The 204,057-nt window shown below is 42.3% G+C and overlaps 1 protein-coding gene across 2 annotated transcripts; it reads left to right on the top strand.

The window, feature by feature from the left end:
* The first annotated feature begins 6,320 nt into the window (after positions 1–6,320).
* Positions 6,321–155,350, top strand: RASA3 (RAS p21 protein activator 3). Of its 2 annotated transcripts, none has more exons than XM_064143680.1 (24): positions 6,321–6,617; positions 46,768–46,885; positions 59,533–59,636; positions 71,522–71,616; positions 86,900–86,976; positions 116,404–116,484; positions 119,118–119,190; positions 124,179–124,258; positions 128,847–128,951; positions 129,458–129,614; positions 130,473–130,621; positions 132,502–132,616; positions 133,538–133,612; positions 134,109–134,232; positions 136,396–136,502; positions 137,147–137,224; positions 138,146–138,223; positions 138,776–138,849; positions 142,624–142,730; positions 143,716–143,798; positions 149,818–150,029; positions 150,725–150,828; positions 152,693–152,876; positions 153,514–155,350. In XM_064143680.1, the coding sequence occupies exons 1-24, from the start codon at positions 6,563–6,565 to the stop codon at positions 153,587–153,589; spliced, it is 2,511 nt and encodes an 836-aa protein (XP_063999750.1). In that variant the 5' UTR covers positions 6,321–6,562; the 3' UTR covers positions 153,590–155,350. The 2 variants fall into 2 exon arrangements, with proteins under 2 accessions (XP_063999750.1, XP_063999752.1); XM_064143682.1 differs by lacking the exon at positions 6,321–6,617 and adding an exon at positions 23,145–23,365.
* Positions 155,351–204,057: the final 48,707 nt, after the last annotated feature.

The following is a 204,057-nucleotide window of genomic DNA, read 5'->3' on the forward strand; positions in this document are numbered from 1 at the left end:
TTCCTTCCTTTCTTTCTTTCTTTCATTTAGCATAATGGCCAAAGTGTTTCTCCGCCATGCTAATCATACAAGCAATTTCATTACTGCTTCTTCATTCCTCTGTAGATATGTCAGATGCAACTCAGCCTTTGGAGACAGAGGTAATCACAGACTCATTCTTAATTTCCTACTTACATGGGTTCATTATATTTCTGCCATATTTCACTACATGTAGAGACTGGAGGAAGGACTGTAGCCCTTTCTGATTGCTTGGTTTGTTCTAGGACTTCAGAAAACAACAAAACAAAACAAAACAAAACACAAGCAAACAAACAAAAAACCAGAACCAAACCAAACAAAAAAAACCCCACAAACAAGCAAACCAAAAAACCCAAACCAAACAACCCCTACCAAATTACTTTTACTGTGAAAGGCATCACCACAAGGCTAAATTTACTATTTACTCAGGAACTAAGATTCAGAGGTGCTACCAAAGACATCTTTGTTTTCCCACTCACTTTGCCAGGGATAAACATTCATCAGGTCAGTCGTACCATGCATCATTTCTGTGTGGATAGTAGTGCCTTTAAGCCCAGTGTAGATATTATTAGTGGAAACTAGCTATGTCTCCCTAAATTAAATAATGATATCTTGCTCAGTCATCAAATCATAGTCTTAACTTTGTGTTACAGTGAAATTTCCATAGATTTGTCTTGAATATGTTGTCCCTCAACATAAATATAGTTAGCAGCTTTGTGGTTCATGAGAGACAGTAAGTTCATATTTTGTTAGTTTCTTGCATAATGCAAAAGATTAGAAAGCTTCTTATATTCTGTTTCCTCCCGAGAGAAAGCTATCATGTAAATCAAGAGAGGAAATGATTTCCTTGCTTGGCACAAATGAGTCACAGAAAATGACCTTCTTTGTAGTCTAATTTAGACCCAAGAATCCTCTGAAGAGCTGATAATATAAACCCATATGGCTTGGATGAAGAAAAGTTGGGAAATATATTGTCATTAATAGACTCTTCTACATCTTAAAAAGCAGCATTTCACTTCACCTAGATTTTTTGATCAGGCTGCTAGCAGCTGCAGACCTCATGTTGCCTGCACATGTTATCTGTAATACAGACGCACACACACACATGTGATAGACTCCTGCTGAGGTTTTATTTCATCAGTGGGAATACTGAAAAAGCCATGCACATTCTTTGCTTGTTTCTTGTAATGTCTTTAACATCTTTAAACAAAGTGTGTTCATGTGAGTTTCCAAACGTTGCTTTCATTTACAGTGTTGGACTGAATAGCACGTAGATTTGGAGATGTGCTTATTACAGAGGAAGCAAAAAGCTTTTAGCCTTATGTCAAGAAAACGAGATGACAGAAAATAAACTAGCACACTGACACATGAAAGCACTGTCCCAGAGCTTCAGCACAAAAGGTCTGGTGGGAAATGAGAGTAGTTGGGCAGCGCAGCGAGCACAAGCAACAATTTGTAGATTGTCATGTGAGGAAGCTTGATTATTCTTCAGTGAAGAGTGTAAGAAGGTGATAGTTTTATATTTCCCCCATTTTCTACCTTTTTCTTTTTTTCCTTTAAAGTTTTTTAACTAGTAGAGGGATTTTTTTTTTAAATGCTGGTCTGTTCTAATTCCTGCTAATTGATGCTGTAGACACCTTCATAGTATTTCTTATGCTTAGATGGAGAAGTTGGTGGTACTTTACACTTGGAAGGAAAGGCTAGGTTTGTGGTTGAATTTTGCCATGGTCTTTCTGGACACATCCATGCTCTTGGTAAAGCTAGGCCATCTTGAAAAACAGCCTAGAAGTGTAGTCATGCATAAGCATGCACTGCTAAAGCTGAGCAGCATGATGGTGCCCCAGTCACACCTTTGAATTGGGGTGCTTTCTGCTCAGGTTGTTTATGATCCTGGGCAAAAAATTTCTGAATGCCACAGCTCATGAGTCTCTGGGAGTCATGGCAGTGTGTTGGGTTTTTTTTAATCAGCAAATATGGTATACCACACACTCACATAAACCCCAGAGCTAGCACAGTGTTGTGGAGGGCCTGTAGGCCCAAAAGCAGGCTTATTTATGCCTGCTCTGCCTGGACATGTCGCTCTGCCTGGACATGTCTCTCTGCCTGCACCAGGGGTAAACGAGCACAAAGGGGCACAACAGACCGGGGCCATAAAGTCAGTTGCCCAGGACACCTGATTGTGTAAGCCCCGACATGCCCAGCTCGTGCCTCCCTGGTGTAAGCCCATGTGATCCCCATATTTGGGATAGTCCAGGCAAGTGCCTTTTGCCTAGCATGGTAAGGTTTGGCTGACTGCCAACCTGATTGGTTATTCGAGTGGCCAATGAGACCATTAACTCTCAGCTCACATTTAATAAATAGGGGTGCACAGGCTCACATGCAGCCTTCCCCACATTACTTGCATCTCCGCCACATTGCTTGCTTGCCTGCCTGTGTGCATACTTCCTTGCAGCTTCTGCCTGCCTTTACCTATGGAGCACAGTCTCCCAGCAGCTGTGCACCTTGTATGCCTGCTGCCTATCATTGCCTGGTAAGCGTGCCACTGCTGCCAAGATAACCAGGAAGCAGACTCTGGATTGTCTGCATTCGATCGGCCTGAGGAGCCAGCATTAGACCTGTGCTCAGACTGCACGGAATCCTGCCTCAGCACCTGGAGATCCTGCCTGTGAATTCCCTGGAGAGAACATCCAGAAGGAGCCAGCAGCAAGGTCAGAGACTCTTATTTCACCTGAAACCGGAGGATTACAGCCTCAAAGTCCACAGGCAGAGATCCTGAAGAATTGGACACTTGCAATAGTCTGTGACGTAGCCCCGGAGGGTGATTTCTTATTAATCTGAGTTGTGAGTAAATACTTGAATCCCTCTGTAATTTCTGTTACCTCTGCCATAAAGCAGAAAGCAGCTTTCAGCTCACTCTTGCTGGACAAATAGTATATGAACCCAAGCGGCATTGAGCCACAGGGAAAACTCTCTCTGTTAATAGTTTGAATGTTTGCTAGTTATTAATAAGTTTCTGTAGATATATATCCTAGAATGTCTTCATAACCATGTAAAAGAATCCTTTTAATATTAAAGTTCAGTGGTTGGGGGTGGTGAGAGTTGAAATATTGGAAGTTAATATATATATTTTTGTAAATATCCTCTTGCATTAATTAATTTCTCCCCTCTGCCTAATTGGCGTAGGTCACAGAATACCCCATCTGCAACACACAGGGACACAGCCATGACCTTACATAACAGGGTGGATTTATGCTAGATCAAAATTAAAGAGCGGTGGGCTCTGACTGCAAATTTGGGTGTGCAACAAGAGGTGGGAGATGTTTAACCTGATATTGTGAATGTATAATTGAGTCATAGATAAGTATCTTTTTTCCTGGACATAAAGGAGATGGAAGTGCCATGACTGTCTGAAAAGAACACAACTGCAAATTGGAAAGGACAGTCTGTTGAGAGTCTGATGAGAATAACTCCTACAGCAGCAAATGCTGAGAGGAGAATTGATAAATTGTTTTTTTTAAAAATGGCTATTTTGGGGTCAACTTTCTGCAGATGAGAAAAGCTTCAGATGGGGAAATGAGTGTCTAGAATCAGCGTGCAGAAGTTTCATTGGTTACTGAATTACCATAAATACAATGACAACAAGTTTTTAAAGATACCTATAAGCTCAGTTTGTGAGCTTGTTTGGAGTCAGCTTGTAATGATCCTGAGAATGGGATCCATTGTTGCTTGCTGACAGCTAAACTTTATCCATTTGCTTATAGGTGCAAGTCCTCATTTCTGATGGTGTACAGCACTGAGTAATAGTTGTTTGCCATTCTTCTTCAGTGGGAATGTTTTTATTTTGTGCAAATAACTTCAAAGTGTGTGTGTCATGTGGCAAAGAAGGAAAAGCAACAGTCTTCTTTCCATGGGTACAGAGTGTTCAATCAGACCTGTACAACATATGTACTACAAAACTGTTGGTTTGCTTGCCACGTAGCATGTGAGAGGCAATGGGCTGTTCTTAAAGTGTCAGCTGTCTGATCAGCGGTCTTGTACCTCCTGTTCAGACTGCTGCTTTTATTGCCTCTTGTCCATCTGGAAGGTGTTGGAGGTCCACCTGCAAAAGTTGAAATTTGGCCTATAGTGAGGACAATGCTAGTTAGAATAAGAGAACACTGAAGGTATCATGGAGGATGCAAAGGACCAGCAGGCAGAGAAGATGAGGTATTGCAATGAGCCGGAAGCATTATGGAGAAGAGATGACATCCTGCAGGAGGAATAAGGATAACATAATGAGATTACGGAAGATATGGACATATCATATCAAGGAGGAGGGAATTACAGCATGGATATTGGTAATTGGAAGAATTGGAAGCCTGTGGTTTTCAAGATCTCTTTCGAGTCTTGTGCTATAAAAGTATTTTTATCAAATTACGTATGTCACTTGGGTATGCAGAGGAGAACACAGCAAGTTAGGAAGCTCCTTAAGATAACTCATTGCTTCCTTTTTTTTGTTTGTGAGCTTGCCAGTTTCTTCCAGAGTTAGACCCACACCTGTACTGGAAAACCAAGGTGCCCCAGGCCTTTCTATAAGCTGACTTCCACTGCCATTGCAACAATTTCTCAAGTTTTCCTTTGCTCTTACATATTTCAATACCTCTCTCTAAAATTTTATTTATTTTTAACTAAAGAGGATTCATTACATGTTGTACCTGCCATGATTCAAGTAACGATGGACTATCCAGCTGTATTCTAGCTTGCCTGGTCAGCTTCTTGTCTGTACACTTCATACTACAGATAACTAATTTAGGATTGCCTTCTGAATTCTTGCTGTCCTCTTGTCGTTTGGTTCTTTCAGTAACAGCTTTTTAGTATAAGTAGAGGTTGTCTTTAGTCTGTTTGCCTTTAACTTCAGAAATTATAGAGTGGAAAAACATTTGATAAGTGGAGGGGTTTTTGCCTTTCCTTTCCTTTCCCCTTTCCTTTCCTTTCCTTTCCTTTCCCCTTTCCTTTCCTTTCCTTTCCTTTCCTTTCCTTTCCCCTTTCCTTTCCCCTTTCCTTTCCCCTTTCCTTTCCCCTTTCCTTTCCCCTTTCCTTTCCCCTTTCCTTTCCCCTTTCCTTTCCCCTTTCCTTTCCCCTTTCCTTTCCCCTTTCCTTTCCCCTTTCCTTTCCCCTTTCCTTTCCCCTTTCCTTTCCCCTTTCCTTTCCCCTTTCCTTTCCCCTTTCCTTTCCCCTTTCCTTTCCCCTTTCCTTTCCCCTTTCCTTTCCCCTTTCCTTTCCTTTCCTTTCCTTTCCTTTCCTTTCCTTTCCTTTCCTTTCCTTTCCTTTCCTTTCCTTTCCTTTCCTTTCCTTTCCTTTCCTTTCCTTTCCTTTCCTTTCCTTTCCTTTCCTTTCCTTTCCTTTCCGTTTCTTTCAGATAAAGGGCATTTTGTTGGATTTTTGGATCTTTTCTTCATAAAGATGTTCTAAACCTCTTCAGGGGGGGTTGTGACTGCCTGCACCATTTTTTTTTGTTTGTTTTACTATTTTTTTTTCAACTTGAAACAATGCAATCTGCAGTCCTCTATTGAACTTTGTGCTCCCATTTCCCCAGACCTTTAGGGATGGAGTATTTCAGTTACTGACATAACAAGACCCGAAGTTTGGCGCCGAGTACTGAGACAGGTCCTGTTTCTTCTTGCTGTTGAATGTGCAATCATGCGAGTCTGAAATGTGAATTCCCTGCTCTTCCCGTGGGATCAGGTAGAGAGAGCTTTGTTGCTGCTCGAATGGAGCCAGGGACAGGCTGGTGTGCTCCCAATGCCCAAACGGGGACTTCTTTTCCCCACTAAGGAATAGGGTGCAACCTGAGGACATCACCAACGCCCTTTCTTTATGACTCTGTGGGACAGAGGACCTGCAGACCCTCCCCTCGCTTTCTCTATGACGCTAGGCCTCGCGGCCAGGGCCAACGGCTGCTTTCCGACGGTTGGTCCGGGACGCCGCTGGAGACGGGCCACAGAGTTAGTCAGCCTCCTCCCGCTGCCCACCCGGGACTCCCGACGGGGCGGGGTAACCTCCGGGGCGAGGAGGAGCAAAGTTGGCCTTAAGGTGGGACGGGAGCGGGTGCGGGAGCGGCCGGGACGCGGCGCGCCCCCCGCCGCTGTGGCGGCGTGCGGGCGGTGGGCGCGCAGCGCTCCAGCTGTTGCGAACACCGCAGCGCGCCCCCGCCCGGCACCCGGCACCGTCCCCCGCCCAGTCCTGGCAGGCGGCAGGCCAATGAGCGCCGCGGCCGGCTGCCAATGAGAAGGCGGCGCAGGGGCGGGGAGCTGCCAGCTTGAAGAGGGAGAGGAGGGCGCTGGGCTGCGCTCCGCTTGGCTTGGCTGGGCAGCTCAGCTCTCTCTTGCTCGTTAGCGCGGTCGCGGGGCGCTCTGAGCCGTGCAGTAGTCCTTGTTTCTCTTTCCCTCCGCGGCGCAGTACTTTGCCTGCTTCCTCCTGCCACTTCTCTTCTGGACCCTGACGCGGGGAGGCTCCAGTACTGCTGAGTGCCAGGCGCGGCGGCGGCGGCACAACCATCACCACCATGGCGGTGGAAGAAGAGGGTCTGCGGGTCTTCCAGAGCGTCAGAATCAAAATCGGTAAGGGCTCGAGGTGGGGGCGCCTGGCAGCGGGCCCTGAGCTGCCGGTGGAGCGTCCCGCTCTAGGGAGCGCCGGTGTGGCGAGGCACCCGGTGTTGACCGTTTCTTCGTGCTCCCCTGCGCTCCACGTCCTGCCGAAGGAGCGGCTAGGGGGCGGTGGCAAGGGGGTCCTGGCGTCGGGGCAGGCAGAGCCCGCGGCTTAGGCCGGCGGTGCGGGGCCGTTGGAGTGGCGCCGTGAAGGGTGGCCGGGTGGCTGCAGTGACAGGCCGGCAGCGAGGTGTGCGTGTGGTTGGTGCGCGGCGGCGGCGGGTGTCTGCCCGGCACAGAATATAAAGCAAATTTCGCTATTAAAAACAAACAAAACAACAAAAAACCCAAACGAAAACAAAAATAATCAGTTTTGTTGCTAAGCTACCCGCTAAAAGTTTGAAGGCGGTCACCGAGTCTCAATATTCTGTGCGAAATCCGCCAAGAAGCGGCTGCGAGGAGGAGCCGGTACCTCAGCGCCGTGCCTCAGTGAGCGGGATGGACTGAGGCTGCTGCTCCCCGCTTTCCTACGAGTCGTATTTGGAGATTCACTCTTCTTTATGCTGTTGATCGACTTCCAAACCGCATATTAGAAAGTAAGCGACAGATGTCAGCGTGCGGATTAAACTCTCCCTGCTAGAGTTCTGACTGTGCCGGCTGCTAGGGAAATCCCTCGTTTCGGAATCAGGTCCGCATGCGGAGGGAGCGGTTTGCCTCGGTCGATGGGCCATGGTGGCTGGCAGCTTGAAGGGAAGTAGGAAAGTTTAGCACCGGACTCGCTGTGGCGGGTGCTGAGAGAGTCGGGCTTGTAACTTCCTATTAGCGCTCTTGAAACATCTCTTGCATATCCGTGCATGTAAAAGCAAATCTGCAGCCAGCAGTTGTCATGTTGGATAACACTGAAACTTGAGTTTGCACGGACAGTCTCGTTGTTGGATAGTGGTATTAGCACTATGCAGGCGTTATTAGAGTATTGCTAAGATCGTTTCTTTATTAATCTTTTGCAGGGAGTTCAGTCATAGCAGCTTTTAAGAAGCGAGATGTTATGACACAAACTAAAAACTATGTGTTGATTCTGTGTTCTTTCATACATCCGGAAAACAGACTTTTGAACACCATGCCAGGGATGCTGTAGCATCCCTATTGGATGATTTTTAGTGAAAGGAATAAGAACGTTTCTCACATGGTAGGATGATGACTCGTGTGTGGTGTGGCGTTTTTTTCTTTTGAGAAGAAAACCATGTTTTCATACCCAAATGATAGATGTCACTGGGGCGTGGGAATGTCTTCGAGTGGTAGAGAAGATGGAAGATAATAGCAGCAGCAAAAAACCTTCGAGGTTAATCTAATTAAATCATAGGCTAAAGTTAATCTGACCGCTGACTTCAGTTATCAGAGTTCTTATCAGTGCAAAGTGTTTGATTAATGTGCAGTATTGCAGCGAGGATTCATGCTGCCTTTTACCGTGGATTAGTAGGGAAAATTGCGTGCAGTTGTTGGAACATCGGTGCTTCGCTTCTGCTTTATGAATAGGCAGAAACAATGCCTGTGCTGCGCCCAGGCTGGCGGCTGTGGTACGGCAGAGGGCGATCACAGGTACCTGCGACAGCAAGCTGTTCCTTGATGCTCACTAGAAAGTACCTGGAGGCATCGTCTTCAGTTTTCCTGGCAGAAGCACGAATTTCTGGGATTATTTTTTGAAAGTTAGATCCTGCTCTGTAGCTGATGACAAAATCTGTTAGAAAAACAGAAGTGGTGGATTGAGGGAGTATTTCTAATTCAACAGGCCTTGTAAAGCCTGATCTTGAACAAATTGTGTATCGAGGGTATCCAGCAGGTAGAATTGAAAGGAGTGTGAATATTGGAGGAACACTACTTTTCTTAGCTATTCCCAAGAGTAAATTTGTCTCTTACGAGTTCCTGTTCGCTAGTATCTTGTAGATTTCTCCCTTAAGTGGTAGAAGGCTTTGAATCTTTTGATGTGTTATAAATTACTTGAAGACAAAAGAATAAGTAATTTCCTGTTTTGATTTGCTTTGACTTGCCATGCTGTGGAAGTGATCAGTTCTATTCTTTATGAGCTTGTTTCATGGCCAAGCTCTGACTGATCTCTGACTTTCAGATATTCCATCCTTGGTCTGATAAGACATGTCTTTCTAGCACCTTTGCTGGCAAATCATGAATGGGGGTACTGATGCACAAGAATGCCTTGGTATAAACATGAAGAAATGTAGGACTGATGATTTGAAGAACCCATGCAAGCACACTGTGAAATCAGGGCAACTATGGTGCAAGCCTTTCCTAATAGAGAGGCTGATACAGTTTGAAGGCTTGAGGCTGTGCAAAATGTCTGTAGTGTAGAGATACTTGAATGCCTTAAATGTAATGCCTTGCTATGGCTGCATCTTGCCCTGTATTTCCAAGAAGGTGCAGGTGAATTAATACATTTCTACTGCTGGTGTAACTTCTTTTTGAGACTAATGGGTTGCATAGAATTGGCCATATTTAGCTAGATGGGTAATTATATTCCAAATCTCTTTAAATGCTTTCCCATTCTGAATAGTGTTATTTCTAGTCATGTTTAGGTTTGGCTTTATCTGTTGAAAATGTGAACTCATGCTCTCCTCATTCAATTGCCAGTTATGTGCCACTTGCAGAAAAATCATTTAGATAATGAAGTTGTGGAGCAATAATATGAGCTCAGTCATTGTAGGTAGCAATATTAAGAGAAATTATTACTATGCTACTGCTTGTCCATTTTCTGGTTTCTTTGGTGGTTTGTTGAATTGAAAGGACTCGATGCCTGGCTACTTCTGCTCGCATCTGTTGCAAGGAAGGAACATACAGTAAAACACAAAAAAATGTAGTACATGTGCTAATGACTGCACTGTTAAAAAGTCTATTTGAAATTGATTTATTTTAGCTTCCCATAAGTGAAACTGTTGTCCTCTTGTCTTCTTTTCTTTAATTGAGAATTATTTTTACTGGAATCCCTTGTACATAAACAAACCAATGTGTCATGTAAGACTAAACAAACACTTCCTATAAGATTGCCACTTTGAGGAAGTGTGCGGTGCTGATATTTCCATGAGTCAGTGTTTCAAAACCTGAAAGGAAACGACATAAGGCTCTATGGCTGATGACTGGCTGGTGAAAGTACAAAGAGAGTCCTTTTGCTTGACAACATGACTTATACCGTTAATAATATTTAATAAATATACTGTGCTTAGTTGCTACTTTTTGTCTCCTTAAATGGCATCAACTATTGAGCTTATCTTTAGAAAGGGATAGGGATGAATATTTGTGGTTACAGTTGTTGAAGTCATAGTATAAAGTGAGGGGTTTAATGACAGCATCATCTCTTTGTGCTGTGATCGGACCCATGAAGCTGTGAAATTCTGGGGATAAGTGTTGGCTACTGTCTTATCTGGACTGGTGTTCTGCTGGCAGTTTGCCTTGTTCAGAGGGTAAATCTACCATTTTCTGGGAACTTAAATCCTGTTTACATGGTGTGGGACCAGTTGACTAGATGAGCATTGTTGGTTTATAGACTGTGCTGTTGCTCTGACTCTTAATTTTGCTGCACCTTCTTTACTGATTCCTACAGAGCTACGCAAAAGCTATTGCAAAAGCAATTGAATTTGTCTTTGAGAAACTGAGAGTCCTGGGTGAGGTTAGGCAGAATATGTGCTTAAATGCTAGTGTATTAGCATTTGGATAGGGTCATGGCCAAGAGAACATATTTATTTTCCTTCCACCATTAAACATGATATGGAATAAATATTTGAGAGATGGCTGTCTGCATTTCTGTAAGGTTAAGGAGGACCTATCTTGTCTTGGACAAACTTAAGACCTCCCTTAATTCTAATAATCCTAAGGTTGATCAGGGAAATCCATTTTGCCTTGAGAAGATGTCTCTCTTAATGTCGTCTCTTGGGATTTAGTTCCTTGTCTTAAGTGGTTACTTGTAGAAGTAAGTACAACTAAATATGCTTCCTGCATAATGCTGTAAAAGGATTTATCCCCATTTAAAAGGGGCATAAGGTTGTTGAATAGATATTTTTAGAAGGAGATTTTTTTTCCAGGTACCTCTCTCTCTATATATCTATGTTATTAAAAAATATTTAGGAACTGTAAAAAGTTTCTTATCAAGATAACTTTTCCCTTAGTGTTTCAAAGCTTGTGAACCAACAGGTAAAGAAAGATAGAAAAGTTATTTGCATCTCACCCAGAATATATTCAAGATTTCTCAAGATAATTTCTGCATGTTAAGAAGTACAGCTTCAGATGATGCATAAAGTGGCAATTTATGTTGTTATTGATTGACTGCAATGCTGTTTAAGGCTCAAGTCTGACAGGCTGTGGAGGGTGCAGAACAGACTATTCAGATTTTTCACCACTGAACTTTGCTACCTCTGCTAAACTTAGTATTTGTTGTATTGTGACTGACTTGTGCTCAGTGTACTGAATGGAAAAGATCCGAGACCGGTGGTATTTGTAGAGGAGGAGTGCTGTGGCTGCTCGTGCACTGTCAGGAGCAGCCATGGCTGAAGTGAAAATGTAGACTAAAGCATAATTTCTGTAAGTGAGAGAAGGAAATGACAGTAGCAGTGAAAAATGTTTCAATGAATTCTATTTTGAAGACAAGGAAGTTGCTTGTTTGGGGCTTCAGGCCTGGCATCAAATTATCCATGGCTTTTAAAGTAGCAATTAATTTGTATATGGGAGTAAAAGTCAATGTGATATGTCTTTTAGATTGTATAGAGGTAAATCCACAGGAGTAAAACCGTTAACCAGATCTGCTCAGAGCCTCTGATGTCAGGAAGCAGACTTTCTAGTTCTTTTGTCCTCTTTCAGAATTAGTACATTTGAAAAAAAAGTTCTCTAATCTGTCTCATGAGAACCAATAGTGATTTCTTCTCTTCTCATTGAGGTGATTATCTTCTGGTCAAAGTACCAAATGCTCTTACATGAGTATGTTATGTAAGTGCTGGATGTCTTAGCTTTGCAGTTTTCCTGAAAATGCTTCTGAAAACTTTTCACTGCACTGAATTGCTCTTCAGATAAGTTGTTTGCTTTGGTGTGGCTTTTTTCTTGTTGCCCTTTCCCCCATCTTGGTCAAATAATTAAAAAAAAAAAATTACTTATTGAAAACAAATTTCTGTTTCTGAAGTTACTGTATTTAGGCACATCTCAATTTTAGCTTCTCTTTCTGTGTTCTTGAGTCTCTGTTATGCCTGATGCTGTTTTTCGTGTTTCACACATTGCCTTGTGATTCTCCTCTCATAGTTGCAGTCCACAGCATCATGATATCTTAACCCAAACAAGTAGCTTGCTTGCTGTTGTTGCTTGCTTTTCCCCTTCCTTACTCATCCTGCCCCCAATTACGAAACACTCTTCACACCCCCACAGCCCAAACACACCTGTTGTTGAATGACATGCCTCCACTAACAAAAATCCATTCGGTTAAGTTTTCAAAGCAGGCCCAGAGAATGAAACTTACTTTTGTTGTCAGTTTTAGTTCTCTTCCATTTCAGTGACCTGAATATGTGCACAAAGTCTCTGGACAAGTGTCAGGAGCTTGACTGGGAGTGTGCATCTGTGGGAAACCAGATAGAGAGGATGGCAGGTGCATCCCTTGCTTGCACTGTACGTATACTGGCAGCATCATGATACTGCTTGAATATTTCTACATTCTTCAGTCACTCTCCTTCCATAATACATGTTTCCTTGATGATGCTGTATTTGTTATCTTCTGATACACAGTGGCTTGGTCAAATGCTTAGAAGAATAGATATCAAAACTCCAGTGAAACCACCAAGAGGACAATCTGACAATCTGATGTGTCTGTATTTTTAACCTTCCACTTGAGAATTACTTACATCTCATACCTGGTCCAGGAGTCTTAGCTGCTTCTGAAATTTTAGATGTTTTAGTGATACTAACTGATTTATAAACAACCTTCCTTGCTTCTCCATCAGACACTTGTCTTATAAAGCTCAGACACCTAATGTTGATTATCATGTTTATACTTAAACAGACCTCCCTCTTCATTTGCATTGTATCAAGAATTCTACTGCAGCTATGCTGTCAAGCACTGCTATTATACAAAGCTCTTCATTTCATTGGTGCTCCTATTTAAGGAAGATCTTCTCATGCAAACTCTGAAGGGTGTTGCCTATAACAAAATTAGAAAATACAGACTGTTTTTTAAGCCTTGTAAAATGCCTTTGATAGTATACATCACATAAAATTCTTAGATCAGATAGACACTGCAGACTGCAAGTGGACCTTCAGGTATTCCCTCTGTTCTTTCTTAGTGTCTGACTGGTGGAATGACTGATCTCTATTACAGGAGTGTAAAGAGTGAATAATTATGTTCGAGCCAGTAGTTAATACTTTTGCCAGAGTGGAATTAAGTCTTTGAGTAGCTCACAAGGTAGTTTTTCTGTTGGAGAGGGTTGGAAAAATAATGAGGCAAAATCCGGTTGTAGTTGTTTAGGAGTACTTAATATACCTCTCAAGTTGTGAGTTGTGACAGTTTACTTGTGAGAACTCTGTGCAAACTGTTGTGTTTGGAAAATAAATTTTAAAGTTGCCATGTGTGAGCAAGAAGCTTAGAATAAAGACACAGCAATCTAGTCTTTGCTGTGTGGTGTAAAAGATGTACGTATCAGACAGCTATATTACTCGTAATGATTTCAGATCAACACATGTCCAGCCAAATATGTCGGTCAAAAATTTAGGTTAGTGCATGCCAGTGGACCGTTAATGCATCTGAGGAGTGATTCACCTAAAACAAACATCAATGCTTAAAATATGCACTAGTCTATTTTAATGTTGTTATCTAATGTGTTTTAAAACCTTCTAGTATCAGAGGATAATCCGTCTTCTGGTTAAATCAAGAAGAAGCTTGAGATATACTTTGAGTTAATTTTATTGAGTTACATTTTATTAAACTGAAAAGCTGATCATAGACTTGCACATTCTGAGTAGCCCTCAATCTCTTACCTTCTGATTGTTAGCAGTGTTTATGGAACTTTATGCAATACCTGTTCTTTAGCAGTACCTATGTGGTTCCTTCAGCATAGTAGACTGGTAACTGAATTTAGGATTCAATTAAAAGCTCTGTTTTGGAATAAAAACACAACAAATCTAACTTCCTTCCTCTCCCATCCTAACCTCTGCAAAGGGAAAGCAACTTCCCTGAAACTTCACATGTTGTTTTCCTTCTATAGAAGACTTTCTGGGTGAAAGTTTTGCAAACTGAGATGTGACATTTCAAATTTATGAAGAACTAGGAAAAAAAGATCCCTATTTTTGTTTCTCTAAATGTTTAAGGTCTGTCGAGGAAAGAACAGAAATATTGAAGACTTACATCCTGGTCCAATTTAGCTAACTTCTGAAGGTTGACCAAGAATTAGAATCATAGAATCAGTCAAAGTGAGAAGGGACCACAAGGATCATCCAGTTCCAACTCCCCTGCTGTAGGCAGGGACACCTCACACTAGATCAGGTTGTCTAGAGCCTCATCCAGCCTGGTCTTAAATACCTCCAGGGATGGGGCCTCAACCCCCTCCCTGGACAACCCTCAACCCTTCCCAGGGTCTCACCACCCTCATGCTGAAGAACTCCTTCCTAACATCCAGTCTCAATCTACCCATTTCTAGACTTGTTCCATTCCCCCTGTCCTGTCACTACTTGACAGCCTAAAAAGTCCCTCCTCAGCTTTCTTGTAGGCCTCCTTAAGTTACTGAAATACACAATAAGGTCATCTCAGAGCCTTCTCCTCTCCAGACTGAACAGCCTCAACTTCCTCAGTCTCTTCTCATAGGAGAGGTGCTCCAGCCCTCTGATCATCCTTGTGGTGCTTCTCTGCACATGTTCCAGCACATCCATGACCCTCTTGTAGTAGGGCCTTCAGAACTGGATGAAGTATTCCAGGTGGAGTCTCACCAGTGCAGAGTAGAAGGGGAGAATCACTTCCCCTCTCTTGCCGGCCACACTTTTCTTGATGCAGCCCAGATCTGGTTGGCTTTCTGGGCTGCAAAAGAACACTGATTGCTCATATTCAGCTTCTCATCCACCAGCACCCCCAAGTCCCTCTCCTCAGGTCTGCTTTCAAGCTAGTCACTGCCCAGCCTATATTGGTGCTTGGGATTGCCTCGACCCAGATGCAGGACATTGCACTTTGTCTCGTTGAACTTCATGAGGTTGGCTTGAGTCCACCTCTGCAGCCTGTCCAGGACCCTCTGGATGGCATCCCTTCCCTCCAGCGTGTCAGCTGCACCACACAGCTTGGTGTTGTTGGCAGACTTGCTGTAGGTGCACTCAATGCCACTGTCCATGTTGCCAACAAAGATGTTAAACTAGACTGGCCCCAGGACTGATCTCTGAGGGTCTGGTCTCCTCTTGTCACTGGCCTCCACTGGGACGTGAAGCCATTGACAGCCACTCTTTGGGTGCAGCCATCAAGCCAGTTATTTATCTGTCCAGTGCTCCATCCACTCTTCAGTTTTCATTCCAGACTTCAGAAATCTTTTGTTTTTTTTTCAACTTGACAAGTGGCTCTGGCTTTGCTTGTTACTGCCTCTGAGGAAGCAGTGAGACAAAACAGAGATTGCTTCGTTAGCTTAGCAACTGAGTCTTACAGTTCCCTACCTGATGGGCTGTGTAACTTTGTGGCTGCATCGCTATTAACCAGTGTGATGTGATGGGGAGAGGAAGACCATTTAACTTATTTACGAATGACTGTTAGATTTGAATAGTTAATGTTTGATACAATGTTTAATTTGCATAATTACTGTTTTATTTTACTTTCATAAACCAGTAGTAGGTGGACAGACATTGGATGAGACATTTTGATTCTGTCACGTGCAACAAATTCATGGAAAGCCTTGAAGCTGGGAAAAAAAAACTTCTGCAAATATGGGAGGAGGAAGAATTTTTCTGGTAATGCAGGTCTGTGTTCCATAAGCTGTATGCTTAACTATTGTTACCTTTTACAGTGACCTTAAGATGAAATCTACTTGTTTGTCACTGTAATTTCTACTCGGAGATTTAAAAATCCATTTAAAAGTTTGTTGAAAGGCCTGAGAAAAGGGATGTGAGACATTGGGCTAGACAGCAAGCAGCAGGGCGTTTATTCTGTGTCCAGGTTTTGTAACCTAGACTGTTTAGTTTTTTAATTTATAGCTGTAGGAACAAAACATCTTTAAGTGACTGATAAGTTGTTTTTTAGCAAATCGCAAATTTAAATTCACATGCAGCATGTTACACAGAAGGCATGTAGTGTAGCTCTACTTTACTGGTTTTGATATTCCTTCCTTTCAAGTTTCATTCAGCTTTAACGTTCCAAGTATTGAAAAACTGACAACTTTATTTACAGCTGAGCTTCTGTTATGGCTGCTTATACAGAGTTCTTACATTTTAGAAAGGCAGTTCCAGAAAACAGATGCACTCATGTCTGGGTTATGAATTCCTTAAAAATGTAAGACACAAGAAGTTTATTTTCACTACTGTTTTAAATTTCTTCTAAAAATATTTCTATTTACAAATTGTTTACTGCCACTTTTGTTCAAGAACTCTAGAAGAAAACAGTTAGTGGTAGCTTTTTACAGGGCTTTAGTTGATTCTTGCTTGTATTTCACAGCTGGTGTTAGAGTACATCTGGAATTTATGAAATTCCTTTCTTTGTTCCTCATTTCCTGTTCCATTCAGTAGTACAGTGTAGCATTCTGAAAGCTGTTTTTCGTGCTATCTTCTTCTAACATGTATGTTTTAAAGCATTTAGTGAGTTCTTGAAGGTGGTTATATGGTCCTTGTGTTTGACAGTGTAATTGAACTGTATCAGGAAACTTCTCAGATGTTTTGGTTTTGATATTTCAATGAAAAATAGTGTTGTTGACTTTCCTGGCAGTCATTCAGCTGTTAGAATTGTAGGAAGGAGGGTAGTAGAAAGAGAAGACAGTGTAAAAGCTGCCTTTCTTCGTATTCCTCTCTCTCCCCTCCTCCCTCTGCCCAGGAACAATCACCAGTTTGTAATGGAAAATTAGATCTATTTTGCAAGTGATGCAGGGTGTGACATTCTAAAGTTGATTTTAGATCCTGGTTTGAAGAGCTGGTGACTAGTACAGAACATGTGAACCCAACCTGAGAAATTTGAGCTCTGACAGTATGATACAACGTTGAGGGTTGTGTGTGTTGAAAACAACCAACCTACCCTCCACAAACCAGCAATGTTGAAGTAAGTTGCATTTACTGGCTGGAATCACATTGTTGCAGATCCTTAATAGTCTCTAAAATAGAGAGGGGATGCAGTGCTCTAGTGGAATTTGTCTTTTTTTTTTTTTTTTTTTTTTTTGCAAGATTGTGTTTGTTTTTCTATCTGATGTTTTGTTCTTAGAATAAAAAGTACTTTGATTTACACTTGGATACCTGAGTAACTGTCTCAGGTCTTCAAGAGCACATGAAAGTTCTTCACAGTCCAGTGGTTGAGCCTTCTGTTGTCATTTGCCAGCAGTTGAGTGCTGTTTCTGATATCGTAGTTTTGTTCTCTACATGCTGTCTGTAGTCATGAAACACTTGTAGTGGTACAATACATGTTCAAAAGCTTCTTCACAAAGCACCTGCTATTAAGATGGTGATTGCATTGTAGACATTGTTTCTTTATAAACACATTAGGTGTTTTCTCTTCAATTTTTGAAATTGCAGCATTCACTCTTATGGTGAGCTTAATATTAGGGAAATATTTTTAGCTGCCTCTTTAAATGTAGAGGAGTGGAGAGAAGTAAAGAACACTATCACTGTGAGAGTTGTCATTTCTCTACAGATCAGATTTTCACATCTGCTAGGTCTAGTTGCTTATCTTCTTTTGTTTGGGTGGTATGTGTTTGTTGTTGTTGGGTGTTTTGTTGTTTGTTTGTTTAAGGTTCTCAGATCCTTTGCACTTGAATAAAACTAACAATGCTGCTCAGTATGGCTGAAAACTGGATAAAACCAAAGTTGTTTTGCTCTGAGAGTGATGTCTGTTCCAATGAGGCTGTATTGTGTTCTAAGGAATCAGTTAAGGTCCTAAAAAACTTTCCCTTGCTCCATTCAAATCAGAGAAGCTGTGCTCCCGTAAGTTTTGTAACCTGTGTTGACTGTAAGGTCCTTGTCTTGATCTATGCAAATTCTCAATGACCTAGACTAAGTCTAATCCTAGAGACTTCTTTCAGACTCAGTTTCCCTGAAGTACTGGGACATCACCTGTAAACCAGATCACTCTTAAGAACAGGAGTTGCATTATACCTCCATGAACATAATGGTTAAGTTCTAATTTTTGTCTTAAGTATTCCTCAATAGATGAGCAGAAGGGACCCATATATTATTTCTGTGAATGCTCTCTGTTTTGTAGTGTAGGTATTTGATGCTCAGGACTTTGATGTTACTTAACGTACAGATGTCAAGTTGTTAAGATACACAGAGAAACACATTTGTGCTGTATTAGCATCTCTTGCCCCAGATATGTGGTTAGTTGACTAACACCACTCTTCTGCAAATAATAATCTTAGCCTGTGTTTGTAGATTGTTCTGTGTAGTTAATTTTGCTATACACACTCAACCAGCAGCCCTTGGATGAGCACCAGGGTATTACTGACAGTAGCATATACAGGAGCTCCTGGTAACTCCTGCAGAATAGGCTTAGGCTGTTAGTACTTCAGAGAGAAAGGAGGTTGTAAAGTTGTAGTCAGTGGTCATGAATTTCACCCCTGACTAAAGCTAGAGGAACTGTTTATGCCTCTTCCCTCTCATATGTATAGAAATATATATATTGTATAGAGTTGATCTCCATACTCTCTGGACTGATCACTGCAGTGGACATCATGAAACTTGTGTTGCCTGTTAGGGTTGAAAAGAACCAGATTTCAGAACAGTAACTGGTATACTCATTACCTCCCTACTGCCCCATGAGTTTTAAACTTTTTTTTTTTTAAACCTACTAAGCAAAATTGCCTGAAAGAGTTAAAAAGAAAGCTAATTTTTATTCAGACCAGTGCTCCCAACAGCCTGTTTAAGTGGTGAAGCACAAGTTTTTGACAGGGAATAAAAAGTGCCTAGGGGAATTTGGGATGTTGCAATAGAGTGAAATAACTTCAGCAAAAGTGAAGCTCTAACAGACTGATAATTACTGTGTTTTGACACCTGCTTCTGTGACAGTGTTCCAGAAAGTTGTGGGTTTGCAAGTAAAGAAATGACTGTTAAAATCAGCTCCAGTACAAAATGTAACCAATCTCTGTAATAGTCTAGTGGGAAATGTTGTATTAGAGTTTCCAGACAACACCTTCAATTTTTTTATATGCTGATGCCCCGATTCTACTAATATGAATTGGTAAATGAGTCCTCTGGGTAGCTTAACTTCATGCTCTTGAACATGAGCTTTCCTTTGTGGTGCAAAGTGAACCTCTTAATCCCATGTAATATTACTTGGGAATAGCTATGTCATGTCTGTGTGGTAGCTCTTCAATTTTTGTAATTTTTTTTTCTGGCAGTAACCAGAAATACTGAATGCTTGTAAGGTAGGGTGCCACACATACTACATTGGGAACCATGTAGGAGCAAATACTATGTGTAACGGGCCATGCACAGTGGCAGAAGGAAGCAGGGTCATGCATTAATATCTTACCCGAAAAGGACTTGGAATCAAAGAAGAACTTGCATGTCTGAATTAGTACCAGGCTGCATAAATACCAAAACTCTCCTTGTACTGTGTGGGATTAACTGGATACCTCAGAATATGATGTGAGAAACTTAGTACTTCTGAAGTGACTTGTATGGTGGGTGTGCTGGATATGGGGCTAGACTTGGTCTGTTGTTTCTGTCCTTGATTTCAGCATGTGAGACGGTAACGGGAGGTTAAACGCCCGCTCTATTCAAAGCATGGAGTTAGATACAATGTTTTACCTTATGACTGTGCTTTTAAAGATGGGAATTTGGTTCCCTTTGTGCTTTTGGAGGAGACAACGTTGGTGGCGCCATCAGTGCTTTTGTTGTGTTTGATAGTCTTTGGTGTCATGACAAAACTGCTGATGTATTTTTTTTAGGGTACACATCTTCTAGAATATTGGGCTGCAGAAGATAGAATTGGGATTATTTGACTTGGAGCAGGTGGGTTTGACACAGGAACAAAGCACACTGGAGTATTTTGATGTAATGAAGGTGTCATAAATGTTATTTCTTTTGTCATTGTTTTGGACATGGATGCACATGTCTTTTTTTGGTATCTTACCTGCTGAATAATTTTCCCCTGGAATCAGATTTTGAGGCTGGCCATGGCAGGGAAAAAGAGTGTCTTATAATGATCACATCTAGAAAATCACATATGGGGTCAATGCAGCCCTCCTGCTGCAGACATCCCTTATGAGGAGAACCACTCTGTTTGTGTTGGCCAGTAGACCACAACAGGGTGTTTGTTGCTTCTCTGTCCTGTACTGTACACCTGAAACCAGCTGTGCTGGAGTGCTGAACCTTTGTAGCTGCAGGGGGAGCAGGGTGTCGGCAGGATGAGCTGCAGTTTTGCAATGCTTTCTATTTGTTGAACGGTCGCTTTCTTTGGGGAACATGAGATTAACACTAAAATAGGCCAGTTTAGGATGAAAATGACAACAATGTAAAGCTTCAAAACATCATTTTGAGCCAATGGCTTTGCTTTATTTTTTTTAATCAGATTAAATAGAAAAATACATTAATGTAAAAAATTTGGAGCAAAATAGCTTATCAAATGTATGCTTAAGTGCCTGTAGGTGGTTTTGAGGAGTGAAGTACTTGGCTGTGATTGAGAGCTTTTAAGGGAGAGAGAGAAGGAGGTTGAGGTTTCTGTAGATTAAAAATAACTCAGGAGGATGCTGCTGTAAGTCTTCTGTGCCATAGCCTGTAAAAGGTCTTTATTTATGCCCAGGCTTCACAATTGGATCAACAGACATAGTTTAGCTGTAGGCAGTGTAATTATGTTGCTATTGATTTGTACTCTTGTGATAATCCAGATTGGATGGTTCAGCCTCAGAATTTCAAGACAGTAGATGGTGAGTTTGACCTGGCCCACTTAGTTCATTTTACATTCTCCTCGGGTGTAATTATTTTCAGTTCATTAATTGCCTAATTAACCTTAATGAGTTTTTACACTAATTATTTGAAAAACATCCTGATTTAGGAAGTGACTAAAAGGCATGTCAGAATGCTGCCTTGGATACTTGTATCACTGTGATGTAATAGTATCACACATACGTCTTCCTTCATGGTCCTGGCAGCTGGAGCCAGTGTCTAGGAGGTTTGCATTGTGTGTCCCTTCATCTGTCAAACACTGGTGAACTTCTAGAGTCAAGCATTTGAAAATTGAGGGTTACCATCATGAGGGTTGTAAATTTTAATCTTAATCTGATCCTTTTGCAGACACAGAATTCCTGCTGCTATGGGAATATATGCTTACTTAGACAAGAACACTGTTTAGCTTGTAGTCTGTGGGATGGGTTATGAGTTGTGTAGTGAGCAGTTACTCTGTTCCTGTAGTGGCTTAGGTGTCTTCCTGCATATATGTTCAGTTCAAAATCTGTTCTGGCACTTCAGTTATCTCTTTTGCTGTGCTCCTTGCCATGAGGTAGAATTTTTTGACCTATCTCCCAGCCTTGTCTGAGGCATGGCCAAATCTCTTAAGTGGGAGATACAGTAGGAAAATGGTATCTAACAGTCATGGTACCAATTTTGAGTCCTTGTTCTAGATTTTTATGGAAGGCAGTCTTGTACATGTGGCACAGGTCTCAGATCCCAATAGTGTATTGAACAGTGCTATTCTACTGCACAGTCTTCCTTCTTCCTGTTTACTTAATTCATGGTGTTCTTTCCTCCTGCTGACACTTAACAGGGCAAGTATCTCACAGGCATCTCTTCCACCAAGTGTATATACAGGTGGAATTAACTAGTTGTCTTTGGTTAAGTTATGCAAAGGATGGTGAGAGAGCTCTGCCAGTGGAAGGGACAGGAGAGGACAAGAAGGATTTTGTTTCTGCTTAGACAAGTCTTCTTTCCTTCCTTCCAAGATCCTGTTCTTGTCAGTCTGTGCTTTCAGTCAAATGCCTTTTAGTGTCCTTCTGGACACAGTGGGGCTCTTGCAGTGAGAAGTCCTGCCTGGCATATCAAGTACTGGGGATGTGAAATGCAATACCAGAGCAAATAGCTCTCACAAGGACCAGAAAAGATCCTGATTGCTATTTTCTGGAATTTTTAGACACTTCATTTTAATTGTTTAAGTTCCTATTCTAAAGCCAAGGGCTGCCTAGTACTTAATTTTGACATCTGGACATTGCAGGACAAGCTGAGCTCTTCTGTGTCATGCTGTCCATTTTAGCTGTTTTAACACCTGAGAGAAGTGGAAAGAGCTTAGGACAAAACAGTTTCCTCCTCAGTTTCCATTTCCTAGACTCAAGAAGTCACTAAAACTACTACTAAGAAATTGGTATTAAGTTGTTGCTTTCTCTTCTCCTCTTCCTGTTTACCACTCCTGCTCCTTACCCTCCTGAGCAGAGATTGTTCACCCTCTTCCTGTTCTGTGGGATTTAACATCACTTTTGCCTTTCTATAAGCTAGTAATAATGGATTTTTTTTCGTTGCAGTTCTTCATAAAGGTCCTAGTCCTGCTGTAGGGCACTGCTTTATGCAAGTAACATCTGTTCTGGTTGCTTGAAGTCTGCTGTAGCCTTGATAAATCATATTTTGTATTCATGCTTCTCACTTTTCTGAATAGCTCCTGGTCTCCTGTGTTTTTGCTTAGCCTGAAAGTGCAACCGTTTCTGGATAGCAGTGGTTGCTTAAATATTCCAATGGTCCTTGTGACCTTAGTAACAGCTCTCAGTGCCCCTTCTGGTGTAAGAGGGTGCTTTACTAATTTTGATCAGAACTGAGTGGACAAAAGATGAATTTAACATATCTTTGTTAAGCCATTACGCCATCCTATCCCAGTTGTCATCGAACACAAAGCGGATCACTTAGTGAAGAAAGGCAAGCTGCAAACTGAGTGTGACAGCAGAGCAAGAAGGACAGTGATTTTGCCAATGAAGTGGAGAGGCCTGTGGTAGCCAAACAAGAATGGAGCAGGTGTGTGATGTTAACTAGAGTGAAGCTAGAGCCTGGTAATCTCCAAACAAGTCTGTAGTGATGGGTAGCTCCAAGAAATTAAGTCAGCAATTCAGGGTCAGGATCAGCAAGGCAAATGACCAGGCATGGACTAACCTGCCATATAGCTCTGGCAAGGTCCAAGGGCAAGTGTATGAGCTGGAATGCAGCTTTGAAGTGAAGAAAGGTGCCCAGTAAGGCTTCCTCCATGCTTTCTCACACAGCTGTCTTCCCATCAGCCCGATCCAAGCTTACACAGCTGCACTGTGTCACAGCTGGCCTTGAGCCAAGGCATTTCAGACCCCTGCGGGGTTGGGGAGAGAGACTGTGCTCAGAGCCCTGGCACCACTGATATTTTGTTAAGATCTTGTCTGGGCTAGCCTTTATCTCATAAAATCTACGGTTTCTGAGCCATGGTCAGAATCCTAAGGGGTGAAAAGAGGAAGTGCAGATGCAACAACCGAAAATACGGCTGCATGTTTTGCAACACTAACTGTAGCAATAAAATGCATCCTGTATGCTGGGGGAGCCAACCCCCTGCTGTGATTCTTGAAGTCACTAACTTCCATTGGAAGGTGAGTATTTCCACAGGTTTTTGAGTATAGGTAGTGTTAGGGAGGTATTAGGTGGCTCTAGCTACAGTATGTGACAATAATTGCTAATTGAGCTGTTGGGATGAAAAGAAAGTAAATTCTCTTGAAGCATCTTTAGTCTTTTGCAGCAGTGTTTTGTCCCTTCATTCATGTATTTGAACTAATATGTTGCTCCTGTTCTATGACATTATCAAGTCATCTATGCTGTTCCCTTTCATGTGTATTTTTTCCCTTTTTCTTTTTCCCCCTGTCTTTTGAAAACAACATTGTCTATTTTTGGTGAAGTTTCTGGTGCATGTTCTTGCTTCTCTCCAGGCTGTGGCAAGCCTGCTGTTACATCATGTCAGCACTATTCTGTTGATTAGCAGAAGAGAACTATTAGTGTAATGTTCCTTTCCTGTTTCTTTTCTTCCCCCCCTTCCCCAAAAGGATTTTTTTTAGACTTCTCTGTGCTATTTCTGTGGGAACAGTATTGAAAGTTTTTGCAACAGACAGAAGGGTTGTGTAAAAATTAGCTTTTGAGCTCAACCAGTGCTTCTCCCTGTGGACCTGGACTGAAGATGAAAGAGTTCTGTTTGCATTTGAGTTTCCTGCTGCTTTGAAAGATGATGGTGTCTCATAACAGCAGTATTTGCAATGTGCTTTTACCACAGAATGGAGGGTAACAACCAATAGATGGGAATGTGGTCCTTTAATCTTCCTTTAATTCTCCCTGCTTAGAAGAGCTGGAAGTTATCAGTGTTATTTTTTTTTCAGAAAGGTGAATAGTAACTTGTCCATTCAGATTACAATTCAAAATATTTTGCATATCAGGGAAGATTCACTTTATAAAACACAATATTAGGAAATCTATCTGAGGCTTGTTCTGTGCAATCAAATTGCTCGGATTTTCATCTTCATTTAAGATGCACATAAGATCTGCTCTGTGAGTTTAATAATTCCTTGCTGCAGAACAGCAAGCATTCTTGTGTGTTTGAGGGTATCTTGCTTGTTGTAAGAGTAGAGATATGACAAGGAATCAACTAAAGTAAAGATGTAAAGAGACAGTGGTTGTGAGGCATGGAGGGAGGAAAGGTTTTCACAACTGTCATGTGATGAAATTGGTGGAGTATCTTCCTAACCCAGGAATTTGTTCCTGGACATTCCATTATAGCTTGGCTTTAAAGAGTTCACTTGAAACTCCAGTGCTAACAGTAAAGTGTTGATTCTGGCACTGTCTAGGTTAGATTAGGGACTCATTTGAACTGAAGGACACAGCAAGGAGGTGGAAGTGGAGGGAAGTTGAAAGGACATGTTTATCTGGTTAAGTGGCTTTTTCCTCCCTGCTGTGCTATGTATTCAGTAGACATCTTCATCTGGGCGTGGGTTGTTGATAATTGGCACTTCGTAATGATAACAAGTGAGAGGACTTCATTTTAGATAACCCACATGATATAGGTGATTGTTATAAAGCGTTTTTAATGGAGATCTGTTAGGGGAGCAAGGGCATGAGGAAGGAAGCTTACTCTTCAATGAGTGTCCTTCTCATTCCTGCAAGTACACTGTGTGTAGTTAAGCTCAGTGATGCAGTTGGATTCCTTGGCATTTTAGGTGTCTATCTTGCAGTTATCAATTTTATATGTGTCCCAGCTCTGTTGTTTTGAATGTAAGCTTGACTGACAGTATTTACTACTTCCAATCCCTGAGGAAAGCAAGACAGGATTTGTGCTTAAGATGAGATATACAGCGTTTAATCTACAAGACAAATTTTTGATATGTTTGCATCTACTTTGCCTTTACAAAAGGGAGGAAATGAATGAAAGAAGTACAGGTTTGGGTGCGGGTCTTGATAATAGGCAATGGCAATCTCAACACTTCTTACTTGAATTTGATGGTTTGCTAGAGGATAACAATTTGTGGTGGTGTTTTTTCCCCTCTACAATGTGGACATTTCAACTTTGGTTAGCCATTCCAGGAGGAGTTACTCAGCTGGCATGGCAGACTGCTGGACAGAGGATATCCTGCAAATTTGAGAATGAAGCTTGTAGATGATAAATGCCAAGGCAAGAGTTAATTCAATACCTACTTTCTATAAATAGAGGAAGTTAATTCATATAGTCATAGCTAGAGAGTACATGAGCATGTCTGAGACTTAACTGTCTTGCTTCAGATCATAAACATGCTGAATAATGTGACAGTCAAGATGCAAAATCCAACCTACCCCTTGGAATGGAAGTCAGAAAGAGAAAATGGCCAAGAAGGAAATATCTTACTGTACTTTTTTTTCTGTAGTTATTCTCTTCACCACTTGGGCTTTTAATACAAGTGATTTTACTATGCCAGACACTTCAGATATATCTATGATGTAGTTAAAGATTGGTGCCATGTGATATTTGATTATGTACCTAGAAGGAAAAACACCTGTTCTCTAACTCTATAGAAAACTCTCACCAGCAGAATAAGTAGTCAGAAATTAAATTGATGTCAGCTGAACAGAGCTTTAAAGTTTAAAAACTGCTATTTCAGTATATATACTTTACTGACCACAAGCTCTGCAGTTTTGAAGCATTTTGCCCCCATATTTCTACAATTAAACATTAGAATTGGGAGAATCAGGAGACCATAGCTTGGGTTATACTGTCACGATATGGCTGCATTTCAAATCAAAACATGTTGGAATTTTTTACTTACCCAAAATTTGATGTTTCTGTAAAGTAGGTGGTCAGAAGTACAGCTTTCATTTCTGTCCAAAATTTTTCCTTCTATATTGCTCCTGTAGAGGGAACAACCAATTGAGTATTCATTGCTGTCTGTCCAAAAATACTGTTTTTTTGTTAGGAATTCTTGGAAACCTGTAAACAGTGTCAGTAATACATGATATCCCTCAACCTATGTTTAAAGTGTTATAATGATGTATTTATAGTTTCTGAAATTCTGCTTTTATGTAATGTGTCCAAAATGCAGTTGATAGGCTGCAGTTGATGCCAGACCAACACCAATAGAATCCCCTTGTTACACTCCCAGGGATAGTTAGTGTAACTTCAAATGTTTTTCTTGCTATTTTTTATCTTTGTGACTTTTAATTGAAGTTGCTAATGAATATTAAAAAGAGCACACCCTTATTCTCTGTGCTTGTATTATCTTGGTGCTGTCAAGCTTTATAGGTGTTAGAGAGAAGAGATGAACAATGTTCCTGTGTGGTTTTGTGGGGAATCTACAGCGACAGCTTTGTGCTCTAGGGTTCTATGCAACTGTGCTAGTTTGAAGCAGGCTAGAATGTTTTGGTGAGAAGAACTAGATTACAGGCTGTGGAAAGAAAACAATGGTGATGTCTACTTCCCTCACAGGCTTGCTGAGATGTATAGGAACAAGAAATAAAAACATTAGATAAGACACTTGGCATCACTCTCACTGGGGCTGCTGGCTGAGCTGCGTCTCTCTAACCTCACCCTCCATTTTGGGCTAATCCACTTTGCTTCCTAACCTCTCGGCCAAACCTCCATTCTTCCTTGGGACTGGGGTAAGGTTGAGAGGGGTAGGGGGAAGGTGAAGGGACTGTTGAGAGCCCCTCCTGGGGACTCGGGTTTCTGGGAGGGGAGTTGTGTTTCTGTATTACCTTTTACCTTGTCTATAACTGTCTATACTGTAAATATCTGCTTGTATATTGTGCCAGCTGTAAATATAAGCTTCATTCATATTTCCAGAGCTGGCTGAGTCTAGTCTGGGTGATTTCTAAAGTGGGGGGGGGGGGTCGGGGAACACCCAAACCATCACAGCAACCTGCAGTTTTTCCATGTACAACTTGGTGGTATTCTCTGTTCTGCCTTTGTTTTTTATATTAATCATGTTGTTATATATTCCATTAGCAAAACAACATTTGGCATCAAAATTTTTACCGTCCCATTTGGAGGTGCATGAGTGGAAGACATCCTGTGCCAGTGTCATGTTTGAGAGTTCATTGAAAAAAAATATCTAGCTCTTGTTATGTTGCCATCTGTTTTCCTCTAGCTTGAAGAGGAAACAGCTGTTGTGAATAATCTCAGAACATTTTTAATAAAGCCTAATAGGTTCTGCTTACCTTCGGCTTGCTTGTGTGTCGGACTGAAGAAATGTGCCAGTTAGAAAGGGAAATGTCGTTTTATGGTAGGATCTGTAATGAGTATGTTTGGAAATGTAGGGTTTCTGCTTTGCCTCCTGTAGCTAGATTTGCATATAGCTGAAGAGATCTGTCTGCATTAATGGGGCACACTTCACTTGCTGTAACTGCGTTGTCCCATAAAGGGGCTGTGCTCCACTGCTTGTGTTCTCTGGGTGCAGTGGTTTGCAGGCAGCTGGGGAGTTGATTGAACCTGGTGATGTAATGTAGGATGATGAGTTCATTGTCCCATTATGCCAAACTTCAGTTTGCTAATGAAGCAGAGGCAGTAGCTAGCTATATTTGACCTCAGGGAAAGCAATGAAGATGAAGAGCCAGTGACACATCATGTTTAGCTGTAAAGAATTAGGTGCAACACATGCACCAAGAAACTGAAAGAAAATAACTTTTCTTGGGAAAATGTTTAATTCTCAGGTAAAGATTAATGTTGCTTGACAGTGAGGGTATGGATGCACTCAAGATAGCCAGAGGATGATTACCTTGTGAGTTTGACTGTATTTTAGACCTTTGGTAAGGAGTGGGAGACCTCATGAAGGAGATTATGTACAATATAATCACCACTGGTTCAGTCATAGTGGTAATTCAGTTGAATGAGACAAGGATAAATGTTAACTATCTGTGCTTTGGAGAAACAAGTGTAAACTCTTTTGGTTTAGCTCAAGTCTTGCAGACTAGACAATAGTACTGTTTTACACAGATCATCTTTCTTCCCTGCTTTCTATCTAAATCAAAAGAAAATACCTTCTTAATTCTGTAAAGCTTGGCTGGATAGTTACTTGAAGTAGGAGTGCTCAACAGTAATGTGAGTGAAGGAGACTAACAGGCAGAGAGTATTAAGTGGTGGTGAGGGAGCACAGAGTTGAAGAAAGAGTGACTGTCTGAATTGAATCTTCTTGTAAGTAGAGTGGCTTCTTTTTGTCAACAGTCCTGCTGCTTTTGGGCGAGTCTTTAGATGATGGCATTATAGAGCAACACTAGTTAGTAAGGATAACACAAATTGGTAAGAGAGCATACATCCCATAATCCCATTTTAAATGCATATCTAATATCATGCAGTTGCACAGCTTCTGCTGTGTTTACCTCTTGTAACAAGACATATCTGTGGGTGAGTCTGGTAGGAATCTCTACTATGCCAAAGCTAATGACTGCACAAGGTCCATTCTGGCCTGATGTCATCTGCTCTGCAAAACAGATGTGTGGTTGCAATCACTGGGGGTAAGAGGGGCAGTGGACAATTGACTGGTCTGTGGTGGCTTCAAGTGGCTGTGAAGCTACAGTGTTGCTGAAACAGGTGAGGAAATAACTGCCCTCTGCTTAAATATCCTTTAAAAAAATAGGAGCAAAATGAGCATCTTGGAATTGAAGAAAGCAAGAGATGCTAACTTGAAATTCAGTTAATATTAAAAATTAGCTATAATAATTGTTGTTGACATTTCCTGCCTGATTTATGCTATTAAATAGTGTTTACTCTCTTGCTCTGGAGGAGTAGCTTATGTGCCAAGAACCTATTACTACAGAAACCTGTTCTGCTGTGGAATCATAGAATGGTAGGGGTTGGAGAGGACCTGCTGAGATCGAGTCCAACCCCCATGCCAAAGCAGAGTTGCCTGGGACAGGTCACATTCAAGATGGATCTTGAAAGTCTCTAGTGAAGAAGGGTCCACTATCTCTGGGCATCCTGTTCCAGTGCTCTGTCACTCTTACAGTAAAGAAGCCTTTTCTTGTTTTGAGGTGGAATTTCCCATGTTCCAGTTTGTCTGTTGTCCCTCATCCTACCACAGGTTGCTGCTGAAATGAGACTGGCCCCTTCTTGACACTCACCCTTCAAATACCTGTAAATGATAATAAGATCTCTTCTCCAGACTACCCCAAGTGTCTTAGCCTTATATCTGACTTTCAAAGGAGAGAAGATCTGATTAGTGACTATGAAAAGTCTCAGGAAATATGCAAGTAAGAATAACCCAGAATATTGTCACCTAAGCAGACATTTCCTTAAAGGAATGATAATTTTGCTTATTGTGTGCAGTTTCTTTGCTTGAATAGCAAACTTGAATTTGTTTTCCCACTTGTAGGTGTATCACAGAATGTCAGGGGCTGGAAGTGACCTCAAAAGATGGTCTGGTCCAACCCCCTTGCCAGAGCAGGATCACCTATACCAGATCACACAAGAATGTGTCCAGGCAGGTTTTGAGTATCTCCAGAGAGGTAGACTCTGCAAACCCCCTGGGCAGACTGTTCCAGTGTTCTGTCACCCTCACAGTGAAAAAAATCCTCCTCATGTTTACATGAAACTTCCTATGCCTCAACTTCCACCCATTGCCCCTTGTCCTGTCATTAGGCATCACTGAGCAGAGCCTGGCTCCATCCTTCTGGCACTCACCCTTTACGTATTTATAAACACTGATGAGGTCACCCCTCAGTCTCCTCTTCTCCAAGCTAAAAAGCCTCAGCTCCTTCAGTCTCTTTGTAAGAGAGATGTTCCATTCCCTTAATCATCTTTGTGGCTCATGCTGGACTCTGACGCAGTTCTGTATCCCTCTTGAACTGGGGGGCCCAGAACTGGACACAGTACTCCAGATGTGGCCTCTCTGGGCAAGAGAACCTCTCTCGACCTGCTAGCCACACCCCTTTTAATATACCCCAAAATGGCATTGTTCCTCCTGGCCACAAGAGCACATTGCTGACTCATGGTCTACCTCCCATTAACTAGGACCCCCAGATTCTTTTCCCTTTCACTGCCTTCCAACAGGTCAGTCCCCAAGCTATATTGATACCTGTGGCTGTTCTTTTCCAGGTGCAAGACTTGCCCATGTTGAATTTCATTACACTTCTTCCTGCCCAAGTCTCACTGAATGGCAGCACAGCCTTCTGATGTGAGCGCCACTCCATCCAGTTTGGTGCCATCTGCAAACTTGCTGACAGTGCACTCTGTGCCCTCATCTGGGTTGTTGATGAATATATTAAACAGAACTGTTTCACTTCTCAATTTACAGTGGAAGTACTTTAGTTTCAAACAATTAGAGCTGAACATAACAAGCCAGTAGGTTGTTGTCTTTTGGTTTGTGGGTTTTTTTGGGTTGTTTTGTTGTTTTTTTGAAGGCCCCCATCAGTCAAGTAGTTCAAAAGATGTGTGGAAGTCACAGTATCACAGTATCATCAGGGTTGGAAGAGACCTCACAGATCATCAAGTCCAACCCTTTACCACAGAGCTCAAGGCTAGACCATGGCACCAAGTGCCATGTCCAACCTTGCCTTGAACTGCCCCAGGGACGGCGACTCCACCACCTCCCCGGGCAGCCCATTCCAGTGTCCAATGACTCTCTCAGTGAAGAACTTTCTCCTCACCTCCAGCCTAAATTTCCCCTGGCATAGCCTGAGGCTGTGTCCTCTCGTTCTGGTGCTGGCCACCTGAGAGAAGAGAGCAACCTCCTCCTGGCCACAACCACCCCTCAGGTAGTTGTAGACCGCAATAAGGTCACCCCTGAGCCTCCTCTTCTCCAGGCTAAACAATCCCAGCTCCCTCAGCCTCTCCTCATAGGGCTGTGCTCAAGGCCTCTCCCCAGCCTCGTCGCCCTTCTCTGGACACGCTCAAGCATCTCAATGTCCCTCCTAAACTGGGGGGCCCAGAACTGAACACAGTACTCAAGGTGTCAGAACAGATGCTTTCCTTTGAAGACTTTTGACTTTCATGTTCTCAAATAGTGCATATTCTTGAATGGTAGGTCTCATAAACTCTATAGCTGACAGGAGAGTGGTGTTTATGGTGTGCTTATTTGGAATGCAATGGTGATAGAGTATGTAGAGCTAAATATGTGCCTTGGTGGACACTCTTCTTGGGCTTGTCTGTCTTGTACTGTGCCTACTTTATTACCACTTGGAGTTCCTTTGCCATTGTAATTTGGTACAGTACACCTCGGGCTCCAAGGTGTACCTGCAGTACTCCCATGAAGAGTGTCTTTCCTACCAAAGTAATTTCTGCTATGAAGCATTCTTTTGCCAGGTTGCTTTGCAGCAGTGATAGTAGCTTTTTCATGCCTGAATTTGTGTTCTTTCCAAAGTATTGCCTTTGGGAGGCATATTTTTTTTCTTTCTTTCCCTCTAAGTATGTGGCAGCACTGCTGCAAGTACACACTGCTAACGATGTGATATTTCCTGTCATCATTACTGGAAACTGTTTGTCTGCCTTACCTATTGTTAGACGGACCAGATCCTTTGTCTTCTGCTCTGTGTTGGTAAATCCTGATTTGTGTTTGATTTCCCCCTACTTGTGTTGTTAACATCCCAGACCAAGAGGATATTGATCTTTAGCTGCTGTTCAAGAGAGTCCTTTGATTTAAGGCCTGCTGTTCAGGCTGGATTGGCTTTGCTAGCCTCTGCATAGCTAGCCTTCAATTTCAGTTTCGCAACGTCTCATGCAGTTGCATTAGCAAATAGTGTAACGCGATGCTCCACTGTGCTCTTTCTGCTGAGGGATCTGAAGCTGCCTTTTTGAAGTGCTGGAGAAAGAGGTACTTCCACTTTGGAGGTTAGCTGTCTGATTTACTGTGCACAGTCACAGATGGAGTCTGCAGCAGAGCCAGGATGGAATCTGTATCTTCGACAACAAGAGCTAACTTCTTGAACAGAAATACAAACTTCTTGCACAGAATAGCTCTGCTGTGTGGTGTTGCAAACAAACACATGCACAGTTTCAGAAACTACACAGGATGAGTAAGGGGTTAATTAAAGCTGAATGGCTTTCCATTCTTGGGTGACCTTCGTAAAGAAGCATTGGTCTTTTTTTGTAGCCAGATGCCTAGTGTATTCATCCCTATCCCCCAGCATGCCTTACAGCACAGACGTGGATTTTTGTGCATCTATTGTATGTAACATGTGCTACCCTAGAAGGTAAAAATGGGCATCTTTTTATCCAGCAGTCTTTGGATAAGCATGTCTATTTACATGATCTAAGTTTTACATCTGCTTATTGTAAATGTCAGTGAGGAGCTTTCTTAGTCAGTGGAAGTGCATGATATAATCCAGAAATCAACTTCAGTTTACACATAATTACCAGAAGTGTTCTCTAGTCTGCCTTTCTTTAAGACATGAATTTGAACAGGGGTTTCAAGAGATTATTTAGAGACAGATACAGATATTTCACAGGTGTAACTTGCCCTGTGGGTACTTACTGACACTTGCTGAATGTGATACCACAGCTCAGAATAAACAGAAAAGGTCCTTTTGCTTTTTTATTTTTATGTTTGTGATAAAACTAGTACATGCTGTATCTACAAGAGAAACACAATGTGTACAATATCACTTTTGTTGGGTTCTGAAAACTGAAATGTAAATTTGATGTAGATTGTCACTGTTTGCCTGCTTGATGTGTTCTGTAAACTGCTGAGGACAGGGTTGACCAGGTTTTGTGTATTTTGGATTTGTGGTGGCTGATTAGGTACAGCAATGGATTTAAAGCTGTGAGTTTAAACGTGGGTATGTCATCTTTATTGGTCCTTAGGCTGAGGAATAAGCTCAGTTGCAGTGCTTGCTTTGCCTGTGTGTTAATGCAAACCATTGTCACTAACTATCTGTGTCAGCCTGAAGAATAAAGCTTGGACCTTGGCTTGATTTGCAAGATTTCATTATAAGACACCTTCATTCGTCTTAACATCACAATTCTAAATGTATTTTGTATTGCATTATGTTTGAGTGTGCTGTGCCTTCATATCTCCATCCTGTAAAGTATGCTTCACCTGCCTCTTGCATTTTAAAGCTTAATCTTTCTGTAGAATCATACAATCATAGAATTATTTCAGTTGGAAGAGACCTCTAAGATCATCAAGTCTAACCATCAACCTAACACCACCATGGCCATTAAACCATGTTCCAGAAGTGCCACATCCACACTTTTTTGAACACCTCCTTATGTATGAATATTTGTGTAGGCTTAAGCATTACAAGAAAGAGAATGTTTTGTATGTTGCTGCAGTTGGGTTTCTGCTGCAGAAACAAAGTGAGAGTAGATTTGTGCCACGTTAGACAGATCTGTGGAACTGAACATGTGAAAATGTTGTGAATGTACTTCAGAGTATTTGCTAGTTGTGCCTCATGTTCGTGTTTTTGAATTCCCTCACTTCTCCATAGGCAAATGAATTCTGCTTTGTCACTTACAGTAGTTATGCAAAATACTTAACAGTGCAGAATGCTTTACGGGCTGCATGTCTTGTTCACCCCCTTTTGTGCAGCTGATATGCCTAACTCGTGAACTGAAACCAGAAGCATAAAAGAAAGCTAACATTGATTGAGTTTCATTATTTTAACACGTTGCATCATTTGGATAAGGAAAGTTAGGTCACTTTCTGGTTTTAATACCCTGCTTTATGCTTTACATAAAATCCCCGCAACATCTGGATTGCGTTTCATGGAAGGTTATACATTTCCCTGTAAATAAGGCTTTTAACTGTATGAGTGTTTACAGAATTACAAGGGAGCATTGTGTGTTTGGCTAGATGTTTCTTCAAAACCTCAGCTGCTTATACCAGTGATGTATTTTAGGTGCACACAGCTACATTGACTTCTGAATTCTTGTGGTTTTGATCACTACTTACTTATAAGTGACTATACTTAGCTTCTTGCTTTCTGTACATTGTTGTGCTGAGGAGTGAAGAAATAAATGTGTGTTTTTTTCACTTCCTGTAGTTATTGAGGTTGGATAATCTAGCATTTGGTTTTCATCACATTGCCTGCACAATTGAGTCATTCTTTGTTGGTTTGGTTTGTTCCTTGGGCCGGGATTCATGTGATGTTCCCTCTCTCAGGGTAGTCAGATTAGTCACTGTTTGAAATCTTGTTTCAAAAATTGCACTAGTAAGAAACTGTCTACAAGGCAGGTGAATCTCCAGTAGTTCAGTGTTCTGAAGTACATCTAGCTTCAACTTGGGCTTCTTTTATTATGTGGTTTAGAGCAAAACCTACACTACAATTGTGGTAGTAGCTTTAACTTTGAAATAAAATTGAAACAAAAAAAATCCTAGTAGTAATAATAACCATTATTGATACAAGTGGCCTGTTTCCATGGTACTTGAATCAGACTTTGGAAGTATTTAGGGCAAAAACTCTCACTGCAGAATTATCTATACCTGAAATGTTTGATGGTTTCAAACATTAGGACTTTGACAGTTTCCAGTCTCTATTTTGCTATATGATGTTACGAAGGATCTTTAAATTCTTTATCTAGGTACTATTTTAGGGGTCATGGTTCATTGTGGGAAACTGCAGTCTAACAGGCTAGTCCTGCAGAAAATGTGAGGTGTCCAGGTCAGGTGTAGGAAGAGAGGGGTAAGTATCTTCTGTGTGGTTGCAAACAGTTAACCTGGACATTGATGTTTCCTCTCTGGGCTCCCTATCTAGCTGATGAACAGAGAGAGGAACTCATTCAGTTTATAATTCAGAGAACTAGTTATACTAATGCAGGCACCTGAAATGTGCAGAATGTTAAACTGTATGAATATCTCTGGGGATATTTGGTCTGTGCTCTGAGAGGAAGGCAGGGTTATTGCAGAGTGGAGGGCCAGTGGTTGATGAAATAAATGGTTCTGAACACTGTCATAGTTCATAGATTAAAGCCTGAGTAGAAGGAAAGATTAATTGTATGTTCCATATTAAACTTTGATTCTGTCTCTTTTGAATGACATTTTTTTCCATCTTGTAAGTTGTTAATAGTGCTCTGATAGGAAAATGCTCACTGAGTAGGCAAAGGTGCAGATCAGTGGAGTAGAAAACGAGATAATTGGAAAGTTCAAATGGTAGAGGGTTTTTTGGTGGTGGCTTTGTTCTGCCTCTAATCTTCAGATGATTCTTACAAATACCAGACCCTTAAGACTCCTTTAAGTACTAGCTCAGATTGTTAGTTTTCCTTTCTTTCTGTGTGAGACAGATGCATGTGATGTTGAAATGGGCATATTAAAAATTCAACTTTGGATGAACTCTGTGGGTGTGGAGGAGCAGCTCCTGGGGAATGCCCAGCTTCCAAAAATCATTGGCACTTTTTGAAAAATGCTCAGCCTCTGAATGACTACCTTGAAACAAAATTTGTCTTTGAAACTTGTTTCCATTTCTGTAAGACTAAATACTGAAATAAAAGAGACCTGTGTTTCCTTGAAGTTTGTTTGCTCCTACTGCATTGGCTTCCTTTAGCAGTATTTTGGCAGTTAGCTCTGGTGCAGAGATGAGTGTGTTGAGTTAAAGCTTTAGCTGGACTGAATTGGCTTGTATATTGCGAGGTGGGGATCTGACCCTCTGACTTCAGGTCAGACAAGAATAAGCGAGAAAGTGTGTCCTTGCTCATTTGCAGTCTTAAGAATTTAATTGCACAGAACTGCAAGCTGATAAGTGGTCACTTTAGTCAATGTCCTGGGTTAACACAGCCTGCTCTCACAAGCCACCTCCATGCACCCCAGGCGGGAAGGAAAGTAACACAAAACCCTTGGGTTGAGATAGAGTTTAATGAGATTATAAGATGAACAGTTACCGTAGCCTATTTGCAGAAAAGGGCAGCAAAATACAGCAGTAGAAGCCAATGACCTACCCCACTCCCTCAGCCCACCCAGGAGAAAAGGCCAACACCCCAAAACTGGAAACTAAAAGTGGCAACCAGCATGGGAAGCCTCTCATTACACTCTGAACTTTGCTCCAGACCACACTTCCATTTTGAAGCTGGCATGATGGCATCAGATTCAACTCGACCCATGATGGTCAAGTAAAAATACTTCTTAAAATGTCACAAGCAGAAGTGTGGTTGTTTTTGTTTGATTAACATGACTGCAAGCTAGCAACAAGAAATTAGTAGCTTCAATGTAAAAACTTGTGTGTTGTTTTCTGCTTCTGTGCAATACAGTGAAATAAATATTTCTTTGAGATAAAGTGGTTTTAAAGTCTGTCAGTGTTGAAAAGTCATCTATAGATCATATAAAGCACCAATATTGGGAATGACCAAGTGGAATTTATATTTGTTTCAGTCTACTGGAAAAAAAAAACAACTTTGTAAATGAAATCCAGTAACTAGAGCAAAACATACTGTGGGTGATGTAGATTATGTCCTATTCTGACTTTTCTGTTCAATACAGAGGTGCTCTTGCACCATATAGTTTCTCAGCAGCCTAAGACTACGGCTAGAAATTTATGGATTTCCTTTAAATCAATATTTTCATTAAAAAAAACCAACACATCTCTAAGAACATAGCTGGTGACTGGTTATGATCACATTTTTCTTAAAGGATTTTGTATTACATTATTCTTTAGTACGTACAATGCACTTTGTGTGTGAAGGAGCGCATGAGAAATACGTGGACTGATGAACTGTCAAGATTGTGTCAAGTAGTTGTGTTCTTGCTTGTTACTGGGTTTAAGGGAAGCTTCTAATTATTGCAAGTTTGGAGGAGGATGTTTCTGGGTTTGGATCTTTAAGGGATAGAAATGAACTACCTGTTTTCACTGTTTCTGAAGAAAGGCTGAAACAAAGCAAGGTTTGGAGATTTCAGAACCTTTTTCTGTCCCTTCATGCTGCTCAATTTTAGAATGGGAAGAGTGTTCTAAAGACATTCTTTTAATGGTTATTTACTAAATTTTAGGTGATTTTCAAGATTGCCTTGAACTGCTGTGGTTTGAGTCACCCTGTTTCTCAATAGCTAGATTTTATTTCTGTTTTGAACACTGTGGAGCCAAAAGTCGAAACTGAACTTGATCTAAAGTTGATCATGTGAAACTGGTTAGTTAAGACATTTCTAAATAAGTAATTCCTTCAGAATTATTTATTCTTGCTTTAGTAAGAACAGTTGTAGAAAGTCATTAGAAGAAACAGCTACGGTTTCTTGACATTACCAACAAAGCTTCAACTTTGAGCAATCATTCATTTTGTCACTCATTTTTAATCTAAATAAAGCACAACTTTTGGTAGATTTGTGTTTTAGATGTTACTGTGAAAGTTTCTAGTGATGCTTAAGATCATAGAATCAATCAGGTTGGAAGAGACCTCCAAGATCATCCAGGCCAACCTAGCACCCACCCCTATCCAATCAACTAGACCATGGCACTAAGTGCCTCATCCAGCCTTTTCTTGAACACCTCCAGGAATGGTGACTCCACCACCTCCCTGGGCAGCCTATTCCAATGCCAGTCACTCTCTCTGGGAAGAACTTCCTCCTAACATCCAGCCTATACTTCCCCCAGCACAACTTGAGACTGTGTCCCCTTGTTCTGTTGCTGGTTGCCTGGGAGAAGAGGCCACCCCCCACCTGGCTACAATGTCCCTTCAGGTAGTTGTAGACAGCAATGAGGTCATAGAAGTGATTCATCTTCTGGAAGAGAGAGGACATCATTTCTCTTCTGTCGTTGATGTTTTATTTTATTTTTTTACATGGTTATAGCTTATTGAGCTACACTTTAAAAAATGGGATCTATATAGACTGTCTTTTTAGATTTTATTTCTTTTGGTCCCCTGGCTTTTAGTTTTGTCAGTGAATAATAATATAGGTGAAGGGAGGTAAAAAAAAATTACTTTTTTCCCCCCACAGGAACTTTTTGCTTGTGCTGATGTTTGCTAAAGTACAAGTAATATTCTTTGAAAAGACTAGGCTCTTTATTATAGAGCAACTATCTTAAATGACCCTAAAGTATAAAAACTCTCAAAAGGGAGTGATTGGATTGCTGTTGAATTTTGGTCACAACTTGTTTGATGTTGTAAATCATTTGCTTGTATTTCCTGTCTCATATTAGTCTTCTAAAAATAGCTGGAATTGCTCACTGTTTGCCCAGTGCAGCTCCATGATGGAATAGCCTGTTTGAAGTTACTTCCTCTCAGATCCTCTTTAAAAACAATCAAACAGACAAAAAACCCCAGCAAATCCCACAAAACCAAAACCAACAAAACCCCCAAGCCACAACAACAAATAAACACAGTGAAAAACCAAACAACCCCAACACCCCTCCCTGCCAAATGCCACCTCCAACAACAAAAGCACTATGGAAAAACGACACCAAGCCAGCAATCTAAATAAAAATCACAATTCAGCACAATTCAGAGGCACAGAACAACCAGTAGCTAGTCCCTGCATGACTGAAACTGGTAAGGAAACCTCAAGAGCCTTTATCAGATGCATCTGGGAAGTTGAATGAGGTGTGTCTTGGTGCAAAGTTTCATCAAAATGCAAGATGGACTGGAAAATAGTATGTGGGGAGTTGAGTCTAACGTTGTGTCAACACAGTCAATTTTATTAATTCATCAGTTTTTCTGCAGAAATACAGGAAAATCACATCAAAGAAACTGGGAATGTTAAACCCCAGAGTGCCACAGGAAAACTGAATTTGAATGAAAACTCCTTGAGAACAGTATCCTACTTTAAAATGTTCTCATCAAAGTGTGCTTTTACAGAAAGTAGCTCCAGTCTTCTTAAAAAGCAGCTGGGCTGTGCATTGTATTTTGTGGGATTAAGTTACTATCCTATGGGAATATTTAGAGAAACTTGGTTCCAGCTGTCAGACCGCGATATTGGCAAGTAACATACAACCAGTTACATTAATGAGTTGAGGAGAATTATGTTTTTCTTCCTGTGCAAATGAAATTCTTCTATTTGTAAGCAGCTCTCATAGAATTTACTGTCCAGAGCTCTTTCCTCTCAGCTCTGGGATTTGATTAACAGCCCTTGTGCTGTGATCACTTTAAGTACTTCAGATCATTACAAGATCTTTTGAGCCTCCTTAGTTTTCCTTGCCTCTTGCATGAAAAGTAAGACTGTCAGTCTGTAGCTTCTCATTATTCTCTAGTGAAATGAATCCTCAACTACACTTCTGTTATGCCCAGAACAGTAATGCCCTTATTGGATCTTCAAGGCTGCAAAAAAAGCTGAGTTGTCTGACTGCATGTGCATAGAGGAGTGGGAATTTGGCCACTAGCTGTTCTGACTGATAGGTCTGAATTTGTCCCTCACTGGGGGGGCGTATAGCTAGTTAGACTTGACTTGTTACAGCTCATAGAAAGACCTGTCATTTGTGGTCTCAGAACAGGTTTTGGATCAGAAGAGTTTATAGGAAGGTTCCTTACTGTTTCAAATAAACTTACTCTTGTTATGGGAAAGGTAGTATGGTAGTATGACAGCACATGCACTGGTGAAGGGGATTTGTACAAAAGGGATTTTTAACAGAAGCCAAATGTTCCTGTCACTAGGCTGTGAAGGCAGTAAACCACCACTAGAAGTACGAAGTCTAGGTAGGTTTTGATACAGAATATCAGCTGGTGATAGTCTTCAATTTATTTCTGAAGGAATTTGGCTTGTTGCTGCTTCTTTCTCTGAAGCCACTTGATGGTCTTGTCTAGAAAGTTGTAACTAGCATGCTTCGTTACCTTGGTGAAGGAAGGGTTACTTGCTTAAGCTGGCAAGCTGTGATATTGAATTATCCAGGGTTATTGCTTATGCCCAGGTTGTCAGGGCTGTTTTGTTGAGGAATCGCTTTCCCTGAGTCTACTAATGTGATGACCATTTCACGTGGAAAGAGGCTGGCAGGCAAGGGCTTAGATTAAGAACAGGTCATCTAAAAATCTCATTTTCCAGATCACGAAAATCTGTTCACAGATGGCTCTTTTTGACCTGGTTTAGAAATCTAATGCAATCTGTCTCTTCATTGAGAGCAAAGTATGTGTTTGCATGCATAAATACCTATAGCTAGAACAAAGAGAGATTGTTGGACAAGTAGTGTTTCTAGACACACCTCTTTTAAAACAAGTCATTCTTCTTTTTATTTTTTTTATATATGCATTTTCTTTATTTGATATTTATGAATTTCATAAGTTCTTCTTTTTTTTTCAGGCAGTGTAACCTATATACATAGGAGCAGAGGACAGACACTTAGCATATATTGCCTAAAATGCATTTATTGTTTTTAGGTTACTACAAAACCACAGAAGAACACTAATCAATTTGGATAACTCTGTAGTGGCACACTGGTTCTTGGAATGTCAGCTTTAAAAAAATAAATAAATAAATTGCTTTTTCCTATTTGGAAATGCAAAAATAAATTGAAATTCTCTGAGAGGTACATGCAATATAACTGCATATAGGAATGACACATAAATGTAGCTGTGCATTCTGACTTCATCTTAATTTCACATAGTTATCACACTGGCTGTTTAGTAAAATTGGTTTGTGATATGAATAGAAGTTTTCTGTCTATGACCATTTCCATAGTAAAAAGGATTATTTTTCCAATATATCCCTCTTGAGGTATTACAGTCATAGCCTTGATCTTCCCTTCACCTCATCCTCAAAAAGCACACCTTTCAGAATGAGTTTTCTCAACATTCAACATTATTGCAACTGCTTCCTTGCAGTTTAAACTCATGTCTAGGCACTAAAGTTAATCTGGTTCTAGGTTTTTCTATATGTTTTAATTGACATTGACTGGTATTACTTCTACTTTAATTGAAATTACTTTATATACTTATTGACTTACTGATATTTTATGTCTATGCTGGGCTTTGTGCATTTGGAACTTTTTAAGCATTAATTCTGATAGAGCTGTGGATGTACAGAGTTTTCTTTTTCTGTTTTTCATTGATCTATGAATGTTGAAGGAGTAATGCTTTTTCAGAAGAAAGAAAACTTGAAAGGAGTGCTTGACGTAATTTTTTTCAGATTCCAGCATCTATACTGGTATGGAGAGCTTAAAGAAAAACAGGAGAGGCTTTTCATTCTTGACATACATTCCTGCTCTGTTCTTGTTCGTGACGTGCTTGCCTTTGAGCTTCTTTGGAGAGTGTTTCCTGAATATGGCAGAAAAAAAGTGGATTGTTGTTGGTCTGCATGCATTGCCCTTTTCAGACTTTGGGTATTTTGCTTCTGTACTTAAGTCTTTCAGCATGCTCCCTGAAGTCAAATGCTGCATCATTGAAAGCTCAGGAGCTTTTTTGTCTGGTTTATTTCTTTGAGGTAGGTTTTTGTTCACTTGTTTCTTTTCTGAGCTAGTTTGGGAAATGATTCTCCATGCTCTCTTGGTGAAATCAAGTATGTTGATAATAGAAAGCAGCAAGGTAAATTTGTGGACACATGACAAATGTTTTCCTTAATGCACAGAAGTTGGCATAAATCACAGAATGTTAGGGTTTGAAGGGGACCTCCAGAGGTCATCAGGTCCAACCACCCTGACAAGGCAGATTCACCTGGGGTAGGCTACACAGGAACATGTCCAGCTTGGCTTCGAAAGTCTCCAGAGAAGACAACTTCACAATCTTTCTAGGCAGCCCTCCCAGGTTGAGGCTATAGGGTTAAAAAAAAAATTCTGGGGACTAGAAGTTTGTTATTCAATCCCATCATTCTGCTATCTCTTTATAGACTCACAACAAGGTCAGTTCGCGCTCCTTTCCTCCTCCTCCTGCCCTGTGGGCGTGGCGGGAGCCACTTTAACTGGAACATAAATCATAGAATCAACCAGATTGGAAGAGACCTCCAAGATCATCCAGTCCAACCTAGCACCCAGCCCTATCCAGTCAACTAGACCATGGCACTAAGTGCCTCATCCAGTCTTTTCTTGAACACCTCCAGGGACAGTGACTCATACCACCTCCCTGGGCAGCCCATTCCAATGCCAATCACTCTCTCTGCCAACAACTTCCTCCTAACATCCAGCCTATACTTCCCCTGACACAACTTGAGACTGTGTCCCCTTGTTCTATTGGTGGTTGCCTGGGAGAAGAGGCCACCCCCACCTGGCTACAATGTCCCTTCAGGTAGTTGTAGACAGCAATGAGGTCACCCCTGAGCCTCCTCTTCTCCAGGCTAAACAATCCTAGCTCCCTCAGCCTCTCCTCATAGGGTTTGTGTTCCATGTTTCTCGCCATCTTCGTCACCCTTCTCTGGACATGTTCTAGCACCTCAACATCTCTCTTGAATTGAGGAGCCCAGAACTGGACACAGTACATGTAAGCAGTAGGCCTCTTTGGATGGTGGAGGTGTTGGCAGGGGGAATGTAGATTTAGGGTTTTTTTTGGGGGGGGGGATGAGGAAAACTTCAAGGGGGTTTGCCATGGTAATTGCTTTGTAATGTCTATCACTGTATTTTTCTCTCTCTAAACATAATTCTGTATTTTCTCTCTAGTTTGATTTGAGAGTTTAATCTCTGTTAGCTCTCTTTTAAAAACCCACGACAGCAGCCTGTGCCAGTGCTCAGTTACCCTCACAGTAAGGAAGCCTCTCCTTCTGTTGAGGTGGAACTTCCTGTGTTCTAGCTTATATCCATGTGTGCTGATGACCTATTACTTAAAAACACAGGAACAGCAAATTTTGTTCCAAAAAGTAGAAATCTTGCCTGGCTATTGTGCATCTCCTTCTTTTCAGAACGTAGCCCCTAGGGAAATACGTCAAAAGCAAAGATGACATAATGCTGAGTATCAAAATTCAATAAAAAATGCTACATATTTCAAAGAATCTTAAAATGGAAAAACTTTAAGGAAATATATGCCTGTACATATGTTTGTGTATTCCTAGGAACATCTTCAAAGTTTTTCTTATTCTCCCAAGCATCTAAGCAGTGCTGCTCTTTGCTGTGTAGACAGGAAAAACCTTTTTTTTTCTTGCTTCTCTTTTATTGCCAATGTCTTAGCAGGACAAGAATGTGTAAATTTGGAAGGAACAAGGAAGAAGAATATAGTTTTGAGTTTGTCCTTCCTCGCTTTTCAGCTAGTTACTTCTTGTGTACCTATCTGAAATTAAGGTATCTGTGCTGCCATAGCAGTCCATTTTTAAACTGTAGAGAGGAAAAGATAGCAAGCCAGTGAGCTATTGAGAATTGTAGAGTCTGTTGTTCTTCTTTAAAGACTAGCCCAAAATACTTAACGACAGCTTTTCCATGGCAGACATCAGCTTTGTTATGTCTAAATACTTAGCACTAAGTTGAGTGCATCACACAGCTAAATTGGGACTTCTGTATGAGAAGTGGGGATAGAAAGAAATGCTATTGCAAACTTAGAGTGACTATTTTGCTACTGTGGCTCCAAGTCAAAGCCTTACGCTCCAAAACAGAGTCCTTGTATGTCTTAAATTGTCAGGGTCTTGGATATCTTGAGAAACATTCTGTTTCTTCTTAGTGGAAGTGGAAAAATGACGTTTTTAAAGATGCCCATATTGACTTTTCAGTAAAGCCTTTCCAAACTCTGTAGCAAACAGCTACTTTATCAATATGAAGCGGGGGGAGGGAAAGCACATCTGACTCTTTGATGAAGATACCTCTTTGATACAGATAGAGGCATCCAGTAATAAAATCCTTTCCCAGATTAAATGATCTTCTTATCTCTGATTGTTGAGAACGTGGAAGTGGTCCAGGACTATATCAAATATTTTGAGGGTTCTATTTTTCTCATTTCAGTAGTAGCAGATCCACAAAAATACTGATCAAATTATTCAGCTGCATTGTAGATAGTAAAACGGTGCCACAGAGGGAAACTGAAGCTCTAACAGAGAACATTTGTTGAAGTAAAATGTCTGCCTAGAGAGCTGAGTCTTCAGCTATGCTTGAAAGCTTGACAATTATTTTTTTCCCCCTCAACTGCTCAGTGATGGAGGAATCTAAGCAGCCATTGGCTGTCTCTAGCATTGGGAAGAAGCATGATTAATATGTTGGGTTGGTCAATTAGTCCCTTGTTCTAGTCTCAGAGGCTTTTCAGGACGTTTTGCCAGTTTGAAGAAAGAAATGACTGTAAAATGTTTTCTCCCTCTATCTTCCCTCTGTGCCCCACTTTGTAATATTTTGACAATTGTGATCTTTAATTTGCTGTACAGACTGTGCAGGTAGTAATTTTTCTAGTGATGCTGAATTGTTTCTTTTTTTGCATTGCATTTGGGTTTCAGCATTGTAGGCTTTTTTTTACTGTGAGGCTTTTGACAAAGAGGAGAAATGTTTGTTTCAAACTACAGTTCTTATGGAGTCTTCTGACATGACCAAGTATTAACTGTAAGTTCTTCTTAAGTGAATATTGTGTATGTCAGACAACTGGAAAGCAAGATGGCAAAGTCTGGAATTGGTGTGTGTGAATTCATGTTGAAATAGAGAGTGGAGTAGTGCAGAAAAAGGGAAACTCCATACTGTGTTTTGATGTAACCTTGAGCTTGATATTTTTTTTCTCCTATTCTCTTGGTAGAACTGTGAGAATAGTGTGCCAGCCCCAGAGGAAGGCTTCCTTATCGTTCTGCTATTGAAACTCTTCCTGTTGACATACATGCTTGCTCCCTCTGGGGAACTTTACCCAGTCATCCAAAAAAGAGGCTGGTTTCATGTGACTTTAATGTGAGAACAGATAAGAGAAATTAGGATGCTTGGGAGCTGTGGAGAGGAGGCAGAGACCTTAATCTGTGTGAGGCTACTACATTTGATTTGTAACCTCCCTGAACAGACACTTACAAGTAAAAATTGAAGGTTTACTATGGTGGAATAGACTTCACTGCAGACTGAGCAAGCCATCTGTAATCCTCAGTATATTTTTGGCTAGAGTTGCCACAGTTAAACTATTGCTAACAATTCAGCTTAGCTTAAAGCCACATTAGGCACACCAACAGATGTTCCAGTCACACTTTTGAGTTACAGCAGAGCCAGCTTTCTTTTATACAGTGTCTCACAACTCTGAAGGAAGTGGGAAGAATGCTATCAAGTTGCATCAGCTGAGCTGAGAGAGCAAACTTTATTTAGGAGAACCCTAAAGTGAGACATTGCTGTCTGAAACAGTGTTTTTCATGTCCCTTTTCACTGCCTCTTCAAATGTTCTATGGTTAGCTTTAGAAAACCTGCCTGTATGATAACCATATACAGGCTGTTGGTGAGAAGAGTGGATGTGTGACATTTCCAAGGGCATGTCATGAGTCTGTTAGCAAAACTGCAGTTTGCCAGACATGGACAAGAAGACATGGGCAATCCTTTGTGTCACTTTGTACTTTTTAGTTAGAGCTGAGGATGCAGGTTGGCTTAAGCTTTCCTTCCTGTGGTTCTTCAGTATTCACATGCACAATGCATCAGAGTGCTGTTGAACACATCTGCAGAAAGGAAAGCGTTTCTTACTGAAGACAGAGTTTAAAGAAGCAATTCTGTTAATAGTGTAAACACTGTTTGGGAGATGAAGACTGGGAAATCATGTCTGGTAAAATCCACTTCAGCTGAGCTGCAGACACCTGATAAAAAGTTTTATTTGTTACTGTCATTTAGAGTTCCTTTTTCTACTAGCAAACAAACCTGTGCTTCCTTGGCCTATGAATATTTTATTTTTACTCCCAACATTTTTACCAGGAGACAATTCTGTAGTTTTCATGGTATGTGCTCATAACCTCTGAGTACTGGAAGAGTGAAGGTAAATAAGACCCTATGCATTTGAAGACTTAACACTTCCTAATTCTTTGACAGTTCTTATTTCTGTCTTCAGAATTAAGTCGTGCATTCACATGGTGCTAAGGTGCTTTAGCAAAGCCATGAGGAGCAATACCCATATTCCTGTCTGAAAGTTTTGATGTTACCCATCTGCAAAGGAAATGTAGTGCTCGGCTTTGGTTGTTAATGGTTTTATTCCTGTGTTGTCACTCGGTTACCCTAGTTCCTTCATCATGTGTCTCTCTTTTTTTGTGAAATATGGGATACATTTAATTAAGAAGAATATTCATGATATGCATAGTGCCTTTGAGCAAGGTCCTTAGGCAGTCTCATAAGTGCTAATTACATTATCAAAGTGCTTTGAAGTCCAGCTTGTGGAGTAAGGCTGTTGGCTTAGTAACTGAGATGACTGTTTCCCATTTCCTCATCTGTGGAGCAGTAGAGTCGGGGGGTCAGTCCACATTTACTGTATTTTGGTAATGCCTTTAGAGTAAAAGCAGTGAGCTGTATTGGAAAGCTCTAACATGTTGTCCTATATTCATGGTATCTTATGGTGGGGTGACCAAAACCTAAACACATACTTAGAAGGAAGCAGTTTGTACCCAAATACCTGCAAATAAATTGGACGCAACAAACTGTTGAGTTGTTGCTGGGTACAGCTGAGCACTGAACTTGGTGACTGTCAAAACTCTGCTGCCTTGGAAACGGAATCCTGCTGCTAAGTTTAATAGAGATGTCACATTTGGGAAGAAAATTACAACATAATACTTCATGTTAGCCATGTTGCTGAGACTGCATTAGTTGACAGATGACTAATTTATGGATAACATTTTAAGATGTAATCCTTCTGGGCTTTTTTCTTTCTTGTCTTTAGGCGAAGCCAAAAATCTTCCTACGTATCCAGGGCCAAACAAGATGAGGGATTGCTACTGTACTGTAAACCTGGACCAGGAGGAGGTTTTCAGGACCAAAATAGTGGAGAAGTCATTATGGTAATAAATATATGTATACACATTCTACTAACTCTTCTAATTCTCTGATTACTATGTTTGTTTAATGCTCTAAAAATGTTCTGTGGGAGGGATGAGGGAGACTGAGTATGATCCTTCTAGTTTTAAGAATGCTAGTGGTAGAATTATTAATGTCATGATTCTTATCTCTATATAAATGGAAAGATATCTTCACCGAGGTAAGATATATATTAACTATTTTCTTAATGTACAGAAATTGCTCCTTTCTTTTTGCAGTATGTGTTTTGTACTTCTTTTTTTAGATCTTGGCTTAGAAGGGAGCACTGCACACCATTTTGCATCTGTCTATGCTTAGAATTTTGCACTGGGATTATATATGTGTGGGTGGTTATTTTAGTTTTTTGTTTTTGTGGTTTTTTTTTCTCTTGTTGTGAGACTACAACTAAAAGGACAGATTTGGATATAAGATACCTGCTTGATTGTCTTGGACAATTCCTGTGGGATTGTAAAAACAACTGTAGACTGAAACATGAGAAGTATGAGGCAAATCCACAAATATAAAATCCTGGAAGTCTGCAAGTACAACACAAAAAATAGTAAAAGGAGCAAGGCTCCTTTTATGTATGTGTATACTCTGACGAGTAAGGTGTGATTTGGAGTTGTGGGGAAAATAGCAGCAAGGAACAGTTCAATTTATAACTCTTAAGATACAAAGTGAGAAAAGCATGAGAGTTTTTTAATGCAATTAAGAGACTTTAGGCATTTAGAGTGGCTAAACACAATTAAGGTTGTTTTTGAATGATGGTGATGCAAACACTTTCCTGTTCGTAGTGTACTATGTTTTAAAAAGTGAAAAGGTGGAAAAAAGCTAAGGGTCATCTGTATGCTTGCTTTGTTTGTTGTTTGTGTCAGGGGTTGTTTGTTTGTTTGTTTTTGTGGGGGTTTTGGGATTTTTTGGGTGTTCTTTGTGGGGGTAGAGGGTGAGGGGGAATGGTTTGGTTTTTCTTTGTTTCCTCCCCCCCAGTAACTGACATGCAGTGTGCCTGAACAAGCTGCTTCTCAAAAAATGACTTTGCAACTCATTTAAAGTTATTCATGTGTCAAACAGCTGTAGCCTTCCTGCTTACACTTCTAGAAGTTGCACAGTGTTTTGGTTGGGTGTTTTTTTTTCTGGATGATCATTAGTGCTCTACAAGGAAGTGAAAGGTAGGGAATGGGAGTACAAGAATAGTTGATGAACTTTCCTTGAACTAATCCAAGTGTTTTTCCGTTGAGAAAATAAACTCTTAGTAGTAGGAGTACACAAGAAGTGTAATCCCTTCAGTGGGAAAAAATTGCCTTTATCTGTAGCTACCATTATAAAGATGAAGAGGTTCACTGAGGCTGTGCATATCTGAAAGTCTTCTGGTTTCCTGTGGAGCTAAGTTCTTTTCATTGACTGAAGTAAATTCAGAAGAGAGCAACAGAATGATCAAAAGTCTTGAAAACAGAACTGGTGAAGAAAGATTGGAATTGTGTTAGCCTGGAGAAGAGAGGTGAGAGCGTAAATATTAAAACCCAGCAACAATAAAAAAACCAAAACCAAGCATCCAAAATAACCAATCAAACCCTGAAAATGTACCAAAACAAAAACTCAACCACCCAAAAAAACCCCATACCCCAAATGCAAACAACCCTTCCAAAAAAAAAAAAATTAAGAGGGAGGGAATTGCACCTTATGTCCAGGGTGAGTATTGGAAGTAATAATGAACTTTACCTAGACTTCCCCACTGCACTTTTAAGGTTTATTATGGAGAAAAGTCTTCCTTTTATTAAAGATTCTGAAACATGAGATTAGATTGCCTGATTTTGTGTGTGGGTTTGCATGTGGTTTTACTTTTTGTTGGTTTTTTTTTGTTGTGTGGATGTTTGTGGTTGGGGTTTTTTTTTTTAATTCCTTATATTTACTGCTTAAGGGCTTTTAGTAGCTTCTATATAATCAGTCCTGACCAACATATGGGGATCTTCCTGCTTTGGAGCGGTGGTGGACCACATAATCTCTCAGAATCCCCTTTTAGAGTCAAATTTTCTTTGATCTAAGGATTGACTAAATATGATCTTTTTAGTCTTTGTTTCTGCTCACAGAGAATTCCTGTCTTCAGTGGTACTCTGCCTTCTCTGAGCCTCTATTTGCAAGTACTATTTTAAAAAAACTTGCTTTTTCACTGTCTCTGAATATCCACTTAGGCACTGTTATCAAAGTAATTCTGCATTTATTCACATACTGTTGCTCTGTCATTTTTTTTTCTGGTGCACTAAAAAGGCAGACAATAAAACCCTAGAATGGTAAAACTGGGATGTCCTCCCAGTCTCCCAATAGGAATTGCTCTTATTTAGTGAGACACACTCAAACAGGTAATTAATCTTCTATGACTGTGTTGACATCTATTAAAGCATAGAATCATAGAATCAACCAGGTTGGAAGAGACCTCCAAGATCATCCAGGCCAACCTAGCACCCAGCCCTATCCAGTCAACTAGACCATGGCACTAAGTGCCTCATCCAGGCTTTTCTTGAACAGCTCCAGGGATGGTGACTCCTCCACCTCCCTGGGCAGCCCATTCCAATGCCAATCACTCTCTCTGGGAAGAACTTCCTCCTAACATCCAGCCTATACTTCCCCCAGCACAACTTGAGACTGTGTCCCCTTGTTCTATTGCTGGTTGCCTGGGAGAAGAGGCCACCCCCCACCTGGCTACAGTGTCCCTTCAGGTAGTTGTAGAGAGCAATGAGGTCCCCCCTGAGCCTCCTCTTCTCCAGGCTAAACAACCCCAGCTCCCTCAGCCTCTCCTCATAGGGTTTGTGTTCCAGGCCTCTCACCAGCTTTGTCGCCCTGGACACGTTCCAGCACCTCAACATCTCTCTTGAATTGAGGGCACCAGAACTGGACACAGTACTCAAGGTGTGGTCTGACCAGTGCTGAGTACAGGGGAAGAATAACCTCCCTTGTCCTCCTGGCCACACTGTTCCTGATGCAGGCCAGGATGCCATTGGCTCTCTTGGCCACCTGGGCACACTGCTGGCTCGTGTTCATCTACTATCTACCAGTACCCCCAGGTCCCTTTCTTCCCAGCTGCTCTCCAGCCACTCAGTCCCCAGCCTGTAGTGCTGCTTGGGGTTATTGTGGCCAAAGTGCAGAACCCTGCCTTGTTAAGCAAGTGCATAGGCTTCCAGAGGAGGATATTTTTCAAATTATTTCAGACCACACTGTAGTTTCCTGTTGTTTTTGGTAAGACTCTGAGATGAGCACATAGCTGAGGAGACAGTCATACTGTTACATTCTTTAATGCTTGTTTATAAATTGATTCATCCCATTGAGTAACTGTGGGTTATTGGGCAGGTGAGGTTTGTGTGCCCTAAGGCCTGTATAATTTCAGTGCAGCAGAGAAATGCCTGCTTTCACCTGTGGTGTTTCTGTAATAGTGGCTCATGTGTTGGGTCCCTTTTTCTGAGGTATCGCTATTGCAGTATGTGATGTTAGATAGGAGCGTGGACGTGAAGCTGGGCCAATGCATGACTAAAATGTTTGCATCCTGCCTGCCAATCTGTTTGGCTGGCACGGAAGTGGGTGACACAGCCTAAAGCAAGCTTAACAAACTGCCTGTATTCACACTCATACTGGTAACTCTCCTGTCTTCCAGTAAGCTCAAAAAAGGATTTTCTTGTTGTCTGTGAAAAATATAAAATGCTTTGTGTGAATGTCTAGGTTGAAAGATATTTCATATACAGCACTAGTGCTGCTGGCTCCAAAACAATGTCTTCTGACTCAGATTTGTCCTGGAGAAGCCTGTTTTTTCCCCAGAATATCTGCATAAAATAACTCTTGTGTCTGCATGAAAAGGCTTCTAAGTGAAGTCATGCAGAAAAACTGTCTTGTGTACTTGGGAATTTGAAGAGTGCTTTCTTGATTTTTATTTTTATTGTTTTACTCAATTGAACTTCATTAAGCTTCTACTAAGCACTGCAGAAGTGTATTTTTTTCCAGGTAGGCCTTCTCCTGCTGTGAAGTTTAAATAGAAGTGGTAAATGGGAGAAAGGAAGCAGTTATCTCCCCTTCCCAGAAGGATTTGAATGGTTGTCCAGTTAGGATATCTGTAGCAGAGCCTTCAGACTAACTCATGATCCCCTGTGTATTTTACTGGGACAGTGTAAGAAGTTGCTTTCTGGAGCTCTGTCCTAATCTTCTGCAACTGATTCTTATTTTTGTAGGCTGCAGCAGAGGCATGAGAAGATGGCTGACAGCAGTAACCTCTTAAATCAGCAAAGCACAAATCATTCAGAACTTTAAGAACTGAACCAGTGCATTCCATTGACCAGCCTGGTGCCCTTACTAGTGCTTTGAAGAGAATCTCTCTGAGCCTGATGTGAACTTAGATGAGAGACATCTCAAAATCTGAGAGTAGCAAACACAGAGAATTTGAACCTTCCTCCCTTCGGAAGCCAGATTGCACTTGTAAATTACAATCAGGAACTTAAATTGTTCTTCCCATCCAGCCTCTGTTGGCTTCTGTTAAACTGAATGGTGGAACTGCTGCCATGTGCTGAAAGATTTTGAGGGCTGCTGTGAGGATAACCTGGTGATGTCTGACTGAAACAAATCAAGGGTTGCAACATGGGCAGGCCTTTCTATGAAAACATAGAGCAAGAGAAATACTGTTTATGTGGGTCACTTCAGAGCCATCTGATTTCTCTGGGCATCTTTGAACCAGTACAGTGACTGTGTGTTGGTTAGAGCAAGATCTCCAGGTTCACAGAAAGAGAATCTTGAACGCTTCAAGCAGCACTGTTTCCATAAACTCCTTGGCACAGCCTTTTAGTAAACTCAAAAAAGATCACATGCGAGTCATAAGATACAAGGGAGATGTCAGTTATAGCTAGGGTTTAATACTCTTCTCTGGTTTGTACTTGTTGTTGAATATTTAGGGTACTGTCATCCACAAAGGCACTGAATAGAATTGGATCTCTTCTATATAATCTAGCTGAGATGTATGTGAGGGGGCTTGCTCATTTTATTTCTTAAGGAATGTGTGAGAATCACTCTTTTTTTTTTTAATGCACATATCTACAACTTCTATTTAGTTCTGAGCTGCAAGTAGACAGCCTGAAAAAAGTTTTGCATATTAATTTCCTTTACTGAGCCAACTACTTAGCTTTCCTTTTGAATACCTTCAAACTTCAGGCTCTACCATTCAGGACTTGTTCCTAGCTACAGATCTTTCCTGAGGACAAACTCTCATGGCTTGTTGGTGTTAAGACTGACTTTTGGCTTTGCTGTTTGCATCAAATGTTTCCATTCACTTAAAGGGCAGTGTCAGCTGCAACAGGAAATCAAGGCAGCTACTCAAATCATAGGTGAAGAATGGAAGGAATGTGCCATCTCTAAATTTGTTTCAGGGATATGAATAAAGGCAAAAACCGTTGTACGTTAAGAATGGCTGACAGTGTGTGCTTGAGAGAGATGAGCCAAGTGTCTTGAGTCTATGATTATGTAGTTCTTCACTATTTCACTGAGGAATTTTTCACATGCTAAGCATAGTGATCAAAGCCTGAATGAAACAGCAAATGAAGCCAGAGGCACTTTCCACAAGCCCAGTCTCTTTTTTTTTTGCTAGACTCCAATGAAGGTAGCAGTAAGAACTGCAAGTCTGGAGTGTGTCTGTGAGTATATACTGAAATGTGTTGTAAATTCATAGTTGAGGCTGTGCTCTCTTTAACAAGAGGTTGCTTTGTCTTTATTTTAGTGCTAGGTAACAAATTCAGTCAGTAGTCCTCAGAACTTTCTCTAAAGTAATTTTAATGCTGTGTTTAATGTTGCTACTTCTTAGGTTTAGGATTGCTTAAACCCTTTATTTTCCTGTGTTTGGAGTTCATGACTGTATAGTTAAACTTCTCTCATGTTCTGATAGCATCTTGGATGTGTGCCACTTCTCAAATCTGAATCACAAAGTTGTTTCTCTTACTTGGAGCATTGCCAAGATTCGCTGTTATATCTGAATTAGTTCCATTAGCTGCTTACATATTCTGATGCTGCCAGCTTACCTCCTTGAAATAACAGCTTTCTCTAGCAAGAGGCCTTCCATTGTATGCTCTAGCATGTTTTGCAGCCTCTTTACTGTAAGCTCCCAGATCAGTCCTTAATGTGTTGTCTACCGCAGGGCCTGCTGTCTTCTGCACTTGACTGCATTTAATTGTGGCTTGAATTCCTAATATCAATAGATTTCAATTCTAAAATGCCTCCAGCCTTTGAGAGAAAAGGGATAAGATGGATATGGTATAACTCCGGCCTGGCCAGGGATACTATTGAAGGTGAGGATTGTGTGATTGCATACAGAAGTAGTATAGCAGAGAAGGGTGCTGGGAAGGCAAGCAAGGCTTAATGGAAGGAGGAGAATGAAGTGAGCCTTGAGACTCAAGGCAGAGTTTATGAATGAGAGTGTTTATCCATACGAAAAGCCACCATGTGGCACAACAATTGATGGTGTTGTGGGCTCCTTTGAGTGATTTAAAAAAAAAAAAGTAAATGCATCTGTAATGTGACTTCTGTTGTTTGCATGTGTCATCTTACAGAATATTTTGGGAGGTGACTAGGGGCCAAATGGCTGCTGCTTAAAGTTATCATAATCCCTGTAAGCCTCATTGAGCCAAACCAGCAACTGTCAAGTGAGGTTGATAACTATAGCTCATGTGTCTCTCACTGAGCACAGGGTTGAGAAAATGCACATTGCTTGTCTTTTCCCTGAGTAGTAGAGCTGGTTTTGGCTGTAATGCAGCACTGTCCATCTGTGTGTCTCTGCCTGGTAACATGAGGAGTAATTTTCTTGGGCTCAGTGGATGTCTGGAAGACTGCAGCTTGTGCTCTAATGGTGGGCATAAGTGGTACGTACGGATTTAGATGTTGCCTTCTCTGCCATGTACTTCCTGCTGCATGTCCTCTGCCAAGTCTATTCTTCAAATATAATGCTAGGTATTTTTAATAAATTTTCTAAGAAGGCTGCCATGACATCTGCCAAGTCTAGATCATACAGAGCCTGTCTTGCTTGCCTGTCTTGTAACTCTGTGTCTGGTAGAAGACTAATGTGCACTCAGATTTTATTTGGCTTGCTGTATGTGCTTTGAATAAACCTTCTCTTCCCCACTCCCTTTACATACACTGCAAAGCATAGTATAAACCAGATTACCCAAGCAGTAGAAAAAGCTGAGTAGTAGAAACAAACAAGTGTACTTCTTTGTAAGGACTGATTTTGCTTCCCACTCACATAGTGATGTGAACTGTGGTCTTCAGTTCATGCAGCAGGATGAATCCAGTATTTCTAAACGTTTTAAAACAGTCAGAGGACATGGAGTGGTCTGTGGCATGTTAATAGTCCTTACTTGCAATCACAAAAGCAGTTTGGAGAAAAAAAAATTCACACACAAAGAATTCTGGTTTTAGGGGTTTCATTATTATTCATCATGCAACTCTTTCACTTCATCCACTGAAGTACTGGTGCCAAAACAAAACTGCTTTAGCGAATTCTAAGTATTGAGAAACAAACATGAGCCTTTGCTCACACAGCCTGGAACTAAAAAAATGCTTCTACACTCAGACTTATTTCCATGAAATTTCTTCCTGAATATTTGTGATGAGTTCAGTAGATATTTGAAGTTATGGAACTAAAGTTGCAAATCTGCCTCAGAGTTTAGTAAAGCATATGAGTGAACAGATTTTAAATCTTTTCTGGGGGAATCAGATCCCATTCATCATGTTTGATACAAGGATTTTCTTCCTTATTTGCTTCCATTCCACTTGTTCTACACAGTAATTTCTTTCTCTTCTCCTTCCCTTTACTGTTCCTGAAAACATCCACTGCCAAAACACACACTAGAAGATATTCAAAAGTAGATACCTTGAAATGGGAAGGCCTTTAAGCTGGCTAGCTGTATATGAGTGAAACAATACCTAGAGGGAACTTTCTGGCTTTGATTTCCTGCACCTGTCAGCATTCAGAACAATTAGCTTTTGTGGTGATAGTAGAGTATGCTTGAAGATTCAGATGCGTTGTGCTATTTGTTGTGATTTAATTGGACCTTTTTTTTGTGTGTGTTTTCTGCCATGAGACTTGTGGAAGCATCCTAGGGAAAGTGTCCAAGGAAGAAATTGGGAGCATAGCAAGGTGTACTGGAAAAAGACATAAGAAAGGGATGTGAAGGTGAGGATATTGGGAATAGAAAGATGCAGAATCAGGCCCTTGTCTGCCTGAAAAGCAGAATTTAAAGAGCAAGGATTTAAAAATTGGTATGGATTTTCTTCTGTAGTTTCTAATCTCATCAGGAAAACAAGATGCAGTGACTTAGGAGCGAGGCCATTTGCGCAACTAAAGAGTTGTCTGCACTGCTATTCGCATCACTGTGATGAAAATTAAGAAGAAATTAGTTAAATTGTATTAGTCTTAGTTCAAGAAACTGGGTTTGAAAATGCTTTTAGATTCATCTTGGAAGGAGGTGAATTGCATTTACAGCAGAGATCCAATGTTGCTGTCCTTGCAGGATCTTACTCTTAGCAGTTATATCCTGTCACTTGTTTGAAGTCCTGAAGAAACTGAACTAATGACAAGACCAGCCATGTGTCCTTGCCACTTTGTTGTGACCACACTGATGTGCAAACCATGCACCAAGGCTGGGGAGGAGGCCTTCATTATTTCTCCTTTTGGAGAGACTAAAATTTCTCTTGAGTGTGGGGTTGGTTAATGTACACAAAAAGCTTAACTCAAAACCTGATAGTTGAGTCTAAATCCGCTTAGTTCTGAAAGATTCCTGAGTTTTCAGTCGGACTAGTTCTAGTATTTGTTTTGGAGGATCCTGTCAGACTCCTGAGGGCTGTGTGGGCAGATGCTTGCTGCTTTTTATTAATTGCTATGTCAAAATAAAAGTACTCATTGAAGCCCTGTCAGACTAATTCTGGCTTTTGGAAGAGAAGGGGACATGGAGAGATGTAGCTGTTCTTTTGGGAAAAAAAACATTCCAGAGCCTTAGGGCTCACGCTCAAGATAAGTTAGCTTGGGAAATAAATCATGGGATTTGACTGCTGCGACCTCTTGCTCTTCAGGTCTGGGTGGGAGACAAAGTGGGTACTGTTCTGAAGAAGATACATGGAGGAAAAGCAGCATTTAAGTGGAAGCTGGAAGCGTTTGTGTGGTTACTTTAGATTCGTTCAGAAAGAAGGTACTGTTTCTGCAGAGCTACACAAGATTGGAGGAGGGGTGATATGGGATGTATCTTTATGTGTATCCTTACGGTTCAAACTTGCTAATTACTCAGTGCAGAGTGAGTGCTCTTGTGTTGGAAATCTGCTTGCTTATATTAATTAAGAACTCGGCGCACCTCAGGGGTGTTACCCAAGTGATAAGAGGTGGTGAATCCGCAAGAGGTACAGGAACTCAAGGGCAGAAAGCCAAGAGCAGAACAAAGCTTCTCTTCTGTTAGTAGAGGCCACAAATAATGTATCCTGTGAAGAGTTTTGGGCCTGCTCAGGCTAGTAAGCTTTGTGCCTAAAAGTACGGACCAGATGCAGTCCCTGCATAGTTAGTCTGCTGTCATAGCATTTCTTTTGTTAGTCTGGCTCTTTCTGATACTATGCATTGGACTAGATGCTTTCTCTTGTCCACTCCTGTTTTCTTAGAATTGTGTTTGGATTGCTGTGGTGTGGTCTTAGTTGTCTTCTGCATCTGACCACCACCAATGACAAACAGTAGCAAGAGACTTGCCAAAGTCCCCAGTTGTTTTCTCTTCCCTGCTTCCTCCCCCAAATCAGCTGAGTTGTATTAGTATGTCCAGTATAAGTCTCACTTGCATTTACATGGACTCTAGATTTCCAGTATACTGAAGCTTCTTTGTGTTTGTGGTGGAGGATTTGATATATAATCCACACTTCATTAAGTATCATTTCATTCTAAGGTAATTTGTGAGTAAGTTAATCTGGTGTACTCTACCAGCAGAAAGGACAACTTTATGGCTGAACAAAATATTTGGGCTAGGAACAGTGTAAGTGTTTTACATGTATAATGCCCTAGATATTTGGGCAACATTTATGCATTTTTGCAGCCCACTTGGGCTAAGCCTGGGTGTGAAAATTTGCACTAAGTGGTGTGCACAGGATGAGGCCCTCAGGACTGCCAGCAAAAGCATAGCTGCTAGAACAGTCAGATAGTTCCCAGTTTAGTAGAAGCTGTATGTACCAACAAACTCATGTATTTTATGCCTGCAGCTGTGGCTGCTAAATTCTTGATTACAAATCCAGCCACTTGGAGCAGAATAGGTAGAGGACACAATTGAGAGGCTGTATCAGATGGAGCAGTTGGGACGAATAGTCAAACCAGCTGCCATTTCTGGCAGGTAGATTTTCTCCCCTTTCTTTGCAGTAGGCGTGACTGAGTGGGGTTTATGTTGATGGCCATAAGTTATGGGTGGATTAATTTATGCCAAGGAATGGGAAGCTGTTTCAGTGATGAAAGATTAACTTGTGGTTATGCCTTGGGCTTCATTGTTTATCCAATATGTGTTGTTTTTCATGGGGCTTGTGGAGTAGTGAGTTAATGTTCTTACTGAATATTGAATGATGTCTCTGGACTTCATGAAATTAATGTGGCATATTCCCTTCAAACACAAGAGTGGTTAGCTAATTTGCAGTGCTTGTGTGTTTGAGATTTGTCAGCTAGCTCTTGAGGGAATATGGCATTCTAGAGGAGTGTATTTTTATGGTAGGCAGAAAAAGAAGCAGAAGTTTATGGTGATGTAAAATATCCTTAAAGAAGCTAAGGAAGTGACCTCTCCTGACAAAATGCTGAAAAATTTAAAGTTAATACAAGGAAATATTAGTAACTTATTGTTAACTGATTTTCTAATATTAAAAGTCTATGATGATGATAAAAGCTACAGCACAATTGTCTGATTTTTGTGCTTAGCCAATACACTAAGGATGTCTATGTTAAAAACAGGAAGATAAAAACCTGCTGGCTTTCAGCCTATTTGAATTGGATTTATTTAAGGCTATAGCTGAAACGCTTGCTATATTTGTATGATTCAAGTTGCATACAAGCATTTAGATCTACTGAAGCATGAATGACTCGGAATGAAATGTTTAAAATGGTAGACCTGTCAATGAATAAATAATGTTGATATATGCTTGCAGTTCTTAGGACTAAATCCTTAACCATATATTACTGGATAAAGGAAAAACAAAAAGGGTTGCTATTAGGTGTCTGAGATGATTTTTTTTTTTCCATTTAAATTGGTAGGATCCAGAGTCTCTCAAGTCTCTAACAAGCTTTTCATGGTGAGATAGTACTGCTTATCTTTATATTTTTACTTATTGGAGTTGTGTAGAGTAAGTTCTTCTACAGTAGGATCAGATTTAGAAAAATAAAGCACTGTCAGGCAATGAGCATTGTGTCAGCTCCAAGATTTAGCTGCCATCAGTTAACTGAATGTAACCTTAAGTAAGACTTTGCAGAGGATAAGAAAAGCACCAATGACTGTAGGCACTTTATTTTAACTAAATCCTTTTAAAAGAAATACATGTATCATAAACCATGCTGTATCTTGCTTGTCCTCTTTGTGTGCATGGTTTTGTGATCCCTGTCATAAAGGTTGGTTTTAAGTGTAGAGTGGCTGTAGGGGCCTCCACTCTTAGGCACTTGTATGTTAACAAATAATGTGGTCTCTGCCCTCTTCTGGGGACATCTCTTTTCCAGATAAAAATAAGTAGCTGTTCTCCTTGGCATATTAACAAATCTTGTTCTGTGGGCACTTAAGATAGCTGGGAAGATTCAGCCAAACAGAAAGGCATCTGGGGATGCTGATCGATACCCGCCTGAACATGAGCCAGCAGTGTGCCCAAGTGGCCAAGAGAGCCAGTGGCATCCTGGCCTGCATCAGGAATGGTGTGGTCAGCAGGAGCAGGGAGGTCATTCTGCCCCTGTACTCTGCATTGGTTAGACCACACCTCGAGTACTGTGTTCAGTTCTGGGCCCCCCAGTTTAGGAGGGACATTGAGATGCTTGAGCGTGTCCAGAGAAGGGCGACGAGGCTGGTGAGAGGCCTTGAGCGCAGCCCTACAAGGAGAGGCTGAGGGAGCTGGGATTGGTTAGCCTGGAGAAGAGGAGGCTCAGGGGAGACCTTATTGCTGTCTACAACTACCTGAGGGGTGGTTGTGGCCAGAGGGAGGTTGCTCTCTTCTCTCAGGTGGCCAGCACCAGAACAAGAGGACACAGCCTCAGGCTCGAGGCGAGGAGAAAGTTCTTCACCGAGAGAGTCATTGGACACTGGAATGGGCTGCCCGGGGAGGTGGTGGAGTCGCCGTCCCTGGGGCTGTTCAAGGCAGGATTGGACGTGGCACTTGGTGCCATGGTCTAGCCTTGAGCTCTGTGGTAAAGGGCTGGACTTGATGATCTGTGAGGTCTCTTCCAACCTTGGTGATACTGTGATACTGTGATTCAAAGGTGGAACAGGCTTTAAAGGTGCATGTTCAGGGACGCAAATACCATTATAATCTACAGTGAAGTTCCAAGTGTGAAGTATAAACGCACTGGCTCCTCCAGGATACAAATACTAACTTCTCTTTTTTTGTGTATGTTTTTTTGTTGTTTACCCAGCCCCTTCTATGGAGAAGACTTTTACTGTGAAATTCCTCGGACCTTTCGCCATCTGTCATTTTACATTTTTGACAGAGATGTTTTTCGAAGGGATTCTATCATAGGTATGTGTTCATAAATTGCTATGTTCTTTACAGCTTACTTCTCTTGGATTTTAACTGTTAGATCATATGTGGTCTTATGGCTTGGTATCTTGGTAAGACTGGCAATGACAGTGGTAAGTACGGCTTGGTATTGTCTTGTTTCTTGTTCAGAAACACCTCCAGTACTGCATATTACAAAAAAAAGTCCTGGGAGATAAATGCTGTCTGTTATGATAACGAATAGAAGTTACAGTTCAACTGAACCAGGCAGTAAAACATTGTTTAAATGCTGACAACATCATTTGTTACTGCGTTGTTTTTTTCTGAATGCAAGGCTTTTTGTCTTCCATTTTTCCAGGGCTCATTTCAAGGGCTACTGTATGCAGTATTATTAAATTATTACTGCCTTAACGAGATGCAGAGTAATAGCTACTGGCTATAAGTACCCATAGTACTATGATGATGGAGTTTTACAGAGAGTATCAGAGCAAGCCATTGCTTGTAAAATAACTCTAAGACTTCTAGTGCCTGTTTGATATGGGCAAGTCCTCTGCTTTTCCAGATAATATTTGCTATGTATTTCACCTGCAGCAGATTGTATGACACTTCATTCATCTCCTCGGGGTAAAAACTGAGCTGTTACTGAGGGGAACAGTTTCCACTTTAAGTCATTGAAAATATTTGGATATTATTCATTTTTTCATCTCTTAATGCTTGAAACAAGTCATGTGTGACACAGGTATAACATGACTGTAGCTGTCAGTGAGGTGTGTATGGTTTGACAGAGCTTGTAGTGAGTGTATCTTTACATTATGCTGGTTTATCATGTGCTGATTAGCTTTTTAATTATTGTTTAATGATTTACATATGAGCTAGGAATTGGAGTTGTTGTTCTCTGGTTGTCCCTAACTGAACTTGTGTATGCAGCACCAAGCAATTTAGCATCCTGGGGAGGAGGTCAGTTTCTGGGGTGGTTGGGTACCCCTGATCATCTTCTTCCCCCTGTAACATGAAAATAGTACCTCCATTCTTTCAAATGAGTTTTTCATTATTGAAATTGCTTCACCTGGTCTCCTGTAGATCAGCAGTTTTCCACAACTGCAGTGACCCAATTGCAGATCATGAACTAGAATTCTTTTTTACTTTTTCTCTGGGTCTCTGAACACTTAATACAGATCAGACCCATGATATTGCAGATGGAGAAGTGCAAAATGTCTCCTTTTCTCCGTGTTTCCTAAGTTCCTGTTTTAACAATCAAACTCTGACATTGCAGGGGAAATCTTCAGGTGCAGCCACAGTAATCTTGTCTTAATAGTACTGAGAACAGTTTGTAAAAAGAAAGGCTTGCAGAAAACGTAGAGGGACTTTTGTTTGGATGCTTGAATGATTGGTCATGTATTTGTTTTGCACTACTTCAGCAAAAGGCAATGCTGACTTTTGTGGGGGTTGCAGAATCCATAGGTAGGCAGACTGGTGTGTTGCTATACTAATGTGGCACTGGAAGTCAAAACTTCAGTGCTACCTGTCTACATTGATATTTTACAGGTGCATATTAAGTGTTGCAACCTGAGTTTCCCCCCTTTTCTTTTTCCAGTCCCCTCCCTCCTTATCATAGGCATGTTTTGATTTCAAAGATGTGGAAGTGTGATAAATAGCAATGGAGAGAAGAAAAACATCCCAAATTAGTGTCACTTTGATACGAACTCAAAGTTCTGTTTGTAGTAGTAAAACATTCTGGAAAGGGAACAGTGCTTTGGAGTAACTGCATGTAGTTATTTTCAGTGGTTCCTAGGGAAGAGGAGTGAGCAACAGCAAAGCTAAACAGTGGAGTTTTCTTGAGATTGGGAGCTCTTTAATTGGAATGAAGTCCGTAGCTGTTAGAATATGTGTGTATATCTTCAGTGCTGACTTAAGAGGCCTTTTCTTGAAGAGGTTTGAGCAAGGAAGGTTTGGAGGACATCCCTACTGGAACAGGGTCCATAATAGTCAGAGTAGTGCTAGAATAGGCTCTCTCATACTGAACTGCTGAATTCTGCAGATATGTGCCTTTTTTGTTATTCTAGAGATCTCTTGCTATGTTATGTTATCGTAAGATACTTCTGCTGAAGAAAATGTGGTTACCCATGCTCATCCAGCAATGAACTTCCTCAGAGAAGGGAGTTAGGGGTTGTGTCTATGATCCAGGGAGACTAATTTTAAGTTCAGATGTACCAAGCTTGTGAATTTGCCTGTTTCCTGCATGATGTGTTTGAGACATCTGTTTGCCTTTTTTTTTTTTTGGCTGGTTTTAAGAGAGTTTCTAGACAGAGAACTTAGTGCATGTGTGTCAAAATGGTGACAGTCTGGTGAATAGCTGTTTTTCAGAGATGGTTGGCTGGCAAAGTTCCTTTTGAATCATTGTTTAGTGTTGTCAGAACTTTCTTACGGTGATGTTAATACTGTTTTCCAGTGTGACGAGCTCAGGGTAGGCAAGCTTTTACAAGTTTGTTATGGTAAATTCTTTAACATCCGAAATGCAACTCATTGTGAGACAGATGAGACCAAAAGCGGAAGGAGTGGGGGCAAGAAAATGAAAAACAAGAACCCTCTGAAACCTCTTGACAGAAACTTCCGAGGAGAACCAAACAAACTCAGAAACTGCAACACGTGTGTAGCAGATACATTTTGGAACATGCTGTAATGTTTTGGCATACAGGATGGGAGTATTGTGCAGATAAAGATATCTTTGAGTCTGCACATTTGTTTCTTACATTTGCATTTCCCTAATTATAATTTGCTAAGTCATCTGGGATTTCATTAGCTAAACAGATGCAACGCCTTAAAAGCTGTGTCTTGGAGGGATCTTGAATGCTGTGTGAATTGCAAATACAATGAAGAAAATTAATAGCTCAGTAAATCTCATATATGACTTGTCTGTTTTAGATAACATGTAGCAAATTTGCAGTATAGTTACTGTGGAAGTAAACTACCTTTAGGTTGTTTAGTTGATACTGTGTGTCTTGACTGTTACTGGCTAGAGAATATATACCGATTTTTGTAACATGTTGACATGCTTTACTGAAATGTTAAATTCCATCTAAAATTAGATTTATTTGTTTTCAAATGGTCAAATAGGAGTAGAGGTCAATTTCATAGAAAGTGTCTGTATAATACATAGGAAATCTATTTTGATCTAGTTGTTAAAATGAGACAAAATATTGAGGAGATGGGGTTAACTTGAAAAACTGTCAATTGTTACCCCTTCAGCAGTAGTGGGAGAAAAGCTGCCTCTGATTGGATGCAGTAGAAGGGCTACTAAGTAAGCAAATATATCACAAGGTAATCATTAAAGAATATATTTAGTTGTCAGCCTTGTAGAAATGTTGTACAGAATCACAGAATCAACCAGGTTGGAAGAGACCTCCAAGATCATCCAGGCCAATCTAGCACCCAGCCCTATCCAGTCAATTAGACCATGGCACTAAGTGCCCCATCCAGGCTTTTCTTGAACACCTCCAGGGACGGTGCTGCCACCACCTCCCTGGGCAGCCCATTCCAATGCCAATCACTCTATTTGAAGAACTTCCTCCTAATATCCAGCCTAGACCTCCCCCAGCACAACTTGAGACTGTGTCCCCTTGTTGTGTTGCTGGTTGCCTGGGAGTGGAGATTAACTCCCACCTGGCTTCATGCTGCGCTGATACAGAGGGGCAGAAGGCTCTTTCCTCCCTTTAATTGAGCTAGGTAGTGAAGAAAACAATCTCAGTGATATGCTCTGAGTTGGTGTACAGGCTGCCAGCCTGTGACCAGGCTGTGACCTCGAACATATAGATCAGTTTAAAAAACAGGAAATGTGCCACCCCAAGTCATTTAACGCTGTGCTGAGAAAATAGTGATTATCTCACCTTCAGGTGACAAGTACACAATTATTTATCCTCTACTGAAATAAATGTGTTGTTTTGTTTGTCTTTTCACCTCAGCACTTCATTTGTTTTTGCACAAAATGTCTCTCCCTCTGAAGATCTGAGGGAAGAAGTGAATACACTCTATCAAATCTTGGCCTCCATACTGCACTGGGGAGTAAGAAATTTCCTTTAAGTTCATGGTACTCCTGAATAAGGGGGAAGTCTTGGTTGCTGTGCTGGTGGGAATGAAATGATACTGAATGAAGCCCAGGTGTGAAATGCTTGAGCTTTTCAATGAAGGAGGAGAAAGCTGTTGGGAAGAAGATTAAGTGATTACATTTACTGTAACTTAGCAGCTGTAAATCAGCTTTACTGAAGTTGTTAGGTGTGTTCTACAACAAATCAAAACTCTCATGGCCATTGTATCATAGCAAGTTGTGTCTGTCTCCCTGCTCAATATTAGATAAGTTTAAGTAAAGTATGTCAATAAACCAAATTTGCCTTCAGAGTAATTTAGTTAAATTTAGATGCTTTGCACTAGAATAAATGAAACCAAATCTCATGGACACTCAAAATGAAAACACCCTGAAACTGAAAACCGTTTGAGGCTTTGCATTCTTGAGGTGACTGTGCCTTTGTTAATAACTACTTCCAAAGCTGAGGAGGTGTGTTTATATAGAGATGCTACCATATATAACTAAACATCCAAGCAAACCATTTGTTGCTATTAGGGAGCTGTTGCTAAATGTAGCTGAAGCATCGCCTTTTGATTATTTTAGTAGTTTAAAAGAAAAATTGAGAAAGGCTTATTCCTGCTAAACTGTGCTTCTTGCCAGCTAAGTGGAAAAAATAATCATCCAATGCAGTGTGAAGCAGAGATCAGTATTTTAATAGAAAACTCTGTTCTTTCTGCTTCCTCCACCCTTACTGTGACTTAGGCAGGAGTCACGACTTGGTTTACTGCTTCTGTGATGTACTGTTGGGTGACATGGGAATAACAGCTACTTAGTGTGGTATAAATAGAGCTACTAATGAAATAAAGGAAATGGATGATTCTGTCCCACAGTGACAAGCCTGGAGAAGTTGTAGATGAGAATTATTCTGACAAGATTCTCTAAAGTTGCATTGAAAGCCCAAAATAAATATCTTGTGCATAGAATAAATTGTTTGGATGCACTTACAATGTTTTTAACGTAGCAGATGGCCACAAAAGCAGGAAAACAAAAAAAAAGGACTTTCAAAAATGCATGTTTTTCCTTTTTCCTCCTGCAAGCACACATGTTATACACAGAACAACTGAGCATAATGTGCTAGAACCTTGATTGTCCTTTTATGCATCTCTTCTCCTTACCAAATGATAGTGTTAATACTATCTGTATTTTGGATATCATCTCTGATGCATCCTCCTAGCTTCTCTCTGACTCCTGTAGTTTGAACTGGGTTTCTGTTTTCTGCAGTACGTGATTTATTTCAGCACTAGCAGATGTTAAGCAGTGTCTCTCAGGTTTATGCCTCACTTGAACTAAACAAAGACTAGGATTGTGAAGATGATGTAGTAGCACTGGCTTCTGGTGGTAGGACCTGGAAGGGACTGGTGATGGAGGAATGAAGGAGATGGTTGTTCAGTGCAGGCAGCATGCTTAGGTCTTGGTGCCTACTGTAAGCCAGACAACATTGACTTGAGGACCGCTCTCCCACTGCATCCAGTCACAGGCTATACCACATTTCTCAAATGTGTAGATGCTTTAAGGGCCCAGAGAATAGCTGTCAGAGAGATGTCAGAGGTGTGGCTGGGTAGGGTTTTGGTTTTGTCCTAGTTCCTGTTTGGTTTGGGGTTGTTTTTCTTGGGAGGAAGTAAAAGTTACAGTGTCAGCTAGGTGAGATCTCTTGGACTGTGGCCAGCAAAACTCCTCTGCTAGTCTGTAGTCCATGAAATGCTGAAGCTCACTTCTTTTTAAGACAGACACCATGTCCTATCCACAGTATTTTTTCAGGATACTGTTCAGTATCTTGAATAAGGATTCAAGATAAATCCCACAGAGGGAGAAAAATCCTTTTCATGAGGGATATTCTTATATTTGGAGTAACAAAAACCAGCCACATCAGTACTGAATACAGTACACATCAATACTCTGTGTAGGATGCACCACTGATGTGATGGAAGTGTTCTGTCATTACCACCATTAATTCATACCCATGGTAGCAGATGGTCTGATAGTGCTTGTGCTTCATGGTGCACTGCACAGGAGTCAGGAGGGAGCTATTGTGCTGCTGCTAAGGATCTGAAGCCTTATGTTGCCCCTAATTCTTATCCTTATCTTTTCTAATCCTCAAGTAGGGAAATTGCTTGTTTCAATCTTTTTCCATGTTATGGGAGGACTGAGTGAATTTGTGCTCTTCTTGAACAAGGCAGGCATCTAGCTGTACTTCTATTTCTGTACTTCTATTTGAAGACAAATAACCCTTCATGCAAATAATCATAAAATTCCAGATAGTCTGAAATAACAGTGGTTGGAGGTTTCAAGGTAACTAGGCTCATAAGGCTTTTTCAGCCTAAAATATTCATAAAAAATGATCTTGATTTGTTATTATCTTTCCAGATATTGAAAGTGACTGTGTTTTTGCACCTTCATATCAATTATTGTAAATTAATCCATTGATATACTGTGCCTATACACAGCATGAAGCAATTTCTGAACTAGGTTCCAGATTCTCTTACTGCCTAACATTGCAACACATAGGAGACAAAGTAGTCTGAGAGCTAAGAGAAGACTGAATTAATTAGGTGTCTGGGGCCTCTTAAATAGTAGCTTAGACCTGACCCTTTGGTATAAATTTACTATACTGCAGTCAGCATAGGAGGATGTTGTATTGAAATTTCTACATTCTATTGCTTCAGCTCACTTGGCAGCAGAAATCAAAGTCCTATGTTTTTTACTGTGCAAGTATTCCAGATAAAGAGAGCATACTGGCTTGCATCAGGAATGGTGTGGTCAGCAGGAGCAGGGAGGTCATTCTGCCCCTGTACTCTGCACTGGTTAGACCACACCTTGAGTACTGTGTCCAGTTCTGGGCCCCCCAGTTTAGGAGGGACATTGAGATGCTTGAGCATGTCCAGAGAAGGGCGACGAGGCTGGTGAGAGGCCTTGAGCACAGCCCTACGAGGAGAGGCTGAGGGAGCTGGGATTGTTTAGCCTGGAGAAGAGGAGGCTCAGGGGTGACCTTATTGCTGTCTACAACTACCTGAGGGGAGGTTGTGGCCAGGAGGAGGTTGCTCTCTTCTCTCAGGTGGCCAGCACCAGAACGAGAGGACACAGCCTCAGGCTGCGCCAGGGGAAATTTAGGCTTGAGGTGAGGAGAAAGTTCTTCACTGAGAGAGTCATTGGACACTGGAATGGGCTGCCCGGGGAGGTGGTGGAGTTGCCGTCCCTGGAGCTGTTCAAGGCAGGATTGGACGTGGCACTTGGTGCCATGGTCTGGCCTTGAGCTCTGTGGTAAAGGGTTGGACTTGATGATCTGTGAGGTCTCTTCCAACCCTGATAATACTGTGATACTGTGATACAAGAGCTCCTGAAATGCTCTGGTTATAGAGTTCCATGAAATAACTGTTGGATCATTTTTTCAGGTAAGCCTTTGTGCCCTTTTATAATTCTGTTGCTGTCCTGAATATTTTTTCTTTTGCTATAGGAATATATCTTCTAACCTAGCATCTGTTATAAATATTCACATATACCAGCAGTCAGGTAAACATTGCAAACTGGCAAATGAGTGTTAAAAGGTGAGATGTAATACTCAAACTTGTGTCTAATCCTTTTGTCACCATTAGGTAATCCAGGCCAAAAGCAGTTGTGACTAGGTGAAGAATGCCTGAACCAAATTATCAGTTTTGTTAGTGTTTGTGTGGAAATGTTAGACACTGAATTAACAAGCCCAGACACGTCCAGGAATAGCTAATGGGCTGCACTGACTTGCCTGGGAAGAGCTCTTGAAACTCCAGCGAGGGATGGGTATTGAGGGCATGGTGCCTCCACACTTTCCTGAGCAGTTGTGGCCAAAAGTCCCTCCTCATCCCTGTTGCATATTTCTGTGTCTGTGCCCAAATTTTTGACCTTTTGCTATCTTCTAGTAGTGTCAATGTGACTCTTGAGTGGGGAAGCCATAAACCAGGTCAGCTGAAATAATCTGTGTTAGAATGCCAACAACACCCACACATAACTCTTGAAACTTATTTCTTCCCTTCTCATGTTTGTTTTTGTTCAGTAGATTTTAGTTTGGATTCATTTCTTCAACAGAACAGCCAGCCACAACGGTAGGAGTACACTGTGGGGGAAAGTAGGAGGCTCTTAGATCACTTTGCACCAGGGATCATAAAGTGGAATTTGCACCCTTAGAACCATGCAGGCCCTTCATTCATCCATGAGCTGGCCACATGTTTAAAATAATCAGTTGTTGGTAGTTGTGTGTGGTGTTTTTTTTTACCTTTTTGTTCCCTCTACCCCTGTGAAGAGGGATTCATAGAAGGAAGGGATCAGGTGTGGCATCTCGCATCTTTGTTTTGAATGCAGAGTTTAGGATTTAAATGTGCCACTGATGATCTGTTCAGTCTAAACTGGAGTGACATGGGAATTGCTGCTGTATGGGTAAAAACCATGTAAGTGTGGGGGTTTCCCTACCCCCCCCCCCCCATCCTGAAGTGTGATAATGTTAGACTTTGGAAAGAAATTCGTTCAGATGAGAAGAATGCCTACACCTCATTGTTGCTGGTCCTGCTGCTGAGAGTATCACTTTCTGGAGTGTCACTTAGTGAAGCTTTGCAGTGACACTTTGTGCTGTCTGGCCTGATGTGGCATTGCCTGCCTCCTCCTGCAGAGTCTAAAAGGCTACAGTCTGGCTCTGTTGAAGCTGGGGCAGCTCTGAGGAAAGCAGCGGGAGTGGCTGGGTGCCTCAGGTGCAAGTTTTGGAGTCTCTTGCTGCCTGGCAGCCAACCAAGTCTTGAGAAAGAGCCAGAGACAATGGGCTGGAGCTGAGGAGCACGCTGAGGAACCACAAAGAGGAAAACGTCCTGTAAAGGAGTGGTGGTAAACCTCTCTGACCTCTTCTGTCAGGCTCACCTTCAATGACAGTTATAGGCCCTTGTCGTGTAGTGTTGGGTCAAGTGACAAAGGCCAACAGCCTGTGATTATTTGTCTAGAGTTAACCTAGTCCTGGTGAGGCTAGAAGTTGTTTGAGCCGGGTCAGACATAGGTCAGCTGGTGACATAGCAGAGGTGACTCTAGAGGAGGGCAGGGCCTGACCGTGCTTAGCCTCATGAGGAGGAGCAGGAACGGATGTTGAGTGAGCATATGGATGGGGCTGGTGCAAGCAGGTTATAAACAGAAATTGTACAGGGCACTCCTGTACACAGAGAATTGTTTAACAGGGCAGATCAACCTGCCCTATCAGTAATATACCTTTTCTATATGTTTAGAGTAGCCAAAGACAAAGTCCCTTTTTCATCCTTCCCCCAAATCTCTGCTTACTTTTTTTGCCTTTCACCCCCCCTTAGTAGATTTTTCTCCTTTGTCGATCACTTGGTATGTGGTTAAAAACCCTGGATTCTAGCCAGCCCAGTCAATAAGTTTCACTCACTACTTGTTTGTGTGCAGAGCAAACACTGCTGTTCAAACACTTTCCTCGTCAAAACGGTTGTACCATCATGTTAACTCTCTTGGAACTGGAGGCATGTACCATTGTCTCCAAACACTCTGCACTGACCATATGGTCAGTCTCACCTAAGTTATCTTTACACAGAGAGCAGTGGAACACCCTGCTGAAAGAGGGGGAAGCGATAACACCACTATTTGTGCTACATACAGGTGCAGATGTTGATGTAATTGTCCTTGAGTTTTCTGCAAGGATGTTCTCTGCCTGGGAGGTGACTGTGAATGAGACTGATTACAGGCAATAGTGTGCATGCTGCTCTGCACTTGGGTGGAGGATTTCTGCATGGGATTAAAGGGTACAGTGAGGATAGCAAGCAGCAAAAGTAAACAGTTTCAAATGAAGTCCAAAGCAATTATTGGAAGGTCATACATTAAAATGCATTCTTCTCTCAAGATGTTATAGAGAAATGAGGTTGCCCAGAAGCTGCTGTGTTTGAAAAATAGAAGTATAAGATTTGAAAATACACAGCCATCATTAGAAAGCTTCTCAGATGTCCTCTGTTCAGCACAGTTCAGATATCTTATTTACTCTTTCTGCTGTAATGTTTTGTAGGTTTGTGTAATCTAATTATTGCATTCCTAAGAAGTTGTATATCTAGTAACAAGCCTGGCAATGAATCTGCCTTGTTAACCTCTAGGTTAGTGTTTGCCAGGAGATGGATCCGGTAATCTCTATAAGGACAAGCAGGGAGAGGAGAGTGCTGAGACAGAATGAGCAAGACTTGGGAGTAAAGGGTCAGCAGCTCTGTGCAAACTGTCACCAAAGGCAGTCTGAGTGTGACAGAAGGATGTGGCAGCAGCTGCAGCAGGGTACATGGAGAAGCCCAGCAAACAGGAGAGCTGGGTGGACCCATTCCAAAACAGCTAGTGAAAAAATGGCAAAATTTGAGAGAACAAATGGTAGTAATGCTGCAACTTTTGTAAACTGACAGATTTCAGAAGGGAAAATACTTCATGTTTGCTGTTTTCCTAGTCCTCTGTGGTGTGGATTGGTTGGGGGTTTTTGGTGGTTTTGGTTTTTTAGTTGAAGAAATCTTTCCTTGCGTGTTTTTTTGTTTGCATTTTTGTTGTTTTGTGTTATTTTGGTAAACTTACTCAGTTAATGTGTTCTTGGGTACTGAACTCTGGCCAAAGTGCATGGGATTGGGAAGCCTTGAAAACCTCTCTCCCACTAAGACCGTGTCCACTGATGTATTTTTATCTAGGAGTGTGCTAGTTTGAAGCAAGCTTTGGTTGAAGTCTGTTTCTCTACTGAAGTAGTGGTTGCAACTTTAGCAGAGAAGGTCTCCTACCAAACCACACTGCCAACAACCAGCTTTCTTGAGCCTCTTGAATGTCTCTGGCTGTCCTGGTTTCTTTCATTTTGATCATGCCACTTTGCTCAGTGCCTGGGAAACCACCCAGCCCGAGGCTGCTTTTTGAAGATCACATGGCCCCTGGGCATGCCATGCTCTGTTCTGCACATACAAATAAGTAGTCTTAGAAAAAGGTTTCATTGCCCTTCAGAGTGCTTTACATAGTGCCCAAGAGACTGGGAAAGGTAAAATTTTCACCCTTACATATATATTAGCCCTTAGCAGCATGCAGAGTAGTTCGCAACATGGAACTGACTGCTGTTGCTGTAACTACTAAAACTGCCTAATTTGGTAGGGATAAGAGGGAAGTTAAATAGGTAAGAAAAAAAGCCCAACGTTATTTGGATGTTTGTTTTGTGGGTTTTTTTTGTTTGGTTGGGTTTTTTTCCCTCTGTACAGTTAGGGATGATACTTGGGTTCCAGGATACAAACTCTGCAAGATTTGAGTGAATGGGATGAGTCAATAAAGCCTCAAAATGCACATTGGAGAATCTGCTGTGACTTGATATCTCAGGTTGCTGCCCTTTACCTACCAAACTATATAGTGAAAAGCCTCATACTAATATTGCTATCAATAACCCCATGCATAGGACTTGATCTTGGGATTGTTATAAACATCTGTCTCAAAAAATCTCTGGTAGTTTTTTAACTTGTTATCCCAATTGTCACATCAAAGAAGCAGCAACCATACTTTTACTATAAGCATACTTGCAAGCTTATTCACAGAGCTCAATGCTTGAGTCTGCTAGGTGAGTATGATCTCAGGAATTTTGAAGTCTTTCACAATATTGTGTGGAAAAAACTACTTGTGAGAATTATGTGTTCTGTAAAGATGTATGCCTTGAAGCCTTTCTTGAATAGGACAGTCCTTAAGTTATTGTTTTAAAACTTGGTTTTGATGGAAATGTACTTTGAGGGAGCTATAGCATGTCTTAAACTGTGCTTCTGATTTGTTTTATTTCCAGGAAAGGTAGCTATACAGAAAGAAGATCTGCAGAAGTATCATAACAGAGACACCTGGTTTCAACTCCAGCATGTTGATGCTGATTCAGAAGTACAGGTGAGATTATCTTGGCAAAGGACTATTTGTAACGGGGCCATGGCAGCTTTATGGGCTCTAAGGCATTAGGGAAGCAAAGCATCTGTCCTGCAAAAAGGCAGCTTTGCTTATTGATATGGCATAGATTTCAGTGATCTTTTGTAGCATGTGTATGTAGGGTGATTTATGGCTGTGCATGAATCAATAGGGGCAGGATTCTGCCTAGAGAAATAATTAAAACTATGTGAAGTATCACTGATACGAGGAGGGGTGTGGTTATCTCAAGGATTGAGTAACGTCAAAACCCTATAATAACTGTTGATTCCTTAGGGAGCAGAGCCAGCTTGAAAATAGTGTCTGCAGGTATTATTGTAAATAATTACCTAGGCAAGTTGTCACAGGAATGGCAACATATACACGTGAGATGAGGAAAACACTCCTCCTTGCCAGATTTCTAGGGGCTGCTGCAAACTGTGGCAATGGCGATAACTGCATCACTCCAGCTCCATTTAGGGTTTGGTGTTTTGCAGATTTTTGGTATGCAATGAAAGTCCTTTTTTGCCTCTTTTGAAGCAGATTCGATTTAATTAGAGTATTAAGAAACAGTCGTTATAACAAGGCAAGAAATTAAAATGGTGATGCAGGGTATCCAGCCAATATAAATCAGTTACTTTTTTTTATCCTTTTGGGTTTTTTCCCCTCTAAGTATATATCCAGATCACTTCTGAACCACAGTACTTGCCTAGGGGGGCAGAGATATGAATGCCTGACATGTGCAACCTAGTGAAGCCTCACCTAGAATATTACTTCCAGTTCTGGGTTCCCCAGTTTAAGAGGGACAGGGATCTACTTCAGAGTCCGATGGAGGGCAACTAGGATGATTAAGAGACTGGAGCACTGCCTGATGAGGAAAGTCTGACAGCTGGGGCTTTTTAGTCTGGAGAGAAGACTGAGTGGGGTGGATCTAATGTATATAAATATCTGAGGGCTGGGTGTCAAGAAGGAAGGGACAGGCTCTTCTCACTTGTGCCCTGTGATAGGACAAGGGGCAATAGATGTGAACTACAGGAAGTTCCACCTCAACATAAGGACCTTCTTTACTGTAAGTGTCACAGAGCACTGAAACAGGTTCACCAGAGAGGTTGTGGAGTCTCCTTCTCTGGAGGCTTTCAAGACCTGTCTGGATGAGTTCCAGTGCAACCTGCTGTGGCAGGGGGTTGAACTTGAAGTTCTGCAGAAGTCCCTTGCAACCCCTAACATCCTGTGATCTCAAATAAATGCACAGGAAAATGCAGCTTCAGTATTGCTGTGTAGTAGGGTTGGAAATGACAACTTGGCTTTTCAGTTTGCATGCAGGTCTGCACACACCAGGTCAGAACATTATACTTGCAATGTACACTCATTCCAACATGTGTAATGAAGCACACATGAACATGCATTCAGAGTGAGGTTTTCTATTGGTTTGGAGAAATGAATAATGCATTCATGTGCACATGATGCAAAGAGCCTCGTGGCAGCCTGCTTGGTCTGTAGAGTTCTCTTGTAAAATATTGATCCTTAGTGCTGCATTTCAAGGCCAGTTGTAATGGAAAGTCTTTTAACAGTTTAAATTTGAGGTCTATTTGAGTTACTCTGGTGTCCTTTTCTTCTTAGCCCAAAGCCTCTTATGACAATGACTTAAACAATAGATTTAATGTTTATTTCCTGTAGGATATGACAATTTTCCCTTTGTAATTTATCATTTGAAGAAGGCCAGTATTTAGAGAACCTTTTAACAAAATAAACAATGCAGAAGAGTGAACTTGTGGGAGCTTTTTAAACCAGGGTGCTTCCTCGGACAGCACTGGTCAAGTAAGCTGTGAACTCGTAACAGAGAATCACACAGGCAGTGCTAAGCTTGTGGAGTGACAAGGAGCACAATATTTGCTGGAAAGCATGTTCTCTGTAATTGTTTGAACAGTTTATCACTTCCTCTGTTTGTATCTTTACAGGAGCCCAAGTGTTAAAAGCAGTTTCTGGGCTCCATGATAAGCATTTATTACAGCTAGTATAAATATGAACAGCACTCTGATTTATGCCTTTACTTAGATGTTCTGCAGTCTTTATGCTAAGGAGTCTGCAAGAGGCCTTTGTTTTTCCATAGTAGTGGAAACAGATTGGTAAATGTTTTGTACAAATTGTTACATAAGTGAAGATGTAATGAAGCTAAATGAGGGAATTTTTTGGTGGTTTTTTTTAATGTTACCTCAGTTGTATCTTTTTCTAACCACTTTTTAATTTAAAAGGGAAAAAATGGTATTTGTGTTAATGGTAAGTAGTTGAGAATGCTACTCCACTCTTTTTTCTTTGTTTTTAAGAGAATAAGGACATGGAAGCAGTTAACATTTTCAGTAAAGCATGCACATACTAGTATATAAAAAATAATTTTATTGTGCCAAATATCAGTTTTATCATTCCAGCAGTTGTCCCTATTGGCCAACATAATCTAGTGGAGTAAACACTGAGCATGCATGCTGGTGGCCTGCTGTATTGTACTTCTGGTTTGATTGACCAGTGACTTCAGTACTATTTTCCACGGTGTAGAGCACTTGGTGACTATTTAGTTATGCATCACAGAACCATATGTAGGTAAGCTACTGTCTCTCCCACACTTTGAATACAGTGAGAGTAAGTGTCAGAAAGAATGTGTCTTGCTAGAGGCCATACGAGTCAGAGTGAGGAATTTAAAACAAATGAAAAAAAAAACCCAAAACAACAACCAAACAAAACTGAAAACAAGCCTCAAAAGTGTCAAAGAGAACAGCTTACTAGTACTTCTAATTCATTAGGCTGAGATAGGAAAAAAAAAAGTGGGTGACAGTGATCGGCTGCTGTCTTTCTTTACACTTGACATGTCTCTTCACATTGTGCCAAACAGTTTTTAAGCAAACCAAGCAACACTGATTGTTTAGCCTGGAGAAGAGGAGGCTCAGGGGAGACCTTATTGCTGTCTACAACTACCTGAGGGGTGGTTGTGGCCAGGAGGAGGTTGCTCTCTTCTCTCAGGTGGCCAGCACCAGAACAAGAGGACACAGCCTCAAGTTATGCCAGGGGAAACTTAGGCTTGAGGTGAGGAGAAAGTTCTTCACTGAGAGAGTCATTGGACACTGGAATGGGCTGCCCGGGGAGGTGGTGGAGTCGCCGTCCCTGGAGCTGTTCAAGGCAGGATTGGACGTGGCACTTGGTGCCATGGTCTAGCCTTGAGCTCTGTGGTAAAGGGTTGGACTTGATGATCTGTGAGGTCTCTTCCAACCTTGGTGATACTGTGATCTTAAAATCAATGTATTATTGAAATGTTAGTGATCTTGGGTTCTGTGGTGTTCAGGTGCCCAGCTCTGGGACACATTTGGTCTTGTTTTTCAGAAAAGAACTGGTTTAAGATTATGAATAATAACATTTGTGATGCAAGGTATTTTGAGCTATCTGAAGTCTAATAAGTAGCACTGAAAATTTTGTTCTGGTTTGAGCCTCACTTGCATGAGTTCCAGAAATGATGCAAATTTTCAAAATGGAAGCACTCTTTTGTGTCTTCATACACACAGAGAGAATGGAATATGATGTGATGTGGAGATTCCTCTTTTGTGAATGCAAAATAGTAAAGCAAAAAATTAAATGTTAGTGTTAATGGAATGTGATTTGATTTCATAGTATTTTTGTGCTGCTTTCTCCATTCAGAAGCTGTAACCCTTAAGTATACTAATACTGTACAAAATAAATAATGCTATATATTGTAAAAAAAAAAGTGGCAGTGATGTAGAACTCCATAGGACACAGTTGCTAAGGTGTTTAGCTTGAACCTTTGCATTGAGTGTCATGGTTTTCCAACATTGCTAATTCTTACTGCCATATAAAAGATACTTTGTGTTGTCAGAAGTGCAAAGCAAGGTTATGACTTGATTAAACTTCCACACTAGAATGTTGCTGACAGCGGAACTCTTAGTTGTGAGCCTGCACAGATACCAGTGTTCTCGTCAGATGGCTTGATGGCTGCACCCAAAGAGTAGCTGTCAATGGGTCCATGTCCAAGTGGAGGCCAGTGACAAGTGGAGTATCTTAGGGATCCGTTCTGGGACCAGTCTTGTTCACCATCTTTGTCGGTGACATGGACAGAGGCATTGAGTGCACCCTCAGCAAGTTTGCTGACAACACCAAGCTGTGTGGTGCAGCAGACATACTGGAGGGAAGGGATGCTGTCCAGAGGGACATGGACAGGCTGGAGAGGTGGGCACAAGCCAACCTCATGAGGTTCAACAAGACCAAGTGCAGGGTTCTGCATCTGGGTCAGGGCAATCCCAAGCACAAATCCAGGCTGGGCATTGAGTGGCTGGAGAGCAGACTTGAGGAGAGGGACTTGGGGGTGCTGGTGGATGAAAAACTCAACATGAGCCAAGCAGATCCTGGGCTGCATCAGGAGAAGTGTGGCTAGCAGGTCAAGGGAGGTGATTCTCCCCCTCTACTCTGCTCTGGTGAAACCCCACCTGGAGTACTGCATCTAGTTCTGGCGCCCCCATTACAAGAAGGATGTGGACATGCTGGAGCGTGTCCAGAGAAGGGCCCCTGGGTTGATCAGAGGGCTGGAGCACCTCTCCTCTGAGGACAGACTGAAAGAGTTAGGGCTGTCCAGGCTGGAGAAGAGGAGGCTGTGAAGTAACCTTATTGTGGCCTATCAGTATCTGAAGGGGGCCTACAAAGAAGCTGGGGAGGAACTTTGCAGGATATCAAAGGTTGACAGGACTAGGGGGAAAGGAGTGAAGCTGGAGATGGACGCGAGGAGGAAGTTGCTCAGCATAAGAGTGGTGAGAGCCTGGAATGGGTTGCCCAGGGAGGTGGTTGAGGACCCATCCCTGGAGGTGTTTAAGGCCAGGCTGGATGAGGCTCTGGCCAGCCTGATCTAGAGCAGGGTGTCCCTGGGCATGGCAGGTGGGTTGGAACTAGATGATCCTTGTGGTCCCTTCCAACCCTGACTGATTCTATGACATCCACTTATTGCTTGACAGGAAGATGTACCAGAGGCTGGCATTATTGTTCATCTTGAAATTGAGGGTATTGTCCATCTGGGCTAAAGCTGCAGAGAGGCCTGTAATCTCACCACCACTGATGTTCTTTTGTGTGGTGCACAGTCCCACATGAAGGACTACAGGTGCTGTGTATGTGCTCAGCCTGTCATGCAAACTGCACGTTAGCTACCCACATACCCTTTGTGTCTTTGGTTCATCATTTGATCTAGCAAACTAGCTTATTGAGATCATCAGTATGATCAGGTGCACCTAAATTTCACTTCATCTGGGTGGATGGTAACAGTAGACATCAGACCACAGCACTGTGTTATTCAGGAGTGAACTGTAATTTCCTCCTGGAGTCAGCAGGCTCTATTGGTAAGTCAATACCTCCACATTGTAATGGCTGATTTTGCTCATGGTGGTTTGAAAATAACACATTGCATAGTCTGCCATAGTCCTATCAGTGTGTACCCTGAATGCTCTTTAGATATAACCTGGATAATTAAACTGTTGTGCTCTAAGTCATTTAAGTTAAACCTCCTCTGTGGAGAACAAATTATTAAACTCCATCAAAACTGTGTCTGTGTTTGGTATACAAACATGAAATTACATGATTCAGAATATATTTCTGTTTTAAAAAGAGTAAAGGATGTTAAATGCTCTCAGGAAGATTTATTATACAAAATGAAGAACGAAACAGCAGCTGTTCAATGTACAATTCCAGATTAACTTTCCAGATTGGAAAATTTGTGCTGTAAGTATGGAACTATAACCAGGTGAATTCGTGCAGATTTAGTTGAAGGAATTCTAAGTCTCTGTGTTGTAGATCAGCCTGCCTGCTCTTCAGTGGGAGGAGCTAAATACCCAGAGTCTGACAGGACAAGTGCTCAAACACTTCAGTGGGAAGTAAAAAGCAGGAATTGAGGCATTACTGAAAATGGATGAACTTTTGCATCAGAATAAACTATTAACAGTCGGTCAGCCTTGGCTGGAGGGGAGGGCCTAGCCACAAAAAAGACAGTTTTCTAAGCTATTGGAGGTTGCTAAGAGCATGGTGTTGCACACTATGGGTGGAACTTATACTCATTTTATATTAGTCATTTGTGTTTCAGGATCTGCTATATTCTCATGCTTTCTGAGGACTGAAAGCAAAAAAAATTGCTATGCTATTGTGTGTACATCTCTCTTGATCCATGAATGTTTGCCTTTTTTCACAGGCAGAAGTTTATCCAACAGTAACTGATTCAGATATTTGCCTGGGGCTGTCGATGACAGATGCTCTCAGTGGGCCATGTGTTCTCAGGGGAATTTAAACCCAAACGCACATGGGATCTTTAAAAGACCTTTCCTGGTTTTGCATAGCTTTCATCCCTGCATAGTTTAAGCCTGTTTTGCGAATCTCTGCAACTTCCATACCAGATCCAGAATCTTACTGTTTAATAGCAAAATACACCAGCACACACCAAACCATCTAGCCTGTGTATGTCAAAGTTGGGGAGAAATGCAAGGAAAGTTAGATCATGTTTTCCTGTGCAGGCTCTTGCTTTTTAAAAGTTCCCCTTTTCAAGTGTGCTTTTGGTTACTTCCTCCACTTCACTGACAAATGTGAAATGACCATGTTCTCCTACAGCTGAGATCTCAGTATTACATGACAGACTACTTTTCCAAAGCTAGTCATGCTCAAGGTCTTATGCAAAACTCATTGTTGGTGGGGGAGAGAGAAGAAAAAAAAAACACCAAAAAACAACTGACATAAAAAGTTGAAAATTGCTCATTTCCCCTTCCTCCTCATAAGAGCTTTGATGTGTCTGAAGCATTGGCTATCAACTTTACATGCCTTTTTTTTCAGTAGGGCAGATAACCAGCACTAAGGAAGCAGATTCTCACATTTTAACCTTCTGTACTCAGAGCTTTGTGCAAAAGATTTATTGATGTTAAGAAGTACTTTCTACAGACACCAAAAGCCCTTTCTCTTCCTCCCACCACATTAGCATTTTGCCTACACAGGCCTTTGACTATTGTTGATTAAACATGCCTATTCTTGAGTATGGATGGATATGAGTGTTAAGTGCTGGACTGTACATCTTCAGTGGAAAACATTATGTACAGTTATGTTTGGAGAGTACACTTAAAATCCTTTTGCTGTGCTGGAAATCACTGCTGACTCTGAAGTGCTGCCCTGTGTGTTTATTAGCTAAAAGAATATATCCACTGCACTGCTCAAACCCCCCTCTCCTCTTTTGTCAGCACTTTTCCACTGGATGCAGAACCTGTCAGGCTTCATGAATGAAATCCTGGCCTTGCCAGAGTGGGAGTTTTGCCATGAGTTCAGCTAGGCCAAAGTTTCACCACAACCTTTTGAACTGGCTCTTCTCCATTCAGTCCTCCATGGCAGTTAGAGAAGTTTATGCCAGATCAACAGAGGAAGCTGGAAGTGTGTTACTCTGTTTTGTTTTGCCCTGCCTTCATAATACTGTGGAAGTTGTCATAGTCTCTCCCATACTGGCCTGCCTCCTGTGCTGTCTAAGTCAATGTTTTTTTTATATACATAGGTCAAATTGTGTTGAACTGGAATGGCTCTGATGCTAATTGTTACTTGTCTTGAGAATACAGATTTGAAGATAAACTAGATTGAGCAGATTGCCTTTAGGAGCAACCATATAGGGCTGTTACACTCCAGTGATTGACAGGATTTTCTAGTCTATTAAACAATTAGGAGCACTGCATACCCACTGTCCAACACTGACATTAACTATCTTTGTGTAGGTATTTAAGTGCTTCTGACATCAAGATGAGTTGTTGATGCGTTTTGGATAACCTACTGTGAGCATGGTTATATGCAAATTGTAAGAAGCAGCAGCTGCTTCCAGGTTTGGTATCAGCTTTATACCACACACAGGAAATAAATGGGTGTTGCCTTCTATTTTATGAACAGTGGCTTTTAGGTTTCTCTCTTCTAGTTGTTTCAGAAAGAGATGAAATCTCTATCTTGATAGGGTGGGAAGATTTATGGCTGCATGCCTACCAACAAAATTATTTCAGAGAACTGAATTATGCTTGAATGTAAATAATGCTTGATAAACAAAAAGAGCAGTTAGTGACCAGATCCTGCTTTGTGGCAGCAGTTCCTCCTCTTTGTGTGAATGTAAGTGCACAGTATTCAGTCTTATCAGCTAAAAGAGGTAAGACAGTCTATCCAGTTTTGGTCTGTTAGCTTTAAAAGGCTAAGCTGTAATATGAAATGTGATAAGGAGCACCTACTGCTGAAAAATACATTTACATTATTTAAAGAGAAAAAACAAACCACATCTGGCTTCTGTATCCACAGAAAACAGTTTTGCTGGGCAAATGAAAGCCCAATAGCTTACTTATTGTGTTGTATCAAAGCATTTGAGAGGAAAATGACTAATGACAAGAATTTTGACCACATGACAGTATTCTTCCTTTAGAGAAATAGGAAGGCTACCATTGTGTCGTTTGAAGATGTTTGCCAGTTACTGAGCAGTTCTGACACACTTGCACATATGGTGATGAAGCAGGCATCAATTCTGCTGTGCTTAGCATTTCTTGATCCATGCAGTGTTTCACTAGAGCTGTTGCACTTTCCTCACTGTTAGATGGGATTTTGTTCCAGATCCTTGCATGTTGCCCTGTGGTTAATCAGACAGGCAGCAATCTGGAGCATGATCCTTAGACCTTTCCCAGCAGCCTGCTGTTCTCTGCTAATGGAAGGAGCAGCTGTGACAGCAGCAAATGTAGACAGCAGACAAACTCTTCCTTCTGCTCTTGAACCTGCTGTTAGGCTATGACCTTACACGGGTCTGCTGATAATACTGCAGGGCTGGATTCACCTGAACTAGTAGCTGCACCTTTGGTCTTTTCAACTCCCTCATGACAGCATTTAGTGTGGGCCCTTAGAGTTTGAATCAGTTTTATTGCTTAACTTTAAGCTTTACCAGTGACAGAAATTGACAGACAGGTTCCGAAGAGTTTCAAAATAGACAGGATCTGTCTAATAACATTTGCCGTATACTGAAATCAAACATGGATTGCAGAGTAAGCAACAGCCATAGTTTGGAATAGAGTGCAGTGCTGAGCTTTTCCAATGCTCCTTCCTCCAGAAACACTTGCAGCAAGGGAAAGTGAGTCAACACACCAAGAGTGTCACAGTCCTGAATTTGAGATTTCAGATCAATGAGGTGCTGACTTCAGTCAAATGCTGTGGTTCATGTCACCTGCTTAGCCTAGTCTTCTACAACATCTGTCCCTGTTTTATCTCTTCCATCCTCCATCTCCAGGAGCTGAGATGAGGCTGCCTGCAGTCACTCTGCCAGCAGAAGGAAAAGTAAGGAGCTAAAGATGGATCCCAATCCCTCCTTCCACACTAAGTGATGAGTAGAGTTGAGCTGAGAAGTTTATAAGATTGGGGTCCTCATGTGTTTGGAAAACTTCTACCAGATGCATTCTCATGTTGGGGGAGAAAGTCCCTAGCAGAATGTGGTGAGCTAGCAAGACGTATAACAGTGGATGACCTCAAACCTCTTGTCCAGCAGGCTAAATAGTAAACAGAAACTGTTATAGGGAGCTTTTTTTGTGATATTGACCATTATTCTTTTGTAGAAAACAGAATGATGGTGCTGTGTGAGCACTGTATATGAACACAGACTTGATGTTTCATGTTTAAGGAAACAGATTGTGGGGTTTTGGGGGTTTAAAATCTGCTGTGAAGACTTGTTATTTTCCTTTGGTTTTTTTTTTAGAAGTGATAGATTCCCAAAAACTGTTTCAGAGTAACAAAAAGGATGGAGATCTGGTTGATGCTTCCTCAAACACATGATTTAAGAGTTTCAGGTAGATTTGGCTTCTGTTTTTTGAACTTAGACTGTGAGTCTTTTGTGTATTTACTAGAGGCTCAGATACAAAGTAGAGTTTCTTAGTGTTTATCGCTGTTTGCTTGTAAATCTTCCCCTGAAAACCCAGGTCGCATCTGTTTTGAATTAGATGTTGTATGTGAATCCACAGTCGCTGGATCAAGTGGTCTGTGTCAAATTCCAGGCCAAAATGAGTGCATGTAACTGCACTCAGAAATGGCTCCCAGTGGTGCTGGGAAACTTAGCAAACACTGCCTCTGAGGCCCACCACTTGTTCAAGATGCTAAAAATGCTTCATGGCAGAGTTTTGTCATAAGAATAACTTTAGGATAATTTACAGTCATATGTTTTCATTTCTTCTTCCACACACTTGTGTTTAAATAAAACCACAAAGTTGCAACTGCTGAAACATGATAGAGGTAGGTGGCCTGTGTGTGCTTACTTTACAACTGTTTTCTGATGTTTCAATCCATAGTAATTCACAGCTGCATTCCAAGGAGAAAAGAGGTGGTTTGAGACAGGGTTTTCCTGTATATCTATAAAAAGCAGGATTTCAAGTCTGCTTTTTCTTTTCTGTGCAAGCTTATGGTCAATTTCAAGTGGTGGTTTTTTTTGTTGTTGTTGTTGTTTCTTCAGGTAACACTGTGTGTAACTCTCCCACAGTACATCTGTTAGTGCTATGAGAATGTTAACAAGACTGGAACTTGATTTTATTATTTTTTGGTGTAGGGGATATTTAACAAGCTTAGTATAACTTATTTTTCCTCACTAAGGCCCTATAAAACCTTTGTTTGTTCCCGGTTTTCTTTCAAATCCTGTCTACTTCCCTACAAGAAATTCAGTCTATGCATGGCTTCTTTAATCAAGACTTGAACAATGGAAGCTGGTTGGCCCCATTATGCAATGTTAGATGTGATTAGGAAAGACATTATGACCTATGAACCCACCCATCCATATCAGCTGGAGTTGATGAAAAAGGAAGCATTCAGTGGTTGAGTTGGCACTCCTTCAGCTTGTTCCTTGAAAAGGTCTTAGCCTTCCAAATGTGTAGGGTATGCTAATGAGCATAGCTGTTCCTAGGAATATCCTTTGGGGTGTCTTTTGGAGATGCTTTTAGTAATTAATGAGTTCTAATTTAGATTTATCAAACTTCAGGCTTCTTCTCTGTGCTGGTTTTGTTTGTTTGTTTGTTGTATTTTTAAGCTCTGTGCTGAAGGAAAAGACAGGCCTGGGACTGATCCTAAACTCAGTCTGCAGTTCTGCAGCTGGGATTCTGCCTGAGTAGGAACAGACTACTGTGTCATCTGTAAAACGGCGACAACATACTCTTTATTCTGCCATATTATCTGACCTTTCCTGCATGTAAGTGCTGTCAGTAACTGCACAGACCTAGTACAATCAGAGACTCCTCTTATCACAGTAGTTCTTTTCATAATGCTCAGGAGTGACCTCATTGCTGTCTACAACTACCTGAAGGGACGTTGTAGCCAGGTGGGGGGTGGCCTCTTCTCCCAGGCAACCAGCAATAGAACAAGGGGACACAGTCTCAAGTTGTGCCAGGGGAAGTACAGGCTGGATGTTAGGAGGAAGTTCTTGACAGAGAGAGTGATTGGCATTGGAATGGGCTGCCCAGGGAGGTGGTGGAGTCACCGTCCCTGGAGGTGTTCAAGAAAAGCCTGGCTGAGGCACTCGGTGCCATGGTCTAGTTGACTGGCTAGGGCTGGGTGCTAGGTTGGACTGGATGATCTTGGAGGTCTCTTCCAACCTGGTTGATTCTATGGTTCTATGATAATGAAAGTAAGAATTCCTTTGTTACCTCCACGTTTATTGTGAGCACTGGTCAATTCTATGTCTCTGCCCATGACAGGGGCGTTAGAACCAGATGATCTTTGAGATCCCTTCCAACCTAAACCATTCTATAATTCTGTGAAATTCTGAGTAAATAAAGATCGAAGTCACTCCCTATTTCTATGGTATATTTAATCCAGTACAGGTGATCAACTGATCTTCTGCTGGTTAGAGTAACTGCTGATTTTATGATGATTGCATAGGTTTCTGTCTTCCTTTACAAAAATACATTGTCTAGTATTTTGTAGACCATGTAACAACATTTTTCAGGAGTAAATTTTTTTTAGATGTATCTTTATGTTCTTGTGCTAGTTTGAAGCTAGCTAGAATGTTTTGGTGAGAAGAACTAGATTACAGGCTGTGAAAGAGAAACAGTGCTGCTGTCTACTTCACTCATAGGCTTGTTGAGATGTAGAAGAACAAGAATACAAACATAGATAAGGCACCAATTCTGCTCGGGAGTTCTGAGCTGCATCTCCCTCTCTAGCCTCTCTGCTGTCTTTCTGATTAATCCGCTTTGCTTCCTAACCCCCTGCCCGAACCTGCATTCTTCCTTGGGACTGGAGTAAGGTTGAGAGGGGTGGGAGAAGGTGGAATGGCATTTGGGAGCCCCTCCTGGGGACTCAGGTTTCTGGGAGGGGAGTTGTGTTTCTGTATTACCTTTTACCTTGTGTATTTCTGTGTATACTGTAAATATCTGCTTGTATATTGAGCTAAGCTGCAAATATAAAGCTTCATTCAAAATTTCCAGAGCTGGCTGAGTCTAGTCTGGGTGATTTCCAAAGTGTGTGTGGGGGGATGGGGAACACCCAAACCATCAGAGTTCTGCCAAATGGTGTAACTAAATTGGGAAAAATAATTCTCATTATGTAGGAGTTGTATTTTCTGTGAATTAAATCTGCAAATATGTTACTGTATACCTATTTTAATAGATTTGTGTATTTGGCCTTTTAACTGTAATCAAGGAGGTGTTCTGGGAATAGTTTTTAGGGTTGCCAGTCTCAGTTTTGCTGAAGCTTTGAGTCTATTTTGAGCAGCTGATCATTTTCAAGTACTTCAAGAAGAGAAGAATGACAGCTACAAGAAAAACTTCGTCTCAGCCCAAAGAAGGCAGTACTGTGTTTATGTACTGGGAAATGTGCTAATTTAAAGTTGTTTTTTTAAATAGGCAGCTTCTATCATGGTCTGTGTGAGATTTAGCAAATTGGCACTCAAAGTCAGTTTGCATTCAGGCTCATCTAAGTGTAGTGGAGCATTCTTTCTTTCCTGAGAGGGGTCAGTCTCACCTTTCTTTAATATCAGCAGAAGTATTTCAATAAAAACAGTATCTTACCATCTTGGTATGTTGTTACAAAGGGATGTTTTCTCTAGAGTTCCTAAATCTGTATTTCCATCTCTTTATTTCTTCAAAACTTGTGTTACTGTTGATTTCTCTAGGGGAGGTAATATGCAGGATATCAGCAAAGATGACAGAAATGTTTTTATAGGTTCATAACACAAACTTGTTCCCCAGACTTGTGGTTAATCTGCTGTGATAAAATGTGACCAGTGGAGGAGAGAGCAGTGAAGAGAAAGGGAGAATGTAGTAAAACGAAAGCCAGAAAAGTCCTGTTCAACAGGATTTCTCAACTGGTTGTGTGCTTAGCCCTCATGCATGGGTGTGATGGGTGCTGTAGTGGTACTGAATCTTAAAGAGATGAGTTCAGAAGAGGTTTTATGCATTTGTACAGAGACATCTCTCTTTTATTTATGAAGAAAGACTTCGCTTTACAAGGAAATTATAAATGTTGGCATTTGTGTACACTGCCAGTGTAAAGGAGAATCCTGAGTCTGACAGCCAAATGCAACATTTAGGGTTTGCATTGTTTGCTTTCATTATTAATTTCAAATGAGGGAAACCACACCTGGCATTAGCTGTCTTTTTAAACTCCCACATGTTTGAGTCTCTTCAAAATGCCAACAAGGTGTTGCTGCTGTGTTTCTGCAGTGTAGGCTTTTATGCAGCTTGGAGAGGTCTCTTCTGTTTTCTGGACAACCAACCAGTATAATCTGCCCCATGTACTTGAAAGGCCTGCGTTCCAGCCCCCTGATAGGAAAAACTGCTACTGAGTCAGAATACTCAAGGTCTAAGTATAGAGGGGTAGAAGTTGGATGAGTGGAAACATCAAGTGTGCATTCAAGACAGTGCTGAAAGAATGTACTGGGAAAGGGAAATACAAAGGAGGAAAGAGAATGACTATTGCAGTGGGAAACTGAATCTCACATAGTCTTCTTCAGGACAAGTAATCAGGCACTAACTTCAATGTTTGGTTATATGTCTAAATGTAAGAGGATCAGGGAATGTGCATGAATTTCTGCATGTCCATGCTCCTTGGTTGTTAGGACACTGCCTGATCTGCTTTGAGCTACTCTCACCAGCTTTTGTCCAGAAAAGTCTGCTTGTAGAGGAAGATCACCTTAGTAGGGTAGCTGCAACTTGAGGCTAAGGTTTGATCTTCACACTACACCGTTACACAAGATAGATACCTTCTTAGAACAGGAGGTTGCTGTAACCAGTCTGAAGAGACAGTGGAGTCTTTGGCAAGAACATGTTGTCATGTGCAACAAAAAGAAAGGTTAAATCTGGAAGATCTTCTGAAAGGGGTGGTGACAGATTTGGTATAGACGTGAGTTGGGTTAGAGCTCTGACTAGCTAGCAGTGTGGATTCTAGAGTGCTTTGGTAAAAGTATGGAGGAGAGGTGGTTATGAAAGTGGCATACTCAGTTTTGTCCAGGATGATTTGTGGAAAGTAATGAGCAGTGCTGGCATGTCAGAATAGGTCAGTAATAAATGCAGAATATATTTTGTTACATATACACTCTAGCAATATTGCTGGATTTTTTGCTATTGGGTGTCGATACTTGTGTCTTTGGAAGTGTAATAGAGTTAATAAGAGGAATGAAGTTTGTATTCATGATTACCTTTTATTTTCTTAGCATATCTGAGCATAACATCTTGGTCCCAGTCATAGTAAAGTTAATGTGGCAGTACAGGAGTTAAATTCTGTGCTGTAGTAAATGTTAGGAGTACTGGCAACACAGGAAAACCTTTTTTTTTTTTTTTTCCATTTGCCTGGTGTAATTTTACTGTTACTTTCCTCATGGCTTATGTGATTCAGTAATTTTTTTTTTAATGTTTAAGATCTGTTAAGTATTCATTTATAACACATTGCTGTGATATCTTTTAATTGTGTTGCAGATCTTTAATGTTTAAAATGCTAAATATCAATAAAGTTCTAGCAGGGTATTTTGTCAGAACCACAGGCCATCCATAACCCTTAATTAGTAAAACATACAGGGATACAATAATGGTGGAAATCGTGCCCTGGAATTTAGTGAAAGGACTACAGATCTGGATTGTTTGGCAGGTGAAATACCTTCACTATACAGCCGTTAATCTGTAAACTCCTGGAATTACTTGCATTAGCTGACTTGCTTGAAGTGGCAGTGGTGTGGCTGGCTATGCACAAAACTAATTTTTCCTGTGGTGTTTTTGGTGTGTTTCAGGGGAAGGTCCACCTCGAGCTGAGGCTGAGTGAAGTCATAACAGACACTGGTGTCGTCTGCCATAAGCTTGCAACACGGTAGGATCTGAGATGTAACTGCAGAGTCGTGAGAAACACAACTCATTGTGGGTGGTGTGCAGTGCTTCATTTAAAAGTAGTTGGAGGAACCAAAACGCTGGTTGGACATGGAATGTTCTTAATCAGTGATAACCCTTTACGAATGGATAGGATGTGAGATTTTCTCCAATTTCTTTTCTCCTCCCCACATAATCTACATAATTTTCTTCCCAATAGTCTTAAATGTTAATGAAGTACTGATCCAATTTAGTCATGGCATAAATAATAAAGATGACATCAAAGAATAATATTAATGTCCTTCTGATTTGCGTGAAGGACTTTACCAGCTAAGCAAATTCATAGCATAACTTGAGTGGTGACAGTGCTAGAGCTCACTTAACAAACCAAAATCTGCATTCAATTATTAAAGTAGTCTCAGAATCACCCATGCAATCTAACTGAAGCAGATTAAAACTCAAAACCGCAGGACTCAGATGGGAGTCAAGATTTTACCTTCCTTTGAGGAGTCTGGAAGTCTATTGTTCTCTGACTTTACTAAGCCTTTCAGGTGGCCACTTCAAGAGTGTTACTGACCATCCTTCTCTCAGTATTTGACATAATTTTGTTACTGTCTATGCTAAGATTTTGTTAAACTGTCATGATAGTATTTACCTGTTACTGAATGCAGGCGAGCCATGTGACTGACCTCCATCCTTCTAGGCACACACTGACATAAGAGTGTGCTGGGTTATATGGTCTTACATGCCCATGAATATACCCTTGGTAGCCATCCAGGTCCTACAAAAACTGTGTGTGTAGGTACATTTGAGATCTTTCTTTCTACAGAGCAGAGTGAATAACAGGATGGTAAACGTTGCTGTGAAGGCTGTGAGCTCCAGTGAATTTATTAACTAGGACACGGTGCCATGGGAACATAGCTGTACTCTTAAGGGAAAAGAGTTGCTATGTTAGTATAACTGTGCAGTACTTGGAGTATTCAGCCTTCCTTTAACTACTACCTGATTACTCTCATTGTGTAATTTTCCATTGTGCAATTTGAGTAAGACCAAGTGATGATTGAGAAACCAGAGTTCACACCTGCATCAAACTTGCCATTCAGTGAGACTTGAACAGACTGGAGAGCTAGGCAGAGAGGAACTTAATGTGGCTGAACAAGGATAAATGCAGAATCCTACACCTGGGAAGGAATCATAAACTGAAGTAGTACAGGTTAGGTTAGGAGATCATCTGCTAGAGAGCAGCCCTGTGGGGAAGAGCCTGGGAGTCCTGGTGGACAAGTTATCTGTGGAACAGCAATGTGCCCTTGGTGCTGAGAAGGCCAGTGGTATCCTGGGGTGCATTAAGAAGAGTGTGTCCAGCAGATTGAGGGAGATTCTCCTCCCCCTCTACTTTGCCCTAGAGAGGCCCCACCTAGAATATTGCATCTAGTTCTGGTTTCCCCGTTTCAAGAGGGACAGAGATCTACTTGTGATCTCAAGTCAAACAGAAGGCCACAAGGATGACTAAGGGACTGGAGCACTGCCTTTTGAGAAAAGGCTAAGAGACCTGGGGCTTTTTAGTCTGGAGATGAGAAAACTGAGAGGGAATCTAATAAATGTATATAAATATCTGAGGGATGGATGTCAAGAAGGAAGGGACAGCCTCTGCTTGCTTGCATCCTGTGATAGGACAAGGAGCAATGGATGTTAACTACATCACAGGAAGTTCCACCTTAGCATGAGGAAGAATTTATGTATTATAAGTGTCACAGAGCACTGGAAGAGGCTCCCCAGAGAGGTTGTGGAGTCTCCTCTGGAGACTTTCAAGACCCCTTTGGATGCATTCCTGTGCAACCTGCACTAGATTATATGGTTCTGGTCTGTCAGGGGAGCTGGACTTGACGATCTCCAGAGGTCCCTTCCAATCCCTAACATCCTGTGATCTACTAAGTCCTATACCGACATCTTTTCTTTGTGTTATTTGCATTGCTATAGGTTCTATTGCTTTGCAGGAGAGGGGGTAAAAAAGCAGTTTGTTCTCTTTGAACCCCATTATACCTGCCCTGTGGGGGTGTATAAGCATGTGGGACACACAGAACAATGGGCTTATCATTAAGCTTGGACTGCCAGAACAGACCTGGAGGGTACTGTGCTTAGAGAAGGAAAAGAAGCGCAATTATGGGGAGTAGCAGATTTCTTCCCCCCCACTTTGGACACTCTGTAAGTGTGTAGTGCATTTCTTAGTGCTGTAACACAGCCACGAAGGCTTCTGTCTGTATGTTTTGGACTCTAATTGTGGGGTATGACTGATGTTTCTGCAAGCAATATATTAACTGGAGCATCCTTCCACTGTCAGCATGGTTTGTTTTGAATGATTAGGTGCTACACTGAAGGACTTCCAGAAGCGTTTGCCTTGTTTTGTTCTATTCGGAGGGATCATGCCATGCTACAGCCAGCTTTCTTTTCAAGGTTCTGTCATCAGTTAAACAAGACCTGGTAATCTTGTAGTACCAGTGGCTTTTTCAGTGAAATTCCTGAAATGCTAGCAATAGGTGTCTGAAACAGTACTCCTTAACACATGACGTGTGCATCTTCTTGCTTCATGAAGAGCAATAAGGCAGTGGCAACTTCAACAGTACAGAAGCAAGCAGTATGTTTTTCTGCCTTTCTATTCATTTGATTAGACAGGGGTTTAATCTTTATTCCTATTTTTGCCTTTGTGGCCTTGATTTGAAGGCTGTTTCATTCATGTTCTAGCATACAGAGAAAATACTTAGGCTGGTTTGTGATGCATTCTGTAGCTGTGATTTGTGAGGTATTGTTCAGTAAGTACATTGTATTAGCTGCAGTGCATAGAAAAATCCTGAGGCGTTAACCACTGAATCATAGTGTTCAGAGTTTATCTGGATTTAAAGGCAGCTTTTGTGTCCTTAGAAAATGAGAAATTAACTTGAAAATCAAAGCCCCAACAAGCTTTTGTCTGCTGACACTATCTTTCCCCATTGTTGTCTTCCTTTCAGTAGTTGACCAGGGCACTGTATGGCCCTGGCTAGTTTCCATATCTATTTATTTGGGTGGTAATGGGAGTAGAGCTTGGCAGTTTAGAAAAGGGAATTGGGGAAGTAAAAATATTTCCACAATATGCAGTTCCTGTGGTGCTGGTTTTCATGACAATGTGTCAATAAGAGAAAGAGAATGACAAAGAAAGGAATTATTACATCAGGGAAAAGAAAAGGGCCTTCAGCAGGTAGTCCATCATTTTCTTCTTGCAACACTTTGCTGTAGGAAAGCGTACAGCAAACTGCAGCTCTTAATGTTTTTCCATGTGATCTGAAGTCTCATTCAGGTTTGTTCATATGTAGTTTTGTTCCAGTGCTTTATCATGTAAAAAAAGAACACAGTAATGGATCGATGCTCAACTAATCGTCTGTGTAGCCTGAATTTCACAAAATCCCAGAACTGTAGAGGTTGGAAGTGAACTCTGAACATCTAGTCCAATCATCCAGAATTTTTCTCATGGAAAGAACAGCAAAGGTGGGGAAGACAAAACCTTACTTACAGGAAGTTCATGAATGAAAAGCAGAAACTGAATGTAGTATGAGAATGCAGTCTCCAAATAAGATTTGTGAAGATAACTGATTTCCTTGAGCAAGATGAGGCCGTAAAAGTGTGAGCAAGAACCTAGAATCACATTATCTTAAAGCCAGAGTGTTCTAATTAACCTTAATGCTTGTCTTGTGAGATGTCTTGACTTTTATTTTTTCAAAGTTTAAACCAGATGTGCTAATTTTGTTGGGGTTGGGTTTTCTGTGTGTTGTTTGGTTTGAGGTTTTCATTTGTTTGTGTGGTGGTTTTGTGTGATTCATTTTTTTTCAGTGTCTCTCTTATCTGTAAAAGTAAGTATTGCCCCACAAATGGCAGTGGGGTATAGGTATAACTGGTTAAACAATTCAAGTTTCTGAGGAGAACAAAAGCTCTTTCCAGTAGGCAGCTGTTTAATGCTGTCTAACAGACACATGCATTTTTTAAGCCCCAGAATAGTGCTTGTTTTCAAAGGCACATATGCAGGCTAAATGAATTCTAGGCCTAATTAGGAAAGTTCTTTGCATATCCAGAAAATAGAGATCAGTTTTCTTACAGACTTACCCTTAAGTCTTCGCCAGTGTGTCCTATGAACCCGTGTACATGTTGCTGTCATCCACCTCTGCATTCCAGAAAGCCTTGAAATCAGCTGGGGCCTTGCTGACCCAGCCTGCAGTCCATTGGAGTGCACTGTAAACAGTCAGCTGGGTGGATGGAAGAACAAATTAAAATTGTGATGTGCTAGGTCCTTGAATGTTAAGTAGGAGATCATTTTAAAATGCAGAAGGCATGTGAGCTTCCTTAGCCCCCGCAGAGAAAGCACAATATCATTTTAAAAACAAAACTGTTACCTAATAGCTTTCCTTTAGAAAGCATTCAAGACTTTCATTTGGCCCTAAACCACTAAGCTGTTGTGCTTCATCAGAGCCCTTCAGAGGCCTTAGCCTCTGCCAGCTGCTGCAGCAGTCTCCTCAATTGAATCTATGCAAAAGAGGTTATAAGGAGAAGCATTAAGTGGACTTACATTACATTGACAGTACAGATGCAGGTACCACATGCAGACTTCTTGTGCCCCCCCCCCCCAGCTGCTGTCATGCTCTGTAAGAACCACAGCTTTCAAATTTGCACATTCCTTCTGGGGACACTTTGCTACTTGTGGGCTTCCTTTGTGGAACTGCTGTGAAACTTGATGATGGTCCTGGTGACTGGCTTGGAGACAGTTGTCAATGAGATCTTCGTAAGTGTCCCATGTCCTCAAGAGATGTGTTGCCTCTTCACCTTTAAAGGCTGTAAAGTGAAGGCCATCTTTTGTTTGTCAAGTAGTTTGTCATCTGCCAGAAAGCCTCTGTAACTTTATGAATATTTTAAGTTACTAAGGCTACGGAAATCAGTGGTCAAGACTTTCCTATGCTTCCTGCTGCTTGTGTCCATACCCACCCCTTTGTCCTGACACATGGCTCCTGGCAGCTGCTTGAGCAATGATGTGGGTTTTTTTCTCCTCAATCTGTTTTGTTTTTTTTTTAAGATTAATCAGGTTTTAATCCTGTGTGTTCATGAAACTGCACTATTTTTTCTGTAATACAGAGAGGAGAGAAGAAAACAAGCAGCATGGACCAGGGAAGGATTCTCTTTTTACAGCTGTGCCAGGTTGAAGTGTTGGACCCAAGCCAGGAACAGAGATTGTACTCCTATTCCATGAATATATCTGAGAAACAATGGCACAATTCTTCCTGATTTTTTTTTGAGTAGTCATGTGCCATATATAGATATAATTCCTGATTCAGAGTAAGAGCACCCAGAAAGGGTACTCTTACACCATTTTTTAGAGCAGATTCTATGCAGCACATTTGTCTTTAGTGCAGAAAGGTGGTTCCCCAGTGGCTTTAAGGCCTGTGGGCTGGTCCAGACAACTTTCTATCATCTCACAGAGCAACATAGGTTAGGAACAGCAGATACATGCATTCATGTTTATTAAATAAAGAGCAGGACTCTTCCAGATAGCTTTGTAGAAATCTGTAGGCTTTGCTGTGGTTAAGCTACCAGAGGCAACATTTAGAAGCAGTGTTCTGTATTTAGCAAGATGACATCTGACTTCCAGCATGTCTGAAGGAACAGGCCACTGAACTCCTCTTGAAAGTCAGCCTGGCTCCCTAGTCTTCCTTTGAGAATACCAACATGTGTATGTAATTATTCACATTTAAATGTCTGTATTTATTCAGTGTCCCCAGCTGCTCCTTTAAGTGTTGTCTTATGTCATGTCTCTTAGGTTTAAAAAAAGCTTGGAAACATCTGCTTTGGAGAGCTCCCCCCACCTCCTCCCTCCTTTTATTCCTCCCATCCTTCCCCCTCACTCCCCAGTAAATCTATATAGCTAAATAACAACATATGTGATTTAGTAGTTGCTTCCATATGTAGTAGCACAGTTTTCCAGTAGGCGATTTGTGAGACTGCAAGCACGTTGTTAATGTTGAAATTTTACTTGATAAAGAGAGCATTTCTAGCTCCAGTGTGGAGGAAATGGATGCTCTGTGTTAATTTATTAATTAAATGCTGTGCAGGTCTTTTGAGAGATCTGCAAGATGTATTCTGACCATGTGGAACAAAGTTAAATGTGCTGTTTGCAAGGGCAATCAGGAAAGTAAGTAGATATGACATCCATAAGATAAACACTTGAGGAGCCATTAAGAGAACAGTGACTGAGCTGTGGGCATTTAAGAACCCTTGTAGATTTAAGACCTTTAAAATGTTCTTAAGATCAATTTTTGAAAAGGCCTTCTGAAGAAGAGAAAGGTGAAGAAGGTGTCACTTGCAAAGTGTGGTTAAAGCAGAAGGTGTCTCCAGGAAAATGGGAGTGCTGGGACTCTGATGGTCTCCCAGCCTTCTCTGCCATGTGAATAGAGCACAGAGCATGCAGCTCACAGCATTTGGCCTTCCTTTCTGATTGCTCACATGATAGGATTTGAATTTTGTGTCCATGAGCTGTGGTGGGGAGTGGTGTGGGCAGCACATTGTTCACAGCACTGTTGTCCTAGATCAGTCTGAATTTATGTCACTGTTTAAAATTCTCTTGCACAATTTGATGCTTCTAAGGTTAAGGTAAATGATGTTCCATTTTGGCAATTTTAGAGGGTCAGCCTCTGTTTTGATGGTCACAGCTCCTGAAGGACACATATATCAAGCATAGTTGGAAGGGCTGAGATAATGACCATTCCTGCTCATGGATCAGCAATCTGCATCCTGATCTAAGAGTAAGAGTGTGATGGTTTGGGTGTTCCCTGCCCCCCTACACTTTAGAAATCACCCAGACTAGTCTCAGCCAGCTCTGGGAATATAAATGAAGCTATTTATTTACAGCTAGCACAATGTACAAGCAGATATTTACAGTATATACAGTTATAGATAGAAATATGCAAGGTAAAAGGTAATACAGAAACACAACTCCCCTCCCAGAAACCTGAGTCCCCTGGAGGGGCTCTCAACCACCCCTCATGTTCCCCTTGCCCCTCTCAACCTTACCCCAGTCCTAAAGAAGAATTGAGGTTCAGCCAAGAGGTTATGAAGCAAAGGTGGGTTAGGCCAAATGGAAAGTGAGGTTAGGGAGTAAGATGTTGCTCAGCCAGCAGCCTGAGGCAGAGTGCGTGAAAATGGTGAGAGTCTTATCTAATGTTTTCATTTCTTCTTCAGCAAGACTCTGAGGGAAGCAGACATCACCATTGTTTTCCTTTCACAGCCTATGATCTAGTTCTTCTCACCAAAACATTCCACCCTGCTTCAAACTAGCACAAAGAGGAAATACAATTCCACCTTGTCTGATGAAAGTTTGCAGTTGTCACCTATGATTGCATTTGGCGTTACCTTGAAAAACTACAGGAGTGCAGCTAGTCCTTCAATCATAGAATTTATTTAAATGCTGTTGTATAAAATTAAAACACATGGCTATCATCTTTACCTGAGAGTTTTCCTTTAACTATCTTGTTTCCTGCTTTTCTTGTCTACATTTGGACTAGTTTATTTTCCTGTAGATAACTGTCTTCATCAGATCCCAGGAATAGGTAAAGAAACTGTCTAAAGGGCATGATTAAAGGGAGAACTTGGTACCATAGTCTAGATGACTGGATAGGGCTGGGTAATAGGTTGCACTGGATGATCTTGGAGGTCTCTTCCAACCTGGTTGATAAAGAGGAAAAAATAAAATAGAGACACACATGGATGTATGATATCCATGATGCTAAAGACCAAATTTTGTTTGCTTTCTGTCATAGCTGTGTCTCGGATGCTGATAGGAATAGAAAACAGGAGTGCAGGAAGAATAGCCAGCCAAGTTTTAGATAGTGCTTTTCTGTGCTGTGTTGTGACATTTTGGGGTGGTGTTTTTTTTTATAAATTCAATTTTTATGCAGAAAATACTTGGGCCCATTAGCTTGCTGTCTTTGTTCAATCTCACAGCATTCCAGTTTTCTTTAATAGAAAATGGTAGCCTTGGGTGGACTCTGATTACTTGTCAGAGTTATAGGGGAGAGTTTGCTCCTCTCCATCATGGTGTGCCATGCTGGTTTCCTTTTCCAGCTTAGAGGTGATGTTCTCAAAAAAGTCAAGAGGGACCAGGGGGTGCTCCCTTATGGAGGCAGTGTGCTGATGACAGTGCTTTGTTACTATGTGAGGCAGCAGGGCTCAGGCTCTGTATGGTACAGTGGTCTAGTGCAAGGCTGCAGCTCTTACTAAGTCTGAAAGTAGTCTGAGATTATAGCTGGCAGTAGGTGCTCTTCCAATGATGTTACAGCTCTCAGCCCTCTTTGACTACATTGGACTTGGTGAACCTGAGCATCTTTTCCAACCTGAATGTTTCCATGATTCAAAACAATTCCCTGAGCCACTCTGTTGGGTTTGCTGTTTACAGGCCGAGAACATAAATTTGTGATCAAGAAGTTTTTACTCTATTGCAGAGACATCCTTTAACTCACCTCAGGGTCAAATGAAGCTTATTTTCATGCCTGATACATGAACTGCATTGGCTAAAGGGGAAAATAAACAAACTACAAGCAGGCCAATTTAATGTATGCATTAATTGTGTCATCTTACAGTAGTCTGAAAACTTTCAACTTATGATTGCTGCTGGTAGGGAACATTAATGAGAGCATAAAGAGGCTTCGAGGCTTTGTTTTCAATAAACTCATGCATCTATTAAAACATGTCATAATCTTCTCTCTGGGGAGCATACTCTGTGCCTTTTCCTGCAGGGTTGCACCTTGGTCATGCTTTTAATCTTGTACGTTTCACAGCAAAATGGTGGGCAAAAATTGCTCAGAGATTAAATCACATAGTATCTGGTATTTTTGTCAGGTAGTGCTGCAACACTCTGGGTTTTGGGGAGTAGAGTGTGAAAGTGAGAAGGGAGATACATCTCTGTCCAAGGCTTTATCAGAAAACATCTCTTCTTTTTTCCCCTGCCCACGTTCTAGCTCAGGTAGCATTGACATTACATTGGCTGACATCTAAGCAGTTCTCTCTCCCTTGCTTCTTCATTCCCACCAAAACTTGTTTTGACTGTTTTGTAGCCTAAATCAGGTTTAAATTGGTCACTTTCCATCAAGTCTCCCAATATATATAAATACTGTCTCTTCCTGCTGTCAGGTTTCCCTGAAAGCTATTTCACCTTTCATTTGTTTTATATTTTACGTTTTATGATATTCTTTGTTTGCACAATTCACAAACAGGTATCATATTATCTGTAATCCTAATTAAGAGCAGCTTTTTGATTAGACCCTTTGGCAGTTGTCAGCCTCCAGCAGAACATATTTTTAAAGTGCTTGCCATTTTGAGACTGAATTGTCATCACATGAGTCTCTGGAATATGTATAAAACTGAATTTGGAATTCAGGACTGGAATGCAAGTCTTCTAAATTGGTCTGCTTCAACAGTAAGTGCCACTGTTTAAATAACATGAGGGTACTTCCTCTTTTACACAAAGTAAATATAGCCTGGGATTATAAATGGAAAGAAATTATTCAAGCAGAAATCCTTTTGATAAAACACTTTTAATTTCAAACTGTGTTCAAAGTCACTGTGCTAAGGTGGTTTGGGGTATTAGAGAGCATTCCTGTACTATCCATATCTGTAAAAGGTGCATGGATAGCCCTCTTCAGAAGGGAGGGTCAAGGAAGGAGAGGTGGTGGTGTAGCCCTGTGTGTCAGGGAGTGCTTTGACTGTACTGAGGTTAATGATTGTGAGGATACGACTGAAGCCTCAAGATCAGTAGCCCTTGTTCTTGGTGGGGATTTCAACATCCCTAACGTCTGCTGGAAATACGACACAGCAGGGAGGGAGTAGTCCATGAGGTTCCTAGAGTGTGGGGAGGATAACTTCCTGACAGAGCTGGTGATGGAGCCAACTAGGGAAGGCACTCAGCTGGATTTGCTGTTTGTGAACAGAGGACTCATGGGTGGTGAAACAGCTGGGGACCGCCTTGGGCACAGTGATCATCAAATGACGGAGTTCTCAGTTGACAAAGGAGAATGGAGTCAGCAGAACTGGCACCTTGAACTTCTGGTGGGCAGACTTTGGCCTGTTTTAGAGGCTGGTGGATAGAGTCACCCAAGAGGCAGTCCTAAAGGGCCAAGGAGGGAACTCTCAAAGGCACAAGACCAGGCTGTCTGCATGATGGGAGAGATGGCTAGCCAGACTGAACAGATATGCTTGATGGCAGCTTAAGGAAAACAGGAGAGTCTCTGGTCATTGAAAGAAAGGACAGGCACTTAGGAGAACTACAGATTTGTTTTGAGGCTATGCAGGGAGAAAATCAGAAGGGGCAAAGTCCATCTGGTAATAAAGTTGCCTTCAGATGATAAAGAACAGGAAATCCTACAAATAAATTAGCAACAAAAGGAGGACTAAGGAGAATCTCTGTCCGTTGTTGGATGCAGGAGAGAACATAGTGGTAAGGGATGAGGAGAAGGCTGGGGTACTCAATACCTCTTTTGCCTCTGTCTTTATTAGTAAGATTAGTTGTTCACTGCATACTCAGCCTTTTGAGCTGGAAGGTAGGGATGAGAAGCAGAATGAAGCCCCCATAATCCAAGAGGAGATTGCTAGTGACCTGATGCACCACTTAGCCCCATAGACTTGTGTATGTCTGGATGGCATGTGCCTAGGGGTACTGAGGGATCTGGCAGAAGTGCTCACCAAGCTGCTTTCCATCACTTACCAGCAGTTCTAACTGGGGAGGTCCCAGCTGACTGGAGACTGACAAATGTGACACCCATCTATAAGAATGGCTAGAAAGAGGACCCAGGATACTACAGACCTGTCAGTCTGACCTTGGTGCCAGGGAAGGTCATGGAGCAGATAGATCTTGAGTGCCAGTATGCAGCACATGCAGGGCAACCAGATGATCAAGCCCAGTCAGCATGGGTCCATGAAGAGCAGGGTCTGCTTGATGAATCTGATTTCCTTCTACAAGAAGGTGACATGCTTGCTTAGTGGGTGAGGAGAGGCTGTGGATGTTTATGTGAACTTTGGTAGAGCCTTTGGCACTGTCTCCCACAGCATCCTCCTGGAGAAACTGGCTGTTAGTGGTTTGGATGGGCTGATGCTTTGCTGGGTTAAGAAGTGGCTGGATGGCCAGGCCCATAGAGTGGTGGCGAATGGAGTTAAATCCGCTGGGCAGCCAGTCACAAGTGGTGTTCCCCAGGGCTCAGGTTTGGGGCCTGTCTTGTTTAACATCATTATTGATTACCTGGATCATGGGATTGAGTGCACCCTCACTAAGTTTGCAGATGACAGCTAATTAGGTGGGAGTGTTGATCTGCTCAAAAGTAGAAAGGCTTTGCAAAGGCATCTGGACAGGCTGGATCAGTGAGCTGAGGTCAGTTGCATGAGGTTTAACAAGGCGAAGTGTTGGGCCTTGATTTTGGGTAACAACAACTCCACATAATGCTACAGGTTTGGGGCAGAGTGGCTGGAAAGCTGCTCAAGTAGAGAAAAGGACCTGGTGGTGCAGGTTGAGAGCCAGCTGAACAAGAGCAAGCAGTGTGCTCAGGTAGCCAAGAAGGCCAAGAGCATCCTGGCCTGTCTCAGGAATAGTGTAGCCAGCAGGAGTAAGAAAGTGACCGTGCCCCTGTACTCAGCACTGGTGAGGCTGCAGATCAAATACTGTGTTTGTGTCTGGGCCTCTCACTACAAAGACACAGAGAGCAAGGCTTTTTGAGAAGCAGCTGAGGGAACTGGAATTGTTTAGTCTGGAGAAGAGAAGGCTGAGAGAAGCCCTAAGTGCTCTCTATGACTACCTGAAAGAAGATACCGGTGAGGTGGGAGTCGGTCTCTTCTTCCTAGTACCAAGTGATAGCACAAGGGGACATTACCTCAAGTAGCACCTGGGGAAGTTTAGATTGGATATTAGGTAAAATTTCTTCACAGGAAGGGTGGTCAGGGATTGGAATAGGCTGCCTAGGGAAGTGATGGAGGCGTTCAAAAACCATGTAGACTTGGTGACATTCTAATGGCCATGGTGGTGTTTTGTCAGCAGTTGGACTCTATGATCCTTAAAGGTCTTTTCCAACCAAGAAAATTTTGTAACTCTATGAATCTGTGAGTTGTCATCAACTTTGGATATGCTTACAGTACCCCCAACATCTGAAGTTTATATGCCACTGATTTCCTTTACAGTATCACAGTATCACCAAGGTTGGAAGAGACCTCACAGATCATCAAGTCTAACCCTTTAACACAGAGCTCAAGGCTAGACCATGGCACCAAGTGCCACATCCAATCCTGCCTTGAACAGCTCCAGGGACGGCGACTCCACCACCTCCCCGGGCAGCCCATTCCAGTGTCCAATGACTCTCTCAGTGAAGAACTTTCTCCTCACCTCCAGCCTAAATCTCCCCTGGCACAGCCTGAGGCTGTGTCCTCTCGTTCTGGTGCTGGCCACCTGAGAGAAGAGAGCAACCTCCTCCTGGCCACAACCACCCCTCAGGTAGTTGTAGACAGCAATAAGGTCACCCCTGAGCCTCCTCTTCTCCAGGCTAAACAATCCCAGCTCCCTCAGCCTCTCCTCGTAGGGCTTGTGCTCAAGGCCTCTCACCAGCCTCGTCGCCCTTCTCTGGACATGCTCAAGCATCTCAATGTCCCTCCTAAACTGGGGGGCCCAGAACTGGACACAGTACTCAAGGTGTGGTCTAACCAGTGCAGAGTACAGGGGCAGAATGACCTCCCTGCTCTTGCTGACCACACCATTCCTGATGCAGGCCAGGATGCCACTGGCTGTCTTGGCAGGAACACCAGTCAAAATCAATGCTGGTGATGCTTCTGAAGGAGCAATATGATGGGATGAAACTTTAAAAAAATCACTCTTTTCTCTGCAAGTTCTTTATCACTCTAAAAGCCACACTGGCCAAGGTGATATTTAGGTAGCACAACAGGGCACTTGAGATGTCAAGGTATGATAGCAATAGAGGAAGCTAGAGGGTAAAGGGGAAGTTGCAGGGTGCCCCAAGTGTTGAAGTTGGGTGGGGTTTTTGCAAATATGAGGAGAATAAAGACATGCTGCTCATTTTTGTGGTTTTTTGGTACATTATTGTACAGGGAGCACAGCTGGTTATGTACTGTCACCAAGGTCTTTCCAGAGTGCACAGTGCTAAAATCACTTCAAGTCTGTGGCATTCTGCCTCTCTTCTTGGTGTAAACCTTTTACTTGGATGCCATTTTCTGCATGCTCAGTAAGAGCTGATTATGAAATATTTCATTGGTGCTGCTAATTATGTATTCGTAATATACAAAGCACTTGGGAGTGGGAAAGATTAGAAGTCTTTCAATGTACATTTTAATAGTACTTTGAGATCAGTTATTTTCACTGTTTCCCTCTTTTTCTTTCCCACTGTACAAGGTGGTTTGCTAGTTCCTCCTTTCAGTAATTTTGTTCTCTCAAATACAAAGAGAAAGGTAAACATTTTGAAAGAAAATACAAGATACCGTTCTGAAAAGCACAGAAATTGGCAAGAAGGCTGCTGTGCTTTTGGAGGCAGCAAGTGTCTGCAGTTAATTTTAACTCATTTTACACTTGACTTGCTTCCAAGCTGATGGTTTTGTAATAACTTTATACCAGCTTCAAGCAGAAGCAAGAATTCAGCTAGAGTTTATCCATCTGCAGATGTACTGGCTTCACGTGTTGTTAGCCTTTTTGTTACTTGACAGCCACTGGCTTCTTATGTAGTGTCCTGTGCTGCTTGTCTAAACATGTTGGTAAGGGGTGGCACAGTGTGATGGCCAACTCTCAATGTGTGCTGTTGGGTCAAAGGCTACATTCAGGGTGCATTTGTCTATCCACACAGCCACTGGGTTTAACAAAATCCATATAACTGGGGTGTCTTTTGAAATCACTGCCACTCTTACAGGTTTTATGGAAATTACCAGCCAATTCAAAAGGCTTGGGCAAGAGTGGCAGAGCAGCTGCCTTGCAGAGAAGGACTTGGGGGTGTTGATTCAGAGCTGTCTGAATCCAAGCAAGCAGTTGTGCTGAGGTGGCCCAGGCGGCCAGCAGCTTCCTGTTTTATATCAGGAATAGTGTGGTCAGCAGGTCTAGGGATGTGGTTGTACCCATCTACTCAGCACTGGTGAGGCCAAGCTTCAAGTACTGTGTTCAGTTTTGTGCCCTTCACCACAAGAAAGACATTGAGGTACTGGAGCATGTCCGAAGAAGAGCAACGAATCTGGTTAAAGACCTAGAGAACAAGTCTTGTGACAGATGAATGAAAGAATTTAGGCTCTTTAGTCTTCAGAAGACGAGGCTGAGGGGAGACCTCATTGCCTTCTGCAACTATCCTGAAGGAGGCTGTGGCAAGATGAGAGTCAGTCTCTTGTCACATGCAACAAGTCATGGGACAAGAGGAAATGTCCTCAAGTTGTGCCAAGGGGAGGTCCAAGTTGGATATGAAGAAAAATTTGTTCACAGAAAGGGTTATCAAGCACTGTAACAGCCTGCCCAGGGTAGTGGTGGAGTCGCCATTACTGGGGATTTAAGACATGTGAATCATAGAATCAACCAGGTTGGAAGAGACCTCCAAGATCATCCAGTCCAACCTAGCACCCAGCCCTATCCAGTCAACTAGACCATGGCACTAAATGCCTCATCCAGGCTTTTCTTGAACACCTCCAGGGATGCTGACTCCACCACCTCCCTGGGCAGCCCATTCCAATGCCAATCACTCTCTCTGTGAAGAACTTCCTCCTAACATCCAGCCTGGACCTACCCTTGCACAACTTGAGACTGTGTCCCCTTGTTCTATTGCTGGTTGCCTGGGAGAAGAGGCCACCCCCCACCTGGCTACAGTGCCCCTTCAGGTAGTTGTAGACAGTAATAAGATCACCCCTGAGCCTCCTCTTCTCCAGGCTAAACAGGCCCAGCTCCCTCAGCCTCTCCTCATAGGGTTTGTGTTCCAGGCCCCTCACCAGCTTTGTCGCCCTTCTCTGGACACACTCCAGCACCTCAACATCTTTCTTGAATTGAGGGGCCCAGATCTCTGGGGCACACCACTAGTGACAGCTGCCAACTGGATGTGGCACTATTCACCACCACACTCTGGGCTCTGCCATCCAGCCAGTTCTTGATCCAGCACAGAGTCAATCTGTCCAAACCATGAGCTGCCAGCTTGGCTAGGAGCTTCTTGTGGCAGACAGTGTCAAAGGCTTTGCTGAAGTCTAAGTAGACTACATCCACAGCCTTCCCCACATTCACCAGGCGGGTAACCTGATTATAAAAGGAGATCAGGTTGGTGAGGCAGGACCTGCCCTTCCTAAACCCATGCTGGCTGGGCCTGATCCCTTGGCTATTCTGTAGTTGTGCTTTGGACGTTGCTTAGTGGTAGCGGCTTAGCAGCAGTGGTGGGATTGCAAGCTCTAGGTGAATGGCTGTATTTTATGATCTTGAGGGTATCTTCCAACCTCAAGAGTTCTATGGTTCTTAAAAAAAGCATCAGTGGGAGCTTCATGGCCAAATGTAGATAAAGCATTTTCTTGTAAGCCTGTATCTTTAGGAGATCAAGCTGAGTATGCTGTTAAACTCAGAGGGTCTCATAGGAGAGCTACAGGAAGAGTTGAAGACCTGGTAAATATCTCTATCAGCGAGCACTTGAGTTAGGCAGGAATAACTTCAAAGTGACAAAACAATAGTGTGCATGATGCTCAGAGGAGTGTCCTTCTGAGTATATGGTTGTTCTTACCACAGCAATACCCTCTGGTTGGAAGATGAAGTTCATGGGAAGATAATCTTAGTGGGAAATTAGCAGTAAAATACTTTTTTCCTTTTTTTTTTTTCATTTGAGTCATGATAATTCATCAGTGAACAGTTGCCTGTAGAACATTGTAAGAATATCATAGTCTTTGTGAATCTTTTGAATTTAAGTGTTGATTTCTTTTGATAAGGTGCTCTGAGTATGCATTAGGCATCATGAACTTGTTGCATAACTTGACTGAGATATTTCATTGCTGTCTTTAAAAGAGGCCAGACTACATGATGCCAATGATCCCTTTTAGTCCTAAAATACAAGGGGGAAAATGTAATGCAAGTGTGATCTGTTTGTGCAATAACTGGATGTGGGCTGGTAATTACAGCTGGTTATTCCAGAATGTCTACCTGACCATGCTCTAATTTGCATCTTGTTTTCCCCTAAGAAGATCTAAAATGACAAGGCACTAAAAAATTATAAAGAGCGCTGACTTTGCATTGTTTTTAACACCAGGGATCTTAATGCTGTGCAGACAACAGTATGGCCACCACTTGGTGAAACAGAGCCTTCTTTGGGTATCATAGATTTTAGCTGAGCCTAGGACATGACTGAACTTTCAGGGTAGAAAGTAAAATGGGGCAGTGTCAGCAGAAACTGTTTGCAGTGTGTGTAATGCTTTGCTCTTGGTAGGGTATCAGGTTTGCCATTCTGACGTGCTCTTGTTGTGCAGGAAATCTCAGCCAATGCCTCATCCTGTGCTCGTGGTATTTTGTCTCCCATTAAAAGTCCATGCCTTCCTCTCCAGATACCTTCTTAGTATAGCTCTGTTGATGAATTGGAAGGAGGCCATCATTCAATGTTGTTTTTTCTGGAACTCTACCTATAAGTGAGTACTTGTGTGTGTTTATAGATGAGAAAGCATCAGATAGGATCATTATAGGTGAGTCTTTTCCTAACGCCTTGAGAATAGTGGAGAGCCTTAGGAGTCATGTGCTTTGCAGTTGGGGTACTGCAGAGAATGATGTTTTATTAAGAGAGTTTCACTGTTTGGAAAAAAAAAATCAGGTAAATGAAACTCAGTCTGATCTCTCTGCTGTTTGGGTAACTAAACAAGACTCCACAATTCTGCCTCATGCCTTTCACATTCTCGGTGTATCTGAATGCTGATTTGGATTGAGCATTTCTGTACTTGTTTTAGTAAAACATACTTTTTGAGCATATAAAACCTTGATTCTATTAAATACGTGATACTGTGTGACTTGTTTGGGAGGTTGATGTGTTTTTTTCACTCCCCTGATGTTTTAATGCATCGCTTGTAATCACAATGAAATGTTAACAACATTTTAGTTACCTAAATCTAGAAAGCATCAAGTTATTAATACTATTTCCTGAATTCCAGTTGTAGAACATTTTCATAACCGTGACACAATTTGTATAACCTTAGCCCTATTCTCTTACCAAAATGAATCTCATGCATCACTGTTACTTTGGAACTCTCAGTTGGCAACTTAGCTACCAGCAGATTTCAATAGTGGTGATGATGCAGCTTGATTTGAATTCCTTAATGAAAATCATAGAATCAAGCAGGTTGGAAGAGACCTCCAAGATCATCCAGTCCAACCTATCCCCCAGCCCTAGCCAGTCAACTAGGCCATGGCACTAAGTGCCTCATCCAGGCTTTTTTTTGAGCACCTCCAGGGACGGTGACTCCACCACCTCCTTGGGCAGCCCATTCCAGTGGCAAATCACTCTCTCTGTGAAGAACTTCCTCCTAATATCAAGCCTATACCTCCGCTGGCAGAACTTTAGACTGTGTCCCCTTGTTCTGTGTATGTAGGAAGATATCTGCCCCTTAATAATAAGTATTGTTAATCATGGTCCCAGATTGTCACATAAATGTAATCAAAAGTTATTGTTTTAAGTTGTTCTTTTAAAGCATTAACATTTCCACTTCCCTCGGGTATGCCAAGGCATGCCAAATGCAGAAGGTGTCGCCTCCATGCAGTGTTTGAAAGCACCTTTGATTATTTCTTAGGTGCACAAAAAATCTTTTTTGTTTTGTTTTTAATTTAGAAAGGTGGATTTGCTAGTATAATACATTTACTTAAATATGTGTTATGAGAATCTATGTAAGGCTGGGGAATTTAGTAGAGAAATCATCATTAGACTTGGACTGGGTAGGGAAGAGAAGCTAGCCATGGCACCTACAGAATGGAAAACCAGCCCTCATTAAACCATCTCATTCACTTGCCTTCCTTTGCTGTCTGCACTCCTCATCACCCAAAAGTTATTGAGATTATTTCCATGCTCTCAGCTGATGGATTCCCTTGGCCTGCAAGTTCAGAGTTATTATGCCCTGTGGCTTGAGTGTGTTAAGGCATAAGATTTAGATGTTTTCCTGTAGTTTGATGCATTTCACACTCTGCTGGTTGTTACACGTCTTATCTGTTCAGGTTGCTTACTAGCATATCCAAAGTTGTTGTTAAAATACTACTATATATGAGCAGCCTGGGATAGTTGTTTGGCTTGGCTATGCTCAGCACTTCAGAGGAAACTCTTACTCACCAGCTAGGTAGGAACCTCCTAGGTAAGCGAAGAACATGCTGCTTCTCTTTTGATGTTCCATTTCTTCTAAATTAATGCCCACCCATGTTCCCCTGGGGTGCCTTATTTCCTTCTCTGTCATAAGTTCTTTAAAGCTTCTAGTGTTAGTCTCTTACCTTTTTACTTCATAGTCAAATCCCTGTCAGTAAGTTCAAAAGTTTGTTTTGTTTTGTTTTCTTTGTCTGACCTCTTAGTGATTTCTTGGCAACCTATGCCCTGCCAGGTATCACACACTGTATGTGGGATAAATTCAGTCATTGTAAAGTTAGCTTCTTAATTTTGTCTTTCTTTTTGTCTTATGGTTATCAGTCCATGTCATAGCTGTATGTATTTGTGGCTCCACTGGCTGGCAGAGGGGAAAGCCAAGATGTGCTCATGCAGCTTGTGGTCCAGCCCCACTGATAACACAGTTGTGCCTAGGTCACATGTGCCTGGACCATGTCCAGGTGAGTTTTAAAATCTCCAGAGAATGAGACTCCACAGTCTCTCTAGGCAGCCTGTCTGACTGCTCTGTCACATCCTCACATTAAAGAAGTTTCTGCTTAAAATCAAGTGAAACCTTCTGTGTTCCAGATTATACCCACTGCCCTATGTTGTATCTCTGGCTACCGCTGAGAAGAGCCAAGCCCTATCTTCATGACCTCCACCCTTTAGATACTTACATGCATTTATAAGATTCCCCTCTCAAACTTCTTTTTTCTAGGCTGAAGAGCTACAGGTGTCTCAGCCTCTCCCAGTACAAGAAAAATTCCAATACCTTAATCATGCTCATGCCCGTCTGTTGGACTCTCTCCAGTAGATCTGTCCCAGTGTGCTTATGCATATATACGATGAAATGCAGGCACTACCTGAAAGGAGAGATTGTGCTTTGTGCCAGCAGCATCTTCCTGGGAGCAAGTTGGACAGACCTTGAGATTGGAAAGTTGGGAGATCGTTGCAGCTTGCTGCGCATAAACCCTGAATATCCTGTGTAGCACACTGTGTCTCTCTTAAGACCAACTTATGTTTCCAAGCAAAGAAAAACAACGTGACAGGCTTTCATCACTGGCTGGCTTCATTGTGTAGAAACCCTTCTGTGTCTGACTCCCATGCTGCATTTTGGTATTTGGTCTTTTTTCTTCCTTATCTGTCTTTACAGATGGTATCTCCTTTGCTTCCATTTAACATTGCTGTAGGCTACAGTCAGCTCAGCTAAAGCTGTTGTTGGGCTCTAACCATTTACTGCACGTTTTGATCATTGTTCTGTGCTTCACTCCTCTTGCATTCCTCACCACTATGCTTTAGCACAAGTGCTTCTGTAGCTGATATGTTATGTGGATCCATTCCTGGATTTCCTGCCATACTACATCAAATTAAAATTTCTTCACTTTCCCTGCAAGAACTGCCATTAGGCAAATTTATCCTTCCCTGATTATACTTTGGTGTGTGTATGTGTTCTCTCTATTCTCTTATAATATTTATATGCTTTCTGCTTTGCTACAACTTGTGTTTGGATCTTCTGCCTCCTAAAAATGTGTGCTCAAAATAATAACTCCTTCTCCTTACTTTTTCCCTTTACTCTCCCATTGTTAGGCTGTTGCTCTCTGTTAATAACAGAGGTTGCAAGTCTGAAACTAAAGCAGGAGGAAATGATGATGTCAGTGCCAGTAATAGTTACTAAATCAGTGAGTTCAACATTTCATCAAGCTTGTGTCTGTGTCAAGGCCTCAGGGCACTGTCACAGAAGATAATATAAGTTTAGTGGGTTTTTTTTATATTAACCTAACTAAAAACTTCTCTGAAATGCCTTTTAGGAAGATTGCAACTCTTCTGTAATTGACTCATGAACTGGTTTAACTGCTAATGGATTAACTCCTTGTCCTGTGAGAACAGGATGGCTGACACCCACTTTTTAGTCTCTTTATTTAGTACAGAGTACATATGGTACTCTGAAAATGCGTGGGTTTAAAAGTCTTTCTAGAGCTGATGTTGGGAAGCAAATTTGATGTTTTGAACTGTAGCATGGAGGACAGCTCCCATATAGCAGAAAGAAAAAAGTCCATGTGATTTTTAAAATGATTAAGAAATGGTTAGACGTCTACTGACATGAGAAAACTTTGCAGGGTTTTTTTGTGTTAGTGGTTTTAGGGATGTGTATATATTGACAATATTTCTTTCTTATATTTAATGAATCAGGTTTTTTTTGTGTTGTCTGCAGTTTTACTGTAATATTTCTTCATTAAATATCTGGGAAAGAAATTGTTGCTCAATCATTAACAGTCAATTCCTTTTCCTTTGCTGTGGCTGAGGGAAATCACCATTAACCCTTGTGTTAACAAGCATGTATGTGTGACAGAAATGTTGTACACACAGGGAACTTTCTGGTTAAGACCAAAAATTTAGATGCTGCATAAAGCTTCAAAACCTGTTGTAAGTCACATCAGGAAGGACACATGCTCACAGCAACACAAGCTTAAAAACGTGTTTAAATGCTTTGCTGGACTGCAACTATTCAAACTGTAACTGGGAGTGGGAAAGAGTGGAGTTACAGCTGTAAGCTCAGAGTCTCAAGGTTTTGGAGGCTATTATAAAGAGAAAAATCAAGATAGTATTCTGCACAGCCTTTTCTACTGACCTGTCTAAGTTCCAGAAGCTGAAATGGGATTGGCTTGGAGTGTAAAATGTACTTGGTATATAGATCTTTCCAAACCAGCACATCAGATGCTGTACTGCCTTTCTTTGAAGGGAATACGCAGTGAACAAAATGCTGCTTCCAGGTAATGTTGTGCCATTTGTTCAAATGGGGCAGGATTTCATTTAAAACCACAGATCTTTGTGACAAAATGATTGTCTTTTGAAGAGGGGGAAGGTAGCTTCAATTAAGCATTCCTCTTATCAGAGGTTAAGGGAGTGGGAAGGGTTTTCTTGTTCATGAGCCAGAATGTTTGTTCACTTTTGCACCCCCTTTTGCAAAAATAAAAAAATAGGAGAGTGTCATACAAAGAAGGCAGGATGCTGCTGGAGTTCCTAAAGGAGAGGGCTTTTTTCCTAGAGGAAAAGGTAAAAGAGATGGAAGGATAGATCAGACAGAAGCAGTGACCTGAGGTTTAGATAAAGACTCTGATTTCAAGTTTCCTAAAGAGATAAAAAAATATATATTGGGGAAATACCTTGAACAATTCAAATGATAAAGCAAGAACATATTTTGTTCAATATGGCATTACTTGAATACTGTTCCATCCTTTCCTCAATCTGTTCTTACCAGAAGTGGTCAGTAGTCTCCAGTGCTGTAGCACTTTGTGTCCGAGCAGGATGTAAGATGAAGGTAAACCAGGCTGTATTACTGTGGGAAATTCCTGATAGGTTGGAACCACTTTCAGAGGAGCTGGTCTGTTCCCAGTACAAAAAGCATGCAGATCAGAAGAGTAATAGGAAATTTTGCTTTGCACAAGTAGATCATTTGTTAAGTTAACAAATTGGTATTTCTGAAACCTTCTTTCACTAGTCTGCTTACTGGGAATAGGCATGATCCTTAGCTTCAAAAGCTTATCCATAGGACAAAGGCTTGACCTGGTATGTGGGTATAGTCTCCTAGTCTCCTTGTTCCCTGGGGTAGGAGAGCCCTGCAGAGGGACCTTGACAGGCTGGATGGGTCGGCAGAGGCCAATTGGGTGAGATTTAACAAGGCCAAGTGCAGGGTTCTTTATTTTGGCTGCAACAACCTCAAGTGGCACTACAGGCTGGGGACAGAGTGGCTGGAGAGCAGCTGGGAAGAAAGGGACCTGGGGGTACTGGTAGATAGTAGATGAACACGAGCCAGCAGTGTGCCCAGGTGGCCAAGAGAGCCAGTGGCATCCCAGCCTGTGTCGGGAACAGTGTGGCCAGTAGGACAAAGGACAAGGGAGGTTATTCTTCCCCTGTACTCAGCACTGATCAGGCCACACCTTGAGTACTGTGTCCAGTTCTGGGCTCCTCAATTCAAGAGAGGTGCTGAGGTACTGGAATGTGTCTAGAGAAGGGTGACAAAGCTGGTAAGAGGCCTGGAACATAAACCCTATGAGGAGAGGCTGAGGGAGCTGGGGTTGTTTAGCCTGGAGAAGAGGAGGCTCAGGGGTAACCTCATTGCTGTCTACAACTACCTGAAGGGAGGCTGTAGCCAGGTGGAGGTTGGTCTTTTTTCCCAGGCAACCAGCAACAGAACAAGGGGACACAGTCTCAAGTTGTGCCAGGGGAAGTACAGGCTGGATGTTAGGAGAAGTTCTTGCCAGAGAGAGTGATTGGCATTGGAATGGGCTGCCCAGGGAGGTGGTGGAGTCAGCGTCCCTGGAGGTGTTCAAGCAAAGCCTGGCTGAAGCACTTAGTGCCATGGTGTAGTTGACTGGATAGGGCTGGGTGCTAGATTGGACTGGATGATCTTGGAGGTCTCTTCCAACCTGGCTGATTCTATGACAGGGCAAGGCAGAGCCAGAGTATGGATTGGTAAAGAAATTTTGAGAAGATTGGGACAAATTATCTTACTATTTTCAGTGATTCAATCAGAGTGTAATTGAAACCAGAACTGAATAAATTTAGAGTAGTTTTACCTTTTTACAGAAGAAACAGACCACTTGATCAGCTTATTGGAGGAAAAAAAAAGTTTTGTTTATGTGAAGTTCTGAATGAAGATCCAGCAGATTACTTTGTGAAGAGGGAAATGCAGGGTTTCTCTGAAGAAGCACTGACAGCAATTTAGAAGTAACATTTGCCAGATGTTGTCTCAGAATATGTCTGGTAAGAGATGAAAAATTCTGAGAGTAGTCATATGGTGATACACTGTCTTGGCCTCCAGAAACTTATGATTCAAAGAATTTCTGAGCTAGATGTAGTGCCTCTCTGCTAGTAGTGATGGATGCAAGGCAAAGCCCTGCTAAAACAGATGAACATGACTGGTTTATCAAGGTCCTAGTCACATCCAAGGAAATAAGAAGGGAGTCTGGGAACCATACCTGCTTGCAGTGGAAAAGAGCAAGTCAGTTCACTGGTCTGAGAATAGCTGCCATGTGCCAGCACAAATGCAAGGCTGACCAAGACGTGCATGGAAGTCTGTCATGCAGCATTATCTCAAAGTTTCTCTTAAACCACAGAGAATGAGTAAGGAATGCAGATAGTGATGCAAGGCTGCACTGAAGAAAAAGGATATTTAAGAATGAACTGAATGTGGCAAGGAAACAAGAAACACCACTTGCTGTCACATTAGAGGAAAAGACTGGACTGCTCTGTTAATGCAGTCTTAATGCATTAATGTTAATCCTTAACTTTTTATTTTATGTGTCCTGAGAAGCCTGTTCCTGAAGGGAGACTATTGAGAGGTGCTCCATTACTCCTAGAAGACAAGGTACTCAGCACAGTATGTGTTACAAGATGATTACAAAAACAGCAGAAAAAAAAGGTGGGAGTTAGGAGAAAGAAATTCAGAGAGAATTAAACTAAGTCACAGACCCAACACTTACCAAGCAAGTACTTAGCACTGTTTTGATGACAGTTCTGACAAATCTGCCACAAAGGTTGCTTTTAGGTTCGTGCTTCTCTGTGTGGTCAGGCCTATCACAGAAAGTACTGAGAGGTCAAGAGATAATTAGATAACTGGGGCAAGCAGTGGGGAGGAAGTCTCTTGTCTTTGTAATGACACTGCGAAGAACCTGAGTACAGTCAATAAAATACACATATGAAATGGGACAAAGCTTCAAGATGAAGAAAAGCAGGAGAGGTGGAACAAGTGGAGGCAGGAAATAGAACATTAATAAGCTATATCATTAAACTTTGCCAAATGTTAGGATTGAATCCAGGAACCCAGTATGCATGTGAAAGCAATTAAAATGCATGGATTATGTACAGTGATGCAAAGATGTATTTGTTTTCTTTTAAGGAATCTCAGGGAGAAAATGGTCTTGATTAAAGAGAATGGGTGCAATGGACTGTTCCCTGTCTTAGGCTCAAACTGGGGAAAGAAATGACCCTGGCTAGGTGCACTGGAAGTGATGTAATCTGCAGTAACAGCTTGTGTGGCTACATATTTTAAGAACTGTTAGACCCCCTCTGTTTCTTTTCTCTGTGACCATTTTTGAGTTGGTTGTCCATTTTGGTGTACAAGGATGCTGATGACACATGTGCATCTTGAGCTAATCAGAAAACATTTAAATTTAGGGATTTTTTGCAACTCCAAGGAAGGGGTGTGGAATACCCACAGGCTTGAATCATCCCACTGTTACTTGCCTGGTTTTGAGTATGATTGTGTAGGGGCTGTCTTGGATATTACAGCCTGTAACTCCAGAGGCAGAGGGAATGCCTGCACTGTCAGATGTGAGCTGCTTAGTCTTTGGGTTTTGGTTGGTTTTTTTTTTTTTTTTCTTGTTTGGTTGGGTTTCCCCCCCCCCTCCATAACCTCCTCCATAACCTCCCCCTGCTTCCCTCTCAGCTTCTGTAGTTTAAAGGCAAGAGGGCATGTTCATGGTGTATTTGGGTTTGAGGTTTTCTTTTAACCCTCTGGGAATTTTCCATAGCTTATTTACTCTTATGAAGGTTTGGTCATGAACCACACTGAAAACTGAAATATCTTGTTCCTTGAAACCTGTTAGTTCTACAAACCACAAACAAAATATAGTGAGCCAGCTGCATTAAGAGTTTCCCCATATGACCCAGCACTAACCTTAACCAGCCCAGCCAGGCTAGATTCAAGGGATGGCTCACCCTGCCCCAGCTGGGCTTGAGACAACTAATGATCAGAAACTATCAGTTGGGCAGAAAAATGGTAGCAGCTACCAGCCTTTTTTCCTCTGGGGCCTGATGAGTGGACTTGTTACTCTTCAGTGATCTTGACTGCCAAGGCATTTTTATAATCCTAGTACACATATGTTTAATTAATTCTATAGATTATTAGAGCAAAGGCATTTAATTTTTACTGGCTTTATTCACTACTTTCAAGTGTGCCCCACGCCTTATCCCAGTTATGCTTTTATTGTACATTTATTTTTGTATTTTTTTTCATCTATCCAGATATGAACTGTCAGTCTTAATAATGTGATACCTACCAGATATGAACTGTCAGTCTTAATAATGTGATACCCATGTGGCAGAACTGAGGCTCATTATATCATGGCTGAGCAGCCAGGATATTGAGCTCTTCACTTCAAGAGGGACAGGGATCTTACTTGAAAGAGTCCAACAGAAGGCTACAAGGATGATTAAGGGACTGGAACACTGCCTTATGGGGATGGCATTTTAGTCTGGAGAAGACTAAGAGGAGATTTAATAAATGTTTATAAATATCTGAGGGCCAGTTGTCAAGAAGAAAGGGATAGCCTCTTCTCACCCATGCCCTGTGATAGGACAAGGAACAATGGATGTGAACTACAGCACAGGAGGTTCCATCTCAACATGAGGAGGAACATCTTTATTGTGTCACAGAGTACTGGAGCAGGCTCCCCAGAGAGGTTGTGGGGTCTCCTTCCCTGGAAGCTTTCAAGACCCATCTGGTTGCATTCCTGCGTGACCTGCACTAGATTATGTGGTTCTGCTCTGGCAGGGGGTTTGGACTCAAAGATCTGTAGAGGTCACTTCCAACTCCTAACATCCTTCCATCCTGCAAGCTGTCATTTTGTTCTAGCTCTTTTCTTGCTTATCAATTAAAGTCAGTATTTTAGCACCAACTTGAGAGAGAAGGGATGGTAATTTACTTAGCAGATCTCCTGTGACTGGAGTAAACGGCCGTGGCTACAGCAGCTCTAGGATTACAATTTCCTGCAGCTAATGAGGATGTACTAACATGAGTGGACCAGACCTGTGCGTTGTTGAATTTTGTTGTCTCATTTCCTGGAATGCTTGTTAGGATGTAAGAAGCATAATGAGCTTTTCTCCAGACATAGCCTTCCTTTCTCAAAATCTTAAGCCTTCAGTCTTTTGACTTCTTTCTCCAACATCCTTAAACAATAGCTACTCACCTGAGAGGCTTGGGATGCTGTTTGTCTGCATCTGTTTCCTGTTTTCCCACATTTTGTTTCTTTCAAGGCCATTTTTGCTTTTCGTATTCCAACTGCACACAAAGCAATGTCTTACTCTTAAGTCATCATGACTGTAGGAGAACATCTGTGTATTTTGTTTTGCTGGGTTTGTTTTGGTTTGGTTTGGTTTTTTCTTTCCAAAGCACATAAAACCTATGCTATTGTGTTAAAGGCCCTGCTAGTCTAGCTTAGTTGTGTTCCTAATATTTGCTGATGAGTAATACTTCAAATATGGTATGATTGCTCTAGTGTTACACCCTTCTCAATTAGCAATTAGGACTTCCCTGATCTGGGGGAGGCTTTGGGGCGATTAAGCTTTAATAGCTGTCCACAAACCGATGAATCCATGTGTTTGTCTAGTCCTGGTTTGAATCCAGATGTACTTTTGGCCTCCACAACATCCCGTGACAATAGGTTTTGCAATTTCATTACACATTGTGTGAGAAAAGTTCTAACTTCTGTTTAAACCTACTGTCTGGTAATTTCATTATGTGCCCCTTAATTCTTACATTGTGAGGAAATGTTTTTCACGCCATTCATGAGTTTGTAAGCCACTCATGAATGGATAACTTGTTTTCCAAGCTGGAGAGTACAAACCTAGGAGAGCCACAAACCATTAGACGTCGTCTTATTCTTCATGTGTTTTGCAGAGCACACACAATTTGAGATGCAAGGGCCCAATCATTTATGTCACTGTGTTCTCTCCAACCAGCTAATGATAATTTGTCGCCTTTAACCATTTCTGATGTGATAGTGATGGAGTGTCCACAGAAAACCTTAACGTAGAACGCTAAAAATTCTTCTCTGTGGCAATACCAGAAGAGACCCAATCATTGTGTACAGTGTGTAGTTAGGGTATGCAGATTTTTGTGTGTCAGTGGCTTGAGGCTTTTCTTCATTCAGATTAATCTGCCATGCTATTGTGTAGTGATTTATAAGCTTTGCATATTCTCAAGTATAGATCATGGCGTCTGAGATCACTTTCCATTGTCTGAATATCCTTAAAGGACTGCTTTTGGGAACCATACACTCTCTGAACATGTTTTCTGTGTTTAAATTTCACATAGTTCTTCCTACATCTAGGTAAATAACTAAATGCATATAGGGGTTACGCAAATAAAAAGCTTATGAGTGCATTATTTGGGGCTCTCTGTATTAAGCAAAATTTCTAGCATTTACTTTGCAGGATCATAGGTGTGAGAATCCAGTTACAAATGTAATCCATCACTTCAGCTGCCTCTGTGTGTCCCCTTAGTGTGATCTTCAATCTTCATTTGCTTCTAGTACTGCGTGAACCTATCTAGATTGTACCTCCTTTGGTATTAAAATAAAAAAATCTGTATTGGTGCAAATACATTTTTCTCCCTTTACACAATTTAAATAATAGGTCTGTAGTTAAGGTGTATTTGAAATCCACATCATATTTTAGCAAATTGCTTGCTTTGTGGATAAAGTTGTGTAACCATCTGTTACTGCGTTTTTCCCGGGTTTTGTTTGTTTGCTGCTTTGTTTTAAGTTGTTTCTTTGTGTGTATCAAGGCTTCTGGCACTCAAGGTAATACAATGGATCTTAATATTTCTGCAGATTTGTATAGCACCTAGAAATTTACAAGGTAATTGCCACTGCAAGTATAGTACTATTCACCTGCTCAAATAGCGTCAAGAGTTTGTCTTCACCAAAATTTTTCATCTATAACTGTGTAAATACGTCAGCCCAACAGGCTTTCCTGCTGGGAGCAGAGCTTGTTTCAAGAGGGAGAGCCCTGGCAACTGGCTTGTCTGCCTTTGATTCCAGTTGGTGCTGCATTCTTCACGAGGTTCTAACTTGTGAAACACAAAATATTTTCTGGTTGTTTTTTTTTCCCCACTGATTCTGGAGATTGTGCGTGTCCAGAGAAGGGCGACGAGGCTGGTGAGAGGCCTCGAGCACAAGCCCTATGAGGAGAGGCTGAGGGAGCTGGGATTCTTTAGCCTGGAGAAGAGGAGGCTCAGGGGTGACCTTATTGCTGTCTACAACTACCTGAGGGGAGGTTGTGGCCAGGAGGAGGTTGCTCTCTTCTCTCAGGTGGCCAGCACCAGAACAAGAGGACACAGCCTCAAGCTGCGCCAGGGGAGATTTAGGCTTGAGGTGAGGAGAAAGTTCTTCACTGAGAGAGTCATTGGACACTGGAATGGGCTGCCCGGGGAGGTGGTGGAGTCGCCGTCCCTGGAGCTGTTCAAGGCAGGATTGGACGTGGCACTTGGTGCCATGGTCTAGCTTTGAGCTCTGTGGTAAAGGGTTGGACTTGATGATCTGTGAGGTCTCTTCCAACCCTGATGGTACTGTGATACTGTGATAATGAAGAAATGTTGAAATAGGTCTGTGGAAGTGGCAGAGTTCTCACCATGGCTTTCAGCAAACCCCAATTTGTTCCATTTTGTCCCTCTGTCTCTCTGAATTGTTGAGTGCAGAGCTGCTGAATGTTCCTTCTATTTTGCTATGTAAAAGTTTTATAGAGAAAGATGACTGTCATAATTTCTCCTAGTCTGTAGTTAACTCACCTTTGCAAATAAGCCCATGCCAAACCTTATCAGAAGCACTGGGGCCTTCATGAATGTGGTTCTGAGAAATTACTTGACTACTGCTGGGATCCATCTGTTTAGGTTTTTGAGTCTTTTGTTACAGAAGTGAATTCTGGTTATGTTTTTTGGTGAATAAGTTGTCGCAGAACTCTGAAGTGCTGACAGCTCCCATCTTGACAGCAGACTTGTATTTTATGAACCTTAAGTTGTTGTACTTGCATAATAAGAATCCTTTGAATTAAAGTTTCTCTGTAATTAAATAGCATATTTTACCTCATTAAAGTTTAGTATTTAAGACCAAAATGTGTTTTCAAAATTAGGTTTAAATTAAAGGCTCATGCTTAGTGACATTTCAGTTCCCTAGTGTAAAGTCTTAAGAAAAGGGAACAAAATGGAAAATGCACTACTTTTATTTTCATTCCAGTCTTTTCCCATTTCATTGATGTGTCTGAATTTTCTTGTTTTCTAGAGTTTTAGAGTGCCAAGGGCTGCCTATTGTGAATGGGCAATGTGATCCCTATGCCACCGTTACCTTAGCAGGACCGTCCAGGTCAGTATCGCACTTACAAGGGCTTCCATTTTATAAAGATGATTTCTGTTTCCTTTGTCTGTTAGAAATTTGAACTCTCAGATGGACAGATGGGAGTATTTAGATACCACTAGAATATGTTAAGCGTTGGCATTTGCATGTATGAACTAGAGAATTATACTATGTAATTTGAGGCTCATTTCAGTTTTGATTTAAAGGTCTGAACAATCCTTGAATAGTTTGAATATCCTGGAGTGTGTCATTTGTGGTTAGGTTTAATTTGTCCATCTTTTCACCTCACAGTTGGAGGCCAGTTTTTGAGCAAATTTCCTACCTAATTTTAGGCACAGGCTGAAGAAAAAGCTGAGTCCATCAACACCTTGCAGAGCATGCACATTTGTACGTGAATATTTTCACTTCCAAGGAATAGCAAATTAATTTGTATGTTGAAAGCCCTAGGCAGCTCAATCCTGTAATTTGATATATGTGGACAGAACAGCATGGATGACATTTGGAATGATGTTGTAGTAATGAGATTGTTTAGTTCTCAGTTTAAATTTGGAATTAAATTTTCCCATTCCATTATAAAAAAATATTCCTATGCTGTTGGATGTCACTGTTTTGTTTTTGCTTATCTTTTTATGACTGTGCCACGTTAGAAACAAACCAGCTGTGCTGTAACCATAAAGAATGTGATTTGGTAGCTTGGGCTATTCATAATGTTTTACAACAATTTATTGAAAATTCTGTCAATAAGATGCATTCCTGACAAATACTTAGCTTGCATGCAGATGAATCTTTGAGACTGGTGTGTGTTCTTCATCTCCATCTAGGTGTGTTTTGCCTCATCTCCATTAATGAGCTGTGTATTTGGGGTTTATGCTTTGATGTTTTAAGCCTGTGATGTGTTTCAGATGATATTGGGTGATTATTACTGAAACTGTAAAGAGATTTTTGCCTAACTTCTTGTAAGTTTGGACATTCAAGGATACCTTTGGCTGCTTCCTTTAGTCCCCCAGTCTAAATAATGTATGACAACTGGTAACATTTGTCAGAGTAAGGAGCATAGCCTCATTCCTATTCCTCTCTGTTCTTTTAGTGGGGGGAGAAAGCTTGCCTCCTATCTCTAGCAAGCAGCATGCAGCTTGCTCCCATCCACTGCTTTGTAATTGCCCAATAATTGTGCTTGTCTTAATCGCCTCCCGTTCTACATCCTGCTTCCCACTCCCCTCCCAGATGGGCTTATCGGTAAAGAGGTTGATTGGCAAGTGTGACTGATGAGATGGGTAGGCAATCTGCCCTCTGTCCTGGAGGCGATTAGCCTCTTATCTCTCAGTTCCTCCTAGGAATAGTGGGATATTCTTAATCTGTACATCATTCTCCTCTCTGGATTTTTCAATATCTCTCCTTTTAGAGCAGGAAACTGCTTTATTCTGCTGCAGTTCAACAAACATGCTGCTGTTCATTGTGTGATTTGGATGTAGAATCATCAGGCTTCTGGACCAAACCTTCCTGTTTCTATGCTGGTATTATAGATGGAGAAACATTCTATAGTGGTGGGCTGGCCCACTTTAGTCAGACAGGAAGCCTGTAGCTGCACTGAGAATTAGACCCAGCTTTGTGTGACCTCTGTAAAAGAATACACAGACTTGTGTGGTTAATATAAGCAGTTACTGGCTATCTAAGCCGCTTTGCTGCATGAGAAAGGAAGGATAGATTCTGGGATGAAATGATTAGTAGGTCAGTTTTCCAGATGTGCCTCTCCATCTGGGTCTGTTTTATCTGTGCCTGCAGAGCTGTAGGGGAAGATTGGTGACACAGGACAACAGAGAATTTTTCACTTGTATATAACAAGAGCAAATCAAGCATAGGTTCATAACATTTGGAAATCATCACACAGCTGTTGGCTGGCCTGTCAGAAATGCATTGGCTGGCTCTGTCTCAGTGCAAAGCAGTTAGATGTCTGTTTTCTAAAAGGCAGATGGCACTACCCATAGAGAATGAATGGGCTTCACTGAGCCTTGTCAGGCCTGTTTCCCAGTGAGTGGTTTGAAGGAGGTCTGCCGTGCCTTGTTCCTACAGAGCAGTAGAAATGTGAGGCTTCTGCTCTCAGCACTGCTCATAATAATTCAACAAAGTACCATTAAGTAATCTGTACTGGGGCTGCAGGCAAAAGAGTGGTATTGTAGCAGCAGAACTATTCTTACTGAGGAAGTCATTCTGGGTTGTTTGATTATTTAACACCACTGAAAAGCATTTACTGATTCCTCAGACCAGGAGTATAAAATATAAAACACAGTAATATCTCTATCAGTCTTCTGTGTTTTTAGGATATGAGGAATGTTTGAGTCTCATCAAAACTGAGACTATCTCCCAAATGTTGCTGCTCAGAGCCCTGTTTGACTGGATCAAAGAAGTGACAGAACTGGGGTTCAAGGACTTGTGTTTAAGAGAGGATAACAAACTATGATTACTGACACTTCGGGGAAATAGGTGTGCAATGAATCCCTCTCTTAAATGTGTACAAATGTTTATGCCTTGCTGTGCTGGAGCTGCTTGGCATTCCAGTTCCTTAGTGGCTCTGTTCTAGGATCATACTTCTGCTAATGCTGTTTCTTACACCCACTTTTTGTTTTTCTCTTTCCCTAATTCAGGTCAGAAGCCAAAAAGACTAAAGTTAAAAAGAAGACCAACAATCCACATTTTGATGAAGTGTTTTATTTTGAGGTTGGTATTTCAAAGGAACGGGTGATAAGCTGAAATACTATCCTGTAGATAGTTGGCACAGAATCCTGCCCCACGTTGTGCCAGCTGCCTTCTTTGTAGACTGTTTCAAAGCATGGTGCAAGGGAGAGGAGTACCTAGGAACAGAGTAGTGTCTGCTGAGGGGCCAGTGATTACTTCAACTTAGGTGCTCTGTAGGAAAACTTCAGGGTGAGCATTTCTGTGTAGCAGGCTTTATAACTCTCCTCAGAAGTGTTTTGAAAAAGGACACTTAAAAATAGGAGATTTGGGGGTGGTTTTGGCTTTTTTCTTTTCCTTTAGCCTACATTTTAATATCTGCTCCACCCTATCCTTCCCAGTCAATGGGAGGAAGACTATTTTATAGGAACACTGAAAACTGTAGAGGAAAATGCACTCAAAGTGGCTGTTCTGGCTGTCTACCAGTCTACTGCAGTACCAGTGCCTTTCCTCCAAGTGGGTGAAATCTCTACTGCTTTATTTAATATGGAGCATCTTCAAGAAGTCCAGTTAAGACAAAGGCACTTTTGTGGAAGTGCTCATTTTTGATTCTGGCAAGGGTAGCTGTAATTGTGGTGTGTCCATTAGTATATATGTGCATGTGTTTATAATTTGGCTGCCTCTAGAAACTTTTCATAATGTCTTCTAAAGTATGTGTATCTTTCTCTTTTCCACTTAGACATTTTAGTCTTGGTCTGTGCTTGACTGTTCTATTTTGGTAGACACCTCAAGAACATATCTGGCATGATGAAGCTGATGAAAAGCCAGAGCAGTGCAGTGGGCATATAATTGAAAAGCCTTTTCTGCCCATATGTCTTGCATCATTCAGGTCACATCGGCGTTAGAATTTGTTGCTGGCATAGGAATGGCACCTTCCACATCAGGAAAAAGAGCTAGAGAGTGCAGCCATACAAGCTTGGTTGCAGTGTGCAAAGCTGAAATGTACACACCACTCTTGACAGTGCCAGTGAGGGACTTACTTCTGTCTTTCTACTCCAAACAAGCCCAGAAGCTTGTTGTACCACCTAACCTACTGAAGTCTGTCATACCAGCAGAAAAGTGCTCTTATTAACGTAATGGGTTTGGAACTGGGATACAACAAGCTCTTTATTGGCAAAAGCACTTATGTACTGTCCCAACCTGAGGGTTGGCCAGGAAAGCTATTGTGGTGGCTTGGGTGTCCCCCGCCCCCCCACACTTTAGAAGGTACCCAGACTAGTCTCAGCCAGGCTCTGGGAATATAAATGAAGCTATTTATTTACAGCTAGCACAATAGACAAGCAGATATTTACAGTTATATACAGAAATATACAAGGTAAAAGTAATACATAAACACAAATCCCCTCCCAGAAACCTGAGTCCCCAGGAGGGGCTCTCAACCACCCCTGCATCTTCCCCCTGCCCCTCTTAACCTTACCCCAGTCCTAAGGAAGAATGGAGGTTCGGCCAAGAGGTTAAGAAGCAAAGGTGAGTGGCAGGTGAGGTTAGGGAGATGCAGCTCAGTCAAAGCCCAGCCAGAGAGTGCGACAAAAATGGTGAAAGTGTTATCTAATGTTTACTTTCTTCTCGTTCAGCAAGACTCTGAGGGAAGGAGACATCACCATTGTTTTCCTTTCACAGACTATGATCTAGTTTTTCTCACCAAAACATTCTAGCCTGCTTCAAACTAGCACAGCTATCTAGGAGGTAATCTTTCCTTTGCTAACCCAACAAGTCTCTTCCTAGGATGTAATTCCCCAGCAGACTTTAACTTTAATTAGCAGTGAGCTTTTGTGCCTGTTTGCCTCACTGAGATTCTGTGGAGGTGCAGCATGGGCATGGTTGGTGAGGGGGACATGTCATGGTACTGGGTACTGAGAACTGAGACTGCACTGAAGAGTTTGTGCATTTACTCAAGGCTGTCCAGGATTTCAGTCTTTCAACTCAGAGAGAGGTGCAGCTTTTGATAGTGACACGGGAGTGATGCTCTGTGTAAATAAACTAAAATGGTCTGCTTTGCTCATACCATAGGCAGTTCTGGAGGCATCTGTCAGTGAGAGCTTTTCAGTGAGAATGGAATTCAGACTGTAAACCACAATGCATCTCACTTGTCCAACTCCTCAGCCCTCTGTGCCCTGCAGAATCAGTGAATATTTGGTATTAAACACTGAACTTAGCAGGTGGTGCCATACTGGCAGAGGAAGGAGAGAAACAGAAAGCATTTTAAAGCTGGAGTTGTGGGCGAGGCTGAATACTTGCTTAGCTTGACTTTATGCAGAGAGCTGAGTTGCGTGCAAGTATCAGCAGAAGCAAAACCTGAAGTCCAGCTCATGCCCCAGTTGTTCTGAGTGGGTAAAAGCAGAGCTTGGGAAATGTCTGAATCAGCCAGAGCCCTGAAACATAAACATCCTTATTGCAGACAAAGCCGTCATAGATTTATGTCATTTTGAGAGTAGTTAGCACATATCAGGCTAACTGTCTCCAAGGAACAAGGTTCAGTAGAACTGCTATGACTGGGAAATAAGTTCACTAATGAAACATTGGCAGACCTATGTCTGGTACATGCAGGCAAAGTGCTCTGATTCCTTTGGAGCTGCACAGATCCGTGCTGTTGACAGCAGTGTCACTTACTGCTTCCAAACAGCTTCGTCAGCTTTCCTGCAGTTTCCTAGCACAGTGATTAAGATGTGGGCAGACCTGTGGCTGGTGCAAGCTAATGGAGTGCTGGGATTCCTTGGAGCTGTTCTGATCCATACCATTGACAGCAGTGTCACTTACTGGTTCCAGACAGCTCCATCGGCTTTCCTGCAGTCTGCTATCACAGTTATTGGCCATTCCTCCAAGGAAGCTGATCTGTCAAAAGCAGTGAACAGGTGCTTTGCTTTCTACACCCAAAAAGTCACACAGACTAAATTTTCTAAATGGCAAATAGCTTACCATTGGTTTGGGAAATCTGAGGGCTTATTTAAGGGATGCCATGGCTGAAACTTGCACCTGATGCTTAGGAGCCGTTTTCACCACTGCTGCAGCTGCAGCACGGTGAGAGGCCTCAGAGTTCTATATGCAGCTACAGCAAAATAGCCCTCTTGTGGAAACTGAAGAAGGTAGTGCCGGGGACCTGTTTGCAAACTTGTGTGTGCTGAATAAAAGAAAAAAAAAAAAACGGCAGCTGATAAATGGCTTGCCAGCTCTGCTTAAAGGAGGGGTGAGACCCACCCTGCAGTGGGTTGCCCAGGTGTTTAAGGCCAGGCTGGATGAGGCTCCAGCCAGCCTTATCTAGGGTAAGGTGTCCCTGCCCATGGCAGGGCGGCTGGAACTAGATGATCCTTGTGGTCCCTTCCAACCCTGACTGATTCTATGAACTCAGAACATGTTAAATAAACACATTTATGTTAAGTTTTCCTGGAGTCATCCTGTTCATCTGTGCAGCTCAAAAAGATAGCTGTATGAAGTTCATCCACTCCAAGGGTGGAACTGGAGATGGTGAACTCCCGTTCCATAGTGCTGAACTAGTTGCCATGTACCATTTCACAGAAAGAGTGTTCCCTTCCTCTAAGCAAAGCTGGCAAGCCATTTATCAGCTGCTCTTTAAATTCAGCACATGCAAGTTCAGTTCATAGTTCACAACTGCACCTATGCTAGAGTTTAATTTGTTTTTTACAACTCATGTTATTGATAATAAAAGACTAAAGCTTACTTTCTTATTGAAAATTACATCATTAGCTTCATGATGGTCGTAGAAAATGTCTTTTACAGTTATGTAGGATAATTTCTTGAAGCCACAAGGAAGACAGCTGCAAGGGTAGTGAGAAAATTTGTGTTGAGCTGCTGAAGTTGTAGGCTGCATTTAAATCCTCCATGTTCTTGGGCTTAAAGGTGCATTTGCTTTGATCAGGCTAGAAGATTTGATCTCTGGTGCTACCTAGTACCTTTTATGTGTTGTCTCAAAAGTGATGCCTACCTCATACATACACACTGTTTCCTCTCCACTTGTGCAGCTATATTTTTGCCTTTCTTGTTTGTACCATTTGCATCTGCTGTACAATATAAAACCAAAAAGTCAAGTTTACAGTATAAAAAAACCAACATTTTTTTGAGTGGGAAGTATTAATTCACAAGCATATTGAAACCTACAATGAAGTTCAGCTTCTATGTGCAAGCAAGAGCTGAACTTGTGTATCATAGACACATTTGATCAGTTCCTGCTGTGGTTTCAGCTGGGTGGGGTAGCCTTTTTCTCAAGTTTCTGAAACACTCTACAAAAATACAACCATCCAATTGTCCTTAAAATCATGCTAAAAAACAAATTTGAAGAAACATTTGTACAAAAACTTTTCTAATGCTCTACACACTTACAGCTGTCTTCTTACTATTTTTTGTCCATGCTTTGCTGTTTATCAGTCTGCAAATATGGTTGGTCAACTGTGCCCCTAGTTCTCTATTTTAATATGCAGGCTAGCATCTCTTGCACAATGGATCTGCTTGGTAATTTTTGTATGGACTTGATACTGGCTTCCAGGATATCAGGGCAGGTAGAATTCCTGATTTTAATTGGAGTCACTGTGAAATGTTTTTAAATGTGGGTTTGGGGCATTTTTCTTCTCTCGAGTGCATCGGGACATCTGTTTTACAGCTTACTTTCAACCTGATTAGTAATTGCCCTTTTCCTGTAGATGGATTATAAAAATGGTATTCCTTTCCATGATTTCTTTTTTGTCAATGGAAACTCGAAGTACTAGTGATATTAAAATTGTCTCTGTAAGGAAAGTATGGACTATCTAGTTACCCTTGGATGTGATTGTGTAACCACCACTTTTGTGTAGTCAGGAATCTGTGTAGTCAATGTGTTTATTCACATGCATGAATGTTTTCAGAATGGGAACTGAAGTCACTGCTAATAATAAAAGGCCACAGTCTTCCAGAGCTTTGTGGAAATAACATCAGAATGCTTTTCTATCAGACCAAGTTGTTTAAAACTTCCTTCTTTTTATTAGGTTACAAGACCCAGTAGCTACAACAAGAAGTCCCATTTTGATATTGAAGATGTTGATGAAGTTGACAAAATGGAGATTAGGTAATATAAGCAATTTTGTACTAATAAACCTGTCTGGCAAAGTTGTGCAATTTCATAGCAGACTCAGTTTTCAAAGTGACAAACATAGCTTTATTGCTGGTAAACTAGGATGAGTCTTTGTCGCTCTGTTTGTGTCAATTTACCTCTGTTCTTCTGTGGATCTTATCTGAGTATATTTGATGGCTCTGCTGTGGGAGAGATCCTCATTATTTTCCTTGATATCTTATGTACACTGTGTGTATACTAATGTATGGTTGTCATTAAGCATAGCCTTTTATGTCTGAGTTCTCCTTTCCTTCCACTCTCTCTTCCTTCTCCTTCAGTTTCCCAAGAGAGCCCAGAAGCTCTGTGACATTCTCTGTTAAAATGTTTTCTTTTATCACTTTAATTTTTGCAACCCATGTAAAGCCTTTCTTCCCCAAAAGGAAACAACTCAGAGTCTCTCTGGGCAAGAGACAATTTGTCTTCTTTTTTGCCTGTCAGACTTCCTTGCAAGGCTGGGTATTATACATGTGAAATCTATTGCACAGGAAAGAAGCAGTGCTTGTGATACTTTTAGGTATCACAAGCATCACACCATCATATACATTGAAATGTAGAGGCCTAGACCATCTGGTAGCCTGGATGCAGTGTAGCTGAAAACTTCTTGCCTCCTGATGCAGACAGATAACCCTCTTCTTTATGCTAGGATTCAGAAGAGGAAAGATTGAGAGAGAATGGTGGCACCTTCTTCCTCCACAGGTATTCCCACTAGAGAGGCAGTAACTGCTTACCTCCCAAAACGTTCCCCAGTCCCTTCAGATGCACAGTTGGCTGTAAGGAAAGGAAGGGAGAACAGCTGTGGGGAACAATACTTAACTCCAAGCAAGCAAGACACATCTATATTCACAAATGAGTGGATGAGTTCTCTTTTAATTGGATGGTCAGATTCTGGTTCATGTAGCCTCTTAGTGTAGCACTGCAGCACTAAAAGACTATTAATGGATTTCCATTTGCCATGGTTCTCTAAGACAGGAAAGGGCAACTATTAATATGTGAGGGACATGAGAGCTGTGCTGTTGCTCCGAGAGCATCTGCACGAGGTAGTGCAGGAGTAGCTGGTTTAAGGACAATTCACAGCCACTTAGTAAGAAAGAAAGCAAAGGCACAGGTTCAGTGACAGGCTGCTTTGATGGTATTAGTATTGCAGCACAACAAATGACTTAGTCCTAGTACCAGACCATCTTTCTGCAAAGTTTTGCATGGTGTGGCCAGCCATAAAGTAGTGTGTCCCATATCCCATGGGATGTACGCGATGAAATGGGCAACTGAGTAGTGCCGTGGGAGCCCCAGTCTAGTCACTGCAATCAAGATGTTCATCCATGCATTGATTTTAAATAAAATCTAGAGTCTCTCTTAGTTTTGTGATGGGAAGGGAACTCTGAATATTGGTTAAACATGGCTTAGTATTTTAGTTGATTCTTGTTTCGTCGCACTGGTCTAAATGCATTTATACAATAGTTTTACTTTGTATGTTTTCTGAACAAATGACTGCAATAATAATGTGTGTGGAGCTGAATTTCAGAAGTAGCCTTTCATTCCTTAAAACCAATCTATTACAGTGTGGTAAAGATGAATAGTTTGTAAGGAGGCTTGCAAAATAGTTGAGAAAAGATTAAGCATTTTAAAAATAGACAAAAGCAGATAAAGTGTAAATTGGGCAAACTCTTTGTTCACAGGGGTTTTGTCCCTTACAGGACAAGAGTGTTTTTGTTTCCATCTCAGGTTCCACTTCCACCCCCACTCACTTCCTCCAGTCTGTTTAGTCAGAGTTGGATTGCCCCCATGCCCTCTGGACAGATCATACAATTTATGGGTTTGGGGATTTGTTTTCTGTTATTCTCCTGAGAAAAACACCATCCCACAGGGTGAAGAGGAGACTGAGTCTCTCATGGTTTCTCTCTGAAGCTTTGAAAGTTTCTCTTTTTGAGTGGGTGTAGGAAGTTGCAGGCAGGGCATATCAACACTTAGGGACCAGATGTTCTGGTGAATCCATTGTTTCTCCTCCCCCTCTCTGCTGTTTCTGTGACTATGGTCTGACCAGTTTCAGAATAATACTTGCTGTAATTTTGCCTTTTACAAAGCTTAGGAAGCAGTAATCTTGTAGACTCTGAGATCTTAGTATTGCAATTTCTAAAATACCGTTTATGCTTTATATTCCAAGCACACAATGTCAGAATTTGTATGCTTGCTTTGCTTATTGTGCAGCATAAGATCTGCCTGGAGTTGTTAGTTCCTTTCCTACAGATCCTTTGCACAGATTTTTCTCTGTAATTTGCTGTGGGGGAACACCCTTTGGCTGCATATGTTTCAAAGTCTTATTGATAGTAGGCCTTGTGAAAGAATTTGGATGAACTAGAAATTAGTAGCCTGTAAATATGTAGTGAATCTGCAATTTTGACATTGTGTAAATCTTCTTGAAAGATCTCTCTCCTCCTGAAGCAGCTTTTAGCTATCTGAATTAGTTGGCCAGTTATTAACCAGCTAGATACAGAGAAAGGAGAGAAGAGGTTGACCTTTCAAAAGCTTCCCCCCCCCCCATTTCTGGAGACTCTTGCCCTGCAGAAATACTGTCAAAATATCAGAGTTTGAAGAACTTTACCCAGCAGACATGCAATGTGAGCTGATGGCATGTCTGGTGTGTGAAACCCGATGCATGGGACAGTGTTGAGAGATACAAGACTCGGAGAATTTAAAGGCAGCATCCTCTGCTATTGCATAAGGCAGGATAAACCTTTAAGCAGGACTATCAATATCCATTTCTCGACAAGCCAACTGTGACTTGCCTAGGAAAGTTGTGTGAATGTGCCTGTAACTGGATGACTTTGAGCCTTATCCAAATTAAAGTTGCCCTTCTAAAAATCTTCAGTATTTGTGCCTTTTCCCCTAAACTTTAAGGCACAGTGAGTGTCACTTACCTGCAAAATTCTCAGCTGTGCTTGTTTAAAAGAAAAATGCCTCCCAAAGGAAACTTCAAATATGTACAGAAACAACTGCCCTGGAGTTTGAAGCCCTTGCTTCAAGCTGGGTATTGCAGCATTTGTCTGCAAATGCCATGTTAGACATTAGTACTTCTATTTTGAATCTTAGTGCAGTTGTTTTACATACTAATGTTGAAAAGTATGTGAGAAGGAAGAATCATCTAGAAATACATACCAGAACTTCCAAAACATGAAGCACCAAGTACCAAAACCCATGTAGCCTTCAGTAAATGCACAGATTATATGAAGCAGTAGAACTGCCCTCAGGTTTTGAATATCTCTACAGAACTAGTTTACGTACAACAAACTTGTAAGCCTAACACACATTGAATCTTTCTTAAAGCTGGAGCCCTGGGAAGGACTGTGTAGACTTTCAACCAGATGTGTAGACATTCAGGAAGATGTAAAGCTGCTGCTTAAACTCAAGTAATCCCAAATTAGACCAGGACTGACAGTATGGAGTCCTTAAATATCTCTGCACTTATTTCCTCTAGTGTCTAGTTTACCTGTATTTTTCCATTATCTGGGATAGCCAAACAGTCCCCTCTGAGTATTGGTCAATGTAGATTGTGAAAACAGTACAGATGATAGAAGGGTAGTCTGCTCCACTTTGGCCACAACAACCCCATGCAGAGATACAGGCTGGAGAGCAGCCAGACAGAAAGGGATCTGGGGGTGCTGATTGATACCCGCCTGAACATGAGCCAGCAGTGTGCCCAGGTGGCCAAGAGAGCCAGTGGCATCCTGGCCTGCATCAGGAATGGTGTGGTCAGCTGGAGCAGGGAGGTCATTCTGCCCCTGTACTCTGCACTGGTTAGACCACACCTTGAGTACTGTGTTCAGTTCTGGGCCCCCCAGTTTAGGAGGGACATTGAGATGCTTGAGCGTGTCCAGAGAAGGGCGACGAGGCTGGGGAGAGGCCTTGAGCACAGCCCTATGAGGAGAGGCTGAGGGAGCTGGGATTGGTTAGCCTGGAGAAGAGGAGGCTCAGGGGTGACCTTATTGCTGTCTACAACTACCTGAGGGGTGGTTGTGGCCAGGAGGAGGTTGCTCTCTTCTCTCAGGTGGCCAGCACCAGAACGAGAGGACACAGCCTCAGGCTGCGCCAGCGGAAATTTAGGCTGGAGGTGAGGAGAAAGTTCTTCACTGAGAGAGTCATTGGACACTGGAATGGGCTGCCCGGGGAGGTGGTGGAGTCGCCATCCCTGGGGCAGTTCAAAGCAGGATTGGATGTGGCACTTGGTGCCATGGTCTAGCCTTGAGCTCTGTGGTAAAGGGTTGGACTTGATGATCTATGAGGTCTCTTCCAACCTTGGAGATACTGTGATAATGTGGATTGTTACTTTTTTCTCCATAATGTTTTGTGGAGGTGAATTGCAAGGCTTCAGAAAGCTAAGGAAAGGATGTCTCTTTGCTGTCTGGAAAAGCTTGTTGTACAGTTTTGAGACTTTCTACCTCATTGGCTTGAAGGGAGGAAAACACAGTAATTGAAAGCAAGGATGGGGTTTCTCTTTTTAATTTAAAAAATAAATTATGAACCTTTTAAAAATTACTATTTTTTGTTACAGGGTTGATCTTTGGAATGCCAGTAACCTGAAGTTTGGAGATGAGTTTCTAGGAGAACTGAGGCTCCCTTTGAAATTCCTCCGGCAGTCTAGTTCTTACGAAGCATGGTATTTGACATTTTTCCTTTGGAGAATTAAGTTGAAACATATGTCTTCTGTGAAGACTTTAAAGTAATTGCTGTGATGTGATAAAGTTTAAATGGATTAAATTTGTATCTGTTTTTGTAAGCAAGCCAAAGTAATCTTAGCAAATGTAAGAACAAGAAGTTTGGATAATGTGATTAGAGACTTCAGTCTGCCTTTGAGTGGTGTGTGGGAGTTTAATATGTTGGCTTCATGATATCGTTGACTGCAGTTCATCAGCGATGCCGTAGTTTTAGTGGGGGGGGTTTTTAGTCATGTTTACACAAGTCTTTAGGATCAGAACTTTCCATGGTGCAGTGGGTGCAAAATAGACTAGCAAGCTTAAGTAGGAAGTCCACCTCTGAAGTCTGGAGAATTGGATACATGTGTAAGTATTGTGTGCAATTGTACATTTTATATATATTCGTGCATAGCCTGGGATTATTTTGTGTTTCAGCAGAAACTTCTTGTCTTCTTTTTTTGTGTAACAGGTATTTCCTGCAGCCCAGAGATAATGGCAACAAGTCATTGAAACCTGATGACCTTGGTTCCTTAAGGTTAAATGTGGTTTACACTGAGGACCATGTTTTTTCCTCAGACTATTACAGTCCACTTAGAGACCTCTTGCTAAAATCTGCAGATGTTGAGGTAATTTGCTTGCAATGCTTGTTGTTTACCTGCAGGTCATCCTCACAAGGGTTGTCTGACTGTCATTCTCTTGGTGGTACCATTGTTGTGTGCATACCAGAGACTTCTGCTTCTTCCTTTTTAGACCCGAGAGCCTTGTTAAGCTCTGCATGTCACTGATGCTTGTTTTTAGTCCCTGCAGAGAAGATCTCTATCTGCATGCAGTATGGTGGGTGAAGGCACACCCAGGAACACCAGTGGTTTTAGCTGCAGCATGTTCTCCATGGTTTTCTAATTTTACATGTGAAAATGCAAAGTTATGTTTGGTCTGATCAACAAACAAAAAACCTCAAAACAACTACAATCCTATCCCCTCCCCTGCAGCAAAAAAAACCCAAACAAAAAACACATAAAGGACCCAAACTGCAACAAATCCAAACCAAGTATAAATCCTGAAATGTCAGAGAGTTGGACCATGTGTGCCAGTATGTGTGCTTTCAGGAGCTGTAACAGTGCTTTGCTTTTTTCTGTACAAGAGCTGGGCTCTGTATTTGTAGTGACCTGAAATGGAGAAGGGTTAGAGTTCTCCACTTGCTTCCCAGGCCACAGTGACATTCAGTGAAAAGACAGCTATTAAAGATCGGGGAGGAAAATGACTGTACTATAATGGTTTTTAAATTGCTGCCCTCTTGTGATCAGAGCTTAGAGTCAACAAAAACTAATGTAACACTCACCTACGTTATGTACAGGTGTGTTTGTGTGACTGGCTGGTGCAGTTGTTGTGTGGGGTTCACTAAGGAGCTAAGGGGTAAAGGAAAAAAGAGTGCTTGTTCTGGAAAGATCTCTGAACGTTTTTCTTTCTTCCTTTTCACTGTTCAGCCTGTTTCAGCATCAGCTGCACACATTTTGGGTGAAGTTTGCAGAGAAAAACAAGAAGCAGCCATACCTCTTGTCAGGCTTTTCTTACACTATGGCAGAATTGTGCCTTTCATAAGTGCCATTGCAAATGCTGAAGTGAAAAGAACTCAGTAAGTACCAGAACCCAAATTACTATCAAACATACCTAGTCCATATTGGCTAAGGTTAGGATCCTCTACTCAATTTCCAACATTTTATGTAATTTCCTTCCAGCTGAGTGGCAGACTTCTTTTAAATGCATTCACTGCTCCAAAGATCTGGTTAGCTTTAGGTGGAATTCCCCTCATGTTTTCAAAAATCTACTTGCAAGACTATTATAAAGTCTGAAACCAGGGATTTTCACTCTTCACAGTCTTAATTATACTTGATGATAACTGTGAAATTCTAGATTATGTTCAGCTGTTCATATGAAATCATTGCAGCTTTGTAGGGTGCTAATAAATCTTCTAGTGCTCAGTAAAAGTGTTTGTAGAATTTGTTCAAAACAAAGTTTCTTCCTACTCATGAATATTTAAGGCAATCTGTGAGTCTGATCTTTCCAATTAAAGGGCTGAAGAACAAAGATAGGATTAGATCTGGCAGTGGATAGCAGAAAATAAAACCCTTTTCCTGGTCATTTCTTGTAAGTCTTGTTAGACTTAGTGGTTAGCTGAGCAGTAAGTAGTGTAACATCTACTCTTCACACCAGACAGGTCCTAAAGAACATTTGTTGCCACAAGCCTCATGCTTGTGTAGTCATGCTCTTGACTGACAGTAGAAGAGACAATTGGTTTTCAAGAATGAGAGATATTGACTCTAAAGTAACAGCTTCCTCAGTACAAAACAAAGTCTGTGTGTGGGTTGGCTTTTTTCAGCGTGTCTGGGGGATAGAGTGTTTTCCTTCCTTTATGTAGGTGTGTTTATTCTGTGATGCAGGTTGGCTGAAACAGCTTGGTTGATACAGTATGAGGAAATTTGCTACTAGTCAGACATGTTCCAGCAATAAAGCATCAAAGATGGTGTCTGTTCTCAGGGCTCTCTGGCATTGGGAACAGACACTGAGCTTACATTTTTATGAAGCAAAACTGAATCAAGCAAAAGTAATTCATCCTGCTACTCAGTGCTTGTAAATGGGTATAACTATGCTAATCAATAAACAACAGCAAATGCATCGGTGTATGTACAAGAACAAGGAAATAATTTCATATCTGTAGGCACAGATTTTTGATCCTACGGGTTGTAGAAGAGAGCATTGATTGTATACCTGTCTGTGTAACATAAATTACTACACAAGACATTGCAGGTACAAAATGAATATGAAATTACTTGCGTTCTCAAAATGCAAGTAATACTGGCCAAAAAAAAAGTACACGTAATAATGCAGCTAACTAAGGCTTAATGAGTTACAGTGGCTCATGTGTCTAGTAGAAGAATAATTCTATGAAAGTGGCTTTTCAGAAAAATGAGTTTGCATGGCATCAGCTATCCACCAAGTTCTTGAGGCAGAACTGGGGTCTGCCCTGTGTTCAGTAGTGTTATCTTAGGACCTTGCTGTAAGTCACTTAGATGGCTATCTCACTGGGATGGTGTTTTCATCTTCTTCCCATCTTACAAGTACTTCTTTTGTAGGACAAAGCAGTAGGTCATGTGTGAAGTTGTGAGGCTACTCAAGTTTACACTGTTCAGTAGCACGAGAAAACAGGCATGTTTTCCCCCATTTATATTGTAAACCCCTTTGATTTGGGCTTGCCTGTTGCCATGCATTTGGACAGTGCACTGACCATGCTATACTAATACAAAGACGAAAATCTGTCATCCCTCCTGGCTTGCCATGACTACTGTTTCTTAGTTACTTGGAAGTGAACCTAATGCTATGTGTCTGCCATTAGTGTCAGGCTGGTGTCAAAGTGAGCTTTTGCTTGTGCCATCACCTTTCACCACTTCCTTTATTTCTCTATATTAGCAATTTTATTATAGAGAGACTAAATTACAGAAAATTGTTCACTTCCAGAGATCCAAACACCATTTTCAGAGGAAACTCATTAACTTCCAAGTGCATTGACGAGACAATGAAACTGGCAGGGATGCATTATCTGCAAGTTACACTGAAGCCAATTATAGATGAGGTAAGAGTAGTTTAGAGTGTTTATTTGATAAAGCGTCATTCATAAAAGGCCTTCAGAGAGCAGATACTGTTTATTCTTTCCTGTGTGGAGATGACTTTGTAGGAATAATGCTCAAGAGCCTGCTTATATGTTAAAATCCTGTGCTACTTTAGCCACAGCTGAGTCACTCAATTCAGAAATGTTGTATTGTTCTAAAGGAAAAGGAAAATTTCCATTTATGTAACTAAAGTACTCTGGTTTATAAACCCTAACATTTATTCTGTCTTAGAAGTTAATAATTAAGTAACAACTTAGATGAATAAAGAATATATTCAGCTGAGAGCTTCTGGGAAGCTGTAAGTAACAGAGTTAATCCAGTGGGTTATGTAGAAATAAAATTATTCTTAGATAACAGTGTGTGTGATGCATGTATTGCAACAATGGTTATTATCTATCCAGTCCAGAATGGTGGATGTGAGTATTTTAGTGCAGTAATTGGGCAATAGTTTCAAACCACAGACTTCCTTTAAATGATTTTGCAATTTCTTCAGCCATTAATTCAATGTTTCATCAGAAAATGAAGAAAAATAAATATTTTTAAGAAAAAAAATATTTTTTATATATATATGTGTGTGTGTGTAAAAATAAAAGCTGACTATTCAGGCAAACTAGAACTTAACTTGAACAGCCTCACTTGAGAGAATCCACAGGACAATTTTTCATTTCATTTGAAGAAAGGGTATAAGAAATCAATGCTACATTTTTGGGGAAAAAAATCACATGCTGTTTGCTGTCAGTGCCTTGACAAAAGAGAAAAAATGTAGTTTATGAAATTGTTGTTTGCCTTGTACCTCTAAAGGCTAAAAGGTTATGCTCTTAGAAAACTTTTTCTATTTGAAACTAAGCTGACACATTAATTGTTCATTTCATTTTTTCCCTTAGATCTGCCAGGTACATAAAACCTGTGAAATTGATCCTGTAAAATTAAAAGATGGTGAAAACTTGGAAAACAACAGGGTATGCATTATAGTTTGAGAATCTAATCTCTGTTTACACTATCAAGTTTAACTGAGATCCTCAGATGATTGGTGTGTAAACAGTTTTGGAAGCTTTCTTAACACCAGAAACTGTTACAATTATTTTACAGCGGCTTTACATTATGCCATAAATATGATATCTGTAGAATGTTAATCACTTCCTCTCCTGCCCTTGAGAACAAGGGTAATTTAGCCTGTGTGTCTCATGGTGGCTTAGAACATGGTGCTACAAAAATGAACCGTGTGCCACGCAGCTGTATCATTTCCTGTTTTGATAGGAATAATATTTTCACTCTGCTACTTGAATGTGTGCATTTACCAGAGAAAGCATCACAGACTGTGAGATTTATTTTGCAAGTATACGATGTTGAAGGCAAAAATGTTTCAATAATGCCATTATGAATAAAACCAGGAATAGAATCACTTTCCACAGCAGAAGTGATACTAATTATCGTCATGGATCTTGCATTTTTCAGGAAAACCTGAGGCAATATGTTGATCGAATTTTTACTGTAATTACAAAATCTGGTGTAAGCTGTCCTACAGTGATGTGTGATATTTTCTTTTCATTAAGAGAATCAGCTGCCAAACGTTTTCAAGGTGAGTTTTTATATATTGTTTTATTTTACATTACTAGTAGCTTCTGAGTGTAGACAAGGCAGTCTGTGTGGTCTTTGATGGGTTTAGTAGTTGAACAGTAGCTTGGCCAAAATACCATTTGGAGTGTGTATTAATGCTTTTCACAGAGTTGTCAGGGTTGGAAGGGACCACAAGAATTATCTAGTTCCAACCCCGCTGCCATGGGCAGGGACACTTTCCACTAGATCAGGCTGTCCACAACCCCATCCAGCCTGGCCTGGAAAACATCCTGGGATGGTACTTCCACCACCTCCTTGGACAACCTGTTCCAGTGTCTCACCACCCTCATGGTGAAGAACTACTTCCTAAAATCTAGTCTCAATCTACCCTCCTCTAGCTTGGATGCATTCCCCTTAGTCTTATTGTTACTTGATATCCTAAAAAGTCCCTCAACAGCTTTCTTGTAGGCCCCCTTCAGATATTGGAAGGCCACAATAAGGTCTCCTCAGAGCTTTCTCTTCTCCAGACTGAACAACCCCAACTCCTTCAGCCTGTCTCTTTAGGAGAGGTGCTCCAGCCCTCTGATCATCCTTGTGGCCCTTTTCTGGATATGTTCCAACACATCCCTATCTTTCTTGTAATAGGGGCTCCAGAACTGGACACAGTACTTCAGGTGGGGTCTCACTTCTCTTGATGCAGCTCAGGATATGCTTTGCTTTCTTGGCTGAAAATGCACATTGGTGACTCATATTGCGCTTCTCACCCAGCAACACCCTGACGTCCCATTCTTGAGGGCTGCTTTCAAGCCTGTCACTGCCCAGCCTGTATTGGTGCCTGGCACTGCCCGACCCCAGGTGCAGGACCCTGCACTTGGTCTTGTTGAGCTTCATGAGGTTGGCCTAGGCCCAGTTCTCCATCCTGCCAGAGTCTCTCTGGATGGCATCCCTTCTTTCCAGTGTGTTAGCTGCACCCCACAGCTTGGTGCCATCAGTGAACTTGCTGAGGTGCACTCAATGCCACTGTCCATGTCACCAGTGAAGATGTTAAACAAGACTGGTCTCAGTACAGATCCTTGAGGGACTGTACTTGTCCCTGGCCTCCACTTGGACATGGACCTGTTGACAGCCACTCTTTAGGTGTGGCCATCAAACACGTTCTTTATCCACCAAGTGGCCTATCCATCAAACCCATATTTTACCAGCTTGGAGATCAGGATTTTCCCCTTGACTATTTTTTATGCAAAGAACGTCACTTTCAATGATTGTATGAGTTTTCCTTTAACATCAGTCAAAGAAAAACTTTATAAAAGAGCATATTTTTTCTAATTTCAATATTTGTAAAGTATGCTCAGTCTTCAAAAGTCCAGGTTTTGTAATGGCTGATTCTGCAGACTCCATGTTTTCTGTCTTACATCATCTGGAAGAAAGACTCATCTATAAATTATTAGAATTACTGTAAGCTCCTTGCCCTACAAGGCCCATGTGCTGCAAAGATTTCCTGTCTGTCAAGAGAATTATTTCATCCTGTTCCTAGTTGTATTGACTGTGGGAAGGAGCTGGCGATATAAAATGAATTAAGCAAAACATCTAACCTGTCTATTTCCATGAAGGGAAGCAGATTACAGTAAGGAACTCAAAGAGTAAAAGAGCTCAGGTTTTAAAGTCACTTCATAGTAGAGAAGTTCAAGAAGAAAGCCACTGACTGTGTTGTTATGCTCTTTATATAAAAATTAATAAATAGACCCATATTTTCTGTAACTACCAACTGGAATAGGTGAATTAGTAGTCTGTACAGCACTTGTCCTCAGGATTATATCAAGATAACTGAGTTGGCTTCAGTGCTGAACACTTCATAAACTATGTAAATTATTCATCCTGCTTTAGTAGTATAAAGGGAATAGCAGATGTTTGAATGGGATTCCTTGTGTGATAGAAAAGTGAATGATGTTTTTCTTGTAGCCTGTGTTGTGAACTTGCTTCTTTTAAAGGGCTGTCATTGACATTTCTTTGGTTTATGCTAGCTGAGCTCTGGATCCAAATTCTCCAGCATCAGTTAATCCTGTGACTTGCAAATACATACATTTCCAGCACTTGCTTGAGAGAGCTTTCTGAAGGCTTCTGATCATTTCAGAAGGTTTTAAAGGAAGGATTATTTAAATGCTGAGTAGGGGCCTTTTTTTAATAGGTGACCTAGATGTGAGGTACACAGCTGTCAGCAGCTTTATCTTCCTGAGATTCTTTGCTCCTGCCATTCTGTCTCCAAACCTCTTTCAGCTTACACCACACCATCCAGTAAGTATTGTATCATTTTTTTTTCTGACAATGTATATGGTTCTGTTGCCATAGTCTGTCTATAAAAATTATATCCTCAGTTCTTTTAATAGCCTTTAGGAGAGAAGTACCTGTGTTAGTTTGATCTGCTGTGCATGTCTTGGATATGAAGCATACGGTGAATGACTATGTATATGAGAACTTGCAAGGTAGGGGAGGAACAGTGAAGTTTAAGGACAAAGTAGGTAGTCTAAGATGTTGTGAGAAAGATAATCACTGGCTTCATTTTTGTGGCATTACATTAATGCTGGATTGACTGTCAGCAATATGGGGAAAGTTTTGGATGTTAAGCAGTTCATCCAGGAATTTTAGCAGCTGTTCTTACTGGGAGTGGAGAGGACCTGGACAGCCTTAAAAACAGAAATCTCTATTTTTATTTTGCAAGAGATTGCCTTTGGCTCTCTGAAGAGCAGTAAGATAACTATGAAGCATGATATCTTAAAGAGTCAAAACCCTTTTAAAAAAAAGCTACTTTTTTGCTGTGGAGTTTTACTGGGTCTTTTCTAATTTTATGTTACTTCTCTGAAAGTGAAATAGGAAATGGAGTTTACCTTCTATTCCATATTTTAGATAGCCAGTCCATATAATACTGTTCTCTTTCCTAGGATCCTCAGACTTCTCGAACTTTGACTCTTATCTCTAAAACCATTCAAACATTAGGCAGCCTGTCAAAATCTAAATCTGTAAGTATGCAATTTCCACTTAAAGGCTCCATTTTTAAAAAGATGCCTTTTTAACAGTAGTATTTTATCACTCATTGTTATTAAGCCTTTAAAATGCTTGAGTTGCACTAGGCTCATACAGAACTGTTTGCCTTGACTATAAGCCTCTCATTCTCAAAGGAAAACTAAATCTGTCTTAATCTGAACTCAATTGCAGTAAAGCAAATTTGTGTGATCAACCTAGAAATCTGTTCCAGGGCTTTTCATTCCTTCCATCTGGAAGATAGAGATCCAGAAAACCTGTAAGTTCTCTACTTGCCTCTAGTACATGATAGTAGCTCTACAGGGCTGATTGTTTCAGTGTTTTAAAGCTTAGCTAATGAGAGTCACCCAGTAAGGGGAGCAGGCTGTGCTTTTCATACCCAGTTGGGTTTTCTGCCAGTCAGTGGTGAGATTGAATTCTAGATACCCATGCACTAGGTATTTGATTCATTTGATTGATTTCTGTACCTAAGGCACCACACTACTGTTTAGGGTCACTGATGGTCTAGCAAGGATTCACAGAGGCAACTGTAGATGAATCTGTACCTTGATTAAAAGTCCTTTGAGACAACAGAATTCCTTCCCCCACAATTTTTGTAAACATCTTTCAGGACCAAGATCAAAAGCCAAAGCAGAAGTTTGATGCTTTTGAAGAGTGTGTAGCTAAGTGTAGAAAATTCATATCTGAAATGCATTCTGCTACCTTATTGAAGTAAAAATATGGTGCTAATGAATATGTGCTGTAATAGATGAAAATAGTGCTTTGCTTATTTTACCTTTAGCCAGGAAAATAACCAACTCTTATCTCTGGTGGCTTGCCTCATGGTCTACTACTGTTAACAACAATATTTTCTAAATAAACTGTATTTTGATAACTATAGGTTTGGCTTTGTGTTTCAGGCCAATTTCAAGGAATCCTACATGGCTACTTTTTATGACTATTTTAATGAGCAGAAATATGCTGATGCAGTAAAAAATGTAAGTAATGCATGTGGATGTGCTGAAAATCCTGCTGTGCTGGTGAAGGCTGAAGCTTTGCATCCTAGAATGCTGTACTGTTTGTCAACCAGTAAGCACATGCTGGAAAAAGCGCCTGATAACTAACACTCAGTGAACTTACCAAAGTACGTGCGTGTCAGCAGCAGAATCTTTTTGCATCTACTTCTACTTAATAATTAGATTGGATTAACAAACTACTGTTGAGAGCTTGGCATGTGCGTGCTTTATAGGATGCTGCAGATCTGTAATGAATATTATTTAGCCCAAACCAAAATGCAAGATACAAATAATAAAGGAAAAGCACAAGAAATGATGCTTATCTGTAGCTTTTCTGCTTAACAGCTTTTGTGCTATTTTTAGTTTGTAATCCAGGAACCCCCCCCCAGATTCCTCAAGCTTCTGCCATTACATTCTGTTTAACTGCTTTTACCATGTTTTCTTGTACAGCTCTATGCCATACAAATGTTGACGATTTTAATTCAGGTAGTGCAATCCTGTCATTTTTATCTCTACTTTTTGTTCACCTTATAGTTCCTAGATTTAATTTCATCTTCGGGAAGGAAGGATCACAAGAGCATAGAGCAACCTATATTGCTTAAAGAAGGGTAAGCATGCATGTGCAACCCAACCCAACGTTTGTGTGTTTGCTACCATTCTAAGACCACAGTCTCTTTTGTTGTTTTTTTTTCTACACCACCCCTATTCTATCCATGCATTCAGAGAAGAGCATAGGAAGGTTCTTGTGTTGCTATTTCTGCCCTCTGGCTACTATACCTGATTTTACCATCCTTTCATTTGATTTGAACATCTTAAATATGTTTTGAAATAAAGGGAGGAAAAAGAAGCCCATAGAACTTAATTAGCACAGCTAAGGCAAAAGTTAAATCAGAATTATGTACAATCAAGCTGATTTATTTTTTCTGAACTGCAGTGAATAAAAGCTCTAAAATTCCACTGTGAAGGCAGATACTGAATATCTTGGTGACAGCAAAGCCTATGAATGGAATTGGCTTTTGTTGCCCTGTAAGATCCATATTCTAATCACTATTATCTGAATTAGGTGATCTTCAATGTCCCTTCCAATCTAAATCCATTCTATGATAATCCTGCCCATTTTGAGGGGAATTTGTGATGTACTTTAACAGTTTCCATTCTTACTGCTTTACTTTCTTTGAAAGCATGTTCCATATGCAATATTAATTTTAAATACCAGTTGTTGACATTTTTTTGTGTTACCTAACTGACTTGTGATATCAAAGTGCACTTTGGAAATGACTTCTTTGAGCTGGGAGGTAGAAAGTAAAAAAATCCAAATTCTTTCTATCAGAGTTTAATAAATTCAACTAGTAATTGAAAGCAAGCTTTTATGTTAGCTCCAAGTCATGCAAAAATTAGGGTTTTGGTGAGAACATGACTACCCCTTCCAGTTAACCTCTGCAGTTCAGTTCATGTCTCTTGTAAGCATCTGCCCTGAGATGTGGGCTTGTCTAATTTAATTCTGTACCTGTATCATTCTTTTGGTTTAGAAAATAAATTTATTGCTTGTAACATTTTCCCCTCTAACTCTGAAACGTTATTTTTTTTCTGCCTCTGTCTTTCTTTTGCTCCTGTCTGATTTTTTTCTGTCTTTTCTTGCTCGGCCTGTGGCTGCTGTTGTAAGGACTCTTAAACTAACAGTAAAGAAAGTTGATGGTAATAGTTCATGCAGGTAAGATGGTAGGGGCAGTTGGTGTTTTGCTGTAGCTAAGGCTTCCAAGCAAGGCTGACAGCATGTCCTTACTTCACAGCAATAGACTCATCTGACTTAACTTAGGGGAGGAAATAACGCTGTTTAACAATCCTGAAATGCCTGTGTAAATCCAGTGCAGAGCATTTTGCTACCTGTTTCTTGATGGTGACCAACTTTTGTTTACTTATTTTCCTTCCTTAAATATGCTGTAAATAAAAACAAAGGACTTTTATGTTTAGGCAGAGCCTTCAAGAAGCACTAAAACTTGCTTAACACCCTGTATGGAATATTCCCAGTGAGCTCGCTGGAAGTAATTAAGAAAAGGCCATGCTTTTTCTAGGCACTTCTTACGCAGCATTCACGTAAATTGTTCTCAAGGTTAAGGAGTGGCCTTCAGCTGTCTGCTTTTCCTGGCATTCTGTATTACTGCCATGTTCTGTCTTGGAGAGAGGGTGGGAATTTTCACAGCCTTTGATTTGATTCTTCTTCAAATCGATTGGCTGATTCGTCAGGTTTCTGTCTACCTTTGCAATGTTTGGGGTTTCTTTATCTCTCTACTCTATTAAGTGTATCTAGATGGAAAGCTATAGTGTGTGTACTTTTGAATGAAGGTACAGTACCAAAGATTAGTCACTGGCACTTGAGTTTGCTGGCATTCATCATGCCACTGCTGCTTAACAGCTGTCTGCCTGATTCTTTCCAAGAGGAAGAGAATTAAAAGCAGAACTAGCCCTGGCCTCCTTACAGGTGAAAGGAGCATGCTGATGTTTCCAAACAAGGCCAAGCAAGATCTAAACTCAGGTCTATTGTAAACATGAGAAGAAACTGTTTACACCACTGAAATGGGTTTTATCTTAGGCTTTTTCATTTGTGCTTCTGTCCCTGTGCTCTGACTTCTCACACATTCTGTGAATGTTAGAAACAAAGAAATCCTGTAAGGTGACCTTTATAATTTCTGTAGCTTTGAATACTTGTTACCTATCTGCAGGAAATAAAAGCACATTCTTAGCTATGTCAGCTGTAAGGAGTGTAATTAGAAGTGTGCTCTTAGCTCTGCAGTATAGAGGTGGCATTTTTCAGAGGGAGGCTCTGTAGGAGTTCACAGTTTTAAGGCACCTTTTTAAATGTTGATATGAAAAGGAAAATAAATTACCTTCACGAGCATGTTGTCCTTTGAAATTTACCTTAACCTCAAAATATGAGGACTACTGCCAGTGAGCCTGGTGATGACCTGAATCTCATGCTTCTATTCAGTGTTTCTCAAGTAATGCAAGCTTAAGGACTGAGACAGTAACTGTCTGACCATTTTAAGAATGTGAGAGGTGTGTAACTATAAGAGGTTTTTAAAATATCTGTTGCTGTATACAGTCCTTGTTAGCTTTTGCCTGCACAACTTGCAGTGGGTAGCAAACAGTAGCCCAGTTGGTTGTAAAACACTTAGTGTGAAAGAACTTGGGTTTCTCTTTTAGCTTCAAACAGATCTGCAGCTCAGTCAGATTTAATATAGTTGTTTCTGACTGAAGATACCAGAGGTGAGAAACAGTATTAGCTGTCCCAAGCATTTTAGCTTTGTTATTGAAAATATTCAACCAAAGCACTCATGGTTCTCTCTCTCTGTGCTCTTTGTGCTGTATAGTGCCTTCCTAGTTGATTAAAAACTACTCTGTAGTATGTAGTTGTTACTTGCTCCGTTATACAGTTCTCTGTATTTGACATGGTAGTTAATGTGTAGAGTAGCTGCTACCAACTCTCTACTGCCTATGCATGCACATTTTTTTTCCACAAAAATGATGCTGAGCAGTATGAAGTCACTGGGCTTTCTAAAGTCACCTTGAAGCTTTTGGATTGATTTAGTGGTTCGGAAGGTGGTGGATGCATTGCATTTTCTTGTAAGCTAATTCAAGTTTGAAATTAATTAAAACTGACAACTCACTAAATGAATGCCCCTCCTCTGCCAAGATTGGGGATGGTGGTGAAGGGCTCTAGCTTTAAGCAGTCAGATTGCTTTGTATGTTACTGAAAATGCATTTCCGACTGCAGCATCAATGTGTAATGGCAAATGGAGCTGTGGATATCCTGATTTTGTTTCTAGAGCTTGGGAGTGACTAAAGCATGTAAAGGTACAGTCCTGGAGGACTTACACCTGGCTCTTAATTATTAAACATACTATAAACCTTTTGGGCTTTCTCACACCTTAAAAAAAAAAAAAACACAAATATCAGGTCAAGGTTAGCAGAGCAGTACTAACCATGTTCTGCCCTTTCAGTGCTGTTGTAGGAATATGTTTAGCTGGATTTGTACCTGAGGAAAGGGCACAAACTGCAGTTCGGCTAACGAACTAGAACTCCTGTGTAGACTGCAAGTCAAGACACATGTCTTGCCCCTCTTACCTAGATCTGGACAGGCTTGACTAACAAATGCACTAAACCTATCCAAATGCAACTTTCCTTTCCTTATCAAGACAAGGCATTGGTAATTAGAGAACCCTTCCTAAAGCTTTGCAAGTACCATCGTGTATGTATGTATGTATAGATATGCTTATATGTATATATCTGTATACATAAATGCATATTTTATATGCATGCATACATTTATATGCATAGATGTGTAAAATCTGATGTATTGTAATAGCTGTTGTCCTGTTTACCAGGTTCATGATCAAGAGGGCACAAGGAAGAAAACGCTTTGGTATGAAAAACTTCAAGAAGAGATGGTTTCGCCTGACAAACCATGAGTTTACCTACCAAAAGAGCAAAGGTGACAAAGGCCTTGGCAGTGTTTGGTTGGGTTTTTTTTGATACATTAATCCAAGCATTTAATGTAAGGATTGTGTAGAAACAGAAGTCTGAGATGCAGGTTTGTAACTATAGAAGGTACTGCTCAGACAAGTCTGTCATCCTGTATGTTCTTGCCCTGTTGTAAGATGTAAGATGCCCTTACATCTATCTGTAATGACTCTTAGAGAAGCATCTTGGATAGAGGACTATCCTATGAATTAGCAGAATGTTTGCTAATACTTGTCTAATATCAGTTATCAACATCATTGGTGGGTTTCACAGTTACCTAGTAGATTATCAAAGGAAACGAAGCTCAGGAGGCAAATACCTTACAATGAGATTTGGGATTCACTAAACATTCTCAGGTGTATCTAAGCTGGTTCCCATAAATTCTGTAGCATTGGCACAACTGTCTGTAGTAGGCAGGGTTTCACCCGCAAGCTTCGAGAGTGCAAAATGTGTTCACATAATGTTGCTTAGTATCAAGGGTTTCATTCTTCACAAATTGCTCCTGTCTGTTCAGTAGCATGCAACTAATACCCCCTTCTTCTATTATATAAACACACAGGGAGTGAGGAAGATAATGAAACATGTTCAGATCATGACAGTCACCATTACACACTCAGCTTTGAGATCTTGCATGACCACCATCAACCTAGTTCAGTTAAGCTGACAGGAGTGATTTCTTTCATTGTCACCTTCTCAGGAAATAAATACAGTGCATCCTGCTGCAGTAGTCAGTTTCGAAGAGGTTTGCTAGCACAGCACAGTGCAGCTGCAAACAGAAATGAGCCCAGGATAATGCTTAAGGACCTTGCTAGTAAATCCCTGCCAAGTGAAATAAATTTCTTTTATTATGCAGTCAAAATCATCTTCAAAGGAACTGAATCAGCCCTTAGAATAAGGGCAGAGGGCAAAGCTGAGTTGTGAATAAACTGCTCAGTATCTCTGTGCGTATTCCACAGGCGATCATCCTCTGTGCAGCATTCCAATTGAAAACATTCTGGCAGTGGAACGGCTAGAGGAGGAATCCTTTAAAATGAAAAATGTAAGTAAGTTATCTTCATTAATGTACTGGTTAGGCCTGGTCTAGATCCACCAGCCTAATCGTCTTTTTCGCCTCTGTAACCTGGATTGGGTTTCTATTGAAAGATGTACAACCGCAGCTGCTCGTTCTGTATATAGTAGCAGGAGTTTCCAAAAGTACAGCCCATTCAGATTCTTAACAGCCCAGTCAGCAGTCTTTGGATTTCGTGATCCGTAGCACACTCAGTACTGACCGCTGCCGATCAGCTGTCAGGCACAGGTAAGATGATCGAGTCCCTGCCCTTTCTGTCAGACCTCTCTGTTAGGAAGGAATTGGCTACTTATAATTGGGAAAGACACATCTTCTTTCATAGCTGTCAAGGCTTCTTTATTGGCTAATCAAAGTGCATGCATATATATATATATATATCTACACACACAGTTGAGCTAAATCATGTGCCAAAACAACATTTGTGCTGTGCTAGCATCACTTATCACTTTGATTGCCACACCAGGGAATAAAACACAGCTGTATTTCTCATGCATGGAACACTACTGCAAACTTCTGTCTGTGAGATACACCACCCATTGAGTAAGAACAGTTCTTAGATATGATCAATTTAGGTGGTGTTGGAAGTCTTTTTCACAGAATCACAGAATTGGAAGGGACCTCAAGGATCATCTAGTTCCAACCAACCTGCCATGGGCAGGGACACCTTACACCACCTCCCTGGGCAACCTGTTCCAGTGTCAGGCCACTCTCATGGTGAAGAACTTCTTCCTAATGTCTAATCTAAATGTAGTCTCCTCTAGCTTGGATCTATTCCCTTTAGTTCTATCATTACCTGACACACTAAGAAATCTCTCACCAGCTTGCTTTTGGGCCCCCTTCAGATATTGGAAGGCCACAATAAGGTCTAGTCAGAGCCTTCTCTTCCCCAAACCAAACAACCCCAACTCAGCCTGTCTCCATAGGAGAGGTGTTCCAGCCCTTTGATCATCCCTGTGGCCCTTCTCTGGACATATTCGAGCATGTCTGTATCTTTCTTGTAATTGGGACTCCAGAACTGGACACAATACTCCGGGTGGGATCCCACCAGAGTGGTGTAGAGAGGCAGAATCATCTCTGTCAACCTGCTGGCAGCACTTCTCTTCATGTAGCCCAGGATATGGTTTTCTGTAAACTGGTGACTCATATCAAGCTTATCACCCACCAGTACCCCAAACTCCTTTTCTTCAGGGTTGCTCTCAAACCAGTCACTGCCCAGCCTATATTGGTGCCTAGGATTGCCCCACTGCAGATGGAGGACCCTGCACTTGGTCTTGTTGAATCTCATGAGGTTGGCATGTGTCACATATGGGGTATTCTGCGACCTATGCCGATTAGGCGGAGGGGAGAAATTCATTAATGCGAGAGGATATTTATAAATATATATATTTATATTTATTAACTTCCAATATTTCAACTCTCACCACCCCCAACTTTAATATTAAATTGTTCTTTACACAGTTATGAAGACACTATGGGAATATATATCTACAGAACTTATCGATAACTAGCAAACATTGAAACTATTAACAGAGAGAGAGTTTTCCCCCGCGGCTTAATGCCGCTTGGGGTCTTACACTATAATCTGCTTTCTGCTTTATGGCAGAGGTAACAGGAATTACAGAGGCATTCGAGTATTTACTCACAATTTGGATTGATCAATAATCACCCTCCAGAGATACATCACAGCCTATTGCAAGTGTCCAATTCTTCAGGGTCTCTGCCTGTGGACTTTGAGGCTGGAATCCTCCAATTTCAGGGGAAATAAAAGTCTCTCACCTTGCTGCTCATTTCTGCTGGTTGCTCTCTGCAGGGGTACGCAGGCAGGATCTCCAGGTGCAGGGGCAGGATTCCATGCAGTCTGAGCACGGGTCTAACGCTGGCTCCTCCGGCCAATCAAATGCAAACAAGTGGTCTGCTCCCGGCAACCCGCGGCAATGGCGCACACCAGGCAATCATATAAAGGCAGGCATAAAGCTGCAAGGAAGTACGCACACAGGCAGGCAAGCAAGCATGTGGCGAAGCCGCAAGTAATGTGGGGAAGGCTGCACGTGAGCCTGTGCACCCTATTTATCAAATGTGGACTGAGAGTTAATGACCTCATTGGCCACTCGAATGACCAACCAGGTTGGCAGTCAGCCAAACCTTACCATGCTAGGCAAAAGCACTTGCCTGGACTATCCCCAAATATGGGGATCACATGGGCTTACACCAGGGAGACACGAGCTTGGTGTGTGGGGGCTTACACAATCAGGTGTCCTGGGCAACTGACTTTATGGCCCCGGTCTCTTGTGCCCCTTTGTGCTCGTTTGCCCCTGGTGCAGGCAGAGAGACATGTCCAGGCAGAGCAGGTATAAACAAGCCTGCTTTCAGGCCTACAGGCCCTCCACAACAGCATGGGCCCACCTCTCCAGACTGTCATGGTCCCTCTGGATGGATCCCTTCCTTCTAGTGTTGTCAGCCACACTACACAGCTTGGTGTCATCAGTTAGCTTGCTGAGATGCACTCAATGCCACTGTCCATGTCGCCAACAAAGATGCTGGACTACTGAGTGGTCTGTCTATCAAATCCATATTTTACCAACTTGGAGATCAGGATGTTGTGTGGGACAGTGTCAAAGGCTTTGCTCAGGTCCAGATAAATGACGTCAGCTGCTCTCTCCTCGTCTATTGATGCTGTGACTTTTTCATAGAAGGCCACCAACTTTGTCAGGCACAATTTGCCCTTGGTGAAGCTGTGTTGATTGTACCAAACCACCTCTTTGTTATTCTTTGACCTCAGCAGTACCTCTAGGAGGATCTGGTCCATGATCTTATCAGGCACAGAGGTGAGACTGACTGAGCTATTGTTCCCTTTCTGAAAATGGCGCTTATGTTTCCCCTTTTCCAGTCAGTAGAGAATTCACCAGACTGCTGTGTCTTTTGAAATATTATAGAAAGCAGTTTAGTGACCTCATCCACCAATTTGTACTCTTCTGTTTGTGAAACTGAGTACAGTCCTTTTAAGAGTTTTAAAATAAACAAAAACTCAGGTTTTTGAAGTTGTAAATATGCATCTGCTACAGACTTATTTATACACAAAAAATGGTTATGACTTTTAACTTTTCTGCCTTCAAGTCTCTCCTGCCATTTATACTTCTTGTGAACACCAGGCAGTGCAGTGTTCAAAATTACCCTGGATACTACTTTCTTTAGAAGCACATTATTAAAATTAAATTCAGTGCTTGGCTTCTGAGGGAGATGGTGGAAGTAATTGCCAGGCCACTCTTCCATCACCTTTGGTAAGTTGTGGGGAACAGAAATGGTGCTTGAGGACTGGAGGAAAGCAAATGTCACTCCAGTCTTGAAAAAGGGTAAGAAGGAAGATCCAAGTAACTACAGACTAGTCAGCCTCACCTCCATCCCTGGGAAGGTGATCAGACAACTTCTCCATTGTGCTGACTCCAGGCATATCAAGGATAAAAGGGTCATTAGCAGTGAACATGATTTTTCCAGGGGGAAGTCATGTTTTATCAACCTGATAGCTTCTGGAGCACATCTCCATTGTACTGTAGCTGGCTCCTCCACGACACTCTGGTGTTTATAACTCATGTTAATTACATAGGCAAAAGCAATCAAATTGCAAAATAATTCTTGAGCTATCAGAAGGCAGCTGTAACGTGATGGACTGTTGCCAACTATACCCAACAAAATAACTTGACTGAACTAGAAGTAGCCACACAGTCTTACTGTATGCAGAGAGAAGTTGAGCTATAATTAATACTGATCACTTCTTCAGTGATAGCAGTCTTAACTTAAGCTGAAGCTGCTGGGCTAGGATGCATCTGAAATAATTCTTTGTTGTTAAGACTTTTAATAGGAAAAAGCCCTCTTTTTTCTTGTTAACATCAGAAGTGGTGTGCTGTTTTGCTTGCTTAAATTTAGTATTCCCACCCAAGGAAATGAAGGTGACTATATCCAGTCCTGAAAGTAACGTTCAGAATCTTGCCATAAGCAGTAGAAAACACCATTATTGCTGTCTCATGCTAATACAGGATCATTTGTCTTGCCATATATAAATGTAATCGTGCAGCCAGAACAGAATTCTCAAAACACCTCAGCAGATGTATTTGTGATGGGTGTTCCATCGTGGGTATTAAGTGTGCTTAAAGGTCCATATTTTCTGTAAATACCATCCCTGTATCTGTACTCTGAAATGCACCAAGTGTGTTTTCATCACTTCTGGATGTCTGTGAGGCAAGTAGCCTTCATTTTATTTAAGCACAATCTGGGGGGCTTGTGAGGGTGGCTGTAAGTACTCTTCAGGTCTTCTGTGTTTGAGAAGTAACTGGTGAGTTTGGTAGTGCAAAGGTCTTGCAACCACTTGAAATTCTTGGCTTAGTTATGGGCTTCTCAGTTGCCATATGCTAGTTCACTTAGGGTTGGTATCGCTTTACACAAAGCCATACCCCTTAAATCTATTCCTTTGTTGTAATGTTGAAGGCTCCATTTACCCAATCAGGACATGAAAATTCTTTTTCCTGTAGCTCAGTGTTAACTGAGGGTTGAGCAGCACACTTATGCCTTGCTTGTTCCTTCCCTATTCCCTAGACTCAGATTTCCAGTTGTCCTTAAAAGAAAGATTCTCTATGGTGATGTGTATTTTGGCAGTGCTGGACTGATTGCACTGGCAGCTCCTATACTGCTGTTGTGTTTCACCTCTCTAATTATTGCCTGACATCCGTAATGATACTAAATCAAAGGAAATGACTGCTGGAGCTTTCTCTTTCCTGTTAGGAGAGGCACTGTAATTAAAAAACCTGTTCATTCACAAATTAGCAAGTATATGTAAGTGTCACAGGGGAAGAGGAGATTGGCCCCGGTGCCAGTCTGCCACATTTTCCTGTCCAGCTAGGTGTAATATTCAGGCCAGTGTTTTGAGTCATTGCAATAGGCAAATGTGAGTTTCAGTGAGTTTTTAGGTTTCTTGGGTTCTGTGTTTTGTTCAGTGTGGTTTATTATTTGGTTGGTTGGGTTTTTTGTGTGGAGTTCTGTGTCTTTGTTTTTTCTCTTTAAAGAGAAACCAGCTGTTTGATAAATAATATTGTACATAATGTGGGCATGGTAACATCTGAAGATTTGAATAATCAAATTGAGAAGTATAGAGGGGAAGGATAGTTTAGGAATACCTGAAAGAATAAAACCCATTAAAATTAAGTATTTGCAGAACAGAGGAAATGAGGATGTCTGACATTTGCCTTTTCAAAATTTTCAGTTAAGATCATGAACTTGAGCTTAGCTACCTTCACTGTGTGTGATCAGTGTAACTAAACAATAAGAAACTTCTTCAAGAGGAGAAAAACAACATTATTGTACCATCTTTAGGTTGCAAGCTCTTTTCAACAAACTGGGAACTCTAATTTAGGTTTTCAGCACCCAAGCCATAATGCAGGATGGATGTGTAATTGTTTGAACATAGATGATTAAAAAGAAACTGTATTGCTGTGATTTGCTTATAGCAGCTATAGTTGGATGCTGGAGCATGGAAGTTATTAGAAGCAAAGGATCATGCTGAAATAGGTGTTAAAAGACATGTTAAAAAGCAGTATTAAAGCAAAGACTGGATCCCCTCTCACTTTTCTCTTTTCTGCCCCCTGCTGACTTAGTATTTCCTTTCAACCCAGCATTAAGTTTCTGTGTCAGCCTTGGAGCTGCAGCATTACTAAAATTGCATCCCTGAGGCTGACAACAAATCTGGTTGAGGGCCAACCAGCAAGTTGAAATTGTTTGTAAATAATCTCCTACAGGAACAGTATCTTATTCCTTGTACCAGGTGAAAGGTCTCGTTGTTTTAAAGGCAAATTTACTGCTTGGTTTTGTGTTGAAATGTATTTATTGGAGCATTATTTTAGATTGTGGGTTTTTCCTTTAATAAATCATCAGTCAGAGCCCAGTCTTACATTCACTGACTCATTCTAGTTGTTCATTCTGTGGTTTATTCCCTTATTTGCAGATGTTCCAGGTGATCCAGCCTGAAAGAAGGGTCCTGTATATCCAAGCAAATAATTGCGTGGAGGCCAAGGACTGGATTGATATCCTCACCAAAGTCAGCCAATGCAACAAGAAGCGCCTCACAGTTTACCACCCGTCTGCCTATCTTAATGGCCACTGGCTTTGCTGTAAAGCTACTGCAGATAATACTCCTGGCTGCACACCCTGCACAGGGTAAGGATTGGTAATGTGATGTTGGTCTAGGTATTACCAGGGATACGTGCATCTCTGCACCATGACCTGCCAAGTGCACAAACACTGTGTTTACAAAGGCCATTTTTTATTGTTATTTCTGATAGTGTTAGTGTCTGCATATCTCTGTCAAAGTGTGGAAATTTTTAGAGTTCAAGACATCAATAAGTATCGACTGTGGGTTAAGGTCCTTTGGTTCTGATCACGTCATTAGTAACTTCAGCACCCTGTTTGTAAATTCCTGAAACAATCGTCCAGATCTAATACGAAATTGACCTTTATCTGAGGATCTATGTTAAATGAAGAGGTACTCTCTGCTTCATGGGAAACAGTTAGTCCTAAAGGCCTTTAGATGAAAGTCTCAAAGCACACGTCCTGGACAGCTGGGAGTTCAGTGCTTTGGCTCCTCCATCTGGTTATAGCAGACTAATTCACCAAAATATCAGTATACTAACACAGTCCTCTCAAGTCAGAGAAACCATAATGGATAAATCTAGACATAAAGAAGTTTGAACTTGTTTGCCTTTTCATCTGGGAAAAGCAGGAAGTTTTGAGTTCTGTTACACACTATCTATTGGCTTTCATGAGCACTCTACTGTCATCCTCGTCAAGTGTGGTTTGTGCCATAACATACTGTTTAGCATATAACTTCTGCCTTTCTTCCTGACGCCTTACAGAGGCCTTCCAGCAAATATACAACTGGATATAGATGGAGATAGAGAAACTGAGCGCATCTACTCTCTTTTCAACTTGTATATGCCAAAATTGGAGAAAATGCAAGGTGAGGATGAAAGATTGTTGCATCTCCAATACACTTAGCAGGGAAAAATTTATCTCCTAGCTAGACTAGTCTTGTGAATCACATCCTAGAACACAGTGGCCAATGTTTAACTTGTTTCCCCTTCTGCTGTCTTGAGCAAGTGGTGTGAATTATTTTTAGTGCACTGTGCAGTCTCATAGTCTGTACAAAGTTCTTTGCATAATAAATGGTTGTTTGAAATACAGTCCTGAGCACAGCATCCTAAAATAGCATAAGCACAGAGCATTGCTTAGATGCTCTGAATTGACAAATCGGTGTGTTCACTTAACCAGTAGTCTACTGATGCTGAAAAGAAGCTCCAGCAAAGTTGAGGTTTCAGTGGAACATGGTTTTGTGTTACCAGAAGTCACATGCACATTCCCTGATTCAAATCCCAAGAACAGGCTGGATACAAATGGTTTCCCTGGGAAGGCTTTTTCAGAATTATCAGCAAAAGATGACCTGTGGATGTCTACAAAATGTTGAAAGCTAAGGTTTGTGCTAGGAAACTCATAAGGAGCTGAGAGGAACAGAGATATGACATGAAGGATTAAAGAAAGAAGAGACAGTAGAGGAAGTTAGTACTGGTAGACATGCCAAGAGAAGTATCCGGTGTACACAGTGCCAGACTTGAAATCCCAGTTTAGCACAGGGAGTGGCAGGGAAGCCTTCACTGTGGCACTGGCCTTTAAATAGGACTTTATTTTATAATATGAGATAAGCCAGTGGTGTCAAACACACAGATTGGAAAGCACTTTAATCCATTCTTGGCTGCCATGCAGTTGCAGACTTAAGATCCTCACCACTTCCGAGCTGTCTGAACCAATGCCCAGCTTTCCCCTGTTCCGAATCCTCACTGCCAGAGACAGCATCGAGTTGCAATGTTGGAGAAAAGGACACAGGCCTGACACACAGTGCAGCAAGGGGAAGGTAACTTGAAAGCTCAGGCTGAGGCAGCAGTAAAGCTAAATTAAAATAGAGACAAAGTGAAATAAACTCTACTTCTAATATGCTCAACTATGATCACAGAATCACAGAGTGGTAGGGTTTGGAAGGGACCTCTAATGACCATCTAGTCCAACTCCCCTGCTTAAAGTTCACCTAAGGCAGATTGCACAGGATCAGGTCCAAGCCATTTTTTAATATCTCCAATAAAAGAGACTCCACAACCTCACTGTTGCTGAAGTGATCAATAATCAGTGTCCTGATTATTGATCTCTTCCTCTTAGCTAGGAAGACTCCCTGGTGGGGAGTATGACTTGCCCCCTCTTAGGACATATCTTCAAGCAGGCATCCAGGAAGTAATCATGGCATGTTCTGCTTACACTCATTGTGTACAGATCTTGTAGAGGTAACACAGTGAAACATTTTCCATAACCACTTCAGCCTACAATTGTTTTGAATTCAGTCTGTTGTGCAGTCCTGTACTTGCTGCTCATCTGCTACTTTGAGATGGAACCTGTCCTTCTGACAAGTGAATTCTTGACTTCATGCAGGCCAACCCTACAGCACAGTGGCAGTTAGGCCTGTGTCAGAGTTCCCAAAGCATGTGCATGGAGTACTGCTAGCGGTAATTGAGATGGAAGTATTGCCTGTGCAGCAAAGGGCAATTTTGCACCAGGAGCAGCTGCCAGCCTTGCTGCCCTTTCCTTACAAGATGATGAGGAGGAAATGGATGTGAGCTTACCAACAGCCCTGCAGAAGGACAGGGAACAGCTCTGAGGTGGTCATGCAGAAGCAAACCAAGCAACTGTATGAACCTCAGACTGAGTATAGTTTGCATGTTTTGGTTTTTTTTTTCCTTGCCTATCTAATAACTATCCCTGCACTTTATTTTTTTCCCTAGAGGCCTGTGGCAGCAAGTCTGTGTATGATGGACCTGAAGAGGAAGAATATTCCACATTCATCATTGATGACCCCAAGGAGACGTATAAAACACTAAAGCTGATTATTGAAGGTGTTGGAACTCTAGAACAGGAGCATGCTCAATATAAGAGAGACAAATTTAAGAAGACAAAATATGGAAGCCAGTAAGTATAATGGGTTGTCCAAATAGGGTAGCAGTCCTGGGAAATGATATTGCCCTTTCTTATGTTGTGGCTTTCATCCTGTCCATGTTCAAAAGAGATTCTGAAATATGTGCAAAGTAAGGCTGTGATTTAAGATTTGTATCAGAATATTTTAAAGGATTGTAAGTAATTTTTAAATGCTTGTGGTTTTTTTAATGCAGTTTCATTCATAAAAATAAGTGGGATGAGGTTTGTGGGGTTTTGGGAGATTTTTTTGGGGTGTTTTGGGGTTTCGTTTGGGTTTGTTTTTCAATTTCAAAGCTATACTTACGGAGTGCATTCAGAAGACGCACGTATTTGCTAGCTTCTTTTAGAGCATTGGTTTAAAAGTGAGAAGAGTGGCTGATTAAAGCCACATGACTGTATTCTGTGTACTAGTAAATAAAGGAGCATTCTGCATCTGGCTGACAAAACAGAATCGATTCAATCAGTCTCTTCTTCCACTTGGAGCAAGGTTGAATACTATCACTACCATTACAACTTTAAAAATCAAACTTAGGGGAAAGGATTTATCTGTTCACTTTTTGATCTGACACCTCAGTGTCCTGACAGAAAACTCCATGTATAATACTTTTTCCTTTTTTACCTTTTATTTTAGAGAACATCCCATTGGTGACAAGAGCTTCCAGACCTACATTAGGCAGCAGTCAGAGATCTCAGCACATTCCATATGAAGTGCAAAGGAATTCAAAGGACACTGCTGAAGGGTCAATCAGCGAAGCTAAGCAGCAAAATGAAAGGGAAGCCACACATGTAGCAAAATGTATGGATAAGTGTCAAGCTTACAAACTCTGAGACTTGCTAAATGTTTTCTCTTTTCAAGAAACTTATAATAGTTGCTATGCACTTTATTCATCTGGTTACTCACAGATGATAAAACTCTGCCTTCTAGGCAGTTGTTGTCGTGTGTATTTTTAAATTTGCTTTGGTTTCTTGGAATCTAGTGATCAGTTCAATGATCAAGGTGTGTAGACTTCATCTTGACAACCCCCATGCAATTCCTTACGTTTCAGAAACCAAGCACGCTGCTAATGTGCAGCATTTTCTAGAATGGTTGTTACTGTTTTTTTGTTCCTGATTAATGTATATTATGCCACAGCCCTGTGTGTTTTCTTAGGAAAAGCTTCGTATCACTATTAATGTCTGCATTTAGAAAAGCAGAGTTAAAAGACCCCCTCTGGTGTAATCCCTTGCGTTGTAGCTTGTATTCTGAGCAGGCCAAGGAGTGGGCCTTTTGTTTTTACAGCAACAGAGTTTTTGCTACATGTGCACAGTTTTTAATAGAAATTCAGATCTGAATGGTACTCTTGATATTTTTGAGATACAAAGTCGTTTCTCCAGATGCATTCAGCAGACTTTGGTTTTGAAGATGCAGTCTCAGTGGTATAATAAAACTGACTCTCATAAATATGAGTAAGAAGAAATGGATTCATGTCAAAGCTACACATCTCTAATGCAGTGCAGCGCATGGTAATCTTTGAAAGTCTGCCAACTGAAAGGCAAGATAAGCTGATTTTGATGACCTTGTACCACCTCACTGAGAAGGATGAGAAGAATCCAAGTCTGGCAGCTGAGACATTGGTTCCCAGGCACACAAGCCATCAAGATGGGTTTTCTCAGAAAGGATCTTAAGCACTGGAGTCCAAGCTATTCTAGTACCACTTGCTTTTCTGGAAAAGAGATTTCTACATTTCCAAAAGTGTTTTTAAATACTTTTTTTAAGAGACTTTGTTAAAAGCTATTTAGTATATTAACGTGCATAATGATAACTTGTTAATATTTCGAGTGTAGTGAAAATGGAATGAGCTGTGTGTCTCACTAATACCAGCAAAAGTTGTCGAGGAAGGGAATAAAGATCTGCTAAATGTAAGATAGATATTTATGTATGATGTTTAGTTGTACACCCTAACCTTCCTTTGTCCAATTTAGAAATACCTAGTTTTGGTAGCACAGAAACCTGCATGATGGACTTCAAGCTTCTGTGGGGTAGAAGCTATTGCTGGTTTTAAACTGAATTGGAACAGAAAGCATTGAACTATCAGTTTAATGTGAAGCTTTCTGTATCTTTGCTTAAAGTGTTCCAGAGTTCTTCTTAACTGTGTCCTCATTGCATCTGACATGATTTAAGATGGCTGAAGTACTTTGAATGCCTCTGTCTGTTAGTGATGCTCATAGAAATGAGGTTTTCTTTTTATTTGAGTATAGAGTAGACCACCTAGTAGATGATAAATGATCTTTTATTCATCTTCATCCAGCAGACCGGGGAAAGGGAAGTAATGAAGCATTGCAGAGATTCATTTTGGACTCTAAGCTTTTAGCTGCCATGAACTGCAATTTTTAACATGTATTTGTAACTTAATATTGTTTATAAAATACTAATGACCTGTAATGTGTGTTCTACTTGCCAATTAAAAGAAACGTTTTATTTCTGAAAACTCTGCACATTTGGAGTCTGCTTTAGATTCACAGTGGCTACCAGGGTGCCTCTTGGCACAGCATCCACTGTTCAGTCAGACTATGGATGGAGATCCTTGTGAATGTAAGCAAATTTCTTGGGGGAGCTGAGTTCCATTGTTGCTCCTTCTCCCATCCCCATACCTTTACTTGGGTCAGCACTGCACCTTCAGGGCTCTGCAGTAAAAGAATGGGCACCTGAGACAGCCATGAACTACTCTAGCAAGGAAAGCAGTTATCGTTCAGCTAGATAAGCATCTTGAACTGGTTCCTTGTGTTATTACACACCTGTTGCTGCTCAGAGGGAGGAGTGAGACTATTGAAAGAACACAAGGAAAGGAGCTGAGAGTGCAGCATGTGCATATTGGCTTATGAACCTCTGGAAACACTACCCTTCTCAATAGGACCTGGAGCATGATGGGGTTTAATAAATCAGTCTTCTGGAGCTTACCAGCCCTCTCTGTATACTGAAGTGAATCAAGATTTGGCTCTGAGATGTGTGACAAGCTGCACTCACTGGTTCTGTCAGGCAGTGTTTGCAGGAAGGCTGGGCAGCAGCCCCTGTGGCATAGGAAGCTGCTGACTGGCCAGTCAGTGTGTGCTACTCTAATTTGTGATCAAGGCAAATCCCACTGCTGTGCAGTGCACCTCTGTCACCAGAATGCAGGCCTGTATTTCTGAGAAACCTCTAGAGCAGAGCTTCTGTAGGGACACTGTAGCAGTGACAGTAGTGGTTTAACAGGTAGACCACAGTGAGGAAAGAAAACCAATCCGATGGTGAAAGACCCCTTCACCGAGACACTGGTGATGTGAAATAGACCACAGTTACACAAGCATATGCTTTTGCTGAGGAATCGAAAACCTGGTTTTAAAAACACGGTTTTAAGTAAGACAAGATAGTAACTGACACAAGATTTGTAATAAACGAGCAGAGGCAAATGCAGAATTACTGTAACACCGTTCCCAGGTCTGTCTCTTTCACACTCAGTCTGTTTTAGTGTGTACAATCACCATGCTTCCCTGATAACATGCCTTGGTTTAAGTCAATAGGAAATCTTTATGCTCTAAGAAAAGCAGCTTTCAACTTAATTAACAGGGCTGGTGAGGGAGTTGTGTTAAAACTGAGCTTCCAACACTTGCTTAGCCTCTATCTCCTGTCTGTCTGCAGCATATGTTTCTGAGTTATCTTCAGAAATGCTCAGGAAATCCTGCCCACAAGACAGATGACTTGAAAGGGACACTTAGAAGGGATGCTGTCCTATCTGGAATGAAAAAGTAAAAAATACAAGAAAACAACCCCCCCCCCCCATCTCCAAAACAAACACACCAACAAAACCCCACAACAAGGACAAACATTTAGAAATCTAACCATAGGCATGCATGTCAAGTCAGTTTTCCTTCTTTTTCTATTCCAGCCTGAAATAAAATTGAAAAAAAAAATCTTTGATAGAAAAAAAAAATTGAAGCAGGCCTGCTTGAAGTCACAGCACATCCTTGTGAGTGTTTTCTTGACTGCACAAAAGGCTCACCAGCAGCCTGGGCTGAATGGAAAGAATTTTTAAATGATAAAAAGGGAAATTGGCTTTTTACTCATTTGAAAATGTTGCTATGCTGAGTCTTAGCCCAGACACACACTTAGAGAGCCCAGACACGTGTAGTTCTGCTTTATGTCGAGGGCAAATTTTCTCTGTTAAGTGTGGGACCTGTAAAGTGACTAAATTCACTCAACATCTAACTTCTGTCAAGCTGCAGTGTTGCAGTTTGTCCTGCACCAAAGCAGAACAAAGTGGTGGATAAAGCACTGGCTGGACAAAAGGGCCCAAAGGGTGGTGCTAAATGAAGCTAAACCCAGCTGGCAGCTGGCCACAAGTGTTGTTCCTCAGGGCTCAGTGCTGTGACCACCTCTGTTTAATGATTTCATTGACAATCTTGATGAAGAGTGTGTCATCGGCAAGTTCTCAGATTGCAGTAATTTAGGTGGTAGTGTTGATCTGTGTGAGGGTAGTGAGGCTCTAGAGAGGGATTTGGACAGATTGGATTGGCCAATGTTAATGGGATGAGCTTCAGCAAGGCCAAATGCCAGGTCCTGTACTTGGGCCACAACAACCCTCAAGCAATGCTACAGACCTGGGGAAGTGTGGCTGGAAAGCTCTCTGGCAGAAAGGGACCTGAGGGTTCTCAGAAGCAACTGAATGTGAGCAAGCAGTGTGCCCAGGTGGCAAAGAAAGCCAAGGACATCCTGGCTTGTATTAGAAATGCTGTGTCCAGCAGAAGCTGGGAGGTGGTTGTCCTCTTGCGCTCTGCTTTGATGAGGCCACACCTTGAGTATTGTGTTCAGTTTTGGGCACCTCATTACAAGAGGGATGTGGAGGTGCTGGAGTGAGTGCAGAGGAGGGCAGCAAAGCTGGTGAAGGGCCTGCAGAATAAATCTGATGAGGAGTGACTGAGGGAGCTGGGGCTGTTTAGTTTGAAAAAGAGAAGGCTGAGGGGAGACCTCATCGCTGTCTACGGCTACCTGAAAGGACGTTGTGAAGAGGTCAGTGCTGGTCTCTTCTCACAGGTAAATAGGGACAAGAGGGAATGGCCTCAAGCTGTGACTGGGTAGGTTCAAACTCAATATTAGGGGAAAAAAAATCACATAGAGTAGTCAGGCATTGGAATGGACTGCCCAGGGAGGTAGTTGAGTCACTGATCCCAGATGAGTTTGAAAGTCATTTGGATGTGGTGCCGAGGGATATGTGTTTTAGGGTGAACCTTGTAGAGTAGGGTTATTAGTTGGCCTTGGTGATCCTGAGGGTCTTTTCCAACCTGAATGGCAATGTTTTTTCTTATTCACTTGAGGCCACAACAAATGTACTACCTGGATATGGGCTCTTGTGTGAGGAAAAGTCAGTCTTGATAGAGTTAACAGTGGTGCACAGGGTTACCATCTGGCACCAGAGATGTGACTAAACACATTTAATTAAGGCACTTTGGGTAAAAGTAGCAATGACTTTCTGTTGGGAGTTGAAAATGAATATGTAGTCATCACATTGATGTAGAGAAATCTGCTGACAGGAATCCTTCCAATAAAACTCCAAGTGAATGTTATGAATCATAGGGGAAGAAAAAGTGAGATATTGGGTGAAAACAAACTGCGCACAGAAAAGGCCACCCTGAAGCACCTTGTGTTTTGCTTTCTTTAGAAAGTTTCTTTGTCCTCCAGCTCAGCTGTAATTCCTACTTCCCATCCTCTGCAGAAGCCATTCTCTGGCAACCATGACATCCTATGCCTGTGATGGAAACGAACAGAGAGGCTCACAGCTGAGAAAAGCAACATTAAAAATAGACAAGCTCATCTGTGATGTCTGGAGATGCAAATGCTTCGCCTCCCACTGAGCCACAGCGGTGTGAGGACAACCCTATGGTATGTTTTCTCTTGTGGTAAAGCTCCCTTGTATATGATCCTTGCTCTCCCACCAGACTGCCATGACTTTTGGAATATAATAGAGAGAGGTTTAGCAACCTCATCTGCCAGTTCCCCCAGCGCTCGTGGGTGTATCCCATTGGGTCCCATGGACTTGAACATTTTCAGGTTCTTCAGGTGATCATGAACCTGATCTTCACTTATGATGGGCAGTTCTTCCTTCCAGTCCCTGCTGTTATCTTCCATGGCTCCAGGAGTGTGGCTGGAGGCCTTTGCAGTGAAGACTGAGGTAAAGAAGTCTAAACAAGTTGTTGAGAACCTCAGCCTTTTTAATGTCGCTTGTGACCATTTCATCTGCTTCCTTTCTGAGGAGGCCCACACCTTCCTTAGGCTTTACTGTTAATATACCTGCAGAAATTCTTGGTATTCCCTTCCCTGGCTAGATTCAATTCAAACTCTGCCTTGGCTTTTCTAACCAGATCTCTAACTGCTCGGGCAGCTTCCTTATACACCTCCCATTCCAGCTGTCCTTTCTTCCACTCCTTGTAGCGTTTCTTTTTGTGTGACACCGTGTCCAGGAGCTCCTTGCTCAGCCAGACAGGTCTCCTAACATTCTTCCCTGCTTTCCTCTTTGTTGGTATGCACTGCTCCTGGACACAGAGCTGTCCCGGGCCCCTCTTCCCTCTACGGCTTCATCTCATGATGCTTTGGCCAGCACATCCTTGAAACAATTAAAGTCTGCACGCCTAAAGTCCAGGGTCATAAGCTTAGAGTAGGTCCTCCTGGTTACCCTGAGGATCTTAAACTGAACTGCGTGATGGTCACCGCAGCCAAGGCTGTCCCTGAGCCTCACACCAGTCACCAGCCGTTCCCTGCTGGTGAGAACAAGGTCCAGCACAGCACCTTTTCTTGTTGGTTCCTCTACCATTTGGAAAAGGAAATTTTACCTGCAATGTCTCTTACCCTGGCACCAGGGAGGCTGCAGACCTCTCTACGAAGTGGGCTCGGTCTGCATATTGGGCCCTCTGCTCCCTTCAGTAGGGAGTCTCCTATAACAATGACCCTCTGAGGTTTCTTTTTATGATTGGTTTATGATGGCTAACCCGAGACAACCTGTCTTTGGTGCAGTTTCTGGGCTATTTTAGTCCTCATCCTTGCTGACAACCTGTTCCTCCTGCAGAGCCTCATACCTCTTCTGCAAGTGCACTGTAGGCAGTGCGCTTCTTAAAGTAGCTCACTTGCTCCGTTTGCATTTGTTCTGTTGGGCAGAGACCTCTTCCCATTGACCCTGCTCATGGGGGTTACTACACAGAGGCTGAGAGACCTGCTGGTGGGAGGGTATCAGACTCTCTGCTCCACTAAGAGCTAACACTGGTTCAGTTTTGCTTTTTTTTGGAGGGGTATTAGATTATGGAAATAGTCAATTTCCCTTTTGCAGTCTCTCATAGTTCATAGTCTTTCCACTTCTTCTTTTAGGTCAGCCACCACGTTCATCAGATCCCTCATCTGCTCACACCTAACACAGCTCTTGTCCCTGCCATCCTCCGTGCCAAGTGCCAGGCTCCAGCACGCTCCGCAACCAGCTGCCTGAACACCTGCGCGCTTCTGCGTGGCCTCTGTTTGGGTGCCCAGTTCTTCTACTCGCCTTTGCGCGAGTAGTACCCATGGCTTTCGGGAGCCGCCCTGTGCCCCCCGCCGCCTGGGGTTCTTTTGCCGGGGGTGGTTGCTGTTCCCCCCGCAGCGAGCAGACGCCGCCGCCGCCGCTGCCGCCAGCCACGCGGCCCGGCCCGTTCGGTCGCCGCGCGGTTCCCGCGGCACCCCTCCCCCTGCTGCGTCACCGCGCTCCGGCACGTCAGCAGCCCGGGCCTGCCGCCCTCACACACGGGGGCGCTCTGCCCTCTCCCGCCCAGGCAGGCTCTGCAGTGGCTTCCGTGCCTGCCTGCTCTTAACCCGACTGGCTGATCCTTGCCTGCCCAAGGCGGCCACTTCTCTTTATGCCCTCTCTTTCACATTCACGACTTCTAAATAAACTGAAGCATTGGCCATCTCCTGACATACAACACTGGGCACCGGCTGCCCTCTGCTGAGAATCAGGGCCCTCTCAGAGGGCTCTCTGAGCTGAGTGCCTCTGGAAGGGGGCTTTTTGCTGGCTGCTTCCGGGCACCTGCAATGCCAAGGAGATTGCTCTGGAGTGAAAAGCAAGGACATTTTTCCAGACAAATGAGGTTCAGGCCCAGCTCTCTCGTAGGAAACCTGCCTTTGAGCCCGCGACAGCCTTCACCAGGAGAATTAAAGGCAGAAAAGGACTGGCGGGAAAGGAGCCACTACGACAGATCCAGCTCCTCAGAAAACCCAGAGGAAACAATACTCTGCCGGCAGGAAGAGCCAAATTCTGGAGCTGAATTTCCCCCTGGTTGTGCCTGGTTGGCATGCTAGCAGAAGAGCAGGAGTCTGGAGCAGCCACCAGGCACTGCACAAGTAGAAAACACAAAAGATGAAGACCAGTGTGGGGGTCACTTACATCACAGTGCGTTTTGGGGAGGGGATAGACTCACAGGCAGCACTGGTTTTAGAAGGTCATAGCACAGGTGGTGCTGGAAGTGAATGGGCTTCAAGCATAGCTGGGAAATGCATTTGCTGTGGTAGCAAAGTCTTCTGAGGTGGCTTGTCAAGTGTGGGACCTGACACAGTCAGTGTAAAGCAAGAGACAAGAGGCCTTGGGCAGGCTGAAGCAGAAGAATTAGAGCTGCTTTTACCCAGCAGGCTCCCAAAGCTGAACGATGCTACCTCAAACACAGAATCATAGAATCAACCAGGTCAGAAGAGACCTCCAAGATCATCCAGTCCAACCTAGCACCCAGCCCTAGCCAGTCACCTAGACCATGGCACTAAGTGCCTCATCCAGGCTTTAAAGTATTTAAAGCCGTTCAGTAAAATCTGCTGTTTCTCCTGCCTAAGTGTTTCCCACTCTGAGGGAGTGCTGTTGGTTTCCGTTGTGTTTCTCAGAGCAGCACCTGTGTGAGGAACCCTATGAGCCACCACACAGCTACATCTGCATGGGGCACCTGCAGCTCTAGTGGCTGTCTGCCTACCTGCAGACAGCAAGGAGAAGTAGTGAGGCACTTCTCTGGCTTCCTGCAGGTGGGTGCCATAGTCTCTGAAGGCAAGGCTGCTCTGCCCAGCACAACTACTTGTGCCAATGCCTCCTGCCTTCCTCTAAATGTACCAGGTTCTCCGTGCTCTTCCAAAACGGTCCCCATTTCACAGTATCATAGTATCACCAAGGTTGGAAGAGACCTCACAGATCATCAAGTCCAACCCTTTACCACAGAGCTCAAGGCTAGACCATGGCACCAAGTGCCACGTCCAATCCTGCCTTGAACAGCCCCAGGGACGGCGACTCCACCACCTCCCCAGGCAGCCCATTCCAGTGTCCAATGACTCTCTCAGTCATGAACTTTCTCCTCACCTCCAGCCTAAATCTCTCCTGGTGCAGCCTGAGGCTGTGTCCTCTCGTTCTGGTGCTGGCCACCTGAGAGAAGAGAGCAACCTCCTCCTGGCCACAACCACCCCTCAGGTAGTTGCAGACAGCAATAAGGTCACCCCTGAGCCTCCTCCTCTCCAGGCTAACCAATCCCAGCTCCCTCAGCCTCTCCTTGTAGGGCTGTGCTCAAGGCCTCTCCCCAGCCTCGTTGCCCTTCTCTGGACACGCTCAAGCATCTCAATGTCCCTCCTAAACTGGGGGCCCCAGAACTGAACACAATACTCAAGGTGTGGTCTAAGCAGTGCAGAGTACAGGGGCAGAATGACCTCCCTGCTCCTGCTGACCACACCATTCCTGATGCAGGCCAGGATGCCATTGGCTCTCTTGGCCACCTGGGCACACTGCTGGCTCATGTTCAGGCGGGTATCAATCAGCACCCCCAGATCCCTCTCTGTTTGGCTGCTCTCCAGCCACTCCAACCCCAGCCTGTATCTCTCCATGGGGTTGTTGTGGCCAAAGTGCAGCATCCTGCACTTGGAGCTATTGAATGCCATCCCATTGGACTCTGCCCATCTGTCCAGGTGGTCAAGGTCCCGCTGCAGAGCCCTTCTGCCCTCCAATCCAGCCACATCTGCCCCCAGCTTAGTGTCATCTGCAAACTTGCTGATGACTGACTCGATGCCCTCATCCAGATCATCTATGAAGATGTTAAAGAGGATGGGGCCCAGCACTGATCCCTGAGGGACACCGCTAGTGACTGGCCCCACCTGGTGCCTGGGGAGAAAAAGAAAGGGACAGCCTCTGTTTTTCAGCACCTTCCTCTTTTCCCAAGTGCCAGGCACAGCCTATTGCCCTTTCCCATGTCTGAGACCTGTTGCTCACCACTGCCCTAGTCCCAGTTGCCATCACTAATTGGAGAATCACCAAAAGACTTACTGTGGAAAGAACCTCTATGGTCCACCTCATTGCATCTCACTCTCAGATCAGTCAGTTCTTTTAGCCCCACCTGATACTCTTTGAAGCAGCATCACTGTCTTCATTCTGTCAGGCCACTTAAGCAGTGATACAACATTGCAGTGAAGGAGAAAGGAATCCGGTGAGCTCTCTGTGGAGTAATTCTATTTTTTATTCCCTTAGAAATAAAATTAACTCAGTGCAGCTTGGAGCTAGTGGGGTGCCAGGAGAAGTACTTCCATGCCACAGGCAGCTATGCCAGCATTCTTGTCTGTAAAATCTCATTCATAGCAGGGGCTGAGTGTTCAAACTCAGAGATCAGGGACTTTGGAAGTGCATTAATAAGAAGTGGGGTTTCTTTTGCAGGCAACAGGGAATGTTGTTCCACTGAATATGTTCATATAAAACTGTGACAGTACTCTTAGAGTGCTGCTGAACCGGATGACTTCTGATGTCTCACTGACACCCATGGAAAGCAAGATCTGTTTTCCAGATTAATTCAGTACCAACCACGAGACAAAAAACTTGGGATCTGTCTCTCCAAATGTAGATGTCCACCATGCCGAGTCTCACATTTCATTTAGTCACAGGAAAGAGAGAGGCCCCTCTTCAGTGTGGCTCACAATTTTAGCTGTCTACCTTAGCACAAAATTAATCAACCCTCCAAAAATTCCAGTTCCGTTCTGTGGGCCCTGCCAAACCTATCATGATCACTTCTTGCAGTAATGATATCTAAAGCTGGTGAGATGAGCCCCACTTGCGGTGCCAAGAGAGAAGCCTGAGTGCTGTGTTGTGTGCTGGCACTCTTTATTCACCTTCATCGTACCCGCAGCAGGGAGTTTCTTGCGAGCCCTAGTTCTCCTCCGAGGGTTTTTCGTCCTCCCGCTTCTGGTGCCACCGGGGCAGCCGAGGCCACTAGATGGGGGTGCTCTCACGCAGGATCCTTCCCACAACCCCACGGCCCCGCTCGGCGTGCTGTTTTGCAGGGATCCTCAGCAGAAGTACTGGAGCACTTTCCTGGGAGCACCAGCACTGGCTCGGTGCATTGCTGATTCAGCTGATGCCACACGATTGACCCAGGCTGGGCGTGAGTGTACCAGAGGTTCTCACTGAGCTTGCCAGAACATGCTTCGTAGGCTTCGACTACCATTCGTGTGCCTGCCATGGCAGGGCAGGACTATACTTAGGTACAAAGCTGGAGCTGCTCTGATAGCACCTGAAGCATCACCAAAGCTGCAAGAACAAAGTGCCCACTCCCAAACAAGCTCAAACTGGCGCAGTGAGTCTGAGCAGGTAGGTTCAAGCCTTGTGTGGTGTCTCCATAGTGGTTTTCTCTGGGTACTGAATACCAGAAAAAAAAGCGATTGGTGCTCAGCAGAGGGCAGCCAGTGATGAGAAAGGTGAAGCTCCTCACTGCTGCCTCAGCACTGTCAAAACTAGGAGAGTGGCAATTCTCCTGTGGTGTCACTTAGATCTGTGATTCCCAAGCAGCAGTTTGTTTTCTGGTTGTTGCTTTTGGTTTACTTTGTATTTATTGTTACATTGCATGGGCGTGATACTGATCTTATTTTAAGAATTTCCCCTCCTTCTGATCAGCCTGTGCTGTCCTCTTCTCCAGCACAAGAAAGGAAACTCACTTGACTGTGTGAGTTGTGCATCCTGACTGTTAAACTCACACTGGGAACAACTGCATGTTCAACTCTCCAGTGCCACAAGCAGTTCCTGTGGTGTGAATCACAGCTTGGGAACTGCACACCTAGAGCTGGCCCCGTGGTGATTTCTGGAGAGCTGGGAAGAAAACCCAAGGGTGAAGGGCCTATGGTGTCAGTACAGCAACCACCAGATCCACTTTAGACTTGTGGTCTGAAAATAGGTCTGAAAAAGGACTTCTAAACAGTGTTTGGTCAGCCGTGTGAAATACAGTCTTGTGAAGACTTCTTCAGAGCCTCTCAGCTGGCTGACCAAGAACTTCCTTAAAATGGAATAAGCATGCTTTTGTGTTACTTTTTCTTTTGCAGGAGTCAGATGAGGTTATCAGCAGTGCAGAGTCCTTAGCAAAGAGCTACTGGCAAACTATCTCTGCCTTTTCCCTGACATCTAGTCCCCAAGGGAGGTAGGCTGCCTCCCAGGCTGGACAAAGCAGAAAAGAAAAGGAGAGATGCTAAACAGGCAACCATGTCTCAGGAGTTGCTCAGACCCCATGTGAGGATCTCAGCTGGACAAGGAAGAAAAGAAAAGGAGAGATGCTAAACAGGCAGCCATGTCTCAGGAGTTGCTCAGACCCCATGTGAGGATCTCAGCTGGACAAGGAAGAAAAGAAAAGGAGAGATGCTAAACAGGCAGCCATGTCTCAGGAGTTGCTCAGACCCCATGTGAGTATCTCAGCTGGACAAGGGAGAAAACTTTTTCCACCAGCCTTCTTTTGTGTCCCCTCCCTGGCACCATGCATGCAGACTTCTTTCCTGGCACACCTCAACCCAAAGCCGGTCTCCTCCCAGCCACTTCTGCTGTCAGCATTCTCCCATGGCACTGGGGATGGCTGCTGGCAGCTCTTCTGGAAGAAGCAGATTCCCACAAGCTGCCAGCCACCACTGGTAAGGCTGTGTGAGCCCAGGGAGTTTGCCAAGGAGAGTTGTGCCTGGCTGGCACTGGTGAGGCTGTGTGTCCATGGAGCATCTCTCCAGGGCACATCCTAGAAGAGGCAGCATGGATTACACCGGATGTGTGGCTTTTCCTCCTGCTCTGCACAGATCATCTGACTTCTTTTTTTTTGTACTGTGTGTTTTTCCCTAGAAGGCACGTGATGCTTGATCTGCAGATATCCCTTCTTAAGAAATGTTTGTCTTAAGTTTTGAGCCAACAGTGGGATTTGAGAGTAGAACACTTCTCAGCCAGCCCCTCCTCTGCAACGCCACTAAATCATGGTGTTTTGTGCCTTTTGCCTGGGCAGACATGGGCTGGGGCTGATTAGAAGTGGGCTGGCAAGAGCTGTGTGTTTATGGCACAGGCTGCTTTCAGCTACGTTGCCAGAAACTGGATGTTTTATGCACTGGCCAGCTGAGATGCCTGTGTCCAGACACTGGAGCATCTCGTCCTTGGCTGTGAGGCCTGACAAAGACCAGCTGAGAAGCAGATGCTAATTCAAACAGAACAACAGAGCTTCAGCTTGGGTGGTACATGTGTTAAACTAAGCTCAGCCTGGTTTCTTCAAATGTATAGGTCATCTTCCATGGAGGAGTAACACCTCTATGCTGGTGCAGGAGGAGGCTGTGGTCTATAAGGCATAATCTCTAAAGGGCTGTGATGAATCACATTCTTTTTCCTTTGACACGTGTAGCTTTGTATTTAGGTGAGTATCTGCTTCCACCCCTATCTGTTTCTTAGGTTCTTGCTCCTGATGGTGACTCCTTGGGTGAGTCTCAGGCACTCATTCCTAAGCAGGATGCATTCTTGCTGTAGACACGGAGAAGCAGCGATGTATCACCACCTGTACACCTCCTGAACCCAAGGAGCAGCTTCTGGAGCATGCCCAGGGGACATGACTTCAGTGCCTCTGATGGCCTGTGGAGTCAAGTGAGGTAAGTCACTGGAGCTGCTTATCATTTAGTTCCCTTGAACCAGAGAACTGAGTATCTTGCTCATGTTTCCTTGATGGGAGGAAGACTTATATGATATGTCTTAGGCCCTTGCAGATCATACTAAAACTAAGAACTGGCATCTTAATCTGAAAAACAACACACACCAAAACCCTGCTCAGCATGGGACAGCAGTTCCCAAATATCTCTGTTGCCTACTCAATTTCTTGCTAAGAAGCACCAGTCCCTCCAACTCTCTGAGCAATGTGAGCTTGTGTCTGTAAACCTCTGGTTTGGAAGGTGTAAAAAATAGCCACAGACTCCATTGCTGCCACTGTTAGCCTAAATTCAGTAGAGGCAGCTGCAGAATTGAATGATGTGGGACAGTTATGTAGCCCTCTTACACGTGTGCATTCAGTAATGCTTGCTCACTGTCACTACTGTCTGCACTTAATACATATCAACAGCACTGAATACTTATCAACAGCACTGAATGGAGCTCTTGCAGTATTTTAACTAGAGCACTGATTTTCACTGAGATATTTAGAGGATTAGAAGGAACTAAAGCGTGAGATGTTTGTCTGTCAGCTGGCCTTACAGTGAGGGAGGTCTGAAGACAGTGTAGTGAGGGAGGATCTGTGCACACAGCTTCTGCCAAGTGTAAGAATTATGAAAGAAACAACAAAGCTGCCTTCTTCCAAAACCTCCCAGCAAACCTTCATGCAGACAGGTGGTCAGAGAGCTAAAGAGCCTGAGCAGTGCTGACTCCTGAGCCTGACACTTGTCCTCAGTGGTGTAGAGCTGTCTGCAGCTCAGCGCACAGCTGCTCCGTCTCAGACTGAGGCATCAAAAAAGCATTTCAAGGTCACTATAGCTTTCCTTCTCAAAGGGCCTGCCTCCACATCAGCAGTCCTATGGTGTTTGTTGGAGCTACAGCTCATTTTCTATCTTATAAAGCATCAGGCTTGGTGTTGCATAGTCTTGGTAAAATCCCTCATTTCCTCTAGTAACACTTCTCCTTCTCTGCCCTGCCTCCATCAATGGAGCTGACATGTGATCTTCCAGATTACCAGGATACATCTGCCACCAGCTTCCCATGCTCATGCTTTATTCCTCAAAAGCACACTATCTCTTGCTGCAACCAAATCAGTCACTGAAAAAAAAAAAAACCCAGTTGTATGTCAGATATGTCATCCTCAAACATTCAGTAATGATTATAATGCCCCTGGCAGTGCTGCACAAGCAAGTAAACCTCATCAGATCTCAGCATAGCCTGTGTCCCTAGAAGCTCTGGAGAGCATAATTTTCCTCTCCTGATGCAAATGTCTTTCTGGGCTGAAGAACTTTATCTGGTGTTCATGCTGCCTCATTGAAACACTAAGAGTATTGTTGCTTTAATTGCCTCTGAATAGGTCTCATCAACCTTGCAGCTGCGGATGGAAATAGCTTTTCATCAGACAGACTTTCTATTCTTTCCCCAACATCATTTTTACTGGAGGAAATATGGCATTTAGAGCTATGGGCTTGCAGGGGGGCAGCAAGACGTCTCTGCAGTCTGGATTTCTGTTCTGACCAACTGATTTGCTTGGCAACATCCTACAAAAACAATGCAGAGCTCTGCCTTGGAGGAAAGTGGATGTCCTGTAGGCTGTGATCTGATGTTTTCCAGGCAGTGTCTCTGTCTGGCAGTAAACTGCACTCTTCTCCAGTTCTTCAGCATCTTAAAGAGGTGGATAATATAATCAGACTTGATTCTCCACAAAAAGATTTGCCACCTCTTCCCTGTTTCTATTTCTTCATGGGCTTAACCAAAACCCACAGTAACCTTTTGGCTACAGTCTGAAACTAGGAGCTCAAATTCAGTTCCTCACTGAAACCTGAAAGTTTTTTAGAGGTCCTGCATTCCATTTTATTACCCTTTAAGCCTGTCCAGCTTTCCCTGTTCATCCTCTGTCCCTCGGGGAGCTGTGTGGAGGCAGTGGCTGTTGATAGCACTGGTTTGCTCAAAGCCTGGTAGGGAGAGTATTTGCCAGCACTCACTAGGGGCTCAGAGGTATCTGGCAAAGGGCATGATATGAGCATGATCAGAAAGATTTCCGTCCGAGAGATAGGCAACGGTCTCGCTCATCGCCAAAACTGAGTTAGTGGAGTGATTAACCCAATTTCTTGAGCTGGTCGAGGTAAAATGACAGGAAGCTTGTGTCTCCAGAAGTGCTGCTTTTAGAATTGAGGCAGACTGGCTTTAGGTTTTGCTTTGAGCAGCTCAATGGTGCTACCTCATGGCCAGACATAAAACTACTTTGTCCTTTGAAAATGTTTTTAATTTCTCCTGCAAGTGACAGGGTTTCTGTCACCAGTGACATGAGAAATTCTTGCTATGGAAGTCTCTTACTGCTAGATAAGTATTCCAAGTATATACAATGTATCCAGCTGCATACACTGGGATTTATTTATGTAATTTTTTTATTGGCAGGGGGCAAGACTTAAAAGGTTCCAAGTTCATTAATTACTTTTGTGAGAGATAAAGTTTCTCTTTGTCCTTCTATTACCTGTCACAGAGATGTACCCATCTCAGATGGAATGCTTTTTGGCACAGAGACCACATCTGAACTCTGTTGTTCAGATCCCTGCAGGATAGACCATAGTGGTGCAGCCACCACAGCTGGCTGGCATTGCAGCTGGTCCCCATGCCTTGTCTTGGGGAAAAAAAGTTAAAGAACAAGTCAGAGCAAACAGTGCAGCCCCACAACTATGTACTTTATACTCATGTACTGAAGATGAGAAAGTGTCTCCACATTCAGTGCTTTTGTGAGCTAAGTGCAGTAGCTGCAACGAGCTGCAAAGCCTGTGAGAGTCAGTGTCACGTTCTGCAAAGTGAAGCCTGATGTGATTCCCCAGAAACCAAGGCTGGCCACAGCTTTTCTGTGAGCAGAGTTACCGCTCCTTATCAAATTAGTCATTGAGAGCCCTCTGTCAAGAAAGCCTCTCTGGAGTTCAGCAGACAGAGTAGTTTTTTTTTTTCAGTTTCTTCACAAGAAAGTAGCTGTTTGCCAGATTCTTCTCCAGTGATTCTGTACTGAACAGAGCAGCACATTACAAAATGAGCCCCAGATTGGAAAAAATGCAAGATTTTTGGGTCCCAGCAACAGACACATCAGATAGTTATGAGATAAAAATAGTCAGCCTCTGGAGGAAGGTTGTGTTGAGATGCATCTTCCATAAATGTGTGTCTTCTTCCTGCTTTCCTGTGGAGATGTGATACACACACCTCATTAGCTGAACTGACCTAGAGTGCAATCCTGCTGAGGCCCAGAGCCAAGCATCTATAGCAAATTGCTTGAAACTCTTTTTTGTAAGATTTTGTTTACCAGCCCACAGGAGCTAGACAGGGGAGCCACAACTGCGTGTGTTGTGGAGGCAGGGAATTAATGCGGCCGAGTCAATCAAGCCTGCATAAAGGGGATGCTTATGGTGGGGAGCTGTCCAAAGCAGGGACGGTCCTGTCCCTCAGGAGCTTGTCCTTCGGAGCACCAGGGTACTCCTTCTGCAGGGGAGAACTCTAAGGTAGGAACCCCAAGGCGGGAAGTACCCCAATATTTATACTCTTCCTACTCAAAGAGTCGAGTTACCACTGCCTAGGCACAAAGACCACAGCCAATCCCAGCCTGATTCCAGCGCAGGCATCTGCTGGAAGGGCCCTTTGCTCCCCCACTTCACACCTGCAGGGCGGGGGGGGAGGGGAAACAGGTTTTTCACAGCTTTTCCTCTCTCATACAAACCACAGAGGGAGAGGAATTTTGGGGTATACAGGACTCCAGGACAGCATGTCAGCACTACCTCCATAATTGGAGCTGAACTGGAGAACTGCACACTTCCACTGGACTCTGACTTTTCTATCCATCACTTTATTACTTGTGCTAAAATCACAGGCATTTTTGGCTTGTCACCAGCCCAAACAGCACTCTGCCTTCCTGAGCATCCTTCCCAAAAGAGGCATGGGGCTGGAGATGCTATGAATGGAAACAGGCCTGAGGACAAGGTGTCAGTCTCTTTAAAATTCATTGATCTCTTTGAAATTCATGGCTTTTGGCAATGGTAGAGTAAGCATTTCTGTTTAATGGGATCCTCGTGATGTATCCCAAAACCAGCAGACAGCCCTGAAGATGTTTACCCCTATCTGGGGGCTACCCGAGCAGCATCACCAGAAGGGAGGATCCCTGAAATGTAAGGAAAGGTCACCTCTCCACTGAACATGAATGAAGGCTTATTCAGCTGAGGAAGGCTCCTCCTCTCTCTGTTTTTGGACCTTGAAGAAGCATTCAGTGACTAACAGGAAGATTTACACAATGTCCCAGTGCTGCTTGCTTCCTGGCTGTGTGGGGACACAGAGCTGCCAAGAATCCCACGAGCTCCTCTTAGAGGCACGGAGCTTTTGCCTGGCAGTAGAGATGCTGGCTCTGCACATCCACACAGCCAGTGGGATGGAGGACTCTGGCCAAAGTGCTTTTTTGGCATGTTTTTCCTTCAAAACCGTTCAGAAATAGAAATTCTAACTGAAAATTTTAAGTCAGTAGAAAGCCCCTTGGAAGAGACTTGGTATTAATAGCTCACATGGGAGCTTTCAGCTGACATTTGGTGTAGAAAGCTTCAGTCTTTTCAGAGGATGAGTTTAATGTTAGCTTGTCTTTCCCCCCCCCCCCTTTTTTTGTAATATTGGTGCAGAAAGACACAGTAATCATACTACTTTTGCACAAGTGAAAAATGCCAGCAGCCTCAGCTTAAGAAAATAAAACATTGAAGTTTAGATTGTAAAATATGACCTAGTTATTCTTGGTATTTAAAAAAAAACCCTAAACCTCAAGACACTGAAGAAGAAAACAAGGCTTTCCTGTTTTCTCCTATTTATCTGCTTTTATGTGCTCATAGCTACTGGAATGATGGGGAGAACAGGGAATAATAAAACTGATTCACTGTAGAAGCAAGTGTAGATCAACTGGCAGTTATGAAATTTCTCCAGTATCACTGCACTTTGTATCTGGGTCTCCAAGGCCACCATGACTGAAGAATTAATGTCGAGAGAATTTACCAAGCTGTTTTGAATGCACAACTATCACTCTGTATCCCAGTCTGCCAGTTGCACACCTACACCAAATGACAGCCAAACCAAAAAATGACAGCCAGAACAAACTAGATGTGGTATTGCAGTAAAAAGAAAAAAGAGAGAGAAAGAAAAGAGAAAAGCCTGCAGGATAAACCACATGGGGCAAGCAGCCAGAAACACAAACTGTGTCTTCCCTGGCACTGCTTACCAATGTTTCCCGTGTCTCCAGCTCCTAAGCACTTTCCTGTGGCAGTGTGGGTTCCTTGCATTTATTTGCTTCCAGGAACAATAGCCTGCCTTTTCTTAGCTGTCATTCAGGGATCCTTTAAATGCAGTCACCCTCCAAAAAACCATCACCCTCTGGAAGAGACCTGCTCTGATGAGAACCACAGTGCAGCATGACAGAATAATCTGTGGGAGCTGGAAAGCTTTTTTTTTTTTCTAGAATGTTCCAGCTTTAATATGTACCAACAGCCTCCAGAGAAGAAAGAAAATACCTTTTAAATAATTTTCCTAGTAGTTTTTGGAAATCAGAAAAAAATGGTGTCCTGAGGTAGGGGCATGACTGATGAGTGGAGCCAGGCTGCATGAGCTAGTTCACGGTGATTACAGAGACTTCTTTCATTACAGTCCCTGTCCCTGCTGTGGTGGTGCTGTGTACCATGTTGCCCTAGGACAGCCCTTGCTGAGCCTCACTTATTCAAGCCTGTGACGTGATGGGGACATATTTTCTCAGTTCAATAATGTTATGCTGCATTGTGCTTGACCAGAGGGCCTTTTGGTGTTTTGTATGAGGATGAGTCAGTGACAATCCTGATTTTCTTCTGTGGGTTTTTATATCATCAAACCTCTCTCTCCAAGCTGGAGATGCTAGGACAACTGCTTGAGTGGTTGCCTCTGTGGTTTTGCACAAGCAGAACCGTTCTGAGAGCCTCTGGATTGCCCTGCAGGAACACAGCTTGCACATCAGCTGCAGTGGAGGCATGTTTCTGTTAGCATCTGATGTGACATGATGATCTGTGACCTTCTTCCTCTGGACATTGCACTTCATGTGCATAACAGTCCTGTGACAGCCCAGCTCCAGCTTATGACTCATATCCTCAGCTCACTGCAGATATTAGAAACTAGAGCAGATTTGACAGCCTAATTCTCCACAGTCTGACATTAACTCCTTAATTATTCCTTCTGCTGTTCATGGATATCTCTTTGGGAAGCTCAGAGAGATCCGCCCAAATGAAAATGTGGTGGGGTGCATAAACTCAAACCAAAACAGAACAGAGTCTCTTGTGTGACAGGAGAAGCCTAGAAAATACAGGAAAGATTGAGGGACCTATGTGCTGATGAAAAATTGAACATGCAGAGTTGTTACCACAAGCCAAAACCCCACAGAATATAAGGAAAACATATCAGTTAGCCTCCACCCAAAGCACATTACAGTACCCAAGATAGATTATAGTTAAAGAGCATGGCATTTTTAGGTATATAAAATGTAAAACCCACAGATGCAACAACTTGTGTGAATGGCACCTATGTCAGATGCAGTGCCAATCATCTTTTTTTTCTCTCTATTTACCATCCACCAGTGCTTTATATTTTTATCCTTTCACCATATGTTCACTGCATACCCTTCACACAGATGTTTATGGTATTTTGAATTGCCTCACTGTGTGCCCCTGGTGAATCTCCATCCAGCCTGTGTCCCCCATCTGGTTTCGAAATTCCAGAGGTTCAAGACCTTCCCTCTGGACCCACTCAGCCTTTGGCAGTCTTCTCAGGATCTGGGAGGTTCTTGGCTCTTGAATGTGTGTATGCGTGAACTGGGGGCACCCAAAGTGAGTGGGAGGCTCAAGACAGAAGGGATAACCATTTGTTGATGACTGGCTCAGAAGCAGTGCTGGTCTGGATGGAGCTTGCTTTGAAGTGTTTAGACCATTCTGACCCAAAATCTGCTCAGATATCCAGCCCCTACTTGCCTTCACACTAACTCAAGTATGCCTTTCCCAGAGACCCAGTACAAGGTCTCATCTGGTTCAGTAGTTCCTTCAGCTTTCTTCTCCTTTGAACAGGAGATGCCCCTGATTAGGCACTTTTGCCAGTTTTCACATGAGGAATCCTCTTGCAAGCTACCTGTTCTTCAGCCTGCTGATCTCTCTGAAGTTTCAGACTACTTCTATGAGTATTTTTCACCAACTTTTAAGTGCTGCCCAGTTTGAAAGTTACTGCTCCGCTCATTGTTTCAAATACTGTAATAATTAAGGGAACGCGAATGGTGCAAAGGAGTTTCTGAAACAGAGGCACCCCAACCACAGGCAAAACCCACAAAATCTGCAGGCTCCAGGGGAAAAAACATTCCACACAAACCTCTCCCCATGCCAGGATCCTTACTGACATAAGACATATATGAGTTTGCTATAATGTTCATCTGGACATATCTGGCTATGATCTTTGTATTTGATCCCCTGGTTCCTGGTTCCTGGTGTACATGAGAATCCCTCCCAGGCTTGAGAAGGTCTGGCTGTGGAAATATTTCTATTCTGATCTTGTTTGCTAGAGGGCCTTCAGAGCAGTTTTGGACTCCCCCTTAGCAGAGCTGGTTTCTCAATTTCAGTTCCTTCTGTGAAAGCAGCTGGGAAAATGAGGCAGGCACTTGCCCTGAGTTTCAGTGCTGGTGACTACTGAAATTTATTGAACTTGATCAAAGCTGAAATAATTTTTCTCATTTTCAAACTCTCTGTTCTACTGAGGGAGAGAAGCAAACCTTCCCAAGGCTTCCCATGAGATCACCTTGTTCCTGATAGAGACAACACCCTGGTAGAAAATGCAGATTCAAACCAGTTCTAAGAGTTTCCAAGTAGAGGAGCTGCCCTCTGGATTATTGAGTCAGTGGTCATGGGAGCAAGGACTCCACACTGTCCACATCCCACTGACTGGCTCAGCTTTCCTTCAGGACCAGTGCAGGAAGCTGTAGCCCTGCCAGAGACTCAGTGCTGGGCTTTTGTCTGTGCAAGTTCCTGAATAATGGTCCGGCAAGAGCCTTCAGCATAACTGCTTTATCTTCATATGCACATCAACTATGAAAGAGACAAGAAGGCCATGTTTGACTGCAGTATGAAAATGCATTTATATTTTCAGCAATTCTTGAGAAAGGTCATTAATCTTCCACAGATTTTATCACAAGCAAGCTGCCTTCAGTGAAAAATTTTGGTTTTCTTTCCCCATTTCAGTTGCCAGATGTGATACTGAGTAAAATGCTCTCAGTACATGTGGGCTGGCAGCTGCAGTGAACCGTGTTCTCCTCCATCTACATGGCTTTTGAGTCATGGCAGTTTCAATCTGAATCCTTCTTTAAAAAAATGTGCCACACAGCTGATTTCCTCTGGGTTACAATAGGAGAAGTGTCTTAAAAAAACCTTGTTTCCAAATCCATGTTTTTGATGTTACCATCAGGGTTTTTTTTTCCTGTTTAGTTTTGTTTATACTCACTTCAGCAGCTTTTCTCCTTATCATGTTCAACAAAAGCAGGCAGCAGTCCAGGTTACAATGAGATGCTTTTGGAAAGCAGCCATGTTGACTATGCAGCACTTCCTCAGCACCAGACATTCCTAACTAGCCCACCTTAAACCAGTTAATTCATGAATAAAGCCCATGAGACCAGCCTCTGGGAGTCACCCATGGAAAGTGCCTTTGTGACTATCTCTGTTATATGTAGTTTTATATGTACACACATGGCACCATCATTTGGTCCCCCAACATGGATCTAAAAAGCAGGAAGAATAGATTTTAGCCATTGTAACTGTTCTTCTTCCTTCATGAAAATTGGACCTGGCAAATCTTCTGGCCTAAGCTAGAGAAAGCCCAAAGGTGAGAGGAACATCTCTGTCTCGCCAGTTCCATGCCACGCACTGTCATCTTGCACACCCTGTGGTGATAAAAGGAGCAGTTGGTTTGAGTTTAAACTTAGTACAGGAAGAAAACGACCTCTTGTCAGGCAAGGCCTTTCTGTCTGTCATGTTGGTCATAAAGCAACTCATCTGATTTGCATGCTTCTTGGGCAGAAAGGCAGCTGAAGGCTATGTACAGTGTGCTGCTGTTTATAACCATAGCAAAATGAAGCTCACAGAGTGCTGTAAACTGTCTGTGTCAGCTGATGATTTTTGCAGAACATGGTATTATTTCCTATTAAGGACAGAATATGGTTTCTTTATCCCTTCCACCTTTTGTTAATCCTGTTTTGTTGCATCCTTGCTGCTTCTGGCCTGTCCTTTTAGGTTCATTTTGTTCTTGAGAAAGAACCCAGGTTTGTGGTGTGGAGTATTTATTTGCAGCACTCTGATATTTGTGGTTTTCTAATATCTGTCCTGGCCTTGGGAGGAGAGGAAAAGCTAATACCTATGGGGTGAAATCATGGCTCGGTAGAAGGCCGTGACACCATTCCCACTATGTCCAGAATTTCACCTTGGGAGTGCCTGAGGAAGTAAATATTTTCACCATTTCTCCTAACTGCCTGCTTTGACGCTGAACCTCTCAGCCGCTGCATCTTCACAGCCTCTTAAGAAAGGGAAAAGAGGTCTGGTGGCCACCCTGGGGCCAGCCTGCTGCCCTATTTAAACCCTCACTTAGTGCTTTTGTTTCTCTTTGTTCTCTCATTCATGAAGCTCACATGCTTCTCTCCACCTGGGAGGAGGGTGCTTGTACCTGCTTTGGCTACTGCAGAAGAGCTGCAGCATAACCGAGACCTGTCAGTTGGCTCTGCCAGTGCGGAGCTGCTGGACACAGGCATTGAAGCCAGACCTGCAAAACAGCCTGCTCATGCTTTTGGTCTGTCTCTCTGAATATGGGCTTGAGAGAGTACATCTACAGAGAGATGCTCCAGTCCCTGGTAAACTCAATACAACACAGATTTTTGGAAAGTCAGGAAAAATTAAATTGTATTTCTTATAGTTTAAACTAAAGATAACAGTATAAGGAGAATAAACTATAATAACCTTACGGAAGATGGGAAAGGGGTCAAGTGGCAGCAAAGCAGCAAAAGCAGCAGCAGCCAAAACAGCGGCGGGGGAAGATAGCAGTGGGAGCAGCAGAAGCAGCAAGGGGAAGATACAAGCTCTTGGTGCTCCAGTGAAATGACATTAACATATCTATTGTTGCCGTTATATGGCCTATCCCTAGAGTGCTCACCTCTCCACTCAGAGCTTCCACTTCTAAGTTTCTCTGTTCTGAATTGTTTGTAATGTCTGAGCTAGAAGTCTAGCTCAAATGGCCACAGCTCTTAATGTCTTTTTGCAGTATTGCATTGTCTCAAAATGTTGCCACTTGCCGAACTTTTTAGACCTTCTTGTAGCTGGGAGTCTGGTTTAACTAAGCCCATTAAACTTGGGGATGGCATCAAGACTCTGCCTGCAGCCCGGACACCCTGCACCTCTCCAGGAGCCAGACTGCATGTGGGTGAGCCAGCTTATCTCAGACCTGTGGCAGGTCAAGTTTTGGCCTGATCTCTTGGGTATACCTCCCAGTGAGGTACACGATACCAAAGTCTTTAGCATCCCAGTCCTTTACTCAGGATGGTGTGTGTAAACATAAAACACAAATACCTTCTCTAGTTAGCTAATTTAGTACTTTTGGTAAGATTATATCTGCTCACCATCTTGTAGGATATGGTTCCACAACCAGCTCAAGCATGGCTGTTGAAGGTGTAAGTTATTAAATTACTATGTCACACTGAGGCTGCATCCACTACATCCATAAACTTTACTACTCCAGATTCAAACTACATCAGTTACATGTTCTATTTGTCCTTGCTTTGTGCAGCTCCAGACATCCATCTGCTACAGACATTTTTTTCCCTGCGAAAGTCAGGATTTTACCCTTCCTTGTGGCATTAGTGAGCAGGACTGCTCATAAACTGGCTGTGTTTTCTCAATGCCCCTGAGGCATAGGTCCCCCTAAAACAGGTTTTGGGGCTATTAAGGCTGAATGTCAAAATTGTACAGGGGACTTGCTCTGGCTGAAGGACAAGGGTACCCAAACTACAAAAAGATGAGTAGTCTCAGAAGCACAGGGGAAAGGCAGGAACCAACCCAGAGGCAAAGGAGATAATGAGATGACTACTGTCAGCAGCAGCCCTCACTTAGACCATTTTAAAGCAGTCAGGAGACTTCACTGTTTGTGGTGATCAGTCAGGTGCTTATCACAAAAGAAATTATTTAGGAACTGGAGAGTGTCCGTACCTAGGACCAGTGATGCCCAGCAGTCACCACAGCAGCAGGTTCAGGCAAACACCCATGGGTTCATCTCATACACCCATGCTTCTTGGCTGGCATATCCTCTGTGTGGACCTACCTGCAAAGCTACCTTTGACCATGCAGGGCACTTTGGTACTTACTGCTGAAGAGCAGCTTTAGTTGGCACCAGAAACACATGTGTGATCCTGATACCTAACTCAGGCCCACTGGGTCCAATCCTTTCCTCCTGTAGTTCTTCAGTAGCAGTTTTCTTGGAGCAGCCTCAGAGCACGGAATCACAGTGAGGTAAGAGACAGCTTACGTGGCTGTCTCCACTGGAAAACATGAGGTTAAATACTGTAAGATCTTGGCTGCAAGTAAGCCAGCGTGTCCTTCGGGGCTGATCCTGCTCTTGCTGAAGTCAATGGAATGTTGTCTGATTTTGCTGGTTGTTGTGAATTGTTGTCTGAATGATTTCCTCATTCTGGGATTGAATTTACCATATCCACAAAGAGTTTATAACCCTATGCTGGAATGAGAGCAACCACTTTTTCTATTCTGTTTGTTATGGCACTGGTAGGCTTTTAAAATTACAACGTGGCATCTCTCACACACAGGAACATCTTGACATCTGTTACCATGAAGTTGGCATCTCAGCCATGTTTTTAGCACTGAGGTTGGGAAGAATGATCACAAATCATAGATGAAGTCTTATCATTTAAGACTGTACCAACCTGGACCTTGTTTACTCAGTTAACAGGGAAAGCAGAGAGTTGTGTATGACCTCACTGGGCAATGTCTTTCTCCAAATGGGAAAGATGCTACTCATGGGGAAGGAACCTGATTGATTTGTGGCCCAGCCTATATGTTTGGCATTCTTCTCATCTTCACCATGTGATGGTTTGGGCTCTTACCCACCCCCCACACTTTGTATTTGCCCCAGCTAACTCAGAAGGGACTCCAGGAATATAAATGAAGCTATTTATTTACAAGCAGCACAATATACAAGCAGATATTTACAGTATATACAGTTATATACAGAAATATACAAAGGATAAACAATACAGAAGCACAACTCCCCTCCCAGAAACCTGAGTCCCCAGGAGGGGCTCTCAAACCACCCCAACACCTTCCCCACCCCTCTCAACCTTACCCCAGTTCCCAGGAAGAATAGAGGTGCAGCCAAGAGGTTAAGAAGGAAGGTTAGTGGCAGTGGGGTTAAGGAGATGTGACTAGGTCTGAAGGCAAAGGCAGAATGAAAGACAAAATGGAGAATGTTATCTAATTGTTTTATTCTTCTTCCCAAAACTCTCAGCGAGACTGTGAGAGGAGTAGACACAACCATGTTTACCTTTAATAGCCTATTATCTAGTTCTCCTTACCAAAACATTCTAGCTTGCTTCAAACTAGCACACACCATTTTCCATTAATGGAGCATAGTGACTTGGCAGGGCTCATGCCAAGGACTTCCAATTTCCATTCAGGAAAATGTCATGGTATAATGGTATGGGCAGGACTTATTCCAAAATTAATATGTTTATTAATTTTGATATTCAGGAGTCTTGCCATGAACCATGATTTTTAATAATAGGTTCTTTTCATGGTCATGAAAAGTATGACTCAGAGGGAAAAATGGGGAATCTAGAACACTTAAGAAATAATTAACAATAACATAGCAAACATTAATTCAACTATTAGAAATTGGGAAAAGAATCTTGCAGTGGATATACCACTTGTCCACTAAAGGGACTCAAGAGGCTTTTGAATATTTACTCACAAAATAAGAAAAAAAAACCAACAATACTGAATTATAATTTTCAAACAGTACCCAAACACTTGAAAGGAGTTCTGTCAGTGTCTTAATAGATGTTGAGGCTTTAGATCTTCCCAGGCTTAGCAGCATACTGGGAAAGAGGCAGATGATCTCTGACCTGATCCTGGTTTCTCTTGGACTCCAGACTTGGCCTGGAGGTTTGCAGAGGTGCAGGCAGCATGTCTTGCAAATGTGCAGAGAGCACGATGTTGGTGGCACTTCGTCCCACCTCATGAGGCACTTAATGCCTTCTCTTGGTAAATTTGAGGCATAGCAAATTTCCAGGTAGTTCATGCCCAAAACATCAGAGCTTATTATGTAGCAGGCAGAGCTCGGCAGAGTGCATTGTCAGAGCAGAGGAGACTGCTCGCAACTTGGCTCCGTTTATATTATTTGCCCAAGTGCAATGGCTCCTTTGTCCACAGAGATTCACCGATCAGAATGGCACTTTGCCCAAACTGGCCATATTAGGTGAAAGCAGAACTTGCTTACCTTTATTTGGGCAAGACACTAACAAGTGCAAAAACACCTGTGGGTACCTGTTCTTCACTTTGGGAGGGGACATAATGGCACCAAGCCTTTGTTTTCTTCCAGCCCTTGCTTCCCCCATCAGCAGAAGGGTGGAGCCAGGACATGTTTCAGGCCTATTGGCCTTCCATGGAACATGGAAAGTAAGATGCAGACCTTTCCTCCTCTCCTATGCTCTTGCTGAAAATTATCTCATCCATGGTCCTTTAACCTCTGGCTTTGATGGGTCTCATCAAAAACCTCAATGGGATGATTCAAAGGGATAACACTTCAAAAAAGGCTCCTAACAAGTGTGTAATCTTCTTGGAAAGGCTGTGCAGTAATCTGTCATTTTATCTGAATGAGAATATCCCACAGGGCACCCTGAGGCTAGTGGCTCACACTGGAAAGGACACAAAAGCAGAGCACCTCCTGAGAGTGTACTTCTATGTGTGGATATGTATTTTTTTTTTTTTGTGCTATTTGCTCACATTTTGGCATTGATATAAAAGCTTCCCTGGCTTTTGAAATGTGAAGGTGTGTACTGCACAAGAGAAACATCAATCAATAATGTAAGCCAAGCCTCACTGTGAGTGAGGCTTGTCTGCAGTTGCCTCCTGGCAACCATTGAAATTAATTTAACACTTCTGTCATTGCCCTTTGCAGAGTCCAGAGAAATGCATGCAAATGGAAGAACGTGCTGCCTTCAGCAACTCCACAGCCAATGCTACCTCTGTGTGTTGGTAAGTTTGTCACGAAAAGACAAGTACCAGCAAAAGATATCTGCTTCCCTTGTGTTCAGCATCACTCGGAAGCACTTTGTGTCTTCAAGGCTGAGGCCTGGAAGGCTCTCAAGAGCAAGTTAACCCTCTGAGTGGGTTATTTATGAGACTGCTACTATGGGAGAAGGACACACAGGAACACTGTGACTACACCAAGGGCATCAAGCTGTGTTTTCCTTGGCAGATCCTCAGCTCCTCTGTCTTCAGCCCACAAAGTCTACCCAAATCCTTGCACCTCTGAAGGTTCATTGCCTTTCAGTGTGGCATGTGCAGCAGATGTGTGTGTATATGTTTGTGTGATCTTCTAACCTCAGCAAGACCCTCAGTTTGTACTCATTTTGTCTCTGTGTGGCCAGCCCTGTTTCCTGCACTGCAACTGCACCTGTCCCACTTTCATGCCTCACTGTGCTCACTTCTGGAAGCTGGTTTCAGTGGCCAGTGCAGGACTGTGTATATCCTGGAGGTATGACAACAACCCAACACTTCACACACACTTCTAGCTGAAAGCAGTGACAGGACTCATGGGAAACAGTGCCACTCACTACATGTCCAGGTGCATATTTAGGGATGCCAGTAGTTTGACTTTGTAATTTGGAAACACTACTGCTCAGTGCAGGACCTCAGAAGTTGCTAGCCCCAATCCCAAGAAGCTCCAGGCATCAGTAGGAGTGAGTAAGATAAGAACTAGGAGGGCACTGGTCCCTAACTGATGTGGACGACATCAGGTACTTGCTGGAGACCTCTTTCCTGGTGGGTCAGTGCTCACAGTATCACACACAGCACAGGTAGATAAGAAGCAGGCATCCAGATCTAGGAAAGATAATAGTTCCCAACAGAATAAAGTTTGGTCTCTGCAAATGTATTTGGTTTCTGTGGTTATGGACAAAGTTTGTCCCCGTGATCACATCAGCTCAAGTGTGCAAGTCATTTCAGGAAGAGTTTCATCCTGACATTTTTGGCTCCTTTGAAGAATTGTTGATTGGGCTCAAGCTCCCCCAGGATAGGAAAGATTTTGTGTATGGGACTTCAAAGTCATTGGATTTCACTCCACTCCACAGTTCAGTCTGCTAGGGATCTACCAGATCTTCAGCCTTTTGAGTCTTGTTCCTTTAAAAAGTAAATACTCATTCATGCTGCAATTTGATGAGTTGCAAAAGACATGAAGTTGTGAAAGAAAAACCTCGAGCACAAAGAGCATTCAAGTACAAGATAGCTTCCAAGAGTCTCCTGAAACAGAATGAGCCAAGATGGAAAATTGCAATGAAATTTTGTGTTGACCCCCACCCAAGCTCAGTGGTGTTTGTCCCACAGCTTTTAATTTGGTCCATCATCACTCTTGGAAAATAGAATAAAGCATTCTAAGAGAGCTTTAAAGTAGCTCAGCTGTGACATAAATTCAGCAAAGCCATATAATTCTAAGCTTAAAGAAAATGTTTTATCCTTAATTTGCCCTCCAATGTTCAAATCCACAAAATGAGGTGTTATTCACACCACCAGCCCAGCATGACTTTTCTGGGCCAAGGCCAGAAGCAGATCCAGGTTTCCATGGGTGGAGGCAAGGACCAGCATTTCATGCCTTCAGGGTTTGCATGGAGGCCAAGGGGAAGCATGAAGAGGGATCAGTGCTGGGCCAAATCCTGTTTAATGTCTTCATTGATGACCTGGATGAGAAGATTGAGTCCACCATCAGTAAGTCTGCAGATGACACCAATTTGGGAGCATGTGTTGATCTGTTAGAGGGCAGGAGGGCTCTGCAGAGGGACCTGGACAGGCTGGATAGATGGACTCAGTCTAATGCCATGAGTTTTAACAAGTCCAAGTGCCAGGTTCTGCACTTTGGCCACAACAACCCCATACAGGCTGGAGAGAGAGTGGCTGGAGAGCAGCTAGGCAGAGAGAGACCAGGGGGTACTGGTAGACAGCCAGGTGAACATGAGCCAGCAGTGTGCCCAGGTGGCCGAGAAGGCAAATGGCACCCTGGCCTGTATCAGGAATAGTGTGGCCAGCAGGACCAGGGAAGGCATTTTGCCCCTGTACTCAGCACTGGATAGGCCACACCTTGAGTACTGTGTCCAGTTCTGGGCCCCTCAATTTAAGAAAGATATTGAGGTGCTTGAACATGTCCAGAGAAGGGCAACAAGGCTGGTGAGGGGGCTGGAGCACAGCCCTACAAGGAGAGGCTGAGTGAGCTGGGGTTATTCAGCCTGGAGAAGAGGAGGCTCAGGGGAGACCTTATTGCTCTCTACAGCTTCCTGAAAGGAGGCTGCAGCCAGGTGGGGGTTGGTCTCTTCTCCTGGGCACCCAGTGACAGAAAAAGGGGACACAGTCTCAAACTGCACCAGGGCAAGTTTAGGCTGGATGTTAGGAAGAAATTCTTGACAGAGAGTGATTTGCATTGGAATGGGCTGCTTGGGGAGGTGGTGGAGTCACTGTCCCTGGAGGTGTCTAAGAGAAGAGTGGATGAAGCACTTAGCGCCTAGGTTAGTTAATTAGAAGGGTTAGGTGATGGTTGGACTCAATAATCTCAAAGCTCTTTTCCATCCTGTCTAATTCTGTGATCCTGTGAAGAGAGCAGTCTGTGGTTGCAGCTCCATTTGAGAGATGCTGAGCACAGTGAGGAACTGGGCAGCCTACCCAGAGGGGCAGGCATGGCAGTGTGGCATGTATAAAGCATGTTCCCCCGCCTCATGCTGCCTACCAACTTATTTTCATTAATATTAGGCAGCCCTGTCCCTGCAAGGCTCTCAATGGATGTGCACAGATGCTGAGACAAGACTACTTTCTCCCATTATCTTTTACTTTTCACTCCTTTCCACAGGATCACAGGATATGAGGGGTTGGAAGGGACCCAAGGAGATCATTGAGTCCAAGCTCCCTGCCAGAGCAGGACAATACTATCTAACAGATCACAGAGGAACACATCCAGCCAGGTCTTGAAAGTCTCCAGAGGAGACTCCACAACCTCTCTGGGAAGCCTGTTCCAGTGCTCTGTGACCCTTATAGTAAAGAAGTTCCCCTTTGTGCTGAGGCAAAACCTCTTTTGCTGCAACTTACACCTGTTGCTCCTTGTCCTATCACACTTTTCTCACTACCCTGGAAGGAATTGTGCAAACATTTCTATCCCCTTATTTCTTTTTTTTTTTCCTTTAATGTAAACTATTTATTTCCTCTCCCTTTCCACTCCTCCCCAACACGAACCCTCTCTTAGCTGCAGCAATGTTCAGTGCTGGCTCTTTGCTATGCTTCGGCCATAGAAATCCCAAGAGACAGGTGACAACACCTATTCTGCAAGATGTGGGGCTCTGAGGCACTGCTGTGCAGCTTCATGATGTACTTAAGCTGTAACCTCTCTCTCTCTCTCTTTTTTTTCCTCTCTCTTTATAGAATCTATGTGGTGACCAAAGGAAGCACCTTAATGCACCCTCTGGTTCCCAGCCTTTTGAACATCCTTCTTTCACTCATTTCCTGCCACGTGCCGGCCGTGGTGTTGGCAGCATTGGTGCTGGCACTAAAGAAATGGGAAAATCCTGTACAGCCAGAGTTGAGGGAGCAGGTAAAGGGCTGTCTTTTGGCTGTGTGTAGACTTACCGTGGCCTGAGGCAGCCCTGGCAAGGCAACACAGGTCAGGACACAGTTACAGTTCCCCAGAGGGCCACAGAAACTTCTTCCTCAGCAGCCCCCTCACAAAAATGTCATGGTTAATATGATGGAGATGGACACCAAAAGTAAATCTGTAGCTTCAGAACTGCATGGGCATCCTTCTCCCACATCGCTGCACCATTACCCATGGCTGCTTTAGACCAACCATTGCACTGTAGCTACTTTAAACCAGGATGTCTGCAATCCACTGACAGAGGGTTGGATGAGGTGCTAATTTCAGAAAGAAGAAGATAATTAATGAATTATGACCTTTTCCCATCCCAAATGAGTATCAGAATTTAGAATAGCTGTGAGAAGGTGAGCCATAAACATCCCCCAAGTCGGGACACAGAGGCAATCACTGTGATGCTCTGATTAGCAAATGCTGCTAATCTCTCTCATGCTTTTCCTCCAGGCACTGGCAGCCCACAGACTCCCACAGAGTCTCTGTTTTACAGTGTCCCTGAAGGGTTATAAGCAGCAATAAAAATTGGGTTTGAAACTGTTGGCTAGTTAATAGCATGCACAACACAGGAGAGGTTTGAGTCTTAGCATTGGCTATGACAAGGCATGAAATGCCTCCAAATCCATGAACAGTCCAAAACAAAGGCCTGTGTTCTGTGTCTTACTCATACAACAACAGCAATCTGGGACATGCAGGGAAAGCATTCCTCCAGGCAGGACAGGAATGTAAAATTCAGATATAGTGTTCAACCACTGTCCAAGCAGAAGAAATGTCCCTTGTGGAAACTGAATTCAGAGCTGTGCTTCTATGTGGGAATGGCTGGAGTAGCAGGAGACATGGTTTTGCATCTTCACTTACTTGAGGAGGTTTGCAAGGGAAAGAAGCTCAGTGTGATAATGTTTTACCAGTCAAGCTCATGTCACATCCAAATGACTATGTTCAAATTCCAGTGTTCCTGCTCTCCTCAGAATTTCCTTCAACATACCAGAAAGAAATGGCTTGAATGGAGTTGTGCCATGGGCTTTCTGCTGAGCATTACAGATTGCAAAGCTCTCAGTGAACCTACAGCTCTATACCTGTGCTGCTTAGAACTCACTGCCTTCAGCTCTTGGGAACAGCACATTCTTCCTCCCAAACAGCAAAAGAAAGAGCAAAAGGAAACCTACAGCTACCAGAGATCTGAGGCTGGCAGAAACAAAAGTCACTTGCCAGAGTCAAGAGACAGGGCAGATAGTGAACCCTCCTGGGTTCCATATATTCCTTTCTCTGCCCTTTTCAGTGATTTGGTCTTTGCACTTGACAAGGCAATGAGCTTTGAAGCAGCTTCCTTTGGGTTATAGATGGCACATTACCATTGGCACTCTGGCAGGGAAGGTCACTGTAATATGCGAGTGTTGTGACTGAGAGTGAACCAGACCTTGCACCAAGAACTTTCCCCTTTAGTGTTGTTTTAAACTATAAAATGCTTTAAAATAGATACATTAACAGTTGTACATGGCTAATACATCCACATTGGTTAATCTGGAGTTGGTAGGCTGGTCAGTTGTACATCCTCTGGAATTCATCTCCATGTGAGAAATCACTACAGCAGTAGTCTTCACCTATTAACCAGTTGGAGCATCACATAATACATTTTGCTCTGGATAATTCTTTTACTGCATTATTCTTCACCTCTGTTAATGTCATACATCTATGGAAAAAAGAAATTTCAATTTACAGTTCAGAAATAAGTTGCAAAGTTTCTGTGATTAGAAAATAGTCATCCATAATATCATAATAAAAAGTGTCCTTCTTTCACTGGCAAGTATCTCTTTGTAAAACTGACTTCTGGAATGTCTCAGGTGGATATCATGAGTCATCTAAGAAAAGATTATGCCTGAACATACAGTTCCTACATATGTCCTGAGTGCTTTCTATTTTTTTCAACCTGGTTTATTAATAGTATTCAATATTATATTACCTCCAAAGACTGAAGAATTATAGAGGAGGTATGCCTAAATAAATTTCACAGAATTGCTCTGGATGAAAATTAATTTCCACTAGGAAAATATTTAGATGAAAGAATGAGTCTGGGTTATTTGGCCTAAATTCCAAAATAGTAGTCCTGCTCAAGTACTTTAAGGGATTTGATGGGTTTCTGGTTGGCATTAAATGCAAAACATCAAGTGGATTGTGAGTGGAGCAGATTTTGATCATTGGCTGATTGCTACCTTTCCTTGGCTCATTTTTTGCAGTGTTTCAGCTACAGTGACCTCTACAAAATCAGATCATATCTTGCTTTACTGAGCTGACACTGTGCCATCGAGCTATAACAAACATATTTCACATGTTTAAACTGTTTCTAGGCCTACCCTGTCCTGACACTGGAAGAGCTAACTGGAAGAGGCTGGACCTGACATTGACAAGAAAGAGCCTTCATTGGGACTACTAAGAGTTCAGCACTTTTCTATGCAAGGTGCGTTAACCACGGAAGATGCAAGGTTATGAGGTCTGTGGAAAAAATACTGGGGATTTAAGGACCCCGAGGAGCCCTTATCAGCCAGACAGCCTCAGGCACTCAAAGAAGGACGTGTTCTGAGCTCTCCTCTCCCTCCTCTCTGCTGATTCCTAGCCAAGTGTGCACACACAGGATTAATACAGTGTGCAAGAGCAATTGGGGAAATTAAATGTCTGTTTGATGAGGGATCAAAATGTAATAAGTGAAGGTAGGTCAAGAAGTGCTGCCAGAAGGACCAAAGAACATACTGTTATTAAATACAAACAGCCACCAAAGTACTGCAATGGCTGGTATGCTCCTATGATGAGAAAGTAGTTACTATTTGGCAATACCAGGGTTTGGACTCTATGGGATGAAGGCTCCTTTTCCCAAAGGCTTTTCTCACCGAGGAATGCAAGTCATTCTCATAAAGCTAATAGCTGCAGGCAAGCTAGGAGTTCTGGGAGCCAGATCTCATTCTAAATACTTGTGATCTTAATAGGAAGGAACAAAGGGCTATATCCTGCCATTGATACTTTTCCAGGTCTCTTAATGGACGTAGCTTGGAGGTCCAGATATAGATCAACGGCAGGATACAGTCAGAATGACCTAAACTGAGCTAAAAGAATAGACTCTTCCTACTTCAGCTTAGTATGAAGTAGCACTTGCACATAATGCACACCAGATTTTCTTTTAAAAGAGCTGTCAAACCACCCATTGCATCCCAGTGAAGGAATGCTTGTACAGCAAATCTCAGCCCTGACAATAAATCTAGCAAATTTGTTATACAACGCTGCACTGAGAAGTCTCTGCAGACACTTTTAGTTCAGCCTTTGCAGGTAGGGTATCTTGACTGAGACCACAGGTGAATTTCTTACTAATGAAACGAATCACCTTAAAAACTGATGGATGATGCTTCTCTGCAACGCAGATTTGGTACCAAATTTGCCATGTCTTTCAGTTTATGCAGATCAACATCTGTGAAATGAAGATGTATTTTAGAGCTACCTACCCAGCCATTGAATATTTCCCCTTTGTTTGTAGTATGTGCATTGGTGCATGGATCAGTAAAAAACATCAGCCACAGAGGTTTCAGCTGGACAACATTTTTAGAAGTCAGCTTGTTCTTCTACTGGTGGTTATGAGCCTAAACAACTCATGGCAGCTTAACTTCTCTTTAAAATTCTTCTCCTTCACAATCAGAGGAAGCACTTCAAAATATATGAAAGGGTGAGTTTTTTTATCCCCCCCCTCCCCCCCACAATTCCCCACATCTCCACAAAGCTGTTGTGGATAACCACAAGAGAATCTCCCACATTTTTTTATGGTAGTATGTGGGAAAACAATTTATTCAAAACTGGAGTGTACTTTAAACACATTCCAAGCAAAAGTGTGCTGAGTCCCACTATGGAGCCCTAGAGAATCCACCTAGGTTGTCGACAAACCTGGCTCACATAAACAACCTTTACACTATCCAAGACTAACAGGGTATATGACAGTGCTGCTAAAACCCTAAGAGGCTAATACTATCCAACCAGGCCATCTGGGGCTGTTTAGCTGTTCTGGCTGTGTGATACTGTAACTTGGCTTGAAGGGCTGGAAGCCTCCAGCAAAATCAGACATGACAAAATCTTCTGAGCTGAGTCAGAAACAATAATCGTTCTTTTTGCTGCGGAGAAGCATAAATCACTGATTTTTGTACTTCTGAGATCAGTCAGGAAGATAGGAGTGGTGGGGCAGCAGTGTCTATTGCCTACTGATCACCTTGAAAATACTGGGAAAAGGACTCGTTAGTCTTTATTGCATAGTAAACATTTACAGAAGCAGCAAACAGCCAGGATGGGTCCTCGCCTCCTCGGCTGCTCTTCAGGCACATGGTGTCCCTCTCATACAGGCCTGCCCTCTCCCAGATGAAGGTGGCAAAGATGAATTTTCCCTGAGATGGAAAACGATGTGTTGATTTTTTTCAGTCTTTTCCCTTCATTGATGCAAGCTGTAAATTGGGAGAGGTCTTTCAGTGCATGTCTTGGAGGGAAATAATTGTTCCCCTGATTGCTGAGATGAAACAAGCTTAAACCTGGTGTGACACAGAGAAATGAGAAGTTTCCACTCCTTGTGGCAGCCCAGCTGCCATAGCTACAGGTCAGTGGGTTCACACCTGGGGTAGGCTTACTGCCACCAGTGGCACTGCATGAACTGAAATATCAAGGGCACTAGTAGGGTTGGGAAAGTGGGGACCAGTTTCCCACTGTGTTGTAGTCTCCATCCAGCATATGAGATGGCAGTTCCTGTAAACTGGATCTACTGCAATTGTCTATGCCTGAGGGAATACAGATGTTTGAGATTCCCCAGTGAGGTAGCTTGAAGTTAAATTGAACTTGTTTTTTACTGGATTGCTGAAAGATAAGGGTTGGGAACCTCAGGAGAAGGCAGAGTGGAGCTGAACTGTTGCATGTTCAGCTATACGTAACTGGCAGCTGCCACATAGGAGGAGCAATCCCAAATCTTCCTTCACACATTGCTTCTCTAAAATGTTTGTGAATGCTTCTTTTAAACATTGTTCCATAAACACTGCCTTTAAGGATAATTATTTTACAGTAGGTTTAGAAGTAGGTGAGTTCAGGACAGCTTGTGGCAACAGGAAAGACTTCTGTTCAGAAGAGATGTATACCCTGCCACAGCCTCTCTGGAGGTTGCTTCTCTGCTGCCTCATATCTCAGGAGCCTGCCAACTCCCTGAGGCACAGGGGCGATGTTCTGGTTTGATAACATTTTTAGCTTTACTCTGTGGGATGCACATGACTACCTGCAATGCAAGACAATGATGCCTCAAGCCATTTTGGGTTTGGAGTGTGTCACAAAGCCCCAGGCTTGCATAGACTGAACAGGGCAAAAATTCAAGCAGTGACTTAAACTTTGTGACTTTGGACTTCTTGGTGGTGAAAGGGAAAACAAGAATGTCTGATTCTGTGATTGCTGAGACAGATATGCTCCTGTAGCCACAGCACAGATTTGAATCTGAGGAGTTACTGAGAAATTTAGCCAGCCTGGAAAGTAATAAGAGGGGGGCAAGTACCAGAAAGAACCCAAGCTGATTCTGGAAGCAGGAGAGACAAAAAACTGATTTCTTTTGGGGTTTGTTTGTTTTTCTGTTTGGTGACCTTCTCCATCCTACTGCAATAACTGCAGTCTCTGCACTCACTTTTCTTTGATTTTGTTTTATTTTCATAGCTATTCTTATTGTCTATCCCACATACAGTATCACAGTATCACAGTATCACCAAGATTGGAAGAGACCTTATAGATCATCAAGTCCAACCCTTTACCACAGAGCTCAAGGCTAGACCACGGCACCAAGTGCCACGTCCAGTCCTGCCTTGAACAGCTCCAGGGACGGCGACTCCACCACCTCCCCGGGCAGCCCATTCCAGTGTCCAATGACTCTCTCAGTGAAGAACTTTCTCCTCACCAATGCACATACTCCAACCAAAACCCTACAACCCCAGAACTGAAACACAAGAGAACTCTAAAATGATACCAGCTAGAGTAACAGAGTAATATCCCCACATCTTCCTCAAGACTCTTAGTCCCCTCCCAATTCCTTTTCCATGTAATCTATACCTGTTAGTGTCATTCTGCCAGCTGTACTGCCCAACAGCATGCACACCCTGGCTGATGCAACATAAGGATGGAAGTCTATCTGGTTTCCCTTTTACAAAGCTTTAATGAAATTTTCCTCTCCTGCATGGCTGTTGATTTTGTAGGTATATGGTATATTCTGAATGGCTACTTGCAGTCTTGCCTACCCAAAATTGGTGTGGAGGAGAGTGTATGTCAAAATCTGTTTGAAAGGAGGTAAAAGAGAGACAGGCACTATGCCTGAACAGGTCACATTGCATTTGGCAATCAGGCTAATATGTACTTTAATTTTTGAGTGTATAAGAGCTTTTGTCTTTAAATACTTACTGTTCCAGAACTTTGTTTTCTTTGGCTGCTTTAATTATAACACTGCAGATTTTTCTTCTCCTTGCTCCCTCACTTACTGTGCTTTATTGGATTTTCTTTAGCATGCAGGAGAGTGTTAGCTGCAAAACGATTGTCTATTGAATGAGGAATGATTCCTTCATTTACAAACTTAACCACAAGCTCAGAACTGTATGACACATGCAGACTGCTGCCAGTTTACTCAGTGAAGGCAGATTTCTCTTTAGAGCTTTTTGGTACAGGGCTATACATCTGACACTATAAACAGAAAATGCAATAAGCCAATTCAAACCATGTCTGATAAATTTTGTGGTCCCTGCAGAGTGACTGCAATCCAACCTCAGCTGGGAATGGTGACCTGTGAGCAGCCACAATCTATTTATTTTCTTCATAGAGAAGTAAATAGTGTAGATACCCAACTCTGTTTTGTGGACTAAGATAGAGACTAAAAGATCTCCCCTTTAACTGAAATCTGAGGAACAGGGTCAGATTACGAGCACAAAAAACTGCACTCAGCCGTAAAAACTGAAAGTTAACATAAGGCAGAATCCCAGAAGCATGAGCCCTGAAAGAAGGAGAGAGAGGGAGAGAGAGGGAGAGAGAGGGAGAGAGAGGGAGAGGGGGAGGGAGAGGGACCACAGCATTGACCACATCACTAGGAAGCCTGTTTCAAGATTTACCCACCCTCTTGGTAAAGTAATGCTTTCTAAGGTCAGGCTTAATCCTTCCCAGTACAGCTTTGACCCATTCCCACAAGTCCTGTCAATGGATCTTAGGGAAGAGTCCTAGGGAATCATAGAAACCATAGGGATCATAGATCATAGAATGGTTTGGGATGGAAGTGACCTTCAAAGGTCATCCAGTCTAACCCCTTCTTCAGTCAGCAGGGGCATCCTCAACTAGATCAGGCTGCCCAGAGTCCTGTCAAGCATTACTTTGAGTATCTTCAGGGATGGGGCCCCAACCACCTCTCTAGACAACATGTTCCAGTGTTCCACTACCCTCATATTAAAGAACCTATTCCTAACATCTAATCTAAATCTACTCTTCTCTGCTTTGAAGACATTGTCCTTTGTCCTGTTACCACAGGCATTTGTAAACAGTCTCTCTCCATCCTTCTTTAGACCCCCTTCAGATACTGGAAGTTTGCTATTAGGTGTCCCTGGAACCTCCTCTTCTCCAGGCTTGACACCCCCAACTCCCTCAGTCTGTCTTCATAGCAGATGTGCTCCAACTCCATGATATTTTTGTGGCACTCCTCTGGACCCACTCTATCAGGTCCATGTCCTTCCTGTATTGAGGGCTCCAGAGCTGGATGCAGTACTCCAGGTGGGGTCTCACCAGAGCAAAGTGGAAGAATCACCTCTCTGGATCTGCTAGCAATGCATCTTTTGATGCAGCCCAGGCTGTGGTTGGCCTTCTGGGCTGCAAGTGCACACTGTCTGCTCATGTCCAGCTTCTCATCCCTCAGCACCGCCAAGTCCTTTTCCTGAGGGATCACCACCTCCCTCTCCATTTCCTGTCCTCAAGAGCTGTAGAGAGCAATGAAAAGCGGTAAAGGCAAGCATTATCTGGACACAGTGCAGAAACAAGTCTCTTGGCTACAGAGTCTGATAGTGCTGCAGTAACACAAATACCAGCCAGGTATTGCTGCCACTCAAACATGCTTTGTCCAAGAATTGGATGTAGGTCCCCTCTCTGCAAAATTACTCTGGCTAAGACATTTCATGATTAAATTGAGCTGACTGAGAAAGTGGCTAAGAAGAGTCACTCCTTGCGGTGACAAGGCTTACCAGCATTACTTTAGAGGCAAGATCAGTATCATAATACGCAGTGTGGTTGGAGTCCAACCTTAGAAGAGACCAAATCTAACCTTGGAAAAGACCTCAAGATCACAAAGTCAAACCTTGGAAGTGACCCTTAAGATCATCAAGTCTATCTGTCCAAAGGTACAGTGCAGGTGGGTGCAACGGGCAGGTGTGTGTCTGGGAGCAACTAGGGCTGAATTCATCAGGCAGTGGCAGGAGGAGCAGCTGATGCTAATGAAGAAGAGTAATGACTTTTTGATGTTTCCTACCTCATAATGAGATGCAACTGTGCCTCTGAAATTTGGAATTTGACTCCTAGAGCCAGAGGGATTAAGTGAAACTCCTCCAAGCAGTCCTTAGGTGGTAAAAAACTCTTCAAACAAACCCATGTCTGAAGAAGTCAAAAGCAGAATAATATCTTGTGTTAGCCTGGAAGATGTGCAGGAAAGCCTGAGTGGTCTTTCTAATCTGTAACTATTCTCCTAACATTAAGCTGAAGGACAGTTCCACAATACGAATTTCATGCTGCTAGTTTCAGCCAAAGTACGTGTTGCAGGTCCCACCTTTTTGGAGGTGTGAAACAACTTCTCTTTGTAAATTCCTCTACCTTTGCAGCATTGCTGCAAGTACTGGGATGATTTCTGCTGACATATTCAGTTAAGTCATGCTGAACTATATCTTTCTGGGATGGATGGTTTAACCTCTTTTCCTCTGCCCAGTCATGAGTGTGCTTTTCTTCCTGTGCTTTGTACAGCAAATACTCATGAAATTCACCATCCAGCCCTTCAAACATGCATGGCACACAGGTGTCACAGCAAAGCACTACCTTGGCAAGTGTTGTGATACAGAACAGAGAAAATCCTGGATTCTCAGAACTTAAATACTGTACTTTGCACTGAACAGCAAGGCAAAAAGAAAACATGGCCCTACATCCTCCATACACACAACAGAGCTCACTGGTTTCTTTTAAAAGACAGATGAAAGCATTCATAGGAAATTAAAGAGTTTGGGTCCCTGAATGGGATGAATACACCATGAAAGCCATTGATGTGGAGCCTGGATGCTCAGCTCTTCCAGAGAAGTAGGACTTGGAGGATAGTTACTGAGAGCTAAACTATTGAGGGCCATCTACCAAGGCCAAGGAGCACTGAAAGGCTCATATCATGCTTGTGCTGCTTAGGTCTCTTCTAGGTCAGGCTCATGATGCAGACACATGTGCAGAGTAGTCCAAAGCACAGCTAAACATGAAGTGTGCAGGCAATCAGATGTCCAGGGCTCTAGCTGACTTCCTAGCCTTTTTCACTCGAGTAGAATAGTTGTTATTCCCATAACATCTCAGGCTAAACACTGCAAAAGTGAGAAGCTAAAACCTCAGCATCTTGTCAGAGGGAAAAAAAAAACCCCAAACCAACAGCAATAAAAAAAAAAAAAAAAAGGAGATATTGGTGCTTGCAGTGTTTTTAAGAGTATGAGAGTCTTCCCACCTGACAGCAGAGGTTGATCTAAACAGGACTGCTGTTGAAGCCTGAGAACTGTCTGTATATTTCATTTGTGGATGTTTCTTTTCATTCAAATGGAATTTGGACAGCGTTTTGCACCAAATGATTTCCAGAAAAACTTGTTCTTCATCCTGCTGGAATTTTTAAGGAGCTATTTGCCCAGGCTGTCCACAAGAGTGTGTCTTGCAATACTTGATCCCTCAGAGAACAATCATGGATGCAATAGCAAAAAAAAACGTTGTGCAACTCTGGTTTTCTCTTGGAAATAACAAATATACTGGAATGTGGTTTCAGTCCATTCCCATCTTTATTTGACCTCCTATCAAGAAGAAATAATGCATTCTTCTTTTGGAACAGGAGCTCTGTCAGCCAGTATATTGACACATCTGTGAAATGTACAGGCTTACTTCAAAACAGAGTCTTCTTCTGGAAAGGAAATTGCACTGAATCTCTTCTTAAGTCACTGTCCAACCACACAGCAATGGGATGAGAAGAAAAGGTAAGCACACCCAAATAGATGAATCTCACTCGATTTGGAAGTTAAAAAGAAAGGTTTAACAATAAATTAAAAATGTATGTGAGGTAGGGAAGTTACAAAGGTACCGGGAAGGGGAAACAAATATGAAATGTGTAAATACAACCCAATTTTGATGGTGATGGCTTTGTCTGCCTCGTGGGTGATGGCCACCTGGTAAAACAAAGGGGACCAGGAACACGATGGTGATGCTGGTAAGGAGGGAGGCAGGGAGTGCAGAGAGAGAGAGAGAAAGGAAGTCCCCCTGCTTTTATGGACCTTTAGACAGGAAGAGGGAGTGGGCTAAACATCTCCTGGTAGTGTTCAGACCCACCCCTGGGGAGGGGTCAAGGCCACCTAGGGTCAGGTTCAAGGTCACTTCCCCTGGAGGGTTAACCCTGTACAACAGTGAAACCTGCTGCAAAGCTGGGCTTTTCTTACTCACTGCAACTGTGAAGCTTGAAAATTTTAGAAGTGCTTTTTATTGCTTGCCTTGCATAGCAAATGAAATGCTGAAAATCTTTCTCCTCAGGTTTGCTGTTTTTGTAATGATTCCAGTAACTACCACACCACTGAATATCTCCTAATACTCTTCAGCAGACATAAAAATTTATGCTGAGCAGATGGATTTTGAGAAAAAGTACAACGGCAGTAACTCACAGCCTTGTCTTTCCATCTTCAGCTGCACATTTTTTTTTCACTATCATCCTCTACATGCTTTTTTTCCAACCACCCAGCTCTATGTTCCTAAAGAAACACACATTCTTTTCCACTTGGAACCGTGCAAGTATAGCGAGTCACCTACTAGGAATATACAGGTCATGTTATTGCATGACTTACTAAGCTCTGGTTCTGTGATTTATGTTCTTTTGCATTTACTTCGTCACCACTAGCCACTGTTAAGGGAGCCAAAAAAGAATACAATTTATTATGGTTTGAAATGTAAAAAAAAAAAAGAGGAAGAAGGAAGGTATTTTTCATGACTTAAATACCTATTTTAGGTTCATTTTTGGGGACATTATTACCATTTATTTTCAGAAGGAAAATACTATGTTTATTTTACTGTTGTTAAGTCAGATGAACAAGTCATACTCACTTGTTAACAAGGGGAGTACTTAGTACTATCATTATCATAGAATGATAGAATCAACCAGGTTGGAAGAGACCTCCAAGGTCATCCAATCCAACCTATCACCCAGTGCTGTCCAGTCAACTAGACCATGGCACTAAGTGTCTCTCTCATCCAGTCTTTATTTGAACACCTTCAGGGACAGTAACTCCACCATCTCTCTGGGCAGCTCATTCCAATGGCAAACCTGCTGAACAGACAACTGCGGTCTATGATGAAATCACAGTATCACAGTATCATAGTATTATCAGGGTTGGAAGAGACCTCACAGATCATCAAGTCCAACCCTTTACCACAGAGCTCAAGGCTAGACCATGGCACCAAGTGCCACGTCCAACCTTGCCTTGAACAGCTCCAGGGACGGCGACTCCACCACCTCCCCGGGCAGCCCATTCCAGTGTCCAATGACTCTCTCAGTGAAGAACTTTCTCCTCACCTCCAGCCTAAATTTCCCCTGGCACAGGCAACATCTGCATTTCCCCTGCACTCTGCTAAAGACTTCTTCTATTTATTTGTGCAGGAACATCAAAAATAGTCTTAGCAGATCTACAGAATCAGGCATCCTGGCCTGCATCAGGAATGGTGTGGTCAGCAGGAGCAGGGAGGTCATTCTGCCCCTGTACTCTGCACTGGTTAGACCACACCTTGAGTACTGTGTTCAGTTCTGGGCCCCCCAGTTTAGGAGGGACATTGAGATGCTTGAGCGTGTCCAGAGAAGGGCGACGAGGCTGGGGAGAGGCCTTGAGCACAGCCCTACAAGGAGAGGCTGAGGGAGCTGGGATTGTTTAGCCTGGAGAAGAGGAGGCTCAGGGGTGACCTTATTGCTGCCTGCAACTACCTGAGGGGTGGTTGTGGCCAGGAGGAGGTTGCTCTCTTCTCTCAGGTGGCCAGAGCCAGAACGAGAGGACACAGCCTCAGGCTGCGCCAGGGGAGATTTAGGCTGGAGGTGAGGAGAAAGTTCTTCACTGAGAGAGTCATTGGACACTGGAATGGGCTGCCCGGGGAGGTGGTGGAGTCACTGTCCCTGGGGCTGTTCAAGGCAGGATTGGACGTGGCACTTGGTGATCTATGAGGTCTCTTCCAACCCTGATGATACTGTGATACAATTCATAGAACACTTAAGAAATTCTCCTACGTATAAAACCAGATATAAATTTACTGTTCTCCTCTTGTAGGAAAGAAAATGCTTAGGATAATTGCAGGCAGTCACTGCTGTCTCCTCTTGATACAGCTGACATTTCAAGGTTTCCTTCCAAATATGCTGCTGTCACAGAGGCAAAACACAAAAGACAATAACAACAACAACAACAACAAAAACCCAAACAACTTTTAACCAGACAAGAATGTCTAAATATAAACAACAGTGCTGAGAAGTTCAGTCAGTCACTTTTATAATTGCAGAAAGCCATAAGGTCCTTCAAGTTAATATAGGCTGCATAATTCTGAAGCTCACACATATAAGTAATCTTGAGAATATGACTGTTACTGTTGCTGTTGTAGTTGTGATGGACAAAACAGCAACACAAAGTTACCTGGGCATGGTAGTAGCCAAAGCTGTTTATTGCTATAGCAGTAGTCTTTCTATATGCCACTCTACAGATTGTGGTAACTCTACAAGTTGTGGAATACAATAATTGGATCAAATACTGCTTTTAACATTCTTATTGGGTAACAGTGAGGTGTTGGCTATCTTCGCACAGACTACTTTCAGTTCTTTGTTCTAAATATACTATGTTTCTGTTACTCAAGGCCAGCATACCAGTTTACTATGTTTCTAACCTCAATCTTCCTGCATCAAGGGTACACAGGGATGCGCTCTAGCTGACTCCTTGGTTCCCACATGTTACTGTTTGTAAGATCTTTCTTTGGTGCTGGAACCTCATTCAGCATGTGTCTTTCTGTGAATGTCCCAGCTCAGATATCATAACTGGATCCACACAGCAACCTATTGAAAGTTGTCTATGCAGATGCCAAGATACATTTAAAGCAGAGGATTCATCATGAGTCTCTACTAGCTTCACATGAACTCTGAACTGACATGCTGCTCTGGACTCTGCATCTGGCAGGCAGAGTGTTGTATGTGGGTATTTCAGTTGTGTCCCTGAAGAAATGAATAGCTTCTCCTGTAAAATTCAATCTCTGTTGGCTTGTTTTGCTTAGTTCTGTTCTCTTCTGCTAAGGCCCATAGAATTGTTGGTGTTCATGAGATTCAGTTTTAGATGTTACATGGACATGCATGCATACACATAAGGAAAATGATTGTGCATTTGGATTTCTATGTACTGTTTAGCCTCCTCTGTCCTATTCAGACAAGTTCCATCACAGTCTTCTGAAAACCACTAACAAATTTTCATGAGATTTGGATCTTTCTGTAGTGCATGGGCTTATTCCAGTTTAATTTATATGCACGAGTCAAAGAAATTCCCCCAAAAGAGAACCAGAGATTGCTTGGTCTAGGCTTTTTTGTTGAGTTTATTTTAAAATGAGTTTTAAGAGACTTAGGGTTATAGGTACCTTCTGCAGATTTCACCCTACTCTCCATTTTTTGATGAAAGAAGTGTCTTTGTTGTAGACTCAGATCTCACTAGAGTGCATCTAGATTTGTGATTTGTTTGGCTTCTTTCTTATTAATATCCTCTCATGAATCTAGATGTACAGCTTCTCACCTCAGAAGAACATTAGGTAACCTGTTTCAGACCACAGATGTACAAAGACTTTTTGCACACCTGAAGGACATACACTTGCAAGACTTTCAAGACTGAGTCTAGTTCAGAAAGCCTGAGAAGGTATAGTTATACACCACTATGTGACAATGCAATGAAATACAAAGCATTGACTCCTGCCAGAGACTCTCTGGTGATGGATTTCATCCTGAATCAAGAACTTAATTTAAACCATACCTCTCAAGTGTATGCTGGAAAACACATAAATGTTTAAATATGTGTTTTCTTTATGTTTCCCCCTTAGATTTACATGTAGGCTACTAACAGTCTTCTGAATGCTGCTTTTTCTACCTCTACACACATGGATGTTTACACATGCTTCTCTTGCTAATTCTTAATTCCAGCTGAAATAAACTCGAGAATCCACAGGTAATTTTGGATGATGCCCAAGGATTGCTGGCAGGGAATGAGACAACTCTGTGGTGCTCTGTTCAGCTTTGAAGTCACTTTGGACCTTCTTCAGAACATGTATTTGTCATCATCACCTGTCTGATGTGCATAAGGTTTAGCAAACATATTTTTTGCTGCTGAGCCAAGAATATCCTAACTTATGACTTAGTATATGCTATTGGAGGTGACTGTGTCTGCCCAACTGAAAAAGTATAGGCAGGAGTTGGAGCTTAACATGTCAAAGTATATTTTTATGTGCAAAAAAAAAGGACAATTGTTGTAGGAATTGTCAGCAAGGGAATGATCTGCCAGGACATGGCTTACTCTCCAGGAGATGGGATGGGTGGCTGGGTGCTGACACAGCCTTATCTGCCCATCCCTGAAAGTTGGCTGAGCTGCCATTGCTCCACCACACAAAGGTTTCACAACTCAGACCTTGTTGTGGACATCCAGCCAAAGCTTACATGTCACAACCCCATATAATTCACCATGCATACATCACACCAAATCATAATTAACCAACAAAAGTATCAAGCAGTTGTAAATCAAATGAGACTAGTCACAGCCTCTGTGGCAGAAAGGACCAGACTCTATCCTCTCTCCTGGTGCTGGAGTGCTCATTGCCTCCTAGTGTCTTCACATCTTAAGGGCACTTAGATCTGCTCCTCATCTTCCAGCCACAGAGATAGCAGGTGCTACCATTCAAAAACTTTGTTCAAGCGGCACAAACCTATTCCAGCTTTTCATTCTGCCTTCAGCCATCCGTATATTAATATAGCAGCACAAAATCTTATGCTCCTAACAAACACCTCTGCAGAAAAACTGTTATGCTGAAGGTAATGAGTAACACTTACTGTACTACATACATTCTCTTCCAAATGTTTCTGCAAGTGCTGGCTTGCTTGGAGGCTTCTGGCTTCTAAATACTTTTTCTGTAGGATTCAAGGATGGAGGGATAACTAACTGTGAAACTGCATTACCTGGAGAGATAATCCGCACCATTTCTCCTTGTGCAGCTTTACATGTTTGCTTTGGAGAAGTAGGATCTTATTTGTAGGAAGAAAGGTCTCTGGTTTTCTGTTCCTCCCTTTTCCACTCAGGTGGCCAAAGATAGTTGGATTCAAGTTGGAAAAGACCCCTGGGGTCATCAAATCCAACCATTGACCCTACTCTACAAAGTTCACCCTTAAACCAAATCCCCAGGCACCATATCTAAACAAGCTTTAAACACATCTATGGATGGGGACTCAACCACCTTCCTGGGCAGCCCGTTCCAATGCCTGACCACTCTTGCTGTGAAAAAAAATTCCTAATATCTGGTCTAAACCTATGCTGTTGCAGTTTGAGGTAATTTTCTCTTGTTCTGTCACTAATTACCTGTGAGAAGAGACCAGCACCAATCTCTCTACAACATCCTTTTAGGTAGTTGTTGAGAGCAATGAGGTCTCCCCTTAGCCTTCTCTTCTTCAAACTAAACAGCCCCAGCTCCTCTAGTCACTCTTTCTAAGATTTACTCTCCAGGCACCTGATGGCTGATGGTAACTGCCACAGGGAAATCTTGTGCTGGCCTATGGGCACAGACATTCACTATCAAGTAACCTCTTTTTAACTGATGATCACATATTTAGGGTATGAACCTTTTAATCCCAAAGTAGATATTTGAAATAGCTGAGATGAACTGTGTCCCTGAAGGTGTCTACATCCCCCTGCTTGTCATGAGAAAAGCTTAGTGTGAGTGAACTGAACACAAATGTCTTCTCCACACACATCTAAAGGCAGGTGAGATGTTTGCTTCCTCCTCTGCATTTCCCAAGCCACAGGATCTGAGATATGTCTTCCAAAGTCACTCATCCCAGTTCTACACAGAGCATCAGACTTTCACAAGATCTTTTGGCTGCCAGACACTCGCTCTGTGCTTCAGACTCTCTTCCCTGATTGAGACAATTCCAGCACAGAAAGCAGTAGTTGAGCTTTTTTAGGAATACTTAATTTTATCTTTCCCCCCTCCACCTCTGCTTCCCACCATGGAAAGCTAAAACAGTTAAGCATTTGGGTTTTGGTTGCATCCATTGTTTATCCAGCCTTGCTCTTGCTGCTATGTTTAACAGAGGAAATAACTTGCTACGATAAAAGTATCACTACATGCTGCTAACATCAGATAAGCTAAGCTGGACAAAAATGTTTTCTTTGGCAACACTCCACTTTCTTTAATTTGGTGACAGATTCTGCTTTGCTTCTGGAAATGTGAAGGCCCCAGTTACTCTTCACTAACACAAAGAGTTTCACAGTTTTTCTTGTTAAATTCATATAGGACGAGAAGAACAATCCTGCCATTTCTTTCCCTGGTGTGCAATTGGCTGATAAACATCAGGCTGCACATATCAAAACCCCCAGTGAATGTCATTTGTATTAGTTTTCCCTTTTCCAGGGAAAAAAAGAAAAAAAAAGCTTTTGCAAGTTGCTTATCGGCCCCTGACAGAAGCTCCTCAATGCTGTAGTGATTTATATTTAATGTTGAGGACAGCGGAGGAAAATGGGAGAGTGCCTGAAGGGAGTCCCTTCAGGGTCCAGGCAGTGTTCCCAGGGAGGAGCTGAGCATCATCCTTGCAACTGGTGGGCAAAGAGGAGCCCCCCATAAACCCGTGGAGTGTGATAGGGACATCATTCTCTTGGTGCAGTAGGGGACAGGGATTGAGGATTGGGGTACAGGGATTGCTCTATGGGAAGGCTTGTGCTGCAGCTTCTCTGTGGCTGCCATCAGTGGGTGTCAGGCTGCAGGGGTCACTCAGGAGATACCTTGGTACACAGGGAGACAGAGAAAGAGAGAACTGCCTCTGCTTGTCAGGCTGGGCTGGTTCCATGTGTGCTGGTGCTGGTTCTGAGGTCAAGTTTTATGACTCCCTGCACAGTAGTCTGGACACAGCTGAGCACCTTGAGCTGGGAAACCTGAAGAGCTGCAGAGCGAAATTACCTTCATCACATTCAGTAAACAAATATAGCTAAGCAAGATGTATGCACATGAACTACTGTGTCTTATGGGTTAACCAGCATGCAGGAGTCATGCCACTCTTAACTTTACATTCTGCACCTAACACAAAGATTTGACCTCAGAAGCCCTTTTCTTCCTGAAGGCTAGAGTGTGGCAAAGCCCATAGGAGATGCAGGGTAACAGCAGTGCAATAAGTATGGCATCTTTATCCTCCATGTCCCACCAAATGCCTTGAAAAGCTCTGGCTGGGCTTACTGTAAACTCACCACAGTGAGGGCAATTCCTCTGCTGATGGTGTGTAGCTCTCACAGCCCACACACAGTGAGTCCCTTGCCTTCAGGATACTACGTGTAGGATTTAGCAAACTTCACCTCAAAATGTACATTGGCTGTGCATTTAATGCACCTTTCCTAAGAGGTGGTGTCTGTGTAAGTGATGGACATATCCAAGATCTCCTAGTTTTGACAGAGTTGCTGTGGTATTCCCAGGTAGCAAATGCATCTAGCACACAATGAGCCATTCTGTGAAGTGTCTTCCTTGCAGCGTATGTACAAACTGAAAGCCTTAAATAGGCTGGATTTATTTGCTGGGTTTTCCCCCACCCTTTCCTCTCTCCCTCCCTCAATACAAACATTTATGCAATAAATATTTCCAGAGCACAATGTATAAACAATGCACACTTAATAAAAATAAGAACTGGAAAACTTTAGTAAGAAAACAACTGAACTTAATTTTCTAGCTAGATAACAACTGAAGGGTGGTTTGCTTTTCTTTCTTCCCCCCACAATATTAAGGTGCTTTTCTGAGATAGGTTTGACTTACTTGGGAGCAGTCTGCTCAACACTGGCTCCTTAAAGTGAGACTTGAATCTTTTTTCTTAGTTATAATCAATGTGTAATTTCTGGGACTTAAAATTTGAATTTCTGGTTAAATAACTTCAAAGCAAACTGTACTTAAATATCTTTTCCTGGTGCATGTGATGCCAAACCATAGATGAAAGCAAAGTAATGACAGACAAAGGGCAACCATGAGGTGACCCAATTTCCTTTGGAGACAGTAAATGCAAGCCATTTCTGAGTAAATCTGGTAAAGAGGCTGCAGCAGAGCCCAGTATCCAGTGTAAGGCTGGGTCCCACGTACAATATACAGTCACTGGATAAAACACTGAAAGAGGCTACCAAGATAGGAGATAGACTGTTCCCTGCTGAGTGTCTTTTCCATACATCACAGTATCATAGTTCTCCATCATCTCTACTGCTTCACAGTGATGCTTATGGGCAATGAGTGTGTGCTCAGGGTCGAAAGGTTGGCACCACAGGCTGAAGAAAGCCCCAGTCTGTGTCCAGTGGTGGGAATAGGTTAATTAACCCCATGCCCCACTTTGTAAAAGGGGTTGCTGCCCCTCTAGACCTTCTTTGTTCTGTTTATTCCTTTTAATGCATTTTCTGTGGTGCACTGGTCTGCCCAGACCAAAACGCAGCTGAACTGGATCTTTCAGGCCATTTTTTTCTGGTGCCAGTCTTTAAGATCTAAGAACAGCTCTAATTATCATGATCTAGGGGTAATTCACTCAACTGCTTCCTTTTCCTGTAGTAGAGTTGTAGACCCAGATGGCATCAATGGCATAAACAACACATTGCTTTTTGAAGAATCAGACCATCATTTTTACATTCCTGCTCTGACACAAGCTAAGATAGGAAAAGATTTCCTCTCTCTCAGTTTAAAAGAAA

Source organism: Pogoniulus pusillus, chromosome 5 (genome assembly GCF_015220805.1).
Source record: "Pogoniulus pusillus isolate bPogPus1 chromosome 5, bPogPus1.pri, whole genome shotgun sequence".
NCBI classification, from domain to species: Eukaryota; Metazoa; Chordata; class Aves; order Piciformes; family Lybiidae; genus Pogoniulus; species Pogoniulus pusillus.

What these genes read in the sequence shown, in the direction of transcription:
- RASA3 (XM_064143680.1), top strand. Translation starts at nt 6,563, where the DNA reads ATGGCGGTGGAAGAAGAGGGTCTGCGGGTCTTCCAGAGCGTCAGAATC. An exon ending in GCTGAAGTGAAAAGAACTCA is followed by an intron (nt 130,622 to 132,501) that starts GTAAGTACCAGA and finishes GTTCACTTCCAG; the next exon opens with AGATCCAAACACCATTTTCA. An exon ending in AGCTTACACCACACCATCCA is followed by an intron (nt 136,503 to 137,146) that starts GTAAGTATTGTA and finishes TCTCTTTCCTAG; the next exon opens with GATCCTCAGACTTCTCGAAC.